The following is a 288,358-nucleotide window of genomic DNA, read 5'->3' as shown; positions in this document are numbered from 1 at the left end:
CACCAGCCATGAAGAGCAGCCAGCCTGACAGGTGTGGGGAGGCCCCAGAGAACCACAGAGGCAGCTGCAGAAGTGATGAGTGGGCAATCTCCAGGTAACTAGATCTGTTTTTGCATGAGGGGCTGAAAATCTAACCCAATGCTGGCCACTAATGGGGCTAAACAGAGTTAGCAGGTACTGTCAGCAGGTCTCAGGCAGCAGCAGACCAGAGGGGACAAGAAGTAAAGGAGAGGGAGGAAAGGAGTTGAAAGGATAAGAGAATGAGGTGAAAGCTGAAATACCCACAGAGGTAACAAAGTACTGATTGATCACCTTAGAACACCCTCAGAGGTGCCGGGTGGGAGGCTGCTGGGGGCTTGTAGGCTAAGTTCAGAGATTCTTAGTCACTGGAATCTTCAAAGTAATTGGAATTTTCTTTTAAAGAGTCAGAATGTGGAGTATAATGGCATGCTTTTATTTAAAATTATAAATATACGTGAGGCATATGCGAACAAATGAAAGATGAAAGAGAGAAAGAAGCAAGGTAGGAAGAGAGGAAGAAAATGAAAACATGATTGATTGCAAAATAAATAAGTACTCATGCCTGGGTCCCACTCCTAGAAATTCTGGTTAAATTGGAATCAGGGCCCAGAAATCAGTAATCTTTTTTTTTTTTCTTTTTTTGAAATGGAGTCTCACTCTGCAGCCCAGGCTGGAGAGCAGTGGACCGATCTTGGCTCACTGCAACTTCCGCCTCCCAGGTCCGGTTCAAGCAATCCTCCTACCTGAGCCTCCCAAGTAGCTGGGATTACAGGCGTGAGCCACCATGCCCAGCTAATTTTTGAATTTTTTAGTAGAGATGGGTTTCACCATTGGCCACTCTGGTCTTGAACTCCTGACCTCGTGATCTGCCTGCCTTGGCCTCTCAAAGTGCTGGAATTACAGGCATGAGCCACCGTGCCTGGCCAACATCAGTAATCTTAAAAGATGATTCCAGTGCACAGCCAGGGTTAAGCACCACTGGTTTGGTTTAATAGAAGCTGAAGTGATGTCCCGTAACTATTTGGCTGCTAAGTAGGTACTCTATAGAGGTTTTTTCCAAGGTGAAAAAAAAATAAAAAATAAAAAAGAGAAAGTACTCAAAAAAAGGCAGGAACGCAACAGAAATAGATGGCCTAAACCCATTCTCATAGGCTTGAAAACAATTTAAATTGCTCTTATAGTTGTTTAGTATTGTTATCTGTTGTATGTGAAATGGACATGAAATGCAAGAATTTTCTGCATTAACTTGACCTGACTAAAATCAGACAGCTTCACCAGAGTTTTTTGGTCCCAGACAATCTAGAATACTCTTTTTCTCTGGAATCATCAGCTTTTAGGTACATGTCTTCTGATGCCCAAAATTGCCAGTCAATTCAGAAAGTAGGATGTTATTAGAAAGCTGATAAATTGAAGCAACTAGAGACAACCAGCAAAACCTAAGCTCTGGTTTAGTTTATTTATTTATTTATTTATTTTCTGGCAGAAGATCCAACACAAAAACACTTAATCAGGGTATTTAAGTGGCCGGGCATGGTGGCTCACACTTGTAATCCCAGCATTTTGGGAGGCCAAGGTGGGTGGATCACCTGAGGTCAAGAGTTCAAGACCAGCCTGACCAACATGGAAAAACCCTGTCTCTACTGAAAATACAAAATTAGCCAGGCATGGTGGCACATGCCTGTAATCCCAGCTACTTGGTAGGCTGATGCAGAAGAATCGCTTGAACCTGGGCGGTGGAGTTTGCAGTGAGCTGAGATGGCACCACTGCACTCTATGCTGGGCAGCAGAGCAAGACTCTGCCTCAAAAACAACAACAACAACAACAACAACAAAAAACAAGATACACACACACACACACACACACACACACACACAATAAACTACAAAACTATCTCAAAAGACTCAGCCTATCTGACCCCCTTATTTTGTATTGCAATCCCAACTTCGTATCTACCTTTTCTCATTTTTTTCTCTGTAACACTTCATCTTTTTGCACACTGCACACTTGTTAGTTACTTTGTTGTGTATTTTTCATCTCCACTAGAATGTAAGCTCTATAAGGGCAAGATTCTTATCTGTTATATTCAGGTATATTCTTAGTGCCTAGCACTAGTAGGGGCTCAATATATGGTGAAAAATTGAACAAATTGTTTTAAAACTCTCGTAAATTTAACGTATTTCAAAAATGTTTAGAACAAGAGGGTAATGTCTAATATTGCTTCAAGATTATATCACATTAAGAAGCAAGTTTTTTAAAAAGATGGAATAATGTTATTAAAGCTGTTTGAAATGAGTCAATAATATATACATGGCAAGTGTAAGTATAAATTCAATTACCAGTGTGGAAGGAATTGGATGAAGTTAGTCAACAGTTGTAGAATTGCCTTTTGACTGAAAAAGAATCATCCTAGGATTTTTATTCCAGTCTAGATCATACTGAAACATTGTCTCCTCTGCCCCTGTTCTTGCTGCCATACACTTTCGCTAAGAGATCAAAGAGATGTGGTAAGAAAGAATAGGGAGAGTGAGAAAGTAATGAATGCTAGCTTTCAATAATTTGTAAGCAAACTGTTATAGATCCACTTGGAGTTTAAAAGCAGAGTGGGCCAGGCACTGTGGCTCACACTTGTAATCCCAGCACTTTGGGAGGCTGAGGCGGGTGAATTGTTTGAGGCTAGGAGTTCAAGACAAGCCTGGCCAACATGATCAAACCGAGTATCTACTAAAAATACAAACATTAGCCGGATATGGTGGTTTGCGCCTATAATCCCAGCTATGTGGGAGGCTGAGGCACAAGAATCACTTGAACCTAGGAGGTGGAGGTTGCAGTGAGTGGAGATCACACCACTGCACTCCAGCCTGGGCAACAGAGAGAGGTTCAGTCTCAAAAACAAAACAAAACAAAACAAAACAAAAATCGTGTGTGGTGACAGGTGTCTGTAGTCGTAGCTACTCAGGAGGCTGAGGCAGAAGAATCACTTGAACTCTGGAGGTGGAGGCAGTGAGCCAAGATTGTGCCACTGCACTCCAGCCTGGGCAACAGACTGAGATTCTGTCTTTAAAAATAAGTTAATAAATAATTAGATAAAGTTAAAATTAAAATAGAAGCAGAGTGAAAACTACCAACAAGAGTTTATTTACGGTAAGTTGTTCCAAAGTCCCATAGTCCTGGAGTCAGGACCCTTGTAGACTTTTGACTTGAAGAGATTCATGGCAAATTTAATCTGTGTAGGCTTAAGTAACTCTGGGCTAGTTTAAGCACAGGATTATTGAGGAGAGTGTTTGACTATAGTTAGGTTAAGTCTAACGAGGAAAGTTCTTGACTGTAGAAAGGTGTTAGATTTTCTTGACACTGTCATGCATTGTGACCATTTTCTAATAAAAAATCTATGACCAACATCATTATGAATTTTACATAATGCATTTATGCATTTCCGTATCTTACAGATACTTACGTAAGTGAAAAGGTATCACTTGATGGGAGCTACTTCTGTAAGAAGCCTTCCAATAGGGGCCTATGGCTGAGGCATTACTCCTCATCTGTTGGCAGCTGAGTTTTAAGCATACTACCAAATGGTAATTTAGTCTTGGGGTACTTATCTATCATTGCACATCAGTCAAGTGGTGGCATCAGTACTGAAACATTGATTTCAATTCTGTATCATAATTAGTTGAGGGACACAAACAGACTTGGGGGCTGAGGGAAGAGAAGGGAGCAAAAATGGAGAGGTAGAGGGAGGAAAAGATGAACAAAGAAATGAAGACAGACATATCAAGAGACAGTGAAAATAATATGACATGTTGACTTTTGTGCACAAACACACACACTTGTGCCCATGCACACAGTGATCCTAGAAAGGCAGACTCATGGGGACAGTGGCTCATGCCTGTAATCCCAGCACTTTGGGAGGCCAAAGCAGGGGGATCACGAGGTTAGGAATTCAAGACCAGCCTGGCCAACATGGTGAAACCCCATCTCTACTAAAAATACACACACACAAAAATTAGCCGGGTGTGGTGGCGCACGCCTGTCATCCCAGCTACTCTGGAGGCTGAGGCAAGAGAATCACTTGAACCCAGGAAGTGGAGGATGTGATGAGCAGAGATCATGCCATTGCACTCCAGCATGGGCAACAGAGTGAGACTGAAAAAAAAAAAAAAAGAGAAAGAAAGAAAGAAGGAAGGAAAGGAAGGAAAAAAGAAAGAAAGAAAGAAAGGAAGGAAGGAAGGAAGGAAGAAAAAGAAAGGAAGAAAGGAAAAGAAAAGAAAAAGAAAGGCAGACCCACACAGAAAGATACACTTTAATGGCATTTAGGGTTTGTTACTAAAGGCTTCTAAAGTTGTTTCTTTTGTCCCCAACTGCAAGATATAAATGGGAATAACAACATCTGGTACTTGCAAAGTGAGCCAAGACAAATTAAAAGTAGAAGGTTAACCATCCTGCCTTGGAATGTGCTCTATAGGCATTGAAAAACATTTCAAATTTTAGATTTTTCTTAAGGTGAAGTCTTTCCAATTACTTTTCAAGATTAGAAGATGTAACAATGTGTTCAGATATCAAGATGTCCTTGCATGAATCAAGGAAGGTAAGATTAAAAAAATGTTTTTAAAGTCATAATATGAGAGATATAGGCAGCAAGGAGACTAAGGTAAAGGACTCTGGATAATATGGAGAAAATTCAAACTAAAATTGTGCCGAAGTCCTTCCCTGCCTGCCCACACCTCCTTCTGGGGAATCTCCCCTGCCCACCGTTGCTGACCAAGTGGCCATGTTTTATGCCACATGACCCTGCCTCTCCACTTCCACCTCAGGTGATGATGTCAAAAGATAGCGTCTGGCCTAGGTATTGCCAGTTCAGTGACTTCGGGACAGAATGTGAACTCCATGAGGGCAGACATATTTATCTGCCTTTTTCACTGTCTTTACCCCAGCATCTAGATGAGTCCTTGGCACATATTGAGTGTTCCGTAAATATTTGATAAATGAATGAATGACTGTGGCTTGGGTCAAATAGATGAACTGTGTCAACTAGAGTTCTCCCTTACGGATCTGAAATTTGAGAAGAAGGGAGGACATAGTGAGGGCAAAAAGTGAAAGTATGTTAGGGACTTGAATTATAGCCAAAATTCACAGGCAAGTTACCAGGAAAATGGAAATAGAGCTGAGCGAAAAACATTAGAGCACATACACAGAAAGATGGTGCGACATGATAAGAGATGAAAAGGCTGCTTTGGACCAGCCCCATTTCCCATGAGGCTTCCTGTGCTTGGATCACCACAATATCACTGCAGTGTCTTAAATACCCACAGGCCAGCCCTTCTCTCGAGTTAGCTTGAGTGATTCTCTGTTTCTTCTAATTATAGAAGTCCTGACTTCAACAATAATGTATTTGGTACAGTAATGATGCCCCAAGATAAGGTTATTATAGCTACTTATATGAATATCAAAAGAAAGATGCTAAACTGGTATACATAAATGATTAAACCCTGCAAAAATAGAAAAGTAAGATATATAGAATGAAACCAGCCCAGGGGTTAAGAATACCAAAACATATTTATTCATGCAACAGAGTTAGATTGTTAAGTGTTTACTAAGTGCAGGCATTGTGCCGGGGCTGGAGATGGCAACATAAAGAGACATGATCAACCCTCTTTAGGTATCAAAGGTCTCACAGGGACACAGCAAGTATAATGAAGCACTATGGAGAAGTTGCAAACAGAATGGGAAAGGAGCATGCGAAAAGGAAGCATGTTGAGCTGAGATGTGAAGAGTAAGTAGGATTTTGCCAGCAATGAATGAGAAGTTTCTGCAGAAAAATTGTACTAGAGATGCTGAGTGGGAGGAGGACATTCTAGGCAGGAGGAGTAAGTGTGCAAATGCAGAGAGGCAAAAAAAACCATCTTGGAATTATGAGTCTGTGAAGTGCACAAAAGAACCAGCAGAAAATGAAGCTTGCTGAACAGGTAGGCAGGGCTAGATGGTGAAAAAACAGATTTTTATTCTCTAGGTGATTGGGAGTCATAAAGCATACCAAGCACTAGGAAGGCATGGTTATGTTTGCCCATGGGAAATCTCACTCTGATGGCAGGGTGGTTTGATTAGAGCCCAGCAATAGCTGGGGGAAGGGAGTGAGTGGGTGTCGTGGGGGTGAGTGGGAATGGTTCCTGTAGAATCTAGGGCAGCAGAGATGAGACCCAGAGAAGAGCTGGATATGAGAGTTTTGGAGTAAAATCATCAAGACTTAATAATTGATAAAGTCAAGATTGATAGGTTTGTATAGACAAAAAGGAACAAAGATATGAAAAACAATTATTAACATTTGGAAATTACTGTTCGTAAAGAAAAGTTACACACTTTCACTTAATCATCACTGTGGGAGAGGGAAAGCTGCTGCTATTATAAAAGGCTCCCATTTTATAGAAAAGAATATATCTTAAAGAGCTGAATTGGCTTGCCCAAGCTCACTCCTACTTATAAGAGGCAGAGCCAGAGTTAAAGTTTAGTTTCTCTAACTTGAAGTTCATTTTTTTTTTTTTTTTTTTGAGACAGTCTCGTTCTTTTGACCAGGCTGCAGTATGCAGTGGTATAATCATGGATTACTGCAGCCTTGACCTCTTGGCTCAAGTGATCCTCCCATCTCAGCCTCCCAGGTAGCTGGTACTACAGGCACACACCACCACATTTAGCTGATTTTGTTGTTGTTGTTGAGACAGGGTCTCATTATGTTGCCTAGGCTGGTCTTGAAATCCTGGGCCCAAGCGATTCTCCTGGTTTGGCCTCCCAAGGTGCTGGGATTACAGGCATGAGCCACTATTCCTGGCTGAAGCCCATTCTTTTTTGCTCATTTGGGCTGTCTTTAGGAAAATCAGATGAACAGACAAGAGAGCATAGAGAATTATTTCTCAGGGTAGCTCTGCTATTGAAAAGGAAACAACAGCCATAAAAAAGAAAATCAAAAGATGTAAATATCTGTCAAAGTATTTTTATATAATTAAACTTTTTTTGTATTTATTCACTAAAATTTTGAAGGAAGTAAAACATTCAGGACTCAGAACTTGATTCTTTTGTATATTAATTTGTGTTTAAGTTCAGTGATAGGAGTCTTCATTTTTCTTATTTTCCTCTCTTCAAAGAAAAATGACACTTTATAATTTTGTGAGCAGGGCTATTTGTCTTGATATGATTTTATACTCTATTTAAAAAATGACATAAATTTCAGTGTCCTGATTATTCTAAAAAAAAAAAAACGGCCGGGCGCGGTGGCTCAAGCCTGTAATCCCAGCACTTTGGGAGGCCGAGGCGGGTGGATCACGAGGGCAAGAGATCGAGACCATCCTGGTCAACATGGTGAAACCCCGTCTCTACTAAAAATACAAAAAATTAACTGGGCATGGTGGTACGTGCCTGTAGTCCCAGCTACTCAGGAGGCTGAGGCAGGAGAATTGCCTGAACCCAGAAGGCAGAGGTCGCGGTGAGCCGAGATCGCGCCATTGCACTCCAGCCTGGGTAACAAGAGCGAAACTCCATCTCAAAAAAAAAAAAAAAAAAGGCATAAATGCATTTCATGGTGCCCTTGTAGCCAGTTTTGCGTGATACTGAGCTGAGCCTTTATATAGCACTGCTCTTCTAAGGAACATGATATTCTTTACCAACATTCAACTCACTAATCTTCATGATGTCCCTGGCATTTCGACAGACATCAATAATTTTTATCCCTTCCTCGCAAATAAAGAAAATCTTAAAGTAGTTAAGTCATTTCCAAGAGTCTCACAAAGTAGATGAATGCCATTCTCTTTAATCTATTAGAAACCTCAGACTCCAACGGAAAAAAAACAGTTTTTTTTTTTTCAGATTCATAGTCATATCCATTTAACTATTTTGAAAGCCTCCCTATGGGTTGAGTACTATGTAAGTTATTTTGTTCAATCCTCAAGAATTCTCTAGTCTTTTATCTACTTATATGTTGATTAATGACATTAATTTAGTTGTATGGTGCTGCATCAGTGAATTTGCTATTTCATCTTGGGGGAAGAAACTTTGAACCTTTTTTCCTTCACTTTTTATTGAAAGTGAGTTGCATTTACAGAAAAAATAAATGCAAAAATTATAAGCATACAGGTAAAACAATTGCTAAGACCAAATGTTAATTCTTATCTGAGAAAAATAATTTTTCATTTACGTGTATTTCCAAAAATTGTAGTAACTTCACAAAAAGCTTTAATGTTTATACTATATTTTAAAATTATAATGCCTAAAGTGTTTTGCTCAGGGAAATTTTTGAGAGGCAATAACCACCATTTTAAGCTGGTTTCTCTAGTTGCAAGACCAGAAGGGATACCACTAGGGGGCGTGCAAAACTGTCATTTCCAAAAGCATTCTGCAATTACTGAATCAGAATTTTAGAGAGGTAAGTGACCCAAAGGTCATCAAATTCAAACTTCATATTTTTTGGACATAAAAACTGAGATCCCGTGAGATTACCTGATTTGCCCAAGACCACAGAGTCATCTGTAAAAGAGGCAGTTTAGAGGGCAAGTTTTTTTGCCCCTGTCCAGCCCATATTCTTCCTGGTAGTAGTCAGATTTCAGTTCTTCCTGTATCATCAAATATTTACCATCACTTGGTAAACCACTTATTGAGTTTCCCATCCTTCCAGCTTTGCTTCCTAGTTGGAAAAACCGAGAGACTTGTTTTAAATGTCTTGGAATGTTCTTTTGTGGGACTATTGATAATAAATAATAATATTTTGAAGCCAAAACAGTAAGCACAGCATGAGCTCTCCCTATTGTATCATTATTCAGCAAGAATATCATCATCATCTCAAACACATGTTCTGTGAATATGGTAGTTTGGAATTGCTTTAAATATTTATTTTTCAATTTTTGATGGATTGACTGATTGATATTGATTGAAATGGAGTCTTGCTCTGTCACTCAGGCTGGAGCAATCTCGGCTCACTGCAGCTTCTGCCTCCCTGTTGAAGCATTTCTCCTGCCTCAGCCTCCTGAATAGCTGGGACTACAGGTGCGTGCCACCATGCCCTGCTAATTTTTGTATTTTTTTTTTTTTTTTTTTTTTTTTTAGTAGAGACAAAGTTTCGCCATGTCGGCTAGGTTCAAACTCCTGACCTCAGGTGATCTATCTGCCTCGGCCTCCCAAAGTGCTGGAGTTACAGGCATGAGCAACCGTGCCTGGCCTGGTTTTTTAATACAACTATTTTTCCCATGGATATTCTCTCTCTCTCTCTCTCTCTCTCTCTCTCTCTCTCTCTCTCTCTCTCCCCCTTCCTCCTCCTCCTCCTCCCTCCCTCTCTTCCTTCCTTCCTTCCTTCCTTCCTTCTTTCCTTCTGTCCTCCACATACAATCATTCCCTCTTTTCTTTCTCTTTCTTTCATATATGTATGGCATACTACATGACTTATTGATAGATGTATTCATTATGGAATGACTAAATCATTCTATTTAACATAGGCATTAACTCACATACTTACATTTTTGTGGTGAGACACTTAAAATCTAGTCTGTTAGCAATTTTCAAATACACAATGTAGTGTTATTAACTGCAGTTACCATTATGTACAGTAGATCTCTTATACTTATTCCTGCTAACGGAAACTAATCTATTTTGATAATAATAAAACTCTCCACTTCTAGGTTTATACTCCAGAGAAACTTGTGCACATGAACACCATGAAACACGAACAAAAATGTTTACAGCAGCATTGTCCATGAAGAGACAAAACACTGGAAATAGCCCAATTGTCGTTCAGCAGTAGAATACATAACAAAATTGTGGTCTACTCATGCAGTGGAATATACAGACTAGCGAGAGTGAATGTTACAACTTCATGTGTCAATGGTTGATGAATCTCAACAATGTTGAACAAAAAAGCAAATTACACAAACCTAAATATGTGTGATTGCATCTATATAAATTGCAAAGCAAGTAAAATTAGATAACATATTTCCTAAGGACACACATATGGAGTAAAACAATAAAAGCAAAGAATGACTAAGAAAATTTCAGGGTATGTTTACCCAGGGGTAGGCAGAAAAAGGGACATAATTAGAGGTGTAAAGGAAACTTCTGAGGTACTGGTAATAGTCAATGTCTTAAGATGATTGATAGGTACATATGAAGTATGTACCTATTGTGGATTTGAAAACTTATGGGCCGGGTGCTGTGGCTCACTCCTATAATCCCAGCACTTTGGGAGGCCAAGGCAGGCAGATCACGAGGTCAAGAGATCGAGACCATCCTGGCCAACATGGTGAAACCACATCTCTACTAAAAAAATACAAAAATTAGCTGGGCGTGGTGGTGTGCGCCTGTAGTCCCAGCTACTAGAGAGGCTGAGGCAGGAGAATTGCTTGAATCCAGGAGGCAAATATTGCAGTGAGCCGAGATGGCGCCACTGTACTCCAGCCTGGCGCCTGGTGACAAAGCAAGACTCTGTCTTAAAAAAAAAAAAAAAAGAAAAGAAAGAAAGAAAACTTATGAAGTTTTAAAAATGCACACACCCACCCCTATTTATGTTAAGGCTATATTAATATCAGCAAAAATAAATTTCAGTTATTCATATGCCTGAGAATATATTAAGTTGGATAATAGAATATATCTACTGTTCTTTTTTTTTAAATTTTTTTTTAGATGGAGTCTCGCTCTGTTGCCCAGGTTGGAGTGCAGTAGTGGGCTCACTGCAAACTCTGCCTCCTAGGTTCAAGTGATTCTCCTGCCTCAGCCTCCCGAGTAGAGGGGATTACAGGCACGTGCCACCACACCCAGCTAATTGACTCCAGACGGATGAGAGGGTCAAATAAAATGCATCTGATGAGAATTTATGGTTTGTAGGCCATTCTTTAATTATTCTTTTTTATTATTCTTTTTTAAATGACACACATACAGATATTTCACGGTAAGAAAGTTTCAACAAGCAAAACCTAATAATTTCTAAATTAACTTGGAAATTCTATATTGCAGTTAGAAAAAACGCATTTTAAATAACTTTTTCATTGAGAATCAAAGCCTGGTCTTAACTTGTATTTCAGAACATACTGAGAATTAAACACAGTATAAAATATTGCAGTTAGGACCATGTTTTTAAGAAGTGCAGAGGCCAGTCATGGTGGCTTACACCTTAATCCCAACACTTTGGGAGGCTGAGGTGGGAGGATCTCTTGAAGCTAGGAGCTCAAGATCAGACTAGGAAACACAGTAAGACCTTGTCTCTACAAAAATTAAAAGCATTAGCTGAGCATGGTGGCCTGTGCCTGTAGTTCCAGCTACCCAGGAGACTGAGGCAGGAGGATCAAGGCAGCAGTGTTATGATTGTGCCATTCATTCCAGCCTGGGCAATAGACTGAGAGTCTGTCTCTAAAATAAATAAACAAGTAAAAACTAAAAATAACAACAAAAAAATACAGTTAGTAAAAGTGTGTTTCTTAAGGATATACTCAGATTGGGTAGGTTAAACATGGCTAGCTCTGATAGTGTTAGATAAAGCTGTATTTATATTGGGTCAATAAATTTGAAAAACTAAACATCCTATTTTCATTGACATTTCAGGAAATATGCTATTTTGTCTAATAAGCCTTACACTGAAAATTAAATAAATGTGGTAATTGTTTTAGGCATGATATTACAAAACGGAAGTTGTCAAAAAGAACAGTAGAGCTGGGCACAGTGGCTCATGCTTGTAATCCCAGCACTTTAGGAGGCTGAGACTGGAGGATCACTTGAGGTCAGGAGCTCAAGACCAGCCTGGCCAACATAGCAAACACTGTCTCTATTGAAAATACAAAAATTAGCTGGGGGTGGTTGCATGTGCCTGTAATCCCAGCTACTCAGGAGGCTGAGGCAGGAGAAGCACATGAACCTGGGAGGCAGAGGTTGCAGTGAGCCTACCACTGCACTCCAGCCTGGGTGACAGAGCAAGACTCCATCTTTGAAAAAAAAAAAAAAAAAAAAAAAAAAAAAAAAGAACAGTAGTTATATTCTGTCATCCAACTTAATATATCCTCAGCCATATGAGTAACTGAAATTTATTTTGCTGTTAACATAGCCTTAAAATAAATAAGGGTGTGTATGTGCATTTAAAAAACTTCATAAGGAAATTATACCCTATTATCGTGTGTGTACTTATGGTCATCAATTATTGTGTTATATGAATACCTAGTGTTGATGAAAAGAGTCAAAATCTGTAAAATATTTTTAGAGGTTTATTCTGAGCCAAATATGAGTGACCACGGCCCTCAGGAGGTCCTGAGAACATGTGCCCAAGGTGGTCAGGGTACAGCTTGGTTTTACATATTTTAGTGAAGCATTAGACATCAATCAAATACATTTAAGAAATACATTGATTTGGTTCAGCAAGGTGGGACAACTCAAAGCAGGGGCTGCCAGGCTATAGGAAAATTTAAACATTTTCTGGTTGACGATTGCCTGAGTTTATCTGAAGACCTGGGATTAATGGAAAGGAATGTTCAGGTTAAGATAAAGGATTGTGAAGACCAAGTTTTATAGTGCAGAGAAAGCTCTCAGATAGCAGACTTCAGAGAGAGAGCAGGTTGTAAAACGTTTCTTATTGGATCTAAAGGTGTACCTGGCTCTTAGTTGATTATTTCCTGGGTCTGGAAAGAAAGGAAGGAAAAGGGATTCTCTATAGAATGAGGATTTTTCCCACAAGAGACTTTTCAAGCAAGTTTCAAGGTATGGCAAAGAAATATATTTTGGGGTTAAATATTTTGATTTTTTTTCCCTTGTCTCATTATGTTATGCCAGAATCAGATTTGAAAGTCAGTCACGATATACAGGGTCAAATAAAAAGCATCTGATGCAAATTTATGGTTTGTAGGGCATGACTCCTTAGACGCCTTACACAGGAATTTGGGCAAGATTTAAAAAAAAAAAAATCAGAACTTAGTCCTCACTAGTATTTTGTTAAACTCTGCAAGAGTAAAGTCAAATCCTTTTGGCTGAAGAGTGAAGCAATTCTCTCTCTCTCTTTTTTCTTTTTTCAATTTTATTTTTTGAGACAGTTTCATTCCTGTCACCCAGGCTGGAGTACAGTGGCACAATCTTGGCTCACTGAAACCTCTGCCTCCTGGGTTCAAGTGATTTTTCCAGCCTCGGCCTCCCGAGTAGCTGGGATTACAAGCGTGTGCTACCATGCCCAGCTAATTTTTGTATTTTTAGTAGACATGAGGTTTCACCACATTGGCCAGTCTGGTCTCAAACTCCTGACCTCAAGTAATCCACCCACCTCAGCCTCCCAGTGTTTTGGGATTACAGGCATGAGCCACTGAACCTGGCCAGCAATTCTCTGTTTCAATTCCTAGGGGAATTGGTAGATGCTTAGGAAATGGGACCTGAGAGGGTAGGCTCTGGGAATGGGGTAACAGATGAGGGGACTGGGTCTCTCTTTCTCTTGATCTAGATTTTGACTACTGATATTCTGGTTATTCAACCATGGATTTGGGATTTCATATTATTCTGGAGCTAAATTAGGTTCTCCATAGAGTCATCTTATATCTGCCCCCTGTGAGATGCCAGAGTGTAAGGAGTGTTTTACGTACCTCTGCAGTGGAGGGGGCACTGTAAAACCCACCTATCAAGGTAGAAGAGTTCGCATGTTCCCCTAGAATCAGGAGGTATCAGGAACCTGTCACATGTCTGAAAATATCTAAACAGGAGGAGCCTTGGTGAAGGGACATGTAGTGGCAGAGTGAATAGAATTGGTGTGATGGTTAATTTTCCATGTTAACTTGACTGGGCCACAGGGTTCCCAGATATTTGGTCAAACATTCTGGGTGTGTCTGTGAGAATGTTTTTTGGATGAATTTAACATTGGAACTGGTATACTAAGTAAAGCAGATTGCCCTCAGTAATGGGCATCCAATCACTAGAAGGCCTGAATAGAACAAAGAGATGGACCCTCGGCCGGGCGTGGTGGCTCATGCCTGTAATCCCAGCACTTTGGGAGGCCGAGGCAGGTGGATCACAAGGTCAAGAGATCGAGATCATCCTGGTCAACATGGTGAAACCCCGTCTCTACTAAAAAAAAAAAAATACAAAAAATTAGCTGGACATGGTGGCGCGTGCCTGTAATCCCAGCTACTCAGGAGGCTGAGGCAGGAGAATTGCCTGAACCCAGGAGGCAGAGGTTGTGGTGAGCCCAGATCGTGCCATTGCACTCCAGCCTGGGTAACAAGAGCAAAATTCCATCTCAAAAAAAAAAAAAAAAAAAAAAAAAAAAGAGAGAGAGAGAGATGGACCCTCATGTGAGTTAGAGGGAATTCCTCTTATGTAATTGCCTTTGAGCTAGAACATTTGACATGAACTGAAACTTTCCTGGTTCTCCAGCTTGCTGACTATAGATCCTGGAATTTATCAGGCTCCATAATTGCATGGGCCAATTCCTTATTATCTCTCTCTGTATCTCTCTCTCTCTCTCTCTCTTTCTCTCTCTCTCTCTCTCTCTCTCTGCATATACAGTTTATTTTTTTCTGAAGAGCCTTGAATAATAAAGTTGGAAATAAGAGTCTGTGGGACAAAAGCACAGGTTTCCTATGTGGTGCATGTTAACTACATTAAAAAGAGCTAGATTTTGGTTGTCTTAAAAGAGGCTTCACCGGCCGGGAGCGGTGGCTCAAGCCTGTAATCCCAGCACTTTGGGAGGCCGAGGTGGGTGGATCACAAGGTCAAGAGATCGAGACCATCCTGGTCAACATGGTGAAACCCCATCTCTACTAAAAATACAAAAAATCAGCTGGGCATGGTTGTGCGTGCCTGTAATCCCAGCTACTTAGGAGGCTGAGGCAGGAGAATTGCCTGAACCCAGGAGGCGGATGTTGCGGTGAGCCGAGATCGCGCCATTGCACTCCAGCCTGGGTAACAAGAGCGAAACTCCGTCTCAAAAAAAAAAAAAAACAGGCTTCACCAAAATGGTCTTTTTTTTTTTTTTTTTTTTTTTTTTTTTTTTTTTTTGAGATGGAGTCTTGCTCTGTCACCAGTCTGGAGTGCAGTGGCATGATCTCAGCTCACTACAACCTCTGCCTCCCAGGTTCAAGTGATTCTCCTGCCTCAGCATCCGGAGCAGCTGGGACTACAGGCACGTGCCATGCCCAGCTTTCTGTATTTTTAGTAGAGACAAGGTTTCACCATGTTGGCCAGGATGGTCTCGTTCTCTTGACCTCGGGATCTGCCCGCCTTGTGGTCCTCCTGTCCAAAGTGCTGGGACTACAGGTGTGAGCCACCATGCCTAGCCCAAAATGTGCTTTCTAAAAAGTGGTGGTGGGCATCTGAAGCTTCCAGCTGAGGTGATGTAGTTGGAGTGAGAAGTGGCAGAGAAAGCAGTCGTCAGCATGAATCATTTTTTATGAAAGGCGGTCCTCAGAAATGGAAACTCAGAAAATCTATGTAAGTCTATGTAAGAGGTCCTCAGAAACGGAAATTCAGGAAGTCCATTGCATCAGCCACAGAACAATGTCCTTATCCTCTACTCCAGCTTCTACATTGATTAGACCATAGAACAGTGCAAATAGCAGCTAGAAAATACTAGGAGGTGGATCTAGGAAGAAAGAATACCCCTACTGTGTTAGTTTGTTGTTGCAGTGCTATAAAGAAATATCTGATACTGGGTAGTTTATAAAGACAAGAGGTTTAACTGGCTCACAGTTTCACAGGTCGTTACAGGAAGCAAGGCAGCATCTGCTTTTGGGGAAGGCCTGAGGGAGGGAGCTCTTACTCATAGCAGAAGGCAAAGTGGGAGCAGGTGTCTACATGGCAGGAACAGGAGCAAGTGGGTACTGGGGCAGCAGCGCCACACATTTTTAAACCACCAGATCTCACTCACTAGAATAGCACCAAGGGAGATGGTGCTAAACCATTTATGAGAACCCGCCCCCATGATCCATCCAGTCACCTCCCACCAGGCCCCACCTCCAACACGGGATTACAGTTCCACATGAGGTTTGGGTGGGGACATAGATCCAAATCGTATTACCCACTTTTCTACCACCATGCCACCATCCACCCTGACCTTTGCCACTTTTTTGGCTTGCAGGTTGATTCAGGCCTGAGGATGGAAGGAGAGGGAGTGAGGGCCTAAAAAGAAGCATTGCATCAAATGAGAATATAATGCTTTGATAATAGACGTCACCAGGCTTCTTTTTATCATTTATTGTTTTTTTCTTTAAAAAAAATTTTTTTTTTTTTTTTTTTAAATTAGAGATGAGTTTTTGCCATGTTGCCCAGGATGGTCTCCAACTCTCCAACTCCTGAGCTCAGGCAATCCATTTGCCTTGGCCTTCCAAAGTGCTGGGATCACAGGTTGTAAGCCACCATGCCTAGCTGGCACTGGGCTTCTTAATGTTTGCCTGTGACTGGAAAAGCTAGGATCTCTGTCTAAAATTTCATCCCAGGATGGATAAGAATAATTTGACAGAGAAGGTTTGAAAGAGCAGTAGAGAGAGTTGCTTTCATTTGCGTCTGACTGAGTTCATCCCATGCAATGAACCAGTTACATGCAGTTAGCCAAAAAAGGAGCCCTGGTTATGCTTCATTTTTGAAGTGCCAATTTGCAAAACTTCCACGTAACTGCCATGACTATTGTATTCCTAAAATTATAATGGAGAGCTAAACGTTCCCTTGAGATCTAAGCCCCGGGGAATTCTCTTTCTTCTTTTTTTTTTTTCCTTCCATGACTCTGCAATAGGCCAGTGAACTCATTTCCTGAGCCAATTAGATGATTCAAAGTTTCTCATCTTTCCCAAGCAAGTGGACTCAGATTAAAAAAAAAAAAAATTCTCATCTCCAAAATAGAGCCTTAAAATTCTTTTATTTATTCATTTTTTCCTTTTTTAGGCTAGTTAAGTGAAGCAGTGGGAGTGGAGAAGGAACAAAGAAATCTGTAACAGGTTGTGATCAATTACTTGTAAACATTACTGTACTGTGACCTGCCCTTGAAAATTCTGTAAGCAGAGACTGGGTATTGTAGCTTTGTATGTATCCTTGTAACAATATATGTATCAAAATGACTTCAAGACTTAATGAAACAACAAGGTATGTGATTAACTCAGGGTGGTAGGAGTCCCTTCAAGAGAAGGCAGATTAAAAAAAAAAAAAAAAAAAAAAAAAAAGAGGGCAGAAGATGTGTTGGCAGGAATCTAAATCCCTTTTATCAAGTGAAATGTAAATGGATTTACATCATGAGATGTAAATCCATTTGTCCCTAAGGAAAGTGAAAGTTATAGGGCTATAGATTTCAAACACTGCTCTTATTTCCAGAGAACAATACCTTTACCCTTAAGGATTCATAATAATCTCTCAGCTTTAGCAACTCACTGTTTTTTGCCAGTCAGCAAAGTTCTCTGATAAAATGTTGGCAGACCATCAGCCCACAAGCTAAATCACCTACCCTCTTGCTCTGTTCTTCAACACTAATTTACTTTTAATATTGGTTTGTTTGTTGGGGAGGGGAAACAGGGAGCTATTTTTATGATTTATAGCATCTGCTTGATATCCAAAATTTGGTTGGTTTAAATATTGAGCCTGGAATTCCGAAAGCACTTGAAATGTTTTGCAAATAAGTGAATAACGTTTCTTCAAATTAAACTGAAGGAATGATTTATCCCTTGGTTTCTTCTCATTTGCCTGAAAGTGGAGATTATGGAGAATCAGAAAATATCAAAAAGGGTGGGACAGGGAGGGGGAACCTGCTGTGCCAGCTTTGATTTGAACAGAGTATAAAGCCTCCTTAGGTTAACAATCTAGTTTTGGTTTGCAAGCAGCCTCTGCAATCTCCTAATGAATAGTGAAATTTTAGGACCACTAATCTCATCCTGAATTTTCCATAGGATGCTACTTTCATATTTCCACATCCTGAATATTTTTTTCCAAGACAGTCTCACTCTGTGCCCAGGCCAGAGTGCAGTGGCTCAATCCCGGCTCACTGCAACTTCCACTTCCTGGGTTAAAGCGATTCTCCAACTTCCACTTCCTGGGTTAAAGCAATTCTCCTGTCTCAGCCTCCTGAGTAACTAGGACTACAGGCAGGCACCATCACATCCAGCTAATTTTTGTATTTTTAGTTGAAATGGGGGTTCACTATGTTGGCCAGGCTGGTCTTGAACTCCTGACCTCAGGTGATCCACCTGTGTCAGCCTCCCAAAGTGCTGGAATTACATGCGTGAGCCATTGAGCTGGCCATAATCTCTATTTTAACATTAATGCTGGTCAATTGTTGTGCCTAAACTCCAAAATGGAGGGAATATAATAAGGCGTGTTTGACCTGTCTTTCTGTTTTGATTGGGAGCTCAGTTTTTAAGGTTTCTCTGGGGTCCCCTGGACAAGAGGGGGTCCATTCAGTTGTTAAGGGACTTTGGATTTTATTTTCAGTTTACAACTTTTAAGGAGAGCTGGTTCATAAGCTTCTACATCCAGGTGCATTGGTCGTCCTATTCTCATTTCAAAGGCGGAAAGCTGATGTTTTCCAAACAGGGTAGAACGTTAAGCAAATGGAAGATCCTTAGAACAGGGAAAGTTAAAACTTTCTGTAAGCTTTGCCAGCTGACTTTTCATTATTCCATGTATTCATTCTACCAGTCTGGAAGACTGAGTTGTTTTGCACAATGGAAATGCTGATCCATCCAATCTCAATCATCTTTGACCACATAAAATGGTATTTCTGGATGAGCATAGTGCTAATGCCTGTAATCCCAGCACTTTGGGAGACTGTTGTGGGAGGATTACTTGAGTCCAGGAGTTCAAGACCAACCTGGGCAACATAGTGAGACCTCATGTCCACCAAAATAATTTTTTTTAATTAAAAAACAAAGATTTCTATAAACTTAACTACTTACAATTTTTCCCTTTCTCTTTCTCTCTTTCTTTCTTTCTCCTTCCTTCCTTTCTTCCTTCTTTCACTGTCTATGTTCATGTAGTTTTATTCATCATTCTTTCTTTAGTTCTTTCAACTAAAACAGCCTTTAAAAGCCTCTAGACAAAATTAGCTTTCCTTTAACAAAAACCTCACTCTCATGCCTTCTTTTTTTTTTTTTTTTGAGACGGAGTTTCGCTCTTGTTACCCAGGCTGGAGTGCAATGGCGCGATCTCGGCTCACCGCAACCTCCGCCTCCTGGGTTCAGGCAATTCTCCTGCCTCAGCCTCCTGAGTAGCTGGGATTACAGGCACGCGCCACCATGCCCAGCTAATTTTTTTGTATTTTTAGTAGAGACGGGGTTTCACCATGTTGACCAGGATGGTCTTGATCTCTTGACCTCGTGATCCACCCGCCTCGGCCTCCCAAAGTGCTGGGATTACAGGCTTGAGCCACCGCACCCGGCCTCATGCCTTCTTTATAACCTTCTTTACCAAAACACATCCTATTTTTTATACACTCTGTATATGGAATGGTTTCTCTTACATCTAGTAGTTTCAGTTGCATATATTAACTACAATTTTAACTTAGCAACCTGAATTTCTAGTGGAAAACCTAGGAAGTAATTTTGAACTGTTTCATATCAATATTGGTAGATGGATAAAAGCCATTTTATAATTTTTAGAAAGATATCTTAATTTATTTTTGTTTATTAACAGATCTAAATATATTTGGCTTTCTATACCATATAAAAACAAGACATCAAGCTAGGCGTGGTGGCTCACGCCTGTAATCCCAGTACTTTGGGAGACAGAGGCAGGCAGATCAGCTGAGGTTGGGAGTTTGAGACCAGTCAGACCAACATGGAGAAACCCGGTTTCCACTAAAAATACGTTAGCCAGGTATGGTGGTGCATGCCTGTAATTCCAGCTATTCCGGAGGCTGAGGCAGGAGAATCGCTTGAACCCAGGAGGCAGAGGTTGCAGTGAGCCAAGATTGAGCCATTGCACTGCAGCCTAGGCAACAAGAGTGAGACTCCATTTCAAAAAAAAAAAAAAAAGATATCGAAGTATATAGATTTAAACTTACATTTAATGATTAATGTTTCAGTATTTTAACTTAGAGATGGCATAGACATTTTATGAACATCTACTACTTAATTATAACATGACTTTAAGATTAATTTACTGAGGCTGGGCATGGTGGCTCACGCCTATAATCCCAGAAGTTTGAAAGGCAGAAGTGGGCAGATCACTTGAGGTAAGGAGTTCAAGACCAGCCTGGCCAACATAGTGAAACCCCCGTCTCTACTAAAAATAGAAAACTTAGCCGGGCATGGTGGCACACACCTGCAATGTAATCCCAGCTACTTGGGAGGCTGAGGTGGGAGAACCACTTGAATCTGGGAGGCAGAGGTTGGAGGGAGCTGAGATCGCTCCACTACACTCCAGCCTGGGTGACAGAGCAAAACTCCATTTCAAAAAAAAAAGGTTAAGTTACTGAAAAAGATTTTTGAAACTATGAAAAGTTCATTTATAAACTTTTCAAAAACTCACCACTATACAAATGAGTATATTTATAAACTTTTATCTCTAGTCGTTTAATTGACTCATTTTAACAATTATGCTTGAATAGTTCATTAAGCAAAACTAGCTATCATCTCAAGTTATTTCATGTTAATCATTTTTACAGCCTGCAAATGTTAGGCAGTTGCCATCTAAGCAGAAAGCCATTTAGCTTTCTGCCATCTAAATACATGAGTATTTTGCTGGTCCAAAGACATAGCTATTTTCATTAAACCAATACATTAAACTAGTCTTCTTTACTAAAGATTTACTCAAGTCATATGAACTGAACACTTTAGTTTCTATTTTTCTGATAAAGTATTCAAGTGGGTTTTTTTTTCTTCTTTTTTGAGACAGAGTCTCACTCTGTCACCCAGGCTGGAGTGCAGTGATGTGATCTTGGCATACTGCAACCTCCTCCTCCTGGGTTGAAGTGATTCTCCTGCCTCAGCCTCCTGAGTAGCTGGGACTACCGTTGTGTGCCACCACACTCAACTAATTTTATTTTTTTGTATTGTTAGTAGAGACAGGATTTCACCATGTTGGACAAGCTGGTCTTGAACTCCTGACCTCATGATTCACCCACCTCAACCTCCCAAAGTGTTGGGATTATAGGCGTGAGCCACCACACCCCACCAAGTGCTTACTTTTTTTTTTTTCAGAGCCAATTAATTAGAGCTCTTTTGTATATTTTGGTAGTAAAATGTCCCATACACATAATATAAACATATATACATACAGACACAGGCAAAAGCAGATCTTACAGCTTTTATAAAATTCTTCATTTGCCATTTTTAAAATAGTTTCTCTCCCCGAGTTAAATTATCAATCTCTTGATTACCCTAAACAATTTTTCCATTGCCCTAAACAATTTTTAGCTAAGCAACTCAAAATTTGCACTACCAAAGACATGACTCTTAGGTGAAATAAGGTAGAATATATATCTCAAATGCACAGAACTTAGATCTAAACATTATTATTTGCAGAGACAAAAAAAGAGGCATAGGTAAAGTCAAGACAAGATTTCCCGAAAAATTATCTTTCTTTTTTTTTTTTGAGACAGAGTTTTGCTCTTGTTGCCCAGGCCAGAGTGTGATGGCGTGACCTTGGCTTCCTGCAACCTCCGCCTTCTGGGTTCAAGCAATTCTCCTGCCTCAGCCTCTCGAGTAGCTGGGATTACAGACATGCACTACCACACCTGGCTAATTTTGTATTTTTAGTAGAGATGGGGTTTCTCCATGTTGGTCAGGCTGGTCTCAAACTCCCGACCTCAGGTGATCTGCCCACCTGAGCCTCCCAAAGTGTTGGGATTACAGGTGTGAGCCATCACCCTTGGCCAAAAAATTATCTTAAACAAAGGTAAGGTTTATTCTTTTAAATCTAAACTTTAAGCCAATGTAGTTTAGGTGCAGAGAGGGAGATGCTCTTACAAATGGATATTTCCTTTATAGATGTAATTATCTTTTTTTTTTTTTTTTTTTTTTTTGAGACGGAGTTTCGCTCTTGTTACCCAGGCTGGAGTGCAATGGCGCCACCTCGGCTCACCACAACCTCCGCCTCCTGGGTTCAGGAAATTCTCCTGCCTCAGCCTCCTGAGTAGCAGGGATAACAGGCACGTGCCACCATGCCCAGCTAATTTTTTGTATTTTTAGCAGAGACGGGGTTTCACCATGTTGACCAGGATGATCTCGATTTCTTGACCTCATGATCCACCCGCCTTGGCCTCCCAAAGTGCTGAGATTACAGGCTTGAGCCACCGCGCCCGGCCGTAATTATCTTTTATTTGTAGTTTTTTTTTTTTTTTTTTTTTCAATAAGCCTTTGCACTACTAAATATCTTTTATAAAAAGTTTCAAAGGCCGGGCACGGTGGCTCACGCCTGTAATCCCAGCACTTTGGGAGGCCCGAGGTGGGCAAATCACCTTAGGTTAGGAGTTTGAGACCACCCTGACCGATATGGAGAAACCCTGTCTCTACTAAAAATACAAAATTAGCCGAGCATAGTGGTACGTGCCTGTAATCCAAGCTACTCAGGAGGCTGAGGCAAGAGAATCGCTTGAACCGGGGAGGCGGAGGTTACATTCCAGCCTGGGCAATAAGAGCTAAACTGCCTGGGTAATAAGAGCTAAACTTCATCTCAAAAAAAAAAAGTTTCAAAATAACTAGTTAAATGTCAGTAAGTTACATTTTGGAGATTAATTTCGTTTTATAGGTAGTCTTTTCAACTTAGCTTGTTTCTTAAATTACTGACTTCAGGGTGGAGCCCTTTAATGAATAGGGCAAATAAAAAATTTGTTGTTTTCAGAGCCTAATATTTAAATATGTGAAACATGTTTTCAGGGCCAATAAATTTTTACATTTTTTTCTCAGCAAAGCTGGAAGGCAGAGCATCTAGATCTCCAGAAATCAAGGATTCCACATTTACTTTGAATCCCTGGTTTCTCCCAAAAAGGAAATGTCGCAAGACCAGGCCAGGCAACATTTCCACAGTGCTCCTCACTACAGGGACATCTTCTGTGTCTGGTGGGCAACCCAACACTCAGCTCAGTATGTGGTCAGCTCATCCTCCACAGGAGCCCTATCCCTTGGTGTGTGTTTCTATAGCCTCCAAGTGTTTGAATCATGTCTCTCTTAGCAAAATGTGCAAATAAACAAGTAGCTCCCTGAAGTAATTACCATTCACTGCAGCTGCTGTCAGCAGGTTTCACCTGTGACTTGTCAGGTTTCACCTGTGACTTGCCAGCTATGACACAAAGATCAAGTTCTCTCTCCCAGTACAAAGTAATTCTTGGCATCCCCAAAGCCAAAGAGATCAGAAAACTCAATGCAGAAGAAAGCAAAGCTTTAGACCTGTCAGAAACTTGCCTATGACTTCTGAGACTCCATGAAAGAGACTAAAGACCTCCCAAAAGGGGAAGGGGTGGCATGTTTTTCTGTGTCTCTTGCAGGGTCTCAGGGCTGTTTGTTAGGTTTCCTACGTGGTACTAAAGATGGCCAAAGGAAGGAGTAGCAGATGTGGAAAAAAGTGAAAACAAGTCCAGGGAGACCCGACTGAGGGAGATTTTAAGCTATCTAAAAGGCCAATGAAGTTTTACTTTTTTTTTCTCAGCAGCATTCATGTCAACAAAATAGGAAACAGAGGGAAACAACCGTTTTTTAAAATAAGGTTTTTAGTATATTAACAACAAAATCCCAGAAACAGGATACAAAAGAGGAAAAGCAGAAAGACCTCTTTATTTTTCACAAAGAAAATTATAGTCTGAATATCAGTTTTTAATTAAGCTGACTTCTAGCCATTAGAGTTCTTAAAAAAATGTTTTTAGGTTGGGTGCAGTGGCTCATGCCTGTAATCCCAGCACTTTGGGAGGCCGAGGCGGACAGATCATCTGAGGTCAGGAATTTGAGACCAGCCTGACCAACATGGAGAAACCCCATCTCAACTAAAAATACAAAAAAATTAGCTGAGCGTGGTGGCATATGCCTGTAATCCCAGCTACTAGGCTGGAGAATCTCTTGAACCCGGGAAGTGGTGGTTGTGGTGAGCCAAAATCAAGCCATTGCACTCCAGCCTGGGCAACAAGAGCAAAACTCCATCTCAAAAAAAAAAATTAAATATTTTCTTATCAAATTTCAGCTATGACAAGAAATCTTTCATTCGGTTTGTCTGGTTCAGCTTTTTTCAATTGCACACACAAATGAATTATTTTAGGCATTTCAAAGGATCCCCCCATTTCAGCCATTGATGCTTATGACCATTCCATGCTTTGACTGACTTGAGTGATAATAACACTCCAGTCTTTCCTATAGCTGGCTCTGTGTGAATTAAATTCTTTCTCCGTTGCAATTCCCTGTCTTGATAAATTAGCTCTATCTAGGCAGTGGGCAAGAAAAACCTGTTGGGCAGTTACAAATCTGGGGGCTTGTCCAGAATCACCCCTGTGGCTACCTGCCTGTGGTTTGTAGCCCCTCCAGCCCTAGAGTCAGAGGCCAGCCCAAGTGGCGATGTAGTTCCAGATTTAGTGCTGACTCTGGTACTGTCTCTACACTGCTGATCCAATGTGCATGGATTTAATTGCAATAGAGAAACAGTCCCGGGGAGACCGATTTGAGTAATAATAAAACTCTGTTCTCCTGTACAGCTGGCTTTTCATGAATTACTCTTTCTTTGCAACTCCCCTGTTTTGATAAATTGGCTGTATCTAGGCAACAGGCAAGGAGAACCTTTTGGGCAGATTCAAATTTGGGGCCTCATTTGGGATTGCCCTTGTTGCTATACACCCACAGTTTGGTAGCCCCCCACTGGTGATGGATCCAGAGGTCAGCTCAAGCAGACACCTAGTTTTCTTGGACTAGGGCCTGACTCTGTCACTGTCTCTATTGGCATGGCATTACTAACCCATGGTGCATGGATTTAATTGTGATAGAGAAACAATCCTGGGGAGATATCCAGTAACTGTAGCCTCATCACAGGGGGTCTATCTGTAACTCCACCATGAGGTGTCTGTAGCCCCATCACAGAGTGTCTGCTTTGGTGAGTATTCTAGGTGTTACTAACAGCACCTTCCTTTTCCTGATTTGTTGGCCTCTATGAAAGGGCTGCTATCTGTAACCCCATCATGGGGTGCCTGTCTGTAGCCTTATTGTGGGATGTCTACTTTAATTGGATGGGGAAGAGGGGCTTATTTGGAGGAATATTCTTGGTTTGTGATTTGATCTGGAATCTCTGTCTGGAAGGACTTCTGCTTGACTTTCTGTGTGTGTGTGTTTGTACCTATAGAGGAGATCTCTGAAGAAATCGCGGATGAAAGTCCAACAGGCTCTTCTAGTTTGTCTGATCAGTCACATTTGCTGACACCTGGAGGAAATGTTAGTGTAAGCTCAACAAGCCTGACTCGGGCTAACTGTCCATTCTTCTGGAAGCTGCAGAGAAAAGAAACCTGAAAACCTGGTATGTTGACAAAAAGGGACACAATTGGATATGATGGTTAGTTTACCAAGACTTTGAAAAGTCATGCTTTCAAATGCAAACAGACTGTTTTAAGGAATCAAAGTTGACTTATCAAGCCAATGAAAGCCAAGCTGGCCTCATACTTTGCCTGCACAATCTCTGTACAGGGTTCCTGACCTATGGCAAGTGGGATATGTCACTTTCTAAAAGGCCAGGGATCCCAAGTTATCTTGGGACCTGGAGAAGAGGAAAATTCATCTAACTCATACAGGTAAATTTGCAAACATAGATAAATTCAGGGCTGGGCTTCAAAGCTTTAAAAAGTATAATCTGAGATTCCTTATGGAGCAAAGTTTCAGCAAAGCCAATTTTAAAAGAAGCCTATATGGCAAATAATTATTCTTGCTGCACTTTATACAAATAATCAGGCCATACGTAATATGACTAAAACTTATTTTGCTTTAATAAAAATGGGGACTGGAAAGAGAAAAACTGTTTCAGAAAACTATAGTATACCGATTGTTAGTTGTTCTTGAGTTTTTATTATTTTCTGTAATTTGGACTAAATCCTAAATTCTTTGTGGGTTTCAAGTCCCCAGACTAATGCTTTCAAATCTTTACTTCTAAAACTAGGATTTGCATTCCTTATTCTAAGACTCATTTACCTTATAGTATGCTACACACTTAAATGCTGTACTAAAACTGTAGATGAGAATACTAAAAGCCTTTGTCACGTAACCCAGCCCAGTCCCTATGCTTTGACAGCCGCAGAGCAAGCGGTTCCACTCCTTTCACCTTGGGGTCAACTCCTGTTCCCACTATGCCCCCGTTGGCAGGAAAAAACAGAGCAGTTTTTGAACTTTTCCCATCTTCCTAGCCACACCTTAAGAATAAGGTCTTCTGAAACCCAAACAGAGGGATTGAAACCACCATTGCAAAACTATAACTGAGAATATGATTACAGCGAAGGAAATCTGACCTAACTGACTCCGTCTTGCTTCTTTTTTTTCTTTGTCTTTTTCTTGAGACAGAGTCAAGTTCTGTCACCTCCAGGTGGGAGTGCATGGTGCAATCTCGGCTCACTGCAACCTCCACCTCCCGGCTTCAAGCAATTCTTTTGCCTCAGCCTCCCAAGTAGCTGGAATTACAGGCGTGCACCACCATGATCAGCTAATTTTTGTATTTTTTTTAGTAGAGAAGGGGTTTCACCATGTTGGCCAGGCTGGTCTCGAACTCCTGATCTCATGATCCACCTGCCTTGGCTCCGAGTGTTGGCATTACAGGCGTGAGCCACTGTGCCTGGCCCCACCTTGCTTCTAAAGTCCAAGCTGTCCTTGTGCATTCCTGGGCATAGGCCAAACTAACTTTGGGAGAAACTTAGTTTACAGTTTAACTTTGAAAAAAAATACAAGAACAGCACCTTTCCAAAATAAACCCCTTTCTGCCTGGGTATACACTGCCTTTGTAGGACTAACAAATTAGCCACAAGATTAGAAATTATGGTTTAGGACTCATGCAGCTGGAGGCTACAAAATTTTGACACTATTCAATTGCTTCTAGAGATAACCTACTGTAAAACCTGTCCAGGAATGGTGGCTCACACCTGTAATCCCAGCACTTTGGGAGGTCAAGGTGGGTGGATTACCTGAGGTCAGAAGTTTGAGATCAGCCTGACCAACATGGTGAAACCTCATCTCTTCTAAATACAAAAAATTAGCCAGGCATAATGGTGCATGCCTATAGTCCCAGTTACTTGGGAGGCTGAGGTAGGAGAATTGCTTTAACCCGGGAGGCAGAGGTTGCAGTGAGCAGAGATTGCACCATTGCACTCCAGCCTGAGCAACAAGAGTGAAACTCTGTCTCAAAAAAACAAAAACAAAAACAAAACAAAACAAAAAAACAAAACAAAAGCAAAAACCTAAGATCAATGCTCAAGGTATTTTGCAGAACCTGCGCTTGATAGATCAGCTGGCCCCTCCCAGATGGATAAACTGGCTCATCTGATCTTGTGGCCCCCACCAGGAACTGATTCAGCAAAAGAGGACAGCTTTGACTTCCTATGATTTAATCTCCAACCCAGCCAATCAGCACTCCTGACTCACTGTGCCCTATTCACCAAATTATCCTTAAAAACTGCAAATTCTCACGGAGACTGATTTGAGTACTAATAAACCTCCCATCTCCCATACAGCCCATTCTGCATGAGTTAAACTCTTTCTGTATTGCAATTCCCCTGTCTGGATAAATCAGCTCTGTCTAGGCAGTAGGCAAGGTAAACCCATTGGGTGGTTACAACTACTTTTTCCAGCTCTGTCAGCTAATAACAATATTAACTGATTTGAATTTTTTCTCTTCTGCTTCTTCTAGAAGAGGTGGTATTTATTTTGCTCTGATTGGAAAGAACATGATGTTTTCACAGAACCATTTTATGCTGTGCTAAGGAGAGTGGACTCTACAGGCTGAGGAGCCAATGACATTTTTCAAGTAGGGGAAGGTGGGAAAGTCTTTTAATTTCAGAATACCATGTGATGTAGAAGGGAAGAACAAAAGAGTGAGGCCCCAGGCTGTAAATCATTTACTCACTAGATATGTACTGAGTGTCTACTCTGTGTTAGGTACTAGAGATACCAGGTCTCTGATCTTTTGGGGCTGACTACATCGGAGAGGAAGCAGTCTTACACATACTTTGGTAAATGCTGTGAAGGAAAAGAATAGGTCTTATACCTCTCTGAAGACATGATAGGTGGGCCTGAGAGTAATTAAGAATAAGTCAGACAGAGAGGAATAAGGACTCAAGGAAAGACCTCATTCAGGAAGGAGAGACTTGATCATACTTACATGCTGAAGGGAAGAATGGGGCAGAGAGGAAGGAGGAGAGGAGTGAAAGACAGATACAAAAGAGGGGATCGTTCAAGAAGCAAGACTCCTCAGAGGGTAGAGACGATAGGAAATAATTAGCCTGGGGTGGAAAGAAGGTTACCTTTCATCCTACTCTTGCTCTGGGGTAGGATGAAAGGAGAGAGAATAGAAGCAGAAGCTTCTAGATGAAAGATAAGGTATAGCAGAGTTTTCATGTAATGGTCTCATGTTCTCTGTGTAGCAGGAGAGTAAGTAGCTGCTGAGTATCAGGGAGCTAAAAGAGTAGAGGGCTTGAGGCAAGTGGTATATGGGTTGACGAGGCTCTCTTGGGAGACCAGAGGAAGCCATAGCAGATTGGTCTGGCTCTGTTCCAGAGGCTCTTGTGATTCCTCTGAGAGATGTCCCTATAGCGTTTCCATTCTGCCTTTAATCATTGCATTTTCCAAAGGACGCGGTAATGACATACAGCAGCTGGATGTCATTTAATTGTGATAGAGAAATAATCCTGGGGAGACATCCCGTAACTGTAGCCTCATCACAGGGTGTCTATCTGTAAGGACAAGCATAGGAGAAAGAATTTTCCCATTACACCTGTGCCTCCTACACAAAAGAAATAATGCATTTATGCAGGCCTGCTTTCATCCATCCCTTAAATGGGACCTGATAATGAGATTGGCAAAAATGAAAAATCTGACAATATTGAGTGTGGGTGTCAATGTGGGCAAAAAGGATCTCTTGTAAGTTGCTGGGGAAGTGTAAATTGATACAAATACTACAAAGAACAATTTTGCAATATTTTGTAAAGTTTAAACTGCCGCAACCTGTATATGGCTACAGATAGGCATTAGAAGATTGCTTTGTAAACTACAGACGGAAACCCCAATAATGGGTCTAGAAATCAATTTAGTGGATGTCAGTAGCAATTTAAATAACATGGATTTGGCCGGGTGCGGTGGCTCTCACCTATAATCCCAGCAATTTGGAAGGCTGAGGTGGGCAGATCACATGAGGTCAGGAGTTCAAGACCAGCCTGGCCAAAATGGCAAAACCCCATCTCTACTAAAAATACAAAAATTAACTGGATATGGTGGCATGCACCTGTAATCCCAGCTACTCAGAAGGCTGAAGCAGGAGAATCCCTTGAACTCGGAAGGCAGAGGCTGCAGTGAGCTGAGATTGTGCCACTGCATTCCAGCCTGGGTGACAGAGTGAGACTCCATCTCAAAATAAAAAGTAAAAATATAAATGAATAAACAAATAAATAAATAACATAGATTATGGTGCACACCTGTCCTCCCAGTTACTGAGGAGGCTGAGGCTGCAGGATGGTTCAAGCGTAGGAGTTTGAGTCCGCAGTGCACTATGGTCACCTGTGAATAGCCACTACACTCCAGCCTGAGCAACATAGTAAATAAATAAATAACAACATAGATTAAAAATATGTAACATCAAAGGCCATTTATTTGTAGAAAGAATAAGTACTTTTCTCATGAAACTTTGGTTTCAATTAAATATATATGACTGGTCACAGTGAGATGCAGGTTGGTCACAATGAGACATTTCTCATGGGCTGGGATCAAAATATCTGAGAAATAGCTCTAGACAAACTCCTGCAAATGTGCATAAAGAAACATGAATAGAGCTATTTGTTGTAGCTTTGATTCTAATAGTGATTTATAATAATCTCCATTAATAGATGAATTTAAAGAGGTGTATTTATACAATGAAATATTTACGTCTAAATATATCAACATATTCAGATTTCAAAAACAATATTGAGTGAAAGTATAACTTGTAGAATATGTATGATACCATTTATGAGATTTTTTTTAAAATTCACAAAATAATACATTATTTTTACTATACTTACGTGTATATAAAAGAATAATTTTTAAAAGATATGTCATACAATTTGATAGTTGTTACCTCTGGAGGGTAGGAATAGAATTGGGACTGGGCATAAAAACAAAGATTTTATTTCTAATCTTTTTTAATTGAAAATACTCTTGAGAAAAATATGTAAGGTATTAATTACACTGTCAATTTGGGGCCGTAAGTACACTACCATGTGTTATATTTTTATTTGTACTCATTACGGTTTAAAGAATGTATTTATAAACTGGCCAGGTGCGGTGGCTCACGCCTGTAATCTCAGCACTTTGATAGACTGAGATGGGTGGATCACTTGAAGTCAGCAGTTTGAGACCAGCCTGGCCAAAATGGTGAAACCCTGTTTCTACGAAAAATATAAAAATTAGCCGAGTGTGATGGCAGGAACCTATAATCCCAGCTACTCAGGGGAGTTGCTTCTTCCTGGGAGGTGGAGATTGCAATGAGCTGAGATCACGCCATTGCACTCCAGCCTGGGCAACAGAGTGAGACTTTGTCTCAAATAAATAAAATAAAATATATATTTATGAATTATTTGATATTTCTCTCCTTAGAAATGGAGCTTAATCTCCCTCCCCTTGAGTATGGGCTGGAGTTGGTACTTGGTGACTTGCTCCTAGCAGATAGAAAATGAAAGAAATTATGGAATGTCACATCCAAGATTAGGGGAGTGGATATACCTACAAGATTAGGAGACTACAGCTTCTGCGTTGGGTTCTCTTTTTATTTGTTACATTCTCTCATTCTGATTTCTCATTCTGGGGACCAGTTTCCAAGTTGTCTGAGAAGCCTTCAGTCGTGTGAAGTGGCTTATGTGGTGAGGAACTGAAATTTACCAACAGCCAAATGAATAAACTCAGAAGGAGATTCTCCAGCTCCTTCAGATGACTACAGCCCTGGCCAACGATATGACTATAATCTCATGAGAGACTCAGAGACAGAATCACCCAGCTAAGCCACTCTCAGATGACTGAACCTCAGAATTTATGTGAGACTAATACTTGCTTGCTTAAAGCTGCTAAGTTTTAGCATAATTCATTATATAGCATTAGATAGTTAATATTAGTTCTCTGTATTTAATTTTTTTCTCTAAAAGAGAAAAAGCATCGCTACATAAATTAGTTAATAAACCTTAAAAATAAATTGAAGTAAAGTAATTTAGAAAATAAGTCTCCTTCAAATATCAACAGTTATTAGTTGGGCACAGTGGCTCATGCCTGTAATCTTAGCACTTTGGGAGGCTGAGGTAGGCATATCACCTGAGGTCAGGAGTTCGAGAGCAGCCTGGCCAACATGGTGAAACCCTGTCTCTAACAAAAATACAAAAATTAGCTGGGTGTGGTAGTGGGCACCTGTAATCCCAGCTACTGGGGAGGCTGAGGCAGGAGAATCGCTTGAACCCTGGAGGCAGAGGTTGCAATGAGCCCAGATTGCGCCTCTGAACTCCAGCCTGGGCGACAGGGCAAGACTCCCTCTCGAAAACAAACAAACAAAAACAATTAAAAAAAAAAAAAAACACACACACCAAAAACCAGTATCAACAAGTATCAATGTCTGCTCCATGGTTCAGCTAGAAGATTAAATGAATCAATAAAAATAAATCACTTAGAACAGTGTTTCAATATAGTAAGCACTTTATTACATGTAGCTGTCATATTATTGTTGTTTGAATGAAAGGGATCTTAAAAATGGTCTAATTCAATCTCCTTATTTTGCAGGTGAGGAAAGTAGAGGTGTAAAGAGGTGACAACTCTTGGTTCAAAGTTTCAAAGTTATTTTTTTCTTGAAATGTTATTTCCATGAGAATGTTCTTTTTTTCTCCTTTTGTCTCAATTACATCTACTGTCACGATTTGCAAGGATCTCTGTTGGTTTTCTTCAAGTGTATTGCCTCATATAATACTTAAGAATTATAGGTATTTTTATTATCTCAATTTTACAAAAAAAACCTCAGATAGTCCAGATACAGTGGTTCACACCTGTAATCCCAGCACTTTGGGAGGGTGCAGTAGGTGGATCTCAAGGTCAAGAGATGGAGACCATCCTGGCCAACGTGGTGAAACTCCATCTCTACTAAAAATACAAAAACTGGGCATGTCTGTAGTCCCAGCTACTTGGGAGGCTGAGGCAGGAGAATCACTTGAACCCAAGAGACAGAGGTTGCAGTGAGCTGCGATCGCACCACTGCACTCCAGTCTGGCAACCGAGTGAGACTCAGTCTCAAAACAAACAAACAAAAAACTCTGAGAGCAGGCAGGGTGTGGTGGCTCACTCCTGTAATCCCAGCACTTTGGGAGGCAGAGGCGGGCGGATCACCTGAGGTTGGGAGTTTGAGACTAGCCTGACCAACATAGAAAAACCCCCGACTCTACTAAAAATACAAAATTAGGTGGGTGTGGTGGTGCACACCAGTAATCCCAGCTCCTCGGGAGGCTGAGGCAGGAAAATTGCCTGAACCTGGGAGGCAGATGTTGCAGTGAGCCGAGATCACACCATTGCACTCCAGCCTGGGCAACAAGAGCAAAACTCCCTCTCAACAAAAAAAAAAATTCTGAGAGCTTATCACTTGTTCACAGAACTGGTTGATGATAAAGCCAGAGTTCAAACTCAGGTCTTTTGATGACTAGATTAGCAGCATAAATACTTTCTTTTCCTTCCTTCCTTTCTTTCTTTCTTCCTTCCTTCCTTCTTTCCTTTTTTTTTTTTTTTTTAACTTAAGTGAAAGGTCTTTTGATGACAAGATTAGTGGCACAAATACTTTCTTTTTCTTTCTTCCTTTCTTCTTTTTTTCTTTAAAGCTTAAGTGAAAACTTAAGGACTACCTTAAAAACAAACAAACAAACAAACAAAACAGGGTCTCACACTATTACCTAGGCTGGAATGCAGTGGCACAGTCATGGATCTCTGCAGCCTCAAACTCCCAGGCTCAAGCAGTCCTCCTGACTCAGCCTCCTGGGTAGCTGCAACTACAGGCACACACCACTACACCTGGGTAATTAAAAAAAAAATTTTTTTTTGTAGAGATCACATCTCACTGTATTGCCCAGTCTGCTCTTGAACTCTTGGACTCAAGTAATCCTCCTGCCTCAGCCTCCCAAAGTGTTGGGATTACAGGTATGAGCCACTGCATCAGGTCCGCAAGTACTTTCTTAACCAGTTGGTGTTTTATAGACTGCTTTGATGATAAAGGTCCTATAAACTTCCCTGCCTATGACCTCATAGAACTCCAGGGCAGATATTTTCTTTGTGTTCCTTATTGGAAATTATTATGGACCATTTTCATGTTTTTTTCTAAAGATGATCATATCTGGGATCCTCAGTTCATTCTTCCATAGAAAGAGACCTATTTCCCCATAATGCACTGGTTTATTTGGTTTCAATAATATTCTTCAACTTGGTTCCCTATTATATATTCAAAAGAGGAACATTCCAATCAACCACTAAAAGTTTGCTTGCCATCTAATGAGATTTAGCAGAATATGAAAAGGCTGAGGAAATACTCTTATTCTATTGAAATGAAACTGAAACTAATCTGATTCAACTATAATGGGTTTGCTTCATTATTTGATTTTTGCAACAATTCTATGAAGCATATTGAGATGTTTTCTCCTCTTACAGATGAAATAGCAGAATTTTAGGGTGTTAAAGTGACTTGCTAAAAGTCACACAAATTAGAAGTGGCAGAGTTAAGACTAGAACTTGTATCTTCCTGAGTGTCCTTTTCAAAACATCACTGTATTTTCCCCAGTAATTCATCTGAAGCTCTAGCTTACAAAAAATACAAAGTGTGCAAAAATGTGTGTACAAGAATATTCATTGTAGCATTATACATAATAGTGAAAACTTAAGGACTACTTATTCAACCGTAGGAGATTATTTGAATAAATGTAAGTAAATTATGACATATCCATATTAGGAAATACTAAGCAGCTATCTAAAACAACATAGACACAGTGACAAGGAAGACAACACTGGAAGACTATATTGTTCAATTTACAAAGCAAGTTGTAGAAGAATATGTATAGTATAATTCCACATTTATATGTTAAACACAAACTGGGAGGCTATTGTTTTGTACTGAGCTGCTGCACTAGGCCCCAACAGACCAGACCAAACCAGAATGGAGTTGTAACCCATAGTTCCTGGGTTTTTTGTTTTTTGTTTTTTCTTTTAGACGGAGTCTTGCTCTGTTGCCCAGGCTAGAGTGCAATGGTGCAATCTCGGCTCAGTGCAACCTCCGCCTCCTGGGTTCAAGCTTTTCTCCTGTCTCAACCTTCCAAGTTGCTGGGACTACAGTCGTGTGCCACCACCACCCTCAGGTAATTTTTGTATTTCTACTAAAGACAGGGTTTTACCATGCTGGCCAGGCTGGTCTCGAACTCCTGACCTCAGCTGATCTGCCCACCTCAGCCTCCCAAAGTTCTGAGATTACAGGTGTGAGCCACCATGTTTGGCTTTTTTCTTTTTTTTGAGATGGAATCACTAACTCTTTTGCCCAGGCTGGAGTGCAGGGGCATGATCTCAGCTCACTTCAACCTCTGCCTCCCAGGTTCAAGCAATTCTCCTGCCTCAGTCTCCTGAGTAACTGGGATTACAGGCGCCCACCACCACACCTGGCTAATTTTTGTTGTTGTTGTTGTATTTTTAGTAGACAGGGTTTCACCATGTTGGCCAGGCTGATCTCAAACTCCTGACCTCAGGTGATCTGCCTGCCTCAGCCTCCCAAAGTTCTGGGATTACAGGTGTGAGCCACCTTGCCCAGCCATCCCTGGGTTTTTGAGTACACACTGTGAAAAGTACCCCCTTGCAGCTATTGCACACTGCGTTCTTGTTTCAAAGAGTTCCGGAAGCAGCTCAGCCCCAGCAAAACAAAAAACCAGTTAGATCCAGAGATACCTGAGTTGGTGATGAACTCTGGCAAACTCTTCTCATTACCATACTAAAAACTGCCTCCAGAAAGAAGCTGATTCACCATTGCTTAAACGTGCGATGTATGAGGTCTGGAGAAGCATGATTGGCAACTCTATGGAGTTGCCTTCACACTGCTACACACGATGACACAGTTAACCAGCCTAATAAAAACCCTGTTTTCCACTTTGTGTGGGGAAGCACTGCTTTGGGGAATCATCCCCAGTGTTCTTACTTGTTACAAGTAATAAAATCCCCTTGGAAAGTCCTCCTTGGTTGTGGCCTTTGGACTGCTACCTGCCGAGTCATTGAACCCATCCAGTGTGGGCAATAGTCACTCATGTTAAATGCCACATAATCAAATCAAAACTTTAAAAAACGTAATAGATCCCAAAACAAACCACTTTTCCCTGAAAATGCAAGATTTCAATCTACCTAAGTTAACATAATAAGGAAATCCCCTTTGCTTTAATTTAAACCTTATCAAAAAAAGTAACTTGATGTTAACCAACAGATTTTTTCTATTGTTCTTTTCCTTGTTCCCACCTTCTGAAGCCCACTGTTCTGCCATTGCCCAGGAGGAGCTTTCATTTTATTCCATAAAGCAGAGAATGGCCTGATTTATGAATTACAAATAGAAGCCAATTAGGCTGGGCATGTAATCCCAACATTTTGGGAGGCTGAAGTGAGAGCGTTCCTTGAGCCTAAGAATTTGAGACCAGCCTGGGAAATGAATGAGACCCTATCTCAAAATAATAAAATAATAAAATAAAATAAAATAAAAATCATTAGCTAGGCATGGTAGCACCTGCCTGTAATCCCAGCTACTTGGGAGGCTGATGTGGGAGGATTGCTTAATCCCGAGAGCTTGATGCTGCGATAAGCTATGATCACACAACTGCATTCCCGCCGGGATGAGAGAGCAAGACCCTGTCTCTAAAAAAAATTTTTTTTTTTTTTTTTTTTTGAGATGGAGTTTCGCTCTTGTTACCCAGGCTGGAGTGCAATGGCGCGATCTCGCAACCTCCGCCTCCTGGGTTCAGGCAATTCTCCTGCCTCAACCTCCCGAGTAGCTGGGATTACAGGCAGGCGCCACCATGCCCAGCTAATTTTTGTATTTTTAGTAGAGACGGAGTTTCATCATGTTGACCAGGATGGTCTCGATCTCTTGACCTTGTGATCCACCCGCCTCAGCCTCCCAAAGTGCTGGGATTACAGGCGTGAGCCACCGCGCCCGGCCAAAAAATTTTTTTTTAAAGATTATTGAAACCTTGTTATGTGTATGCTCAGCACTCTGCCAGGGGTTACAGAACTCACAAGGAAGTTCTCTTGAGGAACTTGGTATCTGGTTAGAGAGAAAAGCAGAATTTAGAGTACAATATAAGACAACAGCTGGGAAAAATGACCAAAAAGCGTACCAGTCAGATGCCTTGAAAAGGATATTACATTTTCTGTTGTAATTAAAAATGAAAACATGCTCATGTAGATTACATTTTCTGCGGGAGGTTTTTTACAATGGAAATTGTCTCAGGTTCCAAATTTCCTTACACTGGGACCTAGTTCAACTTTGAGTATCACTAAAAATCATCAATTGTTCAGTATCAGTTGGGCCACTTAAGCTGGAGTAATCTGTCCTCAATTGTATATCATTTACAGTTCTCAGAGACAGAATTTGGCTTGTCTGATGTCACTTGACAACTACAAGAATGGGGCTACTGGAGAGAATTTGGGTGAAGCCAAGGTATGAGGCAGGTGGGACTTACCTCTGGACCAGAGTGAAGATTGGCCGAAGCCAGGGAGAAGCGCCCATCAGCGCCATGACAGTTTACCCTTGCCATGGCAACACTCACAAGTTACCGCCCATTTTCTTGCTATTTCTGAACAGCCTGTCCCTTAATTAGCATGCCATTAAAAGTGAGTATGGGCCAGGCATGGTGGCTCACGCCTGTAATCCTAGCACTTTGGGAGGCCGAGGTGGGTGGATCACCTGAGGTCAGGAGTTCAAGACCAGCCTGGCCATCATGGTGAAACCCCATCTTTAAAAAAATAATAGATTTTTATTAAATAATAAATAAATAAATAAATAAAAAGTGAGTATGGCTGGGCAAGGTGGATCACCTGAGGTCAGGAGTTTGAGATCAGCCTGGCCAACATGGTAAAATCCTGTCTCTACTGAAAATACAAAAATTGGCCATCTGCAGTGGCTCACGTCTGTAATCCCAGCAGTTTGGGAGGCCAAGGAAGGCGAATCATAAGGTTAGGAGTTTGAGACCAACTTGGCCAATATGGTGAAACCCTATCTCTAATAAAAATACAAAAAAAAAATTAGCCGGATGTGGCAGCGGGTGCCTGTAATCCCAGCTACTCAGGAGGTTGAGGCAGGAGAATTACTTGAACCTGGGAGGTGAAGGTTGCAGTGAGCTGAGATCGCGCCACTGCACTCTAGCCTGGCAGCAGAGCAAGACTCCATCTCAAAAACAAACAAACAAACAAACAAACAACAAAAAAAGCAAAAATACAAAAATTAGCCGGGCATGGTGGTGCATGCCTGTAGTCCCAGCTATTTGGGAGGCTGAGGCAGGAGAATCACTCGAACCTGGGATGCAGAGGTTGCAGTGAGCTGAGATGGCACCACTGCACTCCAGCCTGGGCCGCAGAACAAGACCCCATCTCAAAGAAAAAAACAAAAAGTAGGTATAAGTATGACTGCAAAAGTGCCCCTGGACTGCTACTCTAGGCATACGGCCTCTAGGGAAACCTTCCACTGCAAGAGCAGTCACTGATCTCAGCCTCAGTAAAGCTGTTTCATTTTATTGCTGGCTTGCTCTTGAGTTCCTTCCTGAGTGAGGCCAAGAACCTGCTCTGCATCAAAGCCACCCCAGAAGCACTTGGTATTTTTTTTCTAGATGGAGTCACTCTGTCACCAGGCTGGAGTGCAGTGGCGTCATCTCAGCTCACTGCAACCTCGGCCTCCCGGGTTCAAGAGATTTTCCTACCTCAGACTCCTGAGTAGCTGAGACTACAGGCACTTGCCACCATGCCTGGCTAAGTTTCTTTGTATTTTTAATAGAGGTGGGGTTTCATCATGTTAGCCAGGATGATCTCAATCTGCTGACCTCACAATTCGCCCACCTTGGCCTCCCAAAGTGCTGGGATTACAGACATGAGCCACTGTGCACACCACACTTGGTATCTTTTATGCTTAGTCCATGTAAGGTCATTTATGGCTTGTGTACCAGTTTCCATTCCAAACCAACCAAGGCAAGCCAAACTGTTGATATCTGGGTTACCTGGCTGGGATATCTGGGTTAGTTTAACTGACAAAGCACACATGCTGAACTACAGAGCTACAGATTTAAAAAACCACTAATTGCTGCCCATTTTCTTCATGGCAAATATGGACTCCTCCTACAGTACAATAGATAAAGGTGAGAATATTAGAAGTAAAGGAAGACTCTCTGTGTCTGAGTATAGCCAAGTTCACAGAAAGGTAAAGGAAAGTTAGCATTAATTAGACAGCTTTCTTGGGCAGGGCTGCACGAGTTGTACCTGAACAAGAGCATCCATTGAAGGAGTGAGGGGGGTGAAATTCAGATGGGGCTTTGTTCACAAAACAGCGTGCAGTGCTGGCTACGTGTGGCTGTCATGTGACTAGGCATCCGGAGAGGGTTATGCCTTTTTCTAACTAGCGTAAAGGTACTGTAGAGACCAGCAATGGCCCTGGTTTGGAAAAAAAATTTATTACTGACTTGTCAGCAAGCAAATAGTACAATTATGGGCCCTGCTGCAGGATGTAGACGGAGGGGACCATAGAGGAAAACTCAAGTAAATGTTTCCAACTGGAGCCGAGAGCATAGGTAGCTATTCGATAAATATTTGTTAAATAAATAAATGGTGCTGAGGACTGGGTGCAGTGGCTCATGCCTGCAATCCCAGCGCTTTGGGAGGCCAAGGTGGGCTTACCACTTGAGGTCAGAAGTTTGAGAGCAGCCTGGCCAACATGGTGAAACTCTGCCTTTACGAAAAATACAAAAATTAGCCGGGCATGGTGTCATGTGCCTGTAGTCCCAGCTACTTGGGAGGCTGAGGCAGGAGAATCACTTGAACCCAGGAGGCAGATGTTCCAGTGAGCTGAGATTGTGCCACTGCAGTCCAGCTAGGCGACAGAGCAAGACTCCATCTCAAAAAAATAAATAAATAAAAATAAATGATGCTGGGGATTAAAGTGAGATATGAAACAATATGTGATATACGATACCATTTCCATAAAAGCCATAATAAAATGAAATTGAAGATGTTAATAATCCATGACCCAGTAATTCTACTTCTAGGTATGTACCCTAGAGAAACTGATGCAATTTGTACACCAGACTTGTAGAAGAGTAGTAATAGCACATGTTTTTAGCGGCAAAAACAGAAAATATAAATAAAACAAAACCTCCCAAACTGGAAATAACCCAAATGTTCACTAGTAGGAGAATGGATGTATTGCAGTATATTCCTACTATGTAATTCTATCCAATGGTGAAAATTAATTATCTACAACTACACACTTATTTGTGAATGATAGATATCATGCCTGGAGCTATGGCAGCCATTTTGATAGCATGGGGAAATGGCATTACATGAATAAATTACTGAACCAATGCTAGCAACTTCCTAAAAAAATAAACGCCCATCAGTTTAGGCCATTGATAGTCAACTTTTCTTGTTATTTGCACATGTAAATATTCCTAAGTAATACACATAATCATTAACTGTGAGGAGAGTTCAGGAATCATTGAGATGACAAATCAGAAAATTTCAGGGTTTTTTTTTGAGACAGGGTCTTGTTCTGCCACTCAGGCTGGAGTACAGTGGTGTGATCACGGATCACTGCAGCCTCTACCTCCTGAGCTCAGGCAGTCCTCCCATCTCAGCCTCCCAGTAGCTGGAACCACAGGCATGCACCACTATGCCCAGCTACTTTTTAAATTTTTTATAGAGATGGAGGTCTCACTATGTTGTCCAGGCTGATTTCAAACTTCTGGGCTCAAAGCAATCCTCTTCCCGTGGCCTCCTGAAGTGCTGGTAATACAGGCATGAGCCGCAGCGTCCACACCTAGCTGAGATTAACTGCTTCTTAGCACAGTAATGCAAATAATTTCCTTTCTATGACTCATTCACTCTTTTTTTGTGTGTGTGAGACAGAGTCTCACTCTGTTAGCCAGGCTGGAGTGAATGGCAGGATCTTACCTCACTGCAACCTCTGCCTCTTGGATTCAAGTGATTCTCCTGCCTCAGCTTCTTGAGTAGCTGAGATTACAGTCTCCTGTCACCACCACTGGCTAATTTTTGTATTTTTAGTAAAGACGAGGTTTCATCATGTTTGCCAGACCGGTCTTGAACTCCGGACCTCAGATAATCCACCTGCCTTGGCCTCTCAGAGTGCTGGGATTACAGGTTGGAGCCACCTTGCCTGGTCTCATTCACTCTTCTTTCTTGGGGTACATATTATCTTGGCACTTTCAGAAATCTTCAAGTGATAAATTTCACCATAGCTCTTTTTTTCTTTGGTATAAAATTTCTAGTTAGGAGTCACTTCTTAAATAGGATGTTTTTCCTTTTCTGCAGTTCTAACATCAGCACTAAAAGTTAAATTTTTAATGGATACCATTTTTTGCAAGAAATAATTTTTAAAAATTGATCCCCAAGTGGCCCTATGTCTATAAACAAAAGAAGAAAACAGTAAAGTCAGATTTGTGGGTATAGTCCAGACAGTCAGGTCAGCTCATTCAGTAGCCAGTAATTCTGTAAAACTAGAACTTATGTATGAAGAATTCAAGTTCTTAACACAGAATAATTACAAATTATTCCAGGACCAACAGTCTGCTGTACAATTGATTATATTCACAGTATTTCAAACCACAGCAATTCAAACCAATATCACCACTATGTCCCATTCTCTGTTTCTCCACTCCCTGAAGTTATGTTCGTATTGAGTGGATTTTGAATGCTTGCAGAACTTTTTTATTTTTATTTTTTTGATACGGCGTCTCACTCTGTTTCCCAGGCTGGAGTGCAGTGGCACTATCACAGCTCACTGCAGCCTGGACCTCTGGGGCTAAAGCGATCTTCTGCTCAGCCTCCTAAGTAGCTGGGACTACAGGCATGCACCACGCTGTTCAGCTAATTTTTGAATTTTTGGTAGAGACAGAGTTTTCCCATGTTGCTCAGGCTGGTCTTGAGCTCCTGGACTCAAGTCATCTACCCACGTTGGCCTCCCAAAGTGCTGGGATTACAGATGTGAGCCACTGTGCCCAGACCTTGTAAAACTTAAATCACACGTTAACTGAAAAATCTCTTACAATTTGTAATTTCCAATTTTAAAGAATTTTGTTACTATGCATAACATACACATTCATAAATGAACACCAAGGTACCCACCACCCAACTTAAGAACTAGAATATCACCACCAAGTCTCATTCTCTGTTTCTCCACTCTCATTCCTCTCATTTTCTGCGTTTTTATTTTTATTTTTATTTTAGTTTAGTTTTCTTCTTTTGCTCTTGCAACGTGTTGTCATTCTCTGAGTTTTGTATTTATCATTCCCTTTTCTTTTTTGAGATGGAGTTTCACTCTTGTTCAGAATGAAGTGCAATGGCGTGATCTTGGCTCACCACAGCCTCCACTTCCTGTGTTCATGCAATTCTCCTGCCTCAGCCTCCTGAGTAGCTGGGATTACGGCCATGCGCCACCATGCCCAGATAATTTTATATTTTTAGTAGAGACAGGGTTCCTCCTTGTTGGTCAGGCTGGTCTTGAATTCCTGACTTCAGGTGATCCGCTTGCTTCAGCCTCCCAAAGTGTTGGGATTACAGGCGTAAGCCATCGTGGCTGCTCTCTCTTGCTTTTTAAAATAGTTTGCCGTAAATGAATGTATCCCTAAAGAACAACTTGTTTAATTTGGCATGTATTTTAAACCTTATATAACTGGGATTCTATAGATCTTTTTTCCTACATCTTATTCTTCCCACACTCGACATAGAGTTTTATGAAGTTCATCCATGTTCATGTATGTAGCTGTAATTTATTTTCACTGTTCTGTTGTATTCTCTTTTACAAATAAAGCACAATTTATTCATTGAGTTTCTTGTCAAGGAACATAGGAGTTACCAGTTTTTGGTATTTGGCATTGACACAATTGTACAATTGACAATTGACATAATTGTACAATTATGTCAATGCCAAATACCAAAAACTGGTAACTCCTATATTCTTTTCTTTTCTTTTGAGACAGAGTCTCACTCTGTCACCCAGACTAGAGTGCAGTGGTGTGATCTCAGCTCACTACAGGCTCTGCCTCCTGGGTTCAAGTGATTCTCCTGCCTCCACTTCCTGAGGAGCTGAGATTACAGGTGCCCACCACCACACTTGGCTAATTTTTGTAGTTTTAGTAGAGACAATGTTTCTCTATGTTGGCCAGGCTGGTCTGAAACTCCTGACCTGAAGTGGTCTGCCCATCTCAGCCTCCCAAAGTGCTGGGATTACAGGTGTGAGCCACTGTGCCTGGCTAGAATTTCTTTAGGGTATATAATTGGGGGTGGAATTGCTGGATTGCAGAATATATATATATATATATATATATACACATATATAATATATATAATATAATTATATAATATAAATTATATAATTATATAATTATTAATTATAATATATAATAAATATATAATAATTATATAATTATTTATATATATTATAAATTATATAATATATAATATATTATATATTATATAATATATATATGTGTGTGTATATATATATGTGTATATATATCTATATATATACACACACACACATATATGTATACACACACATACATATATTCAACTTTATTTGAAATGCCATGTTTTTCATAGTGGTTTTAAACTGTGTATTTATTTTAAAAAATAATTTCTTTTACCGGGCGCGGTGGCTCAAGCCTGTAATCCCAGCACTTTGGGAGGCCGAGGCGGGTAGATCACGAGGTCGAGAGATCAAGACCATCCTGGTCAACATGGCGAAACCCCGTCTCTACTAAAAATACAAAAAATTAGCTGGTCATGGTGGCGTGTGCCTGTAATCCCAGCTACTCAGGAGGCTGAGGCAGGAGAATTGCCTGAACCCAGGAGGCGGAGGTTGTGGTGAGCCGAGATCGGGCCATTGCACTCCAGCCTGGGTAACAAGAGCGAAACTCCGTCTCAAAAAAATAATAATAATAATAATTTCTTTTTTGTTTTCACCGTCGGTACTCAGTCTCAGTTTTAAACAATTTATCTTTTCTTTTCTTTTCTTTTTTGTTTGAGATGGAGTCATGACCTAGTGCCCAGGCTGGAGTGCCATGGGGCCATGCCACCTCCACTCACGGCAACTTCTGCCTCCCAGGTTCAAGCGATTTTCCTGCCTCAGCCTCCCAAGTAGCTGAGATTACAGGCGCCCACCACCATGCCCGGCTAATTTTTGTATTTGGGGTTTCACCATGCTGGCCAGGCTGATCTCTAACTTCTGACCTCAGGTTATCCACTAGCCTTAGCCTCCCAAAGCGTTAGGATTACAGGCATGAGCTACCATGCCCAGCTGAAGGTATGTTTTCATTATCTCCCTGTACACATACACTTCTTAACTATCATTTTAAATAAATCTGCTTTTTGGATGCTAAGTAAAGTGCTGTATGATGTTTAGATGTTTAGGCTGATTGATTAATAATATTAATTATTCACCAAAATGGCATCATCTGGGTAGTGCACTGGCACAATTCATTGTATTCAGCATTTCTTGTATCCTCTTTCCCTCAGTTCTATTTATCCTTCTCCCCAAAACATCAAGTTATTTCCTGGAGGGTCAAGCGCATGTGACTTCCCATGTTGCAATAACGAAAAGATACTGGCCTTCAAAGTTTGTTAAGTATAATTTTGATATCAAGATATATATTTTTGGTATGTGTTTAGAATTTGGAGCCACTCATTTAATTCTGCAACGGCTGAAACTAAAATCTAAATATTCAACTCAGTAATTATTTCTTGTAGATCTACTTTATCAGTATTAATGTTGAAGTCCGACTGCAGGTTCTCTCCTATGGTAGCAACCACGTTGTTCAGGTACACATAATTAATCAGAGAATAATTCCTACTTGGTGATCCTATGCATATTCACAGTTTCACCGGAAAACAAAGAATCTGGTAAGTGTTTTTTGCGGCAGGGCTGGTGGTGGGAGTGAAGGAGGCATGGCTACTAGTTAAGGCTAAACATAATAATACTCAAGAAAAGATGAACTGGGTGTCTGAATTGAAATCCAATTATTCTTAACAGCTATTTTTAAATTATTATTAACACAGTATTAATAATACTAGATATTCATGATTAACACTAAATTCTTAATAAGATTAAGAGTGTAAAGAATGTAATCCTCACAACAAAGAGGTAAGTACTATTCTTACCTTCATGCAGATGAGAAAAGGGAGATGCAGAGATGTTAAAAGTAACTTGCCCAAGGATCTGGGGCAGTGACTGCAATGATATGGCGAATATAGAGATAAAATACAAAGGCAAATAGATTTTTGTTTTTGAATGATGTCAAGACTTTGAAGTTCTTTTTCTTTTCTTATTTTATTTTAATCACATTTCTATTTTCTGTAAACCCCATTCCAAAGCCCTATTCTTAGATTTCTGGCAGCTTGGACATCTACCCAGATGATTGGTATTTCAGTCTTTTTTCTTTTCAAAGTACTTACTTGTAGGTGGCAGTGTTAGTTTCAAACCCTGCTTTGCATTTTTCTGGGGAAGATTAGAAAAAGCCATCTGGTTAGCATCAACCTAAAAAATTCTTCTCTGAGTGAAACTTCCTTAAGAAGAAATTGTAAGAGAAGAGAGTGTAGTATAAAGCTAGGCAAAGACAAATAGAAACATTTGGAAACTGAAGTATTAAATTCTGATACCTATGAGAATTACCTTTCTGTACAATTAATTCACTTTTCTTCCAGTCCTTTTCTTTACTTTTTCTTTTGAGGAAAGGTTTTTTTGAATGAAACCTTGTTTCTTGATGACATTTTTCTAGCTTTTGAGATTTAACTTTGTTCACATAGAACTTGTTTGGTCTTGAATTTTGGGCTTTTTTCTATGTAGCTGTCTTTTATATTCAGATTTTCATTACTGCCACCTTCACCTCCCACATGGTGATATTCTGGTTGTAACTATTTGCATAGAACAGAATCTGGTGAATTGTTGGAGTTCAGTACTAAATATCGGTTGATCGATTGAATGAACAAATGAATGAATGAATGAAAACCTTCTCAGGAAGAAAAGAAACAAGATAAAAGAGAGTAAATGTGAAACGTATCCTTACTAATAAATTTTTATCATATTGATTTTATTCTTTTACATAGCGCTAGGATTTATTAACCTTTACATAACCATAAAAAGTCTATAGATTTATATAATTTCAGGACTCAGCTTAGAAAAATCAAATGCTAACCTAAAAAAGGGACTGTTAGTTCAGTGAGAAGACATATTTCATCAAACTAACTCATTTAATTGCAGTTCTTTTTTTTTTTTTAACTTTTATTAATTGCAGTTATTCTATGTAGTTATTTGGAACCTACCACAAGGTAAGATTTTGTTTTAGATTCCCACTGCCTAGTACATTACTCTTCTAATTGGAGAATTTGTCTTGTACTCTGAATTCTCTAGACTACTATCTTACATTGTATGATCCCTTACAGTTTTCAAAGTAATACAGGTTAAGAACTGTGATATTATTCTGAGCCATATTAAATCATATGGTCAATAAATATCTCTCAATGACAAAAAAGAAAGAAAACTTGAGATACCAATTTGCATTTATTTTGATTCTTTTATTTTATTTTTATGGCTAGATAGTAGGTATTTATGGTGTTGATGAGATATTTTGATACAGACATACAATGCATAATAATCACTTCAGAGTAAATGGAGTTTCCACAACCTTAAGCATTTATCATTTTTTTGTGTTACAAACATTGCAACATACTCTTTTTTTTTTTTTTTTTTTTTTTTTTTTGAGATGGAGTCTCTCACCAGGCTGGAGTGCAGTGGCCTGATCTCGGCTCAGTGCAAACTCCGCCGCCACAGCCTCCTGAGTAGCTGGGACTACAGGCTTGCGCCACCACGCCTGGCTAATTTCTGTATTTTTAGTAGAGTCAGAGTTTCACTGTGTTAGCCAGAATCGTCTCCGTCTCTTGACCTCATGATCCTCGGCCTCAGCCTCTCAAAGTGCTGTGATTACAGGCGTGAGTTACCATGACCAGTCCCAACATACTCTTTTAGTTTTTCGTTTTGTTTTTTGTTTTTTTTTGAGAGAAAGTCTTGCTCTGTCACCCAGGCTGGAGTGCAGTGGTGCAATCTCGGCATAACCTCTGCCTCCTGGGTTCAAGTGATTCTCCTGCCTCAGCCTCCCGAGTAGCTGGGATTACAGGCACACACCACTGCACCCGGCTAAGTTACTTTAAAATGTACAACAAATTATTGTTGACTGCAATCACTCCTGTTGTGTTATCCAACATTAGCTTTTATTCATTCTATCTAACTATTGTGCTATATCCATTAATCATCCCCACTTCCCTGCCCGCACTCTCCTTCCCAGACTCTTCCCTGCCCTTCATTCTACCTCTAGCTCCATGAATTGAATTGTTTTAATTTTTAGCTTCCACAAATGAGTGAGAACATGTGAACTTTGCCTTTTATTGCCTGGCTTATTTCACTTAATATCACGTTCTCCAGTTCAATCCGTATTGTTGCAAGTGACAAGATCTCATTCTTTTTTTTTTTTTTTTTTTTTTTTTTTTTTTTTTGCTGAATAGTTCTCCATTGTGTCTATGTACGGCATTTTCTTTATCCATGTGTCTGTTATTGAACACTTAGGCTGCTTCCAAATCTTGGCTATTGTGAATAGTGCTATAGTAAACACGAGAGTGCAGATATCTCTTCTGTATTCCAATTTCCCTTCTTTGGGATATATACCTAGGAGTGGAGCTGCTAGATCATACAGTAGTTCTATTTTTAGTTTTTTTGAGGAATCTCCAAACTGTTCTTCATAGTGGTTGTACTAATTTACACTCCCACCAACAGTGTATGAGGGTTTCTTTGCCAGCATTTGTTGCTGCCTGTCTTTTGGATAAAAATCATTTTAACTGGGGTAAGATGACACCTCATTGTAGTTTTGATTTGCCGCACCTTTGCCTGTACCTGTTTGCTCTTTGTATGCCTTTTTTTGAGAAATGTCTATTGAGATCTTCTGTCCACATTTTAATCAAATCGTTAGATTTTTTTTTTCCCGTGGAGTTTTTAGAGCTCCTTATATATTTTGGCTATTAATCTCTTGTGAGATGAATAATTTGCAAATATTTTCTCCCATTCTATGGCTTGCCTCCTCACTTTGTTGATTGTTTTCTTCGCTGTGAGGAAGCTTTTTAACTTGATGTGATCCCATTTGTCCGTTTTTGCTTTGGTTGCCCGTGCTTGCGGTGCATTACTCAAGAAACCTTTGCCCAGACCAATGTCTTGGAGAGTTTTCCCCAGTGTTTCCTTGTAGTGGTTTCATTTGAGGTCTTAGATTGAAGTCTTCAATCCATTTTTATTTGATTTTTTGTATATGGAGAGAAATAGGGTCTGGTTTTATACTTCTGCATATGAATATCCAGTTTTCCCAGCACTATTTATTGAAGAGACTGTCCATTCTGCAGTGTATGTTCTTGGTAGCTTTGTAGAAAATGAGTTCACTGTAGATGTATGGATTTATTTTGGGGTTCTCCATTCCGTTCCATTGTTCTATGTGTCTGTTTTTATGTCAGTACTGTGCTGTTTGGTTATTATAACTCCGTAGTATAATTTGAAGGCAGGCAATGTGATTCCTCCAGTTTTGTTCTTTTTGCTCAGGATGGCTTTGGATATTCTGGGACTCTTGTGGTTCCATATAAATTTGAGGATTATTTTTTCTATTTCCATGAAGAATGTCATTGGTATTTTGATAGTGATTGCATTGAATCTGTAGATTGCTTTGGGTAGTATGGATTTTTTTTTTTTTTTTTTTTGAGACAGCCTCACTCTATTGCCCAGGCTGGAGTGCAATGGTGTAATCTCAGCTCACTGCAACCTCCACCTCCCACGTTCAAGTGATTCTCCTGCCTCAGCCTCCCAATTAGCTAGGATTACAGGTACGCACCAATACCTGTCTAATTTTTGTACTTTTAATAAAGACGGGGTTTCAGCATGTTGGCCAGGCTGGTCTGGAACTCCTGACCTCGTGATCCACCTATTTCAGCCTCCCAAAATACTGGGATTACAGGTGTGAGCCACCCTGCCCTGCCAGTATGGACGTTTAATCAACATTGATTCTTCCAATCCATGAACATGAAATATTTTTTCCATTTTTTGTATGTGTCCTTTTAAGTTTCTTGGATCAATGTTTTCTGACTTTCGTTTTAGAAATCTTTCACTATTTTGGTTAAGTTTATTCATAGGTATTTTATTTGCAGCTATTGTAAATGGGATTACTTTCTTGATTTCTTCTTCAGATTGTTCACTGTTGGCATATAGAAATGCTACTGATTTATGGCATGTAGAAATACTACTGATTTGTCTACGGCCATACCACTCTGAACGCGCCCGATCTCGTCTGATCTCGGAAGCTAAGCAGGGTCGGGCCTGGTTAGTACTTGGATAGGAGAAATACTGCTGATTTTTGTATAATATATTGATTTTGTATTCCTGCAACTTTGCTGAATTTGTTTATCAGTTCTAAACATTTTGGGTGAAGCTTTTAGTTTTTTTTCCCAGATATAAGACCATATTATCTGCAAAGAAGGATGATTTGGCTTTTTCCATTCCAGCGTGGATGCCCCTTCTTTCTTTCTTGTCTGATTGCTCTAGCTAGGACTTCCTACATTATGTTGGATAACAGTGGTGAAAGTGGGCATCCTTGTTGTATTCCACATCTTAGAAGAAAGGCTTTCAGAATGATAGAGAAAAAAACTGAAAAAACAGTTTGTCATATATGGCTTTTGTTGTGTTGAGATATGTCCCTTCCACATCCATTTTTTTTGAAGATTTTTATCATGAAGTGTTGAATTTCATTTTATTTTTTTAATTTTCATTTATTTATTTATTTTTTTGAGATGGAGTTTTGCTCTTGTTACCCAGGCTGGAGTGCAATGGCGGGATCTCGGCTTACCGCAACCTCCGCCTCCTGGGTTCAGGCAATTCTTTTGCCTCGCCTCCTGAGTAGCTGGGATTACAGGCATGCGCCACCATGCCCAGCTAATTCATTTGGTTTTTGTCCTTCATTCTGTTGATGTGATGTATCACAGTGGCTGATTAGCATATGTGGAACCATCCTTGCATCCCTGGGATAAACTCCACTTGGTCAGGATGAATGATCTTTTTAATGTGTTTTGCTAATATTTTGTTGAGGATTTTTGTATCAATGTTCATCAGAGATCTTGGCTTATATTTTTGTCTTTTTTTTTTTTTTAATGTGCCTTTGGTTTTGATATCAGGGTAATACTGGCCTCATAGAATGAGTTTGGAAATATTCCCTCTGCCTCTGTTTTTTGGAATGGTTTTAATAGGATTGGCATTAGCTCTTCTTTGAATGTTTGGTAATATCTGGCAGTGACTCAATTAGCTCCTAGGGTTTTCTTTGCTAGGAGACTTTTGTTATGGGTTCAATCTCATTATTTGTCATTGGTTTATTCAGGTTTTCTTCATGATTCAACCTTGGTAGGTTGTATGTGCCTAGGAATTTATCCATTTCTTCTAGATTTTCCAACTTATTGGCATATAGTTGCTTAGAGTAGTTTCTAATGATCTTTTGAATATCTTTCCTTTTTCTTTTCTTTTTTTTTTCTTTTTTCTTTTCTTTCTTTTTTTTTTTTAGGCAGAATCTTGCTCTGTTACCCAGCCTGGAGTGTAGTGGTGCAATCTCAGCTCACTGGAACTTCCAACTTCTGGGTTCAAGGAATTCTTGTGCCTCAGCCTCCCAAGTAGCTGGGATCATAGGCATGTACCACTGTGCCCAGCTAATTTTTATATTGTTTAATAGAGATGGGGTTTCATCATGTTGGTCAGGCTGATCTCAAACTCCTGGCTTTAAGTGATCATCCTGCCTCAGCCTCCCAAAGTGCTGGGATTACAGGAGTGAGCCACTGAACCTGGACTGAATTTTATTTATTAACATTTTTCTTATTACATTTCTATATTGTCCAAATTTTCTCCAAGAAGCCTTTGTTCCTTTTATAGTATTAGAAAAGAATAAATTCTATTTAACCCCCACCCCATCTAATCAGCCATTCATTAATCACTAGGCACAAATAGGTACTCAAATGTATACTTTATTACAGTAATTCCTGAGGGCAGTAATTTCAACTTGAAATTTCCTGAGATTCTTTTCGGGTAAATGAACAGAGAACTATGTCCACAGTAGATTCATGTAGAATTGCAATTGCCTTCTTTGATTGTGTTGTCTATTCTAAGTTGAAATTACATGTGGACATACTTAAAATGATGTAGAGCATATTAATTTATTTCCTTTTCTATTTTCAATACATCTTTTTTTTACATGTAAAATGAGGGGTATGGATAATTGCCTAACTTTATCTTAGCTCTTCCTTTTTTTTTTGAGATGGAATCTCTGTCGCCCACACTGGAGTGCAGTGGCATTATCTCAGCTCACTGTAACCTCTGCCTTCTGGGCTCAATATACTCTATTATCATTAGATTATTAAACAATAAATTCATTAGAGGTAACTTGCGCAGTAGTATGTTTTGAATTCCTATGAACACTTTTTTGTTTTTGAGATGGGGTCTCGCTCTGTTGCCCAGGCTGGAGTGCAGTGGCGTGATACCGGCTCACTGCAACCTCCACCTCCTGGGTTCAAGCGATTCTCCTGTCTCAGCCTCCCGAATAGCTGGGACTACAGGCACCCACCACCATGCCTGGCTAATTTTTGTATTTTTAGAAGAGATGGGGTTTCACTATGTTGACCAGGATGGTCTCAATCTCTTGACCTCGTGATTTGCCTGCCTTGGCCTCCCAAAGTGCTGATTACAGGTGTGAGCCACCGTGCCTGGTCTCTATGAACACTTTAACTCAGGAACATACAGGAGAGTACACTTTGAAAGTCTGTTGATGATGTGTAGAGGATTGCACTGCATAGCGAGAAATTGGTAAATCTAAATAGTTTTAATACTATAATCATCTAACTCATCCATAAAAAGCCTTAATCTTAGAAATATACCTCTGGTTATAGTCACTGCTTTCTAACTAGCAAGATATCTGTGTGGCATTACTTTCAAAAGAGGAACTTCCTAAAATTTCCTTCAACTTTCTGTTTTTCTGACTAAAAAGGACACTAATTACAACATCACCCTCATTAATAGTATCCTGTTCATTTGTCTCATGACTTTTATATACATCACCAGAGCAATTTACGATGTCTTTTGCTCTGTTTTTGAAATAGGGATTGGGCTTTGGATGTATTATGAAGAAGAAATTTATATTATGGCCATTTTCTTTTATTTATTTTCCTTCCTTTTCTTTCTTTCTTTTTCTTTTTTTTTTTTTCTTTTTTTTTTTTGACAGAGTTTCACTCTGTCTCCCAGGCTGGAGTGCAATAGCACAATATTGACTCACTGCAAACTCTGCTTCCTGGGTTCAAGGGATTCTCCTGCCTCAGCCTCCCTAATAGCTGGGACAACAGGCATGTGCCACCACACCTGGCTAATTTTTTTGTTTTGTTTTGTTTTGTTTTGTTTTGAGGCATTGTCTCACTCTGTCGCCCAGGTTGGAGTGCAATGGCAAGATCTCGGCTCACTGCAACCTCCGCCTCCTGGGTTCAAGTAATGGTCCTGCCTCAGCCTCCTGAGTAGCTGGGATTATACACACCCATCACTACGCCTGGCTAATTTTTGTATTTTAGAGACAGGGTTCCACCATATTGGCCAGACTGGTCTCAAACTCCTGATCTCAGGTGATCTACCTGCCTTGGCCTCCCACAGTGCTGGGATTACAGGTGTGAGCCACCAAGGCTGGCCATTTTCTTTTCAAAGCCTGTTTTCAATTGCTCTGAAGGGAGCCAGTATAACTTGGAAGTTAAGCAGTTAAAAATAACAGGCTTGGAAACAAACCAACCTGTCTGTATCCTAGCTGAACCTTTAAACTATTGTCAGGCCTTAGGCAATTTACTTTATAGCTCTTGTCTTCAGCTTTGCCTTTTGTTAAACAGGGGACATCATGGAACTCCTTTTGTAAAATTGGTTGTGAGGAATAATTACATGGGTACATAAAGTGCTTTGCATCCCATTCGGCGGAGCAATGTTTATGGAGTACCAACCATGTGGCAGGCATTGTGCCAAATTCCTGCGTATCTCGGGACTGTTTTCTTTCTTATCTCAAATTTTCACCTCACTTCTACTCTTCAAGGAAAACTTCCCCTGAATGCTCTGAGTTAGTTCAGGTCCTCCATGAAGTGAATGCCAAGAAGAGACAAGGACCTATGAATGTAGCCATACACACTCATGCACAAGAGAAGTAGAGCGCCCAGATCTTGTTGTAAATTCCTTCCAATTTTCTCAGTGGGTATATTCTTCCACCTTCTCTATTCTGGGCCAAGAGAGCCTGTATGTAGGCTGGTGATTGTCAGCATCTCTCTGAACAATCTGCCTCCCCACTCCCATCTCTTTTGGGAAAAAAACAACATTTTCAGCAGACATAAAAGAACCATGTTGGGTAGATGGGGATGGGGATGTAAATTAATAAATCCAGGATGAATGAACCTAGAATTAGCTGTAGAATGATAGCAAATCACAGAAGAGCTTGTGTGCCAAATACAAAATTAAAAATGACAAAAATCACATCAAAAGTCCTCAAGCCCTTCACTACTACCCTTCTTTGCTGATTCTATCCCAAGGTTTGGGGTTGAGCGTGGGAAGAGGCTACACTGTGTTGCAGGAGAAGGCATACAGCACTGCAGTCAGGCTATCTCTGGATTCAAAGCTGGTCTTTGGCATTATTTGTGGGACATTAAGCAAGTTGTTTGGCTGGAGATTCAGTGTTCTCACCCATAAATTGGAGATAATTATAGTAGCTCTATTAGAGGGCTGTTAATCAGATTATAAAAGGTAATTGATGTAAAGTGCTTAGCAAGGTGCTTGGAATATAGTAAGCTCCCAATAAATCTTTCTACTATCAATTATTTCAGGACGTCTGCAATACCTTACCTACCTAAGCCATTTTCAAAATGTGATCCACAGACATTTTCAGAGAATGATATCAAAACTATATAATAATACTAAGAATTGGCCGGTCATGGTAGCTCACGCCTGTAATTCCAGCACTTAGAGAGGCTAAGGAGGGTGGATCTCCAAGTCAGGAGATGGAGACCATTTTGGCCAACTTGGTAAAACCCCGTCTCTACTAAAAATACAAAAATTAACTGGGTGTGGTGGCTCGTGCCTGTAATCCCAGCTACTCAGGAGGCTGAGGCAGGAGAATCGCTTGAACCAGGGAGTCAGAGGTTGCAGTGAGCCGAGATTGCACCACTGCACTCCAGCCTGAGCGGCAGAGCATGACTGTTTCCAAAAAAAAAAAGAATTTATTTACTTTTGTGTGTGTGTGCGTGTGTTAAGATTTATTTACTTTGATGGTTCAAAGCCAACTATTGCAGATCACAATGTGATACTACTTTACAACTACCAAGATGGTGATGAAAAAAAGACAGTTATAAAACTTGATGAGGAAGTGGAAAAACTGAAACACTCATAGACTGCTGATGTTAACGTTAAATACTGCAGCCACTTTGGCAAACAGTTTGGTAGTTCCTCAAAAAAAAATTAAACATAGAGTTATCCTATGATCTAGCAATTTAACTCCTAGCTATATACCCCAGATAGTTGAAAACATGTTGTTTAAACAGAAACTGATACATGAATGTTTGTATTAGTCTGCTCTCACATTGCTATAAAGAAATACCTGAGACCGGGTAATTTATAAAGGAAAGAGGTTTAATTGCCTCACAGTTTCACATGGGTGCAGGAGCCTGAGGAAACTTAAACTCATGGCGGAAGGTGAAGGGAAAGCAAGAACCTTCTTCAGGTGGTGGCAGGAGAGAGCAGTGTGAGTGAAGGAGGAACTTCCCAAACACTGATAAAACCATCAGATCTCATGAGTCCTCACTATCACAAGAACAGCATGGTAGAAAATGCCCCCATGATTCTCTCCAAGCAGGTTCTTCCCTCAACAACTGAGGATTACAATTCAAGATGAGATTTTGGGGGGAAAGGGAGAAGCCTGACTATATCGATGTTCATAGCAGCATTATTTATAATAGCCAAAAAGTAGAAACAATGCTAATGTCCATCACCTGATGAATGGATAAACAAAGTGTGGTATACCCGTATAATAGAATATTGGGCTAATATTTTTCGGCGGAGGGGGGCGCTGTCCTATGCATTGTTAGGACATTTAGCAGCATCCTTGGTTTCCACGCATTAGATGTCAGTAGTAACTCTCTCCTCCAAGTCGTGATAGCCAAAAATGTCTCCAGACGTTGCCAAATGTCCTGTGGATAAAATCACCTCCACTTGAATACCATTGATACAAGTTAATAGCCCTTATATTCTTCACTGCCATTCACTTGCAGTTTAAAAAAACTTCGTTTTATTTAAGAATGTTCTTAATGAAGCAATGAAAATTACAAATTGTATTGTCTTGACTGTGAATACACATCTTTAAAAAATCCTGTATGAATAAAAAAAAAGCGTTCATAAAACACTTCTGCTGCATACTAAAGAACTCTCAAACAAGCGGTTTTCTCTAAGCCCTTGTGCTTAGAGAAACAAGTGCTTTCTGTAAGCACTTGAGGGAATGGGTTGCAAGCTGAACTCACTGATTTTATCATGAAGCACCATTTTAATTAAAAGATCTATTGACAGACAAATTGGTTATTCACATTTAGGTACTTGGAAAACATTTTCATGAGAATAAAAAACATCCTCAGTGATATCCATTAGAGCATAGGAGGAAAAAAAAGAAGAAAAACCCCATCTATTTGTTGACACTGATATAACTGAACTTTCAAGCAAAAATAACAATTTTGTAAAAGTTCCATCATCATTGTGACCTTGATTGCTTCCAAATACTTAAAGATTCTGGGTGGGCACGATGGCTTACACCTGTAATCCTATCACTCTGGGAGGCCAAGGCCGGTGAATTCCTGAGGTCAGGAGTTCGAGACCAGCCTGGCCAAGATGTTGAAATCCCATCTCTACTAAAAATATGAAAAAGTTAGCCGGACATGGTGGTGCATGCCTGTAGTCCCAGCTACTCGGGAGGCTGAGGCAGGAGAATTGCTTGAACTGGGAGACAGAGGTTGCAGTGAGCAGAGATCCTGCCACTGTACTCCCGCTGGGTGACAAACTGAGACTATCTAAACAACAACAACAACAACAACAACAACAACAACTTAAAGATGCTTCTTCTGATGAGATTGGTAGTGATATTAACAAATGTGATGTGTTTGATAATGTACGATAAAATATGTTAACATTTGGAAGATCTGCATAACTCAGTGAACCAATATTTCTTTTTTTCTTTCTTTTTTTTTTTTTTTTTGGAGACAGTTTCACTCTTGCCCAGGCTGGAGTGCAATGGTGTGATCACGGCTCACTGGGTTCAAGTGATTCTCCTGCCTGAGACTCTTGAGTAGCTGGGATTACAGGCATATGCCACCACATCTGGCTAACTTGTATTTTTAACAGAGACAGGGCTTCTCCATGTTGGTAAGGCTGGTCTTGAACTGACCTCAAGTGATTCACCTGCCCTGGCCTCCCAAAGTGATGAGATTACCGGTGTGAGCCACTGCACCCAGCCTGGTTTAAATTTTTATCTTAAATTTATTTTTAGTTTTGTTTTTAGAGATAGGGTCTCGCTCTGCTGCCCAGGCTGGAGTGTAGTAGTAGAATCAGAGCTCACTGCAGCTTCAAACTTTTGGACTCCTGTAATCCTCCCTCTTCAACCTCCCTAGTAGCTAGGAGCAAGTTTGTTCAAACCTCAGCCCACAGGCTTCATGGCACAGCCCACAGGACAGCTTTGAATGCAGCCCAACACAAATTTGTAAACTTTCTTAAAACGTTATATTTTTTTTCCAATTGTTTTTTTTTCTAGCTTATCAGCTATTGTATTTTATGTGTAGCCCAACACGATTCTTCTTCCCATGTGGCCTATGGAAGCCAAAAGATAAAACACCCCTGGCATAGGCACGTACCACCATGCCTGGCTAAATTTTTAATTTTTTGTAGAGATGGGGTCTTATTATGTTGCCAGGCTGGTCTCCAATTCCTGGCCTCAAGCAGTCCTCCCTCCATGGCTTCTCAGCGTGCTGAGATTACAGGTGTGACCACTCCCAGTTCATTTGCCTGTTAATGAATATTTGTGTTCCAGGGTGTTTTTTTGTTTGTTTGTTTGTTTGTTTTTGAGACAGGGTCTTGTTTTGCCACCCAGGTTTGAGGGCAGTGTGCAACCACAGCTCACTGCAGCTTCTACCTCCCAAGCTCACACGATTGTCCTTCTTCAGCCTCCCTGGTAGCTGGGATTGCTATTTATTTTTAGTGGAGACAGGGTTTAGCCAGGTTGCCCAGGCTAGTCTCCAACTCCTAGCCTAAAGCAATCCTCCTGCCTTGGCCTCCCGAAGGGTTGGGATTATAGGCAATTACAAATACAGCTGCTATGAGTATTTGTGTACAAGTTCTTCTGTGGACATGTGCTTTCATTTCTTCTGAGTAAATACCTAGGAATGGAATGGCTGAATCACATGCAAATAAATACTTGCTTACTCTTTAAGATACTTCCAAAGTGTTTTCTAAAGTGGTTATGCCATTTTATATTCCCATTGGTAGTGTATGAGTTTCAGCTGCTCTATGTTCTGACAAATTCTTGGTATGACTAGTCTTTTGTAATACATAGGGTATGTTGTTGAGGTCTTAATTCATATTTTTCTCTTAATCTGTATTGCCTAATTACTAATGATGCTGCATATCTTTTCACGTCTTTGCTATCCATATATGACTTCTTTGGTGAAATGTCTCTTCAAACCTTTTGTCCATTTGTTTTTTGGGTTATTATTGAAATATGAGAGTTCAAAGCAATAGACATTCTGGATATAAATTCTTAACAGGGCCGGGCATGGTGGCTCCTGCCTATAATCCTGGCACTTTGGTAAGCTGAGGCAGGTGGATTGCTTGAGCCAAGGAATTTGAGACCAGCCTGGGAAACTTTGGGAAACTCCATCCTATATAACAAATATAATAATCAGCCAGGCATGGTGGTGCACACCTGTAGTCCCAGCTACTAAAGAAACTGAGGTGGGAGGATCATTCGCACCTGGGTGGTTGAGGTAGTAGTGAGGCGTGAGCATGCCACTATGCTTCAGCTCTTTTGAGACACAGCCAAAAACAATCCCCGAACACCTCCCCCAACAATTCTTATCAGATACGTGATTTGCAAATAGCTGTTTTTCAGTTTTGGCTTGTTTTTCCATTCCCTTAGCTCACTGCAGCCTGGGTTCAAGTGATCCTCTTCTTCAGCCTCTTGAGTAGCTGGGACTACAGGTGCATGCCACCATGCCTGCCTCAAATATTTCATGCTGTTGTAAATGGTATTTTAAATTTTGATTTCAGATTGTTCATTGCTAGTGTAATACAAATGCAATTGACATTTGTGTATTGATCTTATGACCCGAAGTCTTAGTCATTTATTTGATCTGATAGTTCTTTGTACATTTTGTGCCAGGGTTTTCAACATGTCACCTACAAATAAAACCAGTTTTACTTCTTCTTTTCTAATTTAAATGCTTTTTTTCCCCTTGCCTTATTGCACAGGCTAGAATCCCCAGTACAATGTTGAACAAAAGTTGTCAGAGCAGAAATCCTTGCTTGTTCCTGATCTTAAGGTGAAAGCACTGTTCATTAAGTGTGATTTTTTTTATAGACACTCTCTATCAACTTAAGGAAGTTTCCTTGTAATCTTAGGAATGGATGCTGGATTTTGACTAGCGCATTTGCTGAATGTATTGAGATTATTAAATGGTTTTTCTTTTTTAGTCTGTAAATATGGTAAATTATATTGATTGATTTACCAATGCTGATTCAACCTTGCATTCCTAGGATAAGCCTCTGTTTGGCTATGCTGTATTATCTTTTTTATATACTGTGAAATAAAAATGACTAGAATTTGTGCATTTATGAGAGATATTGGTCCACAGTTTACTTGTTTAATATCTAGAGTTTGGGTATTAGTGTAATGCTGGACCCATAGAATGTGCTGGGAAGTATTCCCTCCTCTTCAGTTTTCTGGAGGACTTTATCTAGAATTGGAATTATGTTTTCCTTATATATACCATGTTAACACCATACAAAAGAAAGCCAAAGTGGCTGTAATACTATCAGAAAAAGTACACTTCAGAGCAAAGAACATTATCAGGAAAGAGGTAGGTCATCTATAAAGTGGATCATTTCATAATGATGCAATAAAGGGTACATTTATTCAAGTAAGAGAATAACTATGTTTATAAAACTAATAGCAGAGCTTCAAAGTACATGAAGCAGAAAGTGACAGAACTGCAAGAAACTGAAAAAAAAAAACCCAGTTATAGTCAGAAATTTCAATACTCTAAAAATTAGAATAAGTAGACAGTAAATCAGTAAGGATATAGATTTGAACAATAATATCAACCAACTTGACATGATTGACATTTATAGAACAGTTCACCTAACAACTGCAAAAAACACATTCATTTCAAATGCACAGTACTTCCTAAGACAGACTATATACTCTGGGCCACCGAACAAGTGTCAGTAAGTTTAAAATTATTAATATTGTACAAAGTATCCTCTCTGATCACAATGGGATTAAATCAGAAATCATTAACAGGCAGCTATCCAGAAAATTCCTCCGTATTTGCAGACCAACACTTAGGGATTAAAAAAAAAAAAAAAAAAGAAAAAAAAAAAAAAAAAGAAAAGAAAAAAGAAGTCAATGGGGGAAATTACAAAGTATTTTGAAACGAAGGAAAATGAAAAGACAATATATCAAAATATGTGAGATGTAGCTAAAACAGTAAAGGGACACTTATCCCACCAAATTCCTGTAGAAAGAAGAGACATCTAAAATTAGTGATCATCAGTTTCTGAGTTAAGAAACTAAAAAACCAAAACAATAAATTTAAAAATTAAAAAAATTAGTAGCAGAATAAACAATAAACATAAGAGCCGAAATCAATGAAATACAGTAGAAAATCAGTAGAGAAAATCCAAGAAAGCAAAGACGGGCTTTCAGATTTGAGAGCCCTAAAACCGAGAAGCCCCTCGCCAGATTGATCAGGAAAATAGATGACATACAAATTACCAATTTCAGAAATGCAGGGGTCAGATTTTATAGACATTAAATGGACAACAAAGGAGTACAGCAAACAGATTTGCATTATTAAACAATTTAGACATTTCCACAAACTATTAAAGCTCACTCAAGAGGAGATATCAATAAATATTGGTTGAATTAGTAATGCTAGCTATTACTATGGGCAGGGCGCTAAGTCCAGGCTTTAGAGAGAAAGAAAACATTTTCTTTTTCACGTACAGCTGTTCTAGCTCTAATAAACGTTTTCTGTGGGTCCTTCGTGTGCTGGCAGAGTGGCTCGTCGCCAGAGAAGCTTTTCTTTAACCCACGATCCCCTACTCTTCACCGGAGTGACATTAATCTTCCGCCGACTGCCTGCTCCCCTGCTCTTAGTGCCCTCCCAACTCTTTCCCAGCTGGTGCTGGCAGCAGCTGAGAAACCACCTCCTTCCAACCCCAGCTGTCTTGCGCCTGCGCATTCAACTAAAGCGCTCCTAGGAGGGGGCGAAGCGGCTACCGGAAGTGTAACCTCTTGCTCCCGGCTGGCTATTTTCATCCGGTGTCACGTCGATCTTCCGGGTGTCTTTGACAGGGCTTTCTACGCCGCTTTTTCGGCGACTTTTTGGTCTTCCGCTTTTTGCCACCGCCCCCAACCTTCTATATCCTTGCAGTCCCTGCCTTTTCTTGTGTTGCTCCTCCCTACCGTGCCAGAGGTTAGATCGTAAGCCGGAGCCGGAGTTGGAGCTGGGCCTAGCTGTCCGACGGCCACCACTACCTCCTTTGGTTCGGGAGAAAGCTACCACCGAGTACGCCCAGGAGTCCCCGCTGGGGCCTTGGAGCTTCTCAACGGGCTGTGCGGGTAGACCCTGCTTAGCCCTTCCCCGAGGACACCTGTGAGTTCAGGGGGTTTCGGACAGGAACGCAACCTTGTAGGCCCAGGTCGGGGGCGGGGCGCGGGAAACTTTTTCCGAACTGTAGCGTTTTGTTTTGCGTGGGAGATTCCGGCAGTATCTCTTGGTTATTCCAGATTCATGGGCGGCCCCTGGGCTGCTGTACATTTTGAAGACTCTTAGGACCGCTTACTTTGCTTACTCTTTTTTTCTTCCTCGTGTGCTCCCCTCCAGAACCGAAAGAGGAAGATTGTCTTGGGACCCCTGCATGGTGTTTAAAACGGTGGTGAAGAACTAAGGTAAATATCTGGATTAATTAAAAAATTTAAAAGGCATTTATCTTTTCAGGCTTAATTAAATGGCATGAAATTAAATTTCGCTTTATAGGAAAATGCACAGGTTAAGACTTAGCTGTATACCTTTCTTGCTCAGCCTTTCTAGAAAGGCTCTTCGTTTCTCGAGGTGAGAACATGAAAGGCTTATGTGTCTCACAACTTATGGATTCTCTAAATTACTTATCTCTTTCAACTGTTCGTTTAAAATAGCATTTATTTATCAGTAGGGTAACAGAAGAAACAAATGGAAAGTATAAAACACAAGCTAAATAATAGGTGTGCAGCGTGTGCTTTTTTTTGAGGAAAGAGATTGTAACTGATCAACTAAATCGGTGTTTTTATAATTATAGGTAACGTACTTTTTAAAATGTCTTCATATTTTATAGTTCAGTACCACAAGGCTTCTAATGTATACTGATTAACAGCCATAAGACTATTAATTTATACTGATTAATAGCTATTAATAGTGACGTTACTTTGTTGATGTGAATAGCCCTAATTATGTCGGTTCTGGAAATGTCCTGTAACAGGTAGTCTCCATGTGAAACAGGCCATTTGTGAGTTGTTTAAGAAATGCCTATTTGGAGCCATGTGACTAGATTCTTTTTTTTGAACACTTGGATGGAATTTAATTCTTAACCAAAAGGAATGTCCTGTTTAGAACCTGGAAGTGGTTTTCACAGTGGGTTAGCAGGATTTAGGAATTGGACTTTCTGTATTGTGGAGAAAAGAAGTGGGTTTGAGGGATCAAAGGTATTTGGACAAAATGGAGAGTATCTTGGTTTAGCCAGTGCAGTTCTGGTTTTTATCCTAGGTAGATTCTGCCTTTCAAGGAATACTGATGAAGGAATTATAATATATAATCTTGAGTCTTCTCTGATTTGTTGGAGGAGAGGTCAAGTGGAGGATAGATTCCAGGTTACAAATTACAGGACCAAACACTTTATCACCAGAAATTACTAGGAATTAATCTACTCTTTTTTTTTTTTCCCCCAAGACAGAGTCTTGTTCCTGTTGCCCAGGCTGGAGTGCAGTGGAACGATTTTGGCTCCCTGCAACCTCTGCCTCATGGGTTCTAGCCATTCTCCTGCCTCAGCCTCATGAGTAGCTGGGATTACGGGTGCCCACCACCATGCCCAGCTAATTTTTGTATTCTTAGTAGAGATGGGGTTTTGCCATGTTGGTCAGGCTGTTCTTGAACTCCTGACTTCAGGTGATCCACCGCCTCGGCCTCCGTAAGTGCTGGGATTACAGGCGTGTGCCACCATACCTGCCCTAATTTTTGTATTTGTTGTAGAGATCAGTTTTCACCATGTTGCCCAGGCTAGTCTCTAACTCCTGGACTCAAACAATCCGCCTGCCTCAGTCTCCCAAAATACTGGGATTACAGGTATGGGCAACTGCCCAGCCTAGGATTATTGTATGTGTTTTTACTAGGGGATTCCCTGGAATGCTGCCTAGTTCAAGATGTTTGCCCATTTCCTCTCAACAACTTAGGGTGTACAGGTGAGGAGATGTGATAGGATTTATTTTCTTTTTTAAAAATCTCTTTTAAAAAGACATAAGAGCCTGCTAAAGAAAGTTGACAGACCCTTGTTTTCTGGAGATTAACCTTGTCTCTGGTCCAAATTAGAGTCAGGCATTTGGGATGAGGTCTGATGATATTTCATAGAATTTTGTCCACAGTCTGTTAAGAACCCTGGATTGGTGAGTCATGTCATCTGTGGCCAACCTAGGAAATTTTCATTTTACGGAATTGAAAAAACAAGGAGCAATGTTTGTGAATGATTTATTAGTTTCTTCCCAGATCTTTCTTTTTCTCCCCTGTTATCTCTTACGGTTTTTGCAGTCCTCTTAGCCGCAATCCTTAAAGGCAATTTCTTCAATTCTTCTGGCTACATAGTGTTATTTTTCTCTGTTGCCTAAAAAAAAAAGAAAAGAAAAGAATAAAGCTTCTGTAATTATTTAGATTTATATTTACTGAAAATAAGGATTTAGCACTTTTTGTACAGTCATCCATATAAAAATTGTGATATGTGATATATAAACATAAATTCATAGTATAATGTGACATATAAATATACTAAATTTTATGTGGTAACTCATTTTTTAAAAAATCAGTATATTCAAAAATTAAAAAAAAATCAGTATATTCAATCTTAACATTATTGTAATAATCAGGTAGGTAACCTGATTATATTGCCTTTTTTTTGTTTTGTTTTTGAGGCAGTCTTGCTCTGTCGCCAGGCTAGATTTCAGTGGTTTGATATTGGCTCACTGCAACCACTGCCTCCTGAGTTCAAGCTATTCTGCCTCAGCCTCCCGACTAGCTGGGTTTATAGGCGTGTACCACCACAGCAAGCTAATTTTTGTACTTTTAGTAGAGATGGGGTTTCACCATGTTGGCCAGGATGGCCTTGATCTCTTGACCTTGTGATCCGCTTCCCTTGGCTTCCCAAGGTGCTGGGATTACAGGCATGAGCCACTGTACCCGGCCACTTTTTAATATTACCTATTGAGTGGTTTTTTTTGTTTGGTAATTTATTTTTAACTAGCTGCTTTTCTGTATTTCTAAAATTATTTCTACTCTGTCAACAGAACTTTTCTCCATGGTCAAATACATTAGGTAATCTACCAGTTGATTTTTTTTTTCCTTAGATATCTTCTTGAAGCACCCTGCATCCTCCTATTCTAATTTGAACTGTTAGCTCCCCATCACTATCATCTTTGGGAATTTACTTTGTTTCTGCCCTACATCAGATTTCCCTTTTTCTAGATTCCAGGTTTTCTTTTTTCTGATACCTTACTTGTCTGTAAACTGTTTCTAGTCTCCGTTGCATTGATAGTGTAGCTAGGTATAGAATTACAGCCTGAGAACATTTCCCTCAGAAATTTGAAGTCATGAGTCCATGTCCTGTGCTATTGAGGAGTCCAAAGCCATTTTGATTTCTTGCCCTTTATTTATAGCATTTTCTCCCTCTGGAATATTTTATAACCTTCCTTTTTTGTGTGTGATATTCTGAAACTTCACTATAATATACCTTAAAGTGTTTTTTTTTTTTTTTTGAGACGGAGTTTCGCTCTTGTTACCCAGGCTGGAGTGCAATGGTGCGATCTCGGCTCACTGCAACCTCCACCTCCCGGGTTCAGGCAATTCTCCTGCCTCAGCCTCCTGAGTAGCTGGGATTACAGGCACGTGCCACCATGCCCAGCTAATTTTTTGTATTTTTAGTAGAGACGGGGTTTCACTATGCTGACCAGGATGGTCTCTATCTCTTGACCTCGTGATCCACCCGCCTCGGCCTCCCAAAGTGCTGGGATTACAGGCTTGAGCCACCGCACCCGGCTAACCTGTATCTTTTTTATGCTTTGTAGTCTCTAGGTCCTTTCAGTCTGGGGATTAGTGTCTTTCAGTCTTTGACTTTTTTTTGTTTTATTTATTAGGTAACGTCCTCTGTATTTTCTCTGTTCTTCCTGGACCTTATGTTATAATGTTGGATCACATAGTTTAATACTCTTTTGTTTTCTGTTGTCTTGCCTACTTCCTGCCCCTAACAACTTTTCCTTTTTGTTCTAATAAATTTCCTCAAAGTTATCTTTTAACTTTCTGCTGGATAGTTCTGCTTTCAATTTTATAATTTCCCAGAGCCTTTTAATTTTATTTTTTGAGTTAGGGTCTCGCCCTGTCACCCAGGCTGGAGTGCAGTGGCATGAACATGGTTCATTGCAGCATTGACCTCCTGGACTCAAGTGATCCTTCCACCTAAGCCTCCCGTGTAGCTGGGACCATAGGCACACACTACTATGCCTGGCTTATTTTTTGATTTTCTTATAGAGACAGGGTCTCACTTTGTTGCCCAGGCTAGTCTTGAATTCCTGAGTTCAGGTAATCCTCCCACCTTGGTCTCCCAGGGTACTGGGATTCTAGGTGTGAGCCACTGCACCTGGACAGCCCACCCCTCTTTTTTTTAGTGTTCCTTTGTTCCTGACATTGTTTCTATTTATTCCCAGGTTTTATTTTTCTTCTGGTGATCCATGGATGTCTATTTTAAGTGAGAATATCAGGAGTCTAATTAGAAACTCTAAAAGTGTGTGGGTAGGGCTTGTCAACTTGAGGCTTCATATTAGGTTGATTAGGTAGCTAGCTTGACATTTTCTTGATGGACTCCCAAGTATTATTATGGTATAGGTTCTTTTGTTACCTCTTTTTTCTCTGTAAAAGAGTTTTCTAATTGCTTGCTTTGAGAAAGTGGGCTGAGGGGCCCTATTTTTCTTTGCAGACTTTATCTGATATTCGTTTTCAGTTTATTACCCTATCCTATCCTTTGCAAGACTACAGCCTTGATATATCTGTCATTGCAAAGAATAAATGTCTACTCTCCTCCTTGGATCAGTGAAGGATTCTGATTGTTTTGTATAGTTTTTTCCTATTCCTGTGGATTAGAGCCCTCTTTTATTAGAAGCCTTTTTGTATAAAGTATGTAGACTTTGAGGGGAATCTCAGAATTTTATGGATTGTTAAAGACAATATAAAATCCATTCCTTATTTGATTAGACCTTAAGATCCAAGTTCTAGATATCAGGATGTCATATGATGGCTTATACCTTTGTTTAAATTAGATTGAGAATAAATGTAAGAATCTGTGGGATTTTATTAATGTCAGGTGATAACTTGATTTTCTAAAAGATTTGTTGATATGAGGGTAAATGTCTTAGGGACAATTCATCAGAAAATTAGAAATGCGCATATTTGCTATTTGAATAAATGTTAATCTTAAGATTTAGAATTTATTAGTAGTTTTGTTTTGTTACCTACAGTGGCGCTTAAGAGACGTGTTTAACTTTGCAAATAAAATTTGTAACTTGATAACTGTTTTAAATTAGTGAATAATAGTTATTAAAGTATTTAGTATCTTTAAGCTATAACAATTTAGTATTGTCTTTTTAAATTTTCCTAGGTAGAAGAATACATGTTCACTTCCAGTGAACAAGAGCATGTTCCCAAACTCAATTTTGGGTCGCCCACCCTTCACTCCAAATCATCAACAACATAATAACTTCTTTAACCTGTCACCAACTGTTTATTCACACCAGCAGCTTATAGATGCACAATTCAACTTTCAGAATGCAGAGTAAGTATTGTAATATTTTGGCCCCTGTTGCTGATAAATTTCATTTTTTGTTTGACATAACCCTTTTGTATGAAACTTTTGAATGTGGAGAATATATCATCACTTTTTTTTTTTTGAGCAGGGATGTATCTAATTTGATTTTCAGAAATTGGTTTTGTTTTTAAAGAAAAATATGTATATTATTACTGTTCTGTTCTTTGATTTTGATAGCTTGTCGAGAGCTATATCGTTACAGCAGTTGACATATGGAAATGTCAGTCCAATTCAGACCTCAGCTTCCCCATTATTTCGAGGAAGGAAGTAAGTACTTCTTAATTATTTTAAAAGAATATTTTTGTATGTCTGAGAACTCTTTAACAGTGTATCTTGAATTAATATTGTATGGACCCTATGTTGTTTTTTGGGACCTGTGCGATCAGATCAGTTAATGGAATTTTAACATTTTTATGTGTTTAAAAATTTTAGGGGTTCTTTTGTTGATTTGTTCCTGCTTTATTATATCTCTGTTTCTGCCTTTCATCAGATCATCTTTTTCCTAGACCCCAGGTTTTCTTTTTCTAGATCCCAGGTTTTCCTTTTCTAGAGTAAATTTAAATTTCTTCAGAAAACCACTTTTTTTTGAGATGGAGTCTCAGTCTGTTGCCAGGTTGGAGTGCAGTGGCACAATCTCGACTCATTGCAACCTCTGCCTCCTGGTTTCAGGTGATTCTTCTGCCTCAGCTTCCCGAGTAGCTGGGACTATAGGCATGTGCCATCACGCCCCGCTAATATTTGTATTTTTAGTAGAGATGGGGTTTTCCCATGTTGGCCAGATAGTCTTGATCTCTAACCTTGTGATCTGCCTGCCTCGGCCTCCCAAAGTGCTGGGATTATAGGCATGAGCCACTGCACTGGCTAGAAAACCACTTTTTAATTGATATTTTTTAGTGAAATGAGATGGCCTTCTGTATTCATTTGCTGGGGTAGGGTTGCCATAACAATGTACCACATATTGGGTGGCTTACACAACAGAAATTTATCTTCTCACAGTTCTGGAGGCTAGATCAAGATCAAGATCAAGGTGTTGGCAGGGTTGGTTTTTTCTGAGGCTTCTTTTCTTGCCTTGTAGATGGCTGCTTTTTCACTGTGTCTTAATATCGTTGTTTCTCTGTGTTTTCTGTATCCTCATCTCTTCGTCTAAGGACACTAGTCATAAAACTAGATTAAGGTTCATCTTAAAGACTCCACTTTAACTTAGTTAACTTTTAAGAAGTCCCATCTCCAAATACAGTCACATTCTGAGATAGTAGGGCTTAGGACTTCAACATTTGAATTTCTAGGTAGACAGTTATAACATTTTCTTTCTAGTAAACTTTGTTTTTCTTTTGATTTATCTACATCTTACACAGGTAAGGTTCCATGAAAACAAATATTGTAGTGAAGATTTATGCTTGACATAAAGCTTCCTGTAGTCAAGTCAGGAGTCAATTTTAATCTATTTGATTAAAAGAAATTCATTTATTGCAAAATACGACAATTTGAGAGGTGGTTATTAAAATAACATTTGGCAATATTTGAAAGATACCACTATTACTGAAAAACCTATATAAACATTCTATAACTTTTATGTCCCATAAAAAAAGTACTATTGGTGAGCAAGGTGCTGTAAAAAAAAATAATAATAACACTAGGAATTATTGATTGCTCACTGTAATAGTAAGCATTATTCTAAGCCTTTACAAATAATGATTTGATAAAATCACACAACACTGAGGTAGATACTTTTATCCCTCTTCTGTTGAGGAGAAAGTTGACTCACATAAAGGTTAAGTAACTAGTTACTCAGAAGTAGCATGGCTGGGATGTGAAATGTTATATGTCTCTGAGTCATAGGCTTAGAAGCACTACAGGTTGTCCTTCAAAATTGTTGATAAAAGTTTTATAATAATTCTGATAGTATTGACTTTATTCAGATTTTATTCTTTAGAAATTGCCTTTATAGCCAATTTGTGAATCAAGAATGAAAATAAGCTCCATTAATTTGTAGTTAAACATTGTACTTTTAGTAGAGATGGGATATATATAGATCTCTCAAAATATATGTATATTTTGAGATGGAGTCTCGCTCTGTTACCCAGGCTGGAGTGCAGTGGCGTGATTTCGGCTCATTACAACCTCTGCCTCCCAGGTTCAACCAATTCCCTGCCTCAGCCTCCCAAAGCTGGGATTATAGGTGCCTGCAACCACGCCCGGCTAATTTTTGTATTTTTAGTAGAAGGGTTTCACCATCTTGGCCAGGCTGGTCTTGAACTCCTGACCTTGTGATCCACCCGCCTCAGCCTCCCAAAGTGCTGGGATTATAGGCATGAGCCACCGTACCCGGCCAAACATATTTTTCAAATTAAAATTGGCATTCTCATTAGAAGACATTCAGCATATATAGTGCTAAAATACTTTTATGTTTAAAAGTAGTATTATAAATACGCTTTTATGCATTTAGCATTGTATACTTTACCTGTGAGTAGGGGTCCACTTATTTTGCAGGTCTGTTAAGAAGAGAGAAATTGACATAATCTCAAAGGAATGTTAAAAGAAACTTCTATGACCCATAGACTTTTCTGGCTTAAAAGGAATTGGACTATTTTCTGTGGCATAAAGTATTAACAAATGAACAACTTAATATATCAATGAAGTAAATGTCTTTTTTCCCAACAAATATTTACTCTTTAATGATTTTTTCTTTATATTTTGCAAATATTTAAACCTCCAGAAAAATTTAAAGAATAATATAGTGAATATCTATATGTCTTTTGCCTAGATTCATGAGTTAAAAGTTCTACTACATTTGATTTCTCTTTTTCTTCCTACCCACTTGCTTTTTTCCTGAACCATATAAAAGAAAGTTGTTGACATTTTATTTTACCTCAAAACATGTCAGCTTATTCCTCCTAAAAACAAGGCTTTTCTCATGTATAACCAAAATACATTAGTTATGCTTGAGAAATTTAATATTAATACTATTCTCTGAGTTGCAGCTCATTTTCTAATTTCTTCAGCTGTCCAGTGTCTTTATAGCTTTATTAAAAAGTATCTCTTAATTTGGTGTTTCTTGCTGATGAACCAGAACACAGGTGTATTCAAAAAGCCCTTTTTTGTAACTAGCACTTAGCTGACTTAATTGTATCTTCCTTATGTTATAGTTTGAATCTTTTCTTCTTAGTAATTCTATAAATAGAACCTTTTCTATAAAATTTTCACTACCGAGATAGTGAAACATTGGGGTGGTTCAAATACAGGAGACTAACCCCAATATATACATGTAATTTTTTCTTTCTGCATTGTTACTGTGTTTTTCTAAGGTGTTGTGAGGCATTTCTTGTGCTTAACGTGAATATTTTTAAGATCCATATAAAACTAATAATGTACTTTTATTGAAAGAATTGTAATATTTTGTTATCTCTTATGATATTTTTATATTTTAAATTGCTTTTTGTTATCAAAAAGTTATAACTTTAATCACTAAGGTATATTGCTTGTTTTCAGGAGATTAAGCGATGAAAAAAACCTTCCTCTTGATGGTAAACGGCAGCGTTTCCATTCACCCCACCAAGAGCCAACTGTAGTTAACCAGATAGTGCCTTTATCAGGTGAACGAAGATACTCAATGCCGCCATTGTTTCATACACATTATATACCAGATACAGTCAGATGTGTTCCACCTTTTCGGGAAATACCATTTTTAGAACCTAGAGAAATCACACTGCCTGAGGCCAAAGATAAGGTAATAATAATGTAGATTTTAGTTTTGCCTTTTGGGAATTTCGTGTAAATAATGTATTAGAAGAATAAGAAGTATTTAGTATCTGGATTAAGTAGAACATGCCTTTTTTTTTTCTTTTGCCATGTTTAAGGTAGTACTATTCAGCCTGATTTTCTGTCTAAACATTACTTTGATTTTCGGTAGAGATTCTTTTGTAGAAGTGCAGCCATCAGGAAATCAGATTTTCCCTGATTTGTGAAAATTTTATTAGAACCCAAACAGTTTAGAGAACTATCTTGTTATATTACAAAAAATGAAGTTTTCATATAGTTATTGTAATACAGTGTTAGAACACATTTTATTTTGGGATAATTTGTGTTTATCATGAAGTTTTTGAATGTCAAAAATAGAGAATCCAGAAGTCACTGAGAAAAATGATATATTCAAAGTGATATAATCAAGAAACATTTATAAAAAACATTTCAAATAATTGAAATGAAGCTATTTAAATAATTCTTGGAAAATGACATGGTCAGCATTAGGAAACTGAGTTATTTAACATCTAATACTAGAAACATACCTCTCCCCTCCCCCATATTTAGTGAAACCTAAAAAATCACCTTCTAGGTAATTGAGAGGGTTTATAATGTAAATATCTGCATTCTCTTGGGTTGTCTGTGGTTTACACTTGCTGTTTTTGCATTTTAAAGTTGCCGCGCTCTTCAGAAATAAGAAACATTTGTAGGCTAAGGAGAAGCACCCTGAAGAGAGTATAGCGACTTTGTTTTACTCGTCTTTGGGTTCCTATCAAGCAGCATAGGTCTGAAGCATAGTAAGTGAACAGAAATGTTGGGTCAGAAAAGCAGCACTTGCTTCATTCCTCAGTTGTGCTGCTTTTTATTACTCTATTTTTTTGTTCTTTAATTGAGTTATTATTGTACCATAAAAATCACCGTTTTAAAGTGTACAATTCAGTGGTTTTAAAATATATTCCCAAAGTTATGCAACTGTCATCACTATCTGATTCACAAACATTTTCATCACCCCCAAAAGAAACCTTGTACCCAATAGTAATCACTTCTCCTGCTCCCTGACAACAACTAATCTATTTTCTGTCTTTATCAATTTGCCCATCCTGGACATTTGATATAAATGAAATCATTCAATCTGTGGCCTTTTGTGTCTTGCTTTTTTCATTTAGCATGTTTTCAAGGTTCATCCATGTTGTAGCATACATCAGTACTTCATTTTTATAGCTGAATAATATTCAATTGCATGAATATGTTAATACAGTACTCAGTTGAACTTATGGGTTGTTTCCACTTTTTGTCTCGTATTAATAGTGCAGCTGTGAATATTTGTGTATAAATTTTTGCATGGACATATGTTTTTACTGCTCTTGGAGTGAAATTGCTTGGTCATATGGTAACTCTGTTTAACTTTTTGAGGAACTGCCAAAGTGTTTTCTAAAGGGGTTGTACCATTTTACATTCCTATCAGCATTGTATAGGTGTTGCACTTTCTTTACATGCTTGCTGACACTTGCAACACTTGTTATTGTCTGTCTTTTTTGTTATAGTCATTCTAGTGGGTATGAAATGATACCTCATTGTGATTTTGATTGCCATTTCCCTAATAACTAATGATACTGAGCATCTTTTCATTTGCTTATTGGGCATTTGTATATCTTCTTGGGGAAATGTCTATTCATCTAGGTCTCTTGCCCATTTTTAAATTGGGCTATTTATCTTTTCACTGTTGATTTGTAAGAGTTCTTTATGTATTCTAAATATTAGACCCTTATCAGATAATAATTTATGAATTTATGCTTCCCATTATGTGGCTTGTCTTTTTTTTTTGAGATGGAGTCTTGTTCTTTCACCCGGCTGGGGTGCAGTGGCGTGATCTCAGTTCACTGCAACCTCCACCTCCGGGTTCAAGCGATTCTTCTGCCTCAGTCTCCCTAGTAGTTGGGACAACAGGCATGCGCCACTGCGCCCAGCAGTGACTTGTCTTTTAACTTTCTTTTTGGTACTCTTTGAAGTACAAAAACTTTTCATTTTGATGCAGTCCAATTTATTTTTCTTTGGCTGGTTGTGCTTTTGGTGTTATATCTAAGAAACCATTTGTTCAATCCAGGGTCACAGAGATTAATGCCTATGTGTTAATTTTAAATTTTTATTTATTTATTTTTTCCCGCCCTACCTGTGTGTTATTCTGAGTTTTATAGTTTTAGTTCTTACATTTAGGACTGTGATCTATTTTGAGTTAATTTTTGTATATGATGTAAAGTTAGGGGGTCCAGCTTTATTCTTTTGCTGTTGGTCCACTTGTCCCAGCAGTTTAATGAAACAACTGTTCTTTTCTCCACTGTAATTTTTTTTAACCATATTGAAATAGGAAAAACAATCAGACAAAATCAGTGGGAGAAAGGAAAAAGACAAAGTAAACTGAGAAAAGATTAACTTGGGGTTTTTTTAGTTTTTGTTTTTAAAAAAACTTTAGAGATGAAGCTCTTGCTGTCATGCCTAGGCTGGAGTGCAGTGGTGGAATCATAGCTCACTGCAGCCTCAAACTCCTAGGTTCAAGTGATTCTGCTGTCTCAGCCTCCTGAATAGCTGGAATGACAGGTGTGGATCACCATGCCCAACTAATATTTTTAATTTAAATTTTTATTTTTATTTTTGGTAGAGCCAGGGTCTTGCTGTGTTGCCCAGGCTGGTCTTGAACTCCTGGCCTCAAGTGATCCCACATTGGCCTCCCAAAGGGCTGGGATTACAGGTGTGAGCCACTGCGCTTAGCTGTTTTTACTCATTTTAAACAATCTCTTGTAATGCCATAAAATGAAAGCCTGTGGTATAAATCAAATCAGACTAATCCTTTGAATGAATGTATAAGAATCTTTCACTGGCTTTTTAAGGTATGTATGCTAGCAGGCCTGTTTGCTGTGAAATTTATTATAATAGATAATGAAAGCTCTCTATTTTTACATGTATTTGTATGTTGTGATAGTTAAGTGTTAGAACTAGCTACTAGTTCTGCATATGGACTAGGCATATGTTCAATTTTAGTAAATTTAATAACAATTAATTCACATTAGTGTTAGCATAAACCATCTGATAAAGTTCTCTATCAATAACTTTTTTAAATTAGTCGTATGGAAAGATTCTACTAAATCTTTAGGATTAGGGATTTATCTCAGAAGGCTAAAGGTAGATTGTGTAATTGAACCAATTTCTTTTTTTCCCCTTTATTTGAGATAGAATTTTGCCCTTTTTGCCCAGGCTGGTATGAAATGGCATGATCTTGGTTCACTGCAAACTCCACTTCCCAGGTTCAAGCGATTCTCCTGTCTCAGCCTCCCAAGTAGCTGGGATTACAGGCATGTGCCATCATACCTGGCCCATTTTGTATTTTTAGTAGAGATGAGATTTCACCATATCGGTCAGGCTGGTCTTGAACTCCTGACCTCAGGTGATCCACTCATTTTGGCCTCCCAAAGTGTGAGCCATTGTGTGGGCTGGAACCAATTTCTTTGAGTGCTACTCTCTACCTGCCTAGTTATGGGAGAAAGAAGGCAGGCAGTTAGTTTTTTTATTTTTTTTATTTTATTTTTTATTTTTAAATGGAGTCTTGCTCTGTCACCCAGGCTGGAGTGAAGTAGCCTAATCTTACCTTACTGCAATCTCCACCTCCTTGGTTCAAGCAATTCTGCTGCCTCAGTCTCCTGATTAGCTGGAATTACGGGTGCACGGCACCACGCCTGGCTAATTTTTATACTTTTAGTAGAGACAGAGTTTCATCATATTGGTCGTTCTGGTCTTGAACTGCTGACCTCAGGTGATCCACCCGCCTCAACCTCCCAAGGTGCTGGGATTACAGACATGAGCTACCGTGTCCGGCTGTGTGTTTATTTTTTAAGGGGACACTTTTTAAGAAAGCTACCATTTATTGATGTCTTTTCTAGGCATTTTGCATATGCTATCTCATTTAGTCTTTTAAGCAACTCCAGAACATGGATATTGTCTTAATTTTATTGAGGCTCAGAAAGCTAAATAACTTGCTCAAGGTCATAGCTAGTAAGTGGTAAAACCAAGATTTGATCTTTGTCTCTAAAAATATGAAGAGAAGGAGCTTAAGATACTTAAAATCAAGGGTAGGGACGTGACGTTCTAACTCTAGTATAGGGTCATCTGTAATCTTGTATGATTTACCTCTGTAGAGTGTAAAGCACATGGAGGGTTCAGTGTGAGATAAAGTGGGGCAATGAAGCTTTGGATGCACGGTAGAATGCTTCCAAAGGTTTTTAAGTAGAGAAATAGCACAGCCAGATTTGCATTTTTAGAAAGTCCTTGTATAGTGAGTTTGGTTTAGAATGAAGTGGGCTTGGAAGATAGGGATCACCTTGAAGGCTGTTAGATTCATCGTGAAGATGGTTGATCCCCTTGAAGGCTGTTAAATTCATCCTAATGAGAGGCACTGAAGCTTTCAGTTAGGGTAGATGGTAGTGAAAAAGATGTGGGAGATAATGTATAAGGAAAATAGAATGTGTGGAATAATTGAGTATATAAAAGAGAGTGAGAGAGAGAGATGTGAATGACTCCAATGATTTGATTTTTTGCTACCAATAGAGATAAGGAACCTACATTTTGGGTGTATAAGCTGATTGAGGAAATACTTGAGCTATTTTGAACTATGAGAGAATCTACTGTAAAACATTTGTGCTCCTGAGAAACCTCATGTTCTGCAAATTGCACCCTAAGTATATAGGGCTATGGGAAATAGGGTTGGAATGGACTACTCAAAACCGAAACAATTTTGTAACCAGACACAATCAAGAATAATAATTAATGTCTTGGGAAATAAGTTGGACAGACCAGGCAGGCAGTTTAGCATGGCTGGATGCTGCTGCAGGGGATATTAGAAATATACAAAATAGAGTTGAGATGCCGGCTTGTGTTGAGCATTGAGACAGACAGCTACAAATGGAGCTCTGAGTCAGTGAGGCTGCTGTTAAGGTAGAGACAAGAGGAAGTACACCAGCACAGAGCTGTCTGAGGCTAGGAGTATGCTTTCTTAAGCAGGAATGCTGAATGCAAATGCTTGTTTTTAGTTATGTTAGGTCTGTAAGGACTCCATACTGAGGGCTTTTTCTTTCTTGTGATGGTTATAATTCTTCAATTACAGCTCAATGTACAAGTCACTTACAAACACAACTTCTATGTTATATTAATAGCATTCCCGTTTACCAATCACATATAAGCTAATTGGTATTGTAGAAAAATGTCTTGTAACTGAATTGACAGTATATGTTTGGAGTTCAGAAGTAAGATCAAGGCTAGAGAGATGGATCCTGAAGAGATCTGAAACAAAAGTGATAGTTGAAACTCCTGGAGTAAATAGATAAGATTTTTGATTTATTTAGCATTCAAATATTTGTGAGTGCTAGGCTTGGGAGATACACTGTTGTGCTAAACATACATAATCTCTACCATTTACATACAGCATAGTGAGAGGGAGAGCTGTTAAACAATCATGCATAGGCCAGATGTGGTGGCTCACGCCTGTAATCCCAGCACTTTGGGAGGCTGAGGTGGGTGGATTACCTGAGGTCAGGAGTTTGAGACCAGCCTGACCAATATGGTGAAACCCTGTCTCTCCTAAAAATACAAAAAAATTAGCTGGACATGGTGGTGTGCACCTGTAGTCCTAGCAACTCAGGAGTCTGAGGCAAGATAATTGCTTGAACTCAGGAGGTGGAGGTTGCTGTGAGCTGAGATCACACCACTGCACTCCTGCCTTGGTGACAGAGTGGAACTCTGTCTCAGAAATAAAATAATTTTTAAAAATGCAGGTTACAATTTTATATAAATGCTGTGCAGGAAATTACAGAGTGCTGAAAGACTGCATTTGGGGGACTCAGGGAAAGCCTCTTAAAGGAGGCAATATTTGAGCTGAGACCTGAAAGATGAATGAGTTAACTAGTTAGAGAATAGTAGGGATGGAGAGACTGCTTTAGAGAGAGGAAATAGCATGTCTGAGGGTCCTAATGCAAAAAGAAGAATGGAGTATACAAATAACTGAAAGGAGGCCAAGATGACTAGAGTATATAATGGTAGCTCTTGGTAGGTAACCCAAGCAGGTAGTATTGTAGTGGTTTAGACAAATTTAAGAATAATCCACTTTATATATATGTTGTTGGAGGGTTTTTTTTTTTTTTTTTTTTGGATGGGGTCTTACTAAGTTGCCCAGGCTGGTCTTGAACTCCTTGGCTCAAGCCATCTTCCTGCCTCAGTTTCCTGAATAGCTGATACTACAGGTATTTGCCACTGTACCTGGCTTGGAATATTTTTTTAAACTAAAAATTAGGAAAAATGTACCCCAGAATTAAAGAATATTTTTGGAATGCCATTATGCATGGTCAGCTTGGTATTACATATGTGATCTAAATTGTGTATGATTTTTAGCCAAGGACATTTCATACTACACATTCCTCTTCTCTCTCTTGTTTTTTTTTTTTTTTTTTTTTAAGAATTATAAGAACATTGAGCCATGTCCTGGAATATTTCTCTAAATTAAAGCACCAGAAATCTTGTTTCAGCATATATGTGCATTTCTCTTGTTGTCTCGTCTGAACTCTCAATGTCTGTTCCTAGGATAAAGTAACACGATTTGATAATGTGAATCCCCAAGTTAATGGGTAGATGATGAGGAAAATTCTTTCACATAAAAACTCGTTAAATCTCCATTATAATAGTCCTTGGGAAAGAAAAAGTGTTTCCATGCATGTAAAAAATAGAGAGAAACAAGATACAGAATTTCATATTTTCCAAGTCATTGTAAATTTTTTCACTTGGGCATTGTAAAGAAATTTCTTAGGCCGGGCGCGGTGGCTCAAGCCTGTAATCCCAGCACTTTGGGAGGCCGAGGCGGGTGGATCACAAGGTCGAGAGATCGAGACCAACCTGGTCAACATGGTGAAACCCCGTCTCTACTAAAAATACAAAAAATTAGCTGGGCATGGTGGCGCGTGCCTGTAATCTCAGCTACTCAGGAGGCTGAGGCAGGAGAATTGCCTGAACCCAGGAAGCAGAGGTTGCAGTGAGCCGAGATCACGCCATTGCACTCCAGCCTGGGTAACAAGAGCGAAACTCCGTCTCAAAAAAAAAAAAAAGAAATTTCTTTATTTTGCTATTCAACAAATAACACCTACTATGACTTCTAGGATTATGCTGATCTGATCTGCCTAACTGATTTTCTAGATCAGGGGTTGGTAGAAGGGCCAGATAGAAAACATTTTAGGCATGTAGGCTACATAAGTCCTCAGTTGCATAATCTTTTTTCTTTCCTTTTCTTTCTTTCTTTCTTTTTTTTTTTTTTTTTGAGACGGAGTTTCACTCTTGTTACCCAGGCTGGAGTGCAATGGCGCGATCTCGGCTCACTGCAACCTCTGCTTCCTGGGTTCAGGCAATTCTCCTGCCTCAGCCTCCTGAGTAGCTGGGATTACAGGCACGCACCACCATGCCCAGCTAATGTTTTGTATTTTTAGTAGAGACGGGGTTTCACCATGTTGACCAGGATGGTCTCTATCTCTTGACCTTGTGATCCACCCGCCTCGGCCTCCCAAAGTGCTGGGATTACAGGCTTGAGCCACCGCGCCCGGCCTCTTTCCTTTTCTTTTTAACAATGCTTAAAGGTAGAAATTATTTAGCTTGCTGCCCATACTTGGCCTAAATAGTTTGCCAACCCTTGCTTAAGGTAAATACAACTTAATCCTTCAAGTATCATTTAAAATTTTATGTTAGCCACTTTTACTGGAGATCTTTTTAACATTTATTACAAACGTGAACACTTTTCTTTTTAGCTTATTATGGAAAATATCAAACAATATACCATAGTAGAGAGAAGTACCATAAATCCTAATGTTGTCCACTTTAATATTTGCCAACATATGACCATAACGATTAACAATATATGACTAATCTTATTTCACCTTTTTCTCCCTCCCTCATTAGTTTGAATCAGATTCCATTTATTATTTTATTTGTAAATATTTCAGTATTCTGTTCTGTTGGTCTTCATTTATCCTTTGGCCAGGGCCATACTATCTTGATTACTACAGCATTATATTAAGTAGAGAACTCTGGTAGGGTAAATTCCAACTTTTTTCTTGGCTATTCTTGGACTTTTGCCCGTTCAAGACCGGGCTGGTCTTGAACTCCTGACCTTGTGATCTGCTTGCCTTGGCCTCCCAAAGTGTTGGGATTGCAGGTGTAAGCCACCGTGACCAGCCTGAAGGTGGCTTTTTTATATTGATCCAAGATTAGGGTTTTGTAGGACAAGTATTAGAACATGACAAGGAGATGATGTTGTTAAGTCAAGATAAGGGAGTGGTTCAAGAGATGCACTGTGTGGTATAGACTGCATAGGGAAAGAACACCATTTAGGTGCTGATGGCTTGGGAGAGAAGGTAGGATTCAAGGGAATCTAGATCTCTTGTGGTTCTAGAGCAGGTATGAGGGGAGTGAGAAAGTATGAATTGCGTAGGAGATTGAAGCCAAGATATAGTATATTGAAATTTAAAATTTCATGGCTAGATTAGTTCCAGTTTATTGTGAAGACCACATTATAGGAGTGTACACTGCTGAAGAATATTGGAGGAAATGAAAGTCAAGAAACGGAGTATGTTGTGAAATGTAGCCCATTTCAGATAGGGAGATCACCTATGTTGATATCAAGAGTTGGGCTGGAGGGAAAAGTCTGAACCAGATCAAGTAGATAAAAGGGTGGTAAGGCCAGGTGTGATGGCTCACACCTGTAATCCCAGTACTTTGGGAGGCTAAGGCAGGCAGATCACTTGAGGTCAGGAGTTTGAGAGCAGCCTGGCCAACATGGCAAAACTCTGTCTCTACAAATATGGAAAATTAGTTGGCTGTGGTGGCACATGCCTGTATTCGTAGCTATATGGGAGGCTGAGGCAGGAGAATTGCTTGAACCCAGAAGGCTGAGGTTGCAGTGAGCCAAGATTGCACCACTGCATTCCAGCCTGGGCAACAGAGTGAGACTCTGTCTGGGGAAAAAAAAAAAGGTGGTAGGTAAATGGCAACAGGAAATTAGGGTTCAGGGCAATGTTACAAGAATGGAAAGGAGGTCATGAGCCCAGAATGCCAGGAACTCGTTACATCTCTTATATTTGGTATTTGTAGGTGTGAATACTAGGGATTGGGCAAACTTCTTTAAAGAGCCAGGTAGTAAATATTTTAGGCTTTGTCACTCACAAATTGTTTCTGTTGCATATTCTTACTTGTTTTCAAATCCTTTAAAAATGTAAAAAATTTCTTTGCTCGGGGGCCATAGAAAAACAGTGACCAAGTGTTAAACAGTTTGTGATTGTACTTTTCTGTGACTTGTAAAGTTTACTTTGTAATATTTATATGTACGTTTTCAGATCATTCTCCACTTTGTTTGGAAAGTATTAAGATAATATTTATTTTTAAAATAGTGTCAGCATAATTGATTTATACTTTTCCCTATGATAATTACTTTTACATTTCTGAATAAAACTTTTACTTTTTTTTGTGGTGGATTCAAGTTGAGTCAGCAGATACTGGAGTTATTTGAAACATGTCAGCAGCAAATAAGTGATTTAAAGAAGAAAGAACTATGTCGAACACAGCTGCAGAGAGAAATTCAGCTGTTATTTCCACGTATGTTTCCCTATTTTGCATGTCCTTTAGGTACATGCATTCCTATTTTAAATTTTATCTTTAAAAAATTTTTTTTTCATAGGCACAGAACCAGTACACCTAGTTTAGATTTTAAATGCTCTTATAACTTTCTTCCGTTTCTTTAGAAAGCAGACTTTTTTTGGTTGGGTCCTCTTTAAATGGATTTGGTACCCGGAGCAGTGATGGTGATTTATGCCTAGTTGTTAAGGAAGAACCAGTAAGTAAGGAAACATTTATTCCTAGTATGTTTCTCATGTTAATGGGTTAAGATATTTTACATAAAAGTTACTGCGGAAAAAACTTGCTTTGTTATGATTACTTCTTTGAATTTTGTTTACCATAATTGTAGGAAATCTAGGAAATTTTTTATTTTTAAGGCATGTGCACAGTAAGCATAATTGGAGGTATAGCATTAATTTAATTATAAGTTTTTAAAGCGAGATGGCTTCACTATCTGTTGTTGTTGTTCTTTTTTTAAGAGCTCTGCCTCTGTTTTGAAATGCCATTAGTTTGGATATGTTACCAGGATGCAGCAAAGCAGAGCATGTGGGCATGTGGCAATATTATTTTCTTGATGCATTCCCTTTCCGTTTGAATTTTCAGTGATTCTATTTTTAATCTTTACTTTTTTCTTCCTTGAAAATGCTTGTTTTGGGAAAATAGATTTCACTGAAATTTAAAATAAAACTATCGTGTTTATTAAATTTAAAATATTTTTCTCTGACCTTTTACCTTTGTGTGTGTGTTTTTTTTCTTTAGCAACCATATTGTGTTACTTAGTACAGGTTGAGTATTCCTTATCTGCAGTGCTTGGAACCAGAGGTTTTTGGATTTGAGATTTTTTTATTTTGGAATACTTGCATTATACTTACCATTTGAACATCTCTGATCCAAAATCTGAAATGCTCCAATGAACATTTCCTTTGAGTATCATATTAACACTCAGAAAGTTTTAGATTTTGAATTTTATGTTTTTGGATTAGGGATGCTCAACCTGTAGTATGTTTATCTGAATTTCCTGTTAACTGATAATCCTATGTATAATATTGTAGTAATTGGTGTTCATTAAGCTGACTTGAGTCAGCCTCTTTAAGATGCTGAGGTTTCTTCTGAACTGCCAATGATTAAATTAAGTTCAGTATAATTTTAATATGCCTTATTATGTTTTACATCTTTAAAAATACAAAAAAAAATTGAATGTTAATGTATATTTTTACTATTCATGCTATTCCACTAGCAAAAATGACTTCTAGTTACTGCAGATCAGAAGGAGATTTATTCTAGAAAATGGTATTTTTCTAGGCTTTGAAATCATATGAAGAGAAAGTTTTTAAAAACCTCACATTATAAACATAGTGGAGAATACAGAATTATAATTAAAACTTTTTTATGCTGCTAGATTATACTCAAGCACATCCCAGTAGTCCTCCAATCTTATTCATGTGTCTAAATCATGTTGTCATAGCCTTTATACAAACTAAGACACTAGGTATGAACCTATCCTTGAGCAGCTTACAGTCTAGTTTAGATAGGGTTAAAATTTTGTTTATTTTTGTTGGAGGTTGCCTTTTGTACATTTATACTGAAGAGAAAAATGACATAGATGGCTGTTTCAGAATTTCTCTAACAATAGTGCTTTAAGCTTAAAATCAGGAATTGATTTAGAAATGTAGATGTGAAAGATATCATTAAAGGTTGACCTTTTTCTATAATGTAATTTGGAAAAATAAATTATACATTGAGTATATTGAAAAATAACTCCAAAGGAAAGTATGCCTTGTTTGTTTTCTTTTTGTTGAAATGCTTTACGAAAATGAAACACTAAGCTTAGATAATGAAAAAACACTTTATTTTTAACTTTTCAGTGTTTTTTTCAGGTAAATCAGAAGACTGAAGCTCGGCATATACTCACCTTAGTCCATAAACACTTCTGTACTAGACTTTGTAAGTCTGACATGCCTCAAGTTTCTATGTCATCTGACATAACTTTATTTAAAATGCTTCTTACATTATCTTCTGGTAAGAATTGTTTATTCTGGTCAGGATAGGTATAATATGGATCCTTTTTTCCAGATGAATTTCTTTTAACTTTTGATTAAAAAGATGAGTGATCATTTATTCAGCATATCTTTATTGCACTTACTGCAAAATATACCACCTGCTGCAGTGGGTGGGGGTGATTAGAGATAGGTAAGTTTTAGTTCTTTTTCTCAAAAATTGATAGGTTGTTAAGGAAATTAAAGCATGAATATAAGTAGTTATAATACAGAGTATCTATGAAGAGCCAAGAGTGTTGATACAGATAAAGTCCTGTAGGACTTTATTTGTGTGAAAGAGAAATTCATCTTGCTTGCAGTGATATGCATCTTTACTTGTTTTAAAAATATGATCACTGAACATGAGACCTAAATGTATTACTTAAACAGAAAGCAAATTGTTGACTTAAGCCATTTTATTTTAAGATTTTACTCTTTGAATAAACCGACTCTAAATAGTTTTTAATCCACATGTTAAGCCATCTCAAATAATTTCTTTTAAACTTCCACAGAATATTCCAGAAAGTTGAAGTTATACTAACTGTGTGATATTGGAAAGACACTTGTTCATTTGTTTAACAGACATTCATTATGTGCCAGGGTTTGAGCTAGAAAATAAAGGTCAAGTAACAAGTCACTGTCTTTGAATAACTTACATTGTTGTAGGAGAGAAATAAATGAAGTGATTTATTTCAGGGGATTTAGGTTTCTGCATTCTGAATTATTCTGTAAAATAAAGAATAATTCATACCTAAGTGGATTTTTAATAGCTATTTGAATCAAAATATTAAAAATGGAAGGGACCTTAAAGATCATGTAATTCACATGAAGGTTTTTTTTTTTCTTCTTTTTCCTTTGCTTATTTTTAATAGTTAAGGAAACTGGTGATCAATGGATTTAGTAACTTGCCTCAAGTATAGTTTGTTGGTATCAGAGCCAGTTTGTTGGTAGTTACTACTCAAAACTTTTAACTCCTAATTTTATTTTTCTGAATTCCTGCACATAAATTCTATTTTGGAGCTTGATATATTCCTTTATTTTTTTGTGAGACAGTCTTGCTCTGTCACCCAGGCTGGAGTGCAGTAGCATGATCGCAGGTCACTGCAACCTCTGCCTCCCTGGTTTAAGCAATTCTCATGCCTCAGCCTCCCGAGTAGTTGGGATTACAGGCATGTACCGCCTCACTTGGCTAATTTTTGTATTTTTAGTAGAGATGGGGTTTTGCCATGTTGGTGAGGCTGGTCTAGAACTCCTGGCCTCAAGTGGTAATCCCCCTTGGCCTTCTAAAGTGCTTGGATTACAGGCATGAGCCACTGAGCCCAGCTGATACACACACACACACACACACACACACACACACACACACTATAATTTTGATGGTAAAATATTATAACAGAAAATTTTCAGGTTTTAAAAAATCCCGGTGCTACTTTTTCTGTAGTAAGATTAGAAAATTGCTCATTTGGGAAAGATTTTCAGAATTTCATTTTTACACACTTCTGTATTTTCCTCATTTTCTATAATGAGCATGTATTACTTTTAACTCAATACTTTTTTAGTTTGATGGAATAAAAATATGTATATACATTTTATTATATATTGTATATGATATGTGTATATATGTAATACATACATGTATATGTATTTGAATTTCCTATCAACTGATACTCCTGTGTATAATAGCACAATAATTGGTGTTCACTAAACTGACCTGAGTTTTTCACTTGTAGAGATCATGTGTGTATAACTATATGTATTTTTCACTCATAGAGGTCACACTTACTGAATGTGTCCCAGCCCCATGTTTCATGTTGCAAAGCATTTCCACACTTAAGACTCTGAAAATATGATTTCTACAATTACCATGATACCTTACTGTGTGCTGTACCAAAATTAGCTATTCCCTCTGCTGCTAGCCTAGATATATTTTCACTCTTACAGTGGTCTGATGAACTTCTTTATAGATACTATATTAGACCACATTCCAGAAAATATCTTGAATTTGAAGCCCCCTAACTGGTATTACTGGAGCCTACAATCTTAGAAGAATTTGGTAATGTCCTCACTTGTTTTCTTTTTCAAAGACATTTTCTTAAATTATTTTAGCTTAGTAAATACTATTTTTTTAAAAATGTGCATTGGAACACTGAATTCTAGAAACATTTGCAGATATTCATATTATCGTTTATCTTTCAGCAGGCTACATTGAGAGACCTCAGCTGATTCGAGCAAAAGTGCCAATTGTGAAGTTCAGGGATAAAGTCAGGTAAGTAATTAATGAGCTTTCTTTTTTCAGTTGCTTTAGATCATTTTTAGATATTCATCTGATAAAGATAATTAAGAAATATATGGGCTGGGCGTGGGGGCTCACGCCTGTAATCCCAGCACTTTGGGAGGCTGAGGCGGGCAGGTCAAGAGATCAAGACCATCCTGGCCAACATGGTGAAACCCTGTCTCTACTAAAAATACAAAAATTAGCTGGGCGTGGTGGCATGCACCTGTGGTCCCAGCTACTCAGGAGGCTGAGGTGAAAGAATTACTTGAAACCAGGAGGCGGAGTTTGCAGTAAGCCGAGATTGTGCCACTGCACTCCAGCCTGGTGACAGAGCAAGAATCTCAAGAAAAAAAAAAAGAAATATATGTTGTAGCATTACAGCTTATCTTCATCAGTTTTTAGAAATCATTTCACTTGGTGTTTCAAATGTTTTTTTTAAAATTGAGTAATACTTTATTATGCTTAACTGTACTTAGCTATTCTGCTTGACATTTTGAATATGTGAGACTATCCAATTTAAAGATTATGTACATATTTATATTTTAGATTTTTAAGTGATCTCTTGCCTTTTGGAAGTGTAATGCATTCTGATTAACATAATTAATGAAATTTGACATAAACTAATATCAAGGGGTTTGTTGTAAATACAATTATTATTAAAAAGTTATGTTTCATTTTAATGAAAGATACATATAATACCTAGAGTAATAGATATGAAAGTAAAACAGCAAAATATACTTGTTCCATTTCAGAATTTACATTTATATATTCTACCGTCCTGGGTTCTGAATTTCTTATGGGTATTGGAATTGGGATCTTTTATATAATATCTGAATATAAAATGTAAATAGAGGTTGATTATTTCATTAGTTAAAAAGATTTGTTACTGTTTTCTAAAAATAGGATTGTGACAGATTTCATAAAATTTGTCGAGTTTTACAAATTAATACTGAAATTATGCCCACAAACACACATACATCGTTGATCCTTGTTTTTCATAGATTGTGTTTTCACTAATTTGCCTACTTGCTGAAAGGTATTTGTAACTCCCCACATCAATATTCATACACTTTAGCAGTCATATTGTGGACATACATAGAGTAGCAAAAATTTCAAATCCCCTAATACCATGTTCCCAGCTGAGGTAGAGTAAGGTGACACACTGTCTTCTTGTTCAGCTTCATACTGTAAACAAATAACCTTCTCACAGTCTAATGCCATATTTCACGTTTTCTGCTTTTTTGCTATGTAGAATGGCCCCCAAGCATAGTGCTGAGTTACTTTCTAGTGTCCCCATGTGCAAGAAGGCTGTGATGATGCCCTATGGAGAAAATATGTGTTAGGTAGGCGCTGCTCAGGCATGAGTTATAGTACCCTTGGCCATGAGTCCACTGTTAATGAATCAACCATATATATTAAATACAGTGTCCTCAAACAAAAATGCAACATAAAACTTGGTTCCATATTGACGAGTTTATGAAAATGTGACCAGGCTGGCAGAAACCTAATCCTTTGCTTACCCTAGGATCAATGGTATAGTGTTCACTAATTCAGTGTTTGCAGCAACTTTATAGAATGTAGCTACTATGAATGATGAAAATTGACTAAATATATGTATTTTAAACAAGCCTTAATGCCAGGCTCAAGCCATTCCTTTATATAGCTAAACATCAATCAGATCTATAAATAGTTATCAAATTTCTGCCAAGTAAATTGTGTCAGATTTTCCTAAAGTAAATATAAAATACATATAGAGATAAAAAAGTTATAATACTAGCTAATTAGTTTTTAATAATATGTGGTTGTAGTCATAGTTACAGAAACAGTTTTATTCTTTTTCTGTTTAAGGTTATCTTACAAACTTTTTGTTCTTAAGCATTTTTTTCAGAAACAGGGTCTTACCTTGTTGCCCAGTCTGGAGTGCAGTAGCATGATCATAGTTCAATAACCACAAATGCCTGGACTCAAGTGATCCTCCCATCTCAGCTTCCTGAGTAGATAGGGTTACAGGCAAAAACTACCACACCAGGTTAAGTTTTATATTTTTGGTAGAGGCAGGGTCTTGCCGTATTGCCAGGCTAGTCTCGAACCCCTGGCCTCAGGAGATCCTCCTACCTTAGCCTCCCAAGGTTCTGGAATTACAGGAGTGTGCCACTGCACCTGGCCAAATCATACTTTCCAACAGAACCACGTATCATTAATATTTCGTTATATGATTAAGTGTTGTTCTACAGCATAATTTTTAATGGCTTTATAGTATTTGAGTGAATAATTTGTCCTTAACCATTCCCCTGTGTTTGAACATTTGGTTTGTTTCTAGTTTTTAGATAACACAGATAAGCATTTTGTGCATAAATTCTTTCTATACTGAGAATCACTTTTTTAGTATTTCCAGAAGTAGTATTTGAAGCAAGTACTGTGGATAGTTTTAAAGCCCTGAATTTAGTTTTGGAAAAGTTTTTAACTGCAGACTAGTTGCCGTCTAAGTGTTTTTCTTTTCTATTGACTTATTATGTGGATGTAGTATAAATTGGCTTCGGTGTTAGACTTACACAAAGAATGTAACTCTATTGTTACTATAAGTTTCCCAAAGCCAAATAATGTGTAGTTTCTGAAGTGTTATTACCATCCTTTTTTTTTGAGATGGAGTCTCACTCTGTTGCCCAGGTGACCCCTGAGTTCAAGCGATTCTCCTGCCTCAGCCTCCCAAGTAGCTGGGACTGTAGGCACACCCCCCCACGCCCAGCTAATTTTTGTATTTTTGGTAGAGATGTGCTTTCACCATGTTGGCCAGGATGGTCTCCATATCTTGACCTATGATCTACCCGCCTTGGCCTCCCAAAGTGCTGGGATTACAGGCATGAGCCACTATGTTGGCCACTACTGTCTATTTTTATTAATATGCATGGATAGTGGAAAGATTGTAAGATTTCTGTTGTTACCCCAAATAAGAAAGACTGAAATGGTAGATTACAAATTTTATAATTAAAAGCTCTAATTAATATAGAAATGAATTTGGTTTTTATTTTAGACAGTTTTTTTTAAAGAAAAGTTTAGTGTTTAGAAGTTGTGACCTTACATGGGTATAAGTAGAACTGACTTTCATAAGGTAATCCTTGATATTTTATGAATTTAGCCGTTCTTTGTAGATTGCATCATTATTGCTCTATTTTCTAAATTATGAACTGCATGTATTTGCTTTCGAAGAAGTAACCATTGTGTATTTGCTAATTTACTAGCCTTTTTAGAGGAAACACAATATGTAGACAGAGCTTTTAAATTTTTTCCCCTGTATTTTTATTTATTTATTATTATTATTATTATTTAAAGATGGGGTTTCACTGTGTTTGTCAGGCTGGTCTTGAACTCCTGACCTCAGGTGATCTGTCCACCTTGGCCTCCAAAGTGCTTGGATTACAGGCGTGAGCAACCATCATAATTGCTCTATTTTCTAAATTATGAACTGCATATATTTGCTTTCAAAGAAGTAACCATTATGTGTTTGCTAATTTACTAGCCTTTTTAGAGGAAATATAATATGTAGACAGAGCTTTTAAATTTTTCCCCTGTATTTTATTTGGCTTTTTATTCCTGTTGTTTTAAAGTATATGATGCTGTAATTCCAGATTATTTGAGAATATGTAACTTAATGGGATAACTTGCTCAGAAATGTTTTTGGTTACATAGTTTTGTTTATCTGGAAACGATTGTGAGATTTAAAAATTTCCAGCTGGGTGTGGTGACTCCTACCTATAATATCGGTGATTTGGGAGGCTGAGGTGTGGGGGGATTGCTTGAGTCCAGGAGCTTGAGGCTGCAGTAAGCTATGATTGTGCTACTGCACTCCAGCCTGGGCCGAAGAGCAAGATTTCATCTCTTTAAAAAAAAAAACATTTAACATTTTTCTTTGGGGTAATTGGAACCTTAGCAGTATGTTACTGATCTTTCGACTGTGATCTTATTTTATATGTTTAATATACACCAAATCACATTAAAAATGCAGATCTGTGGCCTTTGGGCCCATGTTATTTTGCATTGTGGGATGGATGAGCATTAATTTAGTTAGTAGGAAGGAAGTTTATTCATACTTCAGCTAAAGTTTATTTATTTATTTTTTTATTTTTTCTTAAATAGTTGTGTGGAGTTTGACCTGAATGTAAACAATATTGTTGGAATAAGAAACACATTCCTTCTCAGAACTTATGCATACCGTAAGTTTTTGGTTTGTTTCTAAAAAATTATCAGCCTCTTTTTTCTTTATTCATTTTTAAAGATGTTTGTTGTAAATAGTGACATCTCTTTAGTTGTGTTTAAGTATAATGTATCTTATTTTATTTGTATATGTTTCTACACTAAAATCATATACTATCAGTTATAGGTGAATCAAGTGGCATTTTAATAATTCATAATTTTTAAAAGGTAAACTAAGGTAAGTTTTAGACATAAGACACATTTATGGTGAACAGATATAGTGTGTAATATACACGGAGACAGTGTTCTTTATTTTGGCATGGAGCTAGGAAATGATGTAGACTTTCAAAGAAACTATAATGTCTCTTACCATGTTTAAGTTTTAATTTTACTTTCAGTTGAAAATCGAGTTCGTCCATTAGTGCTGGTGATTAAGAAGTGGGCAAGTCACCATCAGATTAATGATGCCAGTCGTGGTACTTTAAGCAGCTATAGTCTTGTATTGATGGTTTTGCACTATTTACAAAGTAAGTATAATGGGGTTTTACCCAATTTTTAAAAGTAAAAGGCACTTAACTTTGTTATGATGTCTTCTCTCTTGACCCTATTTTCAAATAGTATTGTTTTAAAAAGTTCTTTCTAAGGTCCATAAAACACATTTCCTGTTTTGCTGCTTTGAACAAATGTTTTAGAAATGTTATTCCTTGGAAAATATTAAGAAGTTTCACTGTGTGTTTTTATTTTTTGTAAGTTTTTCTATAGTCACTTTTGTTTTCAAAGAACTTTCATCACTGAATTGTGGACCCATTACCTTGAGGCAGACGAATGTACAAAAGGCCTATAAAAGTTAGCTCAAGCACCGTTCATCATACGTTAATTTAATTTAAGACAGGAATTAAATTATTTTCCTTTTGGTTAAAGAAGCTTTTAATCTCTGTGAGTTGCCGTCTTCGACTAGATTTTATCTTTATAGGACTGTTGTATCAGATTGGCTCCCAAATTTAAATTTTGTCTGGTTAGTCATTGTTGATGAGGCCATTCTGGTAAGAGCCATACTTTTGTTGCATGCATAGTGGCAAACAGTAATAAGTGAACACTTGTAATTTGGACCATTCCTAAGATAAATGTGAGAATTTTTACGGTATTAAAAATTCCCTGGAAGTATGGGACAGACTAACTAGATCTAATTGGATCCTTTACTTTCATTATTTCTCAAAGAAAAGGTATATAACAATCCAAGAAATAAACATTAAGCCATTTTATGCTTTCTACTCAGCTGGACACCAAGAATTGTTAAAAGATGGATGCATCTACCATTTTGTCCTTATTAGACCAGGAGAGTGAGATGTTTAATGACTAACTGACCAACTGAACATAGGAATATCTGGTGACCTGAAGACTGAGTGAAAGACTTTATGTGAATGTAGTAGAAGACTGGTAGGATATCTGGGGCTTGATCTGTTCTGAATTGATGATATCTCCATAGCTTAGAATTTTGGTTTCCAAAGATAACAATCATAGAATAAAACATATTTTAGCATATGTAATACTCATTTTTTCATTTCATGAATATGTATAAAATGCCTACCAAATAAATGCTAGGTATTCTAGGATTTGGGAATACAGCAGTGAACAAAATACAAAAACAATTGTCTTCTTCATGAAGCTTACATTTTCGACTTGTAAATGTTTCATAGCTGTTACCTACCAAAATGTGAATTATTAAACAACTCACAGATTACTAATAAAATGTGACATTTTTACCACTGTTGTGAATTGAGCTCTGATAGAGCAATATCAACATGTGATATACTCAATAACAAATTGTTACAGTGTAGTCATTAAAAAATACCTATTGAAAAATACCCTTTTATTGCATTGTTCAGTGCTTTTTGTATTTAGATTCTGAAAGAGATAACAGAGATAATATTAGCAATTTTGTCAGTGGCAGCTTGGGCTTGGAAAGTTGAGATGATTTGATGCCCTTGCAGCCGTGTTTCTGTACTGAGGATACAGGGAACTGGGACGAGGAGAAGGTACCCTTTCCTTGCGATGTGGATCAGCAATGGTTAGGGTTGGAGATTACAATTTTGTATGACCTAATTCCTGGTAGAATGGGCTTCTTTGGATAGGGATTGAGGATGATACCCAAATTAAGAATTTGTTTATTTATTTTATTTTTTTGAAACAGAGTTTTGCTCATTTTGCCCAGGCTGGTATGCAGTGGTGCAATCTTGGCTCACTGCAACCTCTGCCTCCTGGGTTCAAGCGATTCTCCTGCCTCAGCCTCCCAAGTAGCTGGAATTACAGGTGTCTGTCACCATACCTAGCTAATTTTTGTATTTTTAGTAGAGATGGGGTTTCACTACGTTGGCCAGGCTGGTCTCTAACTCCTGACCCCAGGTGACCTGCCCACCTCGTCCTCCCAAAGTACTGGGATTACAGGCATGAGCCACTGCACCTGACCAAGAATTTCTTTAGAGTGAGTCATTTCTACTAATAGGAGGATAGACAGAAGTGATTGGGACAGAAACAAAGATTGTCCTACCAGTGCCTTAAAAAAGAGCAGTTCAGAGGTAAGATTGGTTGTCAGGAATTCTCTATTTTATTTCAAAATTATTATGTTTAAAATTATGCTTAAAATGTAGTGATATTCAGATCGTTATTTTATATTTTAAAATTCATTTTGAATAAGTTGTTCATACATATCATAGAAAATCCTGAGAATATACTGAAGTGGACAGAAAAAAATACATGTGTATTTTCATACTCAAAGATTGTTATTGTCAATATTTTATTTTTTTTGGCTTTTGTTTTCTTTGCAAAGGTTTAAAAATGTTTAGCCAAGCATTAAATATCAAGTTCAGGTCTTTTAATTCCAAAAGTTGGGGACAAATGAAAAAAGGGTGTATGTTCTTTTTTCTTCTACAAAAACATGGTTTTCTTAAATAATGTCCTTACATTTTCTTTTACCTGTTCATTACATGATTCTCAGACTTGTAGATTTCAAGGAATAGTAATTTCAAAAAAAAAAAAAAGAACCAAATTAGAGTTTTTATTGGCTATGTTAAGTATCAGAACCAAAAAATTGCCACCAATTACTACCATTACTTCTTAAAGATAGTGCATAAAATACCAAAAAAGGAATGATAGAGTAATGAACAGACCATCACAAAAAACAGTGTAATTGTTACACCCTCCCCACTTTTGGCACACAAACACAGGTTTTAATTTTTTTAGTTTATCACAGCTTAGTAACCTTTCCCCTATGGTGGAGAATTAGAGGAGCATTTTTTCATATTAATTGGAGTAATCTTAGAGCCAGGTAGTTCTCAAGAAAATCTTGATTCTACCTTTAGACACATCTTCATCCCACTTTTGTCTGGAGATAGGATGCCATTATTTGACCAAAGTGTTTACATTAATATTCTTAATCTTCTTAGTATATCAACCTTTTCCCTTTTTGGTAATCAAAATTTTATGGTATACTCCTAGGGTAAAATTGGCATTCTACATTCTTGACAGAGAATATAATCTTAAACTCTGTCCTATTATTTATAAAAGTTCACTTGAACACGTATTACAGACATAGGGGTTAATATTCTTAAATTGACAGTTTTTAAAAATGACAGAATGGAGTACTCAGTCATGCTGAGAGTGTTGATTTGGTACAGCCCTTTTAGAAAGCAGTGTTGCAATATTTATGTTTATATCCTTTCACTTGTTTCATTTCTAGAAATTTATTCTAGTGTAGTAGTGAGTGTTGAGTATATGGATTTACATATAAGACTATTTTTTATGTTCTGTAAATAATAAAAGATTAGAACTCTAAATTTTCTAGAACAGGGGAATGGTTAAATTAATTACTATACCCTAATATAAGATCTGCATCAAATACTGAAAAGGTAGATGCCAAAATTGTATCAGGGGTTTTTATGGACCATTATAGTGAAGTTCTCTATACTTCACTGTACTTGCAGATGTTTTATAATATATGAGAATATATTTTCCTTTGGATACTGGTCTCAAATGATTTTTTTTTAATTTATCAAGAGAGACAAAATAGTTTAAATGGGCCAGTCATCAGTTTTATGAATCAGTCATCAGAGAGGTTTGATAATCTTCTTTAGTGTTAACATTTTTCAGGCTAATCTTAGTACATGTATTTTTATTGCTGACTAGTCTTGAATATATACTAGTTTGATGATAGATTTTCCTCCTAAAAGAATTTGAAACATAATGATGTTGGCTATTTTAGATACTACTTTATGTGTCAATCATTTTTGTTCAGTTTTACAAAATATATGTCAATCTTGGACATAATGTTACTTTATAATATATGTATATTCAGGTTAACCCTAAACATGTTTTTTCAGTGAACGCTGTCCTCCTATGATTGTAGTCTACTTTCATTAAAAATGGAATAGGAGGATTTCTTATATATATAAAATATAAAAAATATATAGCACTCACCACCATTCAATGTCTATTTATGTTTTAGTTATGATTTAAAGATGAGATTTGACTAAAGCATTTAGCATACATGGACATTCGTAATATGTGCTGCACTCCTTAATTTTTACTGATTACCTTATAAATTTTAAATTAGACTTCTTTAGATAAATGTACATTAATCACAGTTGCCCCCATGTGCTGTTGAAAGCAAATTAAAAATTTTAAATTAGGCTGGGTGCGGTGGCTCACACCTGTAATCCCAGCATTTTGGGAGGCCAAGGTGGGCTAGTAATGAGGTCAGGAGTTCGAGAGCAGCCTGGCAAACATGTTGAAACCCTGTTTCTACTAAAAATACAAAAACTAGCTGGGTGTGGTGGTGCGTGCCTGTTATCCTAGCCACTTAGGTGGCTGAGGCAGGAGAATCGCTTGAAACTGGAAGGCAGAGGTTGCAGTATGCTGAGATTGCGCCACTGTACTCCAGCCTGGGCGAAATAGCAAAACTCAGTCGCAAAAATAATTTTTTTTTTTTTTTTTTAATTAGGGCCAGGCACAGTGGCTTATGCCTGTAATCTCAAGTGCTTTGGGAGGCTGAGGTAGGGGGATTGCTTGAGGCCAGGAGTTTGGGACCAGCCTGGGCAACATAATGAGATTCCCCCACATCTACACAAATAAAAAATAAAAAAATTAATTGGGCCAGCTACTCAGGAGGCTGAGGTGGGAGGATTGTTTGAGCCCAGGAGTTTGAGGTTGCAGTGAGCTATGATTATGCCACTGCGTTCCAGTCTGGGCAGCAGAGTGAGACTGTCTCTTAACAAAACAAAAAAATTAAACGTTACTATTTTGCCATTGTAATAAAATCATATTAAAATTTAGTATAGATTTTGCCAAACATTTGATTTTTTACCGGGTGGTCCCATTTACTGAAGTGGTTTGTAATGAATGGCACTGCAATCAACCATTCCCAGGTCTTTCTTGAAGGACATCAGCTACCCAGAGCTAATGTGTTCCATACTGGCAAATTTAAGCTACTCCTCCCTAGAAGAAATGAGAGTGATTTAAATAGATAGTTGCTTTTCTTGGCAGTATCACATAACAGTGAGGGAAAAGGGCAAGCAAGAGTCTGCAAGGTATATTGAGCAGTTCCAGCCCTGTCACAAGAAACTAGTTTTTGTGACTTTGGTCAAGGTATTGTACCTCACTGGCCTTAATCTCACCTGTAACACAAACAGTTGGATTAAATGACCTTTATGTTTTGTTTAACTTCTTTAATGCTTTAATATCTTTTTTGCCATAAACAGAGAAAGGAAATGGGTCCTCTGTATGTAGATAGGTTAAAAAGATAACACATTTCCTAGAATAAATTTCAGTACTCAGTAATTGATTACAGATATTTGAAGATGACTGATCAAAGTATGAGGGGGAATTGAGAAGAGATTTTAATTAAAATATAAGATTAAGAGTTAGTGAAAAAGGAGGCAGGGTGCGGTGGCTCATGCCTGTTAGTTCCAGCACTTTGGGAGGCCAAAGCAGGTGGATCAGTTGAGGTCAGGAGTTCGAGACCATCCTGACCAACATGGTGAAACCCCATCTCTACTAAAAATACAAAATTAGTCAGGCATGGTGGTGTGCACCTGCAATCCCGGCTATTTGGGAGGCTGAGGCAGTTGAATCACTTGAATCCAGGAGGTGGAGGTTGCAGTGAGCCTAGATCACATCATTGCACTCCAGCCTGGGCAATGAGAGGGAAACTGTCTCCAAAAAAAAAAAAAAAAAAAAAAAAAAATTAATGAAAAAGGTAAGATCATCAATTGGCTAGAAATAATAACATTGCCGGGTGCGGTGGCTCAAGCCTGTAATCCCAGCACTTTGGGAGGCCGAGGCGGGTGGATCACGAGGTCAAGAGATCGAGACCATCCTGGTCAACATGGTGAAACCCCGTCTCTAATAAAAATACAAAAAATTAGCTGGGCATGGTGGCGTGTGCCTGTAATCCCAGCTACTCAGGAGGCTGAGGCAGGAGAATTGCCTGAACCCAGGAGGCGGAGGTTGCGGTGAGCCGAGATCGCGCCATTGCACTCCAGCCTGGGCAACAAGAGCGAAACTCCATCTCAAAAAAAAAAAAAAATATAATAATAATAATAATAACATTAAAGAATATTCATGGAATGTTTACCATATTCTTAGGCACAGAGCTTTCTGGTAGGCATTTTAAAATTGTCCTTGCATAGCTTGAGCAACATGGCAAATCCCCGTCTCTACCAAAATACAAAAATTAGCTGGATGTGGTGGTGTACACTTGTAATCCCAGCTAGTGGGGTGGCTGAGGCGTAAGGATTGCTTGAATCTGGAAAGTGGAGGCTGCAGTGAGCCGAGATAGTGCCACCGTACTCCAGTCTGGGTGACAGAGTGAAACCCTGTCTCAAAAAAAATTAATAAGTAAATAAAATTGTCCTTGCATTTTCAAAATTAACAATTCTTAGTACAATTAAAGATCTGCTATTTAACATTTGAATTTTTGATATATCTATATGGAAAGTTTATAGGTATAAAGTTGTGGGGCCCCTACCGGCAAGCTGTCATGCAAGCTACAGGCAAAGTAAAATCTTGTGGATTAGCTATATTCAAGGCATTACTTATTAATCATGTACTCTAATAATGAGCTTTTGTTTTGTATTTAGTTTACTTTTGAGAGAGAAATTTAAAGGAAGACTTGTAGTCCAAAATTCTTATGTTAAAATAGATATTATAGATTAGATTTTTCCAGAATTTATGTGGTTTTGGAGTAAGATACACATTTTAAAAACTGTTAGTCTCAGTGAGTATACTTAGTATACTCATTGAAACTAATAACAGGATATTCCTAATAAATAACTGGTGTGGTACACTCATTGCTTCTCTGATGCCTAGTGTTTATAAATCTTTTAATGTTGTAAGATAAATAATTTACTTAATGATAATCCCGCCTCCAAAAACTTATAAATGGCTGAGTTCTAAAAGCTCTTTTGTCCATTGAAAGATCCTCAACCAGTGGCTAGTATGTTTTTCTCTCCTAGCATTCTAGTTATAGTACCAGAATGAGATAAAGTTTCTTTATTCTAATTCTCTTTTTTTTTTTTTTTTTGAGACAGAGTCTTGCTCTGTTGCCCAGGCTGTGGTGCAATGACACAATCTTGGCTCACTGCAGCCTCCGCCTTCTGGGTTCGAGAGATTCTCCTGCATCAGCCTCCTGAGTAGCTGGGATTACAGGCGTGCACCACCATGCCCAGAAAATTTTTGCATGTTTTGTAGAGACAGGGTTTCACCTTGTTGGTCATGCTGGTCTCGAACTCCTAACCTCGTGATTCACTCGCCTCAGCCTCCCAAAGTGCTGTGATTACACATGTGAACCACCTCACCCAGCCTTACTCTAATTCTCTGCAATCTTTTCTTTATCCTTTATTTTATTATACTTTTAGTATATGAGGATATTCATTGGGAAAGGAATGTAAGTTTTAAAGTAAACTAATTTCTTGTGAGATTTTCCAATTTGACTTCTGTATTATAACCAAAATTACTAGAAAGCCATTAGAAAGAGTTATATATCTAGAGACATTAGAATTAAAGTGAGTGGGGTTTGAGTTTTTACTTGGCAGGTCTTCTAGAATGTTGAGTGTTTGAATGCCTCTTAGGGGAAAGGAATATGTATATATATCCTTACTTCCTAAGAGTGATTCTGGTAAGTAATGATTGAGTGTTTTCTACTAATATTCTCAGTTGTATACTGAGAACATGCAGATATATTATGGAATTTTATTTATACCAGTTTTCAACTTGGCGATGAAATGTGATACAGAAGGGAAATTTAAATAAAGCATCCTACTTTGTACTATGTAGTAAAAATTTATACCCTTGTAATTATAGTTGGAGACCATGTAAGTTGGTCATAATGGTTCATTATATGTACATTAATATATTTCAGAAGACATTTTTTAAAGTTTTTGCTAAATCACACATTGAAAGTGAGTTACTTTGCTTTGTTACTGAGTTTGTGTAGTTAAGTTATACATAGTGTATTCCTAATTCTTAAATACTTTATAATTCTTAAATTTGAAAATGGATTACTTGTATTTTACCATACTCGTGACATTATATTTTACAGTTAAGATATTACAAATATTAGGCACTGTTGTACAGTTATTTCTTATGAATATTAGGCACTTTGCCTTTTTATATTTTTTTCATATTAAAACAATGTAAAATTACTGTTAATGCATGTAGTGAGACTGAATTTATTTAAAATTATTGAATGGTGAAGGATGATAACAATATGGTGGTAACATGAGGATAATGATTTATTTGTATGAAATTTTATTTTAGAGCAGATTAGATTTCTAATCTACTATATGCACTTAGATTTTTAACTTTTGCTGAGCATTCTGTGTAGTAATGAGGTTGAAGATTTTTTTTGAGTTTGATTTTTTGTTGTTGTTTGCAATATATCAGTTTCCTGGAACAATTTCAATTTTGGTATTGTTTGTCAGTGGAAATTATATAATAAAGGGGCAGTTACAATAGAACTGTTTTTTTCTCCTAGCGTCACTGAGCTATATTTTAAAAAATATAGTTTTTGATTGCTACATCCATCTTAATAATGTCCATTCAGTATCTGTAGAGCAATCCTTGTCTTGGTTATTTTGTGTGTATGTCTGATGTTGGACAAATTACATGTGTCCCTTTATTGATAGCCTGTTATTCTAAAACCATGTGAGGAACATTGGTTTACATAGGGATATATATATAGCGTATTAGTAAAACCTTGATTTTTCAACTTAAATATGTTTTAAATACAAACTTTTATGGATCAGAATTAATTTCATGAAATATTTGAAAACTGTTGAGTTTTAGCATAAACCCTTATAGTCTCATACCTGGGATGTAGCTGACAAATTATTGCATTGTAAAATGAATCATGTGAATCACGGAAGCTTTAAACTTTTTCTTTTTATAGCCCTACCTGAACCCATCCTTCCATCCCTCCAAAAAATTTACCCAGTAAGTGTTTCTTATAAATTATTATAATACATTTTATGTCAAGTGTATGTAGAACTATTATAAGTAGTATTAATGTAACTATAAAAGTAGTAAGGCTTAAGTACATGATAACATTTTCTATATAGGCCGAGGCATTTACCAGGAGAACATTTAAAATGTTTCGTATACTTTTTCAGAAAACTCTCATACATTATTTTGTTATTGGCAGACAGTCTGGTCAGTTGTGTTAATGGTGGAATTTGTTTTGCATGATGCTTAAGATTATCACTAATGGATATTAAATATCCTCAGTTGGTTAAGGCCCATTTGGCCTTATTCTAGTTTTCTTCCTACTATTTTAAAATACAGCTTCACAGCATTTCTTTAGTTAGTAACTCAGACATTTTTTAGATCAGTATATTTAACTTTGAAAAGCATGGGGAAAAGAAGTTGAACAATTGGATAATCTTTTTATCGTTAATTTGATCTTGCCAAGTAATAAACTAAAACAGGTAATTTTAGTACACTATTCTTGTCTGTGTAATACTATGAATCCTGCTGACATTAATTGGAAATATGCAAGAAATGAAGTGTGACTACTAGAAAAAATCTAGTATATACTTAGTTTGAGTTTAGAGACACGTAGGTTATATACGTATTCATAACCTGTAAGAATCCTTGTGTTTCTTTTTCAGTTTTCATGTGTTCTTTCTCCAGGATTCTCTGTTTCTTTGTTTTATAGTCCGACCATTAGTGTTTTTCTCCATAGTCATCCTTTTTCCTGCATTTATTTGGAAATATATTTAAACTACTTGTTGAGAATGTTTGACTACTCTGAAACCACATAATTTTTACATGTTGGTTTCATTTACTTACAAGAAGAGATGCCTTCTAAACTTACTAAATGGTCATCTTACAAAGGGAAGTATAACCAGCCTAAAAGATTAATTTTCAAAAACCTATTTGTTGTGTCACACAAATAAAACAAATTTGCTTGATGTGGAACATCAGTGAAATGTAGTTTAATATCTGATAATTGAGAAGAACTGATGTTCTTGGTTTTGAACGTATGTTACTATTGTAATGCACACGTGCAAGTTGCTGAATAATAAAGGTTCATTTTAATAAAGCCTTACCTTAGTGGAGATCTCCCATTTTGTGGAAGGTCATCTACTAGAAGAGACTATAACAAGAGCCTTTTAGAATCTTGCTAATCTCAGCTTCCTTTTTTTTTTTTTTTTTTTTTTTATTATTATACTTCAAGTTCTGGGGTACATGTGCAGATCATGTAGGATTATTACACAGGTATACACATGCTACGGTGGTTTGCTGCATCCATCCCCCCATCACCTACATTAGGTATTTCTCCTAATGTTATTCCTCCCCAATTCTTCTGCTATAATGCAGAATTATTATCATGAGTTTCCAGTATATCTAAGGATTAGTCTTTATGCTTTCTTAAACATTATGAGAAATGAAAGAATCAAAGTACAGAAATAGAAGTCACTTGAACTTTTTGGCCTTTTTCTTTTTAATATTTCTGTGTATTTATATTTTTTGTAGAGATGGTCTTGCTGTGATGCCCAGGCTGGTCTCAAATTCCTGGCCTCAAGTTATCCTCCTGCCTTGGCCTCCCAAAGTGCTGGGGTTACAGGCATGAGCCACTACACACAGCCTATTGGCCTTAATTTTGAATGTTTTCCTCTCTCCATAAAGTACTGACTCTTTAGTTCATCCTGAAAGGTCATATTTCATTTTATTGACTCAACCTTATCTTGCTTTAAGACCCAGGTGTCAGTATAGAAAGAGCTGCATATGTTCTTTAGCAAAGGAGCTGATAGTTAAACTTATCCCTAAAATAGTTTATTATTGTGTATTGAAAAATGCTTCTGCAGCTATCTCACTTAAAACTCTATGCTACATGAAGCCCTTTTCACTAATACAGGAGACTGGTGAAATATCAGTGTACTGTGGTTGGGGCCAGAGGTAATGCTTTTATGATAATCAGGTTCTTTCTAATGGTCGCATTTTCACTTCTGTGTTTTTCTTATTATCTAGCATTCTCCCATGACAGAGTCCTGACTTCCGTTCATATCCACTACCTCTGGCCCTACGCTCTCCATCTGTTTTGCTTCTAAGTTTATTTCTATATCTTGTAATGGGGAAATAGATTTAGCCCCAAGGCCTTAAAAAATACTAATATAGCAAGACCTGCCAGATTAGGAATCTCCCAATTTGCGTTCACATATGGTTACATTGCCACCATAGATATTTAAATAATTTGCCTTTACTCTAAGATTGATGTTTACATGGATAGGGACTTACTACCTTCTCTTACACAAGATTTTTTGTTTTTGTTTTGCTTTGTTTTTTGTTCTGGTCAACAGAAACATTTTTAATGGTCCGGCTGATGGAACAGACAAATCAGCTTGTTTCCTATTAATAATGACCATCGTTTATTTAGTATCTATTATATGTCAGTACACTGTACATTTTATATACAATTTGAAAAGTCTTGAACAAATAAACTTGCAAGGTATTATCCTTCTTTCACCAATGAAGAAATTGTTTTAGAAATGTTACATGATTGATCCAAGTGGTACTAATAATTTTTCCATTGTACTGTTTCTTGGAGGAGGGAAAATTACAGTAGTATTCACTAACATTTTATCTAATTTCTGTTGCTTATTACATTTTATTTGTATACATCTGATTGTTCCTATACAGATATACCTTTGTTTAATGACGGCAGCTATGGCAGAATTTCAGCTTGTATAAATGAGTTTGAGACTGACTTACCGTTTTAATTAACAACAACAACAACAAAAAACAACTTGGTTACTTTACAAAGGAAACCACAGGGTTCTTTAAATTTCAAGCTTCTCTAATATAAAATAGGGTTTTGTTTTTAAAATAAAACAATTTTGGAATGGAATAAATTTGTTAATATACTGTGTTTTTTAGAATTTTTATATTTTCAAAATTTATGATAAATTATTTTAAATATTTTAAAAATTGGTATATTTCAATTCAGTTATGATATGAAAGGGATAGAAGGCTATCAACATCTTTAAAAACTATATTATAGTATAGAATTACTGATCATTACTAAATTCTTATTGACTTAAAAACAACATAAATGTTAGAGGGCAGAGTATTTACTATTCAGTTAAAGAAATGAAGCTGAGAAAGTTAAATAAATAAACAGATTAAGCTTATGAAAGGATCTTTATTTTAATGCAAGCATATTATTATAAGGTAACTTAAATTTATGCTGGGTAGATTTATCAATACCACTTGTATTTTTTAGCTATTTGTTTCCTTCCCTAAAAGTATATTCATACTCTAGGAGAACATTTATGTTAACAGATGAGAGTTGCAAGAAAATAACGCTCTTCTTTTTAATAGTATGGAAATAAAGAATTCTGAGAATGTAGAGCTTTTCTGTGTAGTTATGTTAAAAACACCTTAAATTATACATATACAGCAATGTGCTGCATGATGATGTTTTGGTTCATGACAGACCACATACATGATAGTCATCTCATAAGATGGTAATAGAGCTGAAAAATTCTTGTCACTTGGTTTTGCTGTACTATGCCTTTTATCATTATTTCAGAGTGTCCTCATTATGCTTATTTAAAAAAACAAGCTAACTGTAAAGTGGCCTCAGGTAGGTCCTTCAAGAGATATTCCAGAAGAAGTCATTGTTATTATAGGAAGTGGCAACTCTGTGCATGATATTGTCCCCAAAGACTGGGACAAGATGTAGAGGTGGAAGACAGTGATAGTGATGATCCTGATACTGTTTAGGCCTAGGCCGATTTGTATGTTTGTGCTTTCTTTTTTAACAAAAAAGTTTAAGGAAAAAAATCTAAAATAGAAAAAAGCTTATAGAATAAGGATATAAAGAAAGAAAATATTTTTTATCATTGCACAATGTGTTTGTGTTTTAAGCTGTGTTGTTACAGAATAGCCTAAAAGTTAACAGGTTTTAAAAATAGGCAGGGCATGGTGGCTGATGCCTGTAATCCCAGCACTTTTGGAGTCTGAGGCGGTAGATCACAAGGTCGGGAGTTCAAGACCAGTCTGGCCAACATAGTGAAATCCCATCTCTACTAAAAATACAAAAAATTAGCTGAGTGTGGTGGCATGTGCCTGTAATCCCAGCTTCATGGGAGGCCGAGGCAGGAGAATTCCGTGAACCTGGAAGGCAGAGGTTGTGGTGAACCAAGAATGTACCATTGCATTCCAGCCCAGGCGACATTGTGAGACTCTGTCTCAAAAAAGTTTTTAAAATAAAGAAAGCTAAGGTTTATTACTGAAGAAAGAAAAATTTTAAAATAAACTTAGGGTAGCCTAAGTGTACAGTATTTATGAAGTCTACAGTAGTTTATAGTAATGTTCTGGGCCTTCACATTCACTCACTACTCACTCACTGACTTACCCAGCAACTTCCACTTCTGCAAGCTCCATTTATGGTAAGGGTATACTTTTTTTAATCTTTTATACCATATTTTTAGTGTACCTTTTCTATTTTTAGATATGTTTATATATACACATACTTATTGTGTAACAGTTGCCTATGGTATTCGGCACAATAACATGCTGTACAGGTTTGTAACCTGTGCAGACATACCTTTGAGGTATTGTAGATTTGGTTCCAGGCTACCACAATAAAGTGAGTCACTTAAATTTTTTGGTTTCCCAGTACGTGTAAAAGTTATGTTTATACTATCTTGTAGTCTGTTAAGTGTATTATAACATGTCTAAAAAATGTACATACCTTTGTTTAAAAATACTTTATTGCTACAAAATGCTAAGGATGGGCTGAGCTTTCAGCAGGAGTTGTGGAGATTCTTGCTTTGATATTGATGGCTCCTGACTGATCAAGGTGGTAGTTGCTGAAGGTTGGGGTGGTCTTGGTAATTTCTGAAAATAAGACAGTGGTAAAGTTTCCCACATTGATTGACTCTTCTTAACAAAAGATTTCTCTATAGTGTATGATGGTCTTTGCTAGCATTTTACTTATAGTAGAACTTCCTTCAAAATTGAAGTCAGTCCTGTCAAACCCTGCCACTACTTTACCAGCTAAGTTTATGTAATGTTCTAAATCCTTTGTTTACACACTTGAAAGTATTATCCCTCTTTCACTAATGAAAAAACTAAGTCTTAGAAAAGTCATATGGTTGATCCAAGCAATACTGGTATTTTGTTGTCATTTCAACAAGATTCACAGCATCTTCACCAGGAGTAGATTCTATCTTAAGAAACTGCTTATCTTTGCCCATCCATAAGAAGCAGAAGAACTTCATCTGTTAAAAGTTTTATCATGAAATTGCAGCAATTCAGTAATATCTTCAGGTTCCACTGCTAATTCTAATTCTCTTGCTATTTCTGCCACAACTGCAGTTACTTTCTCCACTGAAGTCTTGAACCTCCCAAGGTCATCTAAAAGAGTTGGAATTAACTTCTTCTAAAACTTCTGTTAATGTTGATATTTTGACCTCCCATGAATCATGAATGTTCTTACCACTATCTAGAATGGTGACTCCTTTCCAGGTTTTCAGTGTACTTTGTCCAGATTCATCAGCAGAATCACTCTCCATGGTAGTTATAGCCTTGTGAAATGTATGTCTTAAATAACGAGACTTGAAAATGAAAATTGCTCCTTGATCCACACAGTAGATGTTGTGTTAGCAGGCATGAAAACATTAATGTTTTTGTACATCTCTATCAGAGCTCTTCAGTGATTAGGTGCATTGTCAATGAGCAGTAGTAGTAGGTCTCAAGAGTGGGCTTAAAATACTCAGTATACTGTGCTGTAAAGAGATGTGTTGTCATTGAGGCTTTATTGTTCCATTTATAGAGAACTGGCAGGGTATATTTAGCATAATTCTTAAGGGCCCTGGGATTTTGGCATGGTAAATTAGCATTGGCTTCAACTTAGTCACCAGCTTGTCCTTTGAAACGTTGAAGCCAGGCATTGATGTCTCCTCTGTAGCTATGAAGATTGTAGATAGCATCTTCTAATAGAAGGCTGTTTCATCTACACTGAAAAATCTGCTGTTTAGTGTAGCTACATTCATCTGTTGTTCAGTGTAGCCACATTATCTTTGCTAGATAACTTCTGGATAACTTGCTATAGCTTCTCCGTAAGCACTTGCTGCTTCACTTTGTGATTTTATGTTACATAAATAGAATCTTTCCTTAAACCTCATAACTAGCCTCTGCTACCTTCCAACTCTTCTTTTGCAACTTCCTCACCTCTCTCATCCTTCATAGAATTGAAGAGAGTAGGGCCTTGCTCTGGTTAGGTGTTGGCTTAAATGAATATTGTGGCTGATTTGATCTATCCAGACCAATAAAACTTTCTCCATATCAGCAATAAGGCTGTTTTCCTTTTTTTTTTTTTTTTAAATCATTGATGTGTTTACTGAGGTAGTACTTTTAATATCCCTCAAGAACTTTTCCTTTGCATTCAGAGCCTGAATGTCATTGGTGCAAGAGGCCTACTTTTTGGCTTGTATTGACTTCAACATGACTTCCTCACTAAGTGTAGTCATTTCTTGCTTTTCATTTAAAGTGAGAGATGTGTGACTCTTTCTTTCACTTGGAGGGTCAATGTGGGGTTATTAATTGGCCTAATTTCAGTATTGTTGAGTCTCAGAGAATAGGGAGGGCTAAGGAAGGGGAAAGAGACAGGGGAATTGCCCGTCAGTGGAGTAGTCAGAATACACATGACATTTATTGATTAAGTTTGCAGTCTTATGTGGATACCATTTGTGGTACACACAAACTGTTAACAGTAGTAACATCAAAGATTACTGTGAACAGATCACTATAACATATAATAATAATGAAAAAGTTTGAAATATGAGTATTACCAGAATGGAACACAGAGACCTGAAGTGAGCACATGCTGCTGGAAAAATGGCACTGCTGATAGACTTGCCAGATGCAGCAGCATTGCTGCAAACTTTCAATTTATACGGTAAAGTGAAGCGCAACAAAACGAGGTGTTCCTGTATGTGTATTTATATATATGTTTTCCAAGGGTTTTCCATTTAATTTTTTTTTAACTTGAAGAGAAATGAAATTGGCTTCAACTTAGTCACCTACGTGTCTTCTAAAGGATCAGCATTTAAAAATCGTTTGGAAAATGTTTTCAGGAATTAATAGGTCATACATTTGATTATTAGAGGCTCAGAATAAGATATCAACCTAAAATATTTAATAAATCTTCCCTCTATATAGGTACACAAGCAACAGTAAATATTTGTAACCCAAAAATGTATTTATTAAAAAGATGGATGTTATCAGTTTAACTGCTGTTCTCTGGACTTAGTTTGTAATTTTACGGCTGCTTTCTTTCTCTTTGAATTTTGGGTTGCTCTTTATGTACTTTCTAAAATATTAGTTTAAATTCAGAACCCCCTTGTCCTATCTGAAGTGGCATGTATTTTTCTTAAACACGTAACTATAGTGGGGAAGCTCCCTTTTAAAGAAATTCTTTTTTTGGAGGGAGAGATGGAGTCTTGTTCTGTCACCCAGGCTGGGCTAGAGTTCAGTGGCGTGGACTCAGTTCACTACAGCCTCCACCTCCCGGATTCAAGCGATTGTCCTGCCTCAGCCTCCCGAGTAGCTGGTATTACAGGTGCCTGCCACCACGCCCAGCTAATTTTTGTATTTTTAGTAGAGACAGGGTTTCACCACGTTGGCTAGGCTGATCTCGAGCACCTGACCTCAAGGGATCCACCTGCCTTGGCCTCCCAAAGGGCTGGAATTACAGGCATGAACCACCGTGTCCAGCCTTAAAGAAACTCTTCATTGAAATTTTAAAGCAAAGAAGCCTTCTTTCTGTAGTGTGAATGATCACTAAAAACTGGGTATTTCTTTTCTTTTCTTCTTCTTTTTATTTTGAGACAAGGTCTCGCCCAAATCGGAGTGCAGTGGTACAATGATGAGCCCTCCCAGGCTCAGCCTTCTTAGTGCCTGGGATGACAGGTTTGCGTCACCAGGCCCAGCTAATCTTTCTAATTTTTGTAGAGGTAGGGTCTCACTGTGTTGCCTAAGCTAGTTTCAAACTCCTGGGCTCATGGATTTCATGATTCATATTGTTAGGAAATTATACTTTATTTTATTTAATAATCTAAATTTCTTTGTTTGCCTGGAGATGGAATGTGATCATTTTTCACTTAAGCCTTACGTCATTTTAAAGAACAGTTGCCAAAGATTGATCCTTCTGTCTTGGTCTCCCAAAGTGCTTGGATTACAGGCTTGACCCACCATGCCTGGCTTAGGGGATTTCTTAAGGATAGATGGAATTACTCTTTACTTGTGGCTGATTTTAGGTGTCCTCATGTTTTTCCATTTTTTTTTTTTTTTTACTTTTTTTTTATTGCATTTTAGGTTTTGGGGTACATGTGAAGGACATGCAAGATTGTTGCATAGGTGCACACATGGCAGTGTGATTTGCAGCCTTCCTCCCCATCACCTATATCTGGCATTTCCCCCCATGCTATCTCTCCCTAACTCCCCATCCCCCGCTGTCCCTCCCCTATTTCCCCCCCGACAGACCCCGGTGTGTGATGCTCCCCTCCCTGTGTCCACATGTTCTCATTGTTCAACACCCACCTATGAGTGAGAACATGCAGTGTTTGATTTTCTGTTCTTGTGTCAGTTTGCTGAGAATGATGGTTTCCAGGTTCATCCATGTCCCTACAAAGGACACGAACTCATCGTTTTTGATGGCTGTGTAATATTCCATGGTGTATATGTGCCACATTTTCCCTGTCCAGTCTATCATCAGTGGGCATTTGGGTTGGTTCCAGGTCTTTGCTATTGTAAACAGTGCTGCAATGAACATTCGTATGCATGTGTCCTTATAGTAGAACAATTTATAATCCTTTGGATATATACCCAGTAATGGGATTGCTGGGTCAAATGGAATTTCTCTGTCTAGGTCCTTGAGGAATTGCCACACTGTCTTCCACAATGGTTGAACTAATTTACACTCCCATCAACAGTGTAAAAGTGTTCCTATTTCTCCACATCCTCTCCAGCATCTATTGTCTCCAGATTTTTTAATGATCGCCATTCTAACTGGCGTGAGATGGTATCTCAATGTAGTTTTGATTTGCATTTCTCTGATGACCAGTGATGATGAGCATTTTTTCATATGTTTCTTGGCCTCATGTATGTCTTCTTTTGTAAAGTGTCTGTTCATATCCTTTGCCCACTTTTGAATGGGCTTGTTTGTTTTTTCCTTGTAAATCTGTTAGTTCTTTGAAGATTCTGGATATCAGCCCTTTGTCAGATGGGTAGACTGCAAAAATCTTTTCCCATTCTGTTGGTTGGCGATTCACTCTACTGACTGTTTCTTTTGCTGTGCAGAAGCTGTGGAGTTTGATTAGGTCCCATTTGTCTATTTTGGCTTTTGTTGCCAATGCTTTTGGTGTTTTGGTCATGACGTCCTTGCCTACGCCTATGTCCTGAATGGTTTTGCCTAGATTTTCTTCTAGGGTTTTTATGGTGTTAGGTCTTATGTTTAAGTCTTTAATCCATCTGGAGTTAATTTTAGCGTAAGGTGTGAGGAAGGGGTCCAGTTTCTGCTTTCTGCACATGGCTAGCCAGTTTTCCCAACACCATTTATTAAACAGGGACTCATTTCCCCATTGCATGTTTTTGTCAGGGTTGTCAAAGATCAGATGGTTGTAGATGTGTTGTGTTGCCTCTGAGGCCTCTGTTCTGTTCCATTGGGCTATGTCTCTGTTTTGGTACCAGTACCGTGCTGTTTTGATTACTGTAGCCTTGTAGTGTAGTTTGACGTCTGGTAGTGTGATGCCTCCTGCTTTGTTCTTTTTGCTTAGAATTGACTTGGCTATGCAGGCTCTCTTTTGCTTCCTGAAAATGGCCATACTGCCTAAAGTAATTTACAGATTCAATACTGTCCTTATCAAGCTACCAGTGGCCTTCTTCACAGAACTGGAAAAAACCACCTTACACTTCATATGGAATCTTTTTCAGTTTTGGTTCAGATTTCTGCTTCATTTCTCCCTCAGTAAGCATGACCTGACCCTTTTTGTGCATAACCATGAAAAAGAACAGTGGCGCTAAGACAAGACTGGTCAAATTGTTGGTCTGAGGTCATTCATCATTTTAATGGAGTGGATCTCATGTCTTCAGTTCTTAATGTCATAATTGCTGACCTTTTTCTTTAAATTATTGAACAAAATAAAAATTTTAAAGGAGGTACAAACATTTTTAAACTTCAGATAAGAAAGTGACTTCTATTTTAGCATATTTAGTTCATAAATTGAATGCTAATTGTGCTTGGTGCTAGGAATCAGAATTAGTAAGAAGCTTTCAGAGCAGAAGCTATTAAACAGTGAGCTGCTTATTTGATCTATATTATACCTATTGTTTGATTTGCCTGAAAATAACATTTAAATTTTATGATTTTAAATATTGTTGCCCTAAGTTCAATTTTATACCTAACAAGAGTCAAAGGGGAATAGAGGCACTGCATCTGCTGTTCCTTTTGACTTTAGTCTTTACTAATTGAGGTTTCTTTCCTACCCTGTCCTTCTTTAGACACTTAAAATTTCTACTTGAATCTTAAAATGTAATTAGTACCGCAGCTGTTAGAAATGTAAGGGAAAGTCCCAAGTTGAGGAGTGTCCACTTTATGAATTTGGTTGGAATAGAATTATTCTGAGAGATAATCATTTCTTGGTAGTTAACAATTATTGATAGAATTATAGGTAGTGGAACAAGGGAGGAGATATTTTTGTTTTCTTGCTCCTTTGTTTTTACTCATGTTTTGGGGGGCACTAGCATTAAATGATGCACTATGCTGTTTCTCTACTATCACTTCATTATTTAGAGTCTCTAACTTTTAACTTGGCATTATTTAGATGTCTTTAATTACATTAGTATCTATAAGCCCAGGGTTGAATAGACAGTTTGGAATCTTAACTGTAGTTGTCATTCTGCTGCCTTAACTAATTGCTTTTTTTTTTTTTAACCGAAAAATCAATTTTTATTCTGATGGCAGTGGAGAGATACAGAAAGCCATTCTCAATGGCACTGTGCAAATTACCTTGTATTATTTTCTAATTGATGTATATATATGACTTGTTAATTTTTATAGTGCATTTAATATATTTCTGAGCCAGAACTTGCTGTTAATAGAGGAAAGATGGATATGAAAATGAATGGCATACAATAGGAAAACAGAATAAGTACCCATTAGTATTCTTTCAAATAGGCATCTTTGTTCCTGGATTTCAGGCAAATAATATCCTCCTTTATAAACATGGTAAAAGTTTGCTGAATATTGCTTGTTGGTATGTTTCTTTCTTATTTTCCCTGCATTCTTTGTCTTTCCAAGTTTAATTCAGGTTGAATATCTCTCTTCTCTTGCCTCTAAGACAGAGAAACAAAGCAAAATTTATAAAATCTTAAAATTAGTATAAGTACTATTTCTATGTTAAAGTTACTCTTATGGCCTTTGAGAGAAGTTTGAAGTGACAGAAAAAACTCTTACTTTGTGCTTGATATAGCCTTGAAGTATAATTGCTCCTTGTGGGAATAATTAAGAATGAATGAGATAACCTTTATGAAGAAATCTGTATGGTATTGGGTAGAATCTTGGTATGGTATAGTAAGGTTTTATTTATGAGTTAGAAAATCTTTTGCCAATTAGTGATCTGTTTGGCTAACTGAGTGATATACTCAAGCCAAGGATTAGAATGTCAGTTTTTCAGGTACATTCTGGCCTACTGCAAATACTGATGAAGTCTTTAGTGGAAGAAAAATTTCAGGTTTCCAAATTGCCAATGCAGAGAAAATTTCTTCTCTCTTTTTCAAAGAGGAGCCGAGTTCAAGATTTATAAAGTTTCTTAGTGTATGTTTTAAATGGCTTTACATTTTTTTTCCTTCTTTTTGACAGGAATCTTTTAGTCCTGCTGTACAGCTGCACCTTGTACATCAAGCTCCATGTAATGTTCCTCCTTACCTCTCAAAGAATGAATCAAACCTTGGGGACCTCTTACTGGGCTTTCTTAAATATTACGCTACAGAATTTGAGTAAGTAAAACTTTAAATTGTATTTTTTTACACACATATATGTATATATGAGTGTATATATAAAAGTGAATGCTGCAAATTTGGGCAGAAGCTGTATTTGTCACTTCTAGTGCTGTAAAGTTGCCCAGAAATGTATAGTTTATAAAAATTTCCTGTGTAACAATGAATTATCGGAAGCGAATTAGATTTTATATTCTTAGCTAATAAACAAATGTGTAGGTTAGTAAGCCCAGTTTTAGTTGATTTCAGTATTGATTGGCCCAATGTGTTGGTCCTATGCAGGTGTAGTTTGGAACATCCATTTTCTATGAACTTAAAACGCATAGTAAAAAGCACTGCTAAGACAGACACTAATAAAGATCTGTTTACTACTTGGCATCTTCATGAACAGTTGTGTTAGTATGATATACAAATCAAGGAATGTGTCTTTTCCTTTTTTCTTTTTTCTTGAAGGTGATATGTAAACATGAAACAAAGAATGTATAATCAGAACTGAAAGTTCTTACGTGAATTCTGTGTCCAGATAGAGTGGCGTTAGGAGTTATTTGCAGCTCTTCTGATCAATCTGGAAAAGCTTGAGGGAGGAAGAGAGAAGATTTAGGAATTGTACAGAATTAAAGGCGGGTACAGTTAACATAGAATACCACTTTGAAGAAGTTTGTGTAGGGGAATAATAATAGTAATACTAATAAATTGCTATTACTAGGTGGGAAATGGTTCTAAACATATATTTATTATATTATTATTTATATTTATAATTCCGTTTACATAATTGCCATCTGATGTGTTGTATATTATGCCCATTTTACCAGTGAAGCACAGGAAGAGGGGAAGTAATGTGCTCCAAGATCACATAGCTAATAAGAGTAGTATTTCAGATAGTTTTGACTGCAGAATTCACACTTAAACTGTGACACTTTACTTTAATGTATCCGAATATAAGTCCAGGCAACAAGTATAAAAAGGTAGGAGCTTTCATTTATGTAAAGATGAGGAAAGATTAAAGACAATGAGATGCAGTATATAAATAGACTGTAAATGTTATTTAATGGTTATTCTAGAATTATGTATGCAGTATATAATGTTATTCTAGAGTTAATGTTATTCTAGAGTTAATGGTTATTCTAGAGTTATGTATGCAGTACATAGACTGTGAATGTTATTCTATGGTTTAATGGTTATTCTAGAGTTCTTTTTAAGATGTTGCAATAACAATAGCTAATGTTTAGTGAGAATTTAGTATCCTGTAGTAAGCTGAGTGATTCCCATGGATTTCAGTTAATCCACATAATAACTTCTGTCAAGCTTAAGGAATTTGTGTGCATGAAATTTGTCCATGGCATTCTATAGCTAGATTGTGGAAGAGTTGGAATTCACATTCAAGCTGGACTCCAAAACTACATTCTTAGTTGTTAGACTGTATTGACATTGTTTATTATGTTATGTAAATTAGGGACTGTGGGATGTTTGTGGTGGGGGAAAATAATTCACAGAAGAAAGATATTTTTCTCCCATGTATAGGATTAGAGCATCTGGATACAAATACCTTGAAAATCACCGGCTTTGTTGAACAAAAACAAGAGAGTAGATGTGTAGTTTGCATCTTAATTTAATATTAAAGGAAACTAGTCTGCTGGGTCAGATGATGCTGATGCTTGGAAAGAGGTTTCAAAACTTCACCATATAGCACATTTGTAATTTCAAATGAGATATTTTCAGAAATTTTACTGTAGGTATCACAGCCAAGAATGTAGTCATGGTAATAAACTAGATGCTGTATAAAAGGATTATGGCAGTTGTTAAAAATATCTATAAGGATTTCTTCTGAACTTTTAGATAATCATTTAAACAGTTATTTTTTCTTTTTCTTTTCTTTCTTATTTTTCTTTTGAGACAGAGTCTCACTCTGTTGCCCAGGCTGGAGTGCAGTGGTGCAATCTCGGCTCACTGCAACGTCTGCTTCCTGGGTTCAAGGGATTCTCCTGCCTCAGCCTCCTGAGTAGCTGGGATTCCAGGTGCTTGCCACTGTGCCCACCTAATTTTTTTTTACTATTATTATTTTTAATAGAGATGGGGTTTCAACATATTGGCCAGGCTGGTCTTCAACTCCTGATCTCAAGTGATCCACCCACCTCAGCCTCCCAAAGTACTAGGATTATATGTGTGAGCCACCGTGCCTGGCCAAAAGTTCTTTTTTCTGAAAGACAGAACATTAAGTGACTGTTAAGGGATGCCTGAGTATATGGTATAAATGTTACATAAGTTTTATATGGTCATTTAAAAATTACGATTTCTCATTCAGGTGCGGTGGCTCATGTGTGTAATCCCAGTACTTCAAGAGGTCAAGGAGGGGAGATCACTTGAGGCCAGAAGTTTGAAACCAGTCTGGGCAACATGGCAAAACCCATTCTCTACTAAAAATGCAAAAATTAGCCGGGCTTGGTGGCGCATGCCTGTAGTCCCAGCTACTTCAGAGGCTGAGGCACAGGAATCGCTTGAACCAGGGAGGCGGAGGTTGCAGTGAGCTGAGATTGTACCACTGCACTCCATCCTCTATTGTCTCAAAAAAAAAAAAATTACTATTTTTCTTACCTACTTTACTTACACCTTGCTGCTGAAATACTTCTGTTTTAATTTTTACTTTTCGTGGGTACATGATAGGTTTGTATATTTATAGGGTATGTGAGATATTTTGATATAGGCATACAGTACATAGTAATCGCAAAAGGGCGAATGGGGTATCCATCACCTCAAGCATTTATCCTTTGCATTATAAACAATCCAGTTACCCTATTTTAGTTATTTTTTAATGTATAATTAAATTATCATTGACCACAGTCACCCAGTTGTGTTACTAAATATATGTCTTACTTGTTCTGTTTTCTTGTACTCATTAACCATCCCCACTTCCCCCTCTCCCTGCCACTGCCCTTCCCAGCCCCTGGTAACCATCATTCTAGTCTATCTGCATGAGTTCAGTTGTTTTTATTTTTAGATCCCACAGATAGCTGAGAAGATGTGAAGTTTGTCTTTCTGTGCCTGGCTTATTTCACTTAATGTCTTCCAGTTCCATCCATGATGTTGCAAATGACAGGATCACATTCTTTTGTATGGCTCAATAGTACTCTGTTGTGTATAAGTAACACGTTTTCTTTATCCATTCCTCTGTTGATGGACACTTAAGTTGTTTCTAAATCTTGGCTATTGGGAATAGTGTTAGAATAAACATGGGAGTGCAGATCTCTGTTCGGTATCCTGATTTTCTTTCATTTGGGTATATGCCTAAGAATGGGATTGCTGGATCATATGGTAGTTCTACTTTTAGTTTTGGGGAAACCTCCAAACTGTTCTTCATAATGGTTGTACTAATTTACATTCCCACCAGCAGGGTATGAGGTTTCCTTGCCAGCATTCACTGTTGCCTGTCTTTTGGATAAAAGCCATTTTAAGTGGTGTGAGATGATACCTCATTGTAGTTTTGATTTGCCTTTGTCCGATGATCAGTGATGTTAAGCACCTTTGCATATACCTGTTTGCTCTTTGTATGCCTTCTTTTGAGAAATGCCTGTTGAGCTCTTCTGTCCATGTTTTAATCAGATTATTAGATTTTTTCTTATAGAGTTGTTGGAGCTCTTTATACATTCTGGCCATTAATCCCTTGTGAGATGAATAGTTAGCAAATATTTTCTGCTATTCTGTGGGTTGTCTCTTTACTTTGTTGATTGCTTGCTTTGCTATGCAGAAGATTCTTAACTTGATGTGATCCCATTTGTCCATTTGCTTTGGTTGCCTGTGCTTATGGGGTATTACTCAAGAAACCTTTGCCCAAACCAATGTCCTGGAGAGTTTCCCCAATGTTTTCTTGTGGTGGTTTCATAATTTGAGGTCTTAGATTGAAGTCTTCAATCCATTTTGGTTTGATTTTTGCATATGTCAAGAGATAAGGGTTTTAGTTTCATTCTTCTGCATGTGGATATATAGTTTTCCCAGCACTATTTATTGAAGAGACTGTGCTTTCCCTAGTGTATGTTCTTGCACCGTTGTTGAAAATGAGTTCACTGTAGACGTATGGATTTATTTTGGCGTTCTTTATTCTGTTCCAATGGTCTATGTGTCTGTTTTTACGCCAGTCCCGTGCTGGTTTGGTTGCAGCTTTACTGAATTTGTTATCGTTTTAAGATTGAGATACCTACAAGATATTCAAGTGGAGATATTGAGTAGACAGTTGGACATATAAGCCTGGAGTCAGGGGAGAGGTCACAGTGCTAAATATTTGGGAGTTGTCACCAGGTAGATGGTATTTAAAGCTATGAAACACTTTGAGAAAAAAAACCAAGGGAGTGAATATGTAGATGGAAAAGAGAAAAAGGACCAAAGGTTACATCCTTGGATACTCCAGTGTTGAGAAGTTTACAGGAAATACAGGGGGTAAAGGGATATGAGCTGCAGCCTACCCTTGCTCAGGTGATCCTTCCACCTCAGCCTCCTGAGTAGCTGGGACTATAGGTGCTTGCCACCACGCTTGATAATTTTTTGATTTTTAGTAGAGACATTTGAAACAATAGAGCATTCTTTCTGTTTGGAGTCTCTACTAATAGAACTGCAATACATGAGAGATCTAAAACATTTTACTGTACCTGATACTAAGTATTTCCATTTGACAACCCACTTATTTTTCAAAAGCTCAAATCCTTATATATATATATTGTAAAAGTAAAGTTGTTTTTATAAAATATTTACAAACTACTCTTGATCAGAACAAAATAAATTATACTTTCATGGTGCTTTACATGGATCAGAATTCACAAGATGCAAGATTTTTCATGCTTATTTAATATAGAAATTAATCAAATTTCTATAAACAAATGCCTTACAAGACCCATGATTATATTCTTACAGATTCTCTTTCTGATAAATACAGGAGAAGTATAGGGTCAGTGTTGGAAAGTCCCAAGCTATAGTCTTTCTCTGCTTGGTTAAATGGTAGAGAAAGCTAAATGCTGCTCAAAAAATGGTATCAGTTGTTCCTTAAATTTAGTTTTCTCTTGTATACAAGCTGGGTAGTCCTATGTTTTAAAATGTTCCTTGAAAAAAGAAAATACTCGTGACAATTGTTAGAAAAACCTTTTTTAAAAATGTGAAGTTAATGTATACTAAAGACTGAACAATTCACCTTCAGGCCTGCTTATGAAATTGTTTAACTTGAATAAAGTTTTACTCTTAACAGCTGCATCTGATATACAGCAATAAACTATATTTTCATAGAGTATTAATTTTGCTTTCCTAATACATCATATCCTTTCTTTTTTTTTCTTTTTGAGACAGAGTTTCGCTCTTACCCAGGCTGGAGTGCAATGGCGCCATCTCAGCTCACGGCAACCTCTGCCTCCTGGGTTCAGGCAATTCTCCTGCCTCAGCCTCCTGACTAGCTGGGATTACAGGCACGAGCCACCATGCCCAGCTAATGTTTTGTATTTTTAGTAGAGACGGGGTTTCACCATGTTGACCAGGATGGTCTCGATCTCTTGACCTCGTGATCCACCCGCCTCGGCCTCCCAAAGTGCTGGGATTACAGGCTTGAGCCACCGCGCCCGGCCTAATATCCTTGCTTCTATTGGAAAATTTCAAAATTTCTCCCAAATCATACAAATAAAGATGTACATGAACAAAAATTATTTAATAATAACAGAAGACAATGCTAGAAGATTACTTCTCCCTTAACAAATAAAAGATTGTTACTACGTAGTTAACTATGACCATAGTTGTTATTTTGTTTACTTGTACTTTCTTTTTTTTGAGATGCACTCTCACTCTTTCATCAGGCTGGAATGCAGTGGCACAATCTCAGCTGACTGCAACCTCTGCCTCTTGGGTTCAAGTGATTCCCCTGCCCTAGCCTCCCAAGTAGTGTGCCACCACGCCTGGCTCATTTTTTGTATTTTAGTAGAGACGGGGTTTCACCACGTTGGCCAGAATGGTCTTGATCTCCTGACCTAGTGATCTGCCCTCGTTGGCCTCCCAGAGTGCTGGAGTTACAGGTGTGAGCCACCGCGCCTGGCTCGTACTTCCTTATTTTTCCAGTTACTTTATTTTTTCAATAAATTCATGTTGAAATCCTGGTATGTACCATGCACCTAGGTGAAGAGTGTAAAAAATAGATAAATATCCAGTATCTTGGAGCTTTCATCCTACTTGAGGGAGACACAATGAAGAATGATATAATAAATAGTAAATGTAAGAAACAAATTCTTAGAAGACGATAAACGTTATGGAGAAAAAAATAGAGGAGGGAAATAGGGGTTGTGGTGCTGAGGGTAGGGCACAGGTTTCAGTATTCCACAAGAAAATTGGGGTAGGCCTTACTACTGATACAATAAAAATAATAAGGGAATTATGAAAATAGTTAACATGGTTACTGTTTTTCTTCTTATAGCTGGAATAGTCAAATGATTTCAGTTCGTGAAGCCAAAGCCATTCCAAGGCCTGATGGTATTGAATGGAGAAATAAATACATCTGTGTAGAAGGTAGTTTTCTGTTTGCCTTCCAGTTATCATCATGGTACTAAGAGAATTACTTGAGTAATTTCAGCTGTGTTTCAGTTAAAAGTAATACATTTATATCTGAAGTGATTTCTAAGTCTCTTAATTTAAAAATTTTAATTTTTTAAATCATTGATGGGGAGGGAGGGGAAGGGAGGGAGGGATAACATGGGAAGAAATGCCAGATATAGTATATACCTAAAGTAAAATAAATTAATTTTTAAAAATCATTGAAATTTTTTAGTTGTAAGAAATAATAAACATAAATTTAGGCATTCACCCTTTCTAGTTGGTAAGATTTGGGCTGTCTTTATCCCTCTTACTTGTGGTTAATAGACAATTTCGTGACTTATGGATGGAAGAAATCTTTATATATGATTCTTATGTTGACCTGAGTTATTTTGTATTCTTTTATACTTAAAATATTATTACTTAATGCAGGTTGCACTTTTATAACTAGAACTTGATTGTGCTTTAAAAATTAAATGATCTGAAGAAATTTTCTTCTCTAAAATTAATTTACATGTAGTTGAATATCCTTGACTTCACTGGACAGAATTGTTCTCAATAGTTGCTAAATTGAAGACCTTTGTAAATTTAGAGGTAAAAAAGTGTAAGTAGTTGAGAATCAGCATATGTAGAAAACAACAAATTTCAGGTATTTTAATCTTGAATCATATGCAGTATTTGAAGAGTTTGTGAATATGAAATTAAATCTGCTTTGGTGTGTTAATAAATTGCACTGGGTGAACATTATTTTAGTTACTTGTATTCTAATGAATACTAAACACTGTTATAAATTGCAATGATGATGTAATCCAGTATAATCTGGCATATGACCTTACTCTGTTAAGGAAAAGAAACCCCACAGTACTGTGATAGTTAACTCCTTTTTAACATAGCCTTTCTAAGCAATAAAAAATAAGCATAAAGGAGTATTTAAAATTATGGGCCGGCATAGATTATATGAGAAATCTAAAGTTTAACCTTTCTATCAGATTGCCTGTTCTTTCACACTTTTTCTAGTTCTTTCCCCTTAGTTACCTTTCCTCTTACCAGCAACTTCATTCTTTCTCTTTCCAGGCCTTCCCTTTCAGCTCTAAGGCATACACAGATCTTCTCATTCTCAAAAAATACTCTTGATTTGGTCCTACTAGTTCTTCTATGCATTTTTCCTCCCTTTTCTGCGCTAAAATTCTTAACTTCTAGTAATTTTTACCTACTGCTGGCATGATTTTAGTCACTTCATCTCGTTCCTGATGCCTTTAGTTATCCTTGTCTTCTCATTATTTTCAGTTTCCTTGTACTCTTCTGGTTTGTTCCTATCTCTCTATATGGATTCTTCTCTTTTGTGGGTGAAGGGTGAGTGGGATGGTGGTGTGATCATGGAAGGTATATATATTGGAGAAGCACATACATAAAAACCATTCCTTTGTTTTTTTCCCTGTCTTCTCTGTTTGCTATTCTCTTTTTCTGCCTAATTTCTCATGCAAGTTAATTCACTCTATCTTTTTTCTAAACCATCCACTCGGGCCATAACTCCCTGTACTGTCTTTTGTTTTCTCCAGTATTGAACCTCTACCTTAAAAGGACAAATCAGCTTTTAAGTTTAAATTTAAAGTTAACCTTTCTATGATATTTAATGTTGACTGCCTCTCTTAGATATAATGCTTTTTTCTTTTTGATGACTTTTTATTATTTTCTTAAGGGTAGGTCTTTGCCCTTCTGTCATTTTTCAGAAATCTTATCCACATTTATGATTTAGACTTAATACACCTGTGCTGATGACTTTGATTTTTAATCACCCTTTCCCTTGAATTCTACCTACCTTATTAGGTAGTTCATAGCTATATTAAGCTTTTCTATATATATAAATCTAATAAATATATTAGGCTGACCCATCTGAAATTGAAATTTTTATAGGTCAGAAACTGTCACATATTGACAGTGTCAAACCTAAAAAAGAAACTGTAGCTCTCATTTTAATATTTTTTTTACATGTGCATTTAACATTACAGAACCATTTGATGGAACAAATACAGCCAGAGCAGTGCACGAAAAGCAGAAATTTGACATGATCAAGGATCAATTTTTAAAGGTAAACAATGCATTAGATCAACCCTAGAAACAGTAGTACACCAGTATGCTTTAAGAAGGAAACAAAATATATGTAATAGGATAGAATAGTCCTGGTTTCTCTTTGTGAATCTACTAATCTAGCACAATAGAGAACTTATTGTTTGAATTTAGGTGAACTTTTCTTTCAAAGAGATCAGGCTCTGTTTTTATTCACATTGCTTTCACTTTCATAGAAATAAGCATTTTCTTTTTTTTTTTTTTTTTTTTTTTTGAGATGGAATTTCACTCCTGTTGCCCAGGCTGGAGTGCAGTGGTACAGTCTCAGCAACCTTCACCTCCCAGGTTCAAGGGATTCTCTTGCCTCAGCCTCCAAAGTAGCTGGGATTATAGACCTGTGCCAGGTTTTGTTTGTTTTCTTGTTTTCATAGAGACAGGATTTCAACATGTTGGTCAGGCTAGTCTTGAACTCCTCACCTCAGGTGATTCACCCACCTGGGCCTCCCAAAGTGTTGGGATTACAGGCGTGAGCCACCGTGTCACACCCTAATAAGCATTTTCATAGTCACCTTATTAAATTTCCAAAACGAGTAAATAAAACCTAATGGACTCTTTGACCTCCTTGGTATATCAGGGAATTTATTGTGGCGTTAAAAGGAAGCTGGTGTCTAATTCATGCTTTTTCTTCTGTATATCCCACTGTCACAGGAATTAGAGTGCCATTTTATCTTTGTTTATATTTTGGACAGTTAAAAAAATTTATGTCTGTGTCCATAGTATGAATTTATTCATCAGTGATGTTGCTAGATGTGGTCCTTATCTTCAAGGACTTCCACAACATATTTTAGAAATGCACTGATGTATGTAGTGAGACTTGGAGGGGAGGGAAAGCTTTATGGAAGAAAAAGATGAAAGAACTGCAGAGATCATTTTAGAAGCATCTTTTTTTTTTTTTTTTTTTTTTTTTTCTTTTTTTTGAGACAGAGTCTTGCTCTGTCACCCAGGCTGGAGTGCAATGGCACAATCTTGGCTCACTGCAAAGTCCACCTCTCAGGTTCAAGCGATTCTCCTTCCTCAGCATCATGAGTAGCTGGGATTATAGGCACCTGCTATCACGCCTGGCTAATTTTAGTATTTTTAATAGAGATGAGGTTTCACCATGTTGGCCAGGTTGGTTTTGAACTCCTGACCACAGGTGATCTACCCATCTTGCCTCCCAAAGTGCTGGGATTATAGGCGTGAGCCACTGTCCCCAGCTGAGGCATACTTTTTCATTATCTAAACATATAAGTAGACATTATTTTAATGATAAGTGAAAATGCAAGTATTGAGGCATGAGTATCACTGGAGCCCAGGAGTTCAAGGCTACAGTGGGCTATTATCAAGTTGTTGTACTTCAAGCCTAGACGACAGAGTGAGACCCACCTCTACGTACGTACATACATACATACATACATACATACAAATAATGGTCATGTGCAGTGGTTAACACCTGTAATCCGAACACTTTGGGAGGCCAAGGCAGGAAGATTGCTTAAGGCCAGGAGTTTAAGACCAGCCTGGGCGACACATAGCAAGACATAGTTCACACACACACACACACACACAAAAACAAACTTCCCCACCCCACCCCATTCCTGGGTACACTGGTGCTCATCTGTGTCTTAGCTACTGGGGAGGCTGACTGGGGAGGATGGCCTTGCGCCTAGGAGGTTGATGCTGCAGTGAACTGTGATTGTGCCACTGTACTCCAGCCTGAGCAATAGAAAGAGACCCAGTTTCAGATAGATAGATAGATAGATAGATAGATAGATAGATAGATAGATAGATAGATAGATGGTTAGATAGATAGATGGTTAGATGATTGATTGATTGATAGATAGATAGATATATAGATAGATAGATAGATTAGATAGTATTCTGTTACAAGCTATCCTTCAAATGAGGCTTTCTTAATTTGGGAACCAGAAAAGAAATCCTAACTTTAAAACAGATATCCAAGAGAGAATATTTATGTCTATCAGATTAAATTGAGAAGTCAAAAATAGCTTTGCTACATTGCTGTTCTTATTGATGAGTGAGCTTTCATTTAGGATTGTTTAGTTGTAAAACCAGTAGTTTTAGTCAATTGAATAACTGAAGTGAGACTAGAATACAAAGATCTGCAGTCACCAAGTAGCCAGATTTTTAGCTTGTGAAAAAGTTTCTTTTCTTCTCCTTATAAATTCAAATCACTGTTCTTTTCCAGAGGCATACATGAAGTACCTTATTGTAAATTTACTCTCTCCTTCATAAATACTATTTTTTTTTAGACAGGGTCTTGCTCTGTCACCAGACTCATGCAGCCTCAACCTCCCAGGCTCAATGATCTTCCCACCTCAGCCTCCTGATTGCTGAGTATGGTGCCATACCCAGCTAATTTTTGTATTTTTTGTACAGACAGGGTTTCACCATGTTGCCCAGACTGATCTTGAGCTCCTGGGCTCAAGTGATCTGCCTACCTCAGCCTCCCAGAGTTCTGGAATTATAGGCGTGAGACACCGTACCCAGCCTCATAAATATTTTCAATGGAAAAAGCTAATAAAGATGTAAGACAGTCAGTCAAATAATAGAAATAATCCTCTCCTCTCAAATCCAAAGGTTTTGTCTTAATTACCTTGCTATTTTAAATTGAATTAACTCATGAATAAATACTAATATTGTCAGTTGTATATTTCAGTACCACCTATGTGCCCATTTCTTTAATAATGAATTGGAACCATAAAAGTATAGAGTTTTAAAATAACATTTTCTTTTCTTATACTTTGTTAAAAACTTGGAAAATAAAAACTCAGAGAACCAGACTGGGCAATACAGTGAGACCTTGTCTCTATAAAAAATTTTTAAAGTTATCTGAATATGGTGGTACACACCTGTAATCCCATCTACTCAGGAGGCTGAGGTGGGAGGGTATCTTGAGCCTGGGAGGCGGAGGTTGTAGTGAACCAAGATTGTACCACTGCACTCCAGGTTGGGCAGCAGAGCAAGACCCTATCTCAGAAAAAGAAAAGACTTGAAGAAAAAAATTATTCAAAATGTTATACCTAAAGAGAACCGCTGTTAACATTCTTTTAAACTCTTAGTCTTTTGTTCTGCCTAAATTTTAGGTTTTAAGAATGATTTTTCTTTCTCTCCCAGTCATGGCACAGATTGAAAAACAAGAGAGATTTGAACAGTATACTACCTGTAAGAGCTGCTATCCAGAAAAGATAACTGGCCTCTGTTTCTTGATAAGTTATTCCAAGAAATAAAGAACAATAGTTTCATCATAATACATTATGTTTACCTGCATCATAGTTTCTTTTTTCATAGTTCTTGTTTTCATGTTTTATTTTTAAAAAGACATACAAAGATTGCATATTTTATTATGACATTTCCTAATAAAACCCTTTGATTTAAAAATGTATTTTTGAAAATGTTTACATTGATGATTAGTAATATTATGGGATGAATTTTCAGGTGATCAGATAAAATATATTTTGGGAAATTACCTGAACAAATAAAAAGTTTTTGATATAACCTTAATTAATGGTACCACATGCTAATCCTGAACAGATGTGTAGAATTTTGGAAACGATCTAATTCATACATGCTTATATTAGATAGTTTGTTGTCTAAGTCTGTTCTAGTAAAGTGAAGATTCAAGTCAGTTGTTCAGTTACTTGAAGCAAAACAAAATCTTTCACTTCAGTGACATCACTGCAGAGTCATGAAATACTGAACAATTGCCTTAAGTCTTTGCTTGACTCACTAGGATAGACTGAGGCTTTGGGTGTGTCTGTATTAGCATTTTACTAGTACTTCACAGGCTTTTGATGTACTCTTGAGATCGCTTTAAAATTTTGTATTGAAAGAACAATACATTTTGCACTGTAGTAATAGGAGTACTAACTCTTAGAGAATTGTTTCGAAGAATCAGTTCAGTGTAGATGTTTTGAAAAGATTGTTTCCTGTGCTTTATGATAGCTTAGTGCGATGTGCACTTCGCTTTACTTGCTGTTTTCCTGCTCTATTTTCTCTGTGACGTGAAGCAACAGAAACTGAGAGATCAAAGTTAAGATTATATCCTGTTTGTAGTATCAGATATTTTTCTGTGTACAATTATAGGACTATAATCTAAACTGGAATTTTTAGGCAGTAAGCCACTACAAAATGTTTTAGATAAGACACAATAAAATTATTATAAATAAAAGCTTAGTGTTTGTAAAAAATCTCTTTTTAGTATTTTTTCACATGGAAGAAGTAGTGGTGGCTGCTAAAAAAAAAAAAGCTACAGTGTTTATTAAGGTTGTTTTTGATGTGTGTAAATATTTGTAAATTGGTCAGTGCCTGTAAATTTAAATATAAAAAGTAATCTTGAAAACACTTTTTAACTTTTTCAAAAGGACTGTGTCCAACATTTTTTAGACCTACTGTAGTACAGTTTGTACCTCTAACTTTTTTTTCCCAGACCAAATGCGAAAACTTTTGCTTTTCTTTGACTTATAAAAAGTGCACATTTTCATTTTCTTTAAGTTCAAATTTTTGTATGATGTCAAATGCAATAAAATTTATATATGGACATTGTTGAGGTGTTTTTTGTTTTGTTTTTTCTGTGAAAGTCTTTGCTTTTGAGATGAGACCGAGGCTATAGTTATCATCTAGAATTGAACTAAATCTGCTTACTATGCTTGATTATTTAGATAGTACAGAGAATCTTGGAATCAAGTTCATTTGTGGTTAAGCAAGCTAACCACATCAATATCTTATGTCTCTGGCATTATGAGGAATGCAAGTTTATACATATTAATTTTTTAGATATCCTGCTGTGTAAAACTTTTTATGCAACTGAGCTTTTCATATTTTGGGGGGAAATTTACTCTACACTGTGCATCTCTTAATCAAAATGTGCTGAGTAAATATTCTAGTGATGACTGGGTCATCATTGTAAGCATTGGTCATGGTACTGTTTGGTAATACTGTGCAACTTTCAGGGATGGGTAAGTGTGTAGGCGCTATGTCTCTACGGTATTATGACATTTTGTAATAAAACCCAGGATTTGCCATGGTGTGGACTCCTTCACTGTCACTGTTTTCTCAGTTTTCAATGTCCCCACCCTTACTACTGTTTCTTTTCACTTGCTTTATTGTGATAAATAGATCAAGAAGTCACTAAATTTAGACTCAATTCTAAATCAGTGGACCGAGGCCTAAAATTATGCACATGTGACTGGCCAAATATGTCGGATAAGTCAACTGATCATATTTAATATATGAGAGAATTTTTTAGACTCTTATTTTTCATCTCAATTATTTGTGTGGTGAGTACGAAATTATTTTGTTTGTGTTCATCTGTCCATTTCTGTGTATAGTCCCTCAGTATATGTGAGGGATTGGTTCCAGGCACTCCCGTCCTCTTCAGATACCAAAATCCACAGATGCTCAAGTCTCTTATATAAAATGGTGTAGTATTTGCATATATCCTACACACATTTTCCTGTATACTTTAAAGCATCCCTAAATTACCTGATACATAATGCAATGTAAATGCTATGTAAGTAGTTGTTTTACTGTATTACTTAGGGAATAATAATGAGAAGGAAAAAGTCCATACATGTTCAGTACAGATGCCATCATTCTTCCTTCCTTTTCCTACCCCCTCCCAAATATTTTTCATACTTGGTTGAATTCACAAATACTACCCATGGATACAGAGGGCTGACTGTATTTGCATATGTTGTTAAAGTGGTGTTTAAAATGTGCAATCTGTTCTACAATTCTAAATTTTGGATTGATTTGAACTAGGATCTTTGCAAATAAATCTTATAGGCATTAATGTTTGTAAGAAAATTTTAATTAAATGACGAAAAGAACATAGAATGGCTCCCTGTGGTTTTGATTAGTGTTTAACAGATTCCCATAGCTGCAACTGAATTCCTTTTGTCCTGGATGAGCCTGGTCATTTGAGACTGCTGATGGTAAAGTCTAGATGGTGTTAAGAAAATAAATATTGCTGATGCTAAACCTGGTTTAGTGAGCTGGGGAAATCTGGACTCTGCTGTTTTCCCTCCTTATGCCCCACTAGCTGATGTTTCTGTACTCACTCTCAACGATTTACAGTTCATTATCTACAGACATAATGTATGCATATCAGCTAGTGTAACTGGTGAATAATCCCCAACCTACAGTCTTATCTAACAACTCTGACTTGCTATAATTAAAAATAAATGTTCACTCTTCTAGCCATCACATCATTCTCATGAAATGAATATCTTCTTGTATTGTAAAGATACCGCAGCTTGTACATAGTCAGCAGGTCTGGTTTTGTTCTCTTCAGGGAGCATTCATTATACATACCTGCTATGTGCTAGGTACTTGGCTAGTGTGTAGGCTTGTAAGGGATGGGGGTGGGGGGGAGAATGGTGAGACAAAGAAGAGTAGTAAACTTACAAAGTCCACTGGGGAAGGAGATAGAAACATAATTTGAATATAGGATGATGTGGGAACCTGCAAGAGAGATACTGAGTTTAACTTCGGCATTTCAGAGAAAGGTGGTGATCTTGAGTTAAGGATATCCCGGTAAAAATGGGACGAACCTTTGTGGCAGAAGGAATTGTGTAAAGACACAGTGGAGTGACTTGATATAATGTTGGGAACTCCTGACTTTTAAAGAGAGCAGACAAGCTAGATGCGGTGGGTTACACCTGTCATTCCAGCACTTGGGAGGCTGAGGTGGGTGGATCACCCGAGGTCAGGAGTTCGAGACTAGCCTAGTTAACATGGTGAAACCGTATCTACTAAAAATACAAAAAGTAGCCGGGCGTGGTGGCAGGTGCCTGTAATCCCGGGTACTTGGGAGGCTGAGGCAGGAGAATCGCTTGAACCAGGAGATGGAAGTTGCAGTGAACCGAGATCTCGCCATTGTACTCCAGCGTGGGCGACAAGAGCAAGACTCCACTCAGAAAATAAAGAGAGTAGACAGGTAAAACATGGCCAGTTAGGCAACCATTACCTTTGTGAGGATATTGGGCTTCAGTCTTTGAGCAGGGAGAAACGTTGAGGGCTTTTAACCATAACTTGATCCAAGGAAGGGTTTAGGGCATTTGGACCAGTTTAGACAAAACGGCTTTTGGCTAATGTGGGGGAAATTGCTCCTCCTCAAGGTTTAAGATGAGTGGAGATAAAGTTTCCTGGCTCAATAACGGGCACCATTGACTGAGCAAGAAAATACACAGTATATTGACTTGTGATATAAAGGGAGCCGGGACTGAACAATGATTGGAAACTCGGCTTTTGGGCAGGGCACACCTAGCTTTGCTTCTCATTGGGTCCGTTTACTAGCAATGAGAGATAGCTGCTGGTGCTGTTAGGAGCCTCAGTTTTCTCATCTGGGAAACCAGCACTAACAGTAAAAACTTCTCCAGGTGCCACTGCAGAATCGAGGTAATGAAAGGGAGATCCTTAGCAGAGTGCCTGGGAGCAAGTGCCCTGCTCAGGATGTAGTTATTGTTTGGGATAAAGGGTCCAAAAAGTAGCTCAACTCAAATGAGAAGACTCACTCTGGAGGAAATAGAGACGGGGCTAGGGTGCCTTTCCTTCTTTGAACCCCCTAGTGCAGCCGGAGGCCGTGCCCCTTAAAAACTGATCAGTTGTCCAAAAGGCCCGCCAGGGATTTGGCGAAACTGGGGTGGGGGAGGGCTCGGTAAAGAGGAGAAGCTGAGCTCGGGCCCCAAGAGCTCGGTGGCGAAACTTTGACGCCTTCTATTTAAAGTCGCGGGGCTCACCCGCCCCCGGCGCCGGGAACCTGAGCCGCCCCCGTAAGGGCAGGGCTGGGGAGGGCAGGGGCCAGAGCAGTCGGAGGGAGAACACCAGGCGCGGCGCGGGCGGCACCGGCTCCGGCCCCGGCCCGGGAGAGGCGATGGCCAGCAGCGAGAGCAACTACACTGGCGAGAGCTTCCTCGGCTCCGAGGGGGACGAGGAGGCCACCCGGGAGCTGGAGACCGAGGAGGAGACGGAGGGCGAGGAGGACGAGACGGCGGCGGAGTCGGAGGAGGAGCCGGACGCCAGGTAGCGCGAGCCTCCGTCCTCGGCCCAGGGCCTGCAGGGCCGCTGGCCGCGCCCTTGCCTTTTGCTTTAAGTTTTTCAGCTCTGGGGTTCGTTTCCCTCGAGTTAGGCACTTTGTATCTGGGTGCACTGCCGTTTAAAACAACTTGAAGGTGAAGGTGCTGGCTGTCAGCTGGAGTGACAGGCCCGCCTGCAGCAGAGTTCATTACCCCCGCCCCCAGCTCCTTGTGACTCGCTCCCCTTGTTTATTCCTGAGGATTTACTTAGGGTCCTGCCTAACTGCAGAAATGTGCTGGAACGCGTACATCTGGCCCAAGGCACAGGAACCATCGCGAAAGCTTGCTCTAGAGGAGAAGGGGATGGGGTGAAAGTGAAGGCCACTGGGTACCTTCCAATGAATGGCGGTCTCCTCTGGGGCCTAGCAACGGGCTAGGCTGCAATAAGGGGACCTTATTTTGATACATAAATAAGGCCCATAAATTCTTTGAGGGAAAAGAAGCATGAGTTTCAACCCCTGTTCCTCAAGTCCTGCTGCTTTTTTCCTGGTCCCAAAGATCAGTGTTTCAGTGAATGTGAATGCGATGAAGTAATACTATGTAAAAAGATGCTCCTCCCACCCGTCGATCTCCCACCCTCTGTCCCTTTCTTAAGAAAGTCCTAAAATGAGAATAATAGAAATCACCCAATCTCTATTTGGATTTCTTTCTACCTTCGCTTGTTCTGATTATGGGTTTTTGGTTGTTTTCCTGACTGTGTGTCAATCCGTGATGTCTCCTCCTCAATCTGTTGGTAACAGTAGAGGCTTTGAAGGTGGCAGATGCGTGTGTACCACCTCAGAACCCCCAGCTAACCTAATCAAAGCCAGCAGCGCCGATGTTGAAGAACTAGCCAGAGTGGCATTGAGGAGGATGGATGGTCAGTCAGATAAAAAGTCCTGAGTGTAAGCCACGTTTACCAAGCAACTACCAAGTGGGAAGCAGGCACAGCCCCTGCCTTCAAGGACTTCGTGGAAAAAGTTAGTTTCCCTAACTTCTTCCCCTATATGGGGAAAAGTTTCCCTAACATGGCGAGTGTGAGACTTTATAGAGGTAGAGGGGAGGACTATGGGTACTGTGCAAGGGCAGAAGAGGGAGTGTTGCCCTGGAGCTGCCTTCAAGAGGTGGGCAGGAACTGCAAACAGGAAGAGCAGAGGAGAAGGCCTCTGTAGGAAGTAGATCAGGAAGCAGGGGACCTGTGATCCCTTGGCAGTTGAGAAGGGGAAGTCTGTCCACCGCAGCTTTTATAACCTTTTCCTTACTCTTGTCTGGTTTCCTCCTATCCTTGCCTAACTACAATTTACTACGAATAGAATCTGAAAATTCGTTTACCCTAAAATGTGAGCAGCTGACAATTTACCACTTGGCGTTGCATGGCCCTTTGACAAAGGTCAAGACCTTCAGAAAAGGATGTGATTTGTCTGCAGTCAACTTCAGGCTGCTCTGACTACAGACAGTAAGGTGGACACCAGGGAAAGATGTCACAATAAATAGAGTGGAGGGAAACGTGAGGCAATAGGGTTTTGGGTGATGGAGGCCTGGAAAAAGCATCCACTTTTTTATTCTTTATTGGATGACAAGGGTAACACGAACGAAGTCAGCAAAACTTCTGGCTTTAGGAAAAATGTTGACAAAGAGTCAAACTCTGTAAAGTATTTGGAGAGATTTATTCCAAGCCAAATATGAGGGACCAGTGGCCTATGACACAGCCCTCAGGAGATCCTGAGAACATGGGTGGTTGGGTATAGCTTAATTTTACACATTTTAGGGAGACTCAAGACATCAATCAGATACGTGTAAGATATACATTGGTTTGGTCCAGAAAGGGGAAAACTGGAAGGCAGTGGGAGCTTTTAGGTTATAGGTAGATATAAATTTTTTTCTGATTAACAGTTGGTTTAAAGAGTTAAAGTTATTCTCTAAAGACCTGGAATCAGTGGAAAGGAATGTGTGGGTTATGATAAGGGGATGTTGAGACCAAAGTTTTGTCATGCAGATGAAGTCTCCAGGTAGCCAGCTTGAGAAAGAATAGATTGGAAATATTTCTTATTAGACTTAAAGAGTTGTTCTATCAGTAATTCCAAAAGGGAGAGAGGGGTGTAATGAGGCATGGTCCGTCTCCCCACCCCACCATCATGGGCTGAGTGAGTTTTTCAGGTTAGCTTTGGAATGCTCTTGCTGAGCAGAGGGGTCCATTCAGATGGTCAGGGGGCTTAGAATTTTATTTTTGGTTTACAAACCTTTATTTTTAAAAATTCAAAAGGCACAAAATAATCTGTAAACTTTACCCTTTCAGGTATAATGTACATAATTATCTACAGTTACCTTTCTGAATTGAGGAAAAATCCCCTTTAATTATAAAATGCTTTTGTAGTGCAGGAAAGCTCATCATTTACATATACCAACATGTATATTGGATGAGAAAACTGCCCTTCTGATATATCAGCCAGTGGTATGAATGTGACATGTGACATCAAGAGGCCTGACCGTGAATCCTATTAGTTGTTCCATCATGGGCAGATTCTGTCCTCTTTGAGCCCAATTTTCTCATCTGTAAAATAATGAAAATTCCTAATTCATAAGGTTGTCATAAGGATTGCATAAATTATGGGAATGTGTGTAGGAGTGCTTGGTTCTTAGTAGGTTCCCATTAAGTTTTAGTTTCTTTTATTCCATCAGATGAATCATTATTAGCAGGAAACCTCTACCATCTGCCCACCATTCATCCATGAAGGGAGAGATGGTCTCAGCTTTCAGTATAAATAATGATCTTATTTCACTTTGACTTACCTGTATTCATTCATTCACTAAACATTCACAGAGTACCTACTATTAATATTTGCCATAGACAATGCAAGGTGCTGGGGATACAAAAATAAGAATCCATTACTGTCCTCATGTTCACATTCTAGTTGGAGAAACAGAAAAACCTAATTAGGTCGTTAGTTGTTAGAAGAAAGTTAAGGAAGAAAAGGTCTGTATGAAGCACCTCAAAGTCTTTGGATCCATACTCTCTGGAAGGGTTGGAGAAGACTGCATCATTGGAGCAGTGTTTTGGATCATAATAAGGTGCCTCTCAGTGCTCGTAGTTTCTGGATATGAAAAAAGATTTTATGTTGCTAAAACTTTACAGAATAACTTTTGTGAAAGGCAGATTATAAAATCCACAGGATTTTAGAGCTAGCAGAAGCTTTAGAAGTATCTGTAAAATCAATCTGATTTTAGATTCAGAAACTGAGTCTCAGGAGATGTTTGTTCAAAGTCACACTTTTTTTTTTTTTTTTTTTTTTTGAGGCAGGGTCTCACTCTCATTGCCCAGGCTGGAGTGCAGTTGCATGATCATGGCTCACTGTAGCCTTGACTAACCAGTCTAAGGTGATCCTCCCACCTCAGCCTCCTGAATAGCAGGGACTACCGGTATATATCACCATGCCTGGCTAGTTTTTTATATTTTTGTAAGAGACAGGGGTTTGCCATGTTGCCCAGTGTGGCCTTGAACTCCTTGGCCCAAGCAATCCACCTGCCTCAGCCTCCCAAAGTGCTGAGAGCCTCCCAAAGATGTGAGCCACCGTGCCTGGTCAGCCACAGAATTTTTTATAATAGAATTAGGAGTAGACCCCAGCTGTCTTGACTCCAATTTAAAGTTCATTAATTTGTTCATTTGGCAGATATTTATTGAACTCCTACAGTGTGCCAGGCAATGAACAAGGTCTCTGCCCTGCTAAAACTCACTCCAGTTTGGGGAGACAAATAAATAAAACATATAGTATGTCAAGTGCCAATAAATTGTGAGGACAAATACAGCAGGAAAAATGGGTATGCTGTTTTGGATGGAGTGGTAAAGAAAGCCTCTCTGATGAGGTAACATTTAAGCAGACACTGAAGGAAGGAGTTTCTAGGCAAAGGGATGAGCAGGTGCAAGGGCATTGAGGCAGGAATATGCTTCTTATTTGAGGAGCATAAGGAGGTCAGGTTGCTGGAACAGAGTGAGTAAAGGGACAAGTGGTTAGAGTCGAGTCTAAGAGAGAGCTGGGTTGCAGATCACATAGGGCTTTGTAGGCCATAGTAAGGACTTTGAATTTTATTTTCAGTAAAATTGGAAGCTACGTTCTGTCTGCTACACCAGTCAGGATAAAACAAACAAACAAAAAAAAGGAAAGCACCGTGATTGCAATATTCCTTTAAATAATAAGCACCTATACATTTGTATTTTCATTCGACTAATATTTATTAAACACTTACATTGTGCCAAACACTGTGCTAATTGTTTTAAACTCATGGTTTCCTGTATGGTGAGGAGGCAGAAGTAGAACTGTTATTTTTGTATTTTTCTGACTGTAGACCAGTGAAAGCCAACTATTTCAGCCTTTTCCACAGATCACTTAGAAACTTTTCAGCGTTTTTATTTTGGGTCATTTTTTGTTGATCCATTTTATTTTCTCTATTTAAGCAGAGAGAATTTTTGCCACAGCAGTCCCCCAAACTTAAAAATCACCTTCAGTTGCAGCTTTGCCAGTGCTGATATAAAACAGGTCTGTCTAAGCTGACAGAATTAAAATTATTAGTGGCATTCACATTTAACTAGTCCTTGTAGGAAATAAACCTTTTGGAAGGTGCAGGGAATTTGTAAGTGGTTTTTGTTATCAGTACAGAGCACTCTGTTTCCATATATCTATTTATATGGTGTCTCCCACAGATGTGCTTACCTAGGTGTTTTGACAAGCGTGTTATTTGAGCCAGCCTTCTTCTGAGGTCAGTGGAAAGAGCTCGGAATGGGAGGGGTGACTGCTCAGGATGCCAGAGGCTGAGGGAGGAGGGAAGATAACAGAGTCACTTGTAGCCAGAAACTGAAGAGCTATTTACGTGTTGGCTGCATGGATAGTATATGTCCTTGGTAAGACTTTTAATCAACCAAGGGTCAAACTCAGCAGGAGTTGGAATTATTATTTTTTCTTTAAAAAAGTATACTTACTAAAAAGTGTAGGACATACTGATAAAATTTTACCAAAAAAAAAGTTTTTTATTTTCTGGATATTCTGAAAACAGGCTTAATAAAAGCCTAACTTTGTTTAGTCATTAAGCCAAATTCCCCTTCCTACCAGCATGACTTGGAGAATCAAGTACAAGAGACCGGTTGTGGTTTGTACATGAAAGTAATCTTTGATTTAGTCCAGCATTATCCTATAGAAATATAAGGTGAGCCACATACCTCATTTAAAATTTTCTAATAGCCACATTTTAAGAAGTAGAAAGAAACAAGTGACATTAATTTTAGTAATTATATAACCCAATATCCAAAGAATCCATGTAAAACTTATTAGAGATGTCTTACATTATTTTGTACTGTCTCTAAAATTTAATGCTTTTTAATACTTGTAGAATGTCTCAATTCATCCTGCCTAACCACATTTCAAGTGCTTCACAGCCACATGTGGCTAGTGGCTATCGTACTGGACAATGCAGGTCTGATAATGCCTAGAAATCTGTTAGCTTCATTGGAATCTGGAGAGCTGCTGCCTTGGTAATAAGTCCTGTATGCCAGGCTCTGTGCTGGATACCAGGGACATAAAGAGGGTTGGATGACACAGTTTCACTCAAGGAGCTCAGTCTGGTGAGTGGAAGCAGCTAATTTCAACCTAATATTATAAACACTATACTAAGGATGTTAACAGAGGAATATCCAAAGACATTCTTCCTAAAATGAGAGTTAGAAAGATTTCTGCAGAGTGCCATGGCAGTTGGGCAGAAAGATGTTCCAGGCACAATATGTGGTTGGATATCCCTTTAGTTCCTGGTTCCAGCTCTTGTGCTGCTAATTGCTGCTCTGTCTAAACTTTCTTTTTATTATCCAGAATCATCTCAGGATTTTTTAGGGTTGAGAATATTTGTTGATTGGGTAAGTGAATGGTATGAATAAATGAATGAATAAATGAGTGAGTGAGTAAAGGGCAAGTCATCCAGACATCTTCAGGAAGCAAGTTGAGTTGGGATATTGAACTTGATAGATCAGGTAAGATTTTTGTTGGTTGTTGACAGTTCATTTACCAGGGGTTGACAATGCCCAGTGACTCTGGAAAGACAGCAGCTTGGAGGGAACAGTGATAAGTACAGAAGGGTTGTTCAGTTAAGATGTCTGCAGTCATCAGTGTCCCCTCTGTGACTTGTTAGAAAGCCACCCCTAGTCTGATCCTTCAGCCAGATCATAGATGGAAAAATAAGAACAGGCTTTGCTTTTTGCTCAGAGAAAATTTTTCTATTGAGGCGACCAAAATGGGTTCAGTTCCAGAATTCTTCATCCTAATCTGATGAAGTCTGAGATATGTGGGAAGATTAATTGATACTACTGTTCAGTCCACCAAACTAAATGCGTCAGAGCCCTCTCAGGGAGCTGTTCATGTCTTTTCTTCATTTAAGTATGCCTCCTTTTAAGAAAAATTCACTTGCTAAATGGGAATTTCCGTTCACTATTGTATACCATAAATATATACAATTTTGATTTAAAAATTGTTTAAAAGCAATTTACATTCAGTACAAATTTCCTCCTAATGGCTGATTTCACTAGGGCACTTAAGTTGTTGATTTATAAATAAAATTAATTCCTTCCATTTAAAGAAGTGTATTTACTGTAAGAAAAGAGGCTTATTCATTCAAAAGATATTTATTGCGGGCCTACCGTGTACCAGGCAATATAAACATGGAGTATACAAAACAGTAAAGTTATTACTCCTCAAAGTTTAGCCTCTGGGAAGGTCAGGTATTAAAGAAATAATCTCATAAGTAATTAGTTAAATTCTATTCGTTGGTAAGATGAATTGGTCCCAGGGAGCGTAGGTAGGGCCCGCTAGGACCCTCAAGTCCCAGTCTCCGAAGCCTCCTTGCTCATTCCCTTGGGAGTTTTCCGTCAGTCTGTGTGTCCCTCTTGTTAGTCCTTCTCCATCTATGGCAAAAGGTTTCACTGTCCTGTAGTAAGAGTCTGGCAAGACAGCCTGGCTGCCGATGACTCTTATCCTAGAAGAGACTTCACACGTCAACTCCCTTACCCTTATGCTTCTGGTGAGTGAACAGAGGCACAGATAGGAGGGAAACCATCACTTGGTCAAGGAACATCTAATCTCTTCCAAGCACTATCACTTGTTATTTTGAGTTATTTTTGCAATAGCTCTTTGATATAGGGCATTGTTTTCATTACCATTTTATGGAAGAGATAATTAGGTAAATTACTCAATATTAGCGATATTAGCAATATTGAGTAATTTGCCTAATTTCCGACAGCTGGTAAGTATCACAGCTAGGATTCTAACCCCAGTCTACTGTCAGGACTTGTGCTGGAACCATCTTCAGTTCAGTGCTTGCCTCAAGATTATACAAACCTGTTTTTATTAGCCAATTTCTTTCTTTTATATTTGAGTACAGTCTGCTAATAATCATTTCAATTTACTTCAAACTTTTTTCAAGGCAGAAGCATCAAAGACCCAGAAAATCTGCCTAGTAGCTAATCTTGACCACACTTTAGCAATATTAAGTTTCCTCATGTGTAATAAGGAGAGTAGATCTTATGTTTAAAAATAGACATTAGGCAGTCCAATGTGATTGCATTCCCATAAGGCCAAAGATAGTAGCAGCAGAATAACTTCCTTATAGGCTGTAAGGGATCATGTAACAAACCTGCAATAGTTATTTACCATAACATGTATAAAATTCAGATCCTCTGTTTAAAAGACAGTTTACATTAGTTTTGGGGTCCCAAACTTGGAAGTTTTTCTATTTTTTTCCCCCCAAGAGGGCATGAGAAGAGATGGAGACAACTGACTTTGCCTCTTCTCTTAGAATTTTGGGAGCTTCAAGGAGGACCTCAATAAATCCCCTAGTCATCCATCACCATTTTGGGCATAAATCAGGTTACACTGCATTAAAAAAAAAAAAAAAACACCTGATAGAATTGAAAAGGCCAAGATCATTATCCTGGCTGTGCCACTTACTAACTGGGTGACATGGGGCAGGATACTTCACCTCTGTGTCTTTACCACAGCTTTCAAACTTTCCCTGACCTGGCCCCTCCTACCTCTCTCAGCTCATGTCATGCCACTGTGCCATTTTCGCTGCACCCCAGCCAGCAGGCTAATAAGCCTGTTCCTGCATCCACGTCTTTGCTCTTGCTGTCTGCTCTCTCTGGAATGTGTCATTAAGTCCACCATTCAGGTTTTGATGTAAACGTCACTTTTTCAAAGAGGCTTTCCTCAACTGCCCTGCCTCATGGGCTTAGTTCACTCCCTTAGTGTCTTTCACGGTCACATTATTCATTATTTCACATTGCTCTTCAGAGCACCTGTCATTATCTGAAATTATATTCGTTATTGCCAGCACTAGAGTGCAAACTCCATGAGGGAAGGGGCCTTGCTTCTCTGTTGCATTGCCAACAGCTAGAACACAGTGCCTGCTACACAGTAGGTGCCTAAGAAATGGCGCCTACTCTGTTGTGCTGGACGTGGTGGCTCAAGCCTGTAATCCCAGCACTTTGAGAGGCTGAGGCGGGTAGATCACCTGAAATCAGAAGTATGAGACCAGCCTGGGGAATATAGTGAAACCCCATGCCTATTAAAAATACAAAAATTAGCTGGGTGTAGTGGCGTGCACCTGTAATCCCAGTTTTTCGGGAGGCTGGGACGGGAGAATCACTTGAACCCGGGAGGAAGAGGTTGCAGGGAGCTGAGATGGTGCCACTGCACTTCAGCCTGGGCGAGAGAGCAAGACTCTGTCTCAAACAACAACAACAAAAACAAAAAAAAGAAAGAAAAAAGAAATGGATGTTGAATGAATAAATGGTTGGGTTTCACCATAACATTTTATCCCGAGGATCTCAGCTCCTTCTGCCTGATGAACACCATTCGTATTACCACCTCCTAACAAATCATCTTGTTATTTGTTATCCCTATGTCAGGATAGTAAAGGCGTGGAGAATGAGAACTGAGCAGTGGTTATTGAATCTGGCAAAATACAAGTCCATAGGGAGAGATTAATAGAAATGCGGATACCTTTGAGAGACTTGATAGTTTAAACCTATCAGCATCTGCTTTAGATTGAATTCCTTTTTTAATAGATCCTTTCAAATGCAGGATCTAGGTTACTCTCCTGGGAGAAGAAGACACTAGAAAGTGGAAAGTGGGAAGTGGACGCCTAGGAGTGAGAGGGCACCCAGAGCAGACTGGGTGCTCCTGTTGTGCATCAGTCTATGCTGCTCACAGGTGTGAACTGAGGGTATCACCCAGGAAACCGCAGAAAACTGGCTGCAAACTCTCAGCTTCAGTCCCTGATAACTGAAGGAGAGGGTAACATTGTTATTTCCCTGACTTCTCAGAGAATCCGATACAGAAGGGGAAGAGGAGCATGGAGAGAGTTCACCGTGTTGACATGTAAACTAAAACTGCCTGAAAACCAAATGTGGGGTTGAAACACATGATAAAGTTACGACCCCTACTGCACTTATATACTTGACCCCTCGGAAGAAACTTCTAGTGAAGTCCCTGCACACCAGCCTAGGTGGGCAGGGAGATGCAGGGTAATACAGCCTTTGTGGCTGGAGAGCCAAGCTCAAGAGAAGAAATGCTGGTGTCCAAAGATCAGACCTTATTATCTGACTAACTGACTGGAATCAGTGGTCTACTTTATCTTAGAGAAAAATGGCAAGAAATGGCACCCACTCTTAGATTTTTCTTTCTGTTTCTGTTCCAGTTCATACTTGCTGCTCAGCCTGCTACAGTTTTCACTTGTCAATCTCCTAAGTTTCCTTTGACTGAGTTTGCGTAGTTTAACGCTTTAGAATCGCGAATTCAGAAACCCGGGCTTTAGTGAAAACACTGCCGCTGAACAGGTTTCAGATTGCTAGGAAAGTCTTATGTAAGTTGTTTTCTCTAGGTGAGGGGTGCTGCTTTGGATTCCAGAATCTTCATCAGTTAGGGTTTGATCTGCAATAGAAGGAAATTGTGATCAATTTAAGCAGAAAATTGCTTGGTAGCTCCTAAATCATGGGAAGGGTGGAGAACTAGTCGTTAAATAGGAACAGACCCTCAAATCATGGCTCAAAACTAGTCTGATGAATTATTTCAACTCAATTTTAAAAAGACAACCCAATTTAAAAATAGGCAAAGGATCTGAATAGAAGTTCCCTGAAGAAAATATACAAATGTCCAGTGAGCACATGAAAAGATGGTCGACATCATTATCCATCATATAAATGCCAGTTAAAACGGTAACAAGGCCGGGCGCGGTGGCTCAAGCCTGTAATCCCAGCACTTTGGGAGGCCGAGGCGGGTGGATCACGAGGTCGAGAGATCGAGACCATCCTGGTCAACATGGTGAAACCCCGTCTCTACTAAAAACACAAAAAAGTAGCTGGGCATGGTGGCGCTTGCCTGTAATCCCAGCTAGTCAGGAGGCTGAGGCAGGAGAATTGCCTGAACCCAGGAGGCGGAGGTTGCGGTGAGCCGAGATCGTGCCATTGCACTCCAGCCTGGGTAACAAGAGCGAAACTCCGTCTCAAAAAAAAAAAAAAAAAAAAAAAAAAAACTGTAACAAAACCCAGTGTCTATTAATGGATGAGTGGAGGAGGAAAATGAGATATATAGGCCCAATGGAATATTATTTGGTTATAAAAAAAAAATGAAATTCTATCATTTGCAGTGATATGGATGGAACTGGAGATTATTATGTTAAGTGAATTAAGCCAAGCACAGATAGACAAATATGACATTTTCTCACTCATTGAGAGCTAAAGAACTAGATCTCATGAAGATAGAGAGTAGATTGGTGGTTACTACAGGCCAGGAAGGGTAGCAGGGAGGGAGGGATGAAGAGAGATTGATTAATAGGTACAAATATACACTTAGGGCTGGGTGTGATGGCTCACACCTGTTATTCCAGCACTTTGGGAGGCCGAGGCGAGCGGATCGCTTGAGGCCAGGAGTTCAAGACCAACATGGTCAACACTGTGAAACCCATCTGTACTAAAAATACAAAAAAACCCACAAACCAATTAACCATGTGTGGTAGTATATGCCTGTAGTTCCAGCTACTCAGGAGGCTGAGACAAGAGAATCACTGGAACACAGCAGGCGGAGGTTGCAGTGAGTCTGAATTGCACCACTGCACTCCAGAGCAAGACTCTTGTCTCAAATAAACATACACCTAGAAAAAATAATACCTGGTGTTTGATAGATCAATAGGGTGATTGTAGTTAACATTAATTGACTGTACATTTCAATATCTAGAAGAAAATAAAGCAAATGTTTCTAAGACAAATGTTTGAGGTGATAGATATCCTAATTACCCTGACTTGATTATATAAATGTCTCAAATAGTCACATGTACTCAGAAAATATGTACAGCTATTACATATCAGTAAAATTAATTAAAATCTCTCTCACACACAAAACCACAGTAAGACACCACTTCACACTTCTTAAGATGGCAAAGACAGATAATAACACATGTTGGGAGAGAATGTGGAAGTATCAGAATCCTTATATAACACTGGTAGGAATGTAAAATGGTACAACCATTTTAGAAAACAGTCTGGCAGTTTCTCAGTTAAACATAGAGTTACCATATGACTCAGCAATTCCTCTCCTAGGTGTGTACTCAAGAGAAGTGAACACATTTGTCCACATAAAACTCTGTACATTAATATTCATAGCAGCATTATTCATAATAGCCAGTAAATGGAAACAACCCAAATGTTCATTAACTAATGAAGAGATAAAGGAAATATGGGCTGAGTGCAGTGGCTCACATCTATAATACCAACCAACAGTTTGGGAGGCCAAGGCAAGAGGATCGTTTGAGGCCAGAAGTTCAAGAAAGACCACCCTGAGCAACATTGTGAGACGCTGTTACTACAAAAAATTTACAAATTAGCTGAGCATGGTATAGTTCTAGCTATTCTGGAGGCTGAGGTGGGAAGATTGCTTAAGCCCAGAAATTTGAGGCTACAGCAAGCTATGATTTGCCACTGCACTCTAGCCTGGACAGCAGAGCAAGACCCTGTCTCAAAAAAAGTGTTATACAGTGGAATATTATTTGTCCATTAAAAGGAATGAAGTACTGATTCAAACTATAATATGAATGGACCTTGAAAACTTTATGCTAAGTAAATTAAGTCAGACACAAAGGAACACATATTGTATGGTTTCATTTATATGAAATGTCCAGAATAAGCAAATCTGTAGAGACCCAAAGTAGATTTGTGGTTGCTAGAGCTGGAAGGGAGGTGTGGAAAGCATTAGGGGTGATGCTTTAGGGGTGTGGGGTATCTTTTTGGGCTGATGAAAATGTTCTAAAATTGTGATGATGGTCACGCAACTCTATGAATACACTAAAAGCCATTGAATGGTACACTTTAAAAGGGTGAATTATACCACAATAAAGCAGTTTTTAAAAATTATCTGGTGAGCAAACTGTTGCCCTAGCTGGGGCACTAGATGTCACAATTTGTGCTGTTGCCACATCCACACCAGCAGTTCCATATTGCAGCAACTGGGACTCCTGCCAGAGAGAACAAGGAGCTACATATCTATTTCTTTCCTCTGTAGCTCTCAAGTCAGTCTGAAAACGGATGTGAAGGTCATCACTAGGAGAGTATCTAGTGCAGTCAGCTCTGTCTCCCCAGGCCCCCCAGGGTGGGGAATTCACCAAGTGGGGAGAGAGATCATTTGCTCGGCTGTCTTTTTGGATGTCAGATGTCTGCTGAATCAGCAAGGGGTCCTGAGTTAGGCTTTTCTTTAGATTTTGTTACTTGACCCTCAGATCATTTAACACAAGATGTGGGATATTTTGCTGTTTCTGTGGATATTCAACACTTTGTTTAAACAATAGAATACATTAGTTAATATTTTGCAAGGAAATTTAAATGGAAATACAAAATAGATCAGTGAACAGATAAAACCATATGAGGTTGAAATTTTCTCCCATTAAATATCAGCTGAATCTGACTATTCACTGTTTATTCCAGCGTGAACATTCCTTTTTACAATAAGAACAAAGAAGTCTTTAACTCTGGCCTCAATATGACCTGTCTTACACACCTTGTTATTTTGCTTTGGGATTTCAAAACTCCATTGAAATCCTATCACTATCTGTTTGCTATTATCAGGAAGTTAATTCCTTCTAAAGCCTTTTGGTCTGTATGCTTAGGGTAATCCTCCATTGGAGAATTGCCACCATCTCACAAGTGGGTTACAACAGAGTGTATGTATGACCCTGGTTCAGGGGAGAGATGAGATTTCAGTCGTGCCAGATTCCTTCTCTGGTAAGTTGGAAATGGAGGCAGAGATAGCTTTACAAAACAGGTTTGGAGGATGTTTCTCAACTTTTTGGAGATCGACTCAACTTTATTTTGATCTTTTCTATAATGATATAATGTTAGTTTTTAAGTTTGGAAATTATTAATTTTCCTCTTGAGTAGAAAATTAGACCAGAGAGAAAAAAAAAAAAGAAAAAAGAAAGAAAATTATTAATTTTTCTGTCAGTCAAAAAATATTCCAGGGCTGGGAACAGTGGGCATGCCTGTTATCCCAACAGTGGAAGGCTGAGGCAAAGGATGGATTGAGCCCAGGAGTTTGAGGCCAGGCTGGTCAACATAGGGAGACCCTATCTCTACAAAAAATTTAAAAATTAGCTGAGCATGGTGGTGCATGCCTGTAGTCCCAGCTACTTGGGAGGCTGAGGTGGGAGGATCGCTTGAGCCCAGAGGTCATGGCTGAAGTGAGCCGTGATTGTGCCACTCCACTTCAGCCTGGGCAGCAAAGTGAGACCGTGTTTCAAAAAAAAAAAAAAAACAACTCTGAATGTACATCTGTGAAACTATCCAAACTGTCAAAGATGTGATAAGAATATTAGCTAAAATTGCTGAGTAAAATTTGGTATCTAAGATGGTGTCCAGGGGAAAAATAAAAGCTATTTAATGGTGAATAAAAACTATCTGTCAAGGCAGGAATCCCAGAGCATGGAAGGGTGGGGTGATGACAATTCATAGGGAAAGGGTACAACTCCCACTGTGGGTCTGAATGCTGTATCACACTCAAGTGTGTTTCTAAAACCTTAAAAACTGTTTTAAGGTTTAACTTTAAAACAGTTCGCCCAAAGTAGAGCAACCAGAATTCAGACCTATGTTCAAGGATCTGAAAGCCATTTGAACTGGTCCTATCACCCAGGAGAGGCTCCATCCTTCATCAAAGCAAATCATGCCAACAAGCAGAAGTTTTTCTGCCGCTTCATTTTCGTTCTTTTGGATATAGAGGTTAGAAGAGGGAAAAGCAATAAAATACCTTTTCTGAAAGCCAGGAGGCCCTGCCTTTGTTCTTGGTTTATCTCTTAATCTCTTTGGGAAATAATTTTCTGTTGCTGAGGGTGCCATTTGGGGATAGCCATGTTGGGGTGGGAGAGAGAGAGAGAAAGAGAGAGAGGCAGAGAGAGAGAGAGAGAGAATACTTGCAGAGAGGAGAGACCAGAGCCGTGTTGGGGTGGGTGGGGGGAGAAAGAGAGAGAGGAGAGACCAGAACCAAACTGACACATCAGAGATAGAGGCGCTCCCTTGACTCCTGATGGTTTTCCTGTTTCCCCTTCGCTGGGAGGCCTGGATATAGCTCTGGCCCCTGGATTCCATGAGAAATCTCTATTTCTTTCAAATAAAGCCCAGCTATTTAAGCGAGCCTAAAATAGTTTGTTCCTTACCAGCACGAGGGCCTTAAGCCCTTAACATTTCTAACAGCTTTAAAAAAATTTTTCCTGCAGGCCTTGGCAACACATGTGGCCTAACTGCGAGCTAGTCAAAAGAACCCCAAAACTGGAGTTATGCCCTACATGTCCAGAAATGCTGGATTTATATATATATATAACTATATATTTATATAAATATATATATTTATAAATGTATAATAAATAAATAAATATATAATTTATATATAAATATATAATAAATAAAATATATATTTAGAAATATATATATTTAGAAATACATATATTTATATATATTTAGAAATATATATTTATATAAATATATATATAATATGTATATAAATGCTGAATTTATATATGTAAATATATATATATTTTATATATTACAATCAGGAATATTTTGAACATCAATAATCCCAACACTGAAACCCAAAGCTACCGTTAGTTCTTAATCACCACAACATGCCTGCAGATCATTTTTTAAAACTTGATTCAGATTTGAAAGAACTTTTATTTCCTACCCACACATCTCCCCACTGCAAATATTTTAAACTTGATTGAACAGAGTTACAGACTTGAAGAAAGGTTTACAGTGACCTGACACCAGCTTAGGCATATACCATCTAGGAGCTGGTAGAGAAAAGGTCTTGATCAATCTCAGTTTGACCTCACAAATCAGAGCCTAGGACTTTCTTTCAATCTCTCCTGGAGTTCTCTTGGGGAACTGAACACGAGCAGCTCTCTGGAATACACTATTGATAGCCACTTGATCTCTTTGAGCCTCAGACTCCGAAAGAAAGAAGTAGGTACTACTATCTGCTTCACAGGTAGATGTGAGGAAATGAAAATGGGAATGCACAAGGACATCGTATGTTCCTGGCACAGAGTGGGACATGGACGAGTGTCAGTTTCCTCTTCCCTCTCTTCCCCATAATCTACCAGTACCCTGACATGAGTTGTTTCCCAGGTTCATGTTGACATCTCTAGCAGTGCTGTTCCTCAGCCAGCACTCCATATCCTGAACCCTTAGTTGAAGTGCACTCCTATATGCACGAATAACTCTTCTTTGTTGTTTTGTTTTTGCTTTAAGTTTAAATCAAAACTAGGCATCAACTCCAGTGTAGACTGTACCTATCCTCACCAGTGTCTTTACTCTAATTTTCTTGGTGTGGCTTGTCAGAAAAATGTTAAAGCTTTCTTGTTAGTATATGAATACATTTCAGGGTCCTACGTGACAAGTGTTAAAGCCCCACTGCAAGAATTGTCAGCTTTGAACAGAATAGGGCCAGGAATGATGCACCTGCAGCCACTGAGACATACAATCGGAATGGCCCACTCACCATATCTTTATGAATGGTTCTGGCACTAGAAAGGATTTCATTTTACATTTCTATTTGTTTAGGGACTGTGTGTAGCTTGCCTTTGGAACATATAATACACAGTCAGAGATGTTTACTAAGTGAATGAATAATAAATGATGATGAATTAATGGATTTAATGAATAATGAATGATACAGGGAAGAATAATTAGAAAACACATTAATTTTGCTTAGTTACACTTTCTGGAAGTAATAATTATTAAAGAGGTACCTTTTTGACTTAATTATAGGCTTATTAATAAATTGAAGTGAGTTAATGTATCTTCAGAGTTTGGACTTCACAAGGTTAATTCAACACTGAAAAGGAAAGGAAGAGAAGAAAAATATTTTCATTTTCCAAGTATTAATACGAGATGTTTTACATATCATTTCAACATAACTACCTTATAAAGTAGTTATTGGTCACCCTGTTTAACTGATAATGACGTTTAAGCCCAGGAAAGGAAGGGGAAGTAATTTGCCCAAGCTCACACAATGCCGTAGTCTGTTTGTACTGCTATAACAAAATACCTAAGACTGAGTAATTTGGAAATAACAGAACTTTATATTTCAGAGTTCTGGAGGCTGGGAAGTCCAAGATCAAGGCACTGCAGATTCAGTGTCTGGTGAGGGCTTGAGCCTCCTTGCTGAGTCCACACAGTGGAAGGGCAAAGGGCCCTAGGGTGCTTCCTTCAACCTCTTTCATAAGATTGCCAGTCCCATCTGTGAGGGCTCCGTCCTCACGTCTTAATAATCTCCTAATGACCCCAGCTATTAATACGATCACATTAGTGATTATGTTTCAACATACGAATTTTGTAACACATTCAGACCATAGCACATAGCTAGTAAGTCATGAAGTCAGGATTTAAAGCTAGGCTGCTCTGAGGTCAAAAACGCTATTTCTATCATTACATCTTGATGTTTCTATCCTACGGGCTTAGCACTGTGGCGTATATTAAGATAGTGACACATTGTTTCTGTCTCAAGAAACTTATTGTTAAATAGAAGACATGTGGCAAATGCTAATTATAATAATAGAAAGTAATATTAAAGAAAATGGAGCTGGGTGTGGTGGCTCATGCCTGTAATTCCAGCACTTCAGGGGGCTGAGGTGGGCAGATTACTTGAGGCCAAAAGTTCAACATTAGCCTGGCCAACATGGTGAAAACCCATGTCTACTAAAAATACAAAAAAGTGAGCCAGATGTGGTGGCTCACACCTGTAATCCCAATTACTCGAGAGGCTGAGGCACAAGAATCACTTGAACCTGGGAGGCAGAGGTTGCAGTGAGCTGAGATCATGCCACTGTCCTCCAGCCTGGGTGACAGAGCAAGACCTTGTCCTAAAACATTTTTTTTTATTTGATTTAATTAATTTTTTAAAAAATGGTAGAGTTACCGGAGAAGTATTCTACTGAATTCCAGTAAATCTCAAGTATTGTATTTCATATAAGAAAGTCAGATAAGAGCCGGCTCAGTAACACTTTGGTTTTCTACAAACAGGTATCAAGAAGACAGGGCTCACATGGTACCCAGTGTTGATAAGAGTATAGGTAGGAACATGTGGCTCTTGTACACACTACTGATAGGAATGCAAATTAACCAACCTTTCTGGAGGGAAAATTGGCAATACGTATAAAAATCCTGAAAAAGTTATTTTGCTTCTGAGTCTCAAATTCTACTTCCTGTCTTATTATTCTAAGAAAACAAATGTGCTGAAAGATGTATCTGTAAGGATGTTTGTCAGAGCATTTTGATTATAGAAAAAACTTGGAAACAATCTAAACCTTCAACAACCGGGTACTGGGTAAAGAAAGTGTTACATGATGCAATGCTATGTTAACCATTCAAGTGGAAGTTGTGGAACTGCAGTTATCAAAGTGTGGTTTCCTTTCAGGGCATCCACAAGATCAAAGCTATTTTTCTGATAGTTATAAGACGTTATTTGCATTTTCTACTTCCATTCTCTCATGACTGTGTAGAGGACGAAAAGCTCATTGATTTTATTTTTTCAGATTCCACACTTCAACTAATCTTTAAAAAAACTACTACTTTTTAAGTTTTGGTGTGGTATAAAGAAAATATTGGCTGGGTGTAGTGGTTCACGCCTGTAGCCCCAGCCCTTTGGGAGGCCGAGGCAGGCTGATTTCTTGAGGTCAGGAGTTTGAGACCAGCCTGGTCAACATGGTGAAACCCCGTCTCTACAAAAATACAGCAACAACAAAAAATTAGCCAGGCATGGTGGCACGTACCTGTAATCCCAGCTACTTGGGAGGCTGACACTTGAACCCGGGAGGCGGAGGTTGCAGTGAGCCAAGATCACACCACTGCACTCCAGCTTGGGTGACAGAGTGAGACTCTGTCTCAAAAAAAAAAGAAAGAAAATATATACAATTATCTGAAAGTTACTCCTCCTTTTTCCAACTACTTATCTCTGTGAGGCTAGATTTTCTTTATGTATTCTTACTAACAGAACATATTCACATTTTGAATGCAGAAGCAGGTATGAGAATTCAGCTGTCTTCTACTAAGCCAAACATTAAAAAGGCTGGCAAAAATATGAAATAATGACATTCTTCTCACTAAATGTTTTTGTTTGTGTGTTTTGGAAAATAACTTTTTACAAAATATGTAATTGATGTTGACATGTAGTAGGTTATTATACTATAAATATTATAATTTTTAGATGAATTAATAAAAAATTTTAAATTCCTGTTTTAATTGCTAATACCGTAAGTATTGATAATCATAACCCACAAAAGCTTTTTGAGGTCTTCAATAATTTTTAAGAGTATAAAGTGGTTTTGAGACCAAAAATCTTGAGAATTGTTGGAAAAAGAATATTTAAGAGCATGAAAAAATGTTTAGAATGTATTTTTCAATTTAAAAAAAGCACATTAAAAAACATACTATTTGTGTAGAAGAGGCACATATCAGGATAGACCAAGAATGAAGGAAATACGCTAATACATTAAAAGTGGTCATCTTTGAGTGCTGGGATGACTGCTTGTTTTAATTTTCTTTTTTGTGCATTTCTGTTTTCCTGCATATCCTACAGTGGAATTTATAATTGGTCATTAGAAAAAATTTTTATTTTTACACACAGGACCTAAAAATCTTGAACTTTCACCTGAGTTCAACTGAGGAATGGGGGAAAATGTATTAACAAGGGTTGCCTGTATTATGGTTTTTAAAACATTTTGCTGGATCAAATGCACATCATTTTTAATGAGTTTTTCTGTCTTTCTCTTTTGTGATTAGTAAGAGAGTATTGTGGAAATTCATCTCAATTTTTAGAACTCCTGAAGAGATATAAGTGCTGTAAAGTCTTATAAAAATAATTCTGGGGGCTGTGCTCAGGGGCTCACGCCTGTAATGCCAGCACTTTTGGAGGCCAAGGAGGGCGGTTCATGAGGTCAAGAGTTCGAGACCAGCCTGACCAATGTGGTAAAATCCTGTCTGTACTAAAAATACAAAAATTAGCCAGGTGTGATGACACTAGCCTCTAATCCCAGCTACTCAGGAGGCTGAGGCAGGAGAATCGCTTGAACTCGGGAGGCAGAGGTTGCAGTGAGCTGAGATTACACCATTGCACTCCAGCCTGGTGACAGAGCGAGACTCTGTCTCAAAAAAAAAAAAAAAAGATTTTGGGGATGCAAAGTTTTTCAATAATCTCCTATTCCAATACAGTCTTCCATAAAAACAAATGATGTTATTGAATCTCCAATTCTGAGATTTTACAAGTCAGAAACCAAGAGGCTACTGGCAAGTTATTTCCTAGTGTATCAATAAGGCTTTTAAAAAAAATCTCTTTGTTTTTCCCCCTGTGGAATTTTAGAGACTTCTTTTTATAAGTTCTGTTTTACTGTTGGTTATGTTTTAGGTAAGAGGTTTCTTATGCTTTTTGGTGGTGCTGTTTGAGCCTGAGATGGGTCCATCAGCAGGTCTTCTGGTTGCCTTTCACTGGCAGCTCAGCCAGGCTGCTGCTGATCTGCTTTCAGCTTCAGAGGAACCAGGCACCCCTGCCACCAACCGTACCTGGCAGAGTTTGTCTAAAGTGGAATAGCCACTAAAGGTGGTACAGAGAGAAAAGTACATAGACAATTGCTTGGAAAGTTGAAGAGGAGAGAGGCAAATTTTAATTGTCAATATAGGTTTTGTTAGCAGACTTCATAAATTATGTTCTGGAGAAATGAATCTTTCAGGTTGCAAAGGCCACATTGGAGAAAGAAATTAACCACTTTCAAAAAAAGATAAAGATTCCCAGAGACTTAGACTCCCACACAATAATAGTGGGAGACTTTAACACCCCATTGTCAATATTAGACAGATCATCCAGACAGAAAATCAACAAGGATATCCAGGACCTGAATACAGACCTGGAACAAGCAAACCTAATAGACATTTACAGAACTCTCCACCCCAAATCCACAGAATATACATTCTTCTCAGCACCACATCACACCTACTCTAAAATTGACCACATAATTGGCAATAAATCACTCCTCAACAAATGCAAAAGAACAGAAATCATAACAAACGGTCTCTCAGACCACAGTGCAATCGAGTTAGAACTCAGAATGCAGAAACTAACTCAGAACCGCACAGCTTCATGGAAACTGAACAACTTGCTCTTGAATGTTGACTGGATAAACAATGAAATGAAGGCAGAAATAAAGATGTTCTTCGAAACCAATGAGAACGAAGACACAACATACCAGAATCTCTGGGACACATTTAAAGCAGTCTCTAGAGGAAAATATATAGCAATGAGTGCCCACATGAGAAGAAAGGAGAGATCTAAAATTGACACCCTGTCATCAAAATTGAAAGAGCTAGAGGAGCAAGATCAAAAAAACTCAAAACCTAGCAGAAGACAGGAAATAACTAAGATCAGAGCAGAACTGAAGGAAATAGAGACACAAAAAACTCTTCAAAAAATCAATAAATCCAGGAGCTGGTTCTTTGAAAAGATCAACAAAATAGACAGACTACTAGCCAGATTAATAAAAAAGAAAAGAGAGAATAACTAAATTGATGCAATAAAAAACGATAAAGGGGATATCACCACAGATTCCACAGAAATCCAAACCATCATCAGAGATTATTACAAACAACTCTATGCACATAAACTAGTAAACCTGAAAGAAATGGATAAATTCCTGGACACCTGCATCCTCCCAAGCCTAAACCCGGAAGAAGCCGAAACCCTGAATAGACCAATAACATGGTCTGAAGTCGAGGCAGCAATAAAGAGCCTACCACCCAAAAAAAGCCCAGGTCCAGATGGGTTCACAGCTGAATTCTACCAGACATACAAAGAGGAGCTGATACCATTCCTTCTGAAACTATTCCAGACAATCCAAAAAGAGGGAATTCTTCCCAAATCATTTTACGAGACAAACATCATCCTGATACCAAAACCCGGCAGAGACTCAACAAGAAAAGAAAATTTCAGGCCAATATCCATGATGAACATAGATGCAAAAATCTTCAATAAAATACTGGCAAACCGATTGCAACAGCATATCAAAAAGCTCATCCACCATGATCAAGTAGGATTCATCCCGGGGATGCAAGGCTGGTTCAACATACGCAAGTCCATAAACGTAATTCACCACATAAACAGAACCAAAGACAAAAACCACATGATTATCTCAATTGATGCAGAGAAGGCTTTTGACAAAATTCAACAACCCTTTATGCTAAAAACCCTCAATAAACTAGGTATTGACGGAACGTATCTCAAAACAATAAAAGCTATTTACGACAAACCAACAGCCAATATCATACTGAATGGGCAAAAACTGGAAGCATTCCCTTTGAAATCTGGCACTAGACAAGGGTGCCCTCTCTCACCACTCCTATTCAATATAGTACTGGAAGTTCTAGCCAGAGCAATCAGGCAAGAAAAAGAAATAAAGGGTATCCAAATTGGAAAGGAGGAAATCAAATTGTCTCTATTTGCAGATGACATGATTGTATATCTGGAAGACCCCATCATCTCAGCCCAAAATCTCCTGAAACTGATAAACAACTTTAGCAAAGTCTCAGGATACAAAATCAACGTGCAAAAATCACAAGCATTCCTATACACCAGTAATAGACTTCAAGAGAGCCAAATCAAGAACGAACTGCCATTCACAATTGCTACAAAGAGAATAAAGTACCTAGGAATACAACTAACAAGGGACGTAAAGGACCTCTTCAAGGAGAACTACAAGCCATTGCTCAACGAAATAAGAGAGGATACAAACAGATGGAGAAACATTCCATGTTCATGGTTAGGAAGAATCAACATCGTGAAAATGGCCATACTGCCCAAAGTAATTTACAGATTCAACGCTATTCCCATCAAGCTACCAATGACCTTCTTCACAGAACTGGAAAAAAAACACCTTAAACTTCATATGGAACCAAAAGAGAGCCCGCATAGCCAAGTCAATTCTAAGCAAAAAGAACAAAGCAGGAGGCATCACACTACCGGACTTCAAACTATATTACAAGGCTACAGTAATCAAAACAGCATGGTACTGGTACCAAAACAGAGATATAGACCAATGGAACAGAACAGAGGTCTCAGAGGAAATACAACATACCCACAACCATCTGATCTTCGACAAACCTGTCAAAAACAAGCAATGGGGAAAGGACTCCCTGTTTAATAAATGGTGTTGGGAAAACTGGCTAGCCATGTGCAGAAAGCAGAAACAGGACCCCTTCCTGACACCTTACACCAAAATTAACTCCAGATGGATTAAAGACTTAAACATCAGACCTAATACCATAAAAACCCTAGAAGAAAATCTAGGCAAAACCATTCAGGACATAGGTGTAGGCAAGGACTTCATGACCAAAACGCCAAAAGCAATGGCAACAAAAGCCAAAATAGACAAATGGGACCTAATCAAACTCCACAGCTTCTGCACGGCAAAAGAAACAGTCAGTAGAGTGAATCGGCAACCAACAGAATGGGAAAAAATTTTTGCAGTCTACCCATCTGACAAGGGGCTGATATCCAGAATTTACAAAGAACTAAAGCAGATCTACAAGAAAAAAACAAACAAGCCCATTCAAAAATGGGCGAAGGATATGAACAGATACTTTACAAAAGAAGACCTACAGGAGGCCAACAAACATATGAAAAAATGCTCATCATCACTGGTCGTCAGAGAAATGCAAATCAAAACCACATTGAGATACCATCTCACACCAGTTAGAATGGCGATCATTAAAAAATCGGGAAACAACAGATGCTGGAGAGGATGTGGAGAAATAGGAACACTTTTACACTGTTGGTGGGAATGTAAATTAATTCAACCATTGTGGAAGACAATGTGGCGATTCCTCAAGGACCTAAAAATAGAAATCCCATTTGACCCAGCAATCCCATTACTGGGTATATATCCAAAGGATTATAAATCATTCTACTGCAAGGACACGTGCACACGAATGTTCATTGCAGCACTGTTTACAATAGCAAAGACCTGGAACCAACCCAAATGTCCAACGATGATAGACTGGATAGGGAAAATGTGGTACATATACACCATGGAATATTACGCAGCCATCAAAAACGATGAGTTCACGTCCTTTGTAGGGACATGGATGAACCTGGAAACCATCATTCTCAGCAAACTGACACAAGAGCAGAAAATCAAACACCGTATATTCTCACTCATAGGTGGATGTTGAACAATGAGAACACATGGACACAGGGAGGGGAGCACTACACACTGGGGTCCGTTGGGGGTAAATGGGGGAGGGGCGGGGGGTGGGGAGGTGGGAAGAGATAGCATGGGGAGAAATGACAGATACAGGTGAGGGGACGGAAGGCAGCAAACCACACTGCCAAGTGTGTACCTATGCAACAATCTTGCATGTTCATCACATGTACCCCAAAACCTAAAATGCAATAAAAAAAAAAAAGATTCCCATACACGCTTTATAGATCATTGGTTTGAGAATAAAGAAAAAAAAGGGGGCTGGGAAATTTTCTAAGTATTTTATGTATGCACAAAAGAACACACTTTCTAATACTATACTTGAAGAAAACACAAAGTTAATGGCGCTGAGTTATCATCCAGAGCTGATCCAGCAGGAAATATCTGAGGATTTGTCAGTGACTATAACATTGTGATTAATTATTTTTTAAATGAATTACTGGCAGCATTAATTGTGGGCCTAGATCAAAATTCAGTGGAGGAGCACCCAGAAATTAAAGAGAACGTGTGTGGTTGTTTTTCAGTCATGATTTTCAGTGTGATCCCCTTCCATCTTCACTCCCTCTTTTATGTTGTACAGCAGGATCTCAAGGATGCTTCTCCCCATAGCTGCATAGTGCCATCACTGTGCTTCCAGAGGACGCTCTCTTAGGTTTATCCAAACAGGCACAGGAGAACCAACACACTGCCAGCTAAGTCTTTCTGCTGGTACCAGGCAAAGGGGTGCTGTCTCCTGAAACTGCAGGGCTGGGATATATTTCACCTATCCCTGTTCATCTCAGCAGCATCTGCTGGAGTGAGGCGTTGGTGTTTTATTTATTTGTTTGTTTGTCTGTCTGTTTTTGAGGCACAGTCTTACTCTGCTGCCCAGGCTGGAGTGTGGTGGCATGATCTTGGTTCACTGCAAACTTTGCCTCACAGATTCAAGCAATTCTCCTGCCTCAGCCTCTCAAGTAGCTGAGATTACAGGTGTGCACCACCATGCCCAGCTAATTTTTGTATTTTTGTAGAGATGGGGTTTCACCATTTGGCCAGGTTGGTCTTGAACTCCCACCTTCAAATGATCTGCCCACCTCGGCGTCCCAAAATTCCGGGATTACAGGCATGAGCCACCGTGCCCGGCCTATTTTTTTTCTTCTTCTCCTAAAAAAATGACAGAGAAAAAAAGTGTTGCCAAACACTATTCTAGGTATATGGACAAATCCTGATTCCGCTTAATAGATGAGTTGGGCTTTATTTTTCAATGTATTACTATTATTATTTTCAAGGCTACAACGTCAGGGCTCTTTCTCTGTTGCAAACTTAAGATGAAAAATTGCTGGAAGGCCATGAAGGAAATCTGATCAGATATCTCCTAATTTTTGAACCAATTTGCCCTCATACTTCGTGTTTTTATGGAATTATAATTGTATTAGGGGGAAAAAAAAGTCAGTGTAACAGGTGGAAAGAAATCTATCGTGGCTCACTGATTTATTTTAAAAAGATCCCAACCTGACATATTCTATTCAGATGAAGTACTCTGTCTCTTAGTAACCACCACTCAACATTCACAGGAATTTGACAGCAGTGGCTGGTGCGATACAGTTTCTGCTCTGCGCTAATGCTCAGTAGCTGTTGAAGAATTCCAGCACTAAACAGTTAAGCCTGTGTTTAACTCCTTTGCCGTGAATCCCAGGAACCTGAACACTCTCATCCTCCATGGTTTTTCACTTCTATCCTCAGCCAAGGTTGGTGTTGCCTATGGTTGAGTGTCTTTTCTCACTCTTGAGTTTACCTATGCCAGTGGTTCTCAACTACTACATGTCTAAAGACATTTTGTTATTGTCACAGCCTGAGATAGGTTACTAATGGCATCTAGTGGATAGGGGACAGGGAGGCCACTAAACATTCTCAGCACACAAGACAGCCCCCACCCCACCTCACCCACCCCCACCCCACCACCCACCATCTCAAAGAATTATCTTAGCTCCAAATGTCAATAGTGTCACTGTGGAGGAACACCCACCTCCCAAGACCACAAATAACTGAGTTTCCTATGATTTGGTCTGAAGCAGTCGCTAAGCTATATAACAGTGCTGTCACATTGTAGCCTGTTTATTTTGGTTCTCTGACCTGGCATCTCTTTGTCCTTAGTTTTTTATGATAGTGGAGAATTCAGTGGTTGAGTTTGTTTGTTTGTTTGTTTGTTTTTTGGGTTTTTTTTGAGATGGAGTCTTGTTCTGTTGCCAGGCTGGAGTGCAGTGGCACGATCTTGGCTCATGCAACCTCTATCTCCTGGGTTCAAGTGATTTTCCTACCTAAGCCTCCTGAGTAGCTGGGACTGCAGGGGTGCACCACCACGCCTGGTTAATTTTTGTATTTTTAGTAGAGACAGAGTTTCACCATGTTGATCAGGCTGGTCTCAAACTCCTGACCTCATGACCCACCTGCCTCAGTCTCCCAAAGTGATACGATCACAGGTGTGAGCCACCGCGCCTGGCCAGTGGTTGAGTTTTATACTTTTCTCTGGCAGATTCAGATGTCTGCTTGCAGTTTGTGTAATTGAATAGTAGCCCAGCTCATGGCCAAGGCCTGAATAGATAGATACTCCCTAAGTATTTATAAATTGATTATCCATGCTAAAGCCCAAGTGACTCTTTTTTAACTCCAGAGAGATAAATGATTTCTGCAATTCCAGAGTTCTGAATGGAATTTTGCCTACTACTACTACTACATAGATACTTCCTACTTGGAATAAATGGAGTTTATGCATGTGACCCACATGTAGTATTTTGGTTGGGAGGAGTGGGGGTAGGAAGGAAGATACTCACTAGTTTGGATCTCTTCCCTTCACATGGATCACATCTTCATCTTGTCCTGGTTGTAAGGTCAGGCACACGTCTTAGTCACTCAATGACTCAAGTTATCTTGGCTGTTAATAAGAAGTATGTGTGTATCCCACCATTAGCTCATTATCAGGACTGTCCAGAGCCCTAGGAAAGACAGAATGATGGCTATTTTCCAATCTGCTTGGAGGTTGCAGTAGTATTTGGAAGCATCTGTGTAATATTAACATACATATATTACTGGGTTTTACAACTTTCAAGATGATTACAGACTTGCAAAGGTGCCCCAAAAAACAGCCAGACACATATGGTTTCACACCCCTCTTCTTTTGCACGTTGTTCTTTTTATCTGAATTGCTTCTAACCACCTGCATCCTGGTTTCCTTGGAAAACTCATTTTTATCTTGCAAAATCTTCCATCAGTCTGTCATACCCTGTGGTTATATTACAGACCCCTCCTTTCACACATGTATTCAAACAGCATGCACCATTCTATCTCAAAGTTTAAAAAAAATCTCTTTCTCTGTACCACATCTGATGTTTTTTTTTTTTTTTTTTTTTTTTTTTTTTTTTTGAGTTGGGGTCTCTCTCTGTCTCCCAGGCTGGAATGCAGTGCTGTGACCATGGCTCACTGCGGCCTTGAATGCCTGGGCTCAAGCCATCCTTCTGCCTCAGCCTCCTCAGTAGCTGGGACTACAGGAATGTGCCTTGCTGGTTTTTACAATTTTTTGTAGAGATGAGATCTCGCTATGTTGCCCAGGCTGGTCTTGAACTTTTAGGCTCAAGCGATCCTCCTGCCTTGGACTCCCAAAGTGCTGGGATTACAGGCATGAGCAGCCACGCCCAGCCTCACATCTGATGTCTTTTGCACATTCTTTCTGTTGAAGCATGTGTCACACTATATGGCAACAATCTGTTTTCAGGTATATAACTATGAAAGTCTCTAATTTCCTGGAAGGTAGAAACCATGTTATTCTTCTTTATATTCCCATTGCTTTGCATATTATGGGTACTTCATAACTTAAACACAGAATTCTGATTATTTATTTTGCAAGGCTCATTTAAAACAGTTTGTGAAATGTTACTAATTAACTGGGTTATCTCTGGTAATGGGACAGAAATAGGGGTGGTGGTAATGAAGGGAGACGATTTATGTAGATTTTTTAAATAACAAGAATGTTTTCATTTACTTTTGTAATTAAAATGAATTGTGTATGTGTTTATGGATTTTTTTTTTTTTTTTTTTTTTTTTTTTTTTTTGCTGCTGTATGCTCATTGCCTAGAACAGTGTGGTCCATGGTAGGTGTTAAATATTTGTTGACTAAATCAAGTAATGAATCTAAGAGCCAAAGGCAATAATATATGTGCAGGTATTTGGAGAGTGATTAAGTGATATGCAACTATAGCTTATTATCACTGTTGCTGGAAACTAGACACCTGGTGAATGTCAGAGCAGGGATTAGAATCCAGGTTTCCTTACTCCTGTTAGCAGATGCTAACAGAAGCAGCTGTAGAGCTGGCAGGGCCTGAAGCTAAAGTAACTTGAGGCATTTCCTTTAAGAATACCAACTTTTATCTTTTTTGCATAATCTGGTTTAAATCATCAACCCTATTCTTTTCAACCCATAGAAATTTTTGCAGTAGCTATAATATGACTTACCACTCACTTTAAAATTGTTCTGTATTGCTTACAGAGCATTGTCTCAACAACTATAGTTCTGGAGTTCTTAAAGCTTATGCAAATAAAGATGTGCATGTGATGTGTGCTCCTGAGGGAGATCTATATGGGCTCATGGCATTGCTGAGTTCTAACTGGTGGATTTCTCTTGGTCTGATTGGTCCGTAGGTCAGTTTGTGGTGGAGCACGTAGATTATCTATTATATCCGTTCTTACTATTAAGTGATGGCTTTTAGTTCCTACCAACTAATAGATGGTATGTGTGGCCATTTATTTGTATTAGGATTTGATTACTAGAATTACTCTCTTTTCCTTGTCTAAGTTCTGAGACAGTTGATAGATAAAGGAATAGTAGCTAGAGATCAAAATCATTGATAGAGCTGATATCAGAGAATGTGGCTTAGGTATAGGAAAACAATGTGACTTCCACTACTGAATCTGAGAACTAGACAGATTTATATGCCCAGTCACAGCCACTCTTCGTATACTTCATAGTACAAGGAATATTTTAGGTTGATGCAAAAGTAATTGCAGCTTTTGCCACAGCAGAATGGGGAAGAGTGCTAAAGAGAAGCTAGGCCAGCAGTGTTGTACTAATAGATGTCCTTCAACTTGAGAACAAACATCTGGAATGAGGACTTCGTGTCTCAACTAAGTAAATTACTATCGTGCATTGTAAGAAATTTTAAAGAGCTAAAAAGATATGAATCTTTACATCATGTATTTACCCCTACACTCTTGTGCAGACGACACAGAAAAATGTTCACAAACAACAACTCAAACTAAGCTAGGAGAATGTTGATTGTGTCTAGTGATGCTGTTGTACAGGTGAGGCTTAGGCAGGCACTCTGTTTGACTGTAGAGCTACTTTCAATAGCAACATCTGTATACATCGTAGATTTAAGAACATTAAAATAAGGCAAAGTTAATTTATATTTATATCACAAATCTATAGCACAGACCAAATTGATTAATTTGAAGTGAACTTTTAAGACCTTTTAAAAAATTGCACCAAATGGTAATCTTGCTGTAAAAGAGCACACCTAACATAGTGCCTACCTAGTACATAATTTGAACTTAATACATACTTGTTGAATGAATAAATCTTGACTTAAAACAGATTGATGCCCCAGGCAAGTGAACCACTCCTGCTAGAAGGCTACTGTCTAATAATCATATTCACTCTTTTGAATTGTATTTTTACTAAGGATCAGTTGTGATTGTCCCAGGACCTTTTCATACTAGTTGTACCTGTTATTGCTATAATGTGATTGAATTAAATATTGCTTAAGCTGATAAAATAGGAGTGTAAAAGTAAAAGAGCTGTTGTTCCTCTGAAAACAAAGGTGAATGTTTTAGAAAGACTTTACAAGGAGAGCCACTAAAAGAAACACTAAGGACATTGATTCCTGCTTACAGGAAGTTTGTAGTCTTACAGAGGAGCTGAGATATACATAAAAATTACTTGAATGTAGGATGGTAGATTCCATAGGAGAATTACATTAAGATTCCAGAAGTTCAGAGGTAGAAAATTACTTTCGGCTTGCAGCATCAGTGACAGATAAATGGAGAAGTTGATATAGGAGCTGGTCTCCAAAAAAATATAAGAGATAAAGATGATTCATTCTAAGTGAAGAGAAATATATAAGCAAAGGCATGAAGGGTAAGGCCTGTGTTTGGCTGGATTATAGAGTTCATGAGTGGGAAGATGATAACCAGGTTTTAAATAGCAGAGGGCTCTAACTTCCAGGCTTCTAAAATACCTGTTCATTGTGAAAACAAGATAGTTATTCTTTCTATCCGCAATGATGTTGAATGGTCTTTAGTATATCTGTGAAATGAACACCTTCTATTATAATAATGCTGTATAATAATTTATTCATTCATGGTTTCATGAAATTTTTCTTAACTCACTAATGGCATGAAAATTTCTTTTAATCTAAGCTATTTTATATTATATTTTCCCAAATTTTTATTCAGCAATGCATATATTTTTTCAGCTAAAGACATTAATATTTAATTAATTCTTGGTGAAATATTAATTATAGAGTTGATCGTTTTTAAGAATTCCTTTTTTTAAAAGATAACAGTTTGCATTAAAAGATCACAAACTTGCTAGCAGTTTTATGGCTTAAAATATATCTTCCAAAGTTTGTAATATAAGCAGGATCATATGTGACTTCCCCATTGTAATAACAATTGATATTTAATGCATTTTAAAAGAGTTCATAAGAAAAATATCCTGCCCATTCCATTCTTTTGTTTGATACACTTCCTGTTTGTGCACCATCATTGCTTGAGAGTAGAATAAACATCATGCAGATCTCAGGTATTTTTCATAATTATATCCCTATAAAGAACTTTAATGTTACTTTAACTGCTAATCAGAGAAAGGAACTACAAATCTTGAGCTCAGTAGGTAAAAGTATAATCATATAATCATGTTCCATAATGACATTTTGGTTAATGACAGATTGAATATACTACAGTAGTCCCATAAGATTTTAATGCCACATTTTACTTATTTTTTTCTATGTTTACATGTATAAATACTCACCATTACATTACAATTGCTTACAGTATTAATACAGTAACATGCTTTATAGGTTTGTAGCCTAGGAGCAATAGGCTGTCCCATAGTCTCTGTGTAGTAGGCTCTACCTTCCAAGTTTGTGTAAGTATAGTCTATGATGTTCACACAATGATGAAACTGCCTGATGATATATTTCTCAGAATGTATCCCTGTTGTTAAGTGACATGTCTATAGTTACAAACTTAACCTTCAGATAAAAATAGAGAACCCATTTCACTTCTTCAGAAGTATAAGTTTTTCTAAAGGAAAGAATGAGAATCAATTCAAAACAAAGATATTGATGAAGAAATGTGGGAAATTATTATTTTGGTAGCTCCACTATGATGGCTAGCCATTTCCCTCTTTAAAAGTTTAATTTTTATATTTGTGTTACCTCCCTCATATTTTTGCACTTGTAAAATGAGAAATATTATAAAACCACAAGCCTCTTTCCACTCATGATTCTAATAACTTAATTTTCGGTAAGTTACTGGTTTCTGAGCTAAGATGAAATGGCTGTACCTAGGAAGGTTGATCACAGCCTAAACAGGAAACACAGGAATTTTTGGTGTGGTCATCATATTCCAGAACCTGATCCTTCATTTTGAAATATCAAATGTTATATTTTTCATCACATTTAATGAAATTCATTTTTTGAGAACTGGTTTATACTAATAACTCACAAAAAATAAATTTAGAAAAATATGTTAATTTAACAATTGGAGATAAGAAGGTCACCAGCAAATCTATTAAAGCACTATTCATAAATTATCACATTTCCTTCCTACCATGCAAAGGGACATGAACACGCAATGAAAATATAAATTCAAGTTTATCAGAGAAAATTCAGAAATGGAGAAGTAGTAGAGCACACAGAATCCTATAAGCTCTCTCTCACAAAGAGTAATGCTTGCTCAGGGCATAGCTGGACTACTATGGGAAGGGAAAGGAAGGGCTTCTGTAGAAGAATGATGCTTATGTAATGCTTAATTTATTTATAGGGATGGGGAACATGGAAATAAAAGACAAAACTGAATTTTGTCAGAGAACTGGAAACAATGAAAAGAATGGAAATTCAAAAACTGAAAAATACAATAAAAAAAATAACACCTTTGATTATGTTTAAGAAGCAGTTTAGACACAGTTGAATACAGAATTAGTATGCTGGTTGATAAATTGGAGGAAACATCCAAATGAAACACACACAGGATACAGTGAAATGTTTTAATTTATGAAAAACTGGGATCTCAGATGAAAAGGGAGGCAATGAGGTAGAAGCAATATTTGAACAGAGTATGGCTGAGGAGTTCTTGAATATGATGAAAGACATTAATCTACAGATTCTAGAAACCATGCAAACCCCAAGCAGGATTAGATGTCTAAGAATATGTTAGTAACTTCTGAAAACTGAAGACAACAACCAAATCCCAAAAATAGCTGTAGTGGGATAGTAGGGGAGAAAAGTCCAAATCATCTTCTAAAAGCAACAGTTAGACTGACAGCCAACTTATCAATACAAACAATGGAAGACAGAAGACAATGGAATGATATTTTTCAAGGGCTAAGATAGAAGTAACTGCCAATCTAGAATTTTATATTCTGAAAAAAATATTCTCCAAGAATGAAAGTGTAAAAAGACTTAATTAAAAAAGTAGGAAGAACTTGTCACCTGAAGATTCACATCAGAGGCAGATTCACACTAAAGGGAGGAAGAAAATGGTAACAGATGGAATCTTAGAGATGCAGGAAGGAATGAAGGAAAATAAAAAGGTTCAGTATCTAAGTAAATATAAATAAATATTGACACTTTAAAATAATAAAAATAATTATATCTCACGTGGCTTGACATTTAGATTGAAAATATATAAGGACATGTAAGTTGAAATTAAAGGATTCATGATCTTGTGTTGTCTGGGAAGAGGTAAAAATATCAATTTCTACTAGACATTAATGAGTCAAAGATGTATGTTGTAATTTTCAGGATAATCACTAAAAGAACAGTAAAATAGAATGTAGCTAACAACCAAATAGAAAGGAGAATGGAATAATAAAAAAAATTCAATCAAAAATAAGACAAAGATAAGTGTGGTGGCTCACTTTGGGAAGCTAAGGTGAGAGGATTGCTTGAGTCCAGGAGTTTTACACCAGCATGGGCAACATATCAAGACCCCCATCTCTATTTTTAAAAAATAAGAAAACAAAATAAGGCAAGATGGGAGATAAAAAGGAATATAGAATAGGTAGTACAAATAGAAAATAAAGAATAAGATGGCAAATTTAACTCCAAAAATGCTCCATATAAAAGTCAGAGAGCTCTATTTAAATGGTCAGAATGGATTTTTAAAAAACTATATGCTACTTATAAGAGACCCATCTAAAACAAAAAGATATAGGAAGGTTCAAAGTAAAAATGTAAAAAGAGATATCATGCAAACATTAACCAAAAGATAGCTGGTTATTAATATAAAGCAAAGCTTTCTTAATATCCAACTAGACTCTAGAAAAAAAATCTTGATTCACAGATAAAAGGGACATTTCATTATTATTAAAAGTTAAAATTTTCAGAAAGATATAACTATTCTAAATCTAGTATTACCTATTAACACAGATTCAAAATGTATAAGTCAAATATTTACAGAACCATAAGGAGAGACAAATCCACAATTGTGGTATAAAATGTTGACACATTTTCGACATTAGAACAGGCAGACAAAAAATATTACTAAGGCTAAAAAAGATCTGAATAACACAATAAATAAGCTTGACTTAGTTTAGTTGACATAAATAAATCACTGTTGAAAAACTGCAGAACATATGTTCTTTTCATGAACCTATAAACATTTTTCTTAAAATGGCCATAGAGCTATAAAAAAAATTTCAACAAATTTTGAGGTATAACTTCATACAAAATAAATTATCTGATCACAATGCAATTAAACTAGAAAGTAAACAAAAGATAACTAAGAAATCGTTATATATTTTGAAGTTGTGAAATACATTTTCAAATAATCTATGGGCCAGATAAGAAATCACAAGGCACATTTGAAAACATTTTGAGATTAATAATTTTTAAAATGCTATGTATCAACCTCGGGGTTATACATCTAAATGTGTGCTTAAAGATAAGTGCATAGCCTTGACTTCATATGTTAGAAAAAGGCAAAATTTGAAAATTAATGACATAAGAATCTATCTCGGCCATGTACAGTGGCTCATCCCTGTAATCCCAGCACTTTGGGAGGCTGAGGCAGGCAGATCACTTGAGGTCAGGAGTTTGAGAGCAGCCTGGCCAACATGGTGAAACCTCATCTCTACTAAAAATACAAAAAATTAGCTGGCATGGTGGTATGTGCCTGTATTACAATCCCAGCTACTTGGGAGGCTGAGGTGGAAGAACTGCTTGACCCAAAAGACAAAGGTTTCAGTGAGCCGAGATTGTGCCACTGCACTCCAGCCTGGGTGACAGAGTGAGAATCTCAAAAAGAAGGAAAAAAAATTTATTTCAAAAAGGTAGTATAAATATTAAATAAAATAAAAAATTGAGATGACACAAATAACCAATGTCAAGAATAAAAAAAAAGGAGCATAATTTTAGGACTTAGATACATTTACAATATCTTTAACAGATATTATGAACAACTGTAATCCAATGATTTCTAAAAATTTAGATGAAATAAATTCTTAGAAACGTACAAAATAAAAAGTAACACAAAACAAAAAGAAATTGTGAAGTCATACAACTATTAAATTGCTAGCTAAAAACCTTATCACACAGAGGACTCCAGGTTCAGATGACTTCACTAACAAATTCTACCAAACACTTAAGGGAGAAATAATGTAATATTTTATACACTCTTCTAGAGGAGAATAAAGGAGGGAGCAATTCCCAGTTTGTTCTATGAGGCATCATAATCTTGCTACAAAAACCTGACAAGTACACTATAGAAAAGATTACAGGCTGGGCATGGTGGCTTTTACCTGTAATCCCAAAACTTTGGGAAGCCAAGGCAGGAGGATAGGTTACAGTCAAGAGTTCAAGAATAGCCTGGGTAACATGTTGAGACTCCTCTGTCTACAAAAAAATTAAAATATTAGCCCAGCATGGTGGGGCATACCTATAGTGGCCGCTACTTGGGAGGCTGAGGAGAGAGGATTGCTTGAGCCCAGGAGTCTGAGGTATCAGTGAGCTATGATCATGCCACTGCACTCCAGCCTGGGCAACAGAGTGAGACCCTGTCTCAAAAACAAAGCAATTAAAAAAAAAAAAAAAGGAAAAGGAGATTACAGGGCAATATCACTCATTAACATGGGAGCACCATTTCTAAACATAAAACTGACAAACAAAAAAATCTTGCATTGTATAAAAAGTATAATATATCACAGCCATGTTGAGTTTAGGAGTTCAAGATAGGTTTGTTATTTGGATATCAATCACTGTAATTCATTGCATTAACAGGATAGAAAAGAAAATATGATCATTTCCATAGTTTCATAAAAAGTTGTTTAATCAGCTGGGTGTGGTTCCCATGCCTGTAATCCCAGCACTTTGGGAGGCCGAGGCAGGTGGTCACTTGAGATCAGGAGTTCAAGACCAGCCTGACCAACATAATGAAACCCCCTTCTTTACTTAAAAAAATACAAAATTAACTGGTGTGGTGGTATGTGCCTTTAATCCCAGCTACTTGGGAGGCTGAGGCAGGACAATTGCTTGAACCCAGGAGGTGGAGGTTGCAGTGAGCCAAGATCGCACCATTGCACTCCAGCCTGGGCAACAAGAGCAAAACTCCATTAAAAAAAAAGTATTTGTTTAATAAAACTTAACACTCATTCATCATTAAGAAAACTGCCTTAGCAAATAGGAATAGAAGGAAACTTCCATCATCAGATGAGGGTTATGCTTCAAATGAAAGGGGAGCCTTTGACATTCATCTCTGGAATCAGTCTGTTTGCTTGATCTAACTCAGATCAGTTGAACCTTCTCCTTGCCTAGTGCTGAAAGTGGGTAAGAGGTGAGCTTCTCAAGTCATTATTTGTCTCACTACACTCCTATAGATACATCTATGTAGGATGCTAACTGATAATCAGAAGGTTGCTTTGTAAGAATGCAGTCAGAGGGGAATGGATGAGATGATTTTTATTGCCAGTATCTTTTAACTATGAAAGGCTGATATGTACCTAGATGGGAACGTTGAATTGTATGGTGACTATTTCTCTTCTGTTAATACATTGCTGCTTTAGACTGAGTGCAATACTGCCATGGCTTTACACATGCTAATACTGTATAGTCATTCTCTAGTTCCTGTTGATCTGTCATTCAACTTTGGGTCTCTCAGTGAGCCAGACTGTTTATTTGTTACATTTTGCATATCCTATGACCCTTTCTCATAATGACCTCCCCATCCTTACACCATCTCCTATCTTAATTTACTTAGCAAACTCCTATGTCTTCTTCTGCAAACCAACTCGAGTACTTTTCCTCTGAAGTCTTCCCTTTATGTTCTAATTATATCTCGCCTATCTTCTGTAAAAGTACTTATCACACTGTATTAAAATGTTCTTAACATTCAACCCAGCAATGGAATTGCTGGGCATAAACCCAAAGGAAAATAAATCATTCTACCAAAAAGACATGTGTGTGCACTCAGGTTCATTGCAGCACTATTCACAATAGCAAAGGCATGGAATCAACCTCAGTGCCCATCAACAATGGACTGGATAAAAAAAAATATGGTACATATACACCATAGAATATTATGCAGACATAAATAAGAACTAAATCATGTCCTTTGCAGCAACATGAATGCAATTGGAGGCCATCATTCTAAGCAAAGGAACACAGAAACAGAAAACCAAATATCGCATGTTCTTGCTTATAAATGGGAGGCTAAAGCTTGGGTACACTTGGACATAAAGATGGGCACAGTAGACACTGGAGACTCCAAAAGTGGGGAGGAGAAAGGGGTAAGAGCTAAAAAACACATTGGGTACTGTGTTCACTGTTTGGGTGATGGGATTAATAGAAGCCCCAAACTCAGCATTATACAGTATATCCGTGTAACAAGCCTGCACATGTGCCCCCTGAATCTAAAGTAAAAATGGAGGCAGGGCATGGTAGCTCATGCCTATAATCCTAACACTTTGGAAGGCTGAGGTGGGTGGATCACTTGAGGCCAGGAGTTTGAGACCAGCCTGGCCAACATGGTGAAACCCCATCTCTACTAAAAATACAAAAAATTAGCAGAGTGTTACGGCACACACCTGTAATCCCAGCTACTTTGGAGGCTGAGGCATGGAAATCACTTGAACCTGGGAGGTGGAGGTCACAGTGAGCTGAGATTGTGCCCCTGCACTCCAGCCTGGGTGACAGAGCAAGACTTTGTCTCATAAAATAAAATAATACATTTTTTAAAATGAAAATTTAAAAAGAATGTTTAGTTGTCTCTTCTGATTAGATTTTGAATTTCTTAGAAGAAAGTTCTGTGGCTTTATATTTGTACTCCTAGTATCTGAAATCAATAAAAGTTTATTAAGTGAAGAAATAGATGAACGAATGAAAATGAATAAGCAACGATTGAGTGAGTGAATCCACCTGAGTAGGCCTCTCCTGGCTTGTGACCACCATGTGTGTTCTCTCCCCAGCACTCGTGAACTCATTCTAGCTGGTAATGAAAACTTCTCTGGTTGGGCACGTTGAATTTACAGTTAATAGTTAACTCTAAATTGAATTTATAATTGAATTTTATAATGCTTCTACAATCATGGGCATTCAAAATGCTGACTTCCCAGATGTATGTCATAACCTTAATTTTTAATTTCATCCTATTTCTAAGTGACAGGGAAGAGAGAAGATGTAGTATGAGTTGAAAATTTGGTGGAATAGTTTTAATTAAGCATGTAAAAGAACCGGAAAAAAAAACTTAAAATAAGATTCAGGACCAAGATAGAGTATTAATTCCTAATTAAGTTCAGCAGTTTAATACCAAAGTAAATGAGTGAGAGCAGAGTCCTGAGAAAATAGAGAGACAACTTCCCGACCCTTCACTCATGGCATGTATAGAAAATGTTAGAATTCATAGCACGCTAGGGTGAATGGATCAGGCTGCTTGCTATTGCAGGCTGGTGGCGGAAGGGGTCTGGCTGCCCTAAGCTTCCTGTGGCTGTGCTGAGACCTGAGGAGACCAGGATCTCAGGACAGCCATAACTCCTTTGCAGTAGATTGCTGGGGAAACTCTGAAGCTTAATAAGGGAAGTGAGTGCACCTGCAAGGACTTAAGATTCCTGGTCCCCACCCAACCTAACAAACCAGGAACGGTTTACAGTGAGAAAGAAAGATATGTGCTATTTAAATACCAGAGCTAGGATTGTTTAGGCCAGAGATTTTTTTCCACCCTTTTCTTTTTCTTTTTTGAGACAGAGTTTCACTCTTGTGAAACCCAGGCTGGAGTGCAATAGCATGAGCTCGGCTCACTGCAATCTCTGCCTTCTGGGTTCAAGTGATTCTCCTGTCTCAGCCTTCCAAGTAGCTGGGATTACAGGCACCTGCCACCACGCCTGGCTAATTTTTGTACTTTTAGTAGAGATGGGGTTTTACCATGTTGGTCAGGCTGGTTTTGAACTCCTGACCTCAGGTGATCCACCTGTCTCAGGCTCCCAAAGTGCTGAGCCACTGTGCCTGGCCAGGCCAGTGATTTTCAATTCTGAATACTTATTGTAGTCTCCTGGCAGCTTTTAAAATCTAAAAATGTAGCAGTGTGCAGACCAGACCCTTGTACAATTAAATCAGAATCTCCACGGAGAAAGGTATAGAGCAGTATTAGTATTTTTTAAAAACTTTCCACAGGTGATTTTATAATGTTTCAGAGTTAAGAACCTTTGATATATACAGTGACTGATGATAAAAACAATTTACTAAGGAATAGAAATCTAACTGTAGATTTTTTTTAGTTGCCTTAATTTAACACATTTAGTGGTTTTAGCAGAGGGTTTTTGATGTTATTGTTGTAGACAGATGTAAGACAGTCAGTGGATGGGATTCATCTCCCATGTTCCTAGGAGGAAATATGTTTATGAAGCGATGGGAAACGTGGCTGCCGCATTAATCAGGAATGGTAACAGCAGAGGAATTTAAATCCAGCCTGGAGGAGTAGGTCGAATTTACTGTTGCAGAAGTGGAGGATGGTGGGGGCTACGCATTCTAAATGGAGGAACAGCCTAAGTAAAGGTGAGAAAGAGGCAGAAGACAATTTCAAAGAAGAGTGCTGCTGAGTCTGAGATGGGGACCCAACAGCAAATGAAGGGGCGGCCAAAGCCAGTAGTCTCAGAAGGGCTGTGAAAGCAGTCCACGGACACAACCTTTCTACACTCCTATATCCTGTAGCAGCTGAAAATGACCATGCCCAGTCCCCTTTCATCATCTGTAATCAGGAAGGCCTGACTACAGGTAACGCTTATTGAACACTAACCACACACCAGGAACAGCCCCTAAACATTTCACGTGGATAACTAATTTAATCTTCACAACAAGCTCACGAGATAGGTTCTATTATTTTCTCTGTTGTAGATGAGGAGAGTGAAGCGCAGTAGGCTGACATTTTTTGTGGTCTCTCTCTAGTCAATGACGTGTTTTCCCTTTATCATGACTCAGAGTTCCCAAGAGCTATTTGCAGATCAGCGAATTATTGTTAAAACAGGAATTTACCTGTAAGGGTAGGGTCCAGGTGGATGCTTGGAAAGAATATCAGCTAGGGATCAGAGAGCCAAGGATTTTGAACATCTTTCTTTTCTGTAGGTATGAAGAATTTGCTGAGAGTTTAAAGCAGGGGGTGGCATGCTGAACTGTTGAGTAAAGCCAGTCTGGGGGGGATGGGCAGGATGGGTTCAGAGTGGGGGAAAGTGATGTGCTTGTGATACCAGCTGACCAGTTAGGAAGCTGATGACTGTGACTATGAGGGAAATGGTGAAAAGCTAGGTGAGGTGGTGATCTTGGTAACAGAGAGAGCACAGATGCAAGAGTTATTATGAAGATCCCGGTGACGAGAGTGGGCTTGAGTGACTGCTGAGCCCCGAGGAGATCAGGAAGGCAATCCTGATGAGAGAAGGTGGTGAATTTAACTTTAGCTTTTTCGAGTTTGTGGAACAGTGAGTCATTCTAGTCTGGGATGTGTCATTGTATTGGATATCCTGACTTTGGTTTTGAAACTTTATTTGATATACATCCCTCTTTTTGACATGGATGGCAATTTTGATGTCCATATTTTAATTTCACATTGATCCTTTACCTGATAAAAATAAATTTACTTATTCTATTAGTTAATATTATTTTATTATAATACATAATATTATTATTTGCTGTAGGTTATCAGACCGGGATGAAGAGGGAAAGATCAAGCAGGAGTGTATCATATCTGACCCCTCCTTTTCCATGGTGACCGTCCAAAGGGAAGATAGTGGGATAACCTGGGAAACCAATTCAAGTAGATCTTCTACTCCTTGGGCTTCGGAAGAAAGTCAGACTTCCGGTGTGTGTAGTCGGGAAGGGTCAACTGTGAACTCTCCTCCTGGAAATGTTTCCTTTATTGTGGATGAAGTGAAAAAGGCTCGGAAAAGGACTCCTAAGTCAAAACATGGTTCACCATCACTGCGCCGGAAAGGCAACAAAAAAAGGAACTCTTTTGAATCCCAAGATGTTCCAACAAACAAAAAAGACAGTCCTTTAACTTCAGCAAGCCAGGTACTAGCCCCGGAGAAAGAGAAGTCTGGCATTTATGATAAAACAAGAAAAAAGAAGACCACTTCAAATACACCTCCAATTACTGGGGCAATATACAAAGAACACAAGCCTTTAGTGTTACGACCAGTCTACATAGGAACAGTACAATATAAAATTAAGATGTTTAATTCGGTTAAAGAAGAATTAATTCCTCTACAGTTTTATGGAACATTGCCAAAGGGTTATGTAATTAAAGAAATACATTATAGGAAAGGGAAAGATGCATCCATTAGTCTAGAGCCAGATTTGGATAATAGTGATTCTAATACAGTTTCCAAAACAAGGAAATTAGTAGCCCAAAGCATAGAGGATAAAGTAAAAGAGGTTGCTCCACCCTGGAGAGGCATACTCTCCAAAGGATCAGAGTCCCTACCCTCAATGTTCAGTCATAAAGATCAAAAGAAAATTTATGCTGATTCTCCCCTAAATGCCACATCTGCATTGGAGCACACAGTGCCCTCTTATTCAAGTAGTGACAGAGCAGAACAAGAACTACAGCTCAGGCCTTCACAGTCAGTGCCACAACAGCCAGAGGATGAAGCAAAACCCAGTGAAGTAGAGCCTCCCTCAGCTACAACTGCATTCCTGAGAACAGCAAAGGAAGAATTTGAGGTTGCTTCACAAGGAACTGCAGCTTCAGCCAGTGACTCTTCAGTCTCACCTTCATTTGCTAATGAGGTGAAGAAGGAAGGTGTGTATTCTGCTCACCATTCCATTTCTCTGGAGGCAGAGTCACCAGATCTGGCAGCATCTACCCAGGAGGGTTTGGACCCAGACCAAGAACACCCAGACCTGACTTCACAAAGGGCAGAACCAGTCTCTGCAAAACTGACCCCTGCACAGCCCAGTGTCAAAGGACAGAAGGAGGAAAACGTGCTTGAGCCATCCATTTCTCTTTCTGAGCCAATAATGTTAGAAGAACCAGAGGAAGAAGAAATGGAAACTTCCCTACCCATAGCTGCTACCCCTGAACCTGAAGATTCTAATTTAGTAGAAGAAGAGCTCATAGAACTTGATTACCCGGAAAGCCCGTTAGTTTCCGAGAAGCCCTTCCCACCACGTGCGTCCCCTGAAGTGGCGCACAAAGAAGAGGAGCTTATTCTACCGTTACTGACATCAACTCCCGAACATGTTGCTTTGTCTGAGGAAGAAAGAGAGGAAATTGCATCAGTTTCTACTGATTCTGCTTTCGTATCAGAGTATTCAGTACCACAGGATTTGAACCATGAACTAGAGAAGCGAGAAGGTGAGGCAGTTTCCCCATCCAATGTGGAAGCTATAGCTGAGCATGCAGTTTTGTCAGAAGAAGAGAATGAGGAATTTGAGGCTTATTCCCCAGCTGCAGCCTCTGTGTCTGACAGCTCTCTCTCACCGTTCACAACCAAGACTTCAGAGATCCAGTCTCCGCTGTTTTCAACAGTTACACCAGAACACGTGGTCCTATCAGGAGACGAGGCCTCAGAAAGTGGGCATTACACACTGGACTCCACATCTGCTTCTGAATATTCAGCTCCATCTCAGGCAACAAAAGAATCAGTGAAGAAAATAATTGACCATAAGCCCCCGTTAATATCGAAAGATGTTTCTGAGCATCTGATTCCATCAGAAGAGAAGGAAGACACTGGATCATTTACTCCAGCTGCGGCCTCTGCTTCTGAGTCCGCTCTCTCACCATCGGCAACCGAGAAGACTTCTGAATGCCAGTCACCACTGCCTTCTACTGCCACATCAGAACACGTGGTCCCATCAGAAAGAGAGGACCTAGGAAGTGAACGTTTCACACCAGATTCAAAGTTGGCTTCCAGATATGCAGCCCCACTCAATGCAACACAGGAAGCACAAAAGAAAATAATCGATGAGGCATCCCAATTCAAACCAAAAGGTATTTCTGAGAGCACAATTCTGTCCGAAGAAGGGAAGGAGGACATTGAACCATCTTCCCCAGATTCAGTCGCTGCATCTGAACACTCTTTCACACCGCACACAACTGAGATGACTTCCGAACACCAGGCCCCACCACTTTCAGCCACTCCATCAGAACGTGGGGTTCTATCAGATGAAGAGACAGTTGAGCTGGAGCGGTATACACCCTCTTCCACGTCTGCTTCTGAATTTTCAATACCACCATATGCAACACCGGAGTCACAGGAGGAAGAAATGGTCCACAGATCTCTAAACCTAAAAGGCGCATCCTCACCTGTGAATTCATCGGAAGAAGATCAAGAAGACATTGGACCTTTTTCTCCAGATTCCGCATTTGTGTCAGAATTCTCATTTCCACCGTATGCAACACAGGAAGCAGAGAAAAGAGAATTTGAATGCGACTCACCAATATGTTTAACATCGCCATCTGAGCACACTGTTTTTTCAGATGAAGACACTGAAGAAGCGGAATTGTTCTCTCCGGACTCAGCATCACAAGTTTCAATCCCTCCATTCAGAATCCCAGAAACAGAGAAAAATGATCTTGAGCCTGATTCACTATTAACTGCGGCGTCTGCTTCAGGTTATTCCTGCTTTCCAGGAGCAGATGAGGAAGACATTGGATCTACAGCTGCCACACCTGTGCCCGAGCTCTACAGTTCATCACAGAAGCAAAAAGCTGAAACCTTCCCTTCAACGTCTCCACTCGAAGACTTGAGTTTGCCACCTTCAACAGATAAATCAGAGAAAGCAGAAACTAAGCCAGAGATTCCAGCAACTTCAGCATCTGTATCTGAATATCTCATTTTGGCACAGAAGCAGAAAACTCAAGCATCTTTAGAGCCTAAGTCTGAAGACTTGATTCCTTCACATTTAACCAGTGAAGTGGAGAAGGGAGAAAGAAAGGCGAGTTCATCAGTAGCTGCAATACCTGCTTCTTTACTTGTACAATCATCTGTAGTAAAGGAAGAAACCAAACCTGCATCTCCATATTCAGTTTCACCTGATTCAGTCCCTGCAATTAAGAAAGAACAGGAACCCACAGCACCACTCACTCTAAAAGCTGTAGATGAACAGATGGCTTTGCCAAAAGTCAGAAAGGAAGAAATTGTGCCTGATTCTCAAGAAGCTATAGGACATGTATCACAGGATCAAAAAATGGAGCCTCAGCCTCCAAATGTTCCAGAGTCTGAGACAAAATATTCAATTTTGCCTGACGTGGTAGATAAGCCAAAGAAGGGTGTCAAGCCCAAATTAGTTCTAAATGTGACTTCTGAACTAGAACAGGGAAAGTTGTCCAAGAATGAGCCTGAAGTTATAAAACCATATTCACCTCTAAAGGAAACATCTTCATCTGGACCTGAGGTTTTACCAGCAGTGAAAATGGAGATGAAACACGATTCTAAAATAACAAGTACACCTTCAGTGCTTGATTCCGCTTCCTCAGGAGTACACAAGCAAGTTGAACATGGTCTACCTGAACTAGCATTTTCAGCTTTGTCAGAAGAAATTAACAAAGAACTTGAACCCAGTTCCTCAACAACCACAGCATCTGTAACTAAGCTTGATTCAAACTTAACCAAATTAGGAAAAGAAGAAATACCAACAGATTCATCTCTTGTCACTCCTGTAGATCGTCCAGTCTTAACAGAAGTAGGAAAGGGTGAATTAGAAAGTGGTTTGCTACCACTGGTGACATCTGCAGATGAGCACTCAGTTCTTGCAGAAGAAGACAAGGTGGCAATTAAAGGTGCTTCTCCCATTGAAACGTCATCCAAACATTTGGCTTGGTCAGAGGCAGAGAAGGAAATTAAATGTGATTCACCTCCAAGTGTCTCCTCTATAGCAGAGCATTCTGTTTTGTCAGAAGCAGAAGCCAAAGGAGTTAAAGCTGGGTTGCCGATAATCAAAACATCATCTCCCCAGCATTCAGATGAATCCGAGGAAGCAAGGGTAGAAGACAGCCAAGATCTTTCATATTCTACAGTTCGTGACTCTGAACATTTGGTTTCATCACAGAAAAAGAACTTGGTGTCTACCTCAGAGGTGTTGGGGCCTGAACATGAACTTTCACTTAGCCTAGAGGGTGAGATAAAGAAGGAAGAAACTAAACTTCCTTCATCACAAAATGTGTCAATTGCACCCAAACATATAGTTCCAAAAGGCAGAGATGAGGAAATAGCAAGGTCACCTCCTGAACTGGAAAATTTGGCATCAGGTTTGGCCCCAGCAGTACTGCTCCTTAGTGATGATAAGAACAAACATGCAGTGGAGGTATCGTCTTCAGCTCAGGGAGACTTCCCATCAGAAAAACAAGACATTGCTTTGGCACAGCTGTCTTTGGAACCTGAGACGAAAGACAAGCCACACCAACTTGCGGAATTACCAAATGCTGGGTCAGAAATTGCTAGTGGTTTAGGTAGACGAAGTGGATCCATAGATACAAAACAAGCAAAATCTCCCATAACTGAAACAGAGGATTCTGTTTTAGAAAAAGGCCTAGCTAAGCTTAGGAGCAGAGAAGGAAAAGAAGACAGTAGAGAATTTTATGCATCTGCTACAGTGCCTGTAATTTCTGAGCTTTCATCATTTTTTAGGGAGGAATCTCAGAATGAAGAAATTAAATCTTTCTCTCCCAAGATCGTCAGCCTAGAGTCAAAAGAAACACCTGCCTCTCTAGCTGAAGGAGACAACCCAGAAGAATTTCAGCAGTTTAGTTTTCCTTTAAAAGGATTATCAGAGGAGTTGAGCCATTCAGCCGACTTTAAAAAAGGAGAAAATCAAGAAATAGGCCCATTACCATCACCAGGAAATTTGAGGGCACAAGTCATGGGAGATACTGTAACTAGGTTGAATGAGGAAACAGGCCACCCAGATTCATCCCAGGTACTCCAGAGCATAACAGAACCATCAAAGATTGCTCCTTCTGACCTCCTTGCGGAACAAAAGAAGACAGAAAAAGCACTTCACTCAGATCAAACTATTAAATTACCTGATGGAAGCACCTCTTTTGCAGGTAAACAAGATCTGGATATTAAGCAATTTTCATCTATGGAAGAGAATTTGCCTTTGGAAAAATCAATGACAGCCAAGCCCATGGATGTCAAAGAAACAAGGGAAGAATTCTTTATTTCTCCAAAGGATGAAAACTGGATGTTGGGAATGTCAGAACATGTGGCTCGTCAACACGAAGAGAGAAGAGCAGGATCTGTGCAGCTGGATTCCTCTGGCAGCAATGAGCTGAGGCCAGAGCACCTCCAGGCTGCTGTGTCCAGTAAGGACCATACTTGTGAGGTCAGAAAGCAGATCCTGCCACATTCTGCTGAAGAATCTCATTTGTCATCACAAGAACCAGTATCTGCTCTTGATACTTCCAGTGGTAATGTAGAGACCTTATCAAGTCAAAGTTACTCTTCTGAAGAAGTAAAGCTGGCTGAAGAACCAAAGTCTTTAGTTCTAGCTGGAAATGTAGAGAGAAATGTACCAGAGAAGAAGGAGCGTCATTCTTTCATGGAGAGTGAACGTTTGCTATTGGAGAAAGCAAACACAGAGTTTTCCTGCCCTTCCAAAGAAGATAGCCAGGAAAAAATTAAACTACCTCCTGAAAGATTCCTCCAGAAATCTGTGTCTGGCCCATCAGTGGAACAGGTGAAGTCAGAAACAATCCCCTCCTCTGTCAAAACAGCCCATTTCCTGGCAGAAGGTGTGGAACCTGCACTGGGCAATGAAAAAGAATCACACAGAAGCACACCTCCTTTTCCTGGAGAGAAGACATTGGAAGAATCAAAAATGGTTCAGTCGAAGGTTATCGATGATGCTGATGAGGGAAAGAAACCAGAACCTGAAGTGAAAATACCCACACAAAGAAAACCCATCTCCTCAATTGATGCAAAAGAGCCTCAACCCCTAGAGTCACCTGAAGTGACACAAAAGCCACCCATGCAGCCAAAGGTAGCTAAGCCAGACCTTCCTGAGGAAAAGGGAAAGAAAGGACTTTCATCTTTCAAATCGTGGATGTCCAGCTTGTTTTTTGGATCAAGCACGCCGGATAACAAAGTTGCTGAACAAGAAGACTTAGAAACACAGCCAAGTCCATCTGTAGAAAAAGCGGTGACTGTGATAGAGCCTGAAGGTACAATTCCTGCTAATTTTAATGTAGCCGAGAAACCAGCTGATCATTCATTACCAGAAGTGAAATTTAAAACTGCTGACGAATCCAGAGGTACTTTAGTAAAATTTGAAGAGGGTCAAAACGTTAAAGAAAAATCCACAATTTTATCAAATTTAGAAGAGTTACAACAGCCAAAATCCATTTCTGAGGTGTTTAGGGAAGATTATGGAAAGAAAGAAATCTCAGGCGATTCAGAGGAAATGAGCATAAACTCAGTAGTTATTTCTGCTGACGGTGAGAAACATCTTGGAATTCAACCTTATTCACTAATTGGTGAGAAATTGGTAATGGAAGAAGCCAAAACTGTTGTTCCTCTTCATGTTACTCATAGTAAAGGAGTCCAGAAGCCAGCAATCTCTCCTCCATCTAATTGGAATATATCTATTTTTAAGGAAGAGCCAAGAAGTGATCAAAAAGAAAAATCACTCCTTTCATTTGATGTAGTAGATAAGGTGCCACAACAGCCAAAACTAGCTTCCTCCAACTTTGCAAGTAAAAATATCACAAAGGAATCAGAGAAACCAGAGTCAATTATTTTGCCAGTAGAAGAATCAAAAGGCAGTTTAATCGATCTCAGTGAAGATAGACTAAAGAAAGAAATGCAAAAACCTATTTCCTTGAACATTTCCGAAGAGGAAACAAAACTCAGGTCTATTAGTCCAACTGAGAAGAAAGATAATTTGGAAAACAGATCATATACCTTGGCAGAAAAGAAGGTGATGGCAGAAAAACAAGATTCTGTGGTCCCATTAGAGCTTAGAGATAGTAATGAAATAGGGAAGACACAAGTTATGCATGGATCTAGATCTACTGAACAGGAAGAATCAAAAGTCAATGCTATGCCACAGCACTTCTATCAAAATGAAGACTACAGTGAAAGACCCAAAATTATTGTTGGTTCTGAAAAGGAGAAAGGAGAAGAAAAAGAAAATCAGGTATATGTGCTTTCAGAAGGAAAGAAGCAGCAGAAACATCAGCCTTATTCTGTGAATTTAGCCGAGTCTGTGACTGAAAAATCAGATATCTCTTTAGGTCATTCTTTGAGTGAAACTCAGTCATTTTCATTAGTTAAAGCTGCATCAGTTACTGAAAAATCAGAAGCCATGCTCTCAGAGGCTCACTCAGAAATCAGAGAAACAAAGGCACTAGGAACCCAACCACATCCTTTAGAAGAAAGTAAAGTTTTGGTGGAGAAAACCAAGACTTTCCTGCCAGTGGATCTTTCTTGTCATGATGAAATAAAGAACCACTCTTTATCTCAGGGAGGAAATCTAGTGTTAGAAAAGTCAAGCCGAGATATGCCAGGTCACAATGAAGAAAAAGAACAGTTCAAAGAGTCAGAGCTCTTGAAAGGTGGTTCATTAGATATCACAAAAGAAAGCATGAAACAAGGATTTCCATCTAAAGAATCCGAAAGGACTTTAGCTCATCCTTTTGATGAAACTAGGAGCTCAGAAACACCACCATATTTGCTGTCATCTGTGAAACCACAAACTCTTGCTTCAAGAGCTTCTCCAGAAATTAATGCAGTGAAGAAACAAGAAATGTCACGCTCAGAATTGGCTCCAGAAAGACATACAGTTCATACTATTCAGACATCTAAAGATCACACATCCGATGTGCCTAAACAATCTGTTCTTGTTTCAAAGCACCAGTTGGAGGCTGTGGAAGACACCGGTGTAAAGGAACCACTCTCTTCAGCAAAAAGCAACTATGCTCAATTTATATCTAACGCATCAGCAAGCAATGCTGATAAAATGGTTTCTACTAAAGAAATGTCCAAGGAGCCTGAAGACACGTATGCAAAAGATGAAGACTTTACAGTGACTAGTAAGCCAGCTGGACTTTCAGAAGATCAGAAGACTGCCTTTAGTATTATTTCTGAAGGCTGTGAAATATTGAATATTCATGCTCCTGCCTTTATTTCCTCAATTGATCAGGAAGAAAGTGAACAAATGCAAGATAAGTTAGAATATTTGGAAGAGAAACTCTCATTTAAAACCATACCGCTCCCTGGTAATAGTGAAGCAGTTGCTTGTCATGAAACATTAAAGAGCAGGTTAGAAGATTCTGATGAAAGAGTTACACCACTGAAAGAAAATAAACAAAAGGAAACTCATAAGACAAAAGAAGAGATATACACAGACTCAGAAACTGGTGATTTATCTTTTATTCAGCCCACAATTCCCAGTGAAGAGGATTATTTTGAAAAATATACTTTAATTGATTATAACATCTCTCCAGACCCAGAAAAACAGAAAGCTCCGCAGAAATTAAATGTTGAAGAGAAACTCTCAAAGGAAGTTACGGAAGAAATGATCTCTTTCCCAGTAAGTTCAGTGGAAAGCGCCCTAGAACATGAGTATGACTTGGTGAAATTAGATGAAAGTTTTTATGGACCGGAAAAGGACCATGATGTATTATCTCATCTAGAGACCCAAAAGTTTTTGGGTATCCAACAATCAGCTGACAGAAATGTTTCAAAGGACATAAAGAGAGATGTGGACTCAAAGTCACTTGGGATGCCTTTATTTGAAGCAGAGGAAGGAGTTTTGTCACGAACCCAGATATTTCCTACCACTATTAAAGCTATTAATCCAGAACTTCTGGAGGAACCCCCTGCACTTGCATTTTTATATAAGGATCTGTATGAGGAAGCAGTTGGAGAGAAAAAGAAGGAAGAGGAGACAGTTTCTGAGGGTGACAGTGTGAATTCTGAGGCATCATTTCCCAGCAGAAATTCTGACACTGATGATGGAACAGGAATATATTTTGAGAAGTATATACTCAAAGATGACATTCTCCATGACACATCTGTAACTCAAAAGGACCGAGACCAAGGTCTGGAAGAAAAACGAGTTGTTAAGGATGATTCATACCAACCAATAGCTGCAGAAGGGGAAATTTGGGGGAAGTTTGGAACAATTCATGAAGATAAGAGTCTGGAAGAACAGAAAGCTGTTTATGGGGAAGGAGAATCAGTAGGCCATGTGGAGATCCTTGGTAATATAGCAATGCAGAAGAAATCTCCCATCACTGAGGAAGTCAGAGTGGCTACCCAGAAGATAAGTTATGCGGTTCCATTTGAAGACAGCCGCCATGTTCTGGAGCACACAGATGAAGCAGGCAGTCAGGGTAATGAAGTCGGAAATGCAAATCCAGAGGTCAATCTGAATGTCCCAGTACAAGTGTCCTTCCCGGAGGAAGAATTTGCATCTGGTGCAACTCATGTTCAAGAAACACTGCTAGAGGAACTTAAAGTCCTGGTCCCACCTGAGCCAAGTGATGAGAGGCTCCGTAATAGCCCCGTTCAGGATGAGTACGAATTTGCAGAATCCCTGCATTATGAAGTGGTTCCCCAAGGCATTTTATCAGAAGAACTGTCTTCAGAATCCACACCTGAAGATGTCTTATCTCAAGGAAAGGAATCCTTTGAGCACATCAGTGAAAATGAATTTGTGAGTGAGGCAGAACAAAGTACATCTGCTGGACAGAAGGAGTTGGGCAGCGAGAGGAAAGAACAAGACCGATTATCATCCGAGTTTGTAACTGAAGAAGCACAAAAAGAGCCAAAAAGGTCCCAGATTGACACATACTGCTACACCTGCAAAAGCCCAATTTCTGCCACTGACAAGGTGTTTGGCACCCACAAAGACCATGAGGTTTCAACGCTTGACACAGCTATAAGTGCTGTAAAGGTAAATAGATTTTAAAACACACATATAATCACTAGTATATATACATTTAATTTGCTTTCACATTTCCTCAGTTTTAAAGATGATTCATATTTGATCATTCATCTTTAAGCAGAATAGTCTGAAAGCAACTAAGAATAGTCTGAAAGCAACTAAGAATTGCTCCAAGAATTTAGTTAAGGTAGGTTTGATGCACATTCATTGAGTACAGCCCATCCTCCTTACCCTTGGGTTCTGCATCCTTAGAATCAACCAAGCGCAGATCAAAAAATATTCAGGGAAAAAATAAAACAATAAAAGGGGGCAGGGTGTGGTGGCTCACACCTGTGATCTCAGCACTTTGAGAGGCTGAAGTGGGAGGATTTCTTGAGCCCAGAAGTTTGAGACCAGCCTGGGCAACATAGGGAGACCTTGTCTCTACTAAAAGTATAAAAATTAGCTAGGCGTGGTGCACACACCTGTAGTTCCAGTTACTTGGGGGGCTGAGGTAGGAGAATCACTGGAGCCTGGGAGGTCAAGGCTACCATGAGCGGAGATCACCCACTGCACTCAGTCGGGGTGGCAGAGTGAGACTCTGTCTCAAAAATAAAATAAAAGATAAATAATAAAAATAACAGAGCAATAAAAATAATACAAATAAAAAACAATACAGTGTAACTATTTACATAGCATTTACACTGTATCAGGTATTACAAGTAATCTAGAGATGATTTAAAGTATAGGAGAGGATGTATGCAGGTTATATGCAAATCCTGTGCCATTTTATATCAGAGACTTGAGCATCTCATATTTTGGTATCCACTGGCATCCTGAAACCAGTCCTCTGCCGATATTGAAGACGACTGTGAACACACTGTGTGCCACACATGTTTCTAGGCTTGGGGGCTAGCAAGATAAACAACACAGGGTCACTGCCCTTCAGGAGCTTGGCATTTTACGGCAATAGCCCTTAACATGACCAAAAATGCCAAATAATTTGAAATGTAAAAATTACCTTTGAGCAAGACACTGCAATTTCCTTTCTGTTATCTACAATTTCATCCTTTAAAAAGACATAAAAATTTATATTACATTGAGAAATTTCATTGCAAGTTATATATATTCAATACATTAAGACAGTTTGAATTTGTACTTTCTCTGTATTTCACTTTAATTTATAAGATTTACGTTAGAAGCAGAATTCTTTGCATTTTTTCTGGCTATGTCTGTTGGATCCCAATTTTCTGTTTAAGTTAGTCCCAACACATATCCTCCTGTGAGTGACTATAAATACTCCACTTCCCTGAGATACTATTGGAATTTAGTCTTTGAGACTCCCCTCTGCTTTTCAATAGCCCTCCTACTGGTCTCACCATTCTTTCCTCTTTAATACATTCTCCATAGGGCAGCTGGAATTATCTTAAAATTACTAAATAACAATAACAATTAAGCACTTACTCTGCCAGGCCCTATTTTTTGTTTTTGTTCTTGTTTTTTAGAGACAGGGTCTTGCTCTGTCACCTGGGCTGGAGTGTGGTGGCATAATCACAGCTCACTGCAGCCTTGACCTCCCAGGCTCAAATGATCCCTCTACCTCAGCCTCCCAAGTCCCAAGTAGCTAGGACTGTAGGCACGCACTGCCTCATTGGGCTAGTTTTTAATTTTTCTTTTTTGTAGAGATAGGGTCTCCCTATGCTGCCCAGGCTGGTCTAGAACTCCTGGGCTCAAGCGATCCTCCTGCCTTGGCCTTCCAAAGTGCTGGGAATACAGGTGTGAGTCACCATGCTCAGTCTTAAGTTCTTTATATACAGGATATCTTCTAATGCTTTTAAAAGACCTGTTACTGCCATCAGCCTGCAGATAATAAAATCGTCTCAGAGAGTTTAAGTGATTTACCCAAGGTCATGAAAGGTGGAACTGGGGCTGGTACCCAGATCTGTCTGATGCCAGAGCTCATGTTCTTGACTGTGTATGCATATTGCTTGGCTCAGTACCTTGCTAATGGTAATTATTTTCAATATGATAATTCAATTAGGTCCTTGTTAAATAATTACTAGACTCATTTTGATTCAATAGGGTAACATATTACAATCTTGGCATTTTTTCCCCCAAAATTGATCTTTCTCAACTTGTCTGATATTGGTGTTTTTTCATCAGAGTAGAATGTTGTTGAAACTTTACTTGTTAAAGTTTGGGGTTAGGAAATAGGCCAACTTCTTTTGTGAAATCTTAGATATCAGATGCATCAGTGTCAGTGGAAGTGGGCCCCATTCTATGGCGACACTGTTTTAACTCACACCTACTGAGCACTGCCCGCAGAAAAAAGACTGAAATTTTTTGGCCTTCTTAATATGTTTTGTTTATCTCCATGAGTTTTAGATATTAAAAAATAATCATCTCAGTATTATCAATTTAAAACTCTTGCCTTAAAATCATTTTAAAGTTTTTCTTTTTATTCTTGATCTTCTGTAAATGGTATGAGAAGGAGAAGGTGGAAACCCAGTTGACTAAAGCCAAGGAGCTAGCTTCATTTCATTAAGTCAGCCATGAAGATTAATAAGAATTGGTTGATGGCAATTCCTCCTCCTCCTCCTCCTCCTCCTCCTCCTCCTCCTCCTCCTCCTCCTCCCCCTCTCTTCCCCTTCTCCTTCTCCTTCTTCTCCCTTCTCGCTCCTTTTTCCTTTCTTGGTTGACAGGGTTTCACTCTGTTGCCCAGGCTGAAGTGCAGCGGCATGATCATCATAGCTCATTGAAGCCTCCTGGGCTCCAGCAATCCTCTCACCTCAGCCTCCTGAGTACCTGGGACTACAGACGTGCGCCATCACACCCAGCTACTTTTAAAATTTTTAGTGGAGATAAGGTCTCACTATATTTCCCAGTCTGGTCTTTAAGTCCTGGCCACCAGCAATCTTCCCACGTTGGCCTCCCGAAGTGCTGGGATTTCAGGTAGTAGCCACTACAGCTGGTCAGTTGGCAACTTTTTAAAAATAAAAATCAATTAAAAACATTGTAGCTTGAGAATTCTCTAGCATCTTAAGGGCAGGCATTTGTGCCTGTTCCAGGAGCCAAGGGCTGCAGGTACAGATCACCCAAGCCCTTGTGTCTTCTCCCTAGTCCATCCCCATTATGTGCTTGTCTTTTGTATGTTATCTAGTTTCTTTATTTACTCACTCCTTTCCTGCATTCTCAATGTTAATTTTTCTCCTATTCTGTGTCAGGAACTGTGCTAATCATTGAGAGTGGGAAAAAAAGGACCAAATCAATACAAGGTTGTGAAAGCACAATGTGCTGAGAAGCTAACATTTTGAGAGTGAAATGGTGGGGTGGGAAGGGGAATGTTAGGAAAGGTGTCTCTAAAAGGTGAAGCTTGGGTGAGTCTTAAATGAGATAGGGCTCTTCTAGCAGTCAAGGGCAGGGACAACATTCTAGAACGAAGGAAAAACATCTGAAGGCACACAGATGAGAAAGAGTGAAAGGACAAAATTCAGCTTGTGTGATTGGAGCCTGGGGCTGTGGAGAAGAGGTAAGGGCCGTAGAGGGAAGGAGAGACCAGATCCTGAAGAGGCCTCCATCAATGTAGTGTCTTCATCAGTCTGTGCTTGTAAATCGGACAGCTGAAGCTGTGCTGTTTTTTCTGCTTTGTTATCTTTTTAAGTTTAGCAAGATTGACTGTTGCTAGGTTTATAACTACAGCTAAAGTAGGTACCACGCTACCCTGTCACCCCATACATTTTCTAGTTGGCTATCACCGCTTGAGATGTTAACCCTTTGAGGGTCATTAGAACTTGAGGTCCCTTTAGTAGACAGTTTCTCTCGGTTGGTCTGCTGGACTTCAGGCCTTGTGGCACTCTGATCACCTTCTTCAGCCTTCTTCACATTTGGTGTAAATGTGAAGAAACTACTCAGGTATTTTGGACCAGTTTAGCAAAGAGACTCCTCTCTCAGAACATATAAAAACCAAGGCCTTACTAAAGAGAAAGCATTTTGCATCCATAGTTCATTAAAACAAGTATGTTTTGAGCTCGTCAGCTGACCAAGAAAGTCCTTTCTTTCACTTAAGAAGATATACTGTTTTATACAGTTGCTTTGAGGTTTTCCCTCAAAACCTCCTAATTGTTTATCATACAGAATTATCTATAGTCAGATGAGGCAGCAAAGAAAATTTAAGGGTTGATTTGTTAGTGGATATAGTATAGCAAATCTCTACCAAACATACTAAATTTATAAGGAAATTGGAGCCCACTGGCTGAAGTTCTTTTCCTAAATGTCATATACTAAGGATATCTTAATTCTTTTCTTCAGGTTCAATTAGCAGAATTTCTAGAAAATTTACAAGAAAAGTCCTTGAGGATTGAAGCCTTTGTTAGTGAGATAGAATCCTTTTTTAATACCATTGAGGTAAGTTAACACACCCATTTTGCTTTAACTTGGCTTGTTCACAGTATCAGAAATAAATGATTCTGAGGTAGAGGGATCTGACTTGGGGATTTTGTGTGCATGTGTTGTTTGCCATTGTTGGTTCAGTTCCATTCAAAGCGAGGATGCCTAAAGTCTTCTCTCTGTGCATAATCAGTGAGACTCCTTTCTGTCTGTGGATAAAAGATTTGCCCTTAACAACAGACATGCATTTATTACGCACTTAACTGTCATAAGGCAAATGCTTTACATGCTTTACCTAATTGAATCCTCACAATAATATGAGAGAGGTGTTACTATTATTGTTTCCATTTTATAGATAAGAAACCAAGTCTTAAAGTCCATTCCTCTGCTTTCCTGCCGCTCACTGGGTTAACTCCGCAGAAATACTCTGAGTCACTGTCCAGTGTCCCATTCCCAGGGCCAGTGAGTGCCTCTCACAGCACAGCTATTTCTGATCAGTTGATGCTCTCCTAGCTGCTGGCTCCTGTCCCTTCTGTGGGGAAGAGAGGAGCTAGCAATGCTCCATCCTTATACAGAAATGGCCCAGTACCCTCACCAGTCAATCAGGACTGGCAGAGGGCCTGAGGCCACTGCAGAGGCTGCTGCACAGTTCCCCTGCTACTGGGGCCACTCCACATCCCGGTTTGCTTGTGAGAGGTGTGCTTAATTCCAATTGTAGATCAACTAATACACTCTAGATATTTCTGATGTCCCTCTCCCCAGGTGTCCTTTGTAGAGAGTAAATTACGGGATCATCTTATTACTAGCCCCACTAGTGAAGATAGCCAGGCATCTGATGGGTGTGTCTGGATGGGCAACGAAGTTACTCCGTCTGTGGGATAACCTGCCACCTCACTGGAGAACATTTGGGGAGGTAGCGCCCTGTTCCATATCCGGGCTGCTTTCTGCCTTGTGCTGTGATTTTAGTGGAGTGATGCCTCTCCACTCCCTGAAGGCCAGGGATCCTCACCCATCATGATGCCATTTTCAAGTTTCATCGTGTGTGAGTGCAGGTGGGCAAGCCTTCCACACACACACACACACACACACACACACACACACACACATATACATATATATATTTGTATTACGGCAGCTAAAACCTTTTTGATGATACTGTTACAGTAAATTCTATTGCTTTATTGCAAAGTTAATTGTGCAAAAGAGATTGGTAGTTTAGAAATTGGAACTGTGCATGCGATGTCTGATTTTCTGATCAGGATGCTAGAGGTCGACTCTTTAAATGGCTGGTGCTTCCAAAAAAAAAAAAGAAGAAGAAGAAGAAGAAGAAGCATGAGTTTCTTATTTCATTCAGAAGAGGATTTTTTTTTTTTTTGCTTGTTTTCAGGAAAACTGTAGTAAAAATGAGAAAAGGCTAGAAGAACAGAATGAGGAAATGATGAAGAAGGTTTTAGCACAGTATGATGAGAAAGCCCAGAGCTTTGAGGAAGTGAAGAAGAAGAAGATGGAGTTCCTGCATGAGCAGATGGTCCACTTTCTTCAGAGCATGGACACTGCCAAGGACACCCTGGAGACCATCGTGAGAGAAGCAGAGGAGCTCGACGAGGCCGTCTTCCTGACAGTAAGTGCCAAGTAAAACGGGCTCAAACACCTTGCGCCCACTCTGGCACATCTACTTTTAAAGCTTCATCTCTCACTATTCCTTAAGATTATTTATATCTCTGTGTGGGATTTATATAATTCTGGCATTTAAACATTATTTGGGCATGCCTGATGCCTATAGAAAAGGCTCAGCAAACCCTAAAAGCCTCGCTGCCCAGATCCAGCTGAAAGATACATGGAGACAGCTCATGGCATCATCGTTCCATTGTGTCCCACTGGATTGGTCACCATCTAAGAGGGAGGGAAGGCAGTCTTGTTCCTGCCATGCTTTCCCTCTGAGGGCCAGCTCGCGTCCTCTGGCTAGCTCCCGGGGCTGTGCCCTCCACTCCCTAAGCTGAAGTGACCACTCATGTGGACCACTCCCCCTCTGAATCTGGCCAGAGAATAATATTTGGGTGTGCAAAAGGATGGCATCATGGGGTATCCTCTCAGGTAATAAACATGTTGGTGCTTTTACAAGGGAATTCCTGGGGACAGGATTCCTTAATTCAAGCAAGTAACTTGTAAACATGGAAATTCCCTTGGGTGCTTCAAATTGCACCAGGAGGTGCTCCCAGCAATCCCCAGAATATTCTGTGAGATGCTGGCTCTCCATGGAGCCAGGATTCAGCAGAAATAGTGGAGATGTTGGGGGCGGAGGAAGTACCACTCTTAGGATGACCAGGAACCTCCCTGTCAAAGTTCCCCATCTTCCCACCCTTTAGAAAACTTTGGAGATACAGCAAGGCAAAACGGAACAATGTTAGCATTTTGATTTGCCTCTGGGGACACCTCTTGCCAGGGCAAATTTGAGTGAAGAGGACATGGCCATCCTTAAAGAGAACTAAACTCATTAGATTGTTTTGTGTGTAACTAAGACAAAGCTTCTTATTCATAAATTGGGCACTTCTTGTGAAGCATAACATTAATAAAGTGCTTTTTGTTCCCTGAGAAGCTTATCTTTGTTTGATAAGAATAAAAATAATTTACTTCTTTCTAGAAGAATAAATTGAAAAAGAAAAAAAAAGGAGGCGTTTTTCCTACTTATAAAAGTAACATTACCCATTTTTTTAAAAATTGGAAAATATAGAAAAGCACACAGAAAATATCACTCAGATAAATACTGATTACATTTTTGATATCGATCCCGTCATTTTTTCCTGCTTTAGAGAATTCTGTTCTGGAAGCTAAGCCGTTGGTTGATGAACAGAGAGAAGCAGAGCATAAGCGACTCATTGCTAGTCGCTGATCACAGAGACGGGGCCAACTGCAAACGAAAGCATCCTCCATCCCTGCCCCGACACTGCCCATCCCACTCCCCCAACCCCGCCTTCTGAGCACTTATGTCCTTGCTGCCCAGGCTGAGGCCACCAAAGAAAAGCGACCTCAGGGAAGCTGAGGGGTTATGATTTTCAAATGTGGGTAATCTTAATGCTCCCGGTTGGTGTTTTTTTCTGTTGTTAATTAGTGCTCTCTCTTTCTCTCTCTCTCTCTCTCTCTCTCTCTCTCTCTCTCTCTCTCTCCGTCTCCTCCTCTCTCTTTCTCCCTAAGTCGTTTGAGGAAATCAATGAAAGGTATATAAAACATGGCATAATATAGTGGCAAATAGCATGACTGGATGCCTGCTTTTTAATATTTTGGTGCCTTATAGAAAATGAGCTGCCAATTAAAAAATACATTTAGTGGGCTACAGTATTTTCACTTTTAGACACAGTGCTTTTAAAAGCTAAATGACAGCTTTGAAAGAAAACTGCATGTGCTTTAGTTAAATAACAATTATCATAATGTAGATTTTTAACTGCTTCCTTCAGATGTATTGTGCATTGCCAGCCTAATCTAGGCCATCTTTCCCGTCACTGCATATAGAACATTTTGTAGATACTTAGATGCATTGGTTAAATATGAATATTTGAAAGAATCATTCATATCTGCCTTGAGCAATTTTATGATTTATGTAATCTTAATGGACTGTTCTATCATTTTCTCTTGAAAAGATAGTCCTGCATTTATCTCCTCTTTCCGCTCAGCTAACCTAAATGAATCTCCCTCTTTTGATTTTGTTTTGTTTTGTTGTTGTTTTTAACACTTCGTCTAAGAGAATTCTTCATTCTTTTCAAAAGCAAAACACTCAACAAGAAATTAGAACATGTTGTCTATAAAAGCATGTAACATCAGACTTATGTTTGTCTTTTGGAGCATCTGATATTGAAGTTTTCTGACAGATCTGACACATTCTTTTGCCTCATAGCAAGACTTAAGGTCTTTCCTTCTGGTTTGAGCCTAATGCTTTCTCCTTTTAGTGTAATTTTAAATGTAAATTTCTAAATTGTAAATATCGTCCTCGTTTACTTCCATCCCAATTTAAATTTTGATACGACATGGAGTAAAATCAGAAATTTAGATCTTTAATGTATTAAAATATAGAAAAATGGATTTAGATTAGAAATATGATTTTTTAGATAATTGAAATCACACAGAAGAATCATATTTACCTAAAAAAATTCTGTTCAATAGAATATTGCCAGTTAGTTTTATGAAAATAATTTGTATACTAATATTGGCATTAATCAATAGTGTTTTATAACAGTGGCTCTGTTATGAGTAGAATTCCCCAAAGAGCTTTTAAAAATGCTGATGCCTAAATTTTCTGAGATTCTGACTTAATGGCTCTGGGGTGAAGCCGAGCATTTTTAAGACTTCCTAGATGATTACAATGCACAGCCAGGGTCGAAAGTTCTAGTTTATACAGTCTATCCTTTGACCCAGTGGTTCCCCAAACTGGCTGTGCCTAAATCACCTGTGCAATTTGTTTAACCAAAGATCCTTCGGTCCCACCCCAGATCCACTACATCAACATTTCCAGAGTGACGCCAGGCATCTGCTTGTTACCAATTCCCACAGACAAGTTTAAGACACCAGTCAGTTCTGGAAACTGATACCTAGACCATATTCCCACCTCCTCTTTCCCTCTCTTCCTCCTCCCCTCCCCGCTCTCACCCCCCTTCCCTTCTTCCCTTCCTCCCTCCCTCCCTTTCTTCCTTCCTTCCTTCTTCCTTTCTTCCTCCTTTCTTTCTTCCTTTTTTTTTTTTTTTTTTTTGCCAGGGTCTCACTCTGTTGCCCAGGCTGGAGTTCAGTGACACGATCTCAGCTCGCTGCAACTTCCACCTCCTGGGTTGAAGCAATTCTCTTGCATCAGCCTCCTGAGTAGCTGGGACCACAGATGCCCTCCATCACTCCATCATTCCCTGCTAATTGTTCGTATTTTTAGTACAGATGGGGTTTTGCCATGTTGCCCAGGCTGATCTTGAACTCCTCAGCTCAAGTGATCCACCCCCCTCCAGTTTCCTTTATTTTAAAAAAATTCTATATTTTTTCTAAATGTTATTGACATTTCTTTTTTATCCAAAAAGTACATGGATGTACAGTGCCATTCCATCCCAGTATAGATGCATATTTGCTTACTTATATTTTATCCATGAATGGAAGATACTGCTCAGTAAGAAAATGTGGTGAGTGAAAAGTTGCAAAAATGCAATAGAATGTTTTTACCTTTCTAATCATCAGAATGTTGCAAATATAAATTGACATCCACTTAATACTAAATACTGTTTCTTTGGTTTTGTGCTTGAATGTGTTTATCTGTATGTCATTTTAGTTAATTTCTATTTCACTGTCCAATCAACAATGAATTAATTTTTTGCGAAAGTTGCCTGTCACTTAAAAGCGAGTACATTTGGGCTAACCATTATGTTTCTGTAAAGAAAAAAAGACAACAAAATTTTGGGATTTGGTGAAGAAATATGAACAATTAAAAAAAGCCCTGTCGCACATGTGCATATATGCATGCACACTCTTGATGAAGCTGGATGCATCACTACAAAGCCTTCCATGTCCTCAAGAAAACTGTTGTCTCAAAGTCTCGATGTTATTGATGTTCCTTTCTATAAGAAGTGCTAAGTATCTACAGTTGACCCTTGAACAGCACGAGTCTGGATTGTGTAGGTCCACTTACATGTGGATCTTTTTCAATAAATATGTTGGAAAAATTTTTTGAGATTTGTGGCGATTTGAAAAAAAAACTCAAAGATGAACTGTATAGCCCAGAAATGTTGAAAAAATTAAGAAAATGTTAGGTATGTCACAAGTACATAAAATATATGTAGATATTAGTCTATTTTATCATGTACTACCATGAAACATACACAAATCTATTATAAAATTAAAACGTCAGCACTTACGCACACAAACACCACCGTCCATGGCACCGTATGCAGTTGGGAGAAATATAAACAAATATAAAGATACAGTATTAAATCATAACTGCATAAAATTAACTGTAGCAATACTGTAATACTCAAATAATTTCTACAACTATACTACTACCATACTGCTTTAATAATTTTGTAACCACCTCCTGTTGCTCTTGTGATGAGCTCATGTTGTATATCTGCTTAAAACACTGTGTCACGCTAATCATCTCCCTGTGAGCAGTTAGTCCCTCCAGTAAATTGCACATTGCAGTAAAAAGTGATGATCTCTTACGGTTCTTGTATATTTTTTACCATGTTCAGTGCAATACTGTAAACCTTGAATAACACCATGATACCCATATGAAGTGGCACTAGTGATCCTGGATGTGCTCCCAAGCAACAGAAAAGTGATGACCTCACAAGAAGTTGAATTGCTTGATATTTTCAGTAGATTGAAAATATCTAGTAGTCTGAAAATATTGGGGCTGTAGCCGCCATTGCTTACCATTTCAGGTGATTCATCATCGTGTAAAGAGATGATATGAACTTAAAGAATTAATAAACACAGTATTAAGGTATTAATACAGTACTGTAAGTGTATTTTCTCTTCTTTATGATTTTCTGAAGAACTTCTCTTTTCTCTAGCTTACTTGATTTTAAGAATACAGTCTATAATGCATATACAAAATATATGTTAATCAACTCTTTAGGTTATTGGTAAGGCTTCCAGTCCACAGTAGGCTATTTATAGTTAAGTTTTTGGGAAGCCAAACAACACACATACATTTTCAACTGTAGAAAGAGTCCGTGCCCCAAACCTCGTCTTGCTCAAGAGTCAGCTGTAGTTTATTTATTTTACTTGCCACTTTTTCTCCCTCCCTTCATATTATATCTCTAAAGACAGTGTTTGTATATTAAATGATTTTTCTCAACACTAAAAATGCTTAAATTAAGGAATGCTGTCAAACATATTTAGACTCAACATTTGCATATCTTGAAAAACACATTTGCTTAGAAAATGCTCTTCTGTTGAGGGGATTCATTTTTTTCTCATTTTGCTCTTTTGTGTTATAATAATGAAAATGAGTTGCAACCATTGTAAGACCTGCTTCTAAAAGGATGTCTGCTTGCCTTTTCATATGCTGATATTAAACTGGAATAAGTCGGTACATAAGGGAAAACTGGAACATTTTGCTCGTGGTACCTACCATCAGAGCTCTTGTGCTACGAAATGTCCTACATTAATACACATCAGCAGTGTGTATTTTTAGAGGACTTAGTACATGTATGGGGCACCATTTTTGTTAATTCTGAGCCTATCATTTCCACCTGCTCCATCCCTCGAGTCTTAATTCACGCTTGTGCTGTCTTCCCTCATCTAGACCCTGTGGAGTTCTCCCACCTGACCTCAGACCTCTGTCCTCTGCTTGCCCTGACCCTTCCTTAGACACTTGCCAAGATCGTTGTCTAAATTTCCCTTTTGTAACAATTTTGTGGTTCTCCCTGCCTTAAAAGACAAAATTGAACTCTAATTGGGTATGAAAGGCTCTTCGTAGTCAAGCCACAAACCGCTTTTCTATTTCATCCCTAGCTGTCTGTATTTCCCAACTCCCACGGTGCCCTCTGGCCCTCGAATGTGCTGAATTGCCCACCTCCATGCCTTGGTTCATGCTCTTCTATCTGCAACACCCTTCCTTATTCTCTCTTCTGCCTAGGAAACTCCTACTCATGAAGACCCAGCCCAAATGTTACCTTCTCTTTAAAGCCTCTCTGGAACCACCTCCCCTAAATCAAATGATAGTGAATTTTATTGTTTCTGACAATAGTAAGTGTAGAAGTCACTCTTTAAATATTCAGTTTTATTTTATATTTTTCCTTCATACTGACCATACATCCACCGTCACTGAGATCCTGATATCCTCACCCACACAAAATTATTGGCCTCTAATTTATTCAAAATATGTTTGTTAAATGGCCATCATGTGCCAAGTAATGCATTAGAATACAGAAGTGTATTCTAACGAATCATGTATTCTAGTGAATACGAAGGCCTTTCTCGAATGTAAATGGTGTTCTGGTGAAGCAGACAGACAAAAACTAAAGAGGCTGTGATAAGTCTGGGGAAATAAAACAAAGCCTAGCGAGGAATAAAGGGGGCAGCCAAGGCTGTTTAGTAACGTACAATCTGAGGAGCTGACATTTGAACAGAGATCTAAATTAAGTCAAGGAAGGAGCTGAACAAGTGTCTGGGAGAACAGAGTTCTAACAGGAAGTGCAGTGGGTCTGCTAGGGAAACCAGGACGTCCATGGAAATGAAGCCGATGCACTTCCTTGCAGCAGACTGAGTTGCTGGAAGAGAATTCCAGTCCTGTGTGAGAGGCGTGCCCAGAGGAGACCTGCTCCTCTACTTGGAAGCCTCTCATGCTAAAAATAATTTGTGTGTGTATGTGTGATAGAGTTTTGTTCTTGTTACCCAGGCTGGAGTGCAGTGGCACAATCTCGGCTTACCACAACCGCTCAAGGATTCAAGGAGAATCCTTGAGCGATTCTCCTGCCTCAGCCTCTCAAGTATCTGGGATCACAGGTGCCCCCCATCATGCCCAGCTAATTTTTGTATTTTTAGTAGAGACAGGGTTTCACCATGTTGGTCAAACTGGTCTCGAACTCCTGACCTCGTTATTCGCCCACCTCAGCCTCCCAAAGTACTGGGATTACAGGCAAAAGACACGGCATCATGCTAAAAATAAATTCTTTTGCAAACTCTCTGTTTCCTCTTTCCCCTTCAGAGTTAACCTTTTTGTCACTGTTTGTTTAAATCCAGATTTCATCTGGATACAAATGCTTAGACTTAGCCTCAGTTGGCAGTCCAACTAATGAGGGTGTTGAGTCCATAAGCTGTTGATTTATAAATTGTGGCTTGTTTAGTCTTTCACAAATGGCAAGCTTTATTCTCTTTCACTGCTCCTTCCCCAGTACCTAGCACAAGGCCTGGGACATAGTAGGTAAACAAGTTTTGAATGACAAAATGACTAGAAGCTTAATATTGAGGTTTGAGAACAAGGCCATCCACAGTGTGGAAGTTTCCAGACGTGCTCTTGGCATGTTTATCCTTTGAAGCCTCAGTGGGTATGAAAGGCTTTGGATACTAAGTCCTTTCCCTTTAGGAAATAAAGAAAATAATCACTAAAATGAAGTAATTTTTAGGACTAATTTTATAGGTAAAATACTTAAGACTGTATTGTTTGATAGAATCTTTTCTAACTAGAGGAGATAGGAAAGAAATTTCCAATATTACCAGTGGCCTAAGAATAGATTTTAGACATATATTTCGAGACTTCAAGCCTTAAATCCTCTTTTGGGGAGAGTGAGAGTCCCTGCCTTATGCAAAAGCACCACCACCAACACCAGCTTCATTTGCAACAACTGTTTTCCACTTTCATTCCACATGTGAATAATTTTTTGACTTATATAGAGCTCTATTCCCCTGATAGGTTGCTTTCTGCAATGGAGAGCACTGCTTCTTTAGAGAAAATGCCTGCTGCGTTTTCCCTTTTTGAACATTATGATGACAGCTCGGCAAGAAGTGACCAGATGTTAAAACACGCGACTGGTAAGCATTTTAACATATTAATTACCTAGATGAAATACGGCAGTTTTGGCTTGTTTGTTTTGTGTGTAAAGGATATGTACACAAGATTTTAAGGGATGTAACTGGAAAAAGAAAAGTATTCGTTGTAAAATGTTACAGCTAGACTCTGAAATCAAGCATGAGACCCACATCCCATTTCTGTGGGCATTTCCATCTGAAGCTTTATGACTTGCCGGGAGATTGAGGAGGTGGAAGGAGCCTGGAACCAAAGGATCTCCTCTTTTTTTTTTTTTTCATTTAAAAATAAGATTTCTCTCCCTCTCTTCTCAAGAGTTGTTTGCCTCATACCAGCAGCCAGGTATAGAAGAAAAAAGAAGTCAAATGTTTTCCTATGTGTCGAACAGATTTCTGTTTATGAGTGGTCTTCCCCTCTTCAATTCAGTTCTTTTCCCCTTTTTTTCAAACTAAACAGATGAGCTTAGAGAACTAACAGCTCAGCACCATGGTCTGTAGCCAGGAGCCTCCCACTCAGCTGTCAGAAGCATCCTGCCAGCTCTTCACAATATTTTTTAATGTGCTATTTTAACAAACAGGACAATGAAACTTATTTAGATTTTTCAAAGCTGCCATGTTTCAGTGAAGTTACCGAGTTTTACTTACTGTACAGTGTGCTCAGATGTCCTCCTTAAAAGATGCTATAATCTTCCAAAACCACCTCAAAGATTACAGCCATTTGGGAGGCTGAGGTAGGAGGATCACTTGAGCTCAGGGGTTTGAGTCCAGACTGGGCAACATAGTAAGACCCTCTGTCTCTAAAAAAAAAAAATAAAACCCCAGAAACAAAAACAAAAACAAAAAAAGATGGCTGTTGTGTTTAAATTGATTATCTTTCATTCCTGTAAAGAGTGTTAGTTCAGTAACTACTAAAAAGGCTACTGTTGTGTCCAAAAAGACAAAACAAACAAACAAAAAAACCACAACATCACACAACACACAAAAAAAACAAAACTCCACCAGCCCTTTATAAAATTAAAAACTCAATCATTGATCTTTAATGGATTTTCTCTAGAAATATCTCAAAACAAAGTGTGTTTTATTGTAATGTCTTTAAGAAGGATTAGACCAGGGCAGTGATTGCAAATGAAGAAAGTTTGATTAACAGAGCTAATCTTTTGCTTTTAAGGGATTCATTATATGCTAGTGTTCATTTAGAAGAATATGCCCTTTGAATACTTAATGGACGATGAGAGGACATTTAATATATTTTTGACGTCACAGAGTTAAAATGTCACAAAGTGTTAGCAATTAATTCAGCAAGGGCACATGGCAGTCCCTGTGGTTTGAAGCCTTTTATGGACAGATGATCTCAGAGCCATGAATGTTACTGTGTGTATCTTTTTCACAAAATTGGAGCCCAAGGTGTTGACTAGCTGCTAAAAAGTTTTTGCTCATTTTGTGACACCTCTTGGATATGAAGTCCTCACCTGTTACCTGAAAAATTAATCTAATGACCCCCTTCCTAAACTAAGCAGAAACAGTGAGGAAAGGATGTGTTTTCCAGTGACAAGTAGCAGCCCATATGATTTATTTCATACTTAAACACGATGCCCGGCATAGTGGGAACCATTAAGCATATCAAATCATCTCATCTCAACACAACCCAAAGAGGTAGGTTTTGTTATTTCCATTTGACAGGTGAAGAAAGGTGAGGAAAGAGAGGAACAGAAAAGCATTCTATTTTCAAGACAACGTAGCCGGTTGGGGTGTACGTGGCAGGGGAGTTTTGCACTCCCCTATGGTTCAGAGTCTGCACTTGAATCACTGCCCCACAGCGAAGAGGTAGAGTGCACTGCTGAGAAAGATGAGAGAAACACACATCATGGATAAACAAACATAAATCTAGGCTTCCCTGACGCTGGCACCTGGGGATTTTTTTTTAATTGTGTTAAAATAGACATAACTCAAAATTTACCATCTTGTCCATTTTTAATTGTACAATTTAGTGGCATTAAGGACATTCTTATTGTGGTACAACCATCACTGCCATCCCTCTCCAGAGCTCTTCCTCTTGCAAAGTGGAAACTCTAGATCCAGTAAACACGGATTCACTGTGTTCTCCCCCTTCCCTGGCTCCTGGCAGCCACCATTTTACTTTCTGTTTCTGTGAATTTGATTACTCTAAGTACCTCACCTAACTCGAATCGTATGGTGTTACTCTTTTTGGCACTGGCTTATTTAACTTAGAGTAGTATCCTCAAGTCTCATCGTGTTGTAACGTGTCAAACTTTTCCTCCTCTTTAAGGCTAATATTCCATCGTATGTATACACAGCATTTTCCTTCTCTGTTCATCTGTTGGTGGATACTTGGGTTGCTTTCACGTTTTGGCTATTGTGAATAATTCTGTTCTCCTGAAGGCCAGGTTGAACGGAAATGTGTATCTGGCCATAGATTCTGAAGTCTAGTTTGGTTAATGCTTAACTCTCCAAGTGTGGCGGCTCTTTTGGGGCACATTTCGTCGGGCAAAGGGGTGATTCTTCTGCCCAGTTCCTTAGCCTCTTGTCATGAAGCCCTAAACTTTCAATTTGGTTTTTTTTTTGGCATCATACTTTTTTTTTCCAGACGGAGTCGCACACTCCGTCACCCAGGCAGAAGTGCAGTGGCACCATCTCGGCTCATCGCAACCTCCACCTCCCAGGTTCAAGCAATTCTCATGCCTCAGCCTCTCAGTAGTTGGGATTACAGGCATGTGCCACCACAGCCGTCTAATTTTTTTGTATTTTTAATAGACATAGGGTTTCACCATGTTGGCCAGGTTGGTCTCCTATTACTGACCTCAAGTGATCTACCTGCCTCAGCCTCCCAAAGTGCTGGGAATGCAGAAGTAAGCCACTGCGCCCAGCTGGCATTACACTTAATCAAGTTTATTACTACAGAAGTGTAAACAGAGTTGCTAAACTCTGGGTCTCTGATGTTGTCCTACCACATAAGAATTGTAAATCCAGCCATTATTATTAGATTATATCTATGCAATATTCTTATTCCCTTTTCATTTCAGAATTCTTTAAAAGTGAAAAGTATTTCCTGTTTCTGAAAAAAGGTGTTTTTAACGTTAATGCTTTTGGGGGAAGGAGCACATTAAAACAAAATTTCTAACCTACATACTTTGCTTCTTCCTTAAAATTAAGTGATTTTTTTGGATCAATTAATCAGTTTTTAAGTTTGTTAATTTACCCAAGAGAGAGAGAGAAATGTGAAAGATGTTTTCATTTTTAAAAAGCAGATACGGCCGGGCGCGGTGGCTCAAGCCTGTAATCCCAGCACTTTGGGAGGCCGAGGCGGGTGGATCACAAGGTCAAGAGATCGAGACCATCTTGGTCAACATGGTGAAACCCCGTCTCTACTAAAAATACAAAAGAAAATAGCTGGGCATGGTGGTGCGTGCCTGTAATCCCAGCTACTCAGGAGGCTGAGGCAGGAGAATTGCCTGAACCCAGGAGGCGGAGGTTGCGGTGAGCCGAGATCGCGCCATTGCACTCCAGCCTGGGTAACGAGAGCGAAACTCCGTCTCAAAAAAAAAAAAAAGAAAAAGAAAGAAAAAAGCAGATACAGCTCCATGTATAATTCAGAGGATAAAAGCGGGAGCATTTTCATTGTTCACGCCTCAAGTAGTTCTCAAACACTGCCTCCAAGATGATCGACAATTAGTTGAAACATTCTGCTTGGTCCTTTCATAGACTTGGGTAACATGAAAATCTACTGAACTACATTTATCCGGATGGAGTCCTTGAGAATGTAACATCCATTTCCTGCTGGGAAGACAAGCAATACATTCCAAGACAGTATCAGGGTCTCTGACCCGTGATCAGTCCCTGGGGAGGCGTTCTTACCAGCGGCCTCTGCCTTAGCATGCAGCTTGCTCCACAGGTCTACCTCCGTGGCCTCTGTGGCTTTCCAGATGATTGGTCCCTCGTTCAGCCCTCGTCTTCAGGAGCTTCCTGCCTCGACCCTCTGTTTCCTGTGCTCCTGCCAAGGCCCCTTTGCTTGCTGAATGTTAGTGTTGGTTACCTGCCCGTCACTTTGCTAAGCACTTGATCAATATTATTTACTTCTTACAACAATCCTGGGAGGTAATGCTATTATTATTGTTTTCTCATTTTAAAGATGGGGAAACTGAGGCTAAGATAACAGAGGGGGGCGGATCTGGTGTTTAACAGGCCAGCCACTCTGCACTGAAATCCATGAACTTGACCCTTCTCTTCTGCTTCTTGTTTTTCACAACTGTGTATTTCTTCCGCTCTTTATCGCCATTGAATCTTCTGTTTGTCTTTTTTCTTACATTCTTTAGACCTATTTATGTTTTTCTCATTTTTACCTTCTTGCTGAACTGAACTTTATTTTTGTTTTCCTTTGGTGTCCACTTTTAATAAAGTAATCTCATAAAATTTGGTCCATATTGTTAGTATTTCAGCAAACTTATGTCTCAGGAAATTGTTGACTAGAAAAAAATAAGCACAAAAAATAAATGTAAAAGCATGCTGTCGAGCTGGACATGGTGGCTCACGTCTATAATCCTAGCACTTTGGGAGGCCGAAGTGGGCAGATCACCTGAGGTCAAGGAGTTTGAGACAAGCCTGGCCAACATGGTGAAACTCCATCTTTACTAAAATTACAGAAAAATGAGCTGGGTGTGCTGGCAGGCGCTTGTAATCCCAGTTACTAAGGAGGCGGAGGCAGGAGAATCGCTTGAACACGGGAAGCGGAGGTTGCAGTGAGCTCAGATGACGCCACTGCACTCCAGCCTGGGTGACAGAGTGAGACTCCACCTCAAAAAAAAAAAAAAAAAAAGAAAAGCATCCTATCTTTTCAACTATGGGAATAACCTTTTCCTCTAATTTGAAAAATATATTCAAAGATTTTGTGTCATAAGTTTTGGAGGAGAATTGCATTGAAGCTTGGTTTATGGTGTTGCATATATCATTAATGCTTGTAAGCATAATCATGAACTTTACAAGTCTCTAGGAAAAACTCAAGGAATTTATTGTCTTTAAAATTCAGAACAACAAAGTTATACTAGATGTCTAAAATGTATGCTGAATCAATTAGTAGGCTACTTTTTCTGTAGTTTTTATATTTTGTTTAATTTTTAAAAAGTTAATCATTTAAAAAATTGATAGGGATAGCCACGTTGGAAAGACAAAATGGGATAGTCGTTTCAGAAAGAGTATTTTGATATTTTATTTTTGCAAGTATTTTTCAGGCTTGAAGATATACTGACTATATCTTAAAAGGAGTTGCTGCCTCCTTTAACCTACCTGAGTTTATTGCTCTAGTTATAGGACTATAAAAGAGTATTCTCAAGTGATCCCATTTTGAAATATATTTTTGTTTATTTCTGTGTGTATTACATATGTTCACGTGTACAAATGCATAGAAAACATTGCAGAAGGATACACATTCAACTGCAACAGTGATTGTATCTAAAGAATATGGCTGGGTGTTGTGGCTTTCGCCTGTAATCCCAGCACTTTGGGAGGCTGAGGCAGGTGGATCACTTGAGGCCAGGAGTTCAAGACCAGCCTGACCAACATGGTGAAATCCCACCTCTACTAAAAATACAAAAATTAGCTGGGCATGGTGGCGCACGCCTGTAGTCCCAGCTACTCAGGAGGCTGAGGCAGGAGAATGGTTTGAACCCAGGAGACGGAGGTTGTGGTGAGCCAAGATCGTGCCATGGCACTCCAGCCTGGGTAACAAGAGCAAAACTCCGTCACAAAAATAAATAAATAAAATAGAAAATTAAAAATTAAAAAAGAATATAATTTGGGTTGGGGATTTTGGGAAACAAGGGAGCCCTTCTACTTTTATACTATGTATTTCTGTATTGTTTGAATTTTTTGCAACAAGCATAAGTAAATTTTGCCCTGAAAATCAATAAAAACAGCATTAGTTACAATAAATGTTGTTTATATTCCAGTTCCACAGCCTCCTAGATTGGAACCTCAGGAACCAAATTCTGCCACCAGTACAACGATTGCAGTTTATTGGAGCATGAACAAGGAAGATGTCATTGATTCATTTCAGGTTTACTGTATGGAGGAACCACAAGATGACCAAGAAGTAAATGGTAGGATTGCTAACACAAATACAGATTCATATGCATATCCATGCATCTTCATGTGAAGTATTTAAACATATACCTGCATTATGACTCTTTCCACAAAGCATTCATAGCCACTTACAAAACAACAACAACAAAACCCCAACAACCATATAATTAAATAATAACTACAGAAGCAAAATTTGGGAATCAAGATCAAGGAAAACAAAAATGCATAAACATTATCATAATAGTCAATATGAATATTGTAATTGATTCACATTTGGCTTTGAGCTCTCAGAATAACAGAAGCAGTGAAGTGGTTCTCATTTTCAGAAAGGAGCTAACTTACCAGAGTTTCAAGGAAAATAAAGTTTTAATCAGTACCAAAGCCTGAACGATAAGTGTCACGTGTTCCACTTTGTAGGGAAGAAGCCGTATAGAGGACAATGTGTTCCACATGGTTGGAATGCAAATGAAGTATGGGATGTGATGCTTGGCAGTTTCTCAGGTCTATCTTTGCTAAAAGCTACCAACAAGCCACAAGGTTTATTCAGTGTTCACAGTTCCCAAGTCATGGCCTAGGTATGGTGTAGTCTTCCTATGTCCCAAATTAATGTGTGGATAGAAATGAAAGTGCTTAGTAGGGTGAATGGATGGTATGTCTTATAGCTGAGCCTCTGTAAGTATCTCTCAGCTCCGAAGGACTTTTAATAAGCCCTGGAAGCCAGGCAGTTTGAGGTTGTGCTTCCTGATGAATCAGAGCTGGGAGTGCTGCTTGTTGAAGACAGACCTACATACTATGGAAACCAGATGAGCATGTGGCAGGCTTGGGCAGCCTAACTCAGGCGCCCAATTTGTAATCAGGAATGAATGGTAATATACTATACTATTACTAGTATTTAAGTCTTTTGAAATGTCATGTGATAATTAATTTAGAAAAAAGTTTAAAAAGCAACTATCGGCATGGCTTAAAGTTGGCTAAGTCTGTCTGTAATGTAATGACTCCTGTTTTATCGACCTATTTCCATATGCCTGTCACAGCACAACAAAGTAAGTACTACTATCCCTATTTGCAAGTGAGAAAACTGATGTGAGGTTAAGTAGTTTGCTCAAGGCCTCAAAACTTGTCCGTGACAGGGACAGGAGTCAGACACAGATCTTTCAGGCTCGGAAGCTTATGCTTTTGTTTATTTCTCTCTGTGTGCGTTTTGTTATGTCATACTTCATCTCCATTTATTTCCAGCTGTTTTCTGAAACACCGTGGTTCTCCGAGACCCTTCTTGTGAAATAATTATTGACTGGAGTACTTTTTTTTTACTGGGTTTCACACCCCCACAACCCCAAACACTTCCCTATCTGTGTCTCATTGTTTCTGTGCCCTGAACTGTGCTAATAACAGTTAGCTATTCTGATAGTCTAGTCTGTGCTACCATGCCATGTCTGCTAGGGTCTCTGGTCACATATGTTATGTGCGTTGTTAAAGGGAGTGCCAGGGTAATAGGATGTACTAGTTCATTCTCACACTGCTATAAAGACATGCCTGAGACTGGGTAATTTATGAAGAAGAGGTTTAACTGGCTCACAGTTCTACAAGGTGTATAGGTATGGCAAGGGAGGCCTTAGGAAACTTACTATTATGGCAGCAGGGGAAGGGGAAGCAAACACATCTTCCCATGGCCGGCAGGAGAGAGAGAAAGTAAAGCAGGGGAGGTGCTATACACTTTCAAACAACCAGATCTCTTGGGAACTCCTTCATGAGAACAGCAAGAGAGAAGTCTGCCCCCATGATTCAGTCACCTCCCACCAGGCCCCTCCTCCAACACTGGGAATTACAATTCAATATGAGATTTGGGTAGAACCAAACCATATCATTGGACCTTGCCTAAAAGAATGATTCCAGTGAAAAGTGTAGACACAGATTCTAGGCTACAGGAGAAATGTTTTTCGGTGTACAAGTCCTTATGACATTCTTTAAACTGAGCTTTCTGTCCAGAAAGTACAGCTCATTGGAAAGGAGAGAGGCGACTGAGCGACCTGCTAAGCTGAAGACTTCTCAATTTTCTTTTAAAGAAACAGTGTGGGTTCTTCAGTGGAAAAGTCGAAGATGTGATATTCAGGAGTAATAAGGGGGGATAACTGAAATTACCATAGGCAAAATTTAAAAAGAAAATCATATGTTTTAAAGGAGGTAAAATTTCAGTAAGAATAATCAAATTGGCCCAAATTGGTAGGTGTGTTCATAATGACACTGAGTAATATTTACTATTAAAATAATTCAAAGTAAAATAAGTTTTAGAATTTTAGAAGGAAAATGTCTTAACTGGACAAAGTTACTTCTTAGAGTACCTTATAACCTATGAAAGTTATTGAAATATTTCTGTAAATTGTGGAAATCTCTAGCGGAAAGAATTCTGGAGTTCATGAGAAGGAACCGGGATTTGAAACTTGGAAGGTCATACTGAATACCAAAGCAGTTTCCTAATCTGTAAAGATGTTTAAAAACCATGAAGTTGTCCTTTTTTTATGACATACTCTTCTGAAATATTGGCATTGGTTCTTAAGATTTTCTTGAGAATGGGTTACTGAGATTTAAGCTAACATAAACTCTTATGTAATTTTAATATTTGCTACTGAAATAAGTTACTTTAATTGTGGTATATGAAGCTCAGATCTTACTAATGTGCTATTGTTTTCTGCTAAGTGCGAACAAGTAGTACTATGTTTGTCTAAGAATCTATTATCAGACTGCTGTTGCTTTCTTATGTGTTCTAAGGAGCTGGTTTTCACATAATGGTATCTATAAGGTTATCAGTTCGAGTTTTCCACTGCAAGAAAATCATAGATGACTTTCTCCAATAACTATAACTTTAATTAACTTTGGAAGATATCTTAGATTTTAATTGTGTCTTATGCTAGAGTTGGTAGAAGAATACAGACTGACAGTGAAAGAAAGTTACTGCATTTTTGAAGATTTGGAACCTGACCGATGCTATCAAGTGTGGGTGATGGCTGTGAACTTCTTTGGATGTAGCCTGCCCAGTGAAAGGGCAATCTTTAGGACAGGTAAGGAGATGGATGCTAAGGGCACATTAGGAGACAATGCTCAATTCTTCACAGACTCTTGAGATCAGTACGTATTTACTAAGCACCTATTGTGTGTTGAGTGTTGCGCAAAGGGCTGGTTATGTGACGATGAATAAGACTGGGCTCCTGTTCTCAAGAAGTTCACACTCAGCTGGGGAGATGGAAAAACAGAAGATCATACAAAATGTGTGGTAACAGCCGTGTCCAGATATACACAGGTTATTATGAGAACACTCCAGAGGGGCACCCACGTTGGCCTGGGGCGGGGGCAGGATCAGGAACTGTTTCCTGGAACTGATGCCTGCAGAAAATGCTTTAGAGGATCCACAGGAAGTAATGTGTTAAAGGAAGATATTCCACTTGAAAAAGACACATGAGTAGAGGCACCAGAGCAAGAAACAGTATAGAGTGTGCAGGGCACTGTAAGAAGTTCGGTATTTCTTAGACTGAAACAAAGAGAGGAAAGAAAAGATGAGACATGCTAACATATAGAGGCCGTGTTTGAAAGGTAAGAAAGCCTGGGCTGCGTCTGGGTGCTGGGAACCTCCAAAACATTTTAAGCAGTGGTATTCAACTGGAAATTCATTCTCAAAATGAAATCTTTTCACAGGGTATGAAGCCTAAACCAAGGCTGCACTGCCTTTAAGATAATGGTAGCCTGCCTCAGGGGAAGAAATAGTTTACTCCTACCCTTTATCCTTTCCTCTGGCCTTTTAAAACAAGCCTTTATTGAGCACCTACTGAGGACAAGATCCTCACTGACTTTTGTGTACCGGAAGAGGGAAAAGAATCTTTGTTTTGATTTGCTTGTTTGTATATGTATAAAGAAATTCTGGTGGGATATATAGGAAGCTACCATTAGGGGCTGTTTGGGGATGGGTGAGAATTGGGCAATTTGGAAGGCAGAGAAGGAGAGAGACTTCACTATCTATATTTGATCCCTTTTGAGTTTTAACACAGAATACATTTCCTGATAAAAAAAATTTAAAACAAAATTGTGCTCAAGCCATAGAAGACCACGTGCTTTTCAGGTCCCGGGAAAGCAAGCTGGCATTGCTCCACAACTGTCCTGACTCTCTTTCTGCAGCACCCTCCACCCCTGTGATCCGCGCTGAGGACTGTACTGTGTGTTGGAACACAGCCACTATCCGATGGCGGCCCGCCACCCCTGAGGCCACAGAGACCTACACTCTGGAGTACTGCAGACAGCACTCTCCTGAGGGTGAGGGCCTCAGGTAAGGGGCCCTCTTCATGAGAGAGACTGCCCAGAGCCCAACTCTGGGCCCTAAACTACCCTCTAGCTTATGCTCACCAAGGGAGAAATGCAGCCTAAAATCCTGCTGAGCTAATGAAGCCGTTGACTTGATTTGCAGCTCTATCACTATTCATCAATGAACTCCAAGTTTGTATTAAAACACATGCTACAATGCAGAATAACTCCCTTGTAAGAAAAATGTATGCGAATTTTAATGACAGAGCGTTCTTTGAGGTATATTTAACTTCAGTCATTAGACAGGATTTATGCATATTTTATGGGGTTTTTACTAGCTATATCAGAACCTGTACCACCTAACTCAGAAAACTAATAGTGAGCTTGTATATGATGTAAATCTGAATGTCTCCATGATATATTGGTAACATAAAGGAGCTAATTACATATATATTATCATGGAGACATACCTGCCTCTCCAAAAGCATGAAATATGTAAAGAGATTCTTCTAGGAGAAACGAAGTGTGACGCTCTGTCACTAAGAAGATGAAGCTAACATTTATCAATAAGCAGCTATGCATCCACTAGGCATTTGGTAAATGTTAACTTATCTACTGAGGTGGTATTTTCTTAGCCTACCACCTCCTTGCTGTGGAACAGCTTTGTGAACAAGATGAATATTCAGATCATTATTATTATTCATATTTTGATAGACAGGTTTTTAGTTTTTCTTTTAAATGAAGTTTCTTGAGATAAACTACTTTGGTAGGATATGGAACTTAGGAATAATGGTATGAAATTAGACAGCTTTTAAAAAATTATTATACTTCAAGTTCTGGATACATGTGCAGAACGTGCAGGTTTGTTACATAGGTATATACATGCCATGGTGGTTTGCTGCACCCATCAACCCGTCATCTGCATTAGTATTTCTCCTAATGCTGTCCTTCCCCCTAGCCCCCTACCTGCCAACATGCCCCAGTGTGGGATGTTCCCTTCCCTGTGTCCATGTGTTCTCATTGTTCAGCTCTTACTTATGAGTGAGAACATGTGGTGTTGGTTTTCTGTTCCTGTGTTAGTTTGCTGAGAATGATGGCTTTCAGCTTCATCCATGTCCCTGCAAAGGAAATGAACTCATCCTTTTTTACGGTTGCATAGTATTCCATGGTGTATATGTGCCACATTTTCTTCATCTAGTCTATCATTGATAGGCATTTGGCTTGGTTCCAAGTCTTTGCTATTATGAATAGTGCTGCAATAAACATACATGTGCATGTGTCTTTATAGCAGAATGACTTATAATCCTTTGGGTATATACCCAGTAATGGGATTGCTGGGTCAAATGGTATTTCCTGTTCTAGATCCTTGAGGAATCACCACACTGGCTTCCACAATGTTTGAACTAGTTTACACTCCTACCAACAGTGTAAAAGCGTTCCTGTTTCTCCACATCCTCTTCAGCATCTGTTGTTTCCTGCCATTATAACTGGCATGAGATGGTATCTCATTATGGTTATGAGCTTTTTTCAGTGGTTATGAGCTTTTATCATATGTTTCTTGGCGGCATAAATGTCTTCTTTTGAGAAGTGTCTGTTCATATCCTTCGGCCACTTTTTGAAGGGGTTGTTTGTTTCCTTCTTGTACATTTGTTTAAATTCCTTGTAGATTCTGGATATTAGCCGTTTGTCAGATGGATGGATTGCAAAATTTTTCTCCCATTCTATAGGTTGCCTGTTCACTCTGATGGTAGTTTCTTTCGCTGTGCAGAAGAACAGCGAAACATTAGTTCAATTAGATCCCATTTGTCAATTTTGGTTTTTGTTGTCGTTGCTTTCAGTGTTTTAGTCATGAAGTCTTTGTCCATGCCTATGTCCTGATGGTATTGCCTAGGTTTTCTTCTAGGGATTTTACGGTTTTAGGTTTTATGTTTAAGTCTTTAATCCATTTTGAGTGAATTGTTGTATAAGATGTAAGGAATGGGTCCAGTTTCAGTTTTCTGCATATGGCCAGCCCATTTTCCCAACACTTTATTATATAGGGAATCCTTTTCCCATTGCTTGTTTTTGTCAGATTTGTCAAAGATTAGATGGCTGCAGATGTGTGGCATTCTTTCTGAGGCCTCTGTTCCGTTTCCTTGGTCTGTATGTCTTTTTTGGTACCAGTACCATGCTGTTTTGGTTGTAACCTTGTAGTATAGTTTGATGTCAGATACCGTGATGCCTCCAGCTTCGTTCTTTTTACTTAGGATTGTCTTGGCTATACAAGCTCTTTTTTGGTTTCATGTGAAATTTAAGGTAGTTTTTTTCCCTAATTCTGTGAAGAAAGTCAATGGTAGCTTGATGGAGATAGGAATGAATCTATAAATTACTTTGAGCAGTATGGCCACTTTCATGATATTGATTCTTCCTATCCATGAGCATGAATGTTTTTCAATTTGTGTCCTCTCTTATTTCCTTGAGCAGTGGTTTGTAGTTCTCCCTGAAGAGATCCTTCATATCCCTTGTAAGTTGTATTCCTAGGTGCTTTTAAATATTTGTAGCAATTGTGAATGGCAGTTCATTCTTGATTTGGCTCTGTTTGTCTGTTATTGGTGTATAGGAATGCTTGTGATTTTTTACACATTGATTTTGTATCCTGAGACTTTGCTGAAGTTGCTTATCAGCTTAAGTAGATTTTGGGCTGAGATGATGGGATTTTCTAAATATACAATCATGTCATCTGCAAGCAGAGACAATTTGACTTTCTCTCTTCCTATTTGAATACACTTTATTTCTTTCTCTTGCCTGACTGCCCTGGCCAGAACTTCCAATACTATAGGAATAGGAGTGGTGAGAGAGGGCATCCTTGTCTTATGCTGGTTTTCAAAGGGAATGCTTCCAGCTTTTGCCCATTCGGTATGATATTGGCTGTGGGTTTGTCATAAATAGCTCTTATTATTTTGAGATATGTTCCATCAATACCTAGTTTATTCAGAGATTTTTGGCATGAAGGGATGTTGAATTGTATTGAAGGCTGTTTCTGCATTTATGGAGATAATCCTGTGGTTTTTGCCATTGGTTCTGTTTATGTGACGGATTACATTTATTGATTTGTGTATGTTAAACCAGCCTTGCATCTCAGGGATGAAGCCCACTTGATCATGGTAGATAAGCTTTTTAATGTGCTGCTGGATTCGGTTTGCCAGTATTTTATTGAGGATTTTCGCATCAATGTTCATCAGGGATATTGGCCTGAAATTTTCTTTTTTGTGTGTGTCTCTGCCTGGTTTCAATATCAGGATGATGCTGGCCTCATAAAATGAGTTAGGGAAGAGTCTCTCTTCTTCTATTGTTTGGAATAGTTTCAGAAGAAATGGTACCAGCTCCTCTTTGTACTCCTGGTAGAATTCAGCTGTGAATCTGTCTGGTCTTGGACTTTTTTTTTTTTAATTATTGGTAGGCTATTAATTACTGCCTCAATTTCAGAACTTGTTATTGGTCTATTCAGGGATTTGACTTCTTCCTGGTTTAGTTTTAGGAGAGTTATGTGTCCAGGAATTTATCCATTTCTTCTAGATTTTCTAGTTTATTTGCATAGAGGTGTTTATAATATTCTCTGATGGTAGTTTGTATTTCTGTGGGATCAGTGGTGATAACCCCTTTTTCATTTTTTTTTTTTTTGTATCTATTTGATTCTTGTCCCTTTTTGTCTTTATTATTCTGGCTGGTGGTCTATCTATTTCATTAATCTTTTCAAAAAACCAGCTCCTGGATTCGTTGATTTTTTTGAAGGGGTTTTCATGTCTCTATCTCCTTCAGTTCTCCTCTGATATTAGTTATTTCTTTTCTTCCGCTAGCTTTTGAATTTGTTTGCTCTTGTTTCTCTAGTTCTTTTAATTGTGATGTTAGGATGTTGATTTTAGATCTTTCCTGCTTCCTCTTGTGGGCATTTAGTGCTATAAATTTCCCTCTAAACACTGCCTTAGCTGTGTCCCAGAGATTCTGGTATGTTGTTGTGCAGTTTTCCATGTAGTTGTGCAGTTTTGAGTGAGTTTCTTAATCCTGTGTTCTAATTTGGTTGCACCGTGGTCTGAGAGACTGTTATTATTTCCATTCTTTTCATTGCTGAGGAGTGTTTTACTTCCAATTACATGGTTAATTTTAGAATAAGTGCAATGTGGTGCTGAGAAGATGTATATTCTGTTCATTTGGGGTGGAGAGTTCTGTAGATGTCTGCTTGGTCCAAAGCTGAGTTCAACTCCTGAATATCCTTGTTAATTTTCTGTCTCATTGATCTGTCTAACATTGACAGTGGGGTGTTAAAGTCTCCTACTATTATTGTCTGAGAGTCTAAGTCTCTTTGTAGGTCTCTAAGAACTTGTCTTATGAATCTGGGAACTCCTATATTGTGTGATATATATTTAGGATAGTTAGCTCTTCTTGTTTCATTGATCTATTTACCATTATGTAATGCCCTTCTTTGTCTTTTTTTTTGATCTTTATTGGTTTAAAGTCTGTTTTATAAGTGACTAGTGCAACCCCTGCTTTATTTTTGTTTTCCATTTGCTTGGTAAATATTCCTTCATCCCTTTATTTTGAGTCTATGTGTGTGTTTGCACATGAGATGGGTCTCCTGAATACAGCACACTGATGGATCTTGACTCTTTATTCAATTTGCCAGTCTGTGTCTTTTTATTGGGGCATTTAGCCCATTTACATTTAAGGTTAATATTGTTATTGTGAATTTTATTCTGTCACTATCATGCTAGCTGGTTATTTTGCCCATTAGTTGATGCAGTTTCTTCATAGTGTTGATGGTCTTTACAATTTGGTATGTTTTTGCAGTGGCTGGTACCAGTTTTTCCTTTCCATATTTAGTGGTTCCTTCAGGAACTCTTGTAAGGATGGCAGGCTTGGTGGTGACAAAATCTATCAGCATTTGCTTATCTGCAAAGGATTTTATTTCTCTTTCGCTTATGAAGCTTAGTTTGTCTGGATATGAAATTCTGAGTTGAAATTTCTTTTCTTTATGAATGTTGAATATTGGCCCCCACTCTCTTCTGGCTTGTAGGGTTTCTGCAGAGAGATCCACTGTAAGTCCGATGGGCTTCCCTTTGTGGGTAACCTGATCTTTCTCTCTGTCTGCCCTTAACATTTTTTTCCTTCATTTCAACCTTGGTGAATCTGACAATTATGTGTCTTGGGGTTGCTCTTCTTGAGGAGTATCTTTGTGGTATTCTTTGTATTTCCTGAATTTGAATGTTGCCTTCTCTTGCTAGGTTGGGGAAGTTCTCCTGGATAATATCTTGAAGAGTGTTTTCCAACTTAATTCCATTCTCCCTGTCACTTTCAGGTACACTGATCAAACATAGATTTGGTCTTTTCACATAGTCCTATATTTCTTGGAGGCTTTATTTGTTCCTTTTCACTCTTTTTTCTCTAATCTTGTCTTCATGGTTTATTTTATTAAGTTGATCTTCAATCTCTGGTATCCTTTCTTCCTCTTGATTGATTCGGCTATTGATACTTGTGTATGTTTCATGAAGTTCTTGTGTTGTGTTTTTCGGCTCCATCAGGTCATTTATGTTCTTCTCTAAACTGGTTATTCTAGTTAGAAATTCCTCTAACCATTTTTCAAGGTTCTTAGCTTCCTTGCACAGGGTTAGATCATGCTCCTTTAGCTTGGAGGAGTTTGTTATCACCCATCCTCTGAAGCCTACTTCTTTCAGTTTGTCAAACTCATTCTCCATCCCGTTTTTGTTTCCTTGCTGGCAAGTTGTGATCCTTTGGAGAAGAAGAGACATTCTGGCTTTTTAAATTTTCAGCCTTTTTGCACTGGTTTTCCTCATCTTCATGGATTTATCTACCTTTGGTCTTTGATGTTGCTGATCTTCAGATGGGGTTTCTGTGTGGATGTCCTATTTGTTGATGTTGATGCTGTTCCTTTCTGTTTGTTGGTTTTCCTTCTAACAGTCAGGGCCCTCTGCTGCAGGTCTGCCAGAGTCTGCTGGAGGTCCACTCCAGATGCTGTTTGTCTGGGTAACACCAGCAGAGGCTGCAGAACAGCAAAGATTGTTGCCTATTCCATCATCTGGAAGCTTTTTCCCAGAGGGGCACCTGTCAGATGCTAGCCAGAGCTCTCCTGTATGAGGTGTCTGTCAATCCCTGCTAGGAGATATCTCCTAGTCCAGAGGCATGGGGATCAGGGACCCATTTGAGGAGGCAGTCTGTCCCTTAGCAGAGCTTGAGCACTATGCTGGGAGATCCATTGCTCTCTTCAGAGCCAGCAGGCAGGAACGTTTAAGTCTGCTGAAACTGTGCCCCTGGCTGGGGCTGCTGCCTTTCTTTCAGAGATGCTCTGCCCAGAGAGAAGGAGTCTAGAGAGACAGGCTGGCTATAGTGGCTTTGCTGTGCTGCAGTGGGCTCTGCCCCATCTGAACTTCCCAGTGTCTCTGTTTACACTGTGAAGGGAAACCTCCCTATTCAAGCCTCAGTAATGGTGGGCGATTCTCCCCCCACCAAGCTTGAGCATCCCATGTTGACTTCAGACTGCAGTTCTGGCTATGAGAATTTCAAGCCAGTGGATCTTAGCTTGCTGGGCTCTGTGGGGCTGGGATCTGCTGAGCTAGACCACTTGGCTCCTTGGCTTCAGCCCCCTTTCCAGGGGGAGTGAACAGTGCTGTCTCACTGGCATTATAGGCACCACTGGGGTATGAAAAGAAACTCCTACAGCTAGCTCAGTGTCTGGCCAAACAGCTGCCCAGTTTTGTGCTCGAAATCCAGGGCTCTGGTGATGGAGGCACCCGAGAGAATGTCCTGGTCTGCAGGTTGCAAAGACTGTGGGAAAAGTGTAGTATCTTGGCCAGAATGCACCATTCCTCATGGCACAGTCCCTCAGGGCTTCCCTTGGTTAAGGGAGGGAGTTCCCTGACCCCTGTGCTTCCCAGGTGAGGTGACACTCCACCCTGCTTCAGCTCGCCCTCCATGGGCTACACCCACTGTCTAACCAGTCCCAATGAGATCAGCCAGGAACCACAGTTGGAAATGCAGAAATCACCCGCCTTCTGCATTGATCTCACTGGGAGCTGGAGACCAGAGCTGTTCCTATTCATTCTTCTTGCCAGCTACCTCTAGACAGCTTTTTAATAAAGTATATTATTTAAGCCCTTAATTATCTTCATAATCAACAACTGTTTATTTAGTTCTCATGTGAGATTTCATATGACTGAGCAATGATGATAGTTTCTTTCAAGTTGAAGACAAGCTTCACAAAATAATAATCAAAGGATGAATTAATACCAGGTAGGGTACATTTGGGTGGGATGTAGGCATTGAAGCAGAAATATAAACATAACAAATGTTTAAGAAACAACATCTTTTTAAATGTGCCAACTGCTGGAAGGCAGGCTTAGGTATTAGCAAATAGCTGAGAGGTGAACTCTGGCCAAAACAGAGCAAGGAAAAAAAAAAAAAAACCCACCAAACTAGATTTTTATTGAGCATTTGCTATGTGCCAATCACTATCCCAAGTACTTTAGATATGTTGTCTCATTTAATCCTCACAAAAACTCTAAAATAAAACAGACACTTTGAGAGGTTACTCAGCTAGTATTAGCAATCAGGATTTAAACCTCATTTCGTCAGATTTCAAAATCTAAGCCATTAACCCTTCCTTTACGTCATTTATGGGAGTCCTGGACCTTAACTGTGAGAACTCATTGATGCTCTATGAGAAGAACCCTGTATCAGGAGTGCCTGAGTCTCAGAGTAATCTCTCCCACCATTTTCTACTATCAGTAAGGAAAATCCAGCTCTTTCAGAGGCAAGATCAGCCTGTTAACAAAGGCTCTGAAATGACTAATTCCCTTTATGGCATCTGTCCCCAGTTGGCATTTGCATAAATCACATCAGCACAGTTGGATACTTAAATCAGCAGAAATCTGGAACCCTGACACCTAGTAGCCATCTCACTAGGGAACAGTGATGTCATCTCATAAATATGGCTACAGGGAGAAGGGAAAGGGGGATGGCGTTCCATTGAGGGCCTTCAGCAGGCCAGGAACTTGCTTACTCTCAGTGAACCTTCTCAGAGCAGGCAGTGGTCTCCACTAAATCAGACCTCGGAGAGGTTAAATAATCTGGCCAAAGTATGCAATGATGGAGTGAGGATTTAGAGTCAGGATATAAACCCAGGCCTGTCTTCTTCTTTCCACTAATTTTAAAACTGCTGTCACGAATAGACTGAGGCATCCCTCAGTAGCCTGTTGACTGGGCGGTATCACGCATCCTTAAGTTTTCTCTGTCCTATGAAAAACATAGATATGAAGAGAGAATGCCTTACCATTCAAATCCCCTCTGGTAAATGTTTTTCCCATCCCTGATTATCCTGGAGCCCTCACAACCTAAAAAAGAAAGAAAGAAAAAAGAAAAGACTCCTTCTGATATCAACAATGTGTTCCAAAAAAATCCTTTGTGAAAGCCAAAGAAACTACTGACAGTTCCATTTGTAGGGGGAAAAAAAAAAGACCATCCACCGATTTCATTAAGACCAACATTGAGCTTATTAAAACATAAGGCTTGTCATTAGTTTATTCTATTTGAGATCTTGCCAGTGGATTCATTTTTATTTTTCTTGTTGCAGGCAAGCACATTAGGGGCTGGCTAAGCAAAAATTTATGGTAGTTATAGAACAATACAAGGGATTCTTTGTTATTGAGTGGATAGAGTCCAGCAAATTTAGAAATGGAGGGAAATTCCACATGTGCAGCCCTGTTGATAGTTTAAAGCTGTGTTGGAGTTACTTTCCATTTAGGTGCTAAGAGACCACTTAGTGCCAGGAGGTGCAATGGTATGTTTAGTCCACAGCCCAGGTTTGACTCTTCAGCCTCTGGATTCCTGCTGAGTTTGACAATAGATCATTTTGTGAGGCAGGAAAAATTTTCTTGGCAACACATTACTACCCTGTTCTTTTGGTAAGTCTACATCAGCGCCACCCCCAGTAAGACAGGCCTCAATGTCTTATTCCCTAGGTTGGCATCAATAGACTAAAATATTTCATTCTTAATTTCAGAGTCCCAGGACTGCCAAACTCTTTTTTATCTCTTTGGGTCTTTAATGTAAGAATTCAGGACTGGAAGGAAAATTCTGCTCTTTGGGAGTGGCCATGTGTTGTGGTTCTTTTGACCATCTGGTTTTCACAACCAACTTTAAAACATTCTTTACACTATCCGGTGCTTCAAAATTCTGTAAAACATTAACTGTTTAACTACGATCTATGTAGTTCAATCTCCAAGACATCAGCTGTGGAGAAACAGTCTTACTGTAGAATTGATGAATAAAGAAGCTCAAAACTTGATCATCTTTAGCCAATAAATGCAAACAATTCCTCCTTTTTGTCCATTGTATTAGAACCACATTCTTCACTTTGATTTTCTGCACAGCAATGGGAAAAGTTACTTTGTCTCTCAGAAAGAACAGCAGCCAAGATTTGTTTGATCTCACTCCTTTGTTAGCTCCATGAAGGATCATTGTGTCCCTTCAGTTGTCATCTCAGTGCCTATGACAGTGCCTGGCATATTGTAGCTACTCAATAAGTGTGTGTTACTGGAATAAGTAAATATCAATTAGCATCAATTATCAGTAAGGAAAGTTAGGCTAGCTTTGAGGGTAATCTCTTATTCAAAATGGGGATGAAAATAAATTGCGCCAGCAAAGTAAAGAATGGATGAATGAATTAATTGTAATGCTTGGATGATTAACCAGAAGATAGAACTAGCCTAATCTGTGGACTAGAAATCTTCTTATGGATCACTTGGAAGGAAGTACCTTCAAGCTTATTTATCCATTGGTTTTAGATAACCCTTACCTAAGTTCTGGATTTCATACAAAAACCCTAGAGGATTAAACCAGACCCGAAAATTGATCCAGAGGTCCCTAAGGGAAATTAGGGGGATCAAAGATTACTTCTATTTGCTGTGCCTTAGTTTGACTAAGCCTGGCCCATAAACAGGGTATGAATGGGGAACTTATCTGTGTAGATACTCAATAAAGGTCTGTTTCACGAATGAATGAATGAATGAATGAATGGGATTAGCCAATCTCTTTTTGTCCTTGCCCACTTCAAGTCATCTAACTGGCTGGAATCTCCAGCAAACGAGAGAGGGAGCGAGAGCTAAGTGAGTTCACATTTCTTTCCCACCCCCAATCCCTGAAAAAAACAGGCAGGCTTCAAAGCTCTGGTGTGGTGTAGGAAGACGAGTTGAAAGGAAATGAAAAACAAAAAGGGAAAAAACGAGGAGTAATATTAAATCACACACACACGGAGAGAAGGCATTGGTTGTCCTCTAGATCGGGGAGACTAATTTTGGTTGCCAGAATAGAAACACATCCATCTTCAGACCTGCAATCCTTCCCCAGGTATGATGGGCTCTGGAGATTCCAATTAAAGACCAAAGGTGCTAGCTGAACTCTTACGGTGGGTGTTTTCATGGAACGAGCCTACTGTGCCCACAAGTTCCATGACGCAATGTCTGAAATAGCTGAGCAATTGCCTCCATTCCATAATCCTCACAGAAAACATTTGCATATTTCTGCGTGTGGGCACCGAGGCTCAGTCCCAGCAGTCGGCCCCTGTTGGGTTTGGGGTAGGCGGGAGTGACAATCCCGGGCTTGTGCGCGGGGGCTGAGGGAGCTCCTACTCACCCTCTTCCTGTTTTTCTTTGAATGCTCTCCTCAGGTTGGGTGGGCTCAAAAACACTTGCAAAAATTTTCCACCGTTCTGCTGTTTCCTCAGCTGTTCTGTCTCTCCTGTGTGGAGAGAAGTCAGAAGAAGTGTGGGTGGAGCAGGGAAAACTGAGAGAAATATAGTACAGGGATGAGCTGTGTGGGCTGCACCCAGAGAAGCCGGGTATTGAATGACAAATCTGGGAGAGTCGATACGCCAGAAAGGAGCTAGGAGTGAGTCTCCTGCTCTCTGGCCCTGGCCTAGGTTATGGGTCCGGGAGACCAGCCCTCAGCCCCAGGGCCACCCTTGAGGACAAGCATTCCCAGGGAGTTGGGCTCTGGGTGCTGGGCCTGTGAGCTCATTTTGGGGGCCCCACCTAGTGGAGCAGGAACAGAATTGCCTGTCATAAGTGGGTTTTTCAACTGGGGACACCCACTGTTCTGTTTGTAGAGTAAGGACAAGTAAGGGTCACTTTCCTAATGAACTTAGTGCAGAGTGAGGAAGCCCAGCATTTTTCTTTTCTTTAAATCTTTCTTCCTGAGGCTTTAGGAGGTAGGTGATGACTGACCAGTGGTCAACAGCAAGAGATTGGAGCTTCTCTGTACCCTGTGGCTAAAGGAGGCAGTCATTCCTGCTTCATACTTCTTCTCAGGGTGACAGGAGGGCCACTGACATGATTGGGCCAAAATTCTCTTGAATAATTAAAAGCGAATCACCAGTCTGTACACGGAATTGTTTTCCCGGCCCAGTTGTCCATCCCTCAGCAGGGAGCCTTTGGGAGAGGGAGTTATGCAAAGATGATTTCCTACCACGCCCCACAGTGTCTTGGCATTCAGCTTTTCCTAAATGAAATCTTTCTTTCCAAATGACCCTCATTTGACTTCGATCCTTTAAATTCCCATACTCCTCCTAGTTCCATTGACCTCAATCAGTGGAAACCCAATCAGTTCCTTCCTTCTAATTTAAGTCTGTCAATTTCCAAAAGTATTCAGGTTGTCCACAGTGAAAGACCCAGACATGCTAGAACCAGGAAAACAATCCTGTGAGAACAAGAGCCAAATAATGCAGGGCTGAGGAGACTGAAAGTGAAGAACCGAACCTCAGTGGAACATAAAATTTAAATCTGAACTTACTGGCAGCGAAAGTGAAAACAGGAGAGAGGGGGAGACAGCAAGAGGAAAAAAAGAGATTACATAACTCATCTCTTTTTAAAAAGGAAGCACATTTCACTGAGAGACAATTATATTTCTTGACATTCAGCTGTAAGATGAATTTTTCATGTAGATCTTTATATAAGGGCTATTGAACAAGATAATAGTGATTGTCTTTAAGAGTAGTTTTACAAAAGATGTGAAAACATTCTCTATATAACCATTATTTTAAACAGGATCTGAAAGCATAATGTTAAGTCACCATTCTGGGTGGGCAGTTTTATGGGGTGCCCAAGGAATTGTTTGCATATGTGGCTGTGGAGGGAGAAAGGAAAGGAGGGCGTAGACTCAGAATCCAGAGGAATGAATGTTACTAAGCTCCTGGGATTCTCCGCCTGGAATATAAATGATACCCTTCAGCCTTTGGAGGGTAACTATAGAAAAAACAAAAATCTAGACTCTTTCTGCTGGGACCTTTGGTTTATGCTGATTCTTAAAGAATGTCTGATTATAGGAAAGCCTAAGCTCCATGGTTGTCAGCATTCAACCCCCATGTTACTTTCCTACACTGCTGTGATTTAAGAGTGATGTTAATTCACACCTATAATCTCGGCATTTTGGGAGTCTCAAGTGGGAGGATCGCTTGAGACCAAGGAGTTCGAGACCAGCCTGGCATTCAGCCCCCATGTTTTTTTCCACACTGTTATGAACTAAGAGTGAGACTCTTACTATCGAGTCTCATAATATTATCATTTATCAAAAGAAAAATCATTCTGTTCAAAAATTTTTATTTACCAACTTTTTTAAAAAGGAAAATCTTCTTAATCCTGATTGAACCAAGCATTCCACCTTAAACAAAAAGTTCCATATTTACAGTTAGTTAAGATTTTATAAGTAGCTTCAAACAGCCATGGCTGTTCAGTTAGGTTTTTTATATATATATATATATTTAATGTTGCTCATGTTCTCAAGTAGTTTTTTTTTTTCCCTTCCTACCCCTTCTTACCCTGCATTATCTTATGATTATGTTTACCAACCTAAATGATCATAAAAATCAACTGGGATACTTACTAAACACTTAGATTGGAAGGCCCTTCTAAAGATTCCGATTCAGAAGGTCTAATATGCCCGGGCAGGTTTAGGGAACACTGCCTTACTAGCTGGTCCTTCAGGGCCCAGCCATGTTCTCTGTTCACACTTCACATTACGTGGTGTTGACTGACTGCCTGAATATTGGTGCTGCCAATGTGAATGCCAGTGAGAGCCAACTGTGTTTTTAAAAAACAATTCCTACTTAGCCATCTGTGTGGTACACTGCAGTGATGACACTATCCGTAGGCTGCTTCCAGGAGTCACAGCACTGGATTCCTCCATATTGTTTGTATACAGGCCGCCCCCTCCCCTGAAGAGGAAGCATGCTTAGATTCAGGAGTTGGACATGATGATGCAGAAAACTGCCACGCTCCATGATTGCCAAGCCCTCAAGTTACATTAAGCACATACATACTCGTTTTTTCCACCCCACACAAATTGCTGAATTATCAATTCCTGGAGAAGCTTTACAGTGTTCAAACTAATACCCCCTTTGAGATTGTGCAAACATGTTCAACCAACTCCTGAACTTCTGAGCTGGTAATATAGCTCTTAAAGGTAAAATATTTAATTAAATTTGGATAGAGAATATGTACTTATGGTACAAATTAAAAAGATACAAAAGAGAATACAGTGGAAATTAAGTCTCCTTTCTACCTATACTTTACCTACCCAATTCTCTTCCCCAAAAGCAATTACTGTTACCTGATTTATGTTGATTCTTTGAGATAGTCTGTGCACATACAAACATCTATAGTTTTTCAACAAATGGTACATACTATATATGGTTTATCACTTTGCTTTTCTTGCCTAAAAATATGCGTTGGTGAGCATCCCATATCAACACATATGAAACTACTTCAACTTAAAAAAACAATTTTAGGCCAGGTGCGACGGCTCATGTCTATAATCCCAGCCCTTTGGGAAGCTGAGGTGGGTGGATCTCATGAGGTCAGGAGTTGGAGACCAGTCTGGCCGACATGGTAAAACCCTGTCTCTACTGAAAAAAATAAATAAATAAATACAAAAATTAGCCAGGTGTGGTGGCAAGCACCTGTAATCCCTGCTACTTGGGAGGCTGACACAGGAGAATTGCTTGAACTTGGGAGGCAGAGGTTGCAGTGAGCCGAGATTGTGCTACTGCACTCCAGCCTGGGCGACAAGAGTGAAACTTCATCTTAATAAATAAGTAAACAAAAATTTTTTTAAAAAATTTATTGTATTGTTTTAAGAATATAATTTAGGCCGGGTGCAGTGGCTCATGCCTGTAATTCCAGCACTTTGGGAGGCTGAGGCAGGTGAATCACAAGGTCAGGAGTTCAAGACCAGCCTGTCCAAGATAGTGAAACCCTGTCTCTACTAAAAATACAAAAATTAGCTGCACATGGTGGCAGGCACTTGTAATCCCAGCTACTCAGGAGGCTGAGGCAGGAGAATCTCTTGAAGCTGGGGGGCAGAAGTTGCAATGAGCTGAGATCACGCCACTGCACTCCAGCCTGGGTGACAGAGTGAGACTCTGTCTTAAAAACCAAAAAAAGGAATATAACTGATTTACCAATTGAGAGCCATTTAAGTTGTTTTGATTCTCTTGCCATTGCAAACAATGCTGCAGTAAAAACCTTGTGATTATATCATTTCACACGTGTGCAAATGTATTTGTAAATTAAATTATTAGAAGTAGAATAACTGGTCAAAAAGTATGTACATTGTGAATTTTGGTAGATATTACTGAACTGTCTCTATAGAGGTTGTAGCTGTTTATATGACTTCAACTAGCAGTGTATGAGTGCTTGGTTCTTCACACCCTTGCCTAAACATGGCATGGTAAAACTTTCCATCTTTTGACAATTTGTAGAAAATGAAATCTTATTTTAGTTTGACTATACATTTCTTTTATTAGGTTGAACATCTTTTCATATGACTCAGAGCCATGTACAGTACTTTCTTTTCTATAAACTGTTCATTTCCTATCAATATTTTTTCTCTTGGATTGTGATATTTTTTCTTTAGGTTTGTAGAAGCTTTTTTCTTTTTAAGGAAGTTAGCTTTCCTACTAAGATATAAGTTGCAAATCTTTAAAGTTTTTTCTGTGCTTATTTTTTATGACAATTTAGTTGAATTTATTAATCTATTTTGAAGATAGCTTTTAACTTGGGTAGCATATTTTAAAATGCCCTCTCTGTGTGTGTGTGTGTGTGTGTGTGTGTGTGTGTGTGTATTCACTCATGTTTTTTGTAGTAGACAGTAGAGTAATTTTGTTTTTTAAAACTAGGTGTTTTATCATCTGGAATTTATCTCAGTAGACTGTGTGAAGTAGGAAATCCTACCTTTTTTTTTTTCTTCTTTTAGTATGGCTACCTAGGTGTCCCAACAGGAAAGCCCATCATTTTCCCTTTCCTATCTGAAATGTTTCCATTATTATATACCAAGCCAATATGTTTGGCTCTATTCCTGACCTTTATAATCTGTCTATTGATCCATCTGTTTATGCCCCAGGACCATACTGGTTTTATTATTATAGCTTTATAATTTAGAATTCCTGGTAAATTAGGTTGCCCCTTACTGATATTTTTTTCTATTTGCTAGTTTATATTTTATATGATCTTTAGAATCAGGATGCATAGCCTCCTCCATCAGCCTGCCCCTGACAATTTGCTATTTTTAGAGATCATGTTAAATTTATAGATTAACTTAGGGAGAATTGAAATTGTTATGATATTGCATTTTCCTGTCCAAGAACTGTTGTGCCAAGAACTGTTGTGCCTTTCCCTTTACTCAAGTCTTTTGTGTATTTCCCTCAATAGCAACTTTAAAAATGTTCTTTATATAGATCTTGTATCTTTATATATATTTTATGTCTGTCACCTTTCTAAATAAGAGTTTTCATTCTATCTCCTATCTAGTTGTTATTTGTATATGAAGGCTTTTGATTTCTCGTATCAGTTTTATATCTACCAATCTTACTGAATTCTCTTATTACGTAAGAGTTTTTCAGCTGATTTTCTTCGGTTCTCTAGATTAACGGTTCCATCATCTGCAAATGGCAATAATTTTACCTCCTACCTCCCAATTTTTTTAACCTCATATTCTCTCTGACTTAACAGGAATGCTTTTAATATCCCCTTAAGCATTATGTCCCCGATTATTTTTCACTTCGTAAAAATCCTTTTCAATTCCTACCAGGAATGATTCTCGCCCCACTGTCCATCTTAGTCGCTTCACACTTTCCAGTCACACCTTGCAGAAACCCAAAAATAAAAGGGCCCAAGCTAGCAAGGCCATCCTCACAGTCACCAGCTCTGGGGGCTTCCACTCACTTGCCTCTGAAAAAGACCGACCATCTCTCATTTGCAGGGCAGCCCAAGGCCTTCTGAGGAGACAGTGAGTCTCCTCTAAGTCATTTCTCTCTGCTTTATAGCAGTGGAGCTACCAAGGGTGAGATGAGCAGGTTGAGAGGCCCCTGAAGCCCTGCTGGGCACAGCACTCTGTGATAAGTTCCACTTCCCGCTTGAGCTCATCCTCCACCAGCAATCAACTGCGTGGCTTCTGCTCAGAGGCGCTAGGTGCTGTGCTGTTCACTGCCCTCGCGTGTCTGGAACCTCCGCACATAAAGCCATCTCTTTCCATTGCACTATGGCACTTATAGAGAGAATCCCATACTTTGGGCCCAAAATGAAACCATTTGAGTCAAATTTCAAATTGTCTTTCAAATTTATTATTGGCTGTAGACTTCCAATTATAGTCACGTAGTCATATTATTTACTGGTATAAAAATCCCTTCTTAACTAAGCACCAACAAACTATTGTGGCTTCATTTGCTATCTGACCACTCACCTTAGTTTGGGTATTCTGTGAACTTGAATTCTACCGCAAACTATGCAATGCTTGTTATAACTCATATGGACTTAGTTGCAATGATGACAAATTTTTGTTTCTAAAATGTAAAAAGATTATAATCTCTCGAAGAGTGCTCCTCTTTAGATCTCAAATTCCAAAGTTTTCATTTGGCTAAAAAGCGGGGACAGCTGACATGAAAACTTTGGTGACATCTGAGTGGAGTCAGAGTAAGTAGACAAGGAAGTGAACCATTTGTTCTAAACTTTTTTGCTTTCTTCTTGGCGCTTGGGCATATGATGGCAACTCGTAAACAATAAAACACCACCACATTTCATGTTACTTTTGTTCGGATGCCTGCTGCTTTTATTTCACAGATTCAGTGAGCACATTGTGCATATTTGTCAAATCTGCCTGACCTGTATCATGCACTAAAAGCAGGACGGATCCCATATTTTGACTTCAGTATCATGTAAACCTTTATTCTTCAAATGAGCAATGAGACAGAGCATGCAGTTGACTATATAGGTGGAATTTCCTCCTTGACAGACTTCATACATCTTAAGGGCAAACACTTACCTTAAAAAACAATATCCTTGGTATTTCACAACTGTGTTGTTGTAAAATGAAGCCAGTGTGTTCTCTTTGTCTCTAAAGCTAAACTATCCCCACCAATCCTTGTTACATTCCCCTTTCCCACCCTCACCTCCTCAAGAAGCCCTCAGAATAAAAGGCAGAGACAGGGCTTGGGCACATGATAACTGATCAATACATATTTATTTAGAGAGCGAATGAAGTCTGAAATTCAGTTCAGGCTGAGGTATGTCTTAGTGAGACAATAATTTTGTTGCTAATTATAATTAATGTTCATTTAAAACATTTATTCAGTCATCAATTCCAATAAATAAGCAATACATCTACCCCAGAATAATATTCTAGATATTAGTCAGAAATTACATTCTCAATCATAGGACATAGTTTTTCATTAATTCACTGAAGCCTAATTAGTTGTCAGTGGACATGGGGCTCAATGTCATTGATCCAGTCTGAGTGCATTTAAGGACAGTCCTCTCCTGAGGGCCTGGTCAGGTGATCAGTTCTAAAATAACAACCAATATGATGCGAGGAGTGTGCACTGACCTTTTCCAGACATGGGCACTGAACAGCAGTAACACAAGCAGGTCCAGGGTGCTTCCCATCCCTCTGCCTTCTGAGGAGCACAACATGAGTTTTGTCCTTTTAGACATGGAGTCAGGGTGGGGTCGTTATTCTGTACAAATGTTCCGCTTTTAAGACGTTTGAGATTAGTTTGTTTTCTGGGTTAAGAACACTTTTTCCTTTTACGGGTTTTCCATGTGTTGCTCTCTAAGATGGGTATTAGGAAGTGAAATAAGTCAGCAAAAGTAGAAATAGCCTGGAAAAAAAAAATTCATCTGTAGATGAACAGTGACCACTCTTGGATTCTGATGTTTTTGTGGTATATTCACTAATAACAAAACAAAAACAAACAAAGAAAAACCCCTTCCCTTCTGAGAATGAGCATGAAGGCTATTGTACTATTCTATTCATTAACAATTATTATATCTCCCAGGAGCAGGACTCTGGCTCTCCAGCACCCAGGTTAGGAACTTCATTAGCAAGGAATCTAACTTGCAGCTCTCTCCTACTCTCCAAATGGAAATTTAAAGAAAGAGCCTTGCCTGCTTTTTTTTTTTTTTTTTTTTTTTTTTTTCCTAATTAATGCTCTAGGCTATGATATCAAACAGATTAAAGAGAATGGGAAAGAAGCACAAAACGATTCCAGCTTGTTGGCAGCTTTGGAGAGCTCCATCTTCAAATCCAGCAAGTCCATCTGTATTAAGTGGTGGGGCTGTTACAGTGTACTCACCAAGCCCACTGCCAATTAGATACCACTATCAGCATTTTTCTTTTAATTTAAATAGGCAATTTAGGAACAGCAACTTTGAGGATTTTTTTTTCAATTAGAATTCTCTTTTCTTGCCAGGATCGACTTTGCTTTACAATATATTGTCTTCTTTAAATATCTTCGGTTTCTATTAACTTCGGTGGCTTTACCGTGATGATCATGTAAAAAAATCATCGTAGATCAGTTTAATATCATCTTAATCCAAAAGTGCCCTCTCAGCCAACAATTGATCAAGAAAATGATATATTCTTGGAGATTCACCAACCACAAAAGTAATCTGTTTTCTGAATTTTTTTAAGTGTCTGGTTCTATTCCAAAGAGCATTCTGGAAGGCACATAATAGAAATTATTTGATAAAGTAATCTTAGTGGACAGTGGCCATTTTGTAGGACCTGGCTTGCTAATCCAGTGGCATAAAAGAGAAAGAAAATAAGTTGTTTGTTGCTAATAAAAGATGTTCATTCACTACCAAATTGAAATATGAGTCATTTAGCACATGGCATTGTATTTAAAATTATTATTTTCTTCCTATATTTAGATCTTTTTCTGGAATCAAAGGACTCCAGCTGAAAGTTAACCTGCAACCCAATGATAATTACTTTTTCTATGTGAGAGCCATCAATGCATTTGGGACAAGTGAACAAAGTGAGGCTGCTCTCATCTCCACCAGAGGTACTTTCTCCTTTGCATACAGTGAGCTATTTCCAAGCGATTCCTTCCCTTTCACCACTCAGAGAAGATGTCCTAGAGGGCAACTTTATAAACTCCAAACCTACTGTCAGTGCTAGTTTTTTGTCATGAGAACCCAAGGTTGGTCAAAGGTCAAGATATTTCTTTTGTTTTTCTGCTTTACGGGTTCTCAACCCTGGCTACCTATTAGCAATCAGTCAGGGTGCTTACAAATTACTGATGCCCTGGCTCCACTCCTTAAGATCCTGAGGTAATTGATCTAGAGTTGGGCTCAAACATTTATGTTTTTAGAAATCTACCCAGATGATCTTTTTTGTTTGTTTGTTTGTTTTGAGACAGAGTCTCACTCTCTCTCCCAGGCTGGAGTGAAGCGGCACAATCTCGGCTCACTACAACCTCCGCCTCCTGGTTTTAAGTAATTCTCATGCCTCAGCCTCCCGAGTAGCTGGAATTACAGGCATGTTCACCATGTCTGGCTAATTTTTTTTTTTTTTTTTTTTTTTAGTAGAGATGGGTTTTTTGCCATGTTGGCCAGGCTAGGCTCAAACTCCTGACCTCAGGTGATCCCCTGCTTTGGCCTCCCAAAGTTCTGGGATTACAGGTATGAGCCACTGCACCTGGCCTCTGCAGATGATTTTTATTGGACTCACAATGTGCTATACTTTGTGGGCATGGTGTGTGGATATGTGTGGTAGGTTGGGGATATTCTTTGACCTCTGTGCACAAGTTACCAGTCTTGTTCTGTTAATTGTTGAAGCCTGGCACATAGTTTGTGATAGTTAATGTTTGTTGAATGAATGACCAAAAGAGTAATTTATGGAAGTGATAAAACTATGCAATGACATTTTTGGGAAAACACCTAGATGATGCCAGCAAAAAAAATGTGTCTCTTTTGTGCAAGGAAGTGGAGAATGGGAAGATGACCATTTTATTATCTTATCCTAGACCCAGAGCTGGCACAATGTTGAGGGGGCACAGGTGATCTGCTTCCCCAGCAAGGTCCTGTGCTTGTACCTCATTTGTGATATAGTCAGGGCCAGCCTGATGTTTATGAAGAGAAGACATGAGGGCTGCCTTCCCAGAAGTGTTCCCACAGTTCCAATATGGTGCCTGTCCTTCCATTGTTAGAATCTCTCCTGTAGGTTATACCGGTGCATTCCCAAATTGTAATATGCACACAGATTTCCTGAGGATCTTGTTAAAATACAGATTGGAAGTCAGGAGGGCGGGGGTGGGTCTGAGAGTGTGAATTTCTAACTAGTTTCCAGGTGATGTAGATGCTGCTAGTGCAAGGAGCACCCTTTGCACAGCAGCTGAGTGCTCATAGAGGGTACACCCTGATGACATGCCTGCAGCACTAGGTAGAGGTAACCAGCCACCGGCATCCACGAAGACCTTATCATGAGTGAAGTTTTCAGTGTGGATCTGAAGACACTGCGTGGGGGATTTTGCTGTTAGGGGAAAGAGAGTCTAGGGTCTGAAATGTGGGGCTTAGCCTAGGGACAGCACTGGTCCACATGGCTGTTTTAATCCTATTTTCTCACCTGCAATAGGAACCAGGTTTCTCTTGTTGAGAGAAACAGCTCATCCTGCTCTGCATATTTCCTCAAGTGGGACGGTGATCAGCTTTGCTGAGAGGAGACGGCTGACGGAGTAAGTAGAAGAAAGCACAAGCGGGCTGATGGCCCAGCAGTAGGGTCTTGGTTTTAGGGTGTGTCGCCTCAGGGTGGCCTCCGTGAGCATATTCATGGTGCAGTGAACATGCCCGGACGTGGTCTCAAATATCAGTGTTCACATATCCACACTGCTTGGCTGTGGTTCCCTACTGAGGGATAGATAGTTCATCACTTGGAGCAAGTGTCAATATTTTTATTGGAAATATAGGCACAGATGGTTTTGTTTAAAACATTGGCTATTTTAAGGTATGATCTCTGGTTCAGTGGAGAAAAAAAGGGTTCAGTAATTATTTGATTATTTTTCTATAGCAAACCAGATATTGCATCAACTCTCTTAGAAAGGTATAGAAGAGGCTGGGCACAGTGGTTCACGCCTGTAATCCCAGCACTTTGGGAGGCCAAGGTGGGCAGATCATTTGAGATCAGGAGTTCGAGACCAGCCTGGCTAACATGGTGAAACCCCATCTCTACTAAAAATACAAAAATTAACCAGGTATGGTGGTGCAGGCCTGTAATTCTCATCTACTTGGGTGGCTGAGGTAGCAGAATCACTTGAACCTGGGAGGTGGAGGTTGCAGTGAGCCCAGATTATGCCACTGCACTCCAGCCAGGGAGCGAGACAATGTCTCAAAAAAAAAAAAAAGGCATAGAAGAGAAGGACATTTTATTGAGTTTCTAGTTTCTGGCCACAAAATCTTGCCCCCATAGTAGCTCCCACAAAAGGAAGCATCAAAGAAAAGAAGAGGCAAAAGCAGAGGACAGGGTGGGGAAAACTGCCCTGCGATTTGCCTGCAAGCTCTAGGGGTTATAGTGCAGATCAAAATGGTAAAATTGGAGAAGGTATGTGAAACTCTTGCAAACTGCAACCCACGTGAAGCACAGGCTGCAGATGCTGCTGACGTGCCCTGGCACCGGTGGCTGGCAGGTGCTCCCAAGAAAGCACTGAGCCAGCCAGCAGTGACTTGCACTGTTTCCCTGTCACATTGCTACTTGCCTCTCTGTGGCCCAGCTTGGGTGTTACCTGCTCCTGGCTCTGGCCAAGGCTTCTCTGGACCCTGGCACCCTTTGATCTTATCTGTATAAAAGTACAGATAACTTGTGGGGCCGTTTGTCAGCCACTTCATCATCATCATCCTGGAGCAGCAGCCCCGCCCTCTGCATCTTGGAATCCCTCAAATCCAGCATGGGGCCTGGCACATTGCAGGTGCTAAAAATATACAAATGAGTGAGTTCAGGGAAAAAAAGAGATTTGAGAAATAGATTGGGCTTTTCTGCCTTTTGGATTCCTCAAAACATCAAAAAGAAATGAAATAGAGTAGAGGAGGGTAAGAGTTCACAGATAATAACTGATGATAACTGTAATGTGTTTTATAGAATTTTATTTATTATTAACCTGAAAATTAGCTCATAAATATCAGGATGCTGGGCTTTGGTCCAGAGTGAGGGCTTGTCAGTAGCCACCTCTCTGAAATGAGGTTGTTAGGTAAAGACATGAAAAGTGAAATACATTCCCTTGCATTAATCATTTTCTCATCTGTTAGAGGGGAGAGGGAGAGGTTGCTGACTGAATATTAACGCTGCTTAAATTAAAAATGCTTCCTTGCTGTCTCAGCCATTTCCAAGCAAAATTGAGCAATTCATGCAAACAAGGTCACCCATCAGCAGCTGAAAGTGCTTTGGTTCATTTCACTGCGGTGCTTGTAAAAATAGCTAAGGTGAGACAAAAAGAAACCTTTAACCAGCCTCTTAGGGGCATCCACTGCAGTTCAGCAAGGCCGGAGTCTTGCAGGCTGTTGACCATTAATCATACCTGGTTAATTCCATTGCTCTGGCCAGCTCTACTAGCTACCTTGTCACTTAAGAGCAGCACCTCATTTGGTGGCTGTGTCCAGTAAGGTCGGAAGGCACTAGAACTTATGGTTAAGGTTTTGGAGATTTCTTTTTTGCAAGTTTTGGAAGAAAGCTATGCAAATTATGTTTCCTACCTGCTTCCCTTGTATTTATGAAGAGAAGTCGCCTTAAAGGCAGAGACTGCGGCTTTTCTTTTTGTCCTACTATTATTGTAGGTATTTCCTGATTCCCAGCTTTTTGAGTTGCAGCAGGCTGGGTGTGGTGGCTCATGCCTGTAATCCCAACACTTTGGGAGGCCGAGGTGGGCAAATCACCTGAGGTTGGGAGTTTGAGACCAGCCTGACCAACATGGATAAACCCCGTCTCTACTAAGAGTGCAAAAAAAATTAGCCAGGTATGGTGGCACATGCCTGTAGTCCTGGCTACTCGGGAGGCTGAGGCAGGCAAATCACTTGAACCCGGGAGGCGGAGGTTGTGGTGAGCCGACATCACGCCATTGCACTCCAGCCTGGGCAATAACAGCAAAACTCCGTCTCAGAAAAAAAAAAAAAAAAAAAAAAAAGATGCAGTGTACAACGTGCATGTTGTATGTATGTGACAGTGGAAATATGTCAAATTCCTGCTGAGAGTCTAGAGAGTGCTGTGGTGATCTGGTTAAGGTTAGGGATACGATGAACAAAGGGTATCTTTAGTTAAATTCCAGCACTTTCCAAGGGCAGACCTGCTTAAACTGTGTGAGTTTGTGAATGAATGTTCGTGCTCATGAGATACAGGCCGGTGATTCCTGCACTAAGCATACTCTGATTGACTTTGCCGACAGAATCCCATCAGTGCTGGGTGAGGAGCTGCCTTCCTGCGGCCAGCATTACTGGGAAACCACAGTCACAGACTGCCCAGCATATCGACTCGGCATCTGCTCCAGCTCGGCCATGCGGGCAGGTACCCTGGGACAAGGGGAAACCTCATGGTACATGCACTGCTCTGAGCCACAGAGGTAAGCTGGAGCTCAGGCCTTCCCCTCTTCATCAAAATGTTATGCTTGGGTATCCAGGCAGGGATCTCTGAGGGACCTGATAAATAGCACCCACTTCCATTCCCAACTTCTGAGCCAACGAAGAAAGAAAACAAGAGCCAAGGCCGGGCACGGTGGCTCAAGCCTGTAATCCCAGAACTGTGAGAGGCTGAGACAGGTGGATCACAAGGTCAGAAGTTCGAGACCAGCCTGGCCAACATGGCGAAATCCTGTCTCTACTAAAGATATAAAAATTAGCGGGGCGTGGCGGCACACACCTATAATCCCAGCTACTTGGGAGGCTGAGGCAGGAGAAGCACTTGAACCTGGTAGGCAGAGGTTGCAGTGAGCTGAGATTGTGCCACTGCAGTCCAGCCTGGGCAACAGAGCGAGACTCAGTCTCAAAAAAAAAGAAAGAAAGAAAACAAAACAAGAGTCAAGTATGTGGAGACGAAAGTCTAATTACTGAGGAAGCTGATTGTAGAGTGTGTAAATCATACCTGAGGGCAAGAGGGTTTCTAATATTAACCCCTATTATGAGGCAGACTTACCCAACCTGAGCCCAGGCCAGGCCAGCTTCCTAGCTCTGCAAGGCAGAGTTGGTCCCTGGAGAAGCAGAGTAGGTGCGTCTCTCTGGTAGCTGTGAGTAAGAGACAGGGAAGAGGGAGGGGCTGCTGGGCTCAGCATTGCAGTTTTTCCTTCTAAACTCACCACGGGGTGGAGGGAGACTACAAGGGTAACGCTATCAGGAGTCCCCTCCAGGAAGAAGGAATCAACAGGAGTGAGGAAGAAGTGGATCTCCAACACCTCCCTCCACATTGGTCCATATCAGAGGTTGGCAACCTGTAGCCTGTAGGCCACATGTAACCTGCTGCCTGTCTGTGTAAATAGATTTGTGCAAACACAGTCATGCTCATTTGTTTATGTACTGTATTGCACTACAATGGTGGAGCTGACTGATGGCTGCCAAATCCTAAGATATTTACATCTGTGCCTTTACAGAAAAAGTTTGCCAATCTCTTTTCTATATTACCCATGTTGTTTGGTTGGTTGATGTGAAAAAGTCATTAGCCTGTGTTAGTCTCAGAGCGATTAGGCAGGCATATTATGATCTGAATACGCTCGCAGAATGGTCTAATAGAAAGAAGGCGGGACTAGGAGCCAGAAATCCAATTTTAGTTCTGGCTCCATCCTTGATTAGCCTCCTATTCGTTGTTTGCCATAAGTGGGTTAACCCTTTGAGCATACCTTATTGCTTCATCTCGCTCAGCAGGGGACTGTAAAGCCTAGCTCTCTACCTTTTGGGGTTGTGAGGATCACATGAAACTAGGTACAGGGAAGAGCTCAGGAACGGTGAAGTATCATAGAAATGTGAGGCATTATTCAAATGTAATGCTTTAAAAAGAAGCCTTCAGTGCTTGCAAGTTCCCAGAAAAGGCCCACAGATTGGGATTTTGCATATCTCTGGCTGCATATTTCTCCCTGCATCCTGCTTGACAGTTTGATTCTGAGATGGTTCCTAAGAGCACCATCTCCAAGCAGTGCTTAGTCACATTTCATCAAGTCAGAGCAATTATGATTCATTGATATTCAGTGCTATGCAGTGCTTAAGGACCCAGCCCCTGCCCAGAGTTTGAAATCACTCAAACTCAGGGTTTACAGTTAGTAGATTCAGAGCTGTAACTACCTATTAATTTTGTGAAAATGTCCTTACACCCTCAAATCTAAAAAAAAAAAAAAAAAAAAAACCCACACTAAGGACTAACCTCCAATAACAAATTCCTAGACTCTAGAAAACAGAATTGTACATTTTGTCAACAAGTTCCACCGACAGCCTTGGTCTTTGGCTCTTTCAGGCTGGGAGTGGGTGCCATAGATTCTGGGAGAAAGAATGTGTCCTTTTGTGTGGTCTCAGCACAGAGAGGCGGGGCCCAGGGCCCTCTTGTCATGCTTCCAGGGCTTCACATGGGGGCATCCTGCCCTCCTGGGACTCTTGAGAACGCTCCTGTGGCAGCCCCTCCTGTCTTCTACTTTTTCTGGTTTAATGAATTGAAATCAACCTATATTATTCTTGATTCTACTCACAGAATCTGGGCTTTCAGATGTCACAATTGGGAAGGAGGTGTGAAGATTGTCTCAGGAGAGTCTGCTGGTTTCCTTCCTGTCCATTCCTAAACTTGCCATGTTAGCTCAAGGCTTCCACACCTCCTCTGCAGTTTCAGCAGCAGCCACCCAGTCTGCACCCTCACTTCTTGTCTCTACCCACTCACAACTGGGAAATAGTTCTAAAACATCATTTTCATCATGTCCCTGATTTTTCTGCTCAAAGACCTACAAACAGATATCTAAGTGGTGTCAGAACTTGAGTGGGACCACCTGCAGGACACAGTGAAGAGGGGGAGCCAGAAAGAATGTGGCCAGGCTGGGGGCAAGGAGCCCTGGTGGGAGTTACCACCAGTGTCCAAAGGGGTCTGGGCTGAGTGTGGGCTAGAGGTGGGATTCAAGGGAGTGGGGGTCCTCAGTCCACTGGGGGAAGGGGAGGCAATTCCAAGATCATGCAGGTGATCAGAGCCAGGCTTCTGGATGATTCTTGTTTGAACAGAAACCAGTCAGGTCTCTGTTTAAAGCCATGCAGGGAGTCAGGCCCCATGCAGACAGGCTTGGTTTCAGGCCAGAGCTGAGGTTAGTGGGAGAATGCTGTGCTCGGCCAGAAGTGGAGACAGAAGCAGGGCTGGTCAGGTTCTGCGTCCTGCAGAACTGGTGGAGACAAGGATTCAGGGAATGCCTTCCCCACTTGTCCTCCAGGGTAGGGACTGGCTCGAGGAATGACCAGCGCTGGGCCTGCAGGGACCAGGGACCTTCCAATCAGGGAGGAGAAATGGCTCATTTAGTCATTCAGAATCCTCTGGACCAGCGTTATGCAATACAACATTCTGCAATAAGAGAAAAATGGTACCACACGTGGTTAGTAAACACTTGAAGTGTGGCCAGTAGGACTGAAAAAAACTGCATTTTAAGTTTTGGTCAACGTTAATTTTAATGGAAGTAGCCACATATGTTTAGTGGCTCCGGTATGAGACGGGGCAGGACTAGGGCCTGGCCCCTGACTTACTTATCCATGTACCATCCTAAAAGTCACCCCGTGTCCTGTCCAAACCCAACAGGCCAATGGTGACTTTCTCTGCCACACACAGGCTTTTTCGGCTACCTCCCCATCACGGCTACTGCCCTTACTAAGTGGATTTTTCTCTTTCTTTTTCATCTATTCAAGTCCTAACTGTTCTTTCTGGCTGACTGTGAGCCCATGAGCTCCCAAAGCCTCCTGCAAGAGCCCAGCTCAAACTGCCAGTCTCCATCGTTGCTACCTGAAACGTTTAGTCTGTCCTGCAGGTTCCAGATGTCGTAGTGTTCCGGCGTCTCTCTCATTAGCAAGGCATTGAAAAGGCCCTTTATCAACTCAAAAGTTGCACTTACCTCCCCACCACCATCAGCCTCTGCCCTTCCACGTGAGCTGCTTTCTGCAATGAAGGTGCCAACTTGCCATTCCCTAAATACTCGCACTTGAGCTTCTGGGCCTTAAGACAGAGGTTGCAAGTCTTAAAGATCCTCAGCCCTCCCTGCCAGACCCGTCACTTACTCAGATTCTTAGGCCCAAACCACCCTGGTATTGCTGTGCTCCCACCCCTCCAGCCTACACATCCCTAGATCTTTCTCTCATCTCTTTTTCTTCCATCTCTCATTCCATCCCTTCCCTTACTTTTGGGGCCCCGTTCTCAGTTTCTAAGACTACTAGGAGAAAACCCCAAAGTGGTGTTATCTTTTTGCATAGAGCAATTTAGTTTTTCTGGTCAGCAATTTCTGCTTCCCAGCCTGGCCTTGAACCTTTCCCTTCACAACCAAAACAGGTTCATTAAATGTGTTCAGTCAACACTTTAAGATCTGTGCTCTGACAGCCGTTCTCAGGCCTGGTCCAAGTTTCAAATGTGGGCAGTTTTTCCTTCCTGCTCCACATAATGTGGAATCCCAGAGGGCCAGGACGGTACTTCGTGTCCTTCACATCCCTCAGAACACCTGGGAAAGTGCTGGATACACAGATATGCGCAAGGAATAGTTGTTGAATTGAGTTTGTCCGAATTAAAGAGAGGAATCCAAGGCAGCCCCACTCGCAGCAAGGCTGCGGAAAACCTTGAGAAAACGTAAAGGAAAGTTGGTTTGGGGAAGGGGGAGTGGGAACAAAGGTTGAAGTTGGCAAAAATAATGAAATGTTTCTGAAACTTCATAAAGGCCCTTATGTAAGTTACCTATAAATTTTTAAAACTGTAAAATTAATACATTGTATGGAAGGCAAGCCTGCGGTACTTTTAAAAATACATGGCAGCCTCAAAGGAGTTTTATTCAAAAGAATGACACACCATGAATGCAGTAGTTAAAACATGTGGGCAGCTGGGAAAGAATTAGAATGTGGAGCAAAATCACAAAGGAGGTATATGTTGGTTATTCTGGGACTGCCTCCTAATGCAGAAGGAGCAAAATTATTAAACACGCTCATCTGTTGGGATGAGCTCTGCATTTCAGCATCCAGAAGAGATCTAATGAAAGTAGTGGGGACAGCATTATCGCAACTCCTTATTGTGAAGTGGAGTTAATAACTGAAAAATTGGTTATTCCTAAGTGACTTTCGCAACTCCTTATTGTGAAGTGGAGTTAATAACTGAAAAATTGGTTATTCCTAAGTGACTTTCCTTATCAAGTCCTTTGAGATTTCCAGTTTTACATTTCCCATTCTCTTTCATTTCAGATACACATTTTTCTACAGTGGCATCATGAGCGACGTTCACGTTACTGAGCGTCCAGCCAGAGTAGGCATCCTGCTGGACTACAACAACCAGAGACTTGTCTTCATCAACGCGGAGAGTGGCCAGTTGCTCTTCGTCATCAGGCACAGGTTTAATGAGGGCGTCCACCCTGCCTTTGCCCTGGAGAAACCTGGAAAATGTACTTTGCACCTGGGGATAGAGCCCCCGGATTCTCTAAGGCACAAGTGATCCTTGGCTTTCAGAATTTGCAAGAGCAGCGATTTAAATTTCAGGGGGTCTGCTGTTCATTCCTTTGGGTGCTATACATTATTCCAAAAGTCTCCCACACATTTGCACTAATGATGGCTGCACGCATAGCAATCAGCACTTGAGCGAAATCAACAAGAAAACCTTGACTTTACAGAGCAGAGTGTGAGTAAAGAGAATGAAAACAACAGCCTTCACTCTGGTTTATATGTGTTTGAGTTCTTTCCTAAATTAAAAGGTCTACACTTAAGTTGGGACCCAAAAGAGAAAAGTGGACTTCCATCTGTTTTATTGGTAAAGGAAATCTTCTGATGGACAGGTGGGAGAGAAGGAAGGTTGTGCTGGTAAGACATCTCCTCTGACAAAGGGACATGGACACTTTCCACAAAATGTCACCTTGCTGCACCAAAGGATGATGAAAGCTGATCATTAGAGAAAGTGTTTTAGCTGATTTAAATTTGTAATGAACTCTTTTGTAATAATGTATGTAGAACATGAGTCTCTCTTCTTTGAAAGTGTAAATGTAGAAAAGTGCTAGATATTAGAAATTTCCATTTTGTTAAATAAATGGTTAGAATCTATAAAATCAATCATGTTGTATGAACTTATTCCCTGTAACTTACTAGTCTGGCATCTCTGGAGCAGGACAAACTGCAGAGTAAAACTCATCACACTTCAGTGGGGTGCACTACTGTTGATTTTCCGGTGAGAATCGCATACATATACACACACTTTCATCACTCTCAGACCATAGATATAGTCAATGAACAGAAACTGGGAATCTTTTTACTAAAATTAAGTGGTCATTTTAAGATATTGAATCCCTCAAAATCTTTCTAAAATATGTGTGCAAAGTGGATACATCTAGAATGTATATTGAGATGATTGTGCTTGTTTTCTGTAATGTAAATGTGTTGATCATACTTGTGGTTTTTAAGAAACACTTTAAAACATTAAGTCAGATTTTTTCTTTCTTTATTTTTTTTCTTTTTCTTCTCTCTTTTTCTTTTTCTTTTTTTTTTTTTTTTTTGAGATGGAGCCTTGATCTGTCACCCAGGCTGGAGTGCAGGGCCACCATCTTGCCTCACTGCAACTTCTACCTCCCAGGTTCAAGCAATTCTCATGCCTCAGCCTCCTGAGTAGCTGGGACTACAGGCGTGTGCCACCACGCCTGGCTAATTTTTCTATTTTCTTCTTTAGTAGACACAGGTGTTCACCATATTGGCCAGAATGGTCTTGAACTCCTGACCTCAGCTGATCCGCCTGCCTCGGACTCCCAAAGTGCGGGGATTACAGGCATGAGCTACTACGCCCAGCCCGGATGTTTTCTTGAATTGAGAAATAATATCCTTCTTTCTGAATGTATTCTAAAATCTCTTGTTTGATAGCTAGAAAATCCGAACTGGATCTGGAACTGCCTTACTAGAGCCCGTGGAAGCCATCACCGCCCTGATTGCAACTTCAGCAATTGCTGGCAAGATGGAGTCTTGGTGAAACTGGAGAAGTAACTTGCTGCTTTGCCGAGAATGTTAGCTTCACTTTTTCAATCCTTGAAAATGTTATCTTCAGGTTCTGACCGCTCAGCCACCCGTGGTCATTATTACTGTTTTTGTTTTTGTTGTTTTGATTTTTTTTTTTTTTTTTTTTTTTTGCTGTGAATGTGTAACTACATGAATTTTAGAATTTGTCTCAGTTTGGGTTCCACCAAAAGTAGACAAACTTCAAGATTCAGTGCCTGTTTACCTAGGAGTTATCCCAGGAAGAACATTTGAGAAGTCGGGAAAGTCAACAAAGGACATGTGTTATGAGTGGGTTATTACCACTGTGGGCAGCTGGGCTCACCCCTGCTGGAGGTCCCTCTGGAAACCACACGGAACATGCCAGAAGCTGGCACTGAACCATTCCTGCCCAACCCCTATTGTCGAAGGTGGCCTGGAGTCATTCCCATCCCCCACCTTTCCCAGCTGCATTTCCTGGTCCTGAGAAAGCCCTCAGCAAGAGTTAAAGAGAAACACAGACACCTGACAAGGTATGTTGAAAACTAACCCAACTGCGCGTGCACCCTCGCTAGCAGGGGATGAAGGGGACTGAGCGTCAGCAGCATCTGCTATCAGGTTGGAAGCAGCCCTGGTATAAAGGAGAAAACCACCGTAACGGGAAGAACTCGGTTTGAATCTTGATTTAGCCCCTACTAGATTAATTGCTTCGGGCAGTTCAGATCCTATAGTTATGCCTTTTCTCGGGATAATTGTAAACACCAGGTTAAATGAGCGTGTGGACTAGCGAAGCATTTTGTAGTTTATATGACATCATGACAAAGGACTCCAGAAATCCTCTAAGTCCAGCCCTCTACTAGGTCCCCAGTGAGTGACCCTCCTGTCTCTGACTCTGTGGCATGGGGACGGTGGAAGGTAGGGCTCTGGGGTCAGGAGATCCACGCGTTGGCAGCCTTTGTCTGCTGATTGATAGGCGATTTCTTGGTTGGTCCTTGGGCGTTATTCTAGTACAGACAAGTAGAACTAAATTAATACACTTTCCACACATGGTCAAACAATGTTTTTCTTCCTTGGTCCTTTGATTTTCATTTTCCCTTCCTTTTGTACTTCCTCTTCATATAACACAGACCTCAGAGGGAGGGAAGGAAGTTAGCAAATTTTGGTCAAAATTGCTCCCCTGGAAATCTGTCAGTGGTGTTTATTAATAACACGTACAGCACACGAATTCTCTCTTTTAGTCCTAATCAAAACCTTGCGGAATAAAAATGGTCGCCATTTTATACAGGAGGAAACTAGTCTCAGAGCAGTTAAATAACTTGTTCACAGTCACAGCTGGCAGAGCGTGGATTTAGATACAGCTCAGACTCTGATGTGAGACTACAATGATTATATTTTGCTTCGTTCCTTACATAGATCATTTCCCCACGTATGTGTGGTGTGTGAGAATTACGGGTGTGCACGCACATGCATGCATACATTTTCTCTTCCCCCTGGAACTGACTTCCTTCCTGAGCTTCTGTTTTGTTGTTGGCGCTGTCATAACTCTTGAAAGACATGGGGCTACTTTGATTTTTATTTCAATACCAGTGACCTTAATTTATGCCTAGCACCATTTACGCCCGGCACTATTTTCACGTGGTTGTTTGAGAATTCAGAAGAGTCTATAATATTCTGTTTGTGGAGAAAACACTTTATCATATAGAAACACAGTGCTGCTTCTAGAAGATATGGGGTCAAAATAAAGGAGTTTGTGGGGTGGGGAAGAAATGAGGATTAACACTGTGTTCATTATCTGTTTGCATACACACCTGGCAACCTTAGATGGACATATTTGTTGTTGAAGTCAGAAATATTTTTCCATTAGAGCAAACCAGAACATGTTCCTGTTGTTTTTCTGGAGGTACTTTCTTAAAGTCCAACAGAATTTTCTGGAGGTACTTCCTTAAAGTCCAATAGAATTTTCTGGAGGTACTTCCTTGAAGTCCAGCGGAATTATAATATCGTACCTCATCACACCCACTTACTAAGATGTGTGCTTAAAGTCTGAACACAACACTCTCCCATCAGAAGCATCCTTAAGGCCTCTGAGGTCTGTATCTGAAGTTCCTTCTCATCCTCATGGCGTTCGTTACCCATTAATCATCCGAAGTGTTGAGTTGCTGAAAGAACCCATAGGACTCAAACAGTTTACATTGGTGGAACAGCCTTATTACAGGCAGAGGAAACAGTACAGCCACACAGAAGGACAGGTGTGGAAAGGGGTCCTGAGGTCTCAGGTGCAGGCCTCTGGCCTCCCACTGCTGGGTTACATGGTGTGCACTCTGTCTCCAGGCCTCAAACTGCCAGCAGTGTACGTGAGTTGCAGCTTGGTGCCAGGAAGCTCAACTTTTGTCTGTGGTGGTGATGGTCTCTCACAGAATGTGAGCTGGTCACAGACACTTTCGAGCTATCCTATATGTATGTAAAGGATAACCTTTGAAACTCACCTTCCTCACTACCACAGGTGCCACCAAAACCAAGTGCAACATCAATGATTATTACTAAACAGTGCTAACAGGCAGACACACCCTGCTCTGAAACAACGGATGGATCCATCATATAGAATGTCACTTATTGTCAATAGATTCCATGGGCTAGGCACGATGGCTCACACCTGTAATCCTAGCACTTTGAGAGGTGAGGCAGGTTGATTGCTTGAGCCCAGAAGTTTGAGATCAGCCTGGGCATTTGGGTAAAACCCTGTCTCTACTAAAAATACCAAAAATTAGCCAGGTATGGTAGCACTCACCTGTAGTGCCATGTTCATGCCACTGCGCTCCAGCCTTGGTGTCAGAATGAGACCCTATCTCAAAAAAAAGGATTCCATGTCATTGTCCAAGGGTCAGTAGCTCTCTAGATATGCATGTGACCAATTAACATCAGGTGAAATTAACTCATGCTAAGCACTTCTTGGCTTGAATTCCTGAGCCCAGCTGCTAAGGGATGTTGCAGTGTTCCTAAGAATAGTATTAGGAAGAGCTCAGTGCCTCTGCTGCCAATAGCCATCCTTCTTAGGTCCTGATTTGGTGACTTCTAGGGCTGGGGAGTGAGTCCAGGCACATCCCTGAGCTGAGTGAAGTTGGAGTTGATTTCTACCCCCTCACACTGCTCAGGAGGGAACATATATCCTGGGCTGTTTCTAGAGCAGGAAATCAGTGCATCTCATTTTCCTTTACTACCCTCAAAGTCTGCCTCTCTTTCATGTGCCCCTATTTTGATCCTAAGTGAACTCCCTTTCTAGGCCTAACTTGTTTTTCTATCAATATCGGTAATTTCAGATCCCCAGGTAATATATGAGCTTTATAATAGTTTGAGAATAGTTAAATAAAAAAAAAAAAAATGAGGACTATTTGGCTTGGAACAACAACAACTTAGGGAAGGATATAAGAGATCTTCCGTCTGGGGGCAGTGGCTCACACCTGTAATCCCAGCACTTTGGGAGGCCGAGGTGGATGGATCACAAGGTCAGTAGATCGAGACCATCATGGCCAACATGGTGAAATCCTGTCTCTACTAAAAATAAAAAATTAGCTGGGCATGGTGGTGCACACCTGTAGTCCCATCTACTTGGGAGGCTGAGGCAGGAGAATTGCTTGAACTCAGGAGGCAGAGGTTGCAGTGAGCCAAGAAGCTGAGATCGTGCCACTGCACTCCAGCCTGGTGACAGAGTGAGATTCCATCTCAAAAAAAAAAAAAAAAAAAAAAAAGAGGTCTTTGAAGATTTGAAGACCTGTTACATGGAAGGAATTAAGCTTATTTTGATTTTTCTACTAAAAGCAGTGGGTAGAAGTCCCACCAATGGGTAGAAGTTGAGGAATTCAGTTGAAGAGAAGGAAGAACACCCATCAGTGACAGCTGGCTAAGGGGCATATTGCTTAGCAGGTCATGAGCACTCAGGCAGAATCATCAACTGTCTGGAATGTCAAAGGGTAGATTCCTGCTTTGGGCTGTGGATTGATGGTGTTTAAACTGTGTTTCTGAAGTAGTGGGATTCCATGGAGGTGCCTGAGGGTCAATGTGGGATCCACCAGGAAGGCCAAGTGGGCATAAATTCAAACCCCTTGCTCATTTCATCATGGTAGCCTAATTTTTATCTGTATTACACATTGGGTTCCATATTATAATTTATTTGATAAAAAGCCTTCTATGGTTAAATATGTTTGCAAACCAGATAACCACTGAGATTCAAGTCTGAATATTGTGACCCAGGGTGACCCAAAGTCTCCAAGTCCTCCATTCCTTCAGGGTCCCTTTTCTTTTACTATCCAAATGCTGATGTGATGTGGACTGCAAGGCATTCTGTTTCCTATCCCAAATTTCCAAGAATTTCTGTAGGCGATTACATTGTCTGGTTGACACCTCCGACCTCCTGCTTCCAAATGCTCCTCCTCACCACTGGCCACCTCATCATTACTTCTTAGTGCTCCTCTAGGCCCATTTGGTCTGCATCATCCCAAAACATGGGCGTGGTGCTCCTTTGATTCCTTAAGGCCGTGCTCGCACAGGCTGACATCGTTAGGGGTTAACACGGCTTTTGCTGAAGACTTGGAGTGAATGAGGGCAGGTATTTATACAAAAAACTTCACATGTAAACATGAAGCTGGATGGAAAACATCCAGTATTGTGAGGAACCCCTTCTGATCTTTTCACCCCATTTTCCTGCCACATTAAACACACTAACCTATTTTACTTTATTCTTTAAGTTTTAGCGTCTGCTCAAGCTTTGGTTTTTCAGAGCAGGCAATGAAATTAGAAAACATCAAACACAAAAACACCTCTCTTACCAGTATAGACATCTTTTATATTATGAGAGCAAAATGTTACACCCCTTCTCTGGGCCTCTGCTTTCCTCCCCAGGTGCTAGGCTTCTCTTTGCAGAACTAAAAGGCCCATTAAAGCAATTCTCCCAACAAAAGCACATTCCTTTTCCCAAGATGAATTTGGTCACTACCTCTGAGGATGGTTTTACAATCCCTTTAGCATCTCCCCTTTTGTGGTTTTCTGTAGAACTAGCCAATGATTGAAATTCTTTTTGAACTCACTGGACTTCATTTTGGGTTGCCCTAGTACCATGAAGGACTTTACTCTTTGAAGGATTTCAAGGAAAAAGGACACCTGTCTAGAGTCAACATGCTACTTTAAGATTTTATAACTTAGGAGGAAGTGGGTACAATAATTAAGAGAAAGAAAAAGTGGTGAAGGAGAAGCACGGATCATTCATTCAGCACATCTTTATCTGTGTTCACTATGGGTTGGGCACCATTTAGCCCATAAGGAAATGGCAGTCATTAAATCAAACAAAATCCCTGCTCTCAAGGAGCCTGCATTCTAGTGGAGGAAGACAGACAATAAGTTCAGGTATAGTATGTCAATGGGGAATAAGAACTAGGTAAAAAAAAAAGTACATCAGGGAAGAGAATAAAAAGTAATAGGAAGTACCAGCTGGGCAGAGTGGCTGACACCTGTAATCCCAGCACTTTGGGAGGCCGAGGTGGGAGGACACTTGAGGCCAGGAGTTTGAGACCAGCGTGGGGGGCATAGTGAGACCCTGTCTCTATAATAAAATAAAAGTAAAATTAAAAGATTTTAAAAAGGAATAGCAGGTAGGGGCTGCTGTATGTGTCAAGTATGATAGGAAAGTATCTCTGATAAGATAATACTCAGATAAAGATAAAAACGAAGTGAGGGAGCAAGCCCTGTGGATGTGTGTGAGGGAGGAGCATCCCATGCAGGAGGAATAGAAACCATAGAGGTCTTGAGGAAGCAGGATGGGGGTGCATTAGAAGAAGAATGAGGAGCCCAGGGGGGCTGCCATGGAACAAGGGGGTGAGCATGGTAGTGGATGGAGTCCGAGAATAGCTGGGGATCGGTTCTTAATGGCCTTGAAGGCCAAGTAAGACCTTTCTGTTATATTCTGAGTTGGCAAGAAGTGATAGTTATGAGGAGCGGATGCAATGGCAAAGAATCGGCCTTTCCAGTGTTTGGGTATCATGTCTTTCAATATCAAATGGGGTGTTTCATAAGGGCCCCTGGGCTGGCCCTTTGCCATTTTCAGCTTCTGTAGAGAAGTGCCGAAAGGGGCCAGTATGGGTGGGAGGGAAGAACAGGCGTTCTTTGTCTCATTCTCAGCTCTGTCCAGGATTGCTGTAGCCCGGCTCACTTCCTGATTTCAAGGGGAGCAGCTTCTGCTGATTTGTTGCTGTTAGGACCAGCCCAGAGCCAAACTGTGGGAAAAAACCTGCTATTGTACCCAGGTGACTTTGGGCTGAATTAAGCGTTTGACCACCATGAAAAGTTGACAATCACCAAGAATGGAGAAAAATACAGGTCCATTTGAATGTTTCATATCTTTTTAATTGTGTGATTTCACCGTTACAGGGAAGATGAGATAATGACATCATCTGGAGAGGCTGTCTGGTTAAACAGGACTCGTGTGTATCTTTGTGTGCATGGGAGCATGTGTGTGTTCACATGTGTATGTTTGTATCTGTATGTGTATATGTGTGTGCACTCATGTGGGGAGGTACATGGGTGGACAGAGGTAAATTATCATGGCAATTCAGGAATGGTTTTCCCATTGAAGATTCCAAAACTGGACTTGGGAGAGCTTTTAAAAGTTGTCAGACCCATGGTTCTCAGTCACATTAATCAGGCTCACAAAATACTAACTAATAATTCAGAGTCTGGCACAGTGGCTCATGTCTGTAAACCTAGCACTTTGGGAGGCCGAGGTGGGCAGATCACGAGGTCAGGAGTTCGAGACCAGCCTGACCAACATGGGGAAACCCCATCTCTACTAAAAATACAAAATTATCTAGGCATGGTGGCAGGCACCTGTAGTCCCAGCTATTCCAGATGCTGAGACAGGGGACTTGCTTGAACCCGAGACGCGGAGGTTGCGGTGAGCCAAGATCATGCCATTGCACTCCAGCCTGGGCGACAAGAGTAAAACTCCGTAAAAAAAAAAAAAAAATCATAATTCAAAATGCTAATTGCTTAATTTATAGCAGGAGATCAAATTGTCAAAGGGGCTGGGGAATGCGTATCTGCTAGTCTGGGGATTCTTTCGCCAGGACCCTGAGCTCCAGGACCTGCAAGCACCCATATTTGGGGCTAGGCTGCACACACCACATGAGGCTGCCTACCTGTCAAACTCCACATGCTCAGGAGAACATATGCTTCTTCACATAGGATGCCTGTGTCAGTCAAAAGATTGTTTGATGATCGAGGCAAAGCATGTGGATGGTCTGAATAGCCAGCATTGTTGAACTGGAGGGCCAGCCATGGGCCCAGATAGTTGTATTTGCTGGTCCGAGTGCTTTCTTCCTTCATCAGCACTGGGCTTCCCTGAGAAATCCTAATCCTTTGCGGGGGTCTATCTATTCAGTCTGACTTCTTACATTCATAATTCCTTAAAAAAATTTAAAAAAAGGTACCTGAGGATCATTTCTCAGACTACAGTTTTCTTTATTATTTAGTGACTACTTGATAAGATTTCTGGGCCCTGTTCCTCCTGCTTTTAATCTGAAAACGATTATTCCTGTTATGGTGACCCATGTGGATGATAGAACTTCATTTATTATGTGAAGATTCTGCTAATTTAATACTCAAAAGAAAACCATTCTTGCAAATGCATATGCCACATTTCTCCATCTCCCATGGGTTGACTACAGGTAGGAGAAGGAGGACATTTTCATTCAAGGATTTGGTGTAATTGATGTGAGAGAGCAGTTCAGAACCAGAACCACTTGAATATCTGGGCTGAGACATGGCTGTGCTCCTTCATATCTGTGTGTCTTTAGGCAAACTGTTTAGCCTCTCTTAGAGTCATCATTGTAAAATAGAAATAATACTTGCTATGGTTTGAATGTGTTCTCTAAAGTTTGTATTAAAAACTTCATCCCCGATACAGCAGTGTTGAAAGGTAAAACCTTTAAGAAGTGATTAAGCCATGAGGGCTCTGGCCTCATGAATGGAATAATGTCATTATCTTGGGAGCAAGTTTGTCATTGTGAGAGCAAGTTTAGTATGAAAGTGAGTTTGGCCCCCTTTTGCTCTCTGTTGTGAGCTCTTTTGCCTTTCTGCCTTCTGACGTGGGATGATGCAGCAAGAAGGCCCTCACCAGATGGGAGTTTTCAGTTTTGGACTTCTCAGCCTCCAGAACCAAGTGCTTCATAAATTTCTTTTAATTGTAAATTACCCAGTTTCCGGTGTTCTGTTATAGCAGCACAAAATGGACTTAGATAGGCACTGCAGTAGGTACTAGGCATATAGCAGTGACCAAATTAAACAAACATTCCTGCCCTCAGGTAGCTTATGTTCTAGTGAGAAGAGCATATAGTAAAGGAGATAAATGTGTAAACTGTTTAATATCAGAAAGTGACATATACTGTAAAGAAAAATAAAGCAGGAAAGGGCTGTTATGACAAGTAAATGAAAAAAATTAATGTACATAAATTCTTGGCAGAGTGCCTGGCATAAAGCAACAGCAAACATTTTAGCTCTTCTTACTAATTCAACCACAATTATAGAGCCTGGTTTACCCCTGAGAATGGCACAATGTCTTCTCACGCACCTTGGCATGAGTTAGGCTACATATGACCACTGTATTCCCAATGAAAGTTGAATATTTTTTTGTTTTTGCTCAGGGAAAAAATTCAGTAAAAATATTTAGAACAATGTATAAATTAACCTTAATTTCACCACTCAGAGATAACCAGTGTTAACATTTGATGTATATTTTCTCAGGCTCTTCTTTTTTCTTTAGACACACACCACAGGCATATATTTTTTAGAATGTGAATAAACTCCCTGCTATCTAATCTGCTTTGGTCACTTAACGCTGTCATGAACATCTCATGTCAACAAGCACAGATTCACATCACTGGTCTCACGCCCAGGTGTCGTCCACTGAAAAGGTCAACCTTAAACCTTTCAACTGCTCCCTTACTGATTGATACACATCCAACTGACATTCCAAGTTTTCATTTCTATGACAATGCTTTGGTTTTAAAGGCACCAACTTCACTATTTGGCCCACAGTTTATGTCTCTTTTATCTTGGGAAAGTGTATATTATTTCCGTATTTACTATGAAATTTAATCAGTTTTTATAAACCCAGCTGGGAAGATTGCGTAGAACTCTTTCACGGGGCAAGCATGGTGCCCACTTTCACTGACAGTCGATTCAATGTCATCATAGTCAACTTCAATGTAGTTTTAACGTTCACCGTGTTAGGACAGCACACTGACTCCTGCTGGAAACCAAGATGAGGAAGACATAATTCCTATCTCTAAGGAGGCCGTGACAGGAAGTGTTTGGGGAACCGTCCAATCTGACGCAGGAAACATGTAGCAGTGGGTAGCAAACCTGGAAGGTACCCTGAGCCCAGATGATAACAGCTGTTGAGATGACAGGCAGGAGTGTTTTTACTTAGCACAGTACACGAAGGGGAATTCTTAAAGATCCTTGACCTGTGAATAAAGTGGATGAAGTAGGAGTGATTATAGATGTGAGCTGCCAACTAGAAGGATAGCTATGTGGTTATGAAATTCTGGAATGGAATATTGGCTAAAGGAAGGGAACGCAGGGAATACACCCTGCAGCACTAGGGTATAGAATCTAGAGGCTAGAAGGGGAGATTAAAAGCAAAGAGTCCCAGAACACACAGACTTTTGAACCTGGGTTTCTGGGAGCATGACTGTGCTACTAGCAAAAGAGGTAACAAAGAACACACAGCAGGCTTGTGGGGAGAGACGTCACTTAGCTGGGACTAGTTGAGTTTGGGGTCATCTAATGGAGCTGTCCATCAAGTCTCAAGCTCATGGAAAAGCTCAAGGTCAGGGATCCACATTTGGGCATTTTCTGCATTCAAAGACTCCCTGACCAGCGTTGTGAACTTGGGGAAAAGTTATTTAACCTTTTCATACCTCAGTGTGAAGACCTCTGTAAAACTGGAACAATAGCAAGCCTACTCGTACAACTCTCAGGGCTGCTGTGAAGAATAAATCATGTTATTCCCCCCAGGCACAGAGAGCAATGCCTGGCATGTAATGTGTACTGAATAAACTCTATGTCATCAGCATGTTGTAAGCAAGACTTTTTAGATAGAGTCATTTTTGTCTCCTTTGTCCTTTAAATGTTAATCTGGGGAGAACTTCTAAATAAAAACGTAGGCAGAGAAACTCGGGAGGGCTCAGGTGACCTGCCTTTCTCAGAAGAATGGCTGAGTAGAAGCTGGCCAGATCAAGGGGAGTGTGTTGTAAGGGCAGGAGGGAGAGGAGAGTGTTCCTGATAATGTAGTAAATGTGGTGGGGGAGAGCCTGATGTCTTGGAGAAACTGAAGGTGGATCTTTATGGCTGTGGAGGTGCTTGTGGGAGGTGACTCTGGGTAGTGGCTGTGGGAGGTGACTCTGGATGGTAGCTGTGGGAGGGCTGTGGGGTGATTGTGGGGGTATCTGTGGGGGTGACTGTGGAGGGTATGGCTGTGAGGGGGGTGGTGGAGAGGAATGTCTGTGTGTTGGGTCAGGGGAGGATTGTGTGTGCCTGTAATTGTGGCGATTCTTGTGGTGTAAGAGTTTTTCTCTGAATATGGCAGGTTTTAGTACAGGGCCTCATACAAAGTATGCAGGAAATAAATACTGTTGAAAATGAAGGTTTTTCATTCTTCTTTAACACCATTTCCCTTCTTACAATTTAAAACCATCGTGCATCAACTTCCTGCTGTTATTCACTGGAAAATTTTAGGTCCCTCTTCAAATGGTTCTTGGCTTGAAAATCAGAGGGAGAGAGCTCTCTCCTTGGGTTCTTCATGTAGAAGCTCCCATGGAGTTTGCTGCTCACCAAGGTTCCGCAGATGGCAACAACTGAAGACAAGTAAGAGATTGAAGCCTCAGGGCCAAGAATTATCCTTTAGATAGGGTGAATAAACTTGACTGTTCAAAGCACAAGCTATCCCAAAGGTTTTTATCTTTAGAAAAAACGTTGATCAATGGTATCTTTCAGGCAATCAACTGTGTTGAAATATAATTTATACTGCTTTTTACTTTGTCTTCTTTCAGTGAATTAAATTATAACCAAGCTTATTTCTCGATTTGCATTTCTCCTTAATTATTCTGAGCTAAGCTCTACCCTGCAGAGCTCCAGAAAAATGGATAAAATATGCATTTGAGTGTGGAACAGCAGCGGCAGACACCTACACACCAAACCCTGGCTGCGTAGGACGCTGCCATTTTCCCCAAGTCATTTCAGGTCAAAAACAGCTCTGCTCCCAAAGAATACTGCTTAGGGCCCACGCACACAAGGTGTCTATGCACCTTATAATATGAGACTCCGGGAGCAGCTCATTGTTCTTCACCCTCTCAAGAATAAGACCAGGGCTGTTTTTCTGCCCCATAGGCATAGAAAGGATTCTCCAGTTATTCAGCCCAATGGAAAACTCTGTGAATTACCTCTACAGGCTTGAAGTTCGAAATCAGAGGATAATTTTGCTTTATTGCTATCCATTTAGCAGAGCTTTCTTTTTAAAATAACGTTAATACATATCCTTGTGGAACATTTGGAAACCGTAGAAAATTATGATGCCTAAAGTGAAAAAGGATCCTCAGTTCCACAGACTCAGGCTCAGTTGGCATGTTCTTTGGCTTTTGGTCTTCTGCCTCCTCCCTTCCCATAATGCAGATGCAAGGCCTAGAAATGTCACGGGCATCTTACAACCTTGAAGACGTAATTCACAGGCTGAGCATAAAGGAGCATGATGGTGGAGCCTGGGTTCTCAAAGACATTGTTGAGGTACATTCTGGTTCTCTACTGCCTAAACTTTCTGTTGTTTGAGCTAAATAAACATCTATCATTTGATGCCTTTCAAATAGCTTTCTATTGAAGTATAACATACTTTCAGAAAACTGCATCACAAGTTTACAGCATGATGGAGTTTTTCATAGCTAACATGTGTAGACAGTTCTCAAATTTAAAAAAAGAACATTATTATCCCTGAGAAGTGACTTCTTGTCACTCTCACTTCTGAAAGTAACCAGTATCTGAAAGTAACCATAGAGTAGTTTTGCCAGTTTTTGAACTGTATATGAACCAAATCACATAGGAGTTTTCCCTTTCTGTCTGGTTTCTTCTGATTAACACTATATTTGTGTGATTTACTCATGCTACTGTGCATAGCATTATTTGTTCCTTCTCCTTGCTCCTCTCTTAGTAAAAATTATGTACACTTTCTGTGGGGTAAATAACTAGGAATAGAATTGCTGGGTCATGACATGGGTATGTCTAACTTTAGTAGACACTACAGGAATCCAAAGAGTTTCCAAAGTTGTATGAATTTACACTCTAACCAGCAATGTATGAGAGTTTTCGTTGCTTCATGTCATTGCTACTACTTCATATGAATTATCTATTTCATTTTAACTATTATAATGGTATGTAGTAGTATAACATTGTATTTTAATTTGTATTTTCTTGATGGCTATACAAGTTGAACATCTTTGCATATGTATATTGGCAATTTGGATATCTTTTAAAAAATTTCCTGTTCAAATGTTTTGGCCATTTTTCTACTATGTTATCTGAGGGTTTTTTTGGTAGGATTTCTGTATATATTCTGAAAATGAGTCTTTGGTTGGATATATATTTTGCAGTTTTCTTCTCACCTTGTTGTAAATTAACTTTTTACTCTCAATAATTTTTGTGATAAACAGAAGTTTTTGTTTTAGTAAAATTCAATTTATCTTGTTTCCCCTTTACAGTTAGAAACTTTTGTGTTCGATATAAGAAAGTTTGCCTACTACAGGTCATGGAGACAGTTTCATGTGTTTCCTTTTAAATGTTTTATTTTAGTTCTCACTTTAAAAATATTTTATGTATGCTACGTATATATAGACGAATAATTGATATACATACAATTATATATTTTATATATTTTTTACATATTGTATGTATATATACATAAATAATTGAGATACATAAAAGATATATAATTGATTTCTGTGTGTGGTGTGAGGTAGAGGTCAAAATGCAATTTTTTCCTCATGGAAAAAAAGTTGATCTGATCCTATTTTAAAAAGCCACCTCTTCTCCAATGCATCTTAATGTCACCTTTGTCACAACTGCTTCAGTCATTCAAATAGTTTTTTGTTATTACTGGCATCCAGAGAATCAGATTTGCTGTATATGTATGCATATGTGTATGAGTGCACACATATGTTGTCCTTCATACCTTCAATATTCTTTAAGAATGTAGTTTTTAACACGTGCTTAATATTTCCTTATATTGATGTACCATCATTTATTTAAGCAATACCCTGATGCTGAATATTTAAGCTGTTTCCAACTTTTGATGATTATGAGTTGAAAATGAATATCCCTGACCATAAATATTTGCACAGGCATCTCATTTTCCTTAAGTAAGTTCTCAGATGTGGAATTATGGATGAAGATGTACAAAATTTTAAAGGCTTTTGGTAGATGCTGTCAAATCAACATAGAGTTAAACACCAGCTGAAAAAAATGGGGAGAATGTGCATTTGGAGTGCCTAATCCTATAGTTGAGGAGCCAATAATACCACTTTAAAATACAAAAATATTTATTTGACTCTTCATTAAACTTTACTGAATTTTTCTACTATTTACCTTTCTAATGACAACTGAAGTCATTAGATTGGAAATTACTTGACCTAAAAGTGAGATTGGCTGTCCAAAAATACAATAAACAATTTCAATATAAATGCCTGCCTGTTAATTTCTTGTAATTGAAGCTGAGAGCGTGAGCACTGGAGGCAGGCTGTTTCCACACTCCACACATTATTTCTGCTTTCTCTTTTAGTTCATAGATTTTTTTAACCTTTCTTTTGCTATTGTCATTTTCTTAAAGTGACTGTCATACAATTGTTCTTTTTCTTTGTTCCCTAAACACAGAGTACAAGCCTGAGTCTTAGTGAATGACTCTCTTCCTCTTAAGGGTACAAGGTTTACATTGAGTCAAAGAGGTTAATATGAGCTTTTGGATTTTTGAATTATAATGAGATCATCTCTTAACAACTTAGCTTGAAGCTAATACCATGTGTTCGTTTGCAATTGTATGTTAAATTGGCTTTGGTCAATCAATACTAGGTCTAAAAAATAGAGACCGCGTAGAACATTCTTGTTCCCTTATGATAAATGCTGTGACCCTCAAAGATTCTGCTGTGGACAATGGGATACAGAATTCAATCCATTTGGCACAGTGCCGATTGCTTTCTAGACCAAGGAAAGAATTGACAGTTGGATGAAGAAAGGTTTTGTGGAGGAAGTGCTAATAGAGTTGACCTTCAGGAAGAATTCTTATGCTGTTTCGGGCAATCCTGGGTTTGTTGCTATAGAAGTGCAGAGGAGATCACTGGATCAGACGACTCAGGCAAAAAGCCCAAGTGGGCCTTCCTTGAGGAAGCCAGCAGGTAAACTGCCCCAAATCCAGCAGTCTTGCAGCCTATTCTGAGCTCCATCTCAGTCTTTGTACAGAGCCTCATAAACCAAGCTAGGTATGGAGGACAGGGAGAGGTCCCCTGGGTCTCAATCTTGCTCAGCATTCTGAGTGTGACCTTCCTTCTTTTCCTTCCTTCCCTTCCTTCCCTACATTCCTTTCCTTCCCTTCTCTTCCTTTCCTTCTTTACTTCCTTCCCTCCCTCCCTCCTTCCTTTTCTCCCTTTCCCTTTCCTTACTTTCCTTTCCCTTCCCTACCCTCCCTCCTCTCTTTCTCTTTCTTTCTTTCCTTCCTTCCTTCCCTCCCTCCCTTTCTTCCTTCCTCCCTCCCTCCCTTCCTTCCTTCCTTCTTCCCCTCTTCCTTCCTTCTCCCTTCCCTTCTCTCTCTTTCTTTACCTCCTCCCTTCCTTCCCCCTTCCCTTCCCTCCCTCCCTCCCTCTTTCTTTCTTTTTCTTTCTTTCTTCTTTTTTCCTTCCTTCCTTCCTTCCTTCCTTTCTTCCTGGCTTTCTCTCTCTCTCTCTCTCTCTCTCTCTCTCTCTCTCTTTCTTTCTTTCTTTCTTCTCTCTCTCTCTCTCTCTCTCTCTCTCTCTCTCTCTCTCTCTCAATATCTTAGCCCCCTCAATTGCCTGGATTTCTTGACACTGAGGTGTATCAGCCAGAGCCTGTCGGGTGTAAGCAGCACAGACACCGATCTGCACTCTTCTATTATCTTATTCTCCTCTGGTAAGACATCTCACGGATGACGCTCAGCTCCTGGTCATGACATTGGAGAGTGGGATAATGATGACTTGTCTAGACTGTGCCTTGACTAGATGGGTTTATGTCTAGTCACTTGCCCAGGGAGGGGCCAAGACATAGTCAGGCCCAGCGTCTTCTTATGATACAAGACAACCCCACCCTGTAGGTCCATTCCCACTGCTTTTGATTTCAGTGATGCCAACAAGAGCTAATTGGTTCTATTTAAAGTATATTGGGGAAAAAGATCCCTATTTCTTTAATTGGGATAGGGTAGGTTATACTTCAGCAACAAAATTCTGGAGAGCTCAATAGCTTACAGACCAAAGGCTACTTTCTTACTTTTGCCATATGTCCATTGCGGGTTGGCTGTGGCTCTGTTCCGTGTCATCCTCACTCTGGGACCCAGACTGATAGAGCAGGCTCCATCTGGAACATCAGTATCTCTTGCAAAGTGACGGCAGGAGGCAGGGGTGGGGAGAGGGCAGCGGAGAATGCAGTGAACCACTCATTGTATCTTAAAACTTCTGTTTGGAAGTGATACAAGGCTCTTCTGCTTAGATTCCATTGACCAAAATAAGTCATGTTGCCAAATCTGCTGTCATTGGAGTGGGGAAAGATAATCCACCCCCAGAGAGCAGAGTGGAATGTTTGTGAAAAATAATACAGTAGACCACAAATAGTTTCCAGAGGTTTAGAGATCATCTCTATGACGATGACCCTTAGGCCAGAGGTTCTTAGAATTTTTGTGCATCAGAATTATCAGAATTCAGCAGGTCTGGGATGTGTGTCGAGAAGCTGCATTTCTAACAAGTTCCCAAATGATGCTGAGATGCAGATGCAGCTGGTCAGGAGGCCACACTTTGAGTGGTTTCGGAACCACTGCCTTGGGCTGCTAGGGAGCCCCTAGAGCAAGTACCTCATCTGTGCCCCAGGGCATATCAGCTCCTGTGTGGAGAGGCCTCGCCAACATGCTTCCCTTATTGCTGAGCACTATTTTTTAACAGAGGGCAAGCAGCTATTTATTTCTAGAGATGCTGAGAAAATAACTCTCTCTAACATTTTATTTCCAAGCATCAAATGTCCTGAAGGAGGTCTGGAACCAAGCAATTGGGCCATCGCAGTCCAAAAAGTTGCTGGCAGGAGCCAAGGCTTGGGGTGGGGGATGCAGTTCTGAGACCTGGTGGTTCCATCATGATACAAATGGATTATAAGTGGCTTTTAATTTTTCTTACACCAAAATGTTCTTCAAGAAAAATGAAAATGAGCTTTTGGCTCAGTGACAGACAGACGGACCAGTGGAATGGAATCAACTGCCCCAGAAATTGACCCAATATGGAAACTTGAAATATGATAGAAAGTAGCACTGACGTCAGTAGGAAAGGATGGCCTATTTGATAACCAGTACTAGGACATTTATCTATCTGGAAAAAAAATTCGATCCTACAAAGTTCTCATTTATACTTAATCCAAGCAAGAACATTTCTTTTCCTTTATAAGCACAATACAGCCACCAAAATTATGAAATGAATATTAATATATTACTATCATCTAATGCTCTGATTCCCATTCAAGTTTCATTAATTGTCCCAATAACATCATTTATAGCACAAGAATACAGTTCTGAATCATACACTGCATTTAGTTATGTCTCTTTAGTTTTTGTCAATCTGGAACAATTGCCAAGTTTCTTCTTGACTTTGATCATCATTTATTTATTTATTTATTTATTTACTTACTTATTTACTTTGAGATGAAATCTTGCTCTGCAGCCCAGGCTGGAGTGCAGTGGCATGATCTCGGCTCACTGCAACCTCTGCTTTCCCGGTTCAAGTGATTCTCCTGCCTCAGCCTCCTGAGTAGCTTTGATTACAGGCACCTGCCATCGTGCCTAGATAATTTTTGTATTTTTAGTAGCGACAGGATTTTGCCATGTTGGCCAGGTTGGTCTCGAACTTCTGACCTCAGGTGATCTGCCTGCCTCGGGGTCCCAAAGTTCTAGGATTACAGGCATGAGCCACTGTTCAGACTTATAATCTTTTTTTAAAAAATCCTATCTTAGTCCAGTAGAATTGACTTTGATAACCTGACCCTTTTAAGCAAGTTATTTTATAGATTCATTTTTTATTTGGATATCTCTTATGTCTTCATATGTCTGAATTCAAGTTATTTCCTTTTTGATAGGAATATTGCAAAAGCAATGCTGTATTCTTCCTGATGCATTCCATAAAGTGGCACACAATTTTGATTTTGTTCCGTTATTGATGTTAACTTTGATCACTCAATTAAGATGAGATAGAATTTTAAACTTACCTGACAAACATAAAAATGTCTGATAATGTCAAATATTTGCAAGGATGTGGTGCAAGAGAAGCTGTTTTACACTGCTAAGAGGAATATAAAATGATACAACTTTAGAGAGTAATCTGGCCATCCCTAGTAATTTGAAAACGTACATACTCTGTAACCAGCAGTTCCACTCTTGGATCCATTATTGGAGAAACTAATCACATGTGCCAGGAGACATGTATAACAATATTTGCAGAAAACAACCTAAGTTTCCATCAATAGGACAACAATGCATAAATTATGGGATAGTGGGATAGCAGAATATTATTGAGTACCAAAAAGGAAGAAACAGCAACAACAGGCTGAAAATCAGTCAATGTGTCTGTCCTTTAAAAACTAAAAATCTTGCCGGGCACGGTGGCTCAAGCCTGTAATCCCAGCACTTTGGGAGGCCGAGGCAGGTGGATCACGAGGTCAAGAGATCGAGACCATCCTGGTCAACATGGTGAAACCCCGTCTCTACTAAAAATACAAAAAATTAGCTGGGCATGGTGGCACGTGCCTATAATCCCAGCTATTCAGGAGGCTGAGGCAGGAGAATTGCCTGAGCCCAGGAGGCGGAGGTTGCGGTGAGCCGAGATTGCGCCATTGCATTCCAGCCTGGGTAACAAGAGCGAAACTCCGTCTCAAAAAAAAAAAAAAACTAAAAATCTTAGGCAAAAAAGGCTATAGAAGAATACATACTGAATGATTCCATTTACATAATGCTTAAAAAAGTGTATAATACTAAATGTTTTGTAAAGCTATCAAGAAAAGCAAGGGAAAAATAAATACAAAATCAGGATAATGATAAGCTCTGGGAAAGGAGAGAAATACATACTCCTGGAAGAAGTGTGTTAGTCCGTTTTCATACTGCTATGAAGAAATACCTGAGACTGGTATTTCTCAGGTATAAAAAGAGGCTTAATGGACTCACAGTTTCACATGGCTGGGGAGACCTCACAATCATGGCAGAAGGCAAAGGAGGAGCAAAGGCACATCTTACATGGTGGCAGGCAAGAGAGCCTGTGCAGGGGAACTGCCCTTTATAAAACCATCAGATCTCCTGAGACTTACTCACTATCATGAGAACAGGATGGGAAAAACTACCCCCATGATTAAATTACCACCCACCAGGTCCCTCCCATGACATGTGGGGATTATGGGAGCTAATTCAAGATGAGAGGAGATTTGCGTGAGGACACAGCCAAACTATATCAGAGTATTTGGAGTCTTCAACTATTATTCTCATATTTATTTTTGTCTTTTTGAGACAGGGTCTCACTCTTCACCCAGGCTGGAATGCAGTGTCATGATTACAGCTTACTGCAGCCTTGAACTCCTGCCATGTTGCCCAGGCTGGTCTTGAGCTGGCTTCAAGCCATCCTCCTGCCTTAGCTTCTCAAAGAGTTAGGATTACAAGTATGAGCAACTGTGCCTGGCCTTATTTCATTATTTATAAGGGAAGAGGAGAAAATGAGTTCAGAAAAGAGTTTATGAGGGCTTCAGCTGTTGTCTTATTCTTTATATCTTATACATAAATTATAAATCTCCTTTTGTTTGCATTAAATATTTTATAATTAAAAAAATAACATTTCACACCCTCAGTTTTCTGTTTTTGCCATGGGCTGATGGAAGTTTCTTCCAGTCTTTGGGCGAGCATTTGAAAACCATGCCCTAGCTCACACTGTTGGTGCAGAATCACATCCCCAACCCACCAACTCTGGCACTCATTTTAGTCTTTCTCAGACTGATCATTGATCCTAGTTTGCCCATGATAGCTTTGTATATACTGGTTGATAGCGTTTGGCTGTGTCCCCACCCAATCTCATCTTGAATTGTAGCTCACCTAACTCCCACATGTTGTGGGAGGGACCCAGTGGGAGATAACTGAATCATGGGGGCAGTTCCCTCACACTGTTCTCATAGCACTGAGTAAGCCTCACAAGATGTGATGGTTTTATAAGGGGTTTCCCCCTTTCACTTGGCTCTCATTCTTTCTTGCCTGCCGCCATGTAACACGTACCTTTTGCCTTCTGCTGTGATTGTGAGGCCTCCCCAGCCACGTGGAACTGTGAGTCCATTAAACCTCTTTCTTTTATAAATTACCCAATCTCAGGTATGTCTTTATTAGCAGTGAAAACAGTGTGAAATACACCTGTTACCCAGTCTAAATTATGAATAGTGCTTTCAAAGTGTTCTGGTTTGGAGGGCAAATTATATCAGGTTCTACCTCCACGTATATAACATCTTTATTCTCAAGCGTTGAGGTGATTAAAGAACTCACAGATCTCGTCCATTTTCTAGAAGCATCCCTGAAAGGTGTTTTTGAAAGAACACGTGGTTGAAGTTGGTCCAGTTGCTGGCCAGTCCCAAAGCTGGGGCCAGATCGTGAGTTTCCCCATTTCCTCCAAGTGCTCTGTTCTCAGGCTGCTTCTACCTTAACTGAGTCTTCGAGTAGACCTGGCAAATGCTGACCCCACAAACAGGAGTGATTTCATTGACATCATTGATTCTCATGTCTAAAACAAGATTTAGGGAGATGGCCTTTTGAGAGTACACAGCAGATTGCTCGGAGGTTGGCTGCAATTCGGCATGACAAGTGCCGCTTATGTTTTGATTTGTAGTCTCTCTGGGATGTAACTCACGGAATGATAAGTCTTTGGCATATGAACCTTATGTAAAAGTGATCTGCCACAGTGAGCTAAAAATCCCCAAAACCACATTAAGTGCCTCTTGTGTGAGGACCTTTTTCCATCTCACTCAATATTCTGTCTTTAGCAGCAGTCACTGTCATGGGGGCATTGTTGCCCCTCATGGCATGAGTGAGGATGGTGGGTGAAGACAGAAGGTGCAGTAATCCCAAGTTCTCCTTAATAGCAAACATGAACTAATTCAGATACCTGAAGGACTTACAGTTTTAGCCTGGATGTAAAGAATTCTCTTGGTTTATTATCAGCTATGAAATATATGGGAATTCATTTGTCCAAAGGGCCACCTATTCGAAGCTTCCCACTGTTTTTCCGCATTTTACATTATTGAGATATAATTAACATATAATAAACTGGACATAGTTAGATGAGTTTTGACGTATATTTGTAAAACTATCAGCACAATTAAGAAAGTAAACATATCCATCACCCTAAAAGTTTCCTTGTGCCTCTTTATAATCAATCCCCACTGCCTATACAACCTTTGCCCCAATCAACCACTGATCTGCCCTCGATCATTATGGATTAGTTTGCATTCTCTATCATTTAATATAAACAGAATCATACAATATGTCCTCTTTTTTGGGGTCTATTTCTTTCATTCCATGGAGATGTCATCCATGGCATTGTATGTACCAATAGTTCATTCCTGTTCATTGCTGAGTAATATTCCATTGTGTGGCTATACCACAATTTGTTTATTTACCTGTTGATGAGCATTTGGGTTGCTTTTAGTTTTAGGCTATAACAAGCGGCTATGAACATTCATGCACAAATCTATGCATAGACAGATGATTTCATTTCTCCTGGGTAAATTTCATTTCCACCTAAGAATAGAATGTCTGGATTATGTGATAGATGTGTGATTAAAGTTTTAAGGAAACTGCCAAATTTTCCAAAGTGGTTAAACTGTTTAAGATTCCCACTAGCAGTACATGAGAGCTCCAGGCTTTCCATATTCTCACCAACATTTGACTTTGTCAGTAGTCTTCATATTTTAGAAATTCTAGTGGATGTATAGATGTATAGTTTAAATTTGCTTTTCCCTGATGATTAATGCTGTTGATAATTTTTTCATGTGCCATTTGCTTTTTTTTTTTTTGGTGAAGTGTTCATTTTTAAACTGGATTGTTTGGCTATCATTGACTTAAAAGAGTTTCTTTTGTATATTCTAGATACAAATCCTCTCTCCAAGATACATTTTTCAAATATTGTTTTCCAATCTGTTGCTTGATTTTTTTTTTTCATTTTCAAGAGTATCTTTTTTTTTTTTTTTTCTGAGACAGGATCTCACTCTGTTGTCCAGGCTGAAGTGTAATGGTGTGGTCTCATTTCACTGCAGCCTCCATCTCCCAGGTTCAAATGATCCTCCTGTTTCAGTCTCCCAAGTAGCTGGGACTACAGGCATGCACCACCACACTTAGCTGATTTTTGTTTTTTATTTGTTTGTTTGTTTTTGCTTTTTTGTACAGATGGGGTTTTGCCATGTTGCTCAAGCTGGTCTTGAACTCTTGGGCTCAAGGAATCCACCTGCTTCAGCCCCTTAAAGTGCTGGGATCGCAGGCATGAGCCACTGTGCCCAGACATAACAATATCTCTTCAAGAGCAAAAAATTTTTATTCTGTTGAAATCCAGTTAATTTTTTCTTTAATAGTTCCTACTTATATCCCATTTAATAATCCAAAGTTACAAAGACATTCTTTGGTGTTTTCTTCTAGAAATTGCATAATTTTAGTTTTTACATTGAGTCTATGATCCATTCTGAGTTAATTTTTGTATACAGTGTGAGACAAATGTTGAGGTTCCTTTCTTTTTATCATATAACTACCCAGTTTTTTCAGCATCATTGGTTGGAAAGACTATCCTTTTCCATTGAAAATGTCTTGGAATCTCTGCTGAAAGTCAACTGACCACATATGTATGGATTCCCCATTCTGTTCCATTGATCTGTATATCTGTCTTTGTGCCAGTACCACACAATTTTAATAACTTTTAAATTTTAAATATATAGTTTATTTTACTTAATTACTTTATAATGTTTGAAATCAGTTCCTCTAATTATTTTTTATAAAAAAGCCTACCAAACTTTTTTTTTTTTTTTTTTTTTTTTTTTTAGAGATGGGATCTCACTCTGTCCCCCAGGATGGAATGCAGTGGCATGACATACCTTACTCCAGCCTTGACTTCCTAGGCTTAGGAAATCCTTCCACCTCAGCCTCCTGAGTAGTTCAGACTACAGGCACGAGCCACCATGCCTAGTTAATTTATTTTATTTATGGAGATGGGGGTCTCACTATGTTGTCCAGGGTAGTCTCAAACTCCTGGTTTCAAGCAGTCCTCCTGCCTCAGCCTCCCAAAGTGCTAAGATTACAGGCATGAACCACTGTCCTGGCCTCAAACTTTTTTTTTTTTTCTGAGATGGAGTCTCGCTCTGTCATCAGGCTGGAGGGTAGTGGTGCTATCTTGGCTCACTGCAACCTCCACCTCCCGGGCTCAAGCGATTCTCCTGCCTAATCCTCCTGAATAGCTGGGATTACAGGCGCCCACCACCATGCCCGACTAATTTTTATATTTTTAGTAGAGATGGGGTTTCACCTCTTGGCCAGGCTGGTCTTGAACTCCTGACCTTGTGATCCACCCACCTTGGCCTCCCATATTGCTGGAATTACAGGCGTGAGCCACTGTACCTGGCTAAACTTTCTTAAAATTTTAATTGAAACCCTATCTAACCTTTGTCTCTATAGATTGAGATTGAAAAGTCTTGATTTTTTCCTAACATTTTCCCTATCAGGAAAGTTGATGATTATTTTAATGGTTCTTTCTTCCGTTGTTTCTATTTCTGGTGTGTTTTCTTTGGGTGTGTAATATGTGTGTGTGCGTGTGTGTGTGTGTATACGTGTGTGTGCATGGATGTTAAGGCACTGTGCCTGGCACATGAGTGAGCACTAGCTTCTCTTCCTCTTACTATTGTCATTATCATTGACACAAGTGCAGTTTGCCTTCCAACATCCTTCCAAAATATATAAAGCCATTCACTCTAGTTTTGGTCCCAGCAATTATCCCAGGTTAATTCCTTCCATAAACGTACAATGAGTCCGAGGTTCTATATTGGCTCTTCTGGTGGATGCATTGAGGTATCTCACTGTGGTTTTAATTTACAGTTCCCTGATGATTCATGATGTTGGTTATAATGATGTTGTACACGTCTTAGGACATAAGAGAAAACTCCGATATTATTATGTATAAGTTAAATTCTTTCTCCCTAATTATTTAACTGAAACCTTTTCACGCTGATGTTTTTTTTCAAGGATCTTGCCCATTCACCTGTCTTTGAGAGAGTATTCTGTGGTTTGCCCTGATCAAATTAGCATTTAGTTATCTGAAAAGACTTCTGAAAATGGGAGATTTTCTTGTTTTCAGAACCAGAGATTTCCCTGGGTACTCCCTGCTGTAGATTAAATGTTCAGATTTTTAAATAAGTGTTGTCCTATAGTGATCCCCAGGCCCTGCTGGGGCCTCTTCTCCATTGAGAGGTACATTTACTTGTCTCTATCCTTTGTTTTCTGTCTTAAACTTGCATTCTATTCATGACAAAACTTTCCAATTCCTAACCACAACCCCTAAAAATACAATCTTTGAGAGTGGGGTATGTGTGGGTGTGTATGTGTGTGTGTGGGGGGGGGGGTGTGGGTGTGGGTGTGTGTGAGACTAGGTCAATGGGTTGGTAAACTTCAAATCACGAACTCACTTAGCAACATGCAACATTAAGCTTCTATTCCTACCTCTCTTGCTTGATGAAACCAGTCACATTTCTGTTCAAGTTTCAGCAAAATTCCACTTTAAGTGATGATATGACTTTAAGTGGGGGAAACTCTCTTATAGCATTTTGGAAGAAAAGGAAGGGAGGCTGACAGGCAAAGTTGTTAAATGTTAAATCAAAAGCTGAAAAGTCATTGAATGCAAAATAATTCAAACTCCAAGTGAGAGGGTTCAAGAGGGACTTCTCAGAATGAAGGGAAAAAAATGTCAAACTAGCAATAATTGAAGGAAAAGTCAAATGGAGGGTGGAAGTCTCCCTTCTCAGAAGCAAAGGGCTACTCTGTCTTTATTGCCTCCCCCCAGCCTCCCCCCTTTTTAAACTGGGGACAAGGACAGTGATAAAGCCTAGAGAAGACAGACGAACGGAGGGCAGGGGAACCTGCTGGCTGAGCAAGAACTGCAGGGGTAGAGGCCAAGAGGCTCCACCTTGGGCTACAAGGGTCTTAGAACTGGGCAAAAAGCTGCCAACAACAGGAATATGAATTAAGGAGGGTGACCTCACAGAAATAGAAAAAATGACCTCTCTCTGAAATCTAGAGAGGAATGATGAGGATATTAGCTAGTTAGGGGGAAAAAGTCATTGCAGATTGGGGTATGAAAAGACCTCAGAGATTGCAGAACCTACCCCCGTGTTTTATAGATGGCCAACAGCCGAGAAAAATGAGCCATGGGCCGTACCAATCTACCAAAGTATAATATGTTTGTATTTGAACTAAAAAAAGAGACAATGCCTCCAGTCTTCAAAGAAATTGTATTCTCCTAGAAGATACACTTTTTAAAAATCTCATGGATTTATATAACACTTGGTGCCATCAGATCTCTGTGTGAGAAGCAGCAGTTCATTATCTTGCCCTAGACCACAGCTTGTTTCATAAGATTTTTGTTTTGTTTTGTTTGAGATGGAGTCTCACTCTGTCACCCAGGCTGGAGTACAGTGGTGTGATCTTAGCTCGCTGCAACCTCTGCCACCTGGGTTCAAGTTATTCTCCTTCCTCAGCATCCCGAGCAGCTGGGATTATAGGCGCACATCACCACACCTGGCTAATTTTTGTATTTTTGGTAGAGATGGGTTCTCTTCATGTTGGCCAGGCTGGTCTCAAACTCCTGACCTCAAGAGATCCACCTGTCCAGGCCTCCCAAAATGCTGGGATTACTGTACAGGGGAGAGCTACCACACCCAGCCAGAGATTGTTTTAAATGTGTTTTAAAGTCTTTTGAAAGAAATAATGGCCCTGAGTGGTGGTCCACGCCTGTAATTTTAGCACTTTGGGAGGCCAAGGTGGGAAGATTGCTTGAGACCAGGGGTTCAAGGCTGCAGTGAGCTGTGATCATGCCAATGCACCCCAGCCTGGGCAGTAGAGTGAGAAAAGAAGGAAGGAAGGAAGGAGGGAGGGAGGGCGGGAGGGAGGAGAAGGAGGAGAAAGGGAGGGAAGGAAGGAGAAGAAAGAAAGAAACAAAGAACGAAAGAAGGAGGGAAGGAAGAGAGAAAGAGAAAAAAGAAAAAGAAAAGAAAGAAAAAGAAAGAGAAAGAAGGAAGGAAGAAGGAGGGAAGAGAAAGGAGGAAGACAAGAAAGAAAGGAAAGATAATCAATGTGGTGCTTAATCAAAAGTTTCATACATTTAAATTTTTAAAAATAGATAGCTATGCTAGTTGAACCGTGCTGCGACATGCAAGCTCAGCGCTGTGTACCAGAGGCAGAATGGATCAGGGTCAAGGAAGACAAGGGCCTTCACCCCTGCCAACTTCATCTCTAGCCTTGGCCTAGCTTGAGGTGCTGTGAGAGCCTTCAGCTGTCTTCCTGCCTCTTGTCTTGCCCTGTTCCAATCTCCGTCTTCTGCACTGTGCCTCAGAGTGATCATATCACTCTCTTGCTAAACACTTTTGGTAAACACTCACTGACCACAGCACAGATTCTAAACTCCTTAGCCTCCCTGTCCTCTTCTCTGTCCTTCTCTCCAGTAGCTCCCCTCCTCACACAGACATTCAAGCTCTCATGATTCCTTCTGACCTTAGCTCATCAGGCCAGCTTCATCTCTGTGTCTTTGCTAACAGTTCTCTTCTGCCTAGAATGTCCTTCTCCTCTTCCTTCTCTGCTTAGAGAACATCGCCTCAATGCTGGAGGTTCAAAGCAGGCCAGGCCCAGTGGCTCCCAGCACTTTGGGTGGTCAAAATGGGAGGATCACTTGAGGTCAGGGGTTCAAAACCAACCTGGTCAACATAGCAAGACTCCATCTCTAGATGTAAAAACAAAAAACAAAAAACAAAAAAACAAAACTTTCCTCGTACTCCCAGTTCAAACCAATCGGCCCTATGATGATGTCTCACTCCTTCTTGCACACTTATCATAACACCTATAATATTTTATTGCACTTATTTGTATGCAAATTATGTTAGAGAAGTCCGTGGTTTTCAAACTTTAATGCATATAGTTTGCATTAAGACTTATCAGCCAGGCGCGGTGGCTCACGCTTGTAATCCCAGCACTTTGGGAGGCCAAGGTAGGCTGATCATGAGATCAAGAGATCAAGACCATCCTAGCCAACATGGTGAAACCCCATCTCTACTAAAAATACAAAATTAGCTGGGCATGGTGGCACATGCCTGTAGTCCCTGCTACTCAGGAGGCTGAGGCAGGAGAATTGCTTGAACCTGAGAGGCGGAGGTTGCAGTGAGCCGAGATCGTGCCACTGCACTCCAGCCTGGTGCCTGGCAACAGAGCGAGATTCTGTCTCAAAAAAAAAAAAAAAGACTTATCCAGTGTATAAGACTCATCCAAGAAATTTCTTTAACATGCAGAATTCCTTGGCTTCACCCCCAAAGATTCTGCTTCAGTAGGCTGGCATCAGAGAGGTTCACAGACACCTCTGAGCCTAAGGAAAGCTTATGCTGAAGCAGGTCAGTCTTCACTTGTGTGAGGCACCATTTTGCCAAGGACACTGCCGATTTGTTCCACCCGCTTCTCCCCAATCATTGACTCACAGGACTATGAGTTTGAGAGGTCCCCACACCCGCTTCTTCCCCTCCTACTTTCTCAGGGGTAAAATATGCAAAACTCATTTATATTCCCACAAGTAGGTGAGAATAACATTCTGGGCCATCACCATTCAATAATGGAAGCTTTGTGCAAAGTAGTGACAGGTGAGAGGAATGATTTCATTTTTCACTTTGACAATTGGGTGAAGCAGATTCCTGGCAGTTCTGCAAAGGTTTTATGCCCACATAGTTACCCAAGGGATCTGCTTAGCAACCAAGAGATGCTGCAAGGAGAAGAAAAAGCAGACTCTTCTCTCAGTGGCGTCTTGTAGCTGAGATGTTGGAGTACAGAGAAGAGAGAGGGGACAGCCCTGCCTAGGGGCTACTGCTTGTTCTCTGGTCTCCATAGAGACTGGTCCTGAATGTCCCAGCCCCTCTCCTATCCCCAGAGCCCATGCAGAGCTCATCGTGCTGGGAGCATCATTCCCCAAGGGGCCTGGCTATGATTTACTACATTGCTTCTTCATGCAACTGTTTTTTTTCTAAGTATAAAATTCAACCTGTTTGTTGGAAGTTTTCAGGGATTTCAATAAATAGCATCTTCTATGCCTGGGTTTTGTACTGAGAAATAGATCAAAAAGGAGGCATTTGGTAAAGTAAATCCAACCAGTTCCCTAATAAAGCTGATAATGCAGAATGGGGTTTGTATCTGCAGGCATGGAGGTCTCCTAACATTGAACTCCAGAATGGAATTTCACCCCCCAAACAACAGCCTCTCCATCCCTCCCCTTCTCCCACAGGGCAGGGCCCCACCCTGTAATCCTACCATGCCCTAGGACAACCCAGAAGACTTGCTCTTGGCTGGTAGGCTGACTCCTTGGAGGAAGGGGAGTGGCGGGATTTGGGCAATCCCAGGGTCTCTCCTACACCACCAAGCTAGTGGCTCCTTCAGCCTCCCAGGGCAGAGTGAGTCGGGGGCCTAGAAAAACCTCAGTGTTACCTCCCAAGGCGGGAAACATCAGACTTGAATCCAGGCATTTCTCCCAACGCAGTCAGATTTACTGTTAAAGATTTGGGAAATACGAAAAAGTAAAAGAATGAAATAAAAATTATAAGATATAACTTTTTTTTTTCTATTCTAAGGCACATATCTCTTACTTTATCATGTTTCTTAAATCTGGATGGGATTTACAATTGCTGCATGTTTAATGTTCTATTATTATTTCTTCCGAAAACACTTTTGTTAAGCATCTAGTGCCTCTTTGAGCTTAGTATCTTAGAAATTAAAAAAAAAAAGTAAATTTATTTTTTTTTTAAAAAAGATAGCTATTATACTAGAGCACCTTCCTGTGTCAGTAAGTACTGAAGCCTTGCCGTATATATAACTACAAATGTCTGTCATCTGAATGTCCTAGAATGCACTCAACTCATCTCTCCTCCTTGGCATTTAAGTTGTTTTGCTTTGTGTTTGCATTATAGACAAATTTCCTTGTGTCTAAATCATGCTCCAAATACGATTTCTTCCCCGCTTCGTAAAGGTCCTCCACTCGAGCGTATTAGCTTTTTTAAAGCTCTTGGCTTCCTGTGTCTATATCGTCCCTCAAAGAAGTGACCCAGTTGGTAGGTTGACTCCCTGGGGTTTGGGCAATCTCAGTGTCTCTCCTACACCACCGAGCTAGTAATTCCTTCAGCCTTCCAGGGCAGAGGGAGTCAGGGGCCTGCTTCTCATCAGTATGGCCTGAGAATTCTCTTAGGCCATTGTGCTGGGAATTGTCTCTCAGCACAGTCGGCCGCTCTGAATATGACCGGGCTCTGTGACGAGGTGGCCGGTCTTTTTACAGATTCCAAGATCGTCCATCCTTAACGCTTATCCTGCCCTCCCTCCTGTAAGTCCGGTCCAGAGCGTCCTGGAAGAAAATGAACAAGCAACAGAGGACAGGGCCATGCTCACTGTTGCCACCACGCTCTGCACCCCCACACAGTACCATGCAGTGCCTGCGAGGCTAGGCTGGCGGAGGCGGAGAGAGGTTTTGCCGAGGTGAGAGACAACCCTAAATGGCCCACAGCCAAGGCAGGCAAAGCAGCGCCCACCAACAGCCTCCCTTCGGTCCACACCGAGGGCTTCCCCGGCGCAAGGGGGCACCACGGGGCGAGCACTGCCCAGGCAGCGGCAGGCACGGCGCGTGTGGAGATGCCTGGAGCACGTTGGTCTTGTGCCTCCCCGCACCCCCTTCTCTATCCCACTCTTCAGGATTGGAAGGACCTGCTTCCTCTGGAGGCCGAGGAGCATCACCGATGTGGGCGCTGCGCTGTGTCTGGGTCTCCAGCGAGCCCTCTAGAGGCGGCGAGGGGAGGCGCAGGCCTGGGTCGGACGATGCCAGGCAGCGCATCTTAAGCAGCAGCTATCCTGGAGGAAAGACAGATCTCATTTCTGCTGAGAGCTGCTTATTGCACCGGTCCCGCGGATCCCATTCCCATTCCGAACCATCTGCTCACTCCTTGGGGATAGGTAGGGACTCTGCTGGGGAGGAGCACCTCAGAACCATGGGCAGAAGCAGATTGGACTGTGGCACATGTAAACCTGGGTGTTAAAAATCCTCTTCAACTCTTGGTTCTCCAGAGAATAATGTATCCAAACAAAATGGAGCCTGTGGACACCTCTCAGCAGGATGACTTCTACCCACGTTAAGCAGAAAATTCCAGGGGCTTAGTATGCCCAGATCACAACTTGTTCTTAGTGCAGAGATCCTCTTGGGGGCTTCAGCTCAAGTGTTTTAGAGTAGAATTAGTTGAGCTGTTCCGGGTTAGGTGGCTCACAGATGGGCTAAGCTCCTTCAAGCTGTAGCAGTTTATGCTTAAACAGCTTCTAGAACTAAGGGGGCTTACAGGTTTCTGAACCAGATAATGCACTAAGGGTTCACTGGTAAAAGAGCCCAAGAAGAATTCCAAAGGGTCACTGCCAGGACAGTGGATTTAGACGAGAGAGAAAGGCAGTTTGAATGGCCAGTCTCTAGGGTCTCCAGGTCTAAGGAAGAGTCTTTCTGGAAGTAGGGCAGAGTGCAGAGTGTTTGATTTGCAATCGTAGGGCAGATCCCCTCAGGGAGACGACAGCCTTCCCTGGGGCTTCCTTCAAGGGGACTCAGAGGAGATTTGGAGGGAACTTTTCAAGGGTCAGCTTCTTAACAGTCCAGTAGGGCTCTGAGAATGGACCCAGGCATTTTATTCAACCCTGGCAGAGCAGAGAAGATTGGGGAAGTTGAGTCAGACACAATCCATGCCCCATAGATTCTCACAGGAGAGGCAGAGTGGGGGCCCATGGGCTTATTTTTCCTGAAGTTTCATCCGTACAATGAGACATACTGCCTGGGGGCAGGATGGGGGAATTACCTGAGGGTCTCTCCAGCCAGCTGGGGAGAGGAACTTAGTGAAACCTCCCCAGCGGGGTCGGACTCTGTGTTAGGAGAATGTGGGGAGCCTGTAGGGACAGCTGGAGGGAAAGTGGCCTGTGAGGGGGCTTCCCCACTACCACCACTGCAGGGGCTGCACCTTCCACCCACCATTTCATTTGAAAGACACATCGTGGAACGTTAAAAAAATAAATAAATAAGAAGAACTCAAAGGTAATAAAGAAGATTTAAATCCTGTAATCAAAGAAAACTAAAAGGTTAAGATGGGCTGAAAGCCAAACCTTTGAAACAAGAAAAGACATTTAAAAATAAGCTTTTGGCTGGGTGCAGTGGTTTATGCCTGTAATCCCAGCACTTTGGGAGGCTGATGCGGGTGGATTACGAGGTCAGGAGTTTGAGATCAGCCTGGCAAAGACGGTGAAATCCTGTCTCTACTAAAAATACAAAGATTAACCAGGGTGCGGTGGCGGGTGCCTGTAATCACAGCTACTAGGGAGGCTGAGGGAGGAGAATCGCTTGAATACAGGAGGTGGAGGTTGTAGTGAGCTGAGGTCAGGCCACTGCACTCCAGCCTGGGCGAAAAAGCAAAACTCTGCCAAAAAAAAAAAAAAAAAAAAAGGCTTTAAAATAAGCAAGTTTGTTTAAATTTTCAATATAAAAAAGGAAGAAAAAACCTAAAATAAGTTTGTTTTTTAAAATGTGAGAAACAAAAGGCCTCAAGTTCAAAAAATAAAATTTAAGAAATTTTTAGGAAGTCAGAAGAAGAGTTAAATCCCACTGAAAGAACGTTGAGTTTTTGTTTCTTGTTTTAAGACAAGATACAACTTGATGAGATTTAAAATAAGATAAATGGCTGGACTCCAATAGAGATTAAAAACCTAAAAATGAAGCTTTACATGATTAAAATAAAAACCAAGAGCCATTGAGGCGAAAGTTAAAAACATGTTAGTAAGGGAAGATAACAATAACATAAGAATGTAAACACTATAAAACAAAAGGAAAACCAATTCAACATAAAGTGAAAGTGAAGAGTTTGTACATTTGGAGAGAGGGTAAAAGACCAACAGGCTGAGAATGAAGCCGCAGGCACCGCCTTCCAGGGCCTGCAGATCCTGGGCACTCCTACTTCTGGGGAGTTGCCTCTAGGTCAATGGGGGGCCAGTTCTTTTGCGGAGTGAAGGGTCAAGAGGCGGAAAATCGAGAGCTCCTCTTCCCCATCTCGTCCTAGACATTGTCACCAGAGGCTCATGGCTCTGTCTGACCCTGACAGTCATTCTCCTTGCTCCTCCATTCACCGAGGTGCAGAAGGAAAAGAATTTTCCAGAGCATCTGCAGCCATGAGTCAGGGGAAAACTGCCCCAGATCCTGCCAGGCCCTGGCTTCCCCCAGGAAAAAGGAGAAGACATGGAAATGGGTGGAGAGAAAATCAAATATGGATTGCGGGTACACCGTCTGGAACTGTGAACCGTTCACTTCAAATACCTTCTTTTCATGTCTTCTGCATCAGAACCTGAATACCAGTGGCAGGAAGTTCATCTTCTGCAAAGCTGCTAAAACTATCCCATATGTAATTATATATTCTTACTGTATTGGCTCAAAATTGTGCAGAATAAAGTGTAACCTAAAGAGAAACCAAAAATAGTTACTTGATTTCCTTTGCCAAATTGCCTTGAAAACTATAAATGCGTGAAAATTTAAAATTAGGTAATCAGCTAACAAGTATTTGTTGAGTATCCTGTGTTCGGAGCCTGGCAGGCTTCCCTGGAAGCAGTGAAGACAGACTTCCTGGCCTTAGCTGGGCACAGAGGGCCACGAGCCGAGTGCAGGCTGGTGTTCATTACTGCGACCTACTTTTCGTGAGTCTGATAGCCAAACAACATAGTTGGGGGATGCTTGTTCCTCTAGGCTCTCTCTTTGGCCCATTACTAAGGCATCAGGTTTGTTTATTTGTTTGTTTGTTGGTTTGTTTTTGTTTTTCTTTGAGAAGACACCATTACCACAAGCAAGTGGGAAATCTATAGAGGTGCTATGCTTCACATCTACTCCTTAATTCTCATCCTTCTGCCTCAGGCCATGCCGCAGGTGATTCCACAGCTGCCGCAGGTAGCATCCTCTTGTAAGAGCTTGGATGACATTTTAAAATTAATCCCTGACTTTCACGTTTCTGTTTATTATTGTGTATCTTAGTCCATTCAGGCTGCTGTAACAAAATACCAGAGAGTGGATAATTTGCAAACAACGGAAATTTATTGCTTACAGTCCTGGAGGCTGGGAAGTTCAAGATTCAAGTGCTAACAGATTCAGTGTCTGGTGAGACCTCAGTCTCTGGTTCATAGATGGTGCCATCCTGCTGAGTTCTCACACGGTGGAGGGGGCAAACAAGCTCCCTCAGTTCCACACAAAGCTGGGCAGAACACCCACTTCCTGTACTGTGGACACACTTCATTACCTGCACTCAGAAACAGTGGCTGAGCCCTTTCCTCTGTAAGTTTTGGACACAGAACCATGCAGTTGGCTCCAGGGCTAACACATGACACAGACACCATACTCTCCTCCAAGAGGAGTGTACCCTCTTCCCATTCTTTCCAACAAAAATGACCCACATTCAGGTCATCTCCTGGCAGGGCCTCTGCCAGTCAACCACACATGATCCCTAGTGATGGATTCTATCTGGGAGTCTTGCTCCAAACATAAAATTGATCCCGTGACCAAGAGCGAAGCATTTGTCCAGCCTAAGCCTTCATGTTTTCATCTAGAAAATGTGATTTGCCCTTTTTCAAAGGAGTATCCAATGAGATGATGACAAAGCACTTTTGAAAAGTGCAAAGTCATAGATGATGCTGGGCTGGGGAAAACCAGGAGTTGATTGCTTTGCATTCTTTCAGCCTGGAGTAGCAAACTCGTGGGAGAGTTGCTTTCCATGTCCCAGATTACATCTCCCTGGCTTTGTTTACAGTTTCTTCAACAAAAGATTAAACCTTATATGAATTACTTACATATCTTAGTGGTGTCTTGCCAAGAGACTTAAAAATGTCACAGTTACTGGGGGTGGGGTATGGTGAAGGATTCCCTAGGTAGGAAAGCACTGAGGGAAAAAGAGAAAGAAAATCAGAGGCTACGTGCTGTAAAATAAGTTAAAACCTGTGGGCCCAGCAGTCTCTATACAGAATAGACTGATACATGAATTTAATTAGTTCACTAGCTTGTGAAGCAAAGCTACACCAAGGATTGCCTGTGGGATTGGCAAATACGAGCACCAGCTTTTCACCCTTGCCTGCCGGCCGCCACAGCAGACATTGCTGAGGGACCGTAGCATTCCTTCTCTCTGGGATGAAACTTGACTTCCTATTCCCTCTCAACAAAATGCTTAATGGTTTGGATTGAAGTTAGCCTTTTAGAGGTAGCTAATTATTTTAGGCTAGGAGACTTGAAGACTGCAGTTAAATCAGGAGAGCCCACATAACAACAGTAGATGGAAGCTACATTCATTAAGGAAAAAAAAAAAAAAACTTTGTGGCCATATGCTGGAAGAAACTGCTTCATGAGGTGTGTGGGCAATTGGTGGTAGTTAATGAAAGGACCATGGACCAAGTGAAGACCAGAAGAGGAGGGAGGAGGTCAGAGCCTGCTGCTACAGGATCCCAGCTCTGTTCACCTCCCCTGGATCCTCACCTAGTGTGTGTGTGTGTGTGTGTGTGTGTGTGTGTGCGCGCGCGCACGTGCGCATGCACAAGATAGCCCCCCCACACACACACACACAATCCCCTAAACTGTGACATCTATTTAGTTATTTGGCTGCTTATATTTAAATTTAAGTTACTTAAAATGAAATAAATCGAAACTCATAGTTCTGAAGCAGAAAAGGCCACGAAACAAACCTCTCGAACTGGGAAGGAAGTGGTGATTTATTCGGCCGGGGAGCTGCGGAGGCATAGATGCCTAATAGCCAAGCTCCGCAAACAAAGGAAATCCTTGCCCTTTTAAAGGTTTACAGCTCTAGAAATTACATGTGAAAGGTCTTGATCCATGAAGTAGGTGTGGGGTACATGACTTAGGTGGGGGTTTGACTGTGTTTAAGAAAAACAGTGCCTTCTGGAAAGGCTCCTCCATATCATGCCTGTGATCTATAGGAGTGCCATTAAGGGTGGCTCCCAGGTCTGTCAGCCTTGGCTTCTCCTATTGAAATGCAGTGTAGGAGTCTAGGGGGAAGGGCTCCTAGAAGCTTAAGAGGATTAATGGCCTCCTTCCTCAGTTCTTCAGTTGCACTAGCTGCATTTTCAGTTGCTCAGTAAACACCTATGGCTACAGTATTGGGCCACAGAGATAGAGAGCATTTCCATGACCACAGAGAGGTCTCTTGGCAACCTAAATTAAATCTCATGGTATATCTTACCTATGATTTTGCTTTACAGCCCAGCGTCACAGGCCCATCCTCTCCTGGTGGGAGTTAGTCACACAGGCTCATTCATAGAAACTCACCTCTTGAATCCCCCCCTCATCTGCACAGACAAAGGGATCAGGCAAGGGGAAAGACAGAGAAGACACACAGTTTCAAGAACTGAAATTATTTTTCTCCAACATGAAAGTTACAGGAAGAACAGATGGCATTTTTTGAAAAATGAAATTCCGGGATCAAAGATAAGAAAAGAGCCAAGAATGAGTCTCAGGGCTGCTGTTGATTTTTTCCTGCCCACCCCAGCCAACCCAATGCGACCATCGTTGTTTCTGTTCAACACATACATTTTCTGAGTTTGAAGATTCTCTCTGGGTTGCAGAGAGAACTCTTACTTTTATAGTCAGTTGAAAAGAAGGTACTATGTTTTGCCCAAACTTTTTATGATCCTATGATTTCCTATCCTGCCAGCCTGTCAGCTGTTTTGTGTATGAGGCAGAACAGATAGCTTTGACCTTGGAGCTGCTCCACAGAATTTTCTGCAAATGGTTCTTAATAATAAGGTGTTTGCTCATTTGTTCCTAGGTTCTTTTATTTCAAAATAAAAGTGCAGCCAAATTGACCCATGGGGAGAAACAGATTAGGCAGAAAATAGCATCTCTTTAGATTTCTTCCTCTAACTTACTGATTCCATCTTCCCGTGAAATTGCCCCACCAGGATGCTGGCAATCACAGACCCGGGCAGGCCAGAGCGGGAGGTGAAGCATGGCCCTTAGTTCTGGGCAGGCACCTGCTGAGGGCCAGGAAAGTCAGCTGAGGCTGAGAGGACAGCCCGAGAGGCCAGGATCCAGAGTCCGGAGGGTCAGCGGCAGGGCAAGCCCAAGCTGTTCCAGCCACCGGGCAGTCACCGCAGAGGCGGGCACAGGCCATTTCCCCAACAGCCCGGTCCAGGGGCTCAAGGCCATAGGAATCATCTGGGAATGGATCCTGCCCCTGATTGAGGCAGAGATGAAATCCAGGTGTATCAGACCTGTAGGGACTTTCAGGATCATCCTCCTAGCTCCCCACAAAGTGCCTGAAGACAGGAAACACTTGGTGTGCTTGTTAAGCACAGAGCCCTGGGGCCTGAGCCACCCCTGCTGAGGCTTGGTTGCTGAGATGTTTAGCAAGCTCCTCAGTGCCTCTGACCTGAGGAAAGTCCAGGAAATACTCCTCACCCAGTGGTTCTCAAGCTGCACCCCACAGAACCCTGAGGTCTCTCAAGGATTCTTCAGCACGACAGAAGGCATGGAGTACAAGTGAGAAGGAAGGATGCGTGTGTGAAACTCAAGGCCCCACCCCTGCCGCAATCTGAATCATGATAGCAAATGCTCACTCAGCCCTTCTGTACTAGGTACCATACATGCATTATCTCACTAATCCTTACTGTAACTCTATGAAGTAGGTATTATTATTATCTCTATTTTATGAATGAGAAAGCGAAGTCTGAGAGGATAAGTAACTTGTCCAAGGTCACACCCCTTGTAAGTGGCAGAGCTGGAATTCAGATTCTGAAACTCCTTCCCATTGGGTCTTGCTAACCTTGAAGAAACTCCACTTATACTTGTTTTATGTGTTATTGGGGACCGTGTCTATGAGTTCCATGTTGTTAATAAACATTTGAAAACTATTAAAACACACACACACAAGTTACACGTTTAGAAAAGGAGAGGAGGCTGGGCCTGGTGACTTACACTTGCAATCCCAGCACGTTAGGAGGCCGGGGTGGGCAGATTGCTTGAGCCCAGGCATTCAAGACCAGCTTGGGAAATATAGTGAGAACCCCAACCCCCTGCCCCGCCAAACATCACCTTAAAAAATTGAAAGAAAAAAAAAAGGAATGGAAAGGAGACTTTATTTTTTATTTTTTATTTTTTTGAGACGGAGTTTCGCTCTTGTTACCCAGGCTGGAGTGCAATGGCGCGATCTCAGCTCACCACAACCTCCGCCTCCTGGGTTCAGGCAATTCTCCTGCCTCAGCCTCCTGAGTAGCTGGGATTACAGGCACGTGCCACCATGCCCAGCTAATTTTTTGTATTTTTGGTAGAGACGGGGTTTCACCATGTTGACCAGCATGGTCTCGATCTGTTGACCTCATGATCCACCGGCCTCGGCCTCCCAAAGTGCTGGGATTACAGGCTTGAGCCACCGCGCCCGGCCAGGAGACTTTATTTTTCATAAGGGGTTATAGTCTGCAAGGTGGCACTCCACAGGCTGAGAAGCACAGCCTCCAGCCATGACCGCAGAGACAGGGACTTGGAAGAAACAGAAGTTGGGTAGGAGCTTTATGCCAATCAGGTTGGCGAGACATACACATTCAACAGGTTACAGGGAGTGCTAGGTATACTCAACGAAGGTAGTCCTGACATGTGGCTTTTGAGAAAAACCATGCATATAGCGTATGACCCAAGTTCACCTTGGGACGGAGACTGAATGTTGAAATGTATTACAGCTAGGCCCTCTATGTCAAAAGGTTTTTTTAGGACATGATGGCACTCAAGGGCACAGCCTCTGTAAGCCAGCTGGGACCAGTCCATGTTTGGTGGTCTTCCTATCAAGAGAAAGTTACAGAAATCAGTCTCTTCTTTAATCACAGATACGACGGCTGGTGGAACAGGGTATCAGTTAGTCAGTGTCTGCGAGCCGGAGCTGGGTGAGCTGTAATTGTTTTAATCTTGCTTATCTTGAGGCCAGTTCTTATTCAGCAGCTAGAGGGAAGAAAAACCTCGTGGCAGTTAGAATTAGAACATATACTTTTTTATTTGTTCTGCGACAGAGTCTTGCTCTGTCACCCAGGCTGGAGTGCAGTGGCACGATCATGGCTCACTGCAGCCTCGACCTCCCTGACTCAATTGATCCTCCCACCTCAGCCTCCTGAGTAGCTGGGACTACAGATGTGTCCCACCATGCATGGCTAATTTCTTAATTTTTTGTAGAGATGAGATTTTGCCATGTTGCCCAGGCTGGTCTTGAACTCCTGACCTGAAATGATGCATCCACCTTGACCTCCAAAATTGCTGGGAATACAGGCATGAGCCACCCCTGCTTGGCCCACAGTTTATTCTTTAAGGTGAGTGTGACTTAACCGTTGCCTCACATAGCCTTAGGTCCTATGTATAATTTGGTATCTTATTGTCACAAAGAGTCCGTTCTGTCAATCTTAGGGTCTCTATTTTAACCTGAATGCCGGTCAGTTGTCTTTGAACCGTAAAAGAGAGGGGGAATGAGGCAGGTCTGACCTCTCCCTCTCCCTACCTTGCCCTGGTCTCATCATGGCCAGGAAGTCAGTTTTAAGGCTTTTCTGGAGTCTCCTTGGCCACAAGGGGGTCCGTACAGTCAGTGAGACACTTAGGATTTTCTTTTTAGTGTACAAAACAAACCTATCTGATCCCTACCTTTTATGCCAGAAGAATCAAAGTCCTGCAGAGGTGAAATAATTTGTGGTCACAAAGCTGGTGGCTTCCCCAAGACAGGCTAACTCTGAACCAGCCTCTGTCCGGAGCCAGAGTGTGCCCAAGGTCACCATGGCCTGCGACATTTCCACCTGCAGTCTGGACGGCCACCACCCAGATTCCTAAGGCCAGTGGACACCATCTGCTGAGAAAGAGTTATGGCCCCAGCTGAGGGCTGGATCCAGTACTAGGGGCACTTAGCCAAAGGAGAAAAGAAATGTCACAGTTTATTGTGAGCAAATTTATCATCTTGTTACATGGGACCATGACTTCTTTGTCTGCCTGCCTCGCATCCCTGCAACTGCAACTGAATCTGATCCTCTTGCACTCCTGTTCCAATTAATGTCCCTGTGGCTTGGGGCCTCCAGAAAGGGTGAAATATTTTTTCTCAAGGTGGCTGTATTTCAGGTGCTGGTGACATTTCTTTCTTCCCTGAGACTGGTTCATCAATCATTTGGAGATGTTTTGTAACCAAAGGGCAAATGTATTTCTCAGAGGAGCAGTCTCCACTCCAGCTCCCCAAGCCAAGGCCAGCTGATCGGCGAAGGGTTTGGGGAGCAGCCAGCCCCTGTCATTCCAAACCAGCCATCTGGGAAGTGAGTATGCTCGCCTTTTGCTCCCCCTGGGGATGGACGCACCGCAAGATGCCTGTGAGTCTTGCTTCTGGAACATTTGGGTTTTTGCCAGCCTACTGTCCCTCTGAGGGGGAGAATAAAAGGTTTATAAGCTGCACATGCACTCTGTGCTTGGGGCATCCAGTTGAGCCTCCAGGTTGATTTATTTGATCAAGTATCGAAGACCCAGTGTTTTAGTTTGTTGTTGTTGTTTTCCAGGGCTACTGTCAAAACTATCCTTCCATGTTGAGAAATCAATTTTCCTCACTTGGCTGAAATGAACTCACATAATGCACATTTTGGGGAGGCCTTCACTCTGCAGGAGGCTTCTTGAATGATGCACTTCTTGACACTGCTCTCTCGGAGGACCTTAGATTCAATGGGATAGTCTTGGCTCCTTTTATGGGCTCCTGGTGCTCTCAGGCTTCTAAAGAAGGCAGTTCTACCAGATAGACTTTAAGCATCCCTCGTCATTGCATGGCAGCTGGATCACAGAGAACTTCTGCCTGCATTTTTTGCAGTCGTAATAGCTCTGATATATCTTAGCAGAAAGTCCCACACTAAGCAAATCCTACCAAGGAAATCTGACATTTGCAGCAAGAGCAGTTCTGCAACGCCACATGTCTGTAGAGAAGTCTGGGAAGACGGATGAGCAGGTGAAATGAGGGTGGAAGGAGCAGGGACATCGGGAAGGGAGCAGTGCAGCATGAAGGGAGCCAGCCTACAGCTGTGGGTAAGAGCATTCAGGCTTCCCACTGGCCCAGGTTTGAATCCTGGCGCTTCTGCTTTCCAGTTGTGTCTCCGTGAGCAAGTCTTGGTGACTGCATCTGAAAACAAAAACTACATCATGGAATTGTTAGAATTAGTTAACAGAAAACACAGTTTTAAATGAGTAACACCGTGCCTGGCACATAGCATGTGCTCAATAAATACTAGCTGTTATTATTTACTCCTCCTTGGGAAACCACAGTGGAACCCTGGCTTTGTGTGGGGACGTGACCAGTGAGGTTTGGGTTCTCCCTGTGATTTCCCCACCACTTGGGCCACCATATTTCCAGGGACCTTGGCAAGTGGAGTGGACTGCTTAACCTGCCACAGGGCATGGGGTTCAGCTTCCTAAAAGCAAGGAGGCTGGAAGGCAGGTGATTACTCAGGAGTGAGGCGCTCTTCAGTCGCCTGCTCTATTCATTCTGCCATTGCAGAAGGTATTTTTCTGTTAATTAAAGAGAAGGGAGACCAATTACATTCACCTCTGCGGCAAGGAGAGGAGACCCGTCGGTGTCTTTGCAAGCCTAGCCTCATCCCAGCACCTTCCTCCCCAACCTCCTTAGACAGAAGATCTGGGTCTCTTTTTCAGTCTCTTCAAAAGGAGAAAGAAGGACTCTCAGATAAACGCACAAGTGGCAGGGATCGTTGAATCTGGCAGCGTTTGAGGTAGAGCCCTGGCCTCTTTTTGTTCTTCTACCCCACCACAGGCGCTCGATCCTGGCCTGTGCATTCTTGAGCAGAAAGAAATAACAAACACTTTTGGCTCTGCAGCGACTGCAGCCAACCATTTTTATAACTGCAGGGAAAGTTCCCCAGCTAGAGCTTCAGGGCTGTCCTACGGGCTGGTACAGCTGCCTAATAAAAGACCCTTTTCGTAATCAGCGTTCAGTGAAAACGTATCATTTTCCTTAACAGAAACAGTTAAGCCACCTGCTTTGTAAAGGCGCCCTCCTCCTCTTCTTCCTCACCCCAGGGCTGAATCTTCCAGCTCCCTCCCTCAACCAGCTGTGTCTTGTCAAATCTCCAACCTCCTTCCTGAGAAACATCCATGTCTCTGACCACCCATCCCAAGTGCATTGTTTTTTCTACTCTAGAACCTAGGATTAGGGCCTCGGCCACAAAAAGAGCTTCCGTGGCGTGGTCAGCCTAGCAGGAGCTATGGGTTCTCCATCGAGGGAGAGTCAATCCACAGCGTGTCTCCTTCTGAGCCTTGGCTCACTGCTGCCCGCCCCGCCGATTCCCACACAGCCCTGGCTGAGTCAAGCACTGACAACTGAGAGGGCGGGAGAGGAAAGGAGAAAAGGCTGCCGCAGAGACAGGAGCACAGGAACCCGGAGTTGACAGAGAGCCTGAGAGCAAAAGGAAGGAAGGAGGCAGAACAAAAAGACAGATGCAGCAGACCTCGATGAGCCAGCCGGCTTGGGGAATGGCGCATTATGGTTAATGGAAGTTTCTAGTTAAATGTCAATGGAGCCAATCTTTTTGATCTTAACCCCTTAAGTTAGAAAAGCTTTCCACAAAATGTGCCTCCACTTTCTTATCTCTGTTACGGATGAGGACTATGAGATCTTAAACGGCATGTCAAACGGCAGAAGTCTGGACGGGAATATCAATTGCACAGTGGAGGGAAGTATCCTGGCCTGGATGAAATATATGCTGAATTCCTCTGTTTATCCTAAAAGCTAAATTCCTGATATAAAACTTGCTTTCTCATGTTTCTAGGATTTAGCTTTCTTTTAGGGATTTAGATTTATTTTAACCATGGGTGGCTGAGAATTTTTTGTTAAAGGTTAACTGCATTGTGTACTCCTATTCACTCCTCAAAATCTCAACTCAATCTCACCGCCTCCATGAAGACTTCCTGATTCCTTTTTTCTTGCTTCCCTCAGGCCCTCCCAGTTATTTCTCTAAGAAGTCTCAGCAGTATACTGTGTTTAAATAATTTGTTAACATGGGCTACGGCGGGCAGGTGGTTGAGGGAGGGCTGTCTCTGTGAGTCTGCTTGTTAAGAAGCTGAGCGCCAAGTCCTTGCCTTGTGATAATAATCAAGCCCAATTGCTTGAGAACCCTCAGAAGGCAGAAAACATGTGCTGTTTCACTGTTATCTGCACAGGCCATGGCCAGAAACAAGGAAGGGAGAAAAAAAAAATGGCAGGACAAATTCTATAAACAGGTCAGGGGAGAGGGAGAGACTGTATTCACAGGCTTGGTTATTTCATGTTAATTCTGAGGCGACTTCAACCATGTCTGTTTCCCTCTGATCTGTAAAACATTGCCTTTTACAATGTTTCTGAGTTGTTTCGTAACTCACAAGGAGATTTCTCTTTGCCACAAGACAATACATTCCCTAAACGTACTGTACAGGGTAGGGGTGGGGTGGAAGTTTAAAAAAGAAAATCAGCAGCGATGAAGAGCCAAATAGGGCCAAACAGACACAGTGTCAGATCTGTGGAAGTTGAACCTAAGGATAGATCTGAGACCAACCAAGAGTTAGATGGTCAACTACACTCAACATTTGCCAGGTCTCTGTTCTGTGGGCCCCAATAGAAAGTCACCAAAATAGTTCTTGTGGGACCAGGACCTATTGCTGAGAGCGGCAAGTCAGGAGTAAAGCAAAAAGAGGACAGGACTAGCCTCATGTCCAGTTGCACAGCCCTGGTTGTACCATGTCTCTGGGCTGGGAGACAGCTGCCTGGCCACTGGCCCTTGGGCCATTTAAAACACAGGACCATGGAAGGAGCAGGCAGGGCTCCTATCTGGGGGATTAGCTCCATCTGTCCTGAGTGCAGTGGGAAGCTTGCATCCTTCCTCTTCCCTGGACCTCCTCCTGGCACCTGCCCCCAGCAGTCCCTGGCAACCTCATGTCCGCCTGGCCATGATGTCAGGTCTAATTTAAGTCAGGGACCTGGTGATCCTTTCCACAGCCCACAGGGAAGGCCTACGTGTTGCTTAAAAACAAACACACCAACAGCTCGCTGCCACCGCTGGTTCTACAGACCTGGGGATCCATGGCAAAGGCCTGTCGTGGAGGTTGCAACTCTTTGTCCTTTAGGATTTCCAAGGTAGACCATGTGTGTGCCAGCCTTGCAGACACACAGACTGTCCCGAATGTGTTTGTCCATCAGCTGCACGTGCAGAGCGTTACTTGCATGCATGAAACAGGAAGCCCACAGGACACTCCCCCTGCACACCCCGCTTCCTCTGCACTCCTGGAAGGAGGACCCGTTCTTGTTTCTTCCGTACTCTCAGGATCTGGCACAGAACCCGACAAGGGGTAGGTTCACAACAGATGTTTCCCAAATGAATATAGTAATTCTATTTTCAGGGCTCAGTGATGTTGGGATGAAAGTCTGGCTCATGGTCCCTCTGCTTCTTTGAAGGATGGACTCACGGCACCTCCTGAGGGTCCCCATGAACTCACCTGCTGCTCAGCCACTTCCTCCTATGCCAGCAAGTCAGAGCATGCAGGGTCCTGCCCCAAGTAGGCTTGGACGAATGTACTTCACTCTTCCCTCCCTCCTTCTGACCAGGGTGACCAATGGTCTCAGTCTGAGGGGTTTCCCAGGACACAAGACTTTCAATGCTAAAACCAGGAAAGCCTCAGGCAAATGCAGACAGGTCTGTCATCCCATGCTCCTTTTCCTTTCTAGAAACATTTAATGAACTATGGTGTAGGCCTGGCCCTGAACGAGACCCTGGGGACCCCGTGGCAGCAAGGTGCAGCTTCTGTCCTCAGCAACCTCACTGCCAACGGACACCGCGCAGGGGGCAGGAAGCGACAGCCAAGAGCGTCAGGATTCGGACATCTGATTTGGATTCACATGGAATCAGGGTCAGAGAGACAAACATTTCCTTAATGTTTGGAAATATGTTCTTAATGTTTGAGTGGGTGTTTACAACAGCGTCCACATTCTGGAGGTACCACTGTGCTGCTGGGGACTCAGGAGAGTCACACAGGCTGACAACCCTGTGGAACAGGGTTGTTGTACTCGGGCAGGTACACACCCAGCCGGCCGGAATGTGCTGACTGTTTACCTGGGGAAGGAGAGCTAACAACAGAGCCAAACTCCCCTTCTCAGGAGTGAGGACGTGTCAGCTGCGTTTCCGCCCTGTCTCATCAGCTTCGTCGCTCCCTTCTCCGCCCTACGTCTCCTCCCCCACATCCAAAACACAAACACAAGTAAGGATCTTGGCCCAGTCACAAGATCATGTTAATTCCTTTCTTCTTGCGCCCCAGCCTTGATTTCCACCACTTCGGTAACATAAAGCCTGTTGAAGCCAGGGCTGGGAGTCACCATTAACACTTGGCCTAGGATGTCAGGGTCCGAGTTCCACACCCCACATGGGCAGCTCCTGGGAGCAAGCGTAGGGCATTCAAGTCCCCCGATCATGTCGCTTCTTGGATAGCTGGGGGAAAGACCTTCAACAGTAGGCGGGAGTCTGCTCACAACCTGCTGCTTAGTTGATCACATGCTACTCTTGAAACGGGGATAATGTCTGGCCTCTCTGATTTTTCTGGCGTTAGAGACTCCCTGCCCTGGGAATCATTGCTGGCCATGGCAGTTGCTGAGATCGGGAGCTAAAAGGTGCATCTGAGTTTGAATCTTGTCATGTTTCTTCAGGTTTGTGTTGGACCGAGTTGCCTACTGTGTGCATGCGTACTGCCCACACATGTGGTTGGCCCTCTTGATGCTTTGATTCCATGTCAGCTCGGCTATTGGTGGGAGGTGGATGAATGGTCCATGATGAGTTCACTCATTTCGAAATGGCAGCCTGTGTTCCTTAATGGATCGAGGCCTCTTTTTTTTCCTCTAATTTGACTGAGTCCATTATTTCTTTCTAGCACTCAATTCTGGGAAGTAATTAGAAGTGATTATTTATAATCGAATTTAGGACTTTTATCTTTCATTTATTATTACATTCAAATTTAGAATTTTTATTCTCTTATTGTAAGTTTCACCTTATCTTGTATCCATCTTCGACACAGGCCTTAACCACATAATTATTTCCGACCGGTCCACTAGAGGAGCCTTGGTATGAGTCAAGAGAGTGGGATGTCTTCATCAGCCTGTCAATCATGGAAACAGACTCCCATGCATCTTCTTCAGGTGGGCAGCTGGTCATGTTTCTGGGCCCACCAGCTCTGATGGTCGCACTATCTAGGGCCCGTTGAACTGCCTTAGAAGAGCTTGGTGCTGCTGGACATAGGCCAGGTACCCTGTTTCTTGAGGGCCAGAAAGCCCCTTCAGAGCCTATTCTTTTTTTTTTTTTTTTTTTTTTGAGACGGAGTTTCGCTCTTGTTACCCAGGCTGGAGTGCAATGGCGCGATCTCGGCTCACCGCAACCTCCGCCTCCCGGGTTCAGGCAATTCTCCTGCCTCAGCCTCCTGAGTAGCTGGGATTACAGGCACCCGCCACCACGCCCAGCTGATTTTTTGTATTTTTAGTAGAGACGGGGTTTCACCATGTTGACCAGGATGGTCTCGATCTCTTGACTTCGTGATCCACCCGCCTCGGCCTCCCAAAGTTCTGGGATTACAGGCGTGAGCCACTGCGCCCGGCCAGAGCCTATTCTTATCTGCACACTTTCAGCAGGCTCTCTGGGGCAGCCCAGCTTCCCAGAACTGAGACCCTCAAACCAAGAAGAGAAGGCACCTTGGACCTGGGTAAAGGCTCCTTTCCAAGCTGCTGCTCAAAGAGGCCCAGGAGAAATAAAAAGATCAGGAACTCCTTTTGCAATTGTGTATGTTTCACCTTCAGTATGGACTGTTGTTCTCCTAGCGGGTACTTCCCCTGAGCTTTTCTTCTTGGCTAAGTTCCTTTGCAATTTATTGTAGAACTTCTGCCGGCCAGATGTTTCCCCCTAGAGTACACCTCAATGTCAGCAGTCTATTCTCATGGATTCAATAATTCGTTACGATTCTGAACAGGATTTGTAGGATCACTCTACTCTTATAAGGGAGAGAAAACCCTGTACCAAAAAGGGCAATGCACATAGCCTTTTTTCTGTTTTTGAGACATGTTCTTTTATGATTGGAAGTGAAAGGACAAGAGGAGAAGAGTTGATGCTGAAATCATTAGGAAACAGGTTTAGTCACTGAGGCTGAAACATAAAAGCATAGAGTGAAAGCCCCTGACAACCCTGGTGGAGTCCTACATAAAAACCAAAGGTCTTTCAATAAAAATAGCTCAAATTTACGCTGTGCTGACATGTATAATGATGATATTGATGATGAAGACTAGGAAGAGGAATATGCCAACTATGAGATGTGGTTCGAGTGTCTGACCAAGTGCCATGCACGCATTGATTAGGTGACTGAAATATTTATACCGGAATGTTCAGCAGTTTTATAACAATCGGCATTTTGGCTTGATTGGTATCAATGTGTTCAAGCTGGCTCCAGAAGGGTTCTGGAGTCACATGCAGGGTCATCTGGAAACTATGCAATGATCGATTTTAGTGGTGTCAGATACAGCCAAGAAAGGAGGTGGAGAGCAAGTATGTCACGGACTAAACCATCCACGCAACTTAAACTGTGGTTTGTTTGTATCTCCTCTCATTCTGCAAGGGGTTGAGTCATTTCAGCTGTTGTATTTTGTGTAGGGTTATTCATAAAAGCACTAGCGGGCTGGCCACCATCTGTTGCCTTCCTGTCACATGCCAGGTACTCTGCTGCCTTCTTTGCCTACATTATCTCTAAACTTCAGGAGGGCTAGGACAGTGACCTTTCTTGGAGTAAACTTGGACCCCATCACCCACCCTTCTTTCTGCTTCCTGTGGGTACATAGTCAGTTTCCGTGACAGGGCTGATGTCATGACGATTTCAAGTGGTGAAGTCAGAGAGTAGGTTTTGTCTTTGGGCCATTTCATGATGATTTGGCCCAAAGACAACACCTACTCCCTGAATAATATTCATGAAAACTTAAGACAGTAACTCAAGTGAGTCACATTTTCCCTGTGGATATGATTTGCAGATGTCGAGATAGAACTTCACCAGGGCTTCCTTCTAAAATGAAACTTCCAGAAAGCAGCAGACAGACCACAGAAAAACCTTCCTAGAAAAAGAAAAGCCATCTATAGACCAGCAGGGGCTCTGGTCATATGACTGCAAGCCAGGTTTCCAGAGAAATCAAAATGATAGCTTAAAGAATGAGCATGGAAGATTTCCTTTGTAGAAAGATTCAAATTGACAATGTGATCCATTAAAAGGAATCCTATCTTGCCAGGCGCGGTGGCTCAAGCCTGTAATCCCAGCACTTTGGGAGGCCGAGGCGGGTGGATCACGCGGTCAAGAGATCAAGACCATCCTGGTCAACACGGTGAAACCCCGTCTCTACTAAAAATACAAAAAATTAGCTGGGCATGGTGGCGCGTGCCTGTAATCCCAGCTGCTCAGGAGGCTGAGGCAGGAGAATTGCCTGAACCCGGGAGGCGGAGGTTGCGATGAGCCGAGATCGCGCCATTGCACTCCAGCCTGGGTAACGAGAGCGAAACTCCGTCTAAAAGGAAAAAAAAAAAGGAATCCCATCTTACATTTTTTTTTCTCAAAAAATATTCACAAATGCTGTCTTATTTGATTCTCATATTAACCTGTGGATATGCACTGTGAATATGGGCCATGAAGACATAATTCTCCAATTTGTAATTGAGAGAAGGAAGGGAGGGCGGGAGTCACTTGCGTCTCAGGGCACATGACCGTGAGTGATTAAGGCAGACTCGGGTCTTTTGGTTACTCCCAGTATAGCTCTCTATCCACCTCATCCTGCCTTTTCAAATTGGAGGCAGGTTAAGTATCAATTCATTTATTTTTCTTTCAGAAAGAAATGTATCTTTAAAAGAATGAGGATCAAAAGTTGTATCAATAAGTGAGGCTGGCATGGTGGCTCATACCTGTAATCCCAGCATTTTGGGAGGCTGAGGTGGGCAGATCACCTGAGGTCAGGAGTTCAAGACCAGCCTGGCCAACGTGGCCAAACCCTGTCTCTACTAAAAATTCAAAATATTAGTTGGGTGTAATGGTAGGCACCTGCAATCCCAGCTACTCAGGAGGCTGAGGCAGGGAGAATTGCTTGTACCCAGGAAGTAGAGGTTGCAGCTAGCCAAGATGGTGCCACTGCATTCTAGCCTGGGTGACGGAGTAAGACTGTCTCAAAAAAAAAAAAAAGTTGTATAAATAAATGTAAAAAATTACTATTTTCATTTGATTTTATAATACAGTCAAGGTGGTTTTTGTTTTTTTTTTTAAGGTAGAAAAACTGAGGGGCAGAGGGAAGTAGAGACAAAAAAGGAACAGAAAAAAGACACACTCTAGTGCCATACAGGCCCAAGACTTATATTGAGTAACAGCCTCATAGTGTGGCTTTTTAGGATACAAAAGTGTGGCCATGTTTTTACAACTCTAAGCAGAAATACAGGCTCTACTTCTCCTATGACCCGGTGACACTGGGGATGAAATTTGAGCCAGGAGCCAGGGGTCCCGTAGCACTGGCCCAAAACCAGGGAGATCGATTCTTTTGATGCTCTAATGTTTAACTTCTAGAATGCGCCTCTTCCCCTGGCTCAGTCCTTTCTTTATAGTAAGGTGCAGTAATGACTCCATAGCGCATGGAACATGAGGAGTAAGGAAAAGCCTACAAAAGGAAAGCAGTCCCAGCCCTCTAACAGGGTGCTCAGCCTCCCGGCCCGTCAGAATCGCGGGAGCAGCTTTAAACATGCAATGCTCAGGCCCTCCCGAAACAATAGAGTCAGAATCCTGGGAGTGGGACCCAGGCATCAGCACTTAAAGCTCCTGGGTGCGTCTATTATGCAGTCGAGGTTAAGAGGCACTGAAACAGAAACATTCAGATGTGAGATAAAGGGTGGCCAAGCAAAACCTTCCCCTAGAAAACAGATTACGAACAAAAGATGGAGGAGACGCAAGAGGACAGAAGGCCAGGCACGCGGTGGTTGGAGATGGTCCCTCTTTGACTGACTTTCCATGGGTGAAGAAGAATCGAGGGTCCTCCCTGGAAAGTTTAGTGTAAGAGCATCTTCTGTCTTTCTGTATTTCATTAATCTTTCTTCCAAATAAAACATTTTGAGGGCTGGGGAAAAGGTGCTAAATCTGCCAGTTGATTTGGGTTTTGCCTTACTCTGCCTTACACCACAGCAGTATGGGAGGAATTCTCACTGGAGGGAACGAACACACTCTGAGATAAAACTCCGAAGCTCGTCCTCCTCTTGAAGAAGGAACACGCTGTGGCATGAATAGGACACAGGAAGAAACCCACATCAATCACCACAGAGGTGAAGGGACTCAAGACCAGAGGAAGTTGGCAGGAAGAGAATGAGCGAGGGATCGCCCTCTGAGACACCTTGTGATGAGAATGACAAAAACAATCACTTTCCCAAATGCATTCTGAGACTGCATCGGTATGAAGAATTGCCCCTTTCATGACTGATCTAAAAGAAGCAATGAGATTTCATTTAAGATGAGGTTTGGATGTCACTATCACCTCACTTGTCATTGATACCCAAGCCCAGGAATCCTCAGCATCACTGCCCTCCCTGTACTCCTTAGAGCAGAAGCTCCCTGCAATCGGCTGCTTCCTACTCAGCTTTGCGTTCCTTAAAGCCAACAGTTCAGCACCTACTGTAGTGAAACTAACCTGTCGTATTATATGGAAACTAAGTGAACGTGGTGGAATGAGTGAGTAGAACGCAGCTGGTGTTGCTGGTGACTTTACGAACAAAATTCCTGCCTCTCTCAGAAAAGCAGCTCCCACCTCCTGTTGCTGCGATGTCAGTCATTGGGGTGAGGTGTTTCTCAGCCATGTCTTCAAATACGTCTGCATTAAACCAGGTAAAGCACCATTTCTTGGAGATGTGGATCACCTGGCAGTCAGGGAACTTGCAGTTGACCCCCACGTGGGCTTTGATCACGTGCTTCTTGTTCTACAGCGTGGTGCCGATGGACATGACAGTGTGGCTGAGGTGAACCCTGGCCACTCTGCCCTGGGGCGCAGTGACTTTATAAGCAAAATTCCTGCCTCTCTCAGAAAAGCAGCCCACAGTGTGGGCTCTCCAAAGACCCCCCCACATGCTTGTCTGGAGACCAAGGTGGGGACAGCATGGGGTCAGAGACAGGAACATTCATCGGCAAGATCCATGTCCACCGTCCCTCTGGGTAACTCATACCAGCAGCAGGCTACTACACTTCTGAGGGGCTGCGGTGTGCAGAGGCCGGAGAGAAAGAAGGGTGGGCTCAATCAGCAGCAGAGACTAGAGGAGTTCTTGAGGCCACATTTACAATGATAACCCTTGGAGATATGGGGCAGAAGGGCTGAGAGCAGAATTGGGTCATGTGGTCTCTTCTCGCCCACAACCAAGGCCTGGGAGGCAGTTGAGGGATTAGAGGACCAAGTGTCACTGCTTCCCAGAAAACATAGCTTGAGTCCCAGGGAGATGCTCTTCTGTTGTCAAAGCCCTTTCTGCAAGGCCTGCACTGCTCTGAAACTGGGTGTACGTGTGGGCCTGAGGACCAGACTTTTCTATTGGTGAGAAAGTTCTGTTACCTCTGCACCAGTAAGTCCTGAGTAAGCTTCCAGAGCCTTGGAAACCCCGAAGCCTACTGAGCAACATGTCGGTATACACTCTTCGGAACTTGACTTGGAAGCCGACGTCTCCTTTGCTCAAAATCTGGCTTCTTTCCCCCTAGCATATGAAAAGTTTCCAGTCTGCGTCTCCCCTCCTCAATGTTCTTGATTAATCACATTCTGAGGTAGAGCTTGGAGCCTGGCCTGAGCCATCAGTGAGCAGAGGCAGATATATTGGTCAGGACAATTACGGAGATAGGTCAGAGCCTCAGAGGCTTTGGCCGCAAGTGCTGGCGATTAAGTTAGAATCCTCTGGACAAATGAATTAGTGTTGACTGGATGGGCTCACTCAGACAAAGGGAAATAAAAGACAACTTTAATCAAGACCAAGCTGCATCTCCCAGCCAGGCAGCCATCGTCAGTGCCTAAGAATGTCTGTGCTGGGACGCTGGGGTCCAGTGTGCCTCATTAGGCGGGATGCTGCACCTGCATTGGACAGGAATGTGGTCCAAATTTGGAGGCCTAAGAGGAGAAAACCTAGGCCAACCTCTGTTGCTTCCAGAAGATTCCAGTCTTGCAAAGTAAAACATGTCTGTCATTTGGGGTCAGATAACCACTGAACCCCAAGTTTATGAACACAGGTACTTTGCAGTAAGCCAGTGGCTATCAACAAATATATGGCTGTTCTCAGAATCGAACTGTATTTGGGTTGACTGGCCTTTTAAGTCTCTAGCATCACCAGAGACTGGCAGATGGGACCTTGCCTTTAATCAACACCAAGCAAAGAAACCTTCCAGGTATGGGCTGGGGCTGCAGGGTATTGACTTTCCTGCCATGTTCTCCTCCTCCTTGAGATGTCCGGGGAAGAGGGCTTGGTCTGAGGTTTCCTGCGTGCTTCTTTGCTGAAAGCAGCCAGACTTTTGAAAATCAATCAGTGATATTCCTTCTGACTGGGGAAATCAGGGAGAACAAACTGATCCTTATCTTTAAGGCAAGGTGGGATTTAGGCCAACGTTTCTCACATCTGATTGCAGCTTAGAATTGCATGGGGATCTATCCAGATATTTCTCATGTAAATGTCTGGGGTGAGGCATCCAATATTGTTTCTAAGTATCTCTTTAGGTGACGTTAATTGGCCAGGGTCCAGATGCTCAGATTTCAGGTCCTCAGTTGAAAAGAGAGATTGTATGTGCACGTGTCCTGTCTCTCTAATTAGAGGATAAACTCCTGGAGAGCAAGGATGGGGCCCTGTGTTTGTCATCTCCCCTAGGGTTTCATACAGTGCTGTACATCTTGGGCTCTCAATAAGCATTTAAATACAAGTGCTTGGATGCATGAGCAAACAGCGTTATTCTCACAGAAGTTTCATCCACTTGAGGCAGTGATGGCTGTTTTCAATACTTTGCAGTGCTGAGGACCCTTTAAGGCTGTCTGGGCCAGCTGGCCCTGCCACAATTACACTCAGCACCATTGTGACTGCTGAAGAAATGTCTAGACAGAAAAACCTTCCAGGCAATGAAAGGTAGAAGATGTTTAGGGTGTGTAATTTTTTTTTCTTTTTTGGGCAAATCTCAGGTAAAGAAAACAGAGAAGCCTCATCATAGGCAGAGTATTTGCTTCTGTGACTTGCTGGCAGGATTATCTCATTATCTGATTTTCTTTAGGGAAGTTAGACAAGACAATAGTGTCCCTTGTCTAAAAACTTCTGGAAGGATCCTCTGCAATTGTCTCAATATACCATTATGATTCAAGTACCTGTAGGTCTGAGCACTTCATTGATACAGAAGGCTTATTAAGGAAGTTAACAAAATCACCAGAAAATAGAGAGATAAGTAAGAACAAGTCCAGAGAGGGTGGAGCTGGAGTTTGGAATGAAACCTTCCAATACAAGCCATCTTTGCTGAAGAGCACTATTGTCCATAGACTTTATTATTTTTTTTAAAAAAAAATTATGAGCATTTTGAATTTTAACAGAAGCAAACGCAATAGAGAGGAATCATGAATCAAGAATTTGATTCAGAGACTGGATGAAGTATCACAATTAAGTGCTTGAAAAACCATAACAAGTAAATTCCTTGCCTTCCTTTTCCTTCTGCTTTTTTCCTTTCTCTCTCTCCTTTCCTCTCTCCCTTCCTTCCCAAAACACTAATTGAGCTAAGAAGCAAAACTTACCATCACATTTCCTCAAAATGGTCATGATCTCACGGGGGAGACAGGAGCTGGCATCAGGAACGCTGGCCCCGGGTCGAATGTGAGATGCTCCCAAAAGGAAGGGAGCTTGGTAAAGCGGATAAGATGTTTTAGAAAGAGGAGAAGCACCATTCACAGATGAGTCCAGAACAGATTCTCAGAGTCTGAAAGGCCATCCAAGGCCAACTCATCCAGGGACCCTTATGGGAGCCGAAACTGTCAGTGGTTTTATGACCTTTCTTAAATATCTGTAGTCATTCCATTGCCAGACAGCTTGGCATCCCAAAGACAAACAATAGACAAAGTCTGTATCTGTCGATATCAATCAGGACTCCTTTGTTGATAAGAGACAGGAAACTGACAGCCTGGTTGAAGCAAAAAAGGTAATTGAGTGGCTCATAGCACTGCAATGTCCAGAAGATAGTCCTGGCTTCCGTCAAGGCTGAATGTAGGGGCTCAGATGACAACATGCACTGTCAGTCTCTCGGCATTGCTTCTCTCAGGCTTCGCTTCCTTGTTAAGCAGGCTTTCCCTTCGTGAAGGACAGACAGCCACCACCTGCCCAGAGCTTCTGTCTGCTCAGCAACCCAATCAGAAGAGAGTGGCTTTTTCCTGCTATCCTTGGGCAACTCTCGTTAGTCCAGCTGGAGTCAGGGCTGATGCCTGGACTACGCACTGTGGCCAGGGATGGAGGCCATGGGTGGACCACACCTGCTAGAGAAACACCCCTGGGGCCAGAGAGCGGGCTCAGCTCCACCCACCCAAATCACTGAGAGTAGGGAAGGGGCTGCTCCCCAAAGCAAAACTGGGGACCAAGACCAGAAGGGGCAATGGGCTCAGGCCAGTCAAAAACAACCAAAATCCCCTTCAGTACAAAGCATGTACATCTATAAAGCAGAAGAAAAATTCACAGGAAAAAAGTAACTATTTCCCTTCCAAATCCAACCGCATCTATGTAATGAATTCAGCGGTGTGGAATCCGGTAGGCACGGCGTTCTGGGGAGGTGTACGGTTCTGAGAGTTTGGGTGGACTCTGGACTCTGGAACATTTCCTGTTCCTAAGCTAAAATGCTCCTCTACAGTTTGTTTGTTTGTTGTTTATTGTTTATAGATGGAGTCTCGCTCTGTCACCCAGGCTGGAGTTCAATGGCACTATCTCGGCTCACCGCAACCTCCGCCTCCTGGGTTCAGGCAATTCTCCTGCCTCAGCCTCCTGAGTAGCTGGGACTACAGGCACGCGCCACCACGCCCAGCTAGTTTTTTGTATTTTTAGTAGAGACGGGTTTTCACCATGTTGACCAGGATGGTCTCAATCTCTTGACCTCGTGATCCACCCACCTCGGCCTCCCAAAGTGGTGGGATTACAGGCTTGAGCCACCACGCCCGGCCTAATTTTTGTATTTTTAGTAGAGACGGGGTTTCACCGTGTTAGCCAGGATGATCTTGATCTCCTGACCTTGTAATCCACCCACCTTGGCCTCCCAAAGTGCTGGGAATACAGGTGTGAGCCATCACGCCCGGCCCCCTCTACAGCTTTTATCCAGTGATCCTTACCCCACCTTCCTTAGCTACATAGCAAAGGTGAACTTTCTTTAGAAAGCAGAAGATACCCTCCAAATATGTGAAGATGGCTCTCACACCCCTGCCAAGAGTTGTTTTCAGCCCAGTATTCTACCTGTACCTCAGTTGTTCTGGTTTCCTAACCCACTGGGTCATGGCCATGATCCTGCCTGAGGCTGGCTGCAGTTGGTCTATTCCTTCTTGATGTGAGCTGCCTGGATCAGGTCTCAATCCCTGACAGCAGGGATGGGCAACAGGGGGACTGCCATTTCCCCTGCTCCGCACACCACCCTTTATTCACGAAGCCTATGATGACATTCACTCCCTTGGCAGCTCTGGCCACCCTCTGCTGGTTCATATAGAGCCCAGAGTGCAACCCAAACTCCCAAAACCCAGAATCCTCCCCGGAACACCTTCCTCCCCCATTGCACATTACTGAATTCACAGTTTGAACCTCAGTGCAGGATATCATATGCATGTTTACTAGGCTTCCTGGTGGTTTCATTTTGGTTTGCTTGGGATCCAGCCGGAGAGATGGTGTAGAACTCGCTACTGGCACGCATCTGTCAGCTCTCCGACTCAACAGGAGTCAGAGGCACATTGACCCAAGGTGTGAGTCGCAGGCGGGAGGATGATGGGACCAAGCCACCATTACAGCACACGCACAGAGTGCTCACCTCGTTCAGCACACACTTAGAGTGTTCACTTTGGGTTGGCACCAGCATGAGCACCTGCGGATGGCCAGCTCTGTGCTCACAAACTGCTGCCGACGATGCTGTCCTTCCCTTTCTGGTCCCTAGAGGAAAGGAGATGACCTTTAGCCTGGGGTAAAATTGGGTGGAATTTTAATAGAGATGGGGAGTGGGGCTGGGGGTGATTTCTAGGTGTCAGAGCTCCACATATAAAACATAAGAGAGGGAAAGGCAGCCACGCTTGAGAGAGAAGGCCCTGAAGAGAGGGAACAGGTAGGGAATAAGCAGATGGCTAGACCCCGAAGGGCCTACGTGTCAGTGAAAAGCCTGCCGTTCAAGATGTTTGGAGCAGTGGCCTGATGGACTTGGCACTGCCCTGTAGGAATACCCAGGGCTGCTGGGCAGGGAGGAGTGAGGCCACATAACAGATGTGAATCTAGATAAAGGAAGTTAAAGCCCCTTATCAGGACATAATGGTGGTGAGGATAAGGATGGGGGAACAGAGAAAAGGCATCCCAGAAATAAACTCAAGAAGACTTCGCAGCTGTGTGTATGTTGGGGCTGCATTGGGAGGTATAGAGAAAGAATGGTTAAGGATAACGCTAGGGTTTTAAACCAGGGGAAACTGGGAAGCGTTAATACTGTGTTAATCAGAAAGAGCAATGGATTTGGAAAAAGAGAAACTGTGATGGACGAATTCGACTGCAGGTATGTGGTAGTATTGGGGGCATTCTAATAAGTGGCATTAGAGCTAATAATGATCTAATGATCATTATTCTAATGATAAGTAGAAAAATGAGAGCAGGGATTTGTGGAGAAGTTGGAACTGGAGGTGAGAATGTGGTTCGTTACACAGAAATAAGAATTGAAGCTTCAGAGTTGGTGTGTTCAGTAAGGAAGGATGCGAATACTGGTGCGGGCTCTGCACAGCTAAGCTGTGAGCGATAGAGCATCCTGCAATGACAATTTCTATTATTAGCATCGGATCACATGCATGAGATAGGAGGAGAATGAAAGACCAGTGGAGGAGAAAGAGAATGTGGGTGGAGATCTGAGATACTACAGATCATCGTAACCATAACTCATCAAGATTTTTTTTTGCAAGTGATAAGGAACAGTTCAAATTGGGTTAATTTGAAGCAAAGAAATATATTGCCTCATGTAACTGGTAAGTCCAGGGTAGTCCACACTCAGATGTATTCAGTGGTTCAAAGACATTGAGACTTATTTTGACTCCTACACTCTATTTCACTTGCCTCTGTTGGCTCAGAAATCTTCTCTTTGTGGTGACAAAATAGCAGTCAGGAACTCCATTCCATCTTCTGCAGGAGCAAGAACAAACAGTTCCAATGGCTGCCAATATGTGCCCACCTCTAAGCCAATCTCTGTGGCCAAGAGGTGGCTAAGGCACATTCAGCTCTCTCATTGACTTGCAGGTGGAGCGAGCAGCACCTCAAGCTGGACGCTGAGAACAGGCCGCTGAGGGTGGGAGAGGGCGGGTTCCCGAAAGGAACACTGGGGTGCTGCTCTCAGAAGAAGGGAGACTCAACACAACCAAGACGGTGACGCTCCACTACAGAAACTGAGGGAAGAGCTTCGGGGTGGGGGGGGTAGTCAGTAGTGACAAATGATCCGCAGAGGTTGAAGCAGAGAAGTGAATGGGCACAGACTTCAGACGTGGTGGCTGAGTCATTTGTTTCTTTCGAAGATTGTAAATATGGGAGGAAAACAGATTTTGGTGGGTGAAGGGACGGGTGGGAGTAGAAACACTACAAAGGCAGGCAGGCATCGGCTGTTTAAAAGAAGCCCATCAGTGAAAGGGAGCAGACAGACTCGCTTTCCCCCAGTCCTGTCCCGCAATTACCGAGTGAGATGCTGTGCTGGGAACTGGAGCCCCAAGATTAATAATTCCCAGTCTACAGTCTCAAGACGCTCAACACTCAAAGGAAGAGATCATTGTAAATGAATAAAGTATGGGGAGAAGGAAGGTTTCAGGTAGGAAGTGACGACCATGAGAAGCTGATATTAAGCCAGCGCTAGCACAGAAGACAGAATGATGCAATCGGTCCGCGGGTACAAGGAAAGGATTTTCAGGGGAGGTGGTACCCGAGCTGGGTTTTGTAGAATGAATGGCAGCTCATTTTAGGAAGCAAAATGGGGGAAGGAGTGCCAGGCAAAAGCAAACATTCCTTAGGAGGTTCACAGATGCGTACTGCTGGAGCGAAGAGTCCAGAGGACAGGAAGAGCAGGTGAGGAGGCCTGTGTGATACGCTGAGGGGCGCGGGGCAGGGGGCAGTGA

At 40.2% G+C, this 288,358-nt stretch overlaps 2 protein-coding genes across 6 annotated transcripts; both read left to right on the top strand.

Annotated features, from left to right (window-relative positions):
* The first annotated feature begins 60,054 nt into the window (after positions 1–60,054).
* TENT2 (terminal nucleotidyltransferase 2) lies at positions 60,055–122,616 on the top strand. 5 transcript variants are annotated; one of them, XM_074384338.1, is made up of 16 exons: positions 60,055–60,402; positions 60,634–60,698; positions 65,693–65,866; positions 66,077–66,166; positions 69,389–69,626; positions 79,198–79,312; positions 79,459–79,550; positions 81,211–81,277; positions 83,569–83,635; positions 87,779–87,855; positions 88,234–88,362; positions 97,278–97,321; positions 109,257–109,393; positions 115,827–115,918; positions 117,952–118,031; positions 121,187–122,616. In XM_074384338.1, the coding sequence occupies exons 3-16, from the start codon at positions 65,730–65,732 to the stop codon at positions 121,259–121,261; spliced, it is 1,440 nt and encodes a 479-aa protein (XP_074240439.1). In that variant the 5' UTR covers positions 60,055–60,402; positions 60,634–60,698; positions 65,693–65,729; the 3' UTR covers positions 121,262–122,616. The 5 variants fall into 5 exon arrangements, 4 of the variants coding, with proteins under 4 accessions (XP_074240439.1, XP_010339181.1, XP_010339176.1 ...); XM_010340879.3 differs by having other exon boundaries at positions 83,566–83,635; XM_010340874.3 differs by having other exon boundaries at positions 81,199–81,277.
* Positions 122,617–125,862: 3,246 nt separating this feature from the next.
* CMYA5 (cardiomyopathy associated 5) lies at positions 125,863–230,392 on the top strand. The gene is made up of 13 exons (XM_074384321.1): positions 125,863–126,094; positions 166,367–176,573; positions 180,852–180,947; positions 182,317–182,550; positions 184,122–184,144; positions 190,312–190,430; positions 196,385–196,534; positions 199,427–199,573; positions 200,682–200,829; positions 220,049–220,182; positions 221,754–221,853; positions 224,548–224,721; positions 229,538–230,392. The coding sequence occupies exons 1-13, from the start codon at positions 125,946–125,948 to the stop codon at positions 229,782–229,784; spliced, it is 11,928 nt and encodes a 3,975-aa protein (XP_074240422.1). The 5' UTR covers positions 125,863–125,945; the 3' UTR covers positions 229,785–230,392.
* The last annotated feature ends 57,966 nt before the right edge of the window (positions 230,393–288,358 follow it).

The sequence above is a fragment of the Saimiri boliviensis genome, chromosome 1 (genome assembly GCF_048565385.1).
Source record: "Saimiri boliviensis isolate mSaiBol1 chromosome 1, mSaiBol1.pri, whole genome shotgun sequence".
NCBI lineage: Eukaryota > Metazoa > Chordata > Mammalia > Primates > Cebidae > Saimiri > Saimiri boliviensis.
Note: the sequence above shows the minus strand (reverse complement) of the source record. Positions and strands in the feature narration are given on the sequence as shown.

Bases quoted from the DNA above. Each gene is read 5' to 3' on its own strand.
- TENT2 (XM_003920810.4), top strand. From the start codon at position 65,730: ATGTTCCCAAACTCAATTTTGGGTCGCCCACCCTTCACTCCAAATCAT. The intron at 79,551-81,198 runs GTAAGTAAGGAA...TTAACTTTTCAG, and splicing joins TAGTTGTTAAGGAAGAACCA to TGTTTTTTTCAGGTAAATCA. The intron at 109,394-115,826 runs GTAAGTAAAACT...TTCTTCTTATAG, and splicing joins TATTACGCTACAGAATTTGA to CTGGAATAGTCAAATGATTT.
- CMYA5 (XM_074384321.1), top strand. From the start codon at position 125,946: ATGGCCAGCAGCGAGAGCAACTACACTGGCGAGAGCTTCCTCGGCTCC. The intron at 180,948-182,316 runs GTAAGTTAACAC...GCTTGTTTTCAG, and splicing joins CCTTTTTTAATACCATTGAG to GAAAACTGTAGTAAAAATGA. The intron at 224,722-229,537 runs GTAAGCTGGAGC...CTTTCATTTCAG, and splicing joins CACTGCTCTGAGCCACAGAG to ATACACATTTTTCTACAGTG.